The sequence below is a fragment of the Labeo rohita genome, chromosome 23 (assembly GCF_022985175.1).
Source record: "Labeo rohita strain BAU-BD-2019 chromosome 23, IGBB_LRoh.1.0, whole genome shotgun sequence".
NCBI classification, from domain to species: Eukaryota; Metazoa; Chordata; class Actinopteri; order Cypriniformes; family Cyprinidae; genus Labeo; species Labeo rohita.
This window is the reverse complement of record NC_066891.1, coordinates 31,245,333-31,533,690: the sequence shown is the minus strand read 5'-3', so window position 1 is coordinate 31,533,690 and position 288,358 is coordinate 31,245,333. Positions and strand designations below refer to the sequence as shown.

Genomic DNA, 288,358 nt, shown 5'->3' with positions numbered 1-288,358 from the left:
TTATCTGATCGAATGAAAAAAAAAAAAATTCAAGACAAAGTAAAATATTTTGTCAATCAAATAAAATGATTAACTTTTTCAAATAAAATACAGGCATTTTTTAAAAATTAAAAATAATCTAATTTTGGAGTTTTGACAATGAACACATCACAACATGCGTGGGACAGCCCTGATTGCAACACAGCTGTACGGTATAGTTTAAAACAATGTGTGCTAATAGATGAAGCACATTCAGTCATTCAGAAAAACACTTCCCTCCCTCCACACACAGCTCTCATAGAACACCAGACACATAAACAAGCCAAAATTGAAATAATAATTTCTAAACATTAAACACTGATTGTCAGTCTTTATTCACCTGTTTCTTGTGGTTTCTTATTAAAATCCATAAAAGTAAATGCCGAAAATTATATGGCTAATGTCATAGAAGAGCATAATTTACAGTTTTTTTCAGCTGCTAACATCCTTTTGTCCAATCTCTAGTCACATTTTCAAAACTGTAAACACAATTAGCACAACATCCGTCTTTTGTGACCATACCATTAACACAATTTGTGTTGTTTTCACACAATATGCAGTCAATTATCATGTTTCTAAAATGCTTACATTTTCTTTTCATACAATGCTTACCCAAAACCAAAATCATGGATCTTTTTAGTCTTATTTGCAAATGCTTAAACACAGCGTGTCAGAAATGAAGACCTAATGTTCCAAACCTTAAATACAGTATAAAGCTTCTACTTCCGCAACAACAGCAACTCAAAAGTATTGAAAAATATTTCTATATAAAATATTTTAACAATTAATAAGCATTTTTAAGTAACAGATCAACGAAATATTTAGAAATAGCTGATTCCATTCTCATTTGGAGGAATAAACAGGTGTTGAAGCTCTTTCCATTACATCAACATAAAAAGACCTCTTTGAATTGGTTTTGTGGATGCAGAATAACACAAAGAATCAAGGAGAGAAAAAAATAATGCCCGGGAGAGGGAGAGAAATAGTTGTAGGAGGTAGGGGAGTAGTTAGATCAGAAAAGGGGAGAAGAAAAGGTAGGGGAGAGGAGTAAGAATGTGTGCTGGACTGTGCATTTTTATGTTTGTTTTTTTCCCTTACACATGTGGAACCTACGAAAGCTTATGTCTGCCATGGAATATAAAGGGTACAGGGTAATTGTGACTTTTTTTATCTCACAATTCTGATAAAGTCTGAATTACAAGATGTAAACTTGGAATTCTAAGAATATACGTCCGAATTGTGAGATAAAAATGGTCACAATTATCGTATTTTCTTTTTTTTTTTCTGTGACGGAAACAAGCTTGCATAGTAACCAAAGGCCACGTATGTTGGAATTTCTGTTGATCACTGGCATCAGCTATCACCATCCACATCCAACCCCAATCCCCTGGAAAGCAATTGCAATCAATGATCCAATCGAATTTCTGCATAGAGGACCCTATCTTTTTCTACTGTACATTCTATAAAGTAATGATGACTCATTCAGTTTTAGATAGTATATTGCCAAGAAAGAACACATTCAACACCTAAAAATGTGAAATGGGTTTCAGTTTAGGGTAAAATCAAATTACAAAAAACAAAAACTAAAAACAAAACAAAACAAAAAACAAACAAACAAAAAAAAAAAAAAAAAAAAAACCAACAACCAAAAAAAAAAAAAAAAAAAAACAGCAATAGATTTAAAAATTGCCTGTTATATTTGGGTAGAACTGAAACATGACAATCAATGCAGTTTTTGTAAAGCCATCAATTGTTAGTATTTTGACAGTCACTGTACTATGATTGACTATATGTTTCTGTTGGATAGAAACTAGTGGTAATGTTTTGACTGAATGACTCTATTTTGAATCAGGTTTGCTGTGTTTTGAAAGAGTTAGTATATGTAGAAAAGGGTATTCAGCATTTTGAAATGTAGAGTTTGTATTCATTTAACAAAATGTGGTTTTGGCCAAAAAATAAACTATTTAGTTAATTGTGTGACGTAGGTGTGTTGCTGTGTTAAGAGTTTAGAAAAAGTACTTTAAGTATTGGTAAATGCTTGTTAGCAATTAAAAAAAAAATTGTAATAGTGGGGCACATTGTGACACAGTGTTACAACTTTCCCCATCAGCACGACTGGAATATAAAACTGGTGTTTTCTGCATTAATAAACTATCTAAACTAACAAATAACAGATTGGAGATTAAAATAATAGCAGACTTGTCTCATTTTAAATGAATACTAAAAACTGATATGAAAAATTGACTTCAGCCAGAAATGTACTTTTTCTATGGTAAAATAAATATTCAGCGATATCTTCAAAAGGCTTTTGAATTTTGGCGCAGTTTTTTCTCTATATAGTGTTGATATGACAACTAGTAAATACCACAAACTTGGTTATGCTGGTGTGTGTGGAAATATTTAAACTATGTGTATTACAACTAACCCCACATTAGTTTGTGCCCCACGCTTCAGTTTTCACTGAAAGAGAAATTTTCAGATGAGACATTACAGCTAAATCAGATCAATTTCCAAATGAATGATCTTCACCAGATGAGTCCTCTGCACAATCTGACTTTGTTGCAGCCTGGAATTAAACTGCTGGTTTCGTCTGGCCAGAGGAGAACTGGCCTCCCTTACTGAGCCTAGTTTATCCCAAGACTTTTTTTTCTCCATTTCGGTCACCGATGGAGTTTTGGTTCCTTGCCGCTGTCGCCTCTGGCTTGCTTAGTTAATTTCCAGCGATATTGTACGTGTACTATTTGAACTGAATTGAGCTGGATGATGACATCACTGAATTCAATGATGAACTGCCTTTAACTGAAAATTGAGTGTTTACTGTTGTCCTTTTGCATTATCGATACACTATTTTCCTATTTAACACTGTAAAGCTGCTTTGACACAATCTGTACTGTTAAAAGCGTTATATAAATAAAGGTGACTTGACTTGAAGCTGACTAGAGTTAATCAAGGAGGCATTCATAAGATCCAGAGCCAAACGGCCATAAGAAGGTAAAGGGAACTCTAGCTATTTCTTTCTGCTTGAAAAAAAAAAAAGAAATGGAAAGAAAATCTCATACTGCTCTTAATATTGATGGAGTAGTTTGTATAGATCCAGTTCAGATTTCTAAATTTATTACAGAATTTGATATCGACCTTTATTCTTCTATATTTGATGTTAGCACTTGTGAAAGCTTTATTGATAAAGCACAGTGTTGTATCCCTCCTACTAATGAAGATTATAAATAAATAGATTGCAATTATTTATAAATAAATATTTATAAATGTATAGATATATTATATAAATAGATTGCAAATATTGTGAGTCTGATTTAAAATATGAAGATGTTTAATAAAAGAATTAATAGTTCTGTTGTTATTAATTTTGATACTTTCAATAGATTTGTTACTATGTACTGTTAGGCAGCACTGCCCGATTTCTCCCTTTTTTTTTTTTTTAATTACTTTTAGAGTTATTATCTGAATTCATTAGAAAATATTCCAATTAAAAATTACAGTTAAATACTCATATTACAAAAATATTCAGGCAAAACAGCATTTGAACTTTTCAACCAAGATTATTAAGTCTACAATGGGACCTCTCATTATATGGAGGAGTCCTCTTGTCCAAGGCTGAGGGTAGTTCTCATTTTGCATTTTCATCTCTGTTTGTTAAGAACAAAGTTGCTAAAGAAATTCATGTTTTCTAAGACTTGATTTGGAAAAAGAAATCTGATCAGTTAAAAAGGAGGTGCCCTCCACATGTAGAATGGATGGAGATATTTTTATTTATGTATTTATTTTCTTTTCTTTTTTTTTTTGACATCATAAATATTTTTAAATGGGCTAAAAAGGATGTCTAGGTAATCAAACATTTATTTATTTTTGGATAAAACTGGTAGCCATTCCCTTATTTTGAACAAGCAACCTATAGTGTTATCTATGTACCTATTTAACCAAATTTAATCAGCAGTGTCTCCTTGCTTGGAAACTTTGCACAGTTTTTTACCCCAAAAAGCATTTTTATGGAATAAGAGGGCTATTACTATCAGAGATAAATCTGTATTTTTCCTCAAATGGTTCCAAAATAATATTAATTGTATCCTTTCTGTATCTGATGACTCATAAGCAATTTATGACCACCCACAGATTCCCAATTCCTCCAAAAGCATTTAATACTGTTAGATCGCTGTCTCCATGCCTAGACAATTAAGATTCATTCCCGGACGCCAGATCCCGTCAGAAAATATCAGTTTGTCCAGTATCAGAACAACTCGTCAGCAGAGACGTCTAATACCCAAACCCTGCTAACCGGAGGTCTTGTCTGGTACCCAAAATACCCAAAACACTATTAACAGTCTTCTATCAGCCAAGAAGTTGACTGAGGAAAAAACAGTGCAGAAGCAGGAGACGAAGTAATGATGGTAAAAAGGAGCAGAGTTTATTGAATAGTCTTAGTTGCGTATGTCTCAATGCTCAGACTTCGTCTGAAGAACACAAATACAACAAGTTATACCAAACTGATTCACAACAACATCCCATAAACCTTGAGTTTCTATAAACATTCCCTTGTATCTCTTATTCATGAAGACGAACAGCCCTTGAAACCACATAGTCATAAGACTAAACAACAATGGAAAAAATATATAAAAAACAACTATAATATAATATAAATGACTAATCAATTAATGAATTAATAAAATGAATATATAAATGAATACAATGATTATTATAAATGATTAAATGAATGAAGAATGAATGAAGAATATATAAAAAGAAAGCAAAACACAACACAATGTATGGTCGCCCTGAGGCAAAACTCACACAGTTTGCATTTGAGGATCGTCAGATCCTTCAATACAATGGTTGAAGCAGATTCACCTGGATTAGTTCATCTTGTACAGGCATGCACACAAAATTGATCAAATTTTACTATTTTGCAAACAGTAATCCTTTCTTTCTTTTCCCCTTTTTAAAACTAAATTAAACTCACTTCTGAAATATCTTTAAAAAACTAAGATTTCTCAAATATTCTAGAGAAGTATTTAAAAAAAAATCCATTTAGTTGCTTTCCGAGTGTAACATTGTCCGTCATTGTAATGTTGTTTTTAGTTTTATTTATATATTTATTGCTGTTTATGGCATTGTATTTCCAGCCTTTTAATGTTTGTTTGTTTTTTTTTATTTAATTTTATTTAATTTTATTTAATTTTATTTTATTTTATTTTATTTTATTTTATTTTATTTTATTTTATTTTATTTTATTTTTGTAACTATTTATTTAATTGTTTATTTCTTTAATATTTCATTTATTTTATATTTATGTTATATTATAAGATATGTGTGCATGCATGTGTGTCTGTTAATTATGTAATACATTGGCAGTGTTCTTTTTTTGTATGTATTGTTCACAATAAAAAATAAAAATTAAAAAAAAAAATTAAAAATAAAACAAAAACAAAAAATGTCACATCTGTAGTGCAGCAGCTTCATGTTGCATCTAGCTTTTGACCTGTTTATAATCAATGGGTGACACAGAACACTGATTTTCCATGTAAAATAACTGGCTGTAGCATAAGAGCTCTTGCAGTGCAGATGAGTTGTGTAGCAGCAACGAAGGTCAGTAGGATATATTAAGACTGCAATTGGTATTATTTTAACAGTGTAGAATAGACACGTATTGCTTTGTTAATTATTTATTGTTTATAAAGTGAAAATGACAAAAAGCTACTTGGATCTTTAAAACTACAAAATCATTTGAATATATTTTGATTTATTAATTAGCAGACACTTATCAAGTGAACATACAATAACTAGCATATGGATCTACACAAGTTTCAAAATATACTGAAAGAAAAAAAGATGTACAATCTTTACTCAGGAAGAAACTTCACAAATAATTGCAAAGAAATGCAAGTAACACACTAAATTAAACATATTTTTTTTAAGCAGAAATATTAATATATTATAAAATAGAATATTAATATATTATAGAATATTACAACTTTGAAAAATAAATATACTTTTTACAATATATAAGGCATCACACCTGAATCGTTTACTAAGATGCTGTTGTTGTTGAAAAAAAAAAATTAATAATAATAATAATGAAACAAACCTAAACAAAAACTTACTTTAAAAACAGTTGAAAAACTTTATATTTAAACACCTGTAATTCTGCATAATAAGGGCTTAAAGGATACATTGAAATCATTTACTAGCAAAGTTTTATATAAAAATATGCTTGTGCTTTTGTAATCACTCTTCTGGATTAGTATATGCATTGTTCACCTTCAGAGTAAGACTCACAGGGGAATGATCAGACAGTTTTATTTCATTGTGTATGTCACAATTTATCACATAATTCTCATCTTTTTTCAGCATGAAAACATAGTCTAATCTGGATTTTGTCTCATTGTTATGGAAGTATGTGTATTTTCTTTTGCTATCATTCTTTTTTCTCCAGATATCTGACAGCTTCGTTATTGTCATGCACTCAGTCAGTCTTGCTCTTCCTGCAGAATGTGCTTTGATTTCTTTGTTTGCATCCAGTTTAGGATCAAGTGTTGTGTTAAAGTCTCCACCAATTACAAGTCTGCTGTTTAAAGCATCTACTGCATTTGTTAAGAAGCTGTAAAAAATCTTCAACATGACATTACAGATCAGATTCTGATCTCGACCACAGCAATACACACTCACAAATGTGTACTTCTGATTGCCAATATCAACATGAACCCAGGCATAATCTCCACCCTCTGAAAACGCTGACAGCAGTGTGTGTGGTTTATTGATAAGAATGGCAACACCTCTGCTGTTTGAACTGAAGTATGTCATATACATTGTCTCCTGCTGTGTTTCATCTTCGTTGAATTCCAGGTCTTCCAGTTTTTCAAGGGCATATTCCTCATCTGATAACTTCTTTATTATTTTCCAGTCATCATCATCTTTCTTTTTTGTGCCTGTATCGGGTTTGCCAATTTTAGTCTCTTGCAGAAGCACAACATCATATTCATTAAATGTGTCAAATACTTCTTGTTTTTTAAATTTTGATTTCAGGCCATTAATATTCCAGGAGAGAATTTTAATTCCATCTTCTTCTGCAGATGCCATTATGAGGGAGATTTTTTGTTTCTATTACTTTACTGTAAGTACATACACAAAAACAATTTATTTAATATAATTTTGGTAAGTGAGCTGAGAGAGAGAGAGAGAGAGAGTGAGAGAGAGAGAGAGAGAGAGAGAGAGAGAGAGAGAGAGCATGTATTCCATGAATATTAAAAGTAAACTATCTGTTTTTGCTTTTTTACAGCAGACTGTAAGGGTCTTTAAAATAAATCCTTTATTGAACTGACATGGAACTGTAATGTTGTCAAAACCAGGAATTACTTTATATCCATGTAGTTACTTAATAAGTAATGAGCAACCATGTTCTAATAGAAGGATGAGAACATGAAATAAACATTTTTTGGGCTGTGGTGTTCCAGCCTTTCTTTTTCTAAGATAGTCAATAAAGAGAGTCAATAACAATAACAAGCATAAATACCTTAATGTTTATGTTTGAGACAAACTATCAATATAAAATTCATTAACTCAAAGTCATTTCATAAAAACACACATACCATTGATGATCAGAGCAGATTTTTCTTGGTGTCAGAACAGAGTTTTAAGCAGACAGCTCAAACACACTTTTCAGCCACAGGTTTGTATATTACGTAGTGGGGTGTTGTGACCCACATGGTTTTATCCTGGAGGGAGTGTTCATTCATGCCATCATGCTGAGGTGATACAAATATGCTCTTTAAAGTTCATACATTAGTGATGATGCACCACAATTTTTTTTTTGTTTTGTTTTTTGTTTTTCTGCTGGTCAAGTTCAGCTAGTTCTGGCATCTGTGGCATACAAGCCAAACTTGATCTGAACTTGATCTCAGGTTCAGCTAGTTTGCTGGCATGTTTGCTTCCTTTGTTGTAGTCATCATGGTAATGCTATGAAACATTAGTTAAGCATTAGTAAACAGTCAATTAATTATTTATAAAGCATTATCCCTACATTAATAGACAATAGTAAGCAGTTTATAAATACAGCTATAAATGTTTTATTTTTGAGCATATCAGTTATGTTTAATATTTGTATTTTGATAATTAATGATCAAATCATCATGTCTAAGTTAAGTATTACATTAGTAACAAAACACTTACGTGTTGTCAGCGATTGATAAGATGATCTTATATATATAGCATGTAGCAAAGATCAGCTTGTTTGAGTGACATTGATCTGCAACTTGTATAATTTGTGCACAAACAAACTAAACACTAACACATAACCAGACTAACACACATATATATATATATGAAGAGTTCAGATGCAAAAGCGTCTAAATCCATCTGATGTTTTTCTTTAAAATGAGCATTTCTTTCTGGCTACTTTGTATAGGTTTCTATAAACCTTCTAAGTACTGGTACTTCTCATTGGGGTGAGGCTGGAATTTAGCAACTTAGCAGTTTGAAGTAAAAGTATTTGATGGATGTATACTATGTGTCAGGATCATTCACTCAGTATCATTATCTCATTTTTGACCGAGATGGCTTTTAGCTGGTTTTGCATCTGAACTCTTTATGTATAGAAACAAAGATGATGACAACTGATGACAACTACATAACTTGTAAATAATGTAATACATAATTTAGAAAAGATGAATTAATACTTAATAAAGTATGAAAATACAAATATAAAATATATTTATAATGTTATAAAATAACATTATTGATATGCTCATAAATTACGAACAAAGCATTTATAGCTGTATTTATAAACTGCTTACTCATGTCTATTAATATAGGGACAATGCTTTATAAATGATGAATTGACTATTTACTAATGCTTAACTAATTGTTCATAGTGTGCAGTTTCTATAAAGTGCTACCCAAAAGTTGACCAGATAGTCAAAATTATTTTTAAAGTCTTACAAACATGTCATTTCTTGTTGTTTGTAGTAGTTTCTTCTGTAACAGAACAGTATTCTGTAATCAAATAAAACATCTAGACTAGTCATATGGAATAGGACTTTTCGATCTGTTCATCCAGCGAACACTCAGTATAATTTAATATCAACTCTAAATGTTATTTTTGTGTCCACAGAAAATAACTTTCATACAGTACTACAGTACAGCATTGGAGCATGTAGCAAAGATCAGCTTGTTTAAGTGACATTGATCTGCAAGCAGAGACAGAATCAGAAACTTTATAATTTGTGCACAAACAAACTAAACACTAACACATAACCAGTTTAACATACATATACACACATCAAACATACATACTGTACTGTACATGCATGGGCAAAATGGGACTAGAACGGAATGGATGAAACCTTTGGAAACCAGAAAATGAAGCTATAAAAAGAAGTCGGTTAGCCATCAGCGCCGTTTTACAATGTTCCGTACTGACTCGGTGGTTGGGAGTATTTTCTCCCAGGTGAAAACTGAAGACATGGCTGTAGTCCCACACTGACAGGAGGTACGATATCAGTAAGGTTACATTATCTGGGGGTTCAATCATAAAGCATGCATTAAACAGTATACAATACAAATGAAGCTATAGACTACTGTACAAGACAGTGACAACCATACACACAATGTCCTGGAGATATGCATGCTCATCATAGGTTTCCTTGGAATAAATGAGGAAAAGTCCCTTTTTATGGACACTATGTGTCTTTCCTATGGGGAAATGGAGTGTGTGTTGGTCTTCTCAGATTTCTTTGAGCAACAATACCAGTGTTATCCAATGCTTTGTAACTGCTTTGCATCATTAACCAGAGGCCTGTTCTGCCTTTTTGGGGTGCGAGTTGCTCTTTGGGAGTTTGCCACAGACCTCTAACAGATAGTTTGCTTTTTTGGATGAGGGGTTTTGCTGAATTACTCATTAAACATAATGAATAATTGTGTATCTAAATGGTCCAAATTCTACAGCATAGTAACACTGACTTTGTCAACTAGTTCCTGCTAGTAGTCATGGCCTGGTTACTCTGGGTTTATAACAACACCATTCAAGACTACTAAATACCACTGTGTGGACATAATCTTTTTTTTTTTTCAATTCATATTCATATTTCATATAGCCCAGATCAATGACAAACAATGGCGTTTTCACACCACACTTCATGTTTTTACGCAGTGAAAAATACATTGTGGAACAAAGACGAAACTGACAACATGCCGACAAGTCAAAAAAGCAGGTTACTTCTGGTATAAAACAAGGTCTCAGCTTTAAAATGTCATTTTTATTTTTTTAAAGAAATAAATAAATAAAATATAGTTTTGTGGCTCTTCAATGTTCCCTGACAGATCACTGTAGTGCCTCAGGTCAAACGACACGTGAACCAATTGTCTTTTCATATATACTTTTTAAACAAGAATGAGAATAAGAACATAGTTTATGTCAACTGCAAAAAGATGTCAAGTTCAAGTGCACCGAAATTAATCTGATTGGTCAGATCGCCTGTCAATCAAGCAAGAAGTGAGCCAAGAGTCACAACAGCTGAGCAGTACCTTTGTTGAAAAAAATAATTGCAGGTGTGGCGAGTCAACTATGTGTTCAGAGTCACACCTGGAAACCACAGGCATTTCTCGAACAAGGCGTTTCATAACTAGGGACACTGGATAATGATCATCTTGTAATTATGCAGTATGACAAAGCTGTAAATATAGGGGCAGCCGATAGTCCATTGAAGGGGAGGATTTACAGTCCCCTCCCCTTGTTTTATACAACAAATTGGTTTAATCCTAACTCCCTTTTGTTAAACAGTACAAATCTGTAGCTGTTGCAAATGGGAATCCCTGCTTGACTTCCATATTCCATCGTGTTTTTATATTCAAATGGCAAATATGTAAAAACCACTGCCAACAGGTGATACTTAAAAAGAGCATATTTAATGTTTATAAGATCACAAACATGCTGCACAAAGCTCAAAGTACATAAGGAACAAGCTGTTAACTTTTGAGGAAGTTATGACTGACAGAAGAGCACACATACATTGACAAAGGCTCAAAAGTGGTTACAGACTGAAGTCAAAGGTTATGACAGATTCACAATTCCTCATTTTATTCAGTGCAGCAGTTCTGAGTCACATTATGACTCTTGCTTATGAAGGCAGACACTAGCTAAGTCTCTACTCGGTCAGGCTCACAAGGCTGAGGCATTTTTTCGGTCAAAAAGGGTCACATTCTTGAATCAACACTCACAGTTACAGATGTATCAGTGTAATGTATTCATAGTGAGACTGATGCTGCATTTGAACAGCAAACAACTATTAAAAGCGGCTGCAGGTTCAAGAGAAAGCTACCTCAGAGAGTACCAGTCCATTCAGAAGCCCTTTAAATCGAAAGCAATTAAACTGAATTAAGCCCTTATACATATTTAACATTCACATCAATAACTGAAAGAAGCTGCACTCAACTCAAAAGAGTTTAACGCATTTAAAATCATACTGTTCATAAAATAAACTGGCCGTTTTCTGCACAAATAACATGTAAGAGCACTTTGGACGGAATCAGTGGTTGCACTATTCACAAATCAACATGCTACACAATCGAGCCGCAGTCTCACATTAGATTTCAAAAGTTGTCCTGAGCTTCAAAAAACAAACAAAACTGTTTAACATTGAAAATCACTAAAAATTAGAACGTTTCACGCTATGGAAACTACTGGGGGAAAAGGTTACTGAAGATAATAAATGAGTTCACACATCAAACGTTTAAATAATCACACAAAAGCAGACAAAACAAAATGCAGCCCTGCCATATTCAATCAGATATGCAGCATTTCAGCACACAAGAATTCAAATGAAAAAGCTATAGTTTTAAGCATATAAGCAGCACAAGTATTCTCCAGCACGCTCGTACTCCTGCATTAAATGATAAGGCACTTTCTTCAGTCTTCAGGTGGAGGTGGTTTATCTGGAGTTGTAGTCTGGTGAATACAAGCGTAATCTTGGGCTTCCCTTCATGTCTGAAGACATGCTGTGGTTGAAGGGGCTTTCAGTCAGCTTCGCCACACCTGCAGACAGCAGCATTTACAAACGAGTGAAGTCAGAAATCCAAATACACAGAAGGTTACTAATATTTCTAAACACCTGAAGTAATAATAATGCAAGCATGTGCTGAAGTCTGTCAGATCAGCTGTCATTTCTTATCTGTGTGTAGCACCTACAAATCTGCACACACTTCTGAGGAAGTCTATCTGAAATGAGCAAGTGCCTGATTATTTCTGACTGATGATATCAGTTTTAGCTGCACAATTCTCAACTCCCATCCAGTGGACAGAAAACCTGCATGTGGGTGTAAGTACAGTAAAGATGGCGTCTGCACACAATTAAACAGGCTGTTTTTGGTGATATACCTTATACGCATCAGAGAGGGTGGAAAAAGGCTAAAACTAATTTGCCAATTTAATTTATGTGATATGACTTCTAGAACTGAAATAATAAACATCCAGTAGCTTCCTTCAACACATAAAGAAATCTGTTACACATTTTGCCTTGCAAAAATAAAAGGTCAGGCATTTATGCAGGTTATATGTGACCCTGGACCACAAAACCAGTCATAAGTTTTTGAAATTGAGATTTATACATAAGCAGCTTTCCATCGATGTATGGTTTGTTAGGATATGACAATATTTGGCCTGAGATACAACTATTTGAAAATCTGGAATGTAAGGGTGCAAAAACATCAAAATATTGAAGGCCTTAATTATTAAAGCCTTTAAAGTTGTGCAAATGAAGTTCTTAGCAATGCATATTACTAATCAAAAGTTACGTTTTTATTAGGGTTGTCAGTTTAACGTGTTAATGAATTAAATAACGCAATTAAAATATTTTAACGCAGTTAACGCACTGGCCCCGCCCCCAGACCTGTCCGTCATCTTATATTTTATATAGTTGACTGCTGACAAACATGATGCAGGGCAACAACTCCACACTCCGCACTAAGCAACACAGCGGTGTTTAGTTTCTAAATGAATCCGCATTTGAACGAACTTCTGAACCGATGATTCAACGGCCAATTCATAAAAAGAGCAGTTTACTTCAGTCCTGAATGAATCAGCCGTTTGAACGAATAAAAGACATTTACCGCCACCTGCTGGCAGATTTAGTTTCTTATTTAGAGTATAATTTTGTAAAAAATAAAATAAAATAAAATAAATAAATAATAAGAAGAATAAAAATAAAAACATTACAAGGGATAGTTCACAAAAAAAATAAAAAAATAAAATTCTGTCATCATTTCATGATCATTCTCCCTCATGCCGTTGCGAACCTTTCTTTTGTGGAACATAAAAGAGGTATTTTGACTGAAGGAAAGACTGTTGGTAACAAAGCTGTTTTGGTTACCAATGATGACTTCGTATGAACAAAAAATACTGAGATGTTTATCAAATAAAATAAATGTTATTAATCAAATTATTTCTTGCTGAAGCTGTTTTGTAATGTCTGATGCTTTACACAACAATGATTTTAAATTATCATTTGGGAGTAATTTCTCTGCCAAATTTGATGTGTTTAATTAGTTTTGATTAATTAATTAATGTTTTGATTAATTAGATTAATTAATCAAAACAAATGTAATTACTTTGATTAAATTAAATTAGATAAAACTAAATTTTTACTCAACTGACAGCCCTAGTTTTTATATATTTACGGTAGGAAATGTACAAAATATCTTCATGGAACATGATCTTTACTGAACATTCCAATAATTTTCATACAGTGCATTTTCGGCTATTGCTAGAAATAAACTTGTGCTACTTAAGACTGGTTTTGTGGTCACATATTTGGTGATGTTCTTGCAGGAGTGTTTTTCAGATGCATGTACCTGCAGGAGGCGGAGTCTTCTGGATGAATGCGGGATGATTGACAGGCTCTCTTGGGGAAAACAGCGCATGGCACACTACAGAAACAGAGCAAATTGCTAAGATATTGGAAATAAAGAACAAACACTGTCCTAAAAATCATTATCCATAATGTTTAAACTGTTGTGCATGATGTGGACGTGTTTACCGATGATGACGACAGCGGTGGCAGCCAAAAGAGCAAATAAAGTGAAGAACATCACTTGATAGGAGTCAATAAACTGTTGAAGAATGTTGGGCCCGTCCGCTCCATCTACCATGTGTGCTACGAGAAAAGTGAAGCAGCATGGGTCAGTATTTATGAGCAAAATATAAAGAAACACATTAAAGGGGTCATGACATGGATCTTTTTTTTTTTTTTTTAATTGACTTATAATTATAATACTGGCTTTTGCACAAAAAAAAAAGTGTCAAATATTCGCAACAATTATTTTAAACTCTCATTCTGGCCCTGTGTCTAAAACTACAGGTTTTGGGGGACATCTCCTTTAAAGGGTTAGTTCACCCAAAAATGAAAATTCTGCATTAATTACTCAACCTCGTGTTGTTTATCTTCGGAGCAAAAGTTCAGATATTTTTAATGAACTCCGAGAGCTTTCTGACCTGATCTTAATTTGTGTTCCTTACAGGTTTGGAATGACACGAGGATGAGTAATTAATGACAGAATTTCCACTTCCGGGTGAACTATCCCTGTTAAGCCTTAAGGCTTGTCAGCAAACAGCCACTGTTATGATCAGCTAACGTCACTGCATGGGACAAAGATTCAACGGCCCCCACTACAGCATGTCAGTGTCATTTACAGACAAATCACTGTGGTTTGCAATGCAACTGCTGTCAGATCCAGTACACTTGGCTCTGCTCTATCTTTCGTTATGTTCCTTTGCAAACTGCGCATTACATTATGCCTTATTTACAAAACAATCTGCAGTTAAATGCTCTAAAATATCATATAATCCATCATGATCAAGGGTGCTGCCATTAATAATAAATTATCCTGCTTGTTCCTGACAGTGGGATCCTTCTGAAGGAACCTTCTTAACTAGGGCTGTCACTAACAATTTATTTACTAATCAAATAATCTGTTGATTATTCTGACAATTAATCAAGTAATCAGATAATTATATATATATATATATATATATATATATATATATATATATATATATATATAAAAATTAAAATTACTTAAAATGCATGTATAATAATAATGAGGCAATAATAATTAGTTAGTAATAGTAATTAGTAATAGAGCTAATATATATGTACGCATTATAACAACTGCCTGCAGAGGGTGGGAGTAGCCCGACGATTGTTTTTAGACTTTACTCTGTGATCTAATACTTGTTTAAAATTGACTAAACAACATTTAATTGAAATCTTCACTTAATCTTTAATATTTGGCCATTTCTTTACGACAGAAATGCTTCAGCCACTGTAATTTCTTAAATATGTGGACATCAAAACGTGTAAACTTGGAGTGAGTTGAAATCACAATAAACACTTAGCATACTGAGAAACACACTGATGAATTCTCCTGTGTTTGCATAGGTTTATAAATGATTTACCTTACAAATCTGATGAATATAATGATGGAATATACAGAGATGAAGTTTGAGACGCTCCACACATGTAAATGAAAACAGTTCTTTTGGAACAGTTCTTTACCGTGAATGAAGCTGCTCTGACACGCATGTACATATAAAATAAAGTGCATATATTGAACCGGCATCGCATCAATTTAGTTAATTGAATTGTAGCATTTATGAATTCACAATAGCGTTATGCTTCATTAGGATTTTTAAATGGGTTTAATAGCCTTAGTAAATTAAAGTAAAACACTTTAATAATGCGCTTCACAGATTCTCGTCCATGGAATGCACCACTTCCGACATTTTGCCAGTTACTTGACACGGGCAAAATGCAATAGAGGATTTTTTTAAAAATCGAGTACTTGAACCAAGGAATGGTGACAGCCCTATTCCTAACCAACAAAATATTTCTCACTATGCTGTCAGACAGATATTGATGAACAAACCTTGCATAGAAGTGCTGCTGGCTGCTAGATGCATGACGGACACCGGGATGTGCAGCACCTGACCGCTGGACGCGCTGCTCACAGACACCGACGTCGTCAGCGCTCCCTGCGGCTTCACCACTCTAACCATGTATCTGATGTAGCTGGGAAAGCTGTGAGAAACCTCCTTCTCTTCTATCACAATCGCAGGAGAACTGCTCTTCACCTGAAGATGAGAAAGAGCCAATCACATCCACACGTACACAGCTGGGGACTACAATAACAGCAATCACACAGATGCAAGCATTACGTCTAGCTGCTGAAGAGCGCCTGCCGTCCCATAGATGGTCAGCTCAGCAGACGTGTGCTGATTGCTCAGGATGATGTCCGTCTGATCGGCGTAGATCCCTGGATTGACAGGCAGCCGGGCGCTGATCTGCTGTCCGGTGAAGTGATATCCCTGCATGCCGGCCGTCACCTCCACGTCAGTCATAGACATGCTCAACACCTTCACCTGCTGGTCGCTCATGGGCTTAAAGCTCAGCGCACAGCTGTAGAAACCTGATGGTCAGAGGAGATGTAGATCACAGGGTTAAAACCTTTCATTTTAAATGTTTTAAGTCCAGTGCTGAAGTCCAAGGTTCATCTGAGAGACCTGTGCTGGCATCAAATGCCGTTTGAGTGTGGTAGACATCATGAGCGGAGAAATCCACAGCGCTGCTGGTGAAACGGAGCTGACAGCTGATGGAGGACTCTGGGTGGAGCAGAGCAATGCTCTCTGACTGAGAAGATGAGCAACTTCCTGTGAACAGAGAAAACAATGTGTTATGATGGTGTTCACAAAAGTACAACAATTACAAAAATGGAACACAGCACCCGTTTATGAGACTTTTGCATTTGCTTGAGTTTATTTGCAGTCACAGTAAACAATTTACCTATCAGTAAACCCCGCCCACCTGATATTGTAAGTAGATTAAAAAGAATTCCGGATTTTTTTTTTTTCTCTCTCACGATTAGTCATGGCAATGGATTTTGGTGGGATTTTGATGGATTTGGGCTATATTTAATCAAAAGAGGCGTATGCGTGTATCTTTACAGAGGCAGTGCGGAGAGTCACTTCTAAAATGTGCGCGCCGCAGCTGGTATGCGAACATAACAAAAACTTTTTTTTTTTTTTTTTTTTCGAAATTGATGTGTTTCCATTAGGCATATTTTCAATTCGTAGGGTAATGGAAACGCAGCTACTGACAGCAGAAGGTTTTCAGTGTGAAAACCTTGCCCCAAGATGTTTTGATCAATTTTGGACACAGAAGGACCACCTCTCATCGAGGAGCATTCAAGTGGGACCTAAACATGCCATGGAGGGATATATAAAAGATTTTAAAATAAATATGGTGGGTAACATGACTAATTTAGAACCAAAAATTTACAGGCCTCAAAGCAAGCGAGAGAAACCTCATGCCACAATCGCAGATGACATGATCCATGATCAACACTGTTTATGCGTAATTTACATGATCTACTTTAACATGGAGAGGCACTGAAATGTAAACCTTCGTTTATGTGTTTTTGACCTACACTGTACATGATGTGACAACAGTTCGCTATTAAAGTTTGTCCATTAGCATGGACTCACTAACTTTAACGTTAGCTAGTTTTAGCCAGAGATACCGTTCTGAAGCACAAGATGACATTAAATGTTCTGCTTGAGCAGACAAAAATTGTAACCTAATGAGAGTATGACAACCAGAAAATGAATGTTGAATAATAAAATAAATTCTACTGCCTGTCCACTCAGGATACCTGGAATTGGCATTACAAGTGCTCCAGGCACATTGTTTTACCATTTTTGTCGCATAAACACCTTCAAACCGATGAGAGCTTTGTATCTTCCAATGCTTCTTTATAGCTGTGTTTCCATCCACCTATTTTTATGCACATTTTGGAATATTGCATAAAAATCACTGGATGGAAACGCCAAGATGCACATGAATTCTAAAAATGTGCATTAAAAAAAAAAATTACACAGACAACTTTTTATCCGATAAGAAAAAAATGTGCATAAACTACAATGGAAACACATTTACCGAATAAATTCCACCGTGTGCATGAAAGTCAGACTTTGCACAATGGGACGGGATGACCTGACTAACCAGCGGACTGAGCTCGCTGCACAGAATCTGAAATGTTGTTTTGGTCAACCTGAAATACCTGAGCAATGTGTGTCAAAGTATTTCCGTATAACGGTCTTACACGACTGCGTTCCCAAACAGCAGCCATCCACCTGCGAAAGCAATGACCGCATTTATTGTGTTTTGTCTGTTCGCTCTGAGGCGTAAGTAATATGAAAATAATTGTATTCAGTGGCTCCTCTTACTTTTATTAGTAATATTTAGTGCCAGTTTATCAGAAAGTGATAAATTTGTTCTCTTTGACTTGTTGGATGGAAACGGTGCTAATTCGCAAAATGTTTTTTGCAATATTCCAGTTTTGTGCACAAGTTATGCATATGAAATTTAGTTAGAGCCTCAGTGCATAAAACGTTATGCAAACGTAAATATTGTCTTTTAAAATTATGGCAGTTTAATGCCTACAAAAACAGCTGGTAGGGACTACAGCAAGCTACTTCCCAGGTTGCTGACAACACAAACCCTCAAATTTACACAAACCGGACTTCACATTTGTGATTCTTAGGAATCAAACCCATGATGTTACAGTTGCTAGTGAAGCCCTTTGAAACCATTTGTATTTTTACCAAATCCTGTTTTTTTCTGTTTTGTTTTTTTTTTCATTTCATTTCATTTTAATGTTTTAAAAAAATGAACAGATGCATTATATGACAAGTGCGAATGAGTCTCTCTCTAACGCAATTTGTGGAGTGCTCTGTACCAATGAGGTTGCTTCCTGTGTCCCTGGTTGACATCAAGACTTTAGAGTCTCTGTCCTTCTTCACTGCGGGAATCATGACAGACGTCCGAGACGCACCTTCAATAAGAACCTAAACAAAGCACAGCATTACAATACAATCACAATAATGTTCATCTGCAGTTTAACAGACACCACACTTTTGGACCAAAGAATTTTCATGATTTTTCCCTCTAAATTTCTGATTCAGAGTATCTCCAAACTGAAGTCCACATGATTAATTTCACCTCTCTGTAGGTGCGGAGTTGACCGGGCATCTCATAGTACACAGAGACTGTGCCCTTGTCTCTGGCTACTGCTGCTCCAGTCCTGGGATCGATCTCGAGCAGAGCGCTGGACGATGAGCTCCACACACCCGACGCACCTGCACATGAACAATGACATCATGAGACTGAAATACTTGCAGAAACCACATGTGGAAATGCTCACTTTGGGCTGCCATTTTTTCATGTGTCTGTGTTTTCTTTACCTTCTTGATTAACAAACTGTGCAGAAAAACACACAACATCTCCCACGACCAGTCGCTGGGCTTCAGCTGGACGAATGGCATGTTGGACAGGTATTGCGAGGAAATCGGCGAGTCCAGCCTGCTCCGAGTCCCAAACTCCCAGCAGAGTCAGACCCACATTCACTGTCCGCACCGTCAGCGTGCCATTACTCGAACCCTTACCGACCTGCACCAAATCATCCCTAAACAAATAATACATATAGTGTGTTGGTTGATATCATTTAAAAAAATATATTGTATAATATATATATAACATATGCACTATTTTTTATATAATTGCACAACTATACATTTAATTATCTGTAATTACCACCTTTAGCATATTACATTACAATATTTTGATGCCTCAACATTTGTCAATAAACATTCATTCTTTTTTGACTTTTGACCATATCTGACATATCAGTTGCTCCATTTCTCTGTGTGATAAGAAGCTAAAATATTTTAATATTAAATTAAGATAATGTAAATCGCAATATATAGGGCAAAACCTTTGGAGAGTGTTCGAAAAAAGTGATCATTTTTAATTATTTAAAAAAATAAAGCAAATTATATATGGAAGACAGCCTAGACTTCAGATATCAGATTTTGAGTTATAAGGATTTAAGGTTTGGTTTAACCTGGAGAGAACAGACAAAAATTAACCTCTTTCAAAAGGGAAATAAAACATGGTAAAATTTCTATACATGCTCATCTGTGCACTTGTGTTTTTTTTTTCTATCGATTTTTTTTAATTGCATTTAATGATTTTATTATTTTCTAACAAGTCAATTAATCCTTACCAAAAACCTTAGTTAACCTACCAATAAATAATAACTGACTATTTGAGAGCACGTTAAAGTAATTAGTCCAAGTGAGGCGAGTTTATCCATTATATACTATATTTTAAAGAACCAACAATGACTCCGACTGCGTCGTTACCTAGTTGCTGCTTAATTTTAATGTAAAATGTTTATGTTTGATAATATGTGATCTTAAATATTATGCTAAACAAACAAATCAAAAGTTCTTAGCGAATGCAGCCCCTGCACGTTTTGCTGATTATAATGCAAGAGGTGTAGTTTTGTCTTGATGCTGGTGTGTAAGTGATGCTTATAAAGACACAGCGGTCACGTAGATCTTATGTAGATGGTTCTAGTTCCTGATTTTGTCGCTTCACCTGTTGGTGGAGAAGCTGAGCATTGAGTTGTGGCTGTGTAAGGTTTCTCCTGTGCTGTCGTGGAAATGAACGGTGAAGGTCAGAACGGCTCCCAGCGGGATGGCAGACACAGTCTCTCTGTTAGACGTGTACATGACTGGACTAGTGCTCAGACGCAGGTATGAGACAGTCACCACCTGACAACAACACCAGATCTGTGTTACACAAGCAGCTGACATGGCTGACTGCTGACACTGAATGCTAACTACCAAAACATTCATTTACAGTTCAGAGCTATTATGAATCACAAAACACAGATATGTGAGGGATAATGTATAGTTATTAATCGCAAGGTTCATTTAAATATGTAGGTATCACCCTGAGGTAACATCTCACCGCAATACTGCTAAATAAAAACTAAATAAATACACACAGCCATATATTTCACTAATGAATTGATGAGCTAGAGATTAGCTAATTATTTATCCTAACTCTAGATTAAACTGCAATAATGTTATATTAATTTATGCATCATCATTGCTTATCCTCCATTTAGTTTTCTATTAAGTTTATTAACATTCACTATGATAAATTGCTAAACTGATCTTCTGTTTAAAGACTATTGCACTTGCATAGCAACATATTCTTATATGTCAAAGCGTTACCTTCACAGCGACAATGATGGTTTGATTGACGCCGAATGTTTCCTGTGAGCTGATCTGTAGCGAGGCTGTTCCTGTCAGAGATCCAGACGTCAGGTGACCTTTATCATCCACCTGAACGAGAGCAGCTCTGTCTGGACAATCCAGCACACGGTAGGACAGGGACCCCAGTCCATCTCTACAACAAACAACACACATCAAGTTACTCAACATTATTTGATCAATCTCTGGAGTACTGAATCTTAATTTACGTACTTCTAATTTATCTACTTAATTCTCTCATTTAATTTACAGCATTTAACAGTCAAATACTTCATAATAGTCTGCTACATGGATGTGCTTCTCTGTGTTGTCCTTTTCCAGTCTATTTATTTATTCGCTTTTTTAAGCAGCCATTGGTCATTATCACAAAACAAACCCCTAGGTTTATCCTTTAACTTACAAATCTCTGAATATAGAATGATACACTAGAGCGTGATGAAGATGTGACATTGCTTGATTATTAAATCCACATACTAAACATACATGTTTATAGGGCCCTGTAAAATAGTTTTATTTTTTTTTACCAAATTCCATTTTCTGTTTACATTTTTCTGGATTCCATTTTTTTATTTTCATTTTATTTATTATTATTATTTTTTTAATTAAATGGTATTAATCCCAAAGCATGTCTAAGTAATTAAAACCATGAAACTTATCATAAATTAACATCAATTTATTACAAATTTAACAAAAATTACGTTTCTTTTTTTCTCACCTTATGTTTTATTGTCAACAAATTCTGTTTTAGTATGTCTAATTATCTGAATGCATAAAAACTATTTTGATTTATTCTTACAATAGCCTTAAGAATTTTTCCCCTTTTTACTATTTATTATTAAAATTAAAACATAAAAGAAATATTGTGTGATTACTTCTTAAAAATAAAGCTTTATTAATTTTTCAACAATAGTAGTACTAGTATCACATGCATTTCACTAAATAATAGTCATATTTGTCTGGCACAATGGTTTTAAGTTAAACTGAACTTGTATTTTGACGGGTTGCCGTGAATACATTTAAATGCCTGTGTATATATGTGTTGCTGGTTTTACTCAAATGAAACAGTAAATGGAAATGACTCTCAGAGCAGTTCTGGTGATGTTGTTCCTGAATTTATGTCCTCAGACGCTGAAATCACAGCGAACGCCACACGTGCTTCAGTATGTGTATAGCAAACGAAACTGCACGTCTATGCAATTAATTTATTCACACAGAGACACACAGAACATGCATGATTCATATTTAAATAGACTTTTTGTGGCTTAATATTTACAGATACTAGTCCTTTAATGGCAATTTAAATTAGACGTCCACTTCCTAAACAAAGATTCACCTATAATGTACTCAACCCCCTTGTCATCCGCTCGTCTTGTCTTGTTCCCCCTGAACTCTGTGTATTCTGACTCAAGACAGTTCGGGTATGTCGAAAAACGTGTATTTTCTCCCTCAACTTCAAAAATCATTTCAAAATCATCCTACATCGCTGCAGAAATACAGACACAGTCTTTGCAAAGTGAACATGCAAAGAAGATCAAACACCCTTAACAAAAAAGGTAAAACAGCGATATAGGACGATTTTGAAGTTGAGGGAGAACATGAGATGGGAGTTTTTCGACATACACTAACTGACATGAACCGGAACAAAAACAGTCCAGGCAGAGTAAGACAAGATGAGTGTTTGGTATTAAAAAGTATATAAATTATATTATTTTTTATGAAAATAACCGATCGTTTCGCTAGATAAGACCCTTCTTCCTCAGCTGGGATCGTTTACAACTGCATTTGTGATCGTTTGAAGCTGCATTTAAACTGCATTTTGGAAGTTCAAACTCGGGGCACCATATCAGTCCATTATATGGAGAAAAATGCTGAAATGTTTTCCCCAAAAAAACATAATTTCTTTACGACTGAAGAAAGTAAATTATTGTTCTGGAAGTGGACTTCTCCTTTAAGCGTAATGACCTACTTTTGATTAATTAATCCAAACTTCGACAAATTCTGTGACATTCCGCATTAAACTGTAAATTCCATTTTTATTGGATTTAACTGGATTCTGCGATTCCGTCTGCGTGTTCTGCATCATGGAAATCATAGGGCTCTAGCGTTGTGTTAATTTAGTCAAAATTTACACAATTGAAAAAACACAATATTCAACTGTAGGTGCATTCTGAATTTTAACTGAAGATTAAAAACATGTAATACGTGGGCTGTACTGCATTTCTCTCACACTGTGTTGTGTGTATTTGTAGGGCAGCACTGCTCACATTCATGGCAAAGCAACACTGATATCTGATGCAGTCTAACTGTAACTGTACACGTTGATGTGAACCAAGGGCTTGTGCTGAGGTACCTGTTAGTTTGTAGTTTCAGCAGGGAGTTTGGGGACATCAGTATCTCCTCAGCTTGAACTTCTGGGTTCAACAGCTGCAGTTTCTCATAAACCTGCAATTCAATGTACGGCAGGGTCGGTTTTTGCTCTCGGTTTAGCAAATGTTCTTTAAAATACAGCAAATACCAACAAAGAAAACATTCAATGCTTAATGATTGGTTTGTTTTTTTAAGTATGAATGACACAGTGAGATTCTGTCTACCTGAATCTGTATCTCATCCTGGAGCTCAAGGGCAGTGTCCTCCAGATGTCCAGCCAGAGGAACGCTGGTCTTCACCACCACTCTCAGCCCGGTGCGGCCTTTACTCCTGCCAAACACACTCATGGCAAAGTTGTGTTCATCACTGAGCTGTACAGACGCCTGCAGGAGAAATCACACACACACACTGCTTCATCTGAACCACAACACCACCACACACTGGAGTGAAGGTTTACCACAGTAATGTGGAAACTAAAACATACACTAATAGACCTGCCACTTTCTTTGTTCTTCAAAGAACTTGCTTTGTTGTTGCAACAACCATATATTTTTATACTAATGCTTTTCTCCACTGATACCAACAGCTGATTATTCAGAATAACATCCGCTGGTACCTTACTGTAATATGTGACCCTGGACCACAAAACCAGTCATAAGCATCAATTTTTTGAAACTTAGATTTATGTAATCTTCAAGCTGAATAAATAAGCTTTCCATTGGTGTAGGACAATAGGGCAATATTTGGCTGAGATACAGCAGAATTACAATTGAATATCTGGAATCTAAGGGGGCAAAAAACAAAACAAAACAAAAAATATTGAGAAAATCACCTTTAAAGTTGTCCAGATGAAGTTCTTAGCAATGAATATTACAAATGAAAAAATATGTTATATTTACTGTACAAAATAACTTTTTTGAACATGATCTTTACTTAATATCCTAATGATTTTTGGCATTATATATATATATATATACCTGCGCTACTTATGACTGGTTTTGTGGTTCAGGGTCACATATTAGGGGTTAAAATTAACAACAGAGCCCAAACTATAATATTTAACTGCTATTTACTGTTATAATAATATATAATAATCATGCTCAAATAAAAACTGAAATGTCTTCATACAAATGCAGTAGTATGTTTTATAAAAACTATTCATGACATATTTATTCAAACATACATATGATTAACAGTAAATAAACTCATCTCTAGTGTTTTATAGCTAAATAACCAACTGTGAACACTGGATAACTTTGTTAGGTAAATCCAACATTAAGTGACATTTATCACAAGCTGTTTTACTGACATCTTACTGTGGTTGCAACACTGAGTGATTACATGATATACTGTACTATTTATTTTGCGCTACAACTTGTATAAAAGTGGAAGAGACTTGCGCTCTGTGTTAAAGCACTACAACAATCTGTCACACCACATTTAAGAGCATCAAAACTGCCTTTGTTCATTGAATTTTGTGATTAAACGGACAGAAGTAACAAAGCACAAAGCTGTTTGCGTTTATTAGATGGGAGGTGCGCTACAAATAAGTTTTGACAAATATAAAAACAATGAATCTGGCAACCCTGGCGTGAACTACAGGTGATTTATAGGGTCAAACAGAACGTGCATTATTATATTTTTAAAGTGGGATTGTTAATGTGTTGTCACCTTAACTTAGGCAGCACTAAATTCAACACAAGATATATTTTCTTCACACAAGTTGCAGTTGGAAATGTTTTTCTGCCCCCCTTCGACTGACAGGATATAATCGACCCTGATCATCAGCTGTTTTATTAATGGTTGATTTATTAATAGTTTTTATCAGTCATTACGATTATTGGCTGATACACCTTTATGATTTTAAATGCTCTTTTTATGTTCATTCTTTAAGAATCAGTAAGCAGTCAATAGGTTGTTAAATCGATCATCAAAACATTAAAAATACTGAGATACCAGCCCTAATTGTGCGTAAAGTTAAAATCCCACAACTAATACTGAAATTAAGCACTGTAGAGCACAGAGTGTTATTCTGACCTCTGCATGTCGCGTGTGAACGTCCAGAACGTCTCTCTTAGTCACAGACCAGTGGAAGGTCAGTCCAGGAAGTGCATTCCCGAAGGAGAACGGCGTCTGACTGCTGGTCAGACCCATCACATGCACCGGCATCTACAGCGAAAGCACAAATCTTTATTACAACCTTACAATCCTCAAAATCCTCTGCAGACTAAACTCATAATGCGTGTTTACCAGCGTCCCCGTCTTCATTCTGGTGATGGGAGCTCGGATTCTAATGGCCGTCAGCTGGACCACCTCAACGTCCACTTGGTCCTGTCAAAGACAGTATTTAAGTCACACAGATCAATGCGGTATTAAGACATCTGCACATCTGTCTGCAGAGCATCACCTTTGACACCACCACTAGTTTGCCGGTTTCTGTGTCGACTGCCTGAACCACGCCGGTCACGGTCATGTTGCCCACCGCCAGGCCCTTGACATGACCCAGACTGTTGACAGAGGCGATTTTCTCATGGGACAGAGAGAAGAGGATGTTGGACTGGGGCTGTGGTCCTCCCTCTGACGTGATCTACAAATGAAAAGGTGCAATCCATCCAGTGAGTCTATTTTTTAAGATGATCATTGATCACAAACATCAGAAGAGCAATAACAGGTCACTGAGTCAGTGGTACTGATGCAGATGTGTTTTATGTTTCACTTTCATACCTAAACTTAAGAGCTACCTTAATTACTACTAATAAACATCAAATTCTGAATTTACTGAGGGAAAAGTCATAGTTAAAAGGGAGAACTGGACACCAAACTAAAGTGATCCCTAAATTTAAGGTGTGGCACAATCCTTTTATATGCATACTATATGTGTGAGTACTGTGTATATTTATTATGTATATATAAATACACATATGTATATTTTCATTTACTGATTACATTTTGTGATAAAATGGACAGAAGTAACAAAGCTGTTTGCATTTATTGGACGGGAGGTACTCTACAAATAATGTTTGGCGAAGTGAAAAACAATGAACGTGGCTTGATATAATCGTCCTTGATCATTGACCGTTTTATCGATGGTTGATAATGCAAAAAATAGCTTTTTTATGATTTTGAATGTTCTTTTTGTGTTTATTTTTTTAAAAAAACAGTAAGTGGTCAATAGATTGTTAAATTTATCATCAAAACACACATACATGTATACATTAAAGAAAAATATGTTAAATTTACATGTAAAATATTTAGATTTATATATAATAGAAATTATATACAAGTGTTTACATACAAATACATGCAAACATTTTTTAAATATAAACATATATGTGACCCTGGACCACAAAACCAGTCTTAAGTTGCTGGGGTATATTTGTAGCAATAGTCTAAAATACACTGTATTGGTCAAAATTATTGATTTTGCTTTTATGCCAAAAATCATTAGAAAATTAAGTAAGAATCATGTTCCATGGAGATACTTCGTAAAATTCCTACTGTAAATATATCAACACTTAATTTTTGATTAGTAATACGCATTATTAAGAACTTCATTTGGACAACTTTAAAGGCGATTTTCTCAATATTTTGATTTTTTGCACCCTCAGATTCCACGTTCAAATAGCTATATCTTGGCCAAATATTGTCCTATCTTAACGAACCATACATCAATGGAAAGCTTATTCAGCTTTTAGATGATGTATAAATCTCAATTTCGAAAAATTGACCCTTATGACTGATTTTGTGGTCCAGGGTCACATATGTGCATTTATATACACATAATAAATATACACAGTACACACATACAGTATGCAAACATAAACTTTCATTTTGAATCAATTAATCGGGACTAATTGTTTTGCAGCTGTACTGGGAAGCAGGCATCCATGTCATAACCTGAGATGCCAGTGGGTCAGACTATTAGCAAAACTATGGCTAGCTTATGAGGGAACGCATGTATGCATCTGAAGTGCAGCATTTATTTGTGTTTTGATCAGCTCAATCACATCAGATCTGAGTGCATTAGTCATAAGGAAAGCAAGTGAGGTGCACTGGAATAAATAAGACCTGTTTGAGAAAGAGGATTACTTACCTGCATCATTGCTCCGACTATCAGAGTGACTTTTCTGGGCAGCAGCCTGAAGGGTGGAAATACCTACCAAAAAAAAAAAAAAAGAAGAAGAAGAAGAAAAATTTGCAATTCTTTACCATAAAATACAAAAAGTTTTAGTAGCAACATGTGTAGAGCTTCAACAGAGCAACCATACATGTTTTGTATTTGATTTTCTTCATTTCTTCAATCACTTGATCCTTTACACAATTCTCTGTACATTATCATTTATTCTTTAGTCATTTTTATTTTATTTTTAATTATTTTCCTTGCTCCTGCATTGCTTGCTACAGTTGTTATATCTTATGACTGTGGGTCATGAAATACAAGTCAGAGATAAAAGGGAATGTCTGCATTTCAGTGTTTTGTGGGAGGATGTTGTGAAGCGGTTTGATACAACAACAGTCGTTAATTTGTGCAGGTCAGACCAAGCCTGAGCACTGGGAAATATGCAGCTAGGATTTTTCGATTTTTCAATATTTCAATATGCCTTGTTCATTTTTATCATAACTTTATCTCTTGCTGTCTGCTATTTCACTGCCTCCTTTTTCAAACCCTAAGGTTGACAGAAGGTTTAGTATACGTTTTTGGATCCTTCATGCTATCAATATTAGATCCAGTCAAAACAGATCCATTTTGTCTGGTATTCAAAGCCCAGTCAGCAGAGTTTTGTCAGTAACAGCAAGTCTCAAAACTGTATTGACTGCAGACTAGGTTTTGAATACCTAGAAAAATTGTATCTTCTCACAGGATTTCATAAAGGGACTGAATCTAATATTCCTATTGTGAAGAATCAATTTTCTGAATTACATTACAAAATACATAGTATATTTATCAATACACATTAAACTTGAAGCAATCCATTCATAAAGCTGTAAATGATGGCACAGAAGAGGCTTACTTCAATTTGCTGGGGTGTAGAGGAGATTTTTCTGCCATTTTTGTCTATGACGACCGCAGACACACTAGTTTGTCCGATCACCAGACCTTTGACCAGAAATGTGGCCGTATCTTCTTCAGATGAATCAGGCAGAGCTCTGACAAACAGCAGGGGTTTATTAGCTTTTACAGACACAAAACATCAAGCTCAGAAGATCTACAAACTGTTACTCACTGCAGGGATATAATGGAGGACGCTGCCCTCAGCTTCAGGTTCATGACAGAGAAATATTTGGACAGGAAAGGCTTCTTGTTGGCATCCAAAACCCGAACATAAGCTTTGACTGACTTGCCAATCTCCACCTGAAAGTAATGTGTCATCAGACATTTATTTCTGATTTCAAAATCATTTTATTAACAATTATAAAATGCACATGCATAGAATTTCAAAACGGATTTGCTTTTGAATTATTTTAACTTATGAATGATTCTTTTTTGACACCAACCTTGTCGACCACACGCACATAAACCTCCAGAATATCAGAGATGTGAACCGTAGCTGTAGCAGGAGAAGGGAACGTCAGGCAAAGGTCATGAACCATCACCTGCAAGACCCCCGCCTGAGCCGGGACCACCTGAGTCACAATAAATTGAGATTACACTCAAACTAAAGCACAGAAGAAACAAGTTATTAACAATTGATATTGTATAAGGCTCAACAGAAGTCCACTAAAGTCATTGATAACAGCATATAACAGTAAATGTAATAATTCCTTTGTTACTTTATTGTACAAATATCAAAGGAATAAAGAATCCTATACTTTACACAATACAATTAAGTGTGAACTGAATGTAATGTTTTTGGACACAAGAAAATTGAAATGAAATAAAAATTGAAATGAAATGAAAATGTACTGTAGTTTAAATTTATACTAAAAGCCAATCGTTAACCTTAAAAATGTTATTTCCCAATGTAATTTCATTACTTTCATTGCCTTTGAAATATGATTCAAATGTACTGCCAATTGTACTGAACAAACATTTATGCTAAACTAAAATATAATGTCAATACTAATGACACTTCTGTGTCATGTAAACATTTGTAATTTAGTGCATTTAAACACAATATAGTTGCAATTAAGTTAAAAACTTGTGCACATGTGCTTTAGTATGTTAGACAACACATCAAAATTTAACACATACTTTTTAAAGTACAACAAAACATTATTAAAACAATGACTGAAAAATAAATTAAAATAAAACTTATTTTTACATTATTAATTATCATTAATTAACATTTTAATTGCATGTACAGTTTTTTAAAAATATAGTTCAGTATTATTATAGTTCATTCATTAAACGTTCATTTCATTTATTATTATAGTTCATTCATGAAACCATACCTCTTTTTCAAAAGGGAAACATACTAGATAGGGACTGTAATCTGATAGAAACTCAATATAAACTTTTCCATTATTATAATATAAAGCATCCTCTAGTCTCACATTTACTGATCAATTTTAACTTTTGCAATGCTTGCTGGCTCGCATTTTATTCACTTCCATGACTTTCATTGTGATTTTCACAAATTTAAGAAGAACAGTTCCAATCCCGTGACTCGAACTCAGGACACCCGTAGCGCAACACTGCTATATGTTGGCACACCTGGCCACAAATCTATCAGCTCCCAAAAACACACGTTTAATGGGAATAGTTACAGGTCTATGATCTTCTAAACCCCTGGCAACATACGTGATTTGCTTTTATTAAAATAAGGTCATTATTTGTATCACACCACAGACAAAATCTCTATTTCAGATTTTTTCCCTCATGCTATGCTAAAACATTTTTCATTGCAAACAAAGTGCCACAATCACCACTGACAAAGCTCATCTACCGAACACTCCTTTATCTTAAATATTACCTGAGCGATTCCCTGGGACTCCTGGAACGTGACATCAGCGATTCCCCCGACGCTCGCATTGACGTAGAAATAACCCGAGCCCTGTTGCAGAATCAGATCCGCCTGCAGAGAAGCACAACACCAGCAGCAGGCGTCAGACACACCAGACAAACTCTAGCAGACAATCCAGAGCAATCAGATATGTGTGCGGTGAAGATGTGTGATCTTACCGTCACATCGGGATGGTTGTATATGGTGATGGTATTAGGGGTCACCCTCACATCCTCTACTAGCAGAAGGTCAAGCGTGGCGGAGACAGGGCTCAGGGGATCAAACTAACACACGTGAACATAACACATGGATCAGAGCTCAACTTCACAATCAGGTTCAGTGATGACAGAATATGTACAAATAAGAGGAATTATGCTCTTAATTATTGTTGACTTAGCAACATGCTAATACGATTAGGACGGAAGTGAGATTATATACACACATTATATATGTGCAACTAATGTGTGCTCATTAAAGGTGCCCATGATGAGCCTTTCAGACTAACTTGAGGCTCAGGTAGAGAGTAGCCGTCTAGGTGTTAGAAGAGAGATATCATTTTGACATATCATTATTTCAGCTTCCTGTGTTGCTTAGCTTTGTTGTTGGCAACAGTAACTGTAGTGATGCTGTGGGCTGATGTGTGTGGTTAGAGTCGTCCTCCTGAGGAAACGAAACTGCTCATGTTCTCCAAAAATGGCGGTTCAGCCACTCCCTGAGCCTCTGACTGTGCCCACGTTGGTTTGATGCCTAATCTAAATCAGAGACCCATTGTACTAGACAAACCAACTAGTCAACCTCATCTAATTGGTTGCCAGCTAACTATTCTACAGTAATAGGGAATCAACTCCAAAACAGTCAATTCTAGAACAGGAATTGACAATTAATACATTATGCTATCGTTTGCTTTTTAGTATCTTGAACTCTGCTGTCTAAGCAGGTTTTTGCATTTAAGACAAGCAAAGACAATGGACAACAGACAATCACGTCTAACTTTAAAATAATAATCAAACTTAATCTGTTTCTTCCAACTTATTAACATCTACTTCATTTTATTGCAGACTTGACGGGGGTTCGAAAATATTGTTTTCATTAAAAAAAAAAAAAAAAAGAATCTGGACCTGCACTAAACTATTGTGAAAGCACGTTGAGCTTGTCATGGGATACTACAGATGAACTCACTCCTCTCAAAACAGCTGCTGCCTCTAGATGGGACGTTTGATAGCCGACTGCGGTCACAGTGATTGCTGCCACGCCTGATTCATGATGGACAAGAACCGTCTGATGACCTGCGGAAAACATAAATACGCACATTAGAGCTGTGCAATGTGATGGTATACGAGATTGTGTGACAGTAGAAATGTGTCAACTGGTAGAATAAATACACAGTGCAACTGAATTTTAATTTTTAAAGAACTTAAGACACAATGGTTATGTATATAGGCATCTATAGAGTATAGTCTGGTTTATACGTGCAGCATAAAGCGTAAATGACGAGAATACTGATGAGACAATGGCAGAGGAATTGGTTTCCAAGCAAAAGTAAAAGTGCCTATTTGGCAATATTTTGATATTAAAAATGATGGTTTTCTTGATTAAAAAAAAAACAAAAAAAACATGCAAGTACTGTCACCTCAACCTGTTTAGTTTTTTTTTTTTTTTTTCTTGTTTTCAGTTTTTTAAAGCTTGACTTTTGCTGTTTACCTGATGTCATGCCACATTATGAGAGGCTTTTTTAAAAAAATATCTATTTGGTTCCATAGTGTACATAACTTTCTGTCATTTATTAATCAATATATAGCACAGTATGTCTAGGCCATGCCTTGTCTCATTCGTTTTTGTTATTAAACATTATATAAGTAAGGGATAATCAATGGTTTGCAGTGCATTAAAAGATTTTAAATCTTTTAATGACGTGGAGGCAAAGAACCACCCAACGCATTTAAAATCCGTTAATGCACATCAAGCCATTTATTATTAGCCATTGGTCATTTGCCAAGTTATAGACAAGTTAAAACGAGTATTGCTCTTTGCAGCGCATCAATTAAAACAACGCATTAATAAAGAACGGTCATTAAACTGACCTGTGCATTAAACGGTTTTACTGTATACCTGCCAGCCAATCAGAATCCAGTATTCAGACAGACCATGGAATAAGCTTGTCATTGTACTGTTTCTTTTTTGTTGTGTATTTTGTTAAGAATAACAATGAATCCATCTTTCAAGCATTTGTTTTAGTCTTAGAAAGTGAAAGGTGTGTAGATGTAACCACAACCAATAACTATCTTTTCTTGTTAAATGTGAGATTGTGAATTCGAAAGTAAAAGTGAAAGCGTCCATTGCTCCACCTCCTCAGTGTTACCAGTAATACCGGTTTTGCCCTAAGTTTATATACCGGTGTGAAAACTTCCTCACCGTGACATCCCTAACTGTGATACATGCAGTTAATAGTAATATGTGACCCTGGACCACAAAACCAGTCATAGGGGTCAATTTTTTTAAATTGAGATTCATACATCATCTGAAAACTGAATAAATAATCTTTCCATTGATGTATGGTTTGTTAGGATAGAAGTTACAACTATTTGAAAATCTGGAGGGTGTAAAAAGCTCTAAATACGGAGAAAATCGTCTTTAAAGTTGTCCAAATGGAGTTCTTAGCAATGCATATTACTAATCAAAACTGATATATTCACTTTAGGAAATTTACAAAACATCGTCATGGAACATGATCTTTACTTAATATCCTGATGATTTTTGGCATAAAAGCGATCATATCGATCATTTTGACCCATACAACATATTTTTGGTTATTGCTACAAATATACCCGTGCTACTTAAGACTGGCTTTGTGGTTCAAGGTTACATATGATGTTTGTCATATCATCCATTCCTAATACATACTTGTATTTCATAATTCTCAATGGTCTGAAATAATCAGTATGAGGTACCGTGGAGTTTTTTCTGTTTGTTGTCGTCCTCATGTATGTGTAGCTGCATGGGCATGGTTGGCTCGATGCTCGCCAGGGAAACTTTGGAGGACTCCCAGATCATACTCAAAGAGCTGAAGTTATCAAACTTCCTGCCCTGCTGGTCAAAGGCCGCCACATCCAGTTCTGGGTTGTGATAATTGGAAACCGGCACCTACAGAACAAGTACAAACGCTTGTGAACTTCCTGTCATACTAAGACTACTAATATGTCTGAGAGATAGAGCGCTCACCACTTGTTTGTTCTGCTGCAGCAGAGGGCAGGACACATCCAGCTGCGGGTTCACGTAAATGGGCGTCAGCGTGAGACGTGACGGAGGTGCACACACAAACTTCACCACAGCTGGCTCCACAGCAGGGAAGGGGTTTGTCACAGTGGGCTGGTTTCCAACAGTCACTGCTAAAACCTGCAAAGTCACAATTATTTGAATATTTTAAGCATGTCAGTCCACAGTACTAGTGGATAGTACACAGGATATGACATCACAGACTCCTCTGACCTGTTCTCCCAGAGCTCGGCATGTGGCTCTGACCAGATGTCTGGAGTATGTTCGTGAGGCGGGTCCAAGCAGAGACAGCATGACGCTGCTGTGGTCCTCAGCCGTCAGGTTTCTGAAGAACTTGGAAGGTTCTAGCACCCAGGGCCGGGGGCCTCCTTCAAACGTCATGTCTTTAGAGGAGCCTAACGTCACCACAGCTACAGACACGGGGTCAATCGGCTGTTAAAGAAAAACAATGCATGGTGATCACATCACTGCTCATCATAACAAAGCCCATTTTTCCTCCACCAACTTTAAAAGACAGAGTATTCAAATTCTTACCTTGAGAGGGGGGTAAGCAGCAATGGTGATCTTTGCGCTGAGGTGAACATTGCCATGGGTGTAGCTAACCAATAGGTTGGTGTAACCGGGGGTCAAGGCCTTAACTCTGACCCCACTGCAGTGGCCCTGACCTGGGGAAAGTCTACCTGAAAACACACACACAAACGCTCACAATATTACAACTATACACACACTTCAAAAGTTATTACAACACTCTGTTATATCTGCAAACAAACACTAGAATCAGTTACACTGAAACTGAAATTAGAACATCGGAAATTAGAACAAAATTAGAATTTTGACCCATAGAATCTATTGTAGGTTCTCATTAAAACATTAAAACATACAATACATTGTATGGGTCAAAACTACAGATTTTTCTTTTATGCCAAAAACATTAAGTAAAGATCATGTTCCATGAAGATATTTTGTCAATTTCCCACCATAAATATATCAAATCTTAATTTTTGATTAGTAATATGCATTGCAAAGAACTTCATTTGGACAACTTCAAAGGCGATTTTCCCAATATTTAGATTTTTTTTTGCACCCTCAGATTACAGATTTTCAAACAGTTGTATCTCGGCCAAATATTGTCCTATCTTAACAACCATGCATCAATGGAAAGCTTTCAGGTGATGTATAAATCCCACTTTTGAAACTGACCCTTATGACTGTTTTTTGTGGTCCAGGGTCACATACTTCAAGATGAAATATGCTGTTACACTTGCTCTTAATCATTTTTACACATGAAAACTTAACTAAGCAGTGACAGGTGTTTGTTTCAAGCAGAGCTGCCCAATCCATTTCCTGGAGAGCTTCCTTCCTGCAGAGTTCAGTGCCAACCCTGATCTAACACATCTGTCCGCAATTATCAAGTGCTCCTAAATATCTGAATTTAGAGATGGTCTTATTATTGAGAGATATCAAGGGCTCTGTAGAAAGCGTAACAAAAAATATGTAATTCTGATTTTTGTGATAAAAATTGCAATTGCAAGCATTACACCAAACTTTTATTTTGACAGAAACCACAGGAAGATCTTTCAAACTTCTACTGTGAAAACAGTCGCTCTGAGAAGCTGCAAACATCGGCAAATAATGTTTTTTTATGATGATGCGACAATGTCTAAAGCATATAAAGGCAATAAACTTGTCTCCATCAGATCACATTTTTACATAAAACATGGCAAACTATGAAATTTTTCATTTCACCCCTTCATTTAAGTGCTCAGCTCACACATGTCAGTCCGAGTTGAACGATTTCCTCAGTTCAGTGACTGCTGGAGGAAGTGGAGCGAGTGAGTTGGCAAAAACCAGCATTACATATTCACATACACTGCTATTTTGGCTCATTTCGAGTCACAGTGACTGTCAGGCTAGTTTTCCTTGTGTAACTTGTAGATCTGTGCTGCTCGAGCCGCGAACTGTTTCAGACTGTTCAGTCTGATTTTGTGAATGATTCGTTCATGAAACCGGACCGTTTGCCTGACGCTTTGGATTACAGGTAATAAAGTTGTGAATAATGTTCAGCTTCTTGCACAGATCCATAGTTTCGCTTCATAATGATACCTCAATATATCATAAGGAGCCACAAGAATTAATTTTGTGTTCTTACATATGCTTTTTTTTAAATCTCAAACAGCTACTGACCATGTTCCCGGCTATAAATCGTCTTTACTGCTCTACTAAAGGAAAAAAAAAAAAAAAAAAAAAATTGGATGGCCTGAGGTATTTGGCCTGAGGTATTTGGTATTTGTATGAACCCTGGTAACAGGTAAATAATAAAAGGAAAGCTGAACCAAAATTTAAATTAACAGCAAATTTTAATTTTGGTTCAGCTTTCCTTTTATTATTTACCTGTTACCAGGGTTCGTACAAATACCACAAAATTAAATTCCGGACTTTCAAGGACTCTTCAAGCACTACTTTTTTGGGTTTTCAAGGACCAAAATCAGAGATCTCACTCGTCAAACCATAATGTTATTACCTTTCAAATTCTAATAAATAAACAAATTAAAAAAAAAAAAATGGCACAAGTAAAGTGCAGCAAATGCGAAACATGCAATGACTGTGGCAAAGTTACCGCTTTCCTTATTCAAACTGATGTTTTTTTTTGTTTTTCCATGAATATATGATTGACCTGAAGAATGAAATCTATAACATCCACTTCGAAAATACTGAAGTATAATGAGCTCACAGACTTTTTAATACTATTTTTAAGAAATCTTCAATGACAGAATATTTGCCTTTAAATGACGAAAGGAAAAACAATGCAGTTGTACTTTGAAATGTTTTAACTAATCTAGGGCCATAATTAACAATTATTTTGGTAATAAAATAATCTACTGATTATTTTGACAACGGAGTAATCTGATATTTTTTAGTAAAAAAAACAGACCTAAGAAAAAACAGGTTTAGTATGACTATATTTATATATAAACTAAAAATAAGCCAATAATAATTGGTTCAAATAAAGTAATTAGAAGGTTTTATTGAACAACACTGTTAAAATACATTATGTTAAAATACAAAATAAAAAAGTAATATGTCTATACTATAATACGAACAACCAATATAAGTATATCATGTATAATAAATACCTGCAATGGGTGCCAAAGGCCTGGTGATGTTTTAACGAAGCACAATTTATCTTAAAATTAATAAGTTAGTAAAATAATATTCTTTGGCCATTTTAAGACCGCCTTCTTAAATCAGGCATGTGTTTTTAATGTACACATAAATGCAGCCTTGCTGAGCAGAAGAGACTTCTTTTAAAACATTAGAAAATATTACAGATCCCAGTTTGAACACTGTGTGTGAATGTTATAATAAATTTTACAGAACAACGTACGGTAAAATTACAATACAAATATTTATGAATGTTGACTTATTTTGGCGGTAACTTGCAAGACGACCTTAAGTACTACTTTTTGTTGACAGCAGCAGATTTATGAATGATTCTCATTACGCTGTTTCAGTGCAGATTTTCCTTGCGCTTTGGACTTTGAACCCTGGCTAACGAGCTCGTGCAGCGCCGTCAGAATACATACAATTTGTGCGTGTATTAAAAAACATAACGCTCTGTAGTTTTTTGACTAACGGTTTAAGGCCATTTCGTGATTTTAGTCATCATACAGTGACCAGCAACAACCACCCCCTGCTCTTCTCACTGAAGACATGCGATGCGATAAACAGTCTCTCGCTGTCGGTGCTTGTAATAATTTTCTTTCTCGGACAGTTTTAAATGCTTCCACACTGCCGACATGTTTGCTGCATTAGTGCGCGCCTCTATTGGATCTCGTCACGTCATTGTTCACTATAATTTATTTGGTCTTTCTGCTTATTTCGGTTGCCAAACATTCAGTGCACCTTTTGTTGCTAACAGGCTTCCTTTAGTCAGAACTAATTTTGACAAGCCTGTGTTTACTTTTGCTGTATAGAAAATCTCTAGTTTTGTGTCCCATGTAAGTCCGTTCTCAACTCACCCTCCAACAACTGAAAGACGCCGTGACTCTCCATGTCCACCTGCATGTCAAAGTGAGAGCAGTCGCTGAGGGTCACTCTCTCTCCGCCCAGCTGACCAAAGATTCGCAGCGGCAGATCCAGATTCAAGCCCATGCGGGCCTCCACCACACACGGGCTGAACTCCATCCCCACCGGCTCGATCACATACACCTGCATGAACAACACACAGCAGATTAGCTCAGTTTTTACACACGTCACCATTTAAAAATACAAGAATATTCAATCCATAACAGTCATTTAAAAAATCCTGATTGCTGGCATCACCTTCATGTCTCCGTAGTGCAGTGGGTTTCTCATGTCATGGGCGTAAATCACACTGACTCCAACATCTCTGACTGTGGTCATCATGCCTTTCACTGTGACTGTGGCCACTGCTGAGTTAGTGGACGACCAGCTGAAGTTGCCACTTCCTCCAGTCGCCTGAAACGGAGAGAATGTACAAATTTGACCATACACGAAAGACTAGACTCAAAATGATTCCCTCTCATGCTTTTAGAAGATCAGAATGATAAACCAATAATGTCTGATGAAAGAAAACAAAACATAGGACACCTTGATGGTGTACTGGTACGCTCCCTCTTTAGGCTGCCATGGAAATGTGAGGATGGCGGGTGTGAGGATGATGGGGTCGTAGATCTCTACGTCCTGCTCATTATGCACAGGAACAGAGAGTTCATGGACACTTCCTGCCTGAAGACACAAATGAGGTTACAAACTAAAACAGCGGCAACGCAACTACACTGAACACTGGTAAGATACACGTAACTGGGGTACATTATTATCTTAAATACTTAAATGAGAGACAAACACCTACTTGATCAACAACTGCTTTCAGTGTGCCATCAATGATGGTCTGACCGCGTTTCAAAGCTTTCACATGATGATAGGATCCATTAACAGATGAGGCCAGAACCTCAAAGTACTCTGTAGGGAATGTAGTTTCTATACGGATATTCTGTGAAAACAGGAGTTATTAATAATTAAAAACACACACACAACCACAAGATGTGAATTCGATTTACACAAAAAAATAGGGAAAACTATTTGTTAATAAAGAATTTTCCAATCCCTTGTTCAAGAGAACAGAAACATCACTTCTAGGAAAACTGATGCAAAACAAAAACGTCCACTGAGGAAACCACTGTGAGAGGTTTTATCAAATACACTAAATTTCTAACACTTTCTAACCACTCTGACAAACTTCATGTCTGTGAGTGATTGCTGCCAGATGGCTTATAATATGTCTGGGACGGCTGCAGGGTTGCCAAGTCTGCATTCTTCCCACATTTTAAATTGCTGTGAGTTGCCTTTCTTTTCTGCTATAGTGTTAAAGGTCTGACTTTTTGTATTTCAATGAAATGCTTGTATTAAAATATTTTACCAATTTTATTTACTACTAATATTAAAACAGTGCTAGATGAGTTTCCTACACTGTAGGAAGCCTTTGAGCTCCTGCATGTTCCTTTATACTTCTAATGGATGGACAAAATGATCACAGAAATTTTAAAATTTGTTAGTGAAATAACCCTTTAGTAACTTTTGACTAACTTTTCACATACCTCTCCACTCTAGGGATGTAACAGGTCACAAAATTCGCGGTTCGGTTCAATATGACACAGTGGAGTCACGGTTCAGAACGTTTTCAATGCAGCAAAAAGAAAGAAATGCCAGAGAATTTTCTTTAATTTTTACACTTTTTTTATTTATTTATTAAAACCTACATCATGAAGTATACACTTTTTTTTTTTTTTTTACTTTGAACAATGCAGTGTGTCACATCTCGGATCACCATGAACATTCGTTTCTTATTTATTTTGTTCCACCATGTTTGCTGCTCTTCAGTGTTTTATATTTAAACTGTGTAACTTGTTTGTTATTTTATATTAGGCCTACAGCATGGTATAATTGTATTCGTTGTGTTAATCAAACATTCTATGTTTAATATAAGTTAATCTGTCGTACTGTTTTGTTGTTGTCAATTCAATCAATTGACGCCAAATTGACGCTAATTCGAGTGAAAGTAAAATTTATTTAAAAGTGACAACCCTACTGGAGAACTGTGTTTTTCTTTAGTATGGGAAGGGCAGAAGCTCTGTTGCCCGTTACATAAGCTCTTTTATTTTCCAAACGTAATAGGATTAGTCCAACAAATCATTAGGTTTGTAATCCGTACCGAAACCTCGTACCAAACGGTTTAATACAAATACGTGTATTGTTACACTTCTACTCCACTCATAATGAAACGAAAAGAGTATGAATTTAATTCCATGACTCTGAAAATAATCAAAACCAAAGACATTTTAAACATCCAAACTCGACTTACATCAGAGAGATAAATCTTGTGACCAGACTTATCAAAGACTTCAATGAAGATATCGTATTTCCTCCCCGTCTCAAGGACCCAGCGATCCTCAGGATGAATCTTGAATGCTAGTAGACAAGACAATAAGAAAGTCTTTCATCACACAATTTCAATCTGTGAAAGTGTTATTCATTTACTCATTTAATAAAATGCAGAGAGTAAGTTTTCTTCATTCAAAAATAAAAAGAGACACACCCAAGTATCCAGGCTCCACAACATAGATGGTGCTGTTGGGAAGTCGCGAAACACCCTGCATGCCGAGACCTTGGCGTTCAGAGTGAAGGAAACCTCAGAGCAGAGCAAAGCAACTGTTGCAAATATGCAATCATCTCTAGACATAACAAGCTAAAACAATGGTACTGTTGAGTGAAATCTCAGAACGTTACTGAAGCTGGGAAATATCAGCATGATGCTGGTGTGAAGGATACTCTTGTGGTCCAGGACGATGTTGGTGTGTCCATGCTGAAGGGCAAACACTGTTGAGCTGCTCCGGTCCAGGTTTGCCACAGGGGCATCTGGGTTTCCATTAGGGGCGACCACACTGTTCTGAAGGTGAAGCTCATACTGATCACAGGGCATGGACAGCTCTGAAATTGAGGAGGACACACTCAGAAACAAAGCAGGTCCACCGAAATAAAATTCAACATGGTCAATCCATACAGTCGTTTTGTGTCCATTCCCATTTTCCCAATATTTAACTTGAAACAATCATGATTACGAATAGTACTGATAATCTAATGCAAGGGTGTCAAAACCAGCTCCTGAAGCCACATTCATACAGTGTTTGATGGCAATAGAAAGGACAAAGCTACTTTAATTGAAATCATTTAAGACGCTCGTAAGACCCTTATTAGTTTTATTTTGTAAATCTTCACTGGCAGTGGATCACAGTCTGTTTAGTTTGTTAATTTCTGCTGATAATATAAAAATACTACAACAATGCTGAATTAATGCCAGCTTACCTGTAATCTTTCCTTGCCGAATTTTCTGGACCTTGTATTTGATGGAGGTGCCAGCAAGCAGATAAACATCATATGCAGGACTCAGAAGGATGTTTTCCAGAATCAACAATCTGACTTCAGCAGCACCAACATCCTGAAAATCAGTCAACCAAAAGTAAGCCACACTGAGAAAAACATTCAACAGAACTTACGCTAGCATATTCATATATAGGCCATTACATTTTAAAAAATATGGCCAAAAGTCTCTTCATATAAAGTGTAAGCAATCACAAAAGTGACTTGAACCTTGTAGATTGGTTCTTGTATTTTGGCTTTGAGTTTGGCATGGCCGGTTTTGATTCCCGAAACTAGGATGATATCTCCTTGATGTCCCACTCGCTCCATCTCAGAAATATATGCAGGAGGAGTGTACGCTGACTCTGCAAACCTCAGGACCCTGCAGACAGACACCTCAAAATTACACAAGCATTCAAGCTTGTTAGAGCAGAACATAGTCATGGTAGATGCCATATAAAACTAAAAACGAGGATGTTAGGGATAGCTGTACTGTCTTATGGTTGCATAATGTTGCTTCAGCAAAAAAATTACCATCCACTGAACAGACTGTATTATGTATTGCTCATAGCCTCATTTCATTCACAAATAATTAAAAGGATAGTTTGCCCAAAAATCTAAATTCATCATTTATTAAACCTCATGTTATTCCAAACCTGTATGACTTCCCTTCTTTAAAAAAAAATGTTTTGGACTCCACTGAATTCCATTTTGTGACCTGAAAATGGTCAAAACATTCTTTAAAATATCTGTGTTGTGATCTACAAAACAAAGTCTTACAACTTCGGTTTAAAATAAGGAGGAATTTGCGTTTTTGGTTGACCTGTCCAATCAAAGGGAAAAAAAAAAAAAAAAAAAAAAAACTTTAAGAATACTATATTTTAAATATTTTTAAATATTTCAAACATGAGGAAAATGGGACAAAACAGGATTATCAGAGTAAAAGACAGACTCATTTGTTCGTCATTTGACAGGTGTGCTCCTACCGTAGGGTGTTGTAGGAGTCGGGGAAACCTGTCATTGCACCATCCTTCACGATAGTCCACTCAAACAACAAACTGGCTAGAGTACTGAAGGTGTTTCCTGAAGTCAGAATGAGGAATACTTTTACCCAGACTGCACAAGAACAGCATGACACAATCCTTCATCACTCTCAGAATTACCCTGGAAGCCCAAATCAGTTTCACATTTGCACTATACAAGCAGAGATCACAATGTACAATGTATGTGGTAAGTGTTATAATGGTTAATGGCAAACACTTAGTTACTTAAAAAAAAAAAAAGTGAATAAGATTTAATGTCTAATTAAAAACATGTCCCAAGTTCTCAGAAATACACTCTTGTGCTAATGGTTTCATAATTTAAGAAAAATGTAACTTTAATAACTATAAAAAAAAATACAAGTTAGCATATGCATCTTAATATACTTTTTAAATGTTAAAATATTTCTTGAAGCACACAAATTATTTTTCTTTAAAAAAAGTATTTAATTAAAAAAAATGATATTTTACAACATTAACAAAGCCTGTTTTGTCAATTTGTCATTGTATTGTCCATGACAGAATATACAAATAATAAAATATTACTGTAAACTTTGTAAAACTGTTTTCAAATATTTTATTCATTTAATGATGCTTTTTCCATTATGATTTAAAAACTGGAGTATCACCCCCACACAAAAAAAAAAACAATAAACTGAATTTTAATCCCAGAAATTTAAAGCATGCTAGCCTAGTAAAAAAAAATAGATTTACAATGCATTTATTTTATGCTACGTATAGCTCAAGTCTATTAACCTATATTTACTGACACATCACTCGAGACTTTCTGATATAAAAACTGTAATTAAACTTTATTCGGAGTACTAATTGTGCACAATGCACATTTCTTAATATTAAGCCTAAAATATGTTTTAATGTCACTATTGATGAGGACTGTATGATCTTTAAAAAAATATCAGTCTTTAAATGCAAAATATTTAAAGTGTACCTAAAGTGTACAGTTTATACTTAAGTATATCTTTAGATGGACTTTAGCACTATTTCCGCACAATTACAGTGCATTAAGTGCAGACTTTATTTTTTACATAATATGTAAATGTATTTGTAGTATACTACAAATATGTATAAGCATGAAATAAATGTATTTTAAATACATTTTAGCATATTTATTTTTTTATTCTGGTAATCGCAGAATTTGTGCATTTAAAACATTAATTACATTTACTTGTATTAGGGCTGCACAATAAACCGCCTGCGATTGTAATGCACATCTCCTCAGTAAAGCACATTAAAGGATATTAAATGCACACTGTGGAGGCTAAGAACCGCCACGTTTGCCTCCGCGAAGTGCATTTAAAATCCTTTAATGCATGGCAAGCCATTGATTATCCCATTTATTCAATGGTCATTTGTGAAGACAAGTTAAAAGTACTATTGCTCATTGCAGCACAATATTTTACTGAATGGGTAAAAAAGCCAGTTATTTTCGACTGTTATGACACGCAGCTCTAGCATTCTGCCCACTTCAGATCAGACACAGAGATGACATAGTGCAGTAAGATCACATTTATTTGAATGAATTATAGCATTTACTTCAGTAAATTATCGATCGACCGAAGAAGAGAGAGAGAGAGAGATGTTGTGTGTGACAGTTGTGTGTGTGTACCTGCCTGCATGCTGCGTGTCTCTCTCTACAAACAATGAATTTATTCAAAAACGGCCACCTCGTTGCTGAGGAATATAATGTAGCGATCTAGTATATAGGCTATTTTATTAATAAGAATCATGGGGAAGCACTAACAACAAGTTTATGTATGTGCGCAGCACAATGCAGTCTCCTCTCTCTCTTTCTGTGCATTTGTGTGGATCAGTTAAAGCAGCGCACTAATATAGAACGGTGATTAAACGGACTTGGAACTACCTGTGCATTAAACGGTTTTACTGCATACCTGCCAGCCAATCAGAATCCAGTATCTAGACATTTCATGAAATAATTAGATTTAAGTTGGATAAATACAAACAATAGCTAGATGCTTAGAATTAAGGTTTTATTTGTGGAAAGAACGGTCCCACTTTATATTAGGTGGTCTTAACTAGTGTGTACTTGCATGAAAAAAATAAGTACAGTGTACTTATTTTGTTCATATTGTAATGCAAAACACTTTTTCTGCTACTGAGGTGGGATACGGGTAAGGTTAGGGACATGTTTGGTGGTATGGGTAGGTTTAAAGGTGAGTTACGGTGCAAGGGATGGGTCAACAGTGCACAATATATAATGTAAATAAAAGTACAATGTAAAAACATGTATGTACACAATAATTGCATTGTACCAAATGATGAATTTAAATGTAAGTAAACAGTAGTTAAGGCCACCTAATATAAAGTGGGGCTGAAAGAACTGCAACATCTTAATTCCTGCAGGAATCGTTCATCAGATAAAGCCAGATGTAGATAAATAAAGCATAAATAAAATGCACAGTTGATATGAATACAAGCATTCACTTTCTGATACGCTTTCACATTCTCCATTTCATTTGAAAGTGAAACAGATGTGGTATAACACAACAACATTATTACCTTACAATTGCCTTAGAAATCAAAGTGTTGTTTTTGGTCAGTGATGATACAAGCTAAACACAAACGATACTGAGCAGATCTGTATGTCCGTTACATGTTGCACTCACCCTCTGAATCCAGCGCATGGATCTTCAGCTCCAACGGCGAATCCTCCAGATGAAGCTCTCGCGTGGTGGACACGATCTGGATCTCGCTGATCACGTCCACTATAGCATCACAGCGCAGCACCTGTCCGGTCACTGACACACACCAACAGCACACTCATCAGCAGTTTGTCCACGGATGGACATAATAATACAGCCAAACAACAAAAACATGAAACAGGAGAACAAACACCACTCTTAATGCAAACAGTAAGGCACCACAAACTAATCTCAGTTAGTTTTCAATCAGAGTAACCTGATTCTGTTCACCCTAAACATTCAGACCAGATTTGTGATTTTGATGCACCTCAACTCAAAACAATAAAACAACTTCTCTCATTAACTCGAACACCGGAAGGCTGGTAACAAACTATTTATGTGCATCCTTCCTGAAGCTTAAAAGCTCCAGTCTCAGTTCACTGTAATGTTATGGAAAATAACAACCACTAGATTCTACAGAATTTCTCTTTTGAGATGCGGAACAATATAAGAGTGAGTATATGACCACAATTTGTAGTGTTGAGTAAACAATAGTGTCTTCTCTAAGTGTAGGTAATTATGCAGATTTGCATTATTACAGTGCATTTGACATTGCCTTTGTAATTATCAGTAATGAGAAGTCTACAAACTAACATCAAACGACAAAGCTACACCAACAGTAAGAGAACGAGTCAGCGGTACTCACAGATGTCCTCAGCGAGGATGATACTGGTGAGTCTGGACGGCTGAGTGGAGCGGGCCTGCAGAACTGCCTTATGAGAGCACTGACGCTCATCCACATCCACTGCCTCTATACTGGCCACCTCCGGCCTGTTGGACGACCTGCAAAGAGAACACCGCTCATTTCCTATTGCTTTAAAATGCCACCTTGGGTTTGATGAATGTATGCATTTTGACAGGACGATGCAGTGCATTCAGGGCACACGTTTTAGCAGCAGCTGTGTTTCCCTTATAACTAGCGAGCACAGTGGAAATTACAAACTATATAAATAATGAACTGATATAAATAATGAGTGGGTGATGTAGCCAGGCAAAAAGAGTGCAATAATGTTAAAATAAAATGCAACTCTTGTAGTTTGACCAATAAAACAATTTTCTAATCTACACTACAGTCAAAAAAGGTTTTGAATAGTAAGATTCTTCTGCTCACCAAGTCTGCATTTATTTGATCCAAAATACAGCAAAAGCAGTAATATTCTGAAATATTTTTACTATTTAAAATAACTGCTATCTATTTAAATATATTTTTAAAATGTGATGTATTCCTGTGATCAAAGTGGAATTTTCAAATTCATTACTCCCAATATCCTTCAGAAATCATTCAAATGTGCTGATTTGCTGCTCAAGAAACATTTCTGATGATTACTATTATCAATATTTAAAACAGCTGAGTACAGGATTCTTTGGCTGATAGAAAGATCCAAAGATCAGCATTTGTCTGAAATAAAAAGCTTGGAGTCAGTATAATTTGTTTTTGCTAATAATTTGTTTGTTGGAAATTATAGAAATGAACACTTTTATTTAGCAAGGATGCTTCAAATTGATTAAAAGTGATGATAAAGACATTTATAATGTTACAAAAGATTTCTATTTCAGATAAATGCTGTTTTTCTGAACTTTCTATTTATCAAAGAAACCTGAAAAAAATTATACTCAGCTGTTTTCAACATAATAATAATAAATGTGTTTTGAGCAGCAAATCAGAATATTAGAACAATTTCTTAAGGATCATGAGACTGGAGTAATGATGCTAAAAATTCAGCTTTGAAATTACAGAAATTAATTACATTTTAAAATATATTCAAATAGAAAACAGTTGTTTTAAATGGTAAAAATATTTCAAAATTTTACTGCTGTATTTTGGATCAAATAAACGCAGACTTAAAATACTTTTTTAATAAAAACATTAAAAATCCTAAAAATCCTTTGTACACTGGTAGTGCACAAAGTTGTCATATTTATAAGACAGTGAGATGTGAGGTGCTACAGCAGATCAAACATAACCTCCTCCCTCACAACAGCACCACGTGCTTCTGTCCTGCATTCATCCTTACAGTAGCAACTGTGTTTTATTGTTACGCTTTTAAAAATTCATAAGGTATCCACCATGTTCCTTTCACTACTATAGCCCGGGCTAATTTACATTCTCATTTGACCTGTCACGGACAGCTTGTTTGATAGTACAAAGCATTTTATTAACCAGGAAAAGGTTTCCCTACATTATTTACATGACATTACTCTGTAAGTGTTGTGCTGTATTCAGTGCACTTACCATCGATAACATCCTTCAGTTGCTTCCAGTGTAAAATTGATCTTTGTGCTTCTGGCAAGAGGTAATAAAACTTTAGGTATATTGAGTTTAGCTGCGTTTGTCAAACTGCAGATGAACGCGGCCGTCAGAATAACGAGCGCACGAGCGTTCACCATCATCACAGATTCACTGTTCACTAAAATAATTCAAGTTATGCTTATGAAATGATTTGCGAGGTTAGATCGTGTGTGCCGGTTTCTCTAGTAGCCTCTAGTAGCAGAAGATCAAGCTCCCGCCACATCCCTCAAACCACTGAACAAAATGTGACAGATATGACGAGCGGTGTATCAGACTACAGCACGCGCTCCACTTCACAGAGTTCACGCAGCGCGAGCGGCACACTCACTGTTACCGGGACTAGTACTTTCATTATTGCTCCTACATACATTCAGTGGTTCAGATCTTCAAATAAGAACCAAAACCGTATATATTTAAAATATAAGTCCGAAAAACAGGCGAAAACTTTAAGCGGAGCATGCAACGAAATTATTATTTTTGAACACACATAATCGCATGGAAATACCCGCCGTGGGTTACTATTGAAGCGCCGTAATGCATGCTGGGACATGATCTCCGTCATTGTGAAAAGAATGACGAGTTTCCTTAAAGGCACAATGTACTGAAGCGCTGACGGGGCTTTTTTTTTCTTTTGGTTGGTAGCATTAAAAAAGTAACAGAATATACGGAATGAATGAATGAATGAATTAATTAATTAATTAATGAAAAAAGAAAGAAAAAAAGAAAGAAAGAGGTGCTGACACCGTTTCATTTTAAGTATCTTTACAAAGGTCGTTACAGGCCCAGATCCAGAGGTAAATCACTGAGGGTGCTCTAGATTTTCTCAGTAGCTTTGATACATTTAATAGGACCATCACTGTTAATTGGCAGTAGGATCATGGGACTCAGTAACATTTTAACTTTTTATTATTATTATTATTATTATTATTATTATTATTTTTTAATACATATGATTTATTTTCTAAATATTTCACATAATTGTGCATATATCAAACCTCTAAAAAACATATTTTCCCACCTCAGGCATTAACAATCTTATTATTATTATTATTATTTACAGATTTAGACACCGTAATGGACAAAATGGGATTGGATTAAAAAGGATTTTACGCAGAATTTGCTATAAAACAAATACCTACCTACTGCTCATGTGTCCTTGCCTTTAATTTTTAAATTAAAATTTTTGTTTTAGTTTCTCTCTCATACTGTCCTCTTATATCTGCATGGCCAACACTGTCTTTCTGCTGCACACGTGGGTGTAATTTCTGATGTAGGATGCTTGTCAAAGTTTATGTGACATATTACATCAAAAATTCTATTTATAACTAAAATATGAGTTGTCATGATTTTGGTAAGTATATATTTGCTGAAACCATGAATATTTTATGTTTTTCATTACAATTCTCAATAAATGAAGTAAATAACTCAACCCTGTCACAAGTTTACAACCCCATAACAATAAGAAATACATATAGATATACAGTATGTATGAGATACATATGAGATGTGTTTGTGACGGGGTTGAGGTTTTTCTTTAAAAATGGTCACTGCTCCTCATGTAGAAATAAAGTGAGTACATTGTATACACTTATGGATTAACATAAAATGTTGAAAGATTTTAATTTTATGTGACGGAGTTGAGTTCCGTGACTATAATATGCCTCAAAAATATGAATCAAAAGTATGATACTACTAACCATTTTGTGCACCACTATTACAGACCTGAATGATGTCATTTCTGGTGAACGATGTCACATATGTCAGACTGAGGGACATAACTTTAAAGTCTGTTTTTTTAGAAAAATATTCTTCACAAGAAAGAAACAAAGGTTAAAATGTATATGCACCTTGAATACAATATAAGTTGTCTTGGATAAAAATGGCTACCAAATGCATAAATGTAAGTAAAAAACCTTTATTTCAGACAAGACTTTAAATACTACTTCTTTTTAGATCTTTGTAAAAGGACAAACTGGAACCTGCATCTCATCCATGATTCATTTATTTGTAAAATAATTACAGTATGTGAACATTTTCATGCAGAATGGCAACAGTATTGTAGTGTTTTGTTCTTTGTTTTAGAATGGTAGTGAATTGGTGACACTAGAAAAGAAAGCTCAGCAACAATGTGAATTAAGATTAACAAGTTTTAGAATTTAGAATCTTTAAATAATTTGAATTTTACTTTAGAATCTTTTTGATTTGATGAGGGGAATTGTTGGGTTATGCATATATATCTAAAATACAAAGGCAATTCAACTGAAAAGGCATCAGCTGTACTTCTTAAAGATCACTTGAATACCATTCTCTAGCAGGTTCAGAAAGAGCTGATTTTTACTTTAACTGGTACGATCCTCAGTGGGGACATTTCACAAATGCTTTGAAAGAATGGAAAGAGTGTCTCTTTAAAGATGGTCTTGAATGCACATAGTTGTGTGTTAGTTACAGGGTCAGAGAACGACACGTTTCCATTGTCCCAGTCCAGCTGGACTCTTATACGCCGAAGTTTCTCTCTGACGGGAAAGCGAGCAGCGTGTTGCTCAGGTGACTGTGAAATGTACTCCTTCCCAGTGTACTGAACATACCAGACACCTTCTTTGAAGAAATCATCTCCTTTCCTTCGGTAGGACGCTGCGATTATTCCCACAGTCCAAGCTGAATTGTTTCCGACCTCCACGTCCCAGCAGTGGGCTCCTGATTTAAAGCCCTCCGAACCCAAAACACAGCGATAGAAATCAAATCTCTCTGGATTATCAGGAAGCGGTTGCCTGCCCTTGTTGTATGTGAGACTGGTCAGATCATCAGACAGGATGAGTTGTGGACTTGCAGTGTTCGGGTCCAGAACCACTGGAGCTGATGAGAGAAAACAATCAGCAGCTGATCTTATTCAGAACTTTCAAGAGTAGAACAATGAAAACAAATACTCAATACTAATAATAAAACAACAGAACTGTTGTTAACAGAACTAGTATAATCCTCATTTACTACAAAGTACAAACCCTCAAATAATAGTTTTGTTTTTATTTTTTGTGGAAAATCTCCACCATTTACTGTGCAGATCTTGAGTGACTCACTGTTTTGGACAATGTCTTGCATCTTCTTCCAGACTCTGAATGCCAGATTGCCCAAGTATAGCGGTACATCAATCAAAGCTCCACAGCACATCTCTGGATCGGGCTGAGTGATCCGGGCTCTGGAATAACATGCAGGTGTCAGTACAGCAGTGAGTTTGGGTTCAGATTTGGTTCAAAATGCCATAACTGAAGAATCCTTTGGAGAATAATTCGCTCCATATGTTCCTACAAAAACTCTCCAGACTGTCAATGGTTCCTCAAGTAACCCTTATTAATAGTATTGAGAGATTTGAAGTTCCTTGAGAACACGACAGGACATTTTAGATACCCTGACAAGGTTTCTAGAGAGCGTTCTTCAGAACCAGAACTAACCTGGTGCTTTTTGTTTTTCATGCAGTGTAGAGGAGAAATACAGGAGCAGCTCACTTACCTTCCCTTTGTGACATTAAAGCTCTGGAAAATAAACAGTGCAGAAAACACATTATTATCTCAATAAGTGGTCAGTAAATGAATGAATGAGTCTCTCATACAGAGTTTGATTTTCACCTTTAGAAACGAGACGTCATTGGCTTTCATTCTTTCCTCAATGTTTTTGATTGTGTTTGAAAGAGCTGAGATGTGTCTGTTCATCTCTTCCAGCTTTTCCTTCATCATCTGGTTTTTCTTCTCCACTTCCTTCCTCAGTGCGGTGATCGTAGCTTGTTCTTCATCACTGAGAAACTGATGCAGCTTCTTAAACTCGTGTTTAATCTGAAGCTCTGTGTGCTCAGCTTGAGTCTGAAATCACATCACACCACATTCAGTTCAACACACAACAGATGACATCCATGACATCCTAAAAGTGTGCTTCATTGTATTGAATGTGCGCTTGAAGAATACTTAAAATCTATTTTTAGAAAAAGACCTTGAATGTAGTATATTAATGAAATCAAATTTTGTAATATCTTAGTAAAGTTTAAAAATAAAGGACTGGATCTTTACCTTCATGTGTTGAACGGTTTTATAGTACTCTCCTTTAATCTCTTCTCTGTATTTAAGTTTCTCTCGTAATGACTTCAGTGCTGTTTTAAGTTCCTCCTATAATTAAAAAGATGGAAATTCAGTGATCCAAAATTCAGGAGATTTGAACATGTGACACAGGCAAGTTCTTAAACATAGTGTTGCTCAGAGCAATGATGCTGGAAATATAAATAGTTTTTATTGTTCCTTGCATATATTAAAAGAAGAAAATGTTGTCTTACCTTGTAAGATGGAACAACTTCATTGATAGGCTGAAATGTGTGATTAGTGTGTTTCTGTGAATCTCTGCACACTAAGCACACAGGCTCTTTATCCGTCAGACAGAAGAGTTTGAGTTTCTCACTGTGTGTACTGCACACCTCCTCAGATGATCTCTCTCTTCTGTCCCTCAGGAACAACTCACATAAGTTTTTTAAAGCAAGATTATACGGTGGTTCCTCTTTTGAGGACCTCCTCCTGCAGACGGGACACTCCTGAGTGTTTCTGGTTTTCCAGAACTGCTGAAGACAGTCTTTACAGACACTGTGACTACAGGACAGAAGAACAGGAGCCTTGAAGATATCAAAGCATACGGGACAGGAAAGTTCTTCCTGTGATTTTGAATCCATTTTGGCTGTTTATAAAGAGCTGGAACAATCAGAACTGCTCTTTCACTTTCTGAATGTTGGCTGCAGAAAAAGAAAAATATAATAAAAGTCATCAAAGCTCTGCTGCCTACTGTATGCCATTCTGAGTCCTTAGAGAAATGAACTTCTTAAAAAAACGTCTTGAAAGTTTTCCCTCTTCATTTTCCCTTGCCTTTGTCCAGAATTTGAGAAACACTCAGTGTGACATAAAAGTGAAACATAAGGCTTCTGTCACTTCCTGGTATGTGTTGTGAGAAGGTGGAGCTTCTGACGTCTGACATGGATTTACTGCTCAGGTGTGATTTGTTAGCTTTTATTTCTCATTTCATTTGTATATTTAATCTTGTGCAGGAACCCTGATGCAATGAATAAAGAATTGAGACATACACAATTCACCGATTAAAGTAAATGCTAAATAATATGAGATATTTTATACCAAGTTAGGATTTCCACATGATTTACATACAGGAGACTGTTGTCAAAACTTTTTGCACTCCAGATTTATATTTGTAATTACATTTTTGTAGAGACACAAACCTTAGTTAAAGTCTTGAATACCAAAAAAGCTTTTCAACATTTCCACCATTATAGCCCGATGATTATTGGAACTGAATACACATTGTTATTACTTTGGTAATATTATGCCCCAATAGCACAGCATGTTTTTGCATTATATGAGATTTTTTTTACAGTGGGAACCTAATAAATTGCATAGCATAGCTATTAAATGGTGTTTTAGCAAACTTCCAAAAATATAAATACACAAATAATAATCACATAAGCAATTTAACAACAAAATTGTCACGGGTATGTCGTCGTGTGCGGGAATGAACAGGAGGAGAGCGGAGATCCAATATTTGCAGGTTTATTAAACAATCCAAAAAGCACAGAAACCAAGGGAGAACAGCAGAGACCAGCAACCACAACGAAACACACAGTGAAACAATACAATCACCGACCAAGACCAGGGGCACAACCAAACTTAAATACACAGAAACAGGGGAGTGGTCACAAACGAGGAAACGAGGGGAAGTACAAATAAGGGCAAGACTGAACCAAAAGAACAAACCTAAGGGGGGAAAACCTGGACTAAACCAAAAACACAAAAACACAAGGGAAAGACACTAGGAAAACCAAGACAAAACAGAACACAATCCTGACATTACCCCCCCCCTCTTACAAGGCGCGACTCGCGCCGTAACACACACTAGGGTGGGAGGGTGGGTGCTCTGGAGGTCGGTAGGCAGGGACACAGGAGACACCGGATATGGGGACGGCCTCCAGGGCGGACCAGGGAGCTCAGGGGCCCATGGCGGGTCTGAGGACTCAGGGGGCCATGGCCAAGCACACAGTTCTTGTGGCCATGGCGGGTCCAGGGGTTCAGGAAGCCATGGCCGGGTAAGCAGTTCAGGAGGCCATGGCTGATCAGGGAAGTAGCCCCCCCCCAAAATTTTCTTGGGGGGATTTATGGTACTGATAGCCCTAGGGAGCGCTGGAGGGCGCGCTGGAGGAGGAGCGCGCGCAGACTCTGGAGGGGCGCGCTGGAGGAGGAGCGCGCGCAGACTCTGGAGGGCGCGCTGGAGGAGGAGCGCGCGCAGACTCTGGAGGGCGCGCTGAGGGGCGCGCTGGAGGAGGAGCGCGCGCAGACTCTGGAGGGCGCGCTGGAGGAGGAGCGCGCGCAGACGCTGGAGGGCGCGCTGAGGGGCGCGCTGGAGGAGGAGCGCGCGCAGACGCTGGAGGGCGCGCTGAGGGGCGTGCTGGAGGAGGAGCGCGCGCAGACGCTGGAGGGCGCGCTGGACCCTTCCAGGACAGCTGCGTCACGGCCTGGGACCTGGGAAGAGCAGGGACAGAGGAGGCGGACAGAAGAGAGGGAGAAGCATAGAGTTTATGGGTGAACGCCGCCCCCATAGGAGGCTCTACAGCCGGAGCTGACACCTCTGGGGGCCTGGGCGCGGCTTCTCTGACAGATAAGGCCTCAGGGGCGGACTTGAGACCAGACCGGATCTTTGGCGTGGGCTTGTGATTAGACGTGACCTCAGGATCTGACTTGTGAACAGAATTGACCTCAGGACCACAGTGTGCAGCCCACACACACCAAATGGCAACCGCCGTTAAAGGAATTGCAGTAGCGGGTGGCAGGGTCTCTCTGCAGGTCATCATGATCGTGGGAGACGAGACATGGTGGGCCTCAGGGCTGTCAGATGAGACTTGACTTATGAGGATTAAGGGTGACTTGACTTGATACTGGGAACGCAGCTGTCATTGGGCTTGATTCAGGAAATGCAGCTGCAATATGACTTGACTCAGGAAACACAGCAGTAATGTGATTGAACTCAAGAACCTCCATTATAACTTGGCTTGACTCCTGGGGAACTGCTGTGACTTTGCTAGATTCAGAAACGACAGCTTTGTTTGGACTTGACTCAGAAGACATACCAGGAATTTGACTTGACTCAGCCGTGACGTGACTTGACTCTGAGACAGCAGCAATCACTTGACTTGGCTCCTGAAGAACAACTGTGGCTTGACTTGACTCAGGAAAGACCGTTCTGATCCTACTTGACACAAAAACCTCAGTCCTAACTGTACCTTGCACAAGAACGGAAGCCTTGACCTTGCTTGACTCAGGAGTCATGGCTGTGACTTTGCTTGACTCAGGGACTACTTCAGGAAAGATGGCTATGATGGGTGCAGACTCAGGAGCAGAAGACATAATGTGATCAGGCGGTGGCTTGGCTGACGTGGTGTTAGCGGGCGCTGGCTTGGCTGATGAGTCCTTAGCAGGCTGTGGTTTGGCTGACGTGGCGTGAGCGGGCACTGGTTTGGCTGATGGGGCCTTAGCAGGCTCTGACGTGGCTGCCATCTTGTACAGTGGCTCTGGCGTGGCAGCCATCTTGTGCAGTGGCTCAGGAAAGACGGCTGTAACTTGACTTAAGACAGGAGCAACAGTGTTAACTTGACTTGATACTGGAACAGCAGCCGTAGCTTGACTTGGTTCAAGGAACGCACCTGGAACTTGACTTGACTCAGAAGATACAGCTTTGATTAGACTTGACTCAGGGGTCGCAGCTGCCACTTGACTTGCTTCGGGGAACGTAACCGTTCCTTGACTTGACTCGGGAAGCGCCGCCGTAACTTGACTTGACTCAGTAAACACAGCTGCAACATGACTTGCCTCAGAAGACACAGCTGCAGCTTGACTTGATTCTGGAACAACAGCGGTCACTTTATTTGACACTGGAACAACAGCAGCAGCTTGACTTGACACTGGGACTATAGCTGCAACTTGACTTGACTCTGGAAGCGAAGCGGTGTCCTGCCTTGGCTCAGGAAATGGAGCTGTGTCTTGACTAAGCTCAGGAAGTGACAAAGGAGACGTGGGCTCTGCCTCTGACGGCGCGGTCACTTGAGGGCGCTCTGGCAAGAACGCCATCTTGGCCGGGGGCTCAGGAACGGAGGCCGTCTTGGCCGGGGGCTCAGGAACGGAGGCCGTCTTGGCCGGGGGCTCAGGAACGGAGGCCGTCTTGGCCGGGGGCTCAGGAACGGAGGCCGTCTTGGCCGGGGGCTCAGGAACGGAGGCCGTCTTGCATGCAGACTCTGGCGTGGCGGCCATCTTGCGAGCAGACTCTGGCGTGGCGGCCATCTTGCGAACAGACTCAGGCGTGGCGGCCATCTTGCGAACAGACATTAGTGGTGGGTCCAGCACACTGGCCATCAAGGTTGGCCATGACCTCGGAGGGCTGGCCGCGATCTCCGGACTGACGATGCGAGAGGAGGAATAACGAACAGGAGGAAGCGCAGGAAGACCAGAGGGAGCGGGCCGGTCGGGACGGCATGTGGAGGAAGCTGGCTGATGGTGGGCTGGAGCGGCAACGTGTTCTCTAATGGGGGAAAGATCGGAATCTTTCACATCAACGTAAAAATCGGAATGACTGAGGGTGAGGACCTGGTTGATAAATTCAGCAACCGGTTTATAGCGATCCTCATAGGGTATGGAACTGAGCAACTGGGAATTATTTAGCCCCATTAGAAAACACGTATTAATCGTTAATACATTAATATTAATTTTCACAGTGACAGTTAAAAAGTGGCTGGGTGGTTAATTATAGGTCCAATATGAGCTGAGATAAGAAACAAATTTGTGAACTGGAACAGACAAAATAGTTCTCTCGTTTTTCCCACTCCACGTTTCACTTTTTCACTCCAGTTTTCCCAGTGACTTTTCTGAAAACTAAGGAGAATTTACCTATGATGAAAAGAGGCTTCATGACACTTTAAAAACTGCCTTGTTTAAACATGACACCAGATGGCGTTAGAGGAATAGTTCACCCAAAAATAAAAATACTGTCCTAATTTACTCATCCTCAAATTGTTCCAGATATGTATGAGTTTCTTGCTTTTTTTTTTTGAATGCAAAATAAGATATTTTGATGAATGCTGGTAAATGCTGGTAGCCATCTATGAAAGTTATCTATGAAAGTCGATGGCAGAATCACCCACTGGTGCCTGTCTCTCCACACAATGACCACACTGAGCCAACAGAGGCAGTAATGTATGTTAAACCTCTGAATCCCTTAAATCACTCACCTCAGCCATCCTGGAGTGAACGACAGTCAGGCATGTGGCAAATACACTTTAGTGTACACTGCAGTATACACTGCTTCATTGTAATCTGCCCTAAACAGTATGTGAAATTAAAATTAAGGGCACATTTGCTGCAGTCTAAGTCTGAGTCTGAGCTGCTTTCACATCACGCTACAGTTCCATCGCAACCAAACTCAGAGCAGCTCCTTCAGGTATCCCTTAAGAAAAAGAAGTTTATCCAAGTGTGCTATTAGTATACTTTTTATGTACTTCTCAGAAATGTGCTTTATTTACTTCTCAGAAATATACTTAAAATGACATTGAAGTATGCTTTACTTATACTTAAAAGAAGTCCAAATATATTTGAGCTATACTTGTCTTTTGAGAATACGTGTTTTCATTGTTATACGGTAGGGGGCGCCATTTTACATCATCTGTACAGAATTTCTAAAACACAAGTGAAGAAGAAACCGAAACAACAGATGCTTCCACATGTAATCTGACACACTCATCTGACATAAAACAGCATCAAAGCTGTGTAACGTTATGGAATAAAATGTTGACCAGTGAAGAGGTAATAATGACTGTCAGGCTTTGGAGTATTGATTGACTCCATTAACATTTTGATTATAATTCTGAATCCAATTCATAGTCTTGTTTCAGCTTTTCGTTCAAAATGTTTATTTATTTATTTATTTATTTATGAAACTTACCCACATTCAGATGTTTATAAAAAAGAATGCATGAAGCTAGAATAAAATGTTTTTGTTTTGTTTAAATGTTTTTTTTTTTTTGTTTACAAGCAGATGTCCTGTTCTTTCTTTTGATGTTTTGTATGTTCAGACATTCATATAACAAAATATATACAAAAATAACACATAAATAGGGACACAGTAGTATCCTTGAAGTATGATGTAAAGTTCACTTAAAGAAAACGTACGAGTATACTTGCAGTATAAAACTACTAAACTAGTAGTTTACTGAGACTATACTAAAGTGTACTAAAAATGCTACAAGTATTTAATTAGTAAACTATCAGTATACCTATAAGTTCACCTTTAGTATAGTTGCAGTACAAACTAACTTGTTGTGTACTCAAAGTTTACTACAGTTACTTAAAGTATACTTTTATATAGGCAAAGTGGGCCAATTTAGTCCCAAAAAGTACTGAAACAGTACACTTACAAATATACTACTAGTACATTATTATTTGTATAATTACATAAAGTATACTTAAAAAAATATACTTGAACTTTATTTAAGTATACGTAATAAAATAAACGTAAAGTATAGACCATTTCGCTAGACGTAAACAACACTGGTCCAGAAGCACTTCCTGTTTTTTTTGTTTTTTATTTTTTATTTTATTTCACATTTACAAATACATCTTAAAGGTGCTAATGTAACATTTTCATCCAGTCAAATGTTATGTTGGTTGTATTTTTTTGTGATGTTTGTGTAAAGTTAAAAAAAAAAGAAACAGGAAGTGTATCGGGACCAGTATGTTTACATCTGACGAAATGGTCTATACTTTTTGGTAAGGATATAGTTTTAGGTTCGTCACCTGGCTCCGCGTTTTCATGCGACCCGTGTTCTGTTTCAAACTAAACTGCAAGTGTGAAAGCCTCATTAGTGTGTCCCAAGCAATGCATGTGGAAATTAATCTACCCAAGACCTTTTTAAGTTTAATGCTTGAATGCTGTAAAAATGAAAGATTCCGTTGTTGTGGTTGTAAGCTCAGGCAACGACAGTGATGAAGCTTATTAAAAGAGGAGTCCACTTCCAAAACAAAGATTCACATATAATGTACTCACCCCCTTGTCATCTAAGATGTTCATGTCTTTCTTTCCTCAGTCGTAAAGAAATTATGTTTTTTGAGGAAAACATTTCAGCATTTTTCTCCATATAATGGACTGATATGGTGCCCCGATTTTGAACTTCCAAAATGCAGTTTAAATGCAGCTTCAAACGATCCCAAATGCAGTTGTAAATGATCCCAGCTGAGGAATCCCAGCTAGCAAAATGATCGGTTATTTTCATAAAAAAAAAAAAAAAAATAAAATACTTTTTAATTTTAAACGCTCGTCTTGTCTTTCTCTCCCTGAACTCTGTATATTCTGACTCAAGACAGTATAAAGTCTGACTCAAAAAACTCCAATCGTATTTTCTCCCTCAACTTCAAAAATCATTTCAAAATCATCGTACTTCACTGCAGAAGTACAGACACAGTCTTTGTAAAATGTGAACATGCAAACATCCAAACATGATCAAACATCCTTAACAGAAAAGGTAAAACAGTGATACAGGATGATTTTGAAGTTGAGGGAGAACATGAGATGGGAGTTTTTCGACATACACTAACTGACATGAACCACAACAAAAACAGTCCAGGCAGAGTGAGACAAGACGAGCGTTTGACATTAAAAAGTATATCAATTGTATTATTTTTATTAAAATAACTCATCGTTATGTTAGATAAGACCCTTCTTCCTTGGTTGGGATCGTTTACAACCGCAGTTGTGATCGTTTGAAGCCGTACTTAAACTACATTTTGGAAGTTCAAACTCGGGGCACCATATCAGTCCATTATATGGAGAAAAGTGCTGAAATGTTTTCCTCAAAAAAAAAAAAAAATTCTTTACGATTGAAGAAAGAAAGACATGAACATCTTGGATGACAAGGGGGTGAGTACAATATATGTGAATCTTTGTTCTGGAAGTGGACTTCTCCTTTAAGAAACAAATGACCAGGAACATAAAAGAGTTTGAGTAGTATAATTCAACTGCAAAAAAATCATAAACCTTTATGAAGATACGAATAGCCAATAGCAAAGCAGATAATTCTGGTCCTCAAAAACCAGATCAACACGTTACGTCCTTTCTCTTCATTATGGTAGACAAATTAATAGGGTAAATTAAATTTAATATGGAGTGTGTGTATAAAGATGTTAACTGTGAGGATGATTGACAGGATGCACATAAGTATGCGAAACAGTGGTCTGTTGTGCAGCCCTGTTGTCCCAAAATTGTTGATGCAATTTTCCATCAGAAAAGAGTACATGCTTTTTAGGGCATAGTATTAAGTAGATGTATTGGGATGCAACAAATATCTGTTATTGCTGTGCACACTACTGTGTTAAAACACCTTACTAAAAACCAAGACACATCTATAGGCTATCTACATTAGTTGAAACACAAAGAACAAAATTTACTCTCAGTTGACTGTGTGTGTGTGTGTGTGTGTGTTATCTTCTTTAAATTCCTGTTGTCGCCAGTAACATTCATGGGAGGGAAGGAGGGGTTAAAAAAGTAAAAAGTCATCCTCAATATTTATTTTCCCTACAGATTACTATCACAGAATTCGACACCTGATTGTGGCAATGTCTTTATTCTCTAGATGTATTCCTGCACATGCAGGCAGAGTTACATATATTAGTCAAACTGTCATATTTCAGAAACTGACTTTTGCAAGACACAACAGGCCGATCTTTCATGGCTGCATACCACAGAAACCACATTCTAACTATTATTTTCTTCATCTTTCCCCCTACAGGTTAGGTGACAATATCCTGTGTACTCCTTCCAGAAAGATCTCAGCTTCTGCAGGATACACAGAAATATTGGTGTTTTCCCTAAAGCAACTGCATAAAGTGTCTCCCGTTTCAAGAAGTTAACTACAGAGGAAAGTTACACTTGATGAGGCTTGAATTATATGTCTATGATACGGTAATATTTTCATCCTTCTCTAATTCTTGAGCTGTGGGACCATGTAAACGTAATCAAATTACTTTACCTGCCATTAACCTTAAGAATTACCATTCTAAGATGATCACTACAGTGTTTACACAAACACTAATTTACCATGTCTTCTGATTTTCTCCTTATCAGAATATCCTATATCCTACATAGTGTATAGCAACACTAAAAAAGGCAATGAATTTTTCTACTTAACGCACTGAGTGGAAAAATGGATAAAGAGATGGCTGCATCCAAATACAGGTGCAGACGTCGAACAGATTGTACATAAACTTTTATGCTTTCGGCTTTGTAGTCTTTTTTGTCCCGGAACTGACGAATCAGTGCAATATTTTGAAATAACCTGCATGCAAATTTGCTAAGAAACCACCAGGTGGAGCTGTACTTCAGTAAAGATGTAAAAATCAGCATCATCTTACATTTTGAAGATGGTTTGCAAGATTAGTTTTCATGTCTGGGTCATTTATAGCACATCTAACCAGATCTACAGGCTCGACTGAAGATCTGAAACATATACTGCTTCACCGCTGCTTTATGATATATACGCCAGGATTCAACACATAGATTCCATTCTCTGATTTTTTGTACTTCAGGTAGTGATCAATCAAATGCTGCTAGTGCTTTTCTATGAGACGGTTGTCAATGAGACCGTTAGTGGATGTATGAACAACAGAACAAGCACTAGTGTAGTTCACTACATTAACTTTCAACTTATTCCAGTGACATTTGACATCCACAAAGTGTCTTCCTTTCTCTATAAATCCAACATGTTTTTGCCAATTTGCTTGACATTTTTGTTTCCTCAAAAAAAAAAAATTGCAAATATTTTGTTGTCTAATACAGTTCAGGTATTTTAAGTGTGACTTTTTAAGGCCACTGTAAGCGTTTAGACGACATGGCATTATAGGCTGGGAGGTTTTGGCAGCTCAAACTGAGTTCAGATGTCAGCGCTGCTTCTTCAAAGGCCCACTTTTGGGCAGACAAAATCTTATGAAAGGGGAGGGAGAAAGCGCGAGATAAAAGGAGAGAGGAAAATGACGGATGAATGTGATGAATGTGATCATTGTTTCCCCCGCGCTTTGCTGTTTCACATCATAACGCTCACGGTATGTAGCTGCATCACTGTGTAGCGTTAGCTCATTCACTCACACCGTGTGCTGATCTGAGAGCAGATCTCCATTCATTCACATCATGCTGCGCACTATCAGTCATCTGCCCTGTGCGCTGCTCTCACAACAGTTTTGTGTCTTTTCGGTTCAGGGTCTCGGCAGGAGAAGCTGATCTGGGTTCATCTTCGTTGCTTCTGTTAGGCATGAGATTGTGCTCGAGCGCTGATAAGAAACCCGCGAGTCCCACATTCATGTCTTTCACAGTCACCGGCCTTGTGTCAACAATATAAGAGTCGTTTGACACTCACCTTTGTTATCTTGCACAGCAGAGACTTTTGAGATGTTGGTCTCAGTGTAGAAGGAAACTCAAAGACTGCAGCTCCTCAACTATGTGCAGTGTGTATGTGTGAAACCTGATGATATTTTCCTCCAAACAGATTATGGAATTTACAGGTAACCAGGCTGTGATTCACTGTTAACAATACCAGATTGTGTGAAAGACAAATGAGTCTTCAAAACTTCAAAAAGTGTTCAGTTAGCACTGCCCCATATAATGAACTGTAGAAGAAATGTTCTTAGTATTTATTTATTTATTTAAATTGTATAGTCATAGACCCCATTTCAAAGTTTTACATACACCAATGTTCAAAAGTTTGCGTAGTACAGCGTGTGTGGTTCAGGTATACCTTATGTTACGGGGACAGAATGTCCACACAAAGACGGCAATATCCAAAGACCTTGTCCTTGTAGGGACATTTTTCAGGTCGCCATGAGGACACAAGCTTATAAATCATACAAAAAGAAGTGTTTTGAAAATCTAAAAATGCAGAAAGTTTCCTGTGAGGGGCAGGTTTTGGAGTAGGGTTAGGGTAAGGGGACAGAAAATACAGTTTCCTAGTGAAAAATAAATATACTAAAATGTATTTAAAATACATTTATTTCATGCTAAGTATAATACAAATACATTTACATATTATGCACTTAATAAAAATACCCTGCAGCTGTATTTTTAGTATACTCAACTGGTATATTTAAAGTTTGCTAAACTGGAACAACTAATTTTGTATTTAATGCACTTTAATTGTGCAGAAGTAGTGCTGAAGTCCAACTAAAGATATACTTAAGTATATTTGATTGTGCTAAAGTGGAACTATTGCAAGTATATTTAAGGTACACCTTAAATATTTTGTATTTAAATACTAATATTATATTAAGGTCATACAATCCTCATCAGTAGTGACATTAAAACATATTTTAGGCTTAATATTAAGAAATGTGCACTGTGCAAAAATAATACTCCAAATAAAGTTTAATTGCAATTTTTATATATATATTTTATATATTTTATATATATTTTTTTTTTGGTTCCCATGAGGAAACAAGATTATAAATCATACAAAATGTTTTGAAAATATTATGTTTTGAAAATATATACATAAATATGTACATTGTATTTTGGGTAGCATTTACCCGTTTTAAAGGAGTAGTTCACTTCCAGAGCAACAATTTACAGAAAATGTACTTACCCCGTTGTCCTCCAAGATCATGTCCTTCTGTCTTCAGTTGTAAAGAAATTATGTTTTTTGAGGAAAACATTTCAGGAATGTTCTCTGTAGTGGACTTCTATGGTGCCCGTGAGTTTGAACGTCCAAAATGCAGTTTAAATGCATCTTCAAAGGGCTGTAAACGATCCCAGCCAAGGAATAATGGTTTATTTAGCAAAACAATTGGTCATTTTCTAAAAAAAAAAAAAATACTTTTTAACCTCAAATGCTCCTCTAGCTCTGCGTGTGCTCTGTGTAATCCGGGTCAGTACATTAGGGTATGTCAAAAAACTCCCATCTCATTTTCTTCTCCAACTTCAAAATCATCCTACATCACTGCAGAAGTATTGTGTTCCATACAAGTGAATGTGCAAAGAAGGTCAAACGCGCTTTACAAAAAACAAAAGGTAAGACAGCAATGCTGGACGATTTTGAAGTGGGAGGAGAAAATGAGTTTTTCAACATACCCTAACTGTACTGAACGGGACTGCACAAAGTACACATGCGCATCACAGAGCTAGACAAGATATATATATAACTAATTTTTTTTTAGAAAATGGGCAGTCATTTCGCTAGATAAGACCCCTTTGAAGCTGCATTTAAACTACATTTTAAAAGTTCAAACTCGTGGGCACCATTGAAGTCCACTATACGGAAAGAAATCCTGAAATGCTTTCTCAAAAAACATAATTTCTTTACGACTGAAGACAACAGGGTGAGTACATTATCTGTAAATTTTTGTTCTAGAAGTGAACTACTCCTTTAATAGTAATTAAGCGGTTAGAATGTGTAATCCGTTAATGCCATTGAGAGAAATGCTAACAGTTTGCTCTTGCCAGCAAATATAGACTAAACAATAACAAAAAGATGTGTTGAGAAACGTGTTTGAGGCCCTTATTATTGGTGCAATATCGTTTGGTGCTGCTATTGGCACAGAAATTGCACAGTGCAATTTGAAGAAGCTGCCATCGAGAGTCTTTGTCAACAATCCTTCACATTATGACGTTTCCTGCTGATAATTGTTTACACAAGTGCAAGTAAGTGCAGAGAGACGCTGCAAAATGCATGAAAGTTTCATCCTGGTAAATGCCACATCTATAAACACGCATTTAGAGACCAGGCTTTCCTCAGCGGTGATTTTTTTGCGAGGGAATTTCCGCTCCTTCTAATTTCGAAACCTCAATAGAGACGCTTAATTTTGGTCAAGTCTTTCATGTGAGTTTACTCTGCGGTGTTTCAGGTGTGAAGGCTCATTACTCGTGACATTTGGTCCCAGGTATTTCAACAAAACTACTTGAAGATGGGAATTTCCTGGAGCATGACAAGCTGACTGATACCTAAAGACTCTCAAGAAAGTGATACTTGAGTTAGGATTTTGATAAATATTCTGATGACATGATATTTACAAGACAAATTCCTCAGTGAATACATGTAAATGTAGAAGAGAAAGACAGAACAAACACAGTACACACTATGAAATGTCCTACACACTGAAAAACCGTAACGGCCGTGTCATTTCAAGCACATTTTACGTAGGTTTAATCATGGTTTTCAGTTTAAACCTGCCTTGTTTAGTTTGTCCGAAAGCAAATAACACTCCCTACAGAAAAATTAAAATACAGAAAATATGATGTATTCATTTTAAAAATGCATCACAGTAAACATTAAGGTCTTCTTAATTTATAGTAACCAAATTGAACACTGACTAATGAACTCTTTTAATTTTATGAGTAAAAAATGCTACTTTGATTGTAATTTATTAAGATTTTGTTTATGGTGAAAGTAATTTGTAAAAAGCCAAAAATATAATATTGACCTGCATTAACTGGTTAACTGTTTTATTGAGTTTCCTTTTTAAAGATATACAACTACACAAACCTAACCTATTTCAGCATTTCAAAGAAATCCCAGATCTTCTGCATGGAAACAGTTGGCTTAGCTGATTTATTCGTTATATTATTTGAGTTGTGCTTCAGCTTTGGAAAGATAAATGATAAAATGTGCATATTTGAGGTAAAATATGCAGTTCTCATTAATCAAATATACAGTGTCCTCCAGTGTGAAAAGTAAAAAAAAAATTGCTGTATCTCTACGTGTAGACTCTCTAAAATATTCTGAAGAGTAAAAATCAAAAGGATGTATAATATGATTGATGTTGTATGTTTTTAAGTTCGCACTGGTGATTAGGAACGCTTCACTAGGCTCTAACTCTGACAAATTCTTAGTCAACCATCCCAAGGACCTGAAAATACAGTAATGATGCGCAGCAAAGGTTATTGACCTGCACAAATTAGGTAACAACTGTAAGAACATAGGTCAGTGGTTGAAACGTTCATTATTACTATGAAATATGGAGAACTGGAGACAGTTAAGCAATTGAGAAGAGCACATGTGTCCTCACAAACATGAGGAGGATGGTTTGAGTGACCAGACAATCTTATGTCTATCGTATGTGATGTTGTCTACCCAAAATATCAGTTGAATGTGAATGCATTCATATCCATAACATGGATTCTTCAGGATCAGTTCTTCTCCATATTGGACGAGGAGCGCCAGGCTTCCCTGAGGGATAATGGCTACCTGCAGGGCCATGTTTTTCTCCTTTGCCTCACTGAGCAGAATATGGGCTTCCTTTATGGGCGATCTCCGAACTTGTCTCCACAGGACCAAAGAACTCAAACACTATAAAACAAAGCATGGTAAAAAGTAAGCAACTACCTAGACATTCAAACCTAGTAACGTGGCTAACAGTGTAATCCATGACGTCATGAAACATGACAGGAGCCATGTGGGATTTTACTAATGATATATGAAATAGAGAAAGATGACATATGAAGGGAAAAGTGTTATATACTATTAATATATTCTAGAGAATCTCTTTCTTTCTCATATGTGGGAATGAGATCACATTAGTGTGAAAAGAAACTCCTGTGATCAAGTTACAAAGTGAATATGCAATCATGCAAACATGACAGACGTGAAAACAATCACAGCTGCAGGTTTTGTTTAAACACATAAGAGATATGTACGTAGAAAGAAGTAGATTAATCCTCGATAATACTAATAATTCTAGTCTGAGTCCTTTTGGTACAGTCAAATAAACATGCAATGTGAAATCAATCATGCGTTCATCACACCCTTTAGGCAAGAGCTAGAACAAAGAAAATACTGCCATCTATCTAGTGTGAGAAAATAAAATTGCTGTGCTTTGTCCAAATGTTTTTAAAAACAAATTAGATTTTTTTTGACAGAAGGACAGGAACATATGAGTGAGAGTTTATATAATAAAATGATCAACAATTATGATTTATATATTTAATTAATGTTAATGTATCAACAGAACTGTTTCATGTAACTGGTGCATAGATAGATTTTATATGTATATACTAAAAATAAATTATGTTCATTAAAGATTTTAATTATATAGCACTGTTGTTTGTGTGATAGGAGAGAGCGAGCCAGCGAGGCTGTAAAATGAGCAGTGACAGTGGAAGTACATGCCGGTTCACATAGTTCCTGCCTGCGCTGGGCTCAAAGCCTCCAGGGATTCAGGCAATTTTTCACATAATTACAGCAAACCTGCCTGACGAGCTCTCTGGACTCAAACACACCACTTTGAGTTTCTCTCAGCTGTATGAGAGAGAACCAACTCAAGACTTTATGAAGCGTTTATGAATAGTTAGCTTACTGTCTCTGACTACAAAAGCATATTATAGTACAATTTTCTTAAACTTAAAAGTAACATAGTATTAACATGCTTTGGGGCTTTTAAATGTGGGAATCATCCAGTACTATCATGTAGTCAAGTCAAGTCACCTTTATTTATATGGTGCTTTATACAATACAGATTGTGTCAAAGCAGCTTTACAGTGTTAAACAGGTGTTGATCATGCAAACAGAATTTAATTCTGCTGTAAAGCAGCTCTAAAAAGAGGATAAGAAGTTTGAAAAGCAACAGTCCTAGTACTGAGCCTTGTGGTACTCCATACTGAACTTGTGATTGATATGATACCTCTTCATTCACTGATACGAACTGATGATTGTCAGATAAGTATGATTTAAATCATGCCAATGCAGTTCTACTAATTGCAACATCATTTTCTAGTCTTTTAACAGAATGTTGTGGTTGATAATTTTAAATGTAACAGTGAGATCCAATAGCACTAATAGTGATACAACCATAATCGGATGATAAGAGCAGGTAATTTGTAACTCTAATAAGAGCAGTCTCAGTACTATGATGCGGTCTAACTGGAAACCTGACTGGAAATCCTCACAGATGCAATTTTTCTCAAAGAAGGAATATAGTTTTCTTTTCTAGTAGTTTAGACAGAAATTGTTCCTTGTGGCATTTATAGTGCACTATCTGATGCAACACTGTAGCTGACAGCTATGACAGTCATGATTTTCTCTCTGATAGTTTTGATCTTGGAAGTAAAGTAATTCATAAAGTCATTACTGCTGTGTTGTTTGGAAATGTCTGTGCCTGTTTATGCTTTATTTTTCATTTATTTAGCCACTGTATTCAATAAATACCTGAGGTTGTATGTGTTTTCTTCTAAAAGAGACGAAAAGTAAGCAGATCTAGCCGTTTTAAGGCTTTTCTGTAGGTAGAAGTACTTTCCCTCCATGCAATACGAAATGCCTCTAGTTTTGTTTTCTTCCAGCTGCGCTTTATTTTCCAGGCTGCTCTCTTTAGGGTGTGAGTGTGGTCATTATACCACAGTGTCTGACTTTTTTCCTTAATCTTCCTTTAATATCTGAAGTGCTAAAAAATAGAGAGTCCACAGTTTCCAACATCAAGTTTTCTGAACTATTGGATATGCTGATGAACTGAGACAAGTCAGGAAGATTATTTACAAAGTAGTCTTTTGAATTTGCAGCTTTGGCTAAATGGAGTATACACGAAACCACATAATGAGATCAGATTTCATCGCTCTGCTACAGAATTTCAACACTATTGCCATCAATTCCATGTCATAGTATTAAATCGATCTATCCATCACAGTCTCTATAGTATGACATCTAGGTTAAGAAGTTTCTATGCGTTCTCTGACTTCTGTGACATGAGGCGACTAGCAGACGGTAGGTTTAGGCAGTCTGTCTGCTTCTTGACCTGGGCCCCAGTTAGTCAAGTACCACATCTAAGGCTATGTGCCAAATTTCTAGAGAGAAGGGATGAAGACCATCTCTTTTTCAACAAGTCAGGACTGCCCCAAATACTCATTCAGTTGTCTATGAAACCTATGTTATTCAGCGTGCACCACTTAGACATCTAGTCATTGAGTAACTACAGTCTACTATGTATCCTGTCACCACGCAAGCAGAGAGTAATGTCATCAATCCGGAATTCGGCCATTGTGGCGGCATTGAGTGTAAACAATGCCACTGAACTGAACGGAACTCGTGAATAGGCTTGGCGAAAAAACGAAGGGTAACACTTTATTTTACGGTTTCTTAACTGGTTGCGTATTAGCATGCATATTACTAAAAGATTAGCCATTTATTAGTACTAATTAAGCACATATTTATGCCTTATTCTGTGTGACCTTATTCTACATCCCTAATCCTACCCAATACCTAAACTTAACAACTATCTTACTAACTATTAATAAGCAGCAAATTAGGAATTTATTGAGGTAAAAGTCATAGTTAATAGTGAATAAGTGTTCCCTATTCTAAAGTGTAACCAAACAAATAAACTAAGGTAATTCACTATTTCAGGATAAGAAGTAGAAAGAAGTGTTGGGTCATCAGTCCGCGACAAAGGAGACAGATCGTACGGATGTTTACCACCTATTACAGGGCTCGAAAATATGGACTGCCCTGTGGCCCATGCATGTCGTACATTCGCTGTACTGCATTCATTTTCCAAAATGTAATTTGTGTGGAAATATATCGGTATTATTATATTTAGTCTGCAAAAGGCCATTAACAGCTGAAGACGGACATAAAGAGGAGCGAATACTGTAGCAGGCAAATCAATCTCTGTTCACTGTTCACAATGCACAAAATACTATAATGAATTGGGGGAAGGAGTTTATATGAATATGTCTCTGAGGGGAACTGTCTGTTTTCAGAAAAGTTTCCATGGCGTTTTCTTTCATCTAACATCTGTATAACGCATTATAAAGCGTAGTGCATCAGTAACCAAGGAAACACTATGGCTGCTTAGCGTTGAGCCCTGTATTAACTTTAGTTTGTCAAAATAAAACAACCTTTTCATGCTTACTAAGTCCTTCTCTGTATGATTTAGCAGCTCATACACATTTTCTGTGGTTTAGACAACATAAATTAGTAGAACAACGTCTTCAGTGGAGCACTAACTGTGCAGTCAATGCTTCTGTTTACATATGAGTATCGCCACAATGGCCGCGCATCCGGGTAACTGACCAGAGTGTGACATCGGTGCAAACCCTCTATTACAGTATCTGACATCGTACTTGCAGGTACTTTGCAAGCTTGACTTTGAAGAAGTCAAACACCATTAGTGACGAAATGAAGAATAATCTTACTGATTTTAAGTGAAGCATTAGACATCACTTTTGAATTTGCATTAACAAAGCATTAGCAATACATTTGTTACAGCGTTCAGTTCCTACGGTTGCAACGGTTCATTGTTAGTTTATTTTGGCTCTGGCTCATTATTATATGGTTTTAATAATGTGTAATTAACTAAATTAACTAAGATGAATAAATGCTTCAGAAGTATGTCTTATTGTTAGCTCATATTAACTAATGTAGTTAATGTTGACAAATAAAACCTTATAGTAAAGTGTGACCAAAAAATACAGTCGCTTTGGATAAAAGCATCTAGGCATAAATGTGATTCAGCCAAGATCAACTCCTACTGCCTGTTGTTACTTTCTCATTTAATCTGAAAATCTGTTTTTAGTGTGAGACAATGCCTTCTGGACACCAGTCGATCATCTGAACACATTAAGCATTTAAAATGACTGCTGTAAGTGTCTGTGAGTTCCTGGACACCACATCTGTTAAACCGCCAGTGGATGGAGTCACACCCATTAACATATAATAGCTGTGCTGGAAGTCGTTTTGAATAAAACCATCAATTACATGACACTGGCAACACATTACTTTGAAAACTTGTGCGCTTTCAATTGAAGAGATGAGACTTGCAAGACAATATGCAGTTGGTTTGCTTTTTACAAGCTATTCTTAAAATAAATAGCATTATAATTGTAGTGTGAATGGGTTAATGGCCTGAATCCAAAAGCTGTCTATGTAACATCCTGCTTGCCGTGCTTTTATTGTGTGCAAACTTGTTTCTCCTTCAGAATTCTGAACGACTGTCACCTGCAGCAAGACTTCACCTGTTCGGTCCCAACAAGAAAGCTTCACTTTACCTGGAAACTATTCTCAGGCTTCTTCTTGCAAAAGATTCAGACTGCCTTGCCAATATAGGCCTATAGCCATCAAAAATGATTTGTCATAACAAGTATGATTTGCACTGAAAGCGTCTCAGTCTTGGCCAATATATCTCGGAAAACAAAAAAGGTCTTTCAGGACAGCTAACAAGGGTCATGTTTGTTAATGAGAGCGCAGATGCAGAGCTAGTCATCATATTGGGAGTGATTATCTGACAGGCTTCAAAGCTGCAGATGATAGAGGCGTGAAGCAACCTGTTCATTTCACTCAGATCAATCAACAAAACACATTCAGCATTTAATGGCAAGCATGTGGAAAGTATATTGAAAGGTTTGTTTTTCTCAGCATCTGCTGTAAAACACTGGACGTGTGGACTGGAAATCTAATTGCCAGAGAACTTATGTCACACTGTTTACTCTAGAGAAGATTTTCTCAGGATGTTTTAATCTTACAAAGTACATTTTTATACAAGCACACACACATAACAAAAATCCTGTTGAACAATTGTTGCCAAGGAAAAATTAAACTGTTCGCTGAAACACACTGACTTTTTACGATCCCAGTACATGACCCCAAAAGCATGTTGTCTCGATATATGGGGTAAGTTGTCACAATGGAACCTGGCATTAAACAGGGTTGGCAACACTGGCCACAATGTGGCATAAAACATTACAAAACAATTCATAAAACATTCAAATGTAAATAGCAACATGAAAAATGTGAAAACACCATCTAACATTATAATATTAAATATATAAAATGTGATAATATTTTCCCAAGTTGTCATTTACGAAAAATACCTTTGTCCTGAGAAAAAGGTTATGTTTAAATTTACCTTCATCATGCACATGTGAGGGCAATGTCAGTGTGTGTTTTGTTTTTGTTTTTAAATTATACTTAAACTGTGAATTTATTTGGATGACAGACTTTTTTTCACTAAAAAAAAAAAAAATTAAGTGACAGCTAGCCCCGTCTCCTTATTTTTCCTGGCCAAGATATTTTTATATGTTAATATATTTAAAAGATACTATATTCTGAATATATGATTCTATTTTACAGTCTATCTCAAAATAAAAGCAGCAAATCAGGAGTTAATTGAGGCAAATGTTGTAATGAGAACTGGACCGTGAAATAAATTGTGACCGAAAATACATATTCTTTAAATCTTTAAATTACAAAATATATCACCAAATAGGGAAATAAATATGCATTAAACATTAAATTACATTTGAGATATAAATGTGTTCAAGTATAAGCATTTAAGAAACTATTGGAGAAAATATGGGATGTAGATCAAACATGAGGGTACATACAGTTTTTAAGAAAGTAAACTACAACCATATGTAAAGACATCCTTTTTTTTTTAGAACATAAGAGAGAATGTTAAAAATGTTTATAAACTAATGTTTTAAACGGCATAAAAATGCATGGCATATTCCACCTTGCTTTTATGATTTGTGTGAAATTTGCATATACATTGAAGGAAGACGTTTAGTGAGTCATTAAAGAACTGTATTCTGTTAAAAGCTGAATAAGACTATAAAGTCCAATAGTTTTGCCAGCCCAGCATTAGTGCGTTGTGTACCTTCAGACAAAAGCCTGAAAAAGACAATGCTCTGCTAATGTTTCAGTTGGATCCTCTATGGGAGGCACCTGTGCTTAATTAATGTCTTTATGGCACCATACACATCTCTTTGCAGCAGCTCCATTCAGATGCTACCGGACTCCTCCCTGTCCTCACTGGCTTTCTGGATTCTTCTGTCTTTAATGTAACGGGAGATTCAGCCTCTCATTTACAAAGGCGGGTTATGACACCAGTTACAGCACAGAATGCCAGTGTGCTACTTTCTTTCCCAAGACAGCCTCAACAATGGAAGATAGCAGAGCCGGTGTTCACTTTCCCCTCCGAGACGCAGCCTGAAAAGACTCCTTTGACACCTTCCCACATTCAGTGACTGGCTAAAACCACTGACACATGGGCGAGATTGCTTCTGTAAGCCCGGAGAAACCCTGAAAAAGCACAGCAGAAGACAATACCCTCTGCAAGCACATTCGTCTCTGTCTGTCTCTGCCTTTGGACGCTGTTGTACAGCACAACCAGCTCACTAACTTGAGCATTTAGAGAGTTAGTTAGTGTGAAACAGGCTGTCTGTGAGTTCAGGTTAATATTCATCACCAGGGTTTCTGTCCTTTTGGTCAGACACAAAGGCTTTTCTCTTCCTGCCATTATGTCTTTTGTCACATCAAATTTGACTCATTAACATTCCTATTCTTCAGCAGTGCTGCTACGACACTGAGCATGACCTTTGACCTTACTCTGAACCCTTGCTAATAGAGGTCATATATAGTCACTGAACAGAGGTTTTGAACTCTTACACCTCATGTTTTACGCTTTTCACACTCATTTTCATTGTTGTCAATCTGTTATTGATCATGCTTTATTAGGGTTTTCTTCTAAACTCTGAACTGGGCCCAGACTTTTGCTAAATCTCCACCAAACTCAGCATAAACTAATTTTTTATTTAATCACAAATGTAACTATACTATCTATATTATACAGTATATGTCCAACTTTATCAACATACATAGTAGGGTGATATTTACTGTGTTCTATACAGCAAATCTCACCTGCTGGATTGCTTGTATTGCCACAAAATGTAACCTATATTATTACGCAGCTGTAATCCGCTAAATGTGACTATAAGGCATGAAGATATTAAGCTATTATAAACACTAACATCATGATTTTGAGACAATGCTGTTAAAAAGCGCTACACAAATAAATTTGACTTGACTTACTGAATGTTTTAAACTGATTGGATAATTATGCATAGTAAATAAATAAAATATATGAATGTTTTACCATAGCAGCAGGCCAAAAATCCCATAGATCTTCATTAAAATTGGTAACTCCTCACAGAGCTCTCAGGCTCCACCAAACTTTTTTGAAGTAAGCTAGTTAAAAGTCAGCATGAAATGAAAATTCACAGAGTTTACTTTGTAAATGCTTGTTATTGGGAATGATTCATCCATGCATTTGTTTCTTTTTTTTGATCTACATAATGTCACAACCAGTGTTAAGGAAAGTTACTTTTAAAAGTAATGCATTACAATTTTGTGTTACTCCCTGAAAAAGTAACTTATTACGTTACTTAGTTACTTTTTATGGAAAGTAACGTGTTATGCTACTTTTGCGTTATTTTTTAAGTCTGGGCAGGGCTTGTTTCTTTGTTTTTAATATAAAACAATTCTAATGTAAAAGCCCTTTTACACCAAACGTGAAATGAATTCACCTCTGGCTGAAAGAAAAATACATTTATGCAGGAGATCCCTCTTCAGCTATAAAAAAAAAAAAGGCACAAATTTTAGTTTATCTAAATTAATTTTTTCTTATTAGTATGGTTGAATTGCATCATCGAAGGTCAGCAGCAAAGACACTGGTTAATAAAATGGGATTAAATACATAAAGGATATTTGTTTTATTTAACATATTTAATTATTGCAGGGTTGCGTCATATTCTGAGTTTGCATTTTACTGTTTTTATTCATTTTGAGGAATACTGAATTTTGTGAATTAATGCATGTTCACATTTAGTCTAAAATACAGCAACATCATGTTTACTCCCAATTTCCCCACAGGAGACTTGTCAATCAATAAATGGGGAAACTTTACTCTTTTTTTTAAAAGTAACTCAGATATTTTCTTAGAAATTCAAAAGTAATGCGTTACTTTACTAGTTACTTGAAAAAGTAATATTACGTAACTTGCATTATTTGTAATGTGTTACACCCAACACTGGTCACATCTCTCTGTGACATATGCAGGACTTGCTCGCATTCATTTTTGGAGCACGGTGTCCATATTTCAGCATCCAGCCACCAACAAAACCATAAAACCAAGAACGCCACCATACATTTACATAATACAATCAACAGTCCATTACACTCTGGTGTACATCACAACATGGAAAAAAGAAATATTCAGCTACTACTGTTTCATCAACGATACAAAGGAAACTATGAGCACTCAGTACGTTTATTTGGCAAACACTGAATCCTCACTGAATCACATATTTATAGAGCACATTCAAAATTTAATTCAATGCAACCAACAAGAGTTACAGCGAGGATCATATATGCAGATGTTTTTTACAGTGAGCTCCTCATGAAGAGCAGCATGAACACACAAAGTGAGTGAGGCATGTCCTCCAGGCACTGAAACACACAGCCTCTGCTGTCTCTCGCAGACTTCACTCTACATCTCTGCTCCTGTCTGGACCTGCTCTGAATGTATCATTGCAGAAAGCCATGAAATAATTTGAGATGATACTGCCAGTTTAAATGACTAAAGCATGCCATCACAGTCATTATGACATCAATCTTTCCTCTAACTCCCATGTACATTTACTTCAAACAAAAAAGAGAGAGAGACTGGGGAAGGAATCTGTAAACATTCAGTTTATAGTGAAAACTAACAAACACAGATTGCCTATAAAGATATAATGTTACATAAAAATGCATTTTATATTGATTTGTGGGTGACTGTCCACCTGTTCTGCTGAGCTGTCAGCACAACTAATACTTAAAATCATCAGTGAGGATGATGGGTATCCTTTGAAATGACCATCTACACATGTATCAAGTAATGCACAAATGGAATGTGCAGGATTTCTAATGGAATTTCATAATCATAATTTGGAACCAGTCCCACAGGATTTTTTGAGATTAAAAAAGAATCTTACACTCTAAAAAGTGCTGCGTTAAAAACAACCCAACTTGGGTTATTTGGCAACCCAGCGCTGGGTAAATATTGGACAGAACACATGCTAGGTTATTTTGGGATAAAGGTTTTTATACCCAAGATATATTGAATTTATTTGGGTGAATGCAGCATATTTACACAATATTACATACATTTAAAAAGCAGTTTAGACATAACAAAAAAAAAAAAAAAAAAAAAAAATTAAGTAGCATTTTAAATTTAGTGTATTCAACCGTCCTCTGTAATCAGTTTTCATCTGAGCCAGTGAAGGGCTGCTGTTCGCCAGGGGGAACTGCGACTTTAGAGCGCGGCCTCGCGTTTCATTCGTAGCTGAAAGATGCTGTGACTGACTCCAAAACCTCCCTATTAACAAACAGTATTGACATTAGAGAATATATTTAACATCAAATTAAATTAAACTCAGTAACGAATAAAATCCATTCATTTTACGCAAGTCAAAAAGCGTTTCCATCATGCAAAGTAACCACTGCTGAAGCCGCTGACAGACGTCTCGTCCTTATGTTGCGTTGCGTAAAATAATGTAATCTTAAAAAATTTAATAAAATGTATACAAACCTTTATTTTGCTCAGAAAGCGCACCAAACTGCCGGTGTTGAGAACCACTCTCTCCTGTAGAGGACGCAAAAGGCAAGGATTGCCAGGTTTTCACAACTAAACCCAGTTTTTTGGGGTAAAAAGAAATAACCCAGCATTTTTAGAGTGTACTGAATGAAGTGTAATTGCTTTTTTGATTTACCATTGCAGTTTTTAAGCGTTGTGTTGAAGGACAGGTATCTTCAACTTCAGTCCTACAGAGTTCAGTTCCAACACTGCTGATTGTGACTTTATTTAGGTTGTCATAAATGTCATTTAGTTTGTCACAATTACATAAAATCTCCAAAATAAAGTTCATTAAGCTCATTAAAACAACTCTTTTAAGTAATATTTACTATCAGGTCATTTTTAATAGAGATCATATATGCAAATAAAAACTATAATCTAATCCAGTGATCTAATGATTCAAAAACATCCATGTTCATTCAGATCAGATGTTTCTTTTAATCAAATCAGCATACAGATGGTATACAGCAGCAACCATCTGCAGTGTTTTTTTTACTATGTATAACTTAATGCTTTCTGAGTTTTAAGACATTGGAAATTATGGAAATGAGTAGTGCTCCTATTTGAAGCCAAATGCGACTGTTAAAGGAGAAGTCTGTAAAAAAGATTTACAGATAATGTAGTCACCCCCTTGTCATCCAAGATGTTCATGTCTTTCTTTCTTCAGTCGTAAAAAAAATTATGTTTTTTGAGGAAAACATTTCAGCATTTTTCTCCATATAATGGACTGATATGGTGCCCTGAGTTTGAACTTCCAAAATGCAGTTTAAATGCGGCTTCAAATGATCCCAAATGCGGTTGTAAACGATCCCAGCCGAGGAAGAAGAGTCTTATCTAGCGAAACAATGGGTTATTTTCATTAAAAAAAATACAAGTTAAATCACAAATGCATGTCTTGCCTTTCTCTCACTGAACTCGAACAACTCTTGTCGTATTTTACGTAACTTCAAAAATCATTTCAAAATCATCCTACATCGCTGCAGAAGTACCGAAACAGTCTTTGCAAAGTGAACATGCAAAAAAAGATCAAACACCCTTAACAAAAAAGGTAAAACAGTGATATAGGATGATTTTGAAGTTGAGGGAGAACATGAGATGGGAGTTTTTCGACATACACTAACTGTCATGAACCGGAACAAAAACAGTTCAGGCAGAGTAAAACAAGACGACCGTTTGAGATTAAAAAAGTATAGAAATTGTATTATTTTTATGAAAATAACCGATCGTTTCACTAGATAAGACCCTTCGTCCTCAGCTGGGATCATTTACAACCGCATTTGTGATCGTTTGAAGCCGCATTTAAACTGTATTTTGGAAGTTCAAAATCGGGGCACCATATCAGTCCATTATATGGAGAAAAATCCTGAAATGTTTTCCTCCAAAAACATAATTTCTTTACGACTGAAGAAAGAAAGACATGAACATCTTGGATGACAAGGGGGTGAGTACATTATCTGTAAAGTTTTGCTCTGGAAGTGGACTTCTGCTTTAATATCTATGAATCCTAAGATTTAAATTTAAAGCAATCTGTGATTATTTTCTTGGTAGTTCAGAGTAGAAATTATTTAAATAGTACTATTTATTATTTGCCATAGTAGCAATCAGTGCCACCAAATGTATTCTTAGCTTGAATCAGTTTTGTGAGACAAAAAGTCAAACAACACAGTCCATTTTTTCCTGTATATTAAGGCAGTGTTGACACAGTAAACATGTCTTTAATTCAACATCAGTAATCTGGACTAAGACGTGGTGCTGTTGTCACAACACTGTTGATCTGCACATGTGGTCATTAAGCCAGAGGACATGAAAGACATACAGCAGCTTCAAAGAGGAAGATTCATCACCATTTGCCAGCACTAATACACTAGCTGGAGATCAGCAATCATTTGCTTTATAAAGACAACTATTCATAAAGATGTGGAGAACAACTTGAATTGAGCTGATGGCTTTTATACACTGTGAAAAGTGGAGATTTGCAGCTCTTCTGCCTCATCAGGTCCTTAATGAAATAATTTTACTGGTGCAATCCCAATGATTCAGTCATATTAGATCATATTTTTGACTTGAGTAAAACCAGTTATATTTAATTTAGATGCTTTAACATGATGCACATTTTAGGTAATGGAACATTTTTTCACAGTGTGCTCAATCAAACATGAACAAATATGAAAACTGCATCGTCTGCTTTATGTAATAAGGCGCAGGGCTTTCTCAAAGGTAACATAAGGGTTTGTGTCAGGAATTCACACCCAAATAGAAAATGGGATCATTCCTGAAAAGCTCTCAGCGCTGAGTTTGTTTGAATTTTCCACATGGAGATATTTCAGACATGTGAAGTTTGCAGTAATCGTTTCTCAGATACCATTAAAGGTGAAGGGGTGCATGAGGGACCACCATACCCCACACCGAACCACACAGCACAAGATGAAAAGTATCATATGGGACTCTGCGATTTGTACGAATCCCAAAACAAGAATTCACGCATGATCTTCAAAGGCAATTGTTACTTAAGTTCACTCACAAATCCATCTCCCCATATCTCAAACAGTCTTGCGAAATGCAGACCTAAAGGGAAGGTTTTTTCTTCCCCTCAACAATATCAGCTTTGCTTGCCTCAGAGCTGCAACTTTACAAGTCTAATCTAAGCGTCTAGTAATGTTCCCTGAGGGGTTTCTGAGGCTTTGAACCTTTTGGAAAGGTTACAAGCAAAGAGAAACTGTCAAAAACAACATTTCACATCCCATAACAAAACGTATTCCGTAACACGGATGATGCGGATGCATTGCGGGTGGATGTCAGATATCACCATTATTTCCTGCAGAAGTCAAACACACACCTATTGTGCTTATTCTACAGATTCTACACGCACATGCATAAAGACCAGAGAAAGACTGCCGTGCAATTTGCAGCGCTCCTCTAAGGTGCATGTGCATGTCTCAACCAGATGAAAAACAAACGTATGACTGATGGAATTATGTGTTGGGTGATTTATAGACAGGCAGCGGGTGCAAAACACACTTTTCTTCCCTCTCTTCACTACATGCAATTACTGCTGTTATTATTATCTTTGGACTACTGATAGTTTGTGGTTTTTACCCTCAGTTTGAGTGAAAAATGGTCCGATCAACATTTACTGTTCATTATAATCAACGAGGACTGTGTAAAGCGAGATCAAGCATTGTGGATAAGCATATATCTGTTTAAAGTTCAGCTCTGACGTCTGTCCCTGTGGTCCAATGATCGGAGAATGTACCGAATCAATCTCACGTTCTAGAATACGTGGCCTATTAAAAATATGTGGCGGCATAACTAAATCTCAAACCGATGTCACAAACCAATACCAGTCTGGAGTCTGAGATTTCGCAAAATTTCTTATTAAATGCACCCAAAATCAAATGATCTGTCAGTTCTGAGCTATGCTATCCATGCTCATTTTATATTTCTTGGATCGTACATGATATTGACAACTGACTTACAGTAAACACAACTGCCATTCCGTTAAAAAATCAGCATATCTGGCGTCATACAAGCTTTGTAAGTGTCTGCTTTGGCAGTGAAAAAGTGATGTTTATGTACAAACACAGCTGAGATTTTAATTGCAATCTAAGCGATCACTTTTACTACTCTTTGGCAATTGCCTACGACACAATAACAAACAGAAGCTTGAGCTTTGATGACAAGACCAGGATGGAAAAAAACTATCTAAATAACATTTCAAATCTATCAGACTTAATTCACTAAGATCTTGAATGCCTTGTACTTTTCTTCATTGTGGTAATTTCCGCGTACGTGTGTTTTTTTGAGAAAGCTATCTGAACGCTATCACGTGTAAGCGCTAATGGGCGAGCTGATTTACCCTAAGTGACTGGCTGACATTTCGCAGCAGGCAATGGAGTTGTTTAGCAACTAGTAGCAAAGGTCTGAATGAAAGAAATGTCAAAGTCATCAATCTCCTGACAGCTCCGGCTCCGCCCACTTAAGCAAGTCATCACCATAACACTCACAGCGCTCATCAATTACACAAGGAGCCCAGAATTACTGTCCAAAACGAAGCATTTGTGGGTGTTGCTGTTGTGTAATGTTTATTTAGCTTGAATTCCTTAGCAAGACAGACTGTGCCAGTATCACATGAGGTACACTAACACTACTAACAAAAAACGACGTAATTCTGAAGGAATTGTGAGTGGTGCCTGTGCAAAACTTGTGTTTGCTAAAGTTTTAAGTGTTTTAGTGCAGTGCAGATGCTGAGGTGTTGGGGGATGCTTACTGGAGAGCCCAAAAACAACACACCACCATCCTGTCTGTAAGGTTCTGGTCTCTAGATATGGTTCAGTCTCTATTTTTAGCCTATTTAACATCCACCATCACTTAGACACAGCACAACTCTTATGGGTTTGTTCAAATCACTAAATCTCAGTGATGCTCACCACTATCAAACACTATTAACAACATAGCCATGTTTGCATGAGATCTAAATTTGATTTTAATAATTAACATCCACATTCCAACTTTGTCACCCACAAATTAAAATTATTGCATAATGCAAATGGAATGCATTGGGTGTTCAGAAATGACAAAGTATAAATAAGACATTCATATAAAAATATTCTTTCACAAAATATACTCTTTTACCAATATTTTCAGTGTAATTCTATATCTGGATTTATCACTATACCAGTTACAAAAAGCTTGTGGTCAGTAGTTTCTTAATATTACAGCAAATGTGATTATTCCAGACTAGCAGCATACAGGAAATTTCTCATAGAAAAAAAAAAAATATATATATATATATTGCTTGTCGTCTTGTAACAATGCATTATGTAAACTAAAAAGCTATTCTTTCAGAAGATGCAAAATTCAGTGTATTCATAAACATGCAGAGCTGCATTTAACCCAGATCTGCTATTTCTTTCCAGTGTCTCATGAATTACAGTTAACATTTTTTAATAAATAAATAAAATCAGTGGTTTGGAAGAATATAACAACAGAGCACAACAGTGATCGCAAATATTTTCAGCAACCTTGGTTCCAGGAGTACCTTACTCATTTGTTTTGTCTGTAGGAATTTGCTTAAAAATAAAATTAAGAGTCTTCAATGAAAAATCGAACCACCCAACTCCAAGATGAATCATTACAAACTTAGATTTTAAGCAGAAAAGTACTCTACTTCTGGAACTGTGCTGTTTTGCTCTATTGGAGTATTTGTTAATATCTCTATAAGTTTCACTGCATGCCTGCAAGACGTCCAAGTAGCTCCATTAGTAAAATCAAGGTGCAGGTAATTGTTATGGGTTTTACAACAGGTAGAAGACAAGAGAGCCTTGTTTTAATCCAGACAGATTCATGATCCTGCAGACTGGAGTAACGCTCTAGATTTAGCGAAGAAAGCAGGGTCAACTGTGTGGCATCAAAAGTACAGCAATTTACACTTTTTTAGTTCCACGTTCCTTCTCACGTGATTCTTTCTCCAGAGTAAAGCTTTGACAATCTTGATCTTCCATTAAAGTGAAGGAAGCATGTCTGAAGTAAGGTCTTGTGCAAAAGAACAAATGCCACCTTATTGAGTCATCTTTTAAGGTCAGGATAAAAGACCCTTTCAAAAACGAGGTCCGTAAGCATCGCTCATTTGCATGTGTACACCTCTGTCCTCTCGCTACAAGTGTTGCATTTGACGTAGCAGCACCAAAAAAACTTGCAGTTGCACTGCCACACGCGTGAATACTGGTGCGTGTTGTATCCTCGGCCGCAGCACATCAGGTCACAGCCGTTGGGATGGTGCACCAGCGTCTTATTGCACATCCGCCCCTGAGTCCCGACGCTGCCCGTCAAGGGATCCGCCTCGCAGTAGTTGGGCGATTTCTCGATGTACACCAGATCCGTGTCCATGGGCTTGCGGTACGAGTAGGGCTTTTTGATCTTGAGAAAGGTCGGCCGTTTGTGGCGCGTGGCTTTAACCGGCTCCACATGGACGGCGTGGCTGTATTTGTCTTTGAGGATGTAGCCGAGCTCGCGAAACTTGGGGAGGGTCATCCAGCAGGTTCTGGTGGTGCAGGATCCAGACACACCATGACATTTACACTCCAGCCGCATGTTCCTTTCCAGGACCTGGGACGAGCACAGCAGCAAGAACATAAAAAATGAGTGCTTTAATTAATCAAATGTCTCATGAATACACTGCATATTGTAAACACGCTCACATACACCTGCATAAGAACTTTTTATAAATTGCACAAACTTCTTTGTGAGGACATCTGTGCGCTTGCAACATCATTTCATGTTGATGCTTTGTTTAGGATTCAGTCTTCAGACTGAAAAGGTTTGCTTTGAACTTAAGACTGGATTAGACTACATGACTATTCAGATTTTTGACCTGATTTGCAATCTGCAGGAGTCAACTCTAGTTGCTGAAAGTCAGAGGCCAGTCTGCAGATTTTGATCATTTGGAATTGACCAATTTCACAATTTCTGATTTTCAGACTGTCACACTTTATTTTGAAAGTCTGGTTTAGACATTCTGCTAACTTTGCAACTACATGTCAACTAGTAGCCATTAGAGGATTAGTAGACTGTCTGCTTAATATCTGCTAACACTTTATTTAGATTTTATTTCTCAACATGGAAAAAGCAGAGGTCTCAATGTATAAATGGGAAAACAGTAACTTGCATTGCTTATTCAGATGTTTCGATGTAAATTTAAAGGGGACATCAGATTCAGTTTTCACTTTTTCAGCTTTCTTTGCATTTACTTTCTGGCGTGTCTGCCAGCAGAAAAGAAAAGCTGAAAATAGGCATCCGACATCCCCTTTAAAAGTAATGTGTTACTTTACTAGTTACTTGAAAAAAAGTAATCTGATTACATAACTCACATTACTTCTAATGCGGTACCCCAACACCGACTATAATAACTTAATAATACACTAATGAGAGTTAGTTGACATGTAGTTACAATGTTACTTGACAGGCGATCTGACCAATCATAACGCCAAATCCACCGTCTTTCCGACAAACAAATCAGACAGGAGAGTAGATTAACTTCGGTGACTTAAAGTTGAAATATGGTGTGTATTGACCTCTTTTTGCAGCTGAAATAAAATACGCTCTGATGTTCATTCATGTTTATTCTGTGCTACACTCTTAAAACACTCTTCATGATGCCAAAGAAGAACCTTTTTTATTTAAATGGTTCCATAAAGAACCTTTAACATCTGAAGAACCTTTCTGTTTCACAAAAGGTTCTTTGCGGTGAAAGAAGGTTCATCAGATTATAAAAAGGTAAAAAAGAGATGGTTCTTTGAAGAACCTTTGACTAAATGGTTCTTTGTGGAACCAAAAATGGTTCTTCTATGGCATCGCTGTGAAGAACCTTTTAAAGCACCTTTATTTTTAAGAGTGTAAGTAAATATAAAAAGACGAGCGGTTCATGTGCGGCTTGAATTGACGCAATACAGTGTCTGTCAGGACACATTAAAGAGCCACACAACAGTATTTATTGTTTGAATTTCTTAAAAAATAACAAAATTTGAAAACATGACAAAAGTTTCAAACCAGAAGTAACCTGCTCTGTCTTGTTTGTCAGCTTGTTGTCAGTTTCCTCTTTGCTCCGCGATGTATTTTTTGCTGCGTGAGAACATGACGTGTAGTCTGAGAGCGGCATGGCTTACATAGCAACAATAACTAAGGAGGGCGGGTTTTTACGAAGGGTCAAATGTGTTATGCATAGTGTTTAAAATCTGTTCAACTTTAAGGAGTCATTTAGTGTATTCCAGCCTTTAAGCAGGTGACAAGTCCTCAGTAACGAAAACATGAAGCTGTTGGAACACAACAACTTTTGCATAAAGAAAAACTAGCATTAGCAAACGCAGTGCTGTTGCTAATGGTTTTCAGGGGGTTTTATTTTATTTATTGGTCACAAAACTGTTCTAATTATTTTTACCACCTTTACCAGTTGCTAGGGCTGAGCAATATTGCCAGTAATATTGCCAATATTGCAACATTGCTAGTGTCTGGTATTCTGGTCTCTAGAAATGACTTGGGTTCTTTCTTTAATGTCTAAATGATTTTTTGTCTGTTTTATTGTCTAATAAGTAAGAAAAAGAGGCAATATTCTTTCATACCCACAGCTTATATAGTGCGAGAGTTACTTAGTTTAAATATTTAGGGTTACTTGTTTAAATCATGAACCCCATATAAGCGATAACAAAAGTGAAGACTGAATCAGCAAACTGATATCTTTGACCAGCTGCATAAACGAGTCCTTACTAGTCATGACTTTTTAAAATCAGTTTCATAAAAAGGTAAATTGGTCTACTTTGAATCCAAAAAGAAAGACTGATTACCACTTGGTTAACTCCTAGTTAGTCTGCTAGTTAGTCATTCAGTGACTTCACATTAAAAAATGTCAATAACTGTATTGTCTTGGCACACAATGTTATTTTCCTCAACAACACCAGTGGCACCAATAAAAAAGCATTATTTGCCGCACATCAGCTCAGTGACCAACACCAAGACCTTCTGCTATCTGCTCTTCAGAGATGGGCACCATGAGCCGGCGTCATTACATTAGCTGGCATGAATTAAGAATGGGAGGGGAACAGTCAAACAGAGCACTCTTTTAGTTTGTTCGAGACAAAACCTGCAGCTAGAATGATCCTGTAAGGCTACTCAGTTCACTAAGAGGCAATTTAGCTGCTCAGATAAGACGGTACAAACGCGGCTCCTTCTGCTGGCCGCACAGTGTCAGCGTGGAGGCCGGGGTGAATGAGGAGAAGTGTTGGTGCCATGAATCAACTCTCTGTGACCGAACGTGGAACAAGCCAGACATAAGATGGAAGCTTCTTTACCCCTCATTACACTTGACTGGGAGAGCAAGAGTGATTATTCTGCTCTCTTTTCAGCTGACAGACCTGTTGGGGTCTTACTTAAATGATAACGGCAATTTCTGTCAAATTGTATTCGACAGATTTGGCGTTGATGATGTTTGAGACGTACAAGCGCCAATGATTTTTGGCTACATTGAAGTCCAAACTGCTTCAGAAAGCTTCAGAAGACTTGAAATATAGTGCATGCTTCATAATGATTACTTTTGGGGAAAACTACTACTTTAGCTCAATCATAGCAACAGATAAGAGGACTTGCTGTTTCGTTTTAATAACTTCAAACTGCAAAACAAGACGTTGGATTCAGCTATCACTCGTGCAAAAAAAAATGTACGCTTTAGCATATCTTTATATTTAAGTGTGAACTGAATGTAATATTTTTGTACACTTAATTGCATGTTATTTACACTAAAGTGAAAAAAGTATTATAGTTTAAATATATATTACATGCAGTTTGTTATTTTTAAGTTTATATTGTTCAAATGTACTGACAAACATTGTTTGAAACGTGTATGTCCTGAATTGAAATATATTTGTAGTTACATATTTGTAATAGTGATTTAGTAGATTTAAAGTATATTTACCTTACAGTACATGTAATAGTAAATAACACATTACAGTTAAACTTATAATCAAGTACTTTACATGTGCTTTAGTATGTTAGTCAACAAGTATGTATACATATGTACTTTTAGGATACACTGCAAGTGCAAGTTGTACTACAAGTTCAACACAGTTAAGCATACTTCTTCCCAAGGGACTGTATCTCTTGTTCTACATCAAAGACAACGTACAAATGTATATGCAACAAAAAAAAAAAAAAAAAAAGCATGGCCTCTAAATGCAGGTGAAAGTGAAAAAGCCTTTTAGGATTTTTGGCGGTTTAAGCATTGAAACGTGAGACAAAAACACAACATTAAAGATGAAAAGGTTTCCATCAAAGATAGCGATAGGGGATACTGGTGTAAGCCAATGTCTATTTAACTGAGCAGAAAATGGGAGTGGTTTTGCACAGAGCTCGGTGTGTTGGAGCTGATCTGATTTGTAATCAAACTCTAGCACTTATACTGCTCTTACCCCTAAAAGCTTCCTATTATTGCTGTGCCAGTCGAGTCTTGGCTTCGGTGCTGGATTGTTGACGGCTGCAAACCGCAGTGCCATAGTTACTGAATCCTTCCCTGTACTTGACTTTCACTTGATCCGTTCAGTGTAACCAAAACATCACTTCAGTGATAGATAATACCTCTTTAAGGAATAGTTCACCCAAAATGAAAATTTGCTCATTAACTCACCCACATGCTCATTTTCAGACTTGACATGACGAGGCACAGCCAAACATCATGTGTCTCATAGCTGAACATGACACACCAAGCTTGAATATGCACAAAAAATGAGATTTGAGCTGCGGCGGATGGGAAGATGTTCAGTGAATGACAACTTAAGGGCCAGATTTACTAAAAGGGGCAAGTTAACGTTAGCCACAATCCCATAAAAATGTTAAGAGTGTAAAGTTCTGCATTTGATTTACTGACAATGATTACTTACATAATCACAATCTACCAGCACTGATGACAGTATAGTAACAACATAGGCGCAAAATGGGCTAAGACATACTTTTTTGGGTAATAACACAAATACCTTTAACTGCCACAATTCTTGGTGAATCACGCTGCATAGTTTTAAATATTCTCCTGCCATAAATTTTGTACCTGAAAGTGAAACTTCTAGAAATGCATATAATAAGGTCAGCTGCAAAAATAAGTCTTAAGGGTCAGTTTTTTTAAACTGAAAATCTAAATGTTGAGAAAATCACATTTAAAGTTGTCCAAATGAAGTTCTTAGCAATGCATATTTCTAATCAAAAATTACTTTTTGATATATTTATGGTAGGAAATTTATAAAATATCTTCATGGAACATGATTTTTGGCATAAATTAATAATTTTGACCCAAACAATGTATTTTTAGCTATTTCTACAAATATACCCGTGCTACTTAAGACTGGTTTTGTGATCCAGGGTCACATATTTCATTGCAACTTAAATCCTGACAATAATTTTTTAACACCAAAACTAGGTTTGCACCGGTGCAAGCTCTTAGTAATCTGGCACCATATCTGTTAGCTATTTCATGAATTCAGATGCAAGCACAAGCCATATCAACTACTTTTATGATATTTATGGTGTTTTTGTCCTTATTGGTTACTAGTCACCATATGCTGTATAGAAAAGAACAGCAAAGTTCCACAGAAGAAAGAAACTCATAAAGCACAACACAAGAGTGAGTAAACTGTTCATTTTCAGGTCAGCCAATATGCAAATTCATAACTATTTTACATTTTGGTGAATTGGTGGCTCATTGTACAATCTCATTAGTGGTGTGCAGTGGTGTTCTGAAATGAGAAGTAAAAGTCCTTACTTTTTTTCCCCGTTAATTAATTAAATTAATTTAAATTCATATCCCAGTCACATTTTCTTGGTTAAATAAACATTCAATTCAATTCAAATTTATTTGTATAGCGCTTTTCACAATACATATCGTTGCAAAGCAGCTTTACACCAAATTGACATTTTACAATATATGTAGTAGTAGCTTGATGTACATATGGTAGAGATGTGTGGTAAAGATCAATTAATGACGTAATCAAACAGACAAAGAACACTATAAATTAGTAGCAGAATACGGTAGTGCTGTATGTTTTCAGGGTTGGCATCATCTGAAGTCCTCTGTGGGGTTGGCATCATCTTTTTGGCATTACTTACACTACCAAAATAAAAATCTATTTTGTATTTTTTAACATTAATAAAGTAATTAATAAATCCAAGCAAAAATCCCAGCAGTTTATTGTTTTTAAACATTTGACAGTTTTTCTAAAATAATAACTCACAGAAGTAACCATTTAAACAATATATTTTATTTTATTTAAACAATTTGAATAGTATTTTTAATATAAATATTTTATATACGAACTGATGTTTAGCTGTTATTTTTAAAAATAATAATCATATTTTCGGATCATCAGTCATCAGAGCTCGGTACACACTGGTCAGAGATGTACCTTCAATTTCAACAAGCTGACAGCTCACTAAAAAACCCACAGATCATGTTTTCAGGCCATTTGAAGTTTGATTTTGCCTCGACAAAGTGGTGATATATAAGGGTTTGAGCTGTTTACTTACTTTTTTATTAGCCTTCCCATTTACGCCATTACGAATGCAGAACGTGCACAAACACAAGAGGCGGGATTTATCGCATGAACCAATCACAGCTGATCACAACCAATCCAATCATATCGCGATGAAGGCATTGCCTCCTCTCAAGTGACTTTTCTCCATTCATTCTCAGTTACCCCCCACCAAACCCACCACGTGCTTTAGGGGGTCTATTAAAACTCAATGGGTTCAGGGGAGGCGAGAGAGACACAGACACCTTTACCTGCTGGTGTCGCTGTTGGGCAGTTTTACATTTGATATATTTTGTATATTTAACGCCCCTGGAACTTATTTGTACATTTTCATACAATATGCCTATACCACTTATGTTTAGAGGTAGGGTTCTGGATGGACCTTCATGCTTAACATCGTGAATCGAATGTGAGTACGAAAAAAGTTTCTCCATGACATTGGGTTGGGTCAGCTGTTCCTTTAAAGGAAGCACTCGAAACTGAATCATGTCTGACAGTTTTTATTTACAGGAAACATACAAAGCCAAACCTTTGCTTGTATAATCGAATACATACCTTTCGTCCTACTTCGTTGTTATGCAGATTCATAAGTGTCCTGGCGCTGTGTTTGATCTCTCTAGCATCCATAAAGACTTTGGAGAAGCCCAGGCCATAGTGGATGTCTGCCGAGCAGCCGCCCCATTTCCAGCCGTCGGCGTGACCGTGGAATCCCTGTTTGTCTTTGTCACAGCTGCAGTCGCTGAGGTTTCCCTGCGTGCAGGCGGCTGTGATGGCGTGAGCCACTCCTGCTGCGATGATGGCGTACGTGAACGCAGCCTCTTTGCTGCCTGTAAACAGGGGACAGAGAACACAAACTTCATGACACAATAATACTGCATAATACAACAATCACAGTTTTTTAGAAACAAGTTTTGAATAATTAGCCAACAATCCAATACTTCAAATAAAGCATGAAATATCTACATTCATGTATAATTTAATGTGGTTAGAAACTCAGAAACAATGAACTGCTGACTGCATCACTTCAGATTTATGTCCAAATCTCCCAGATCACTACTGCACATTTATTTATAAAATAGCTAGTTATGTGCAGACAATTATGTCGTCATTATAATAAGTGTGTGCTTTTTGTAAATAACCACAGGTATATATTTTGAGCGTATTACAGAGAACATTTATTACATTTTATCAGGCAAAATAGACCTGGAGGAACAAGTGATGCTCTGAATGAGCTAAAAGGGAAAAAAAATAATGATCTACTGCATGTGTCATGAAAAAATGAACTCCCAAACATCTACTTCCTGAGGTTATCACTCATTCCTTCTCCATAAATCACTGACAAGCCCCGCTGTATTTGCATAATTGGCAGATGGATAACAATTAACTCGCACTGTAAATTAATTTCTCTCATGTTGTGTTAAGACTGTCTTTTCTTTAAAAATCATGAATCAAGAAACATTATGTTTTAACTTTAACAGTTAACCCTTTACAATAAGGTTCCATTGAACATTAACATTAACTATATCAGATAACAACACTGCAAAACACTTCCAAAGCATGTATTAATTTTAGTTCATGTTAATTTCAACATTTACTGCTGCATTAAAATTAAAAAAGGTACCTGTTAATTCTATTTAGCAGACCTGAACTAACAAGAACTAACAGTGATTAATGTTAATAACATTAAGAAAAAATACTTAATATGTTAACAAATGTATTGCTCATTGTTAGTAAATGTGCATCAACTAAAGTTAACTAATGGGATTTTATTGTAAAGTGTAACCCTTTAGACATGCCATATTCAGAAATCTGGCTGTGGTCCAATAAAACAATAATGTTTTATTTGGTGTTGGACACACAAAACAAATCCAAATAAACAGGTTGCAAGAGCGCAGTACATTATACATCAATCAGTCAATTCATTGTTTTAATGTTTTGTTTATATTTTGTTATATATTTTATATCTGAGCTTTCACAGAATCAGTGCAAATTTATCCTAGACTTACTTGTTTTGCAAACTTTTTCAAACAAATTTAATAAGTTATGAGATTATGAAAAGTAAAGATGTATGAGTCTTGAGTGTGCTGCAAGAATGATCTGTTTATTGTGCTTTTGAATCATTTGAGGTGTCTCTCAGACCCTGTTAAAAGCATACATATATTCACCAGCAGACTTGTATTCCTTTACCCAGATTTTGTCTCCATTAACTTTACTCAGATGGAACTTTGATAAACTTATATAAACTGATACAGCAGCTGTGCCTTATTTTTAAGTAGGTTGAATTGGCAAAGTGAAGGTCCATTTGTCTCAGGTGACATCTTATCATGCTCTGTAATTTACACCTGTGGAAAAACTCTTCAGGCTGCAAATACCAACCCAAACACTGATACATGCATAAAAAATGTTAATACCAAACTCACAAGACAGCTCTTAGTCAGAAAAAGGGGCTGTACTCTTAAAAATAAAGTTCAGCCAGAACCAAAAACAGTTTATATACCTTATATGTGACCCTGAGCCACAAAACCAGTCTTAAGTAGCACAGGTATATTTGTAGCAATAGCCAAAAATACATTGTATGGGTCAAAATTATTGATTTTTCTTTTTTTGCCAAAAATCATTAGGATATTAAGTAAAGATCATGTTCCATTATATTGATATTTTGTACATTTCCAACCGTTAATATATTAAAACGTAATTTTTGATTAATAACATGCATTGCTAAGAACTTCATTTGGACAACTTAAAGTATTTAGATTTTTTGCACCCTCAAATTCCAGATTTTCAAATAGTTGTATCTCGGCCAAATATTGTCCTATCATAACAAACCATACATCAATTGAAAACTTATTTATTCAGCTTTCAGCTTTCATAATGAATCTTAATTAAAAAAAAAGACCCTTATGACTGGTTTTGTGGTCCAGGGTCACATGAGATCAGAACCATATAGTCCCATACAGAACTTTATATTTTCTAGTTCTTATAAAACCATCTACATCCATGCTGATCTTAAGTAGCTACATAAAATGAAACTACAAGAAATTTTGATCTTCAAAGGACTACAGCAATTCAAAATGGTTCTCCAAAAATGGTTCTCTTTTAGAAGAGGGTTGTTTGCTGAACCTAAGAGCCACCGAAAAGCCTGTATCTTTATTTAAGCCTCTTTTGATATTGCCATCTTTAATGACTGGTTTCTGCGGTGCTTTGGAGCGCATGTATGACCGCAGGTAAGAAACACGCTCACGTATCTCATCTGCCAGACATTTCAGGCATGTGGCACGGAAATCTTGAAAACTTGAACCGGTCGATCTTTATAGCGTAGCCTATGAACTGGTGACTAGTAAAGGAGGTAACGGTTTTACCCCAAACTAAACAAACTGTATAATCCGTAACCAGATTAGGAAACACTTCCCTGTTCAACTTAACAACCCTGCTTTCCAGATCCATCCAAACACTGTTTTAGACATACGAGAGAAGATTTCCAACATACCCACTTTCAACTCTTTTCCGAAGACGGTCCTCTCGCCGAGCGCGGAGCAGTTCCAGCGGCCGTTTTTGAACTGGAACTGGCACTCGTTGATGCCCATCTGCGCGCCCTGTCCGATCACGATGATCGCGTCCGGACGACTCTGACAGATGATCCGCTGCCTGGGCGCCAGTCCTGGGATCTTGTTGCATATGATGCTCGCTCCCAGCGCCAGGACGGTGGAGAATCCCCTATGATTGATCAAAGAAGAACGTCTTAGTTGCTAATCAAACAAATATTGGATACCAAAAAGCTCGAACTGCGTCACGGTAAACTGCTCGGGCACCTGGACCACCACCGGACACCTCCGGACGCACGGCGCGCAACGGAGGGGTCCAGCGGTTGTCCAGTGGAGCTTTCCAAATATCTCTGCGAAGTGCGCACCAGACCATTTCTTTTACTTTGTCGCACTACTGCTGCTGTAAAATATCGTTTTGTAAAAAATAAAATGCACTTTTGTTGCAACTGGAAAAGTAGACAAATATACAGAATAGTATAAAATTTCGTCTAATGCAGAAAAGAAACCAGACAGCATTAATTATTCTAACAACATTGTGTTATAATACACTGTGCAATGCATTCGTGTGTTTTCCCATCAACTCACCCAATTTTCAAGTAGATTATTCCGAGACAAAGGAAAATGTGAAATATCCAACGTCGTGTTCGTCTGCTCATGATGGTCCTGATTCGTTTCGCTCAAAAGTATTAAGAAACTGAGTTTTCAGTTTGAATAGTCGGTCTATCGGCAAATAAAATCCGTTTGAAATAGCCTGGATTTCCAGCAAGTACACTTTTGCCCGCACATGTAGATCCACCGTCAAGGTGTATCCAGACTGTGTTGAGTGCGCATAGCGGCACAGGTAGAGCAGATGTGCCGGTCTTAGGCTGGCTGATCTGACCCCTTCATCCTCCTACTGTAGTTTATATATCTGGGCGTGTTCTTAAGGGCTGTTGAGCCCACCCATACAATCACATATGCATCACACAAGTCGTGTGTCTGCTTTTATTCACATCCATAATTACTACTACTGATAAAAACATCCCATTTGACATATCTTGTCAAGAAGATAGCAGTTAGTTTAATAATCTATTAAACACTAGCACTCCTTAACATGTCCCGACATAACAGGTGATTTTGCACATTTGAATCAGCGAATCAATGTGAGTGTCAAGTAGAATTTAGAAGTGATTGTAAAGAAACACTTGCTATGTGCAGCTGCACTTAAAACAGGACTGTATATCAAAACCGGTGTTTTTTAAGATAAATTTGTGTTAGTTTTCAGTAAAGTACAGAAATACTACACTCTTAATGGTTCTAAACAGTAACAGAAGAGGGTTCTTCGGTTTGTAACAATAGCAGAACCCTTTTTGGTGCTAAATAGAACCCTTTTTATAGGGTTCCATAAAGAACCATGCTTTGAAAATGCTATAGGACCTTAATGGTGTTATAAATAACCTTTTTAATGATAGCTTGTTTTCATTAATATTAGTATATATTAATATCATTAATATTATTTGTATTTATCTGGCTAGCATTACAATGTCTTGTAGTGTCTATTAGGGTTTTACATAAAAATAATAATAACAACATGTGTCAATTGTTTTTTTAATGATGTGAATTTGTAGCAAAAATTGCAGTGATCTGACAAATCCTCTACGACGTCTGAAAGTCCATTATTATGTGTATTTTGCTGTGATTGAGTGGAAATTTATCTTTAGAGTTTAGAGTTACAATGCATCTCGATCCATTTGTTTATATATATATGTATATATATATATATATATAGACCATAAATTAATTATTTTTGTTACTTAGTGGTAAAGAGGAGAAAAGTCTCCTTAACTGAACAGAGCTGGTCACATTTACACATTCTCTTAAAATGAAAAGAGAAAAGGACATGATTGGAAACCAAAAATTATTTTAAGAAAGAAATCATCTACCTGTTGAGAGTAAGTTGACAGTCTGTGTAGTTGGATCACTAAGCTCCAGAAACTCAGTTGAAAAAACAGCATATGCTGGTAGGTATGTTTTGATGCTGGGATGCTGGTCCTTGACCAGCAACATGACCAGCAAAGGACCAGCTTAAACCAGCATCAAAACCTACCTAACCAGCATATGCTGTTTTGTCACCAGGGTAATAAGCTGTTTGACAGTTACAGATTTGAATATCAAAAGGGCGGGAATCAAGAACCCTAAACTTTGACAGAAAGAACCATTTCAGCATTAAAAAGGTTCTTCGGGATGCTGTGGTTCTAAATAGAACTGTAACTACATGTAAAGAACCTTTAAAGAACCATCTTTTTTTTAGAGTGTACTATAATAAGTTTTGTGGTCCCACTTTATATAAGGGGCCTTAACTACTATGTATTTATTTTAAAAAATAATTACAATGTACTTATTGGGTTCATATTGTATTGCAAAACACTTTTGCTGCTTTAGAGGTGGGAGGCGGGTGAGGTTAGAGACGGGTTTGGTGGTACTGCTAAGTTCTAGGTTGGATTGAGGTGTGAGGAATAGGTAACAGTGTAGCAGAAATTATTTACAGATGTAATTACATGCAGGTATTTTTAAAACATAACCATAAGTGCATTGTATCAAATGATGAGTAAATAGTAGCTAAGGCCACCTAATATAAAGTGGGACCAGTACTGTTAAGTGTCCAGACAGAAGTGGCATTCTTTGTGGCATGGCCATATTGATGATAAACCAGCACAAAATAAATAGGAAGCTGTCAGATGTATTTTAATATGGTTTAGGAATGTTAGAAGTCTGTCAGGAAGAAGGGCATCCGGCGTAAAACGTGCCAAATCGGCTGTGCGGATCACGCCGCTGTGGTGACCCCTGCTCAAGGGAAGCAAGCCGAAAGAGAGAGAGAGAGAAGTCTGTCAGGAAGATAGACTGCAGGTGCTTCAGTAATGGCAGCAGATTTTAGAAAAGGCACAGGTGTCAGATGTCTGTCTGTTTAATCTCTGTACTCCTGAAAAAGGCACATAATCACAATTTTAAGACTCTGTTACTTAAATGTATAGCAGTTTAGGCTACTTAGTATTGTTTATCAATTCTAGATAACCTGTTGCAATCACTCCCTCTGCTGGCACAATCAGTGAATAGAAGGCAGGATCTCAGCTGCCAGAGTTTTTGCGAAAACACAACTTGTCTGTATGTTTTAAAAAGGGTAACTGTCTAAAAAGTGGTAAATTTTAGCACCGTTTTGTCCTGAGACCAATTACTATCACAGTGTCATTTTACTCTAACCATCTAGCTGTATTTTCACAGAATGGCTAAATATCAGATCATAAAGTGATCAAATGAGTTTATTTGCAAAAACAGATATCTCTGTTCAATAAATTGTCTTTTATTGTTATTATGTTTTTATTGTTTTAATGTGTTAGTTAGCTGCATTTTTAAAGTTATTTTTACTTAATCAAAATAACCCAACTGCAGTTTGATCGAGATTAACTGGAATGCACAATTAAAAAACATGATTTCTGAAAAAAGCTTTTGCAAATGAACTCTTCAAATATTGTTTAACTGTTTATATATATTTTTTTTTTTTTTTAAAAACTCCTTATTAAAATGTGCAAAAAGATGAAATCTGTGAAATCTGTAAGTTTGTGTTGTTCCCACATTTCACAGTAACAGAGCACATATTGTCACCTGTAATAGTAGTTCTTCTCAGCTCAGCTTCAGTTGAGTGTCTTTTCTGTTGGGCATGAATTCAAGACGAGATGCCTTTTCAGTACTGTACTCTGTACTCCATTCAACCGCACCACTAACTTGAAGGTCACTGCAGTAATAGTGTGGTGAGAATGAAAAGCTGCGAAGATTTCCCTGATTCTGACACTCTGTTTAGAAATGTTATATTTTATATGTCACTGCATGGATGTGTACCGTTCATTCAGAAAGTACTCAGACATCTTCAATCAGGTTTTCTTTAAATAAATAAATTAGTAAAATGACCACAGATCTGTTTTTGCTGTGGAATGTGGACTGATGTGAAAAAAAACTTATGGTCTGAATGAGGGTTTTGTTAAATAAAACTAAAAGCATAAAAGCATAACTTGAAATACTGAAAATGTGAAATAAACATTAACATATATACATATATATATATATAATTTCAGCTAATTGCCTGAGCAATATTGATTCACCAAGAATATTTACTACAATGTTGTCAAACTGCTTACCAAGATATCGCCTTGTTCAGTAAATATACACAAATACCTAAAGCAGTAAGTAATTTAATTAAATGAATGACATTTTTAATGCAATAAAATCACAGATTCTTTGTACTGACACATATCCAAATGGTGGGTGGATGTGTGTCCCTCTAGGGGGGTCTAGGGGCATGCCCCCCAGGAGAAAATTTTACACATTTTAAAGTGAAATTCATTAATTTGGTGTACTTTAAGAACTCAAAAGTAAGAGCTCCAACCCATGTTTACTGTACAAATTGAACAAACAAAAAAGTTGATGACGGTCTGAAAAAACAGTTCTAGAACCGCGGATAAACGGTCCGTGTGGCGCTTCAAACGACTAGCACATTTAATCCATAACGCTATTTTTGTCTTTCCGCCCCCAAAATTAAGACCTCTTGAAATTATAATTAAGACTTTTCTTTTTCTGGCTACGGGCCTGTTAAATAATCAATCTTGGGTTGCATCAACTCACTAAACGACTGAATTAGTAGCTTAATACCTGACATGTTTCATGCGCTTTAATCGAATCGCTGTTTACAAGAAAAAGGTTCTAGCAGAGGATGGTTTCGATCCATCGACCTCTGGGTTATGGGCCCAGCACGCTTCCGCTGCGCCACTCTGCTGCTGGGAGCGCGCTGTATTCCACACATGTGCTACTCTTTATCTTGTTTGTCCATTTTATTGCCATGAGCAGTGGTGTATAGCTAATGGCGTTTCACCTTACAAATTAATTAGGCTTCATGTGGTCAGCTGTTGAATAAGCTGTTTGTCAGTCGGTAGGAATTGTCGTCTTTGATGTATACAAACTATTTTGGTGTAGGCCTATGTATTTTTTATCCTTTAATTTCGCCTAATTTACAGAATTATTTTTACTGTCAACTTGTTGAAAACGGTTACAGCTTTGAACCATACACTGGCGTTACTGAGGCGATGACATTGACTCATTGAGAGACATACTGACAACATTGCAACCATCAAGACCATCAGACACATGTCTAAGGTCAAAAATATGCTTAGCAGAGGATGGTTTCGATCCATCGACCTCTGGGTTATGGGCCCAGCACGCTTCCGCTGCGCCACTCTGCTGATGACGCTGAGAGCATAATATATATCGGTATATAAAGGGCACTGTATCCCGCTACTCCTGCATTCCAGAAATGAGCTCTGCTACATATCTCTTATCGTTTAATAATTTATTTATTTAATTATTTTTTAATTATGGCACTGTACACAGTGTTCTACTTTAAGCACAGCGTTTGATCATTTTAAATCTGATAAAATAATTACAATAACATAAATGTTCAACACCAAATAGTGTTGGCACGTACAGTAAACTGTCTTGTACTAGAAAATATAAATAATTTTTCGCTTTTGATCAGAGACGTTAATGACATAACATTTCAGTAGGTGGAATATTTTGAGAGTTTACAAAATGATGAAATTAATTACGTAATCAGTATTTTTATGCTATACATTCTCACAATATTTCGACGAGTGTCCCTGAGGCTGTTCCGTAGAATGCGTCACCATGACGTCACCACGAAACTGAAAGTAACAGATACGCGGCAGTAGCTGTAGAAATAAAGATGTGCCAGAGTTTACCTCTGGACTGTCTGATTAGCATTTTCTCACTTCTTCAGGATGAAGATTTAATCACAGCATCCACAGTTTGTAAGGTAAGCGACACAGATAACAATGAATGAGGATTCATATATAAGTAGGCGTCGGCCCCAATTATTAACCTGCCAAATCTAGTTTACTTATAATCTAGAATAAGTGCAGATCTCCTGAGGCTTTATGCGGTCTGTACACTCCTTTCTTTTGTCTCTACAACCTGGGTAGTGATTGGACTTTATTATTTGATGCAAAGGTTGTCATATAGTCCGATGTCACATATATGCAGCTGCTGGATAAACAAAAAATTAAGCCTGAATAGGGACACTGACAAACTTTAATGGACATTAAATTGAAAACACACGTTAAAATATGGGAATTAACTTGAAGTAATAGAAAAAGACAGGCCAGGTCAGAGTACAATAATGAATTTATAAAGAAAGAAAACGTGAGTAAGAAAACGTACACATTCCATTGCAGTGCAAATGTATTTATTTATTTAGAGAAAGAAATGCGACGCATTTTAACTAGTGGTCAGACTTTTGGACCCCACTACATTACATGAAAAAATACGCTTTTTGTTTAGGAATGGTATCATGCTGCAGAAACACCATGGTTGTGGAGGTAAGATGTTAAACAGTAAAATTACAATAATTATCTGCACAGGCAAAATGTATGTATCTTATGATGTTGATGTTACTTTTTATCTTGTGCTTTACACCATGATCTGATGATTTCCATGATTTTCTGATGCGACACTTAAAAAAAATCCTTGTGTAGGAGAATGTGTCTGCAGAGATGGAGTTTCTGCAATGTTTCCCATCTTCTCTCGGACACGGGGACGCACTCATGGAAGGCTTATTACCTGCGCCGTTCTCACCTGGAGATGAAGATGAAAACGGGCAGATCATGTGCAGACTACACGTGCAAAAGCCTACGAGGCCATAAAGGCAAGTTATCCCATCTGAATCCTCAAGAGCTCTGCAAACATATAGCTGTAACGCTGGTATAAGTAATATCAGGAGCTGTTTTAAATTCTGCTCAGTTAATTTTGTCTTTACGAGTTTTTCTGTGATTGCATAGGCAGGGTTGTTGGTTTTGCATACCTGGTTGGAAATGACAGCTGCTCAGATATTTGGAAGCAGACATCAGTTGTATGCAGTGCGTCTACAGACGGCACAGTCAAAGCATGGGACATTCACAAGGTATCACAGGCTTTCTTCTTAATGTGGCAGAGACATATGCAGGCATGTAGCTGGATCCTAAGAAATGCCAGGGACATATTTCACCCCAAAATCAAAAGGTGGTTTAATCTAACGTCATTTTATATTCCATGCAGGGTGTTAATTTATGGTCAAGTCCTGCTCAAAGCCCCATGCAGCACATCACAGTTGATCCGGTGCAGTCTGTTGTTGTCACTTCTGACAACACAGGAACAATCAAAACCTGGAAGGGTGCGACTGGAGAGGAGGTGGCCTGCTTTAATTCTGGATTCTCCAGGACCACACTATTGTCATTTACCAACAAAGACAGCTCTTTTCTCATGGTAGGCTATAATGTATAAACAGACTTATTTGCTAAATGTGTAGTATATGCTGCAGGCCTAAGTGAAAATCGTTTCTTTTTAAGGTGGGAACTGCTCTAGGATCTCTGGTCATCTTGACTTGCCCTGCTCTGTCTGAAGTCTCGAGACACGTGGTGTGTGACTCCTTCAGCTTAAACCTTCTCCGCTCATCGCCGGATAAAAAATGGATACTCGCTGCCTCCGAAGAAAATTTTGACTTGAGCCCGAAGGTAGGCCAAATGCTCCCAAAACTGATTTCAGTCCATTTCATTGTTGCAATAGAGGTGAAACAGTGCACAGCAGTAGGAAGTTCCAGAAATAAAACAATATGAACCTTTCAAGGTAAAATTATCATGTGATGTATACTTCTGCAAAAACTAAAAGTGTGTGTAGTTTCAGATTCATTGGTCAGAAATTATTTGCAGTCACCCACTGACTGTGACTGAGATATTTTGAATATGAATATGTGTGTGGAATATTTTGTGATTTATATTTAACTACTTAGAGTCATTAGTTTGTAAATTGTACTGTAATTTTCATTTGATTATGTCATTTGCAGTTCATAGAATAAACAGTTCATAGCCACTTTAAAAGGTGCAGCATGTATAATTTTGTACTTTTAGTCTTGTTCCAATTTTCAAAAAATATTTTGCTTCAAATCAAATGTTTACTTAGTGTATCATGTCAGAGCTCATTGGTTTGTTTCAGTGGTCAAAACTGTATGTCTGTGGAGAAAATGAATGGTAAAAAAACTATGCTGGAATGTTATTAAAGTGTTTGTTCATCCAAAAATGAGAATTCTCTCATTAATTTTCACTTTTGGGTGAACTAACCCTTTAACATTTTTTAGCTCTGTTGAACAGTGGTTATATAGTGCTGCAGTGATGACATATTTTTGTAGGCCAACTCAGAAGTGAGCATCACCCTGGTTCCCTCAAAAAAAAAAAAAAAAAAAAAAAAAAAGATTGATTTTTGCAGTAAATAAACTCAACAAAAATGTATTATTCTTACATGTTTTGCTCATCTTGACAAATTTTGAAGCCTAATTACAGTTGCCAGAATTAAAGAGATAAAAAAATCTGAACCTGGACCACAAAACCAGTCATAAGGGTCCATTTTTTGAAACTGAGATTCATACATCATCTGAGAGCTGAATAAATACGCATTGATGTATGGTTTGTCAGGATAGGACAATATTTGGCCAAGATACAACTATTTGAAAATCTATAATCTGAGGGTGCAAAAAATCGAAATATTGAGAAAATCACCTTTAAAGTTGTCCGAATGAAGTTCTTAGCAATGTGTATTGCTAACTAAAAATTTGATATATTTACGGTAGGAAATTTACAAAATATCTTCATGGAACATGATCTTTACTTAACATCCTAATGATTTTTGGCATAGAAGAAAAATTTATCATTTGGACCCATTCAGTGTATTGTTGGCTGTTGCTACAAAAATACCCATTCTTTTTAAGACTGGTTTTGTGGTCCAGGGTCACATATAAGAACAAATATATAGACTATGAACAAACTACACCATGGTCACATGACTTTATTGTCAACATCATTACGCTTCAACAACTCTTTCAGTCTTTATTTTTAAAAACATTTTCCCTGAAAGTTAGTTTAAATAATTTGTGTGTGATTATGAACACAATAAGGCTGTGAATGTTGCTAGTGAGTAGATGAGTTTATATGTACGGTGTGATGATGTTTAATATCTCTGACAACCTCTGTATGGTAGTTCTGTTTAGACAGTTGTTAACAACAGTATTTTTAAAAACAAGTAAAAGGTTTAAAAATCACAATGAGATATTACTGATGTAGTTTTATACTGTAGAACAAAACATGAAAATATGAGCTTGTGCTCACCACAGATCTTATTTCAGGCACTGAACCAATAACTCATTCACTGAGTCCAAGACGATGTAAACTGAAGTGCTAAAATGCCAACTCATTTCTGGGCCTACAATAATTTGTCATCCCTTCATCACATTATTCATAACTATAATAGCATTATAGATGTCTCATTTGGAAGTCTTTTTTATTTTACTATGAAATGAATGACATCTGGTGTGTGTTTGGGGAGGTTTTCTACAGTGAGAGTGTGTGTTTCCCTGCTGAAGACGAGGACAGTCTGTGTCATTGTCTGCCAGTCACTGGCTGTTGTGCCGCTGTGTTTCTCCCCTCTCAACCTGCACGGCTCGCAGTCATCCATTCTGATGGCCTCTTCAACAACAAAACGCTCTCAGTCTTTGACCTGACCATGAAGGAATCCAAATACAAAAAGGAAACACAAGGTTGGCCCTTAAAATCTATCGCTTTCTTATTTTTTCGTTCACACTTACAAATTATAAATACAGTATTATGATAATAATATTAACTGATACAGTATGTCATGCCTTTCTATTTTAGCTCAGCAAGTAGCCTCTTTTCAGGTGGCGTTAACCCATCGTTCAGACATCATTCTTGAGGCGAGAGGCAGCAGCACTCTTCTAGTTACTGACGGAAACCATCTGAAGGTCTACACATTTAAAGGAGAACTTGTTGCTAGTTTTGAAGACCATTTGCAGCCAATCACTGCTCTTTGTGTGGTAAGCTGTTCGACCGTTCAATATGCAAACTCTCCCTGTGAATGGTTCCACTCATAAAAATGAATTGTGCTATAATCTTGCAGGACAGTTTTCGGGTGGTGACAGCATCTCGTGACCTGTCTCTCAGAATACTGACCTGGAGAAATAATCCAGAACATGGGCTTACGCTTGAAAGCCAGTATCATTTGCTCGGAGGGTCCTTGTCAAGATCCAGGTACAGCCTTATTGGCTATACCAGGGGTCACCAAACTTAGTCCTAGAGGGCCGATGTCCTGCAGAGTTCAGCTCCAACCCTAATCAAACACACCTGAACTAGCTTGAGGCAAGTTGGAGCTAAACTCTGCAGGACACCGGCCCTCCGGGGCCGAGTCTGGAGAACCCTGGCCGATACTGTCAGTTGATTTTTACATGTGCCATGTTTAAGAGGTAAACTGACCCTATTATATGTATTTCCAGAGGATTCACCAATGTTGCCTGTGATTATTCGAGTATTGTGGGTTCTGTGGAGTCATTGGATGGGAACGATGTTCTGAAGGCCTATACCTTTGATTTCTGACCTTAAAATCACAAAATGTATTTAAGTCCTAACTGACCAGATCCATGTAACTGACCAGATGCTCTACATTGATGAGACAATGAAACAGAAAAAACAAATATTTTTTAAAAAACTGTTAGAGGGAATTGTGGGATTGTTTACATAAAATATAACTATATTTATGCAATGGAACTTCCTTTATGCAATAAACCTAGTCTTAGTCTTCACACCTTTATGCTAATAAAATGAAGTTTTCATTTCTAGTTGTGTGCAATCTAATTATTTTATTACAAATAACTGTACAAACATGGTACAAAAATATGAGAGGTTTCAGTTGCAATGCTTTTCAAGTATTAGCACTGTGGCACATAATATACAGGGTATGGTGTTTCTTTTACATCAAACAATTTACCATGTACAACCAACTTCTACAAATTGGAAAATCACAATTTAGTCTATCTGTGGGCTAAATTACATGCTGGATACTTCATCCGGACCGAGATCTGAGGAACAATCCAGATATACTGCAGCAGCAGATGTGTAGAGCTTGTCTTTAATGTTGGACAACATTAAAGTTATTGTTACATGTTACGCTACGTTCACGCCATGTTGGAATTACTGCAATTACAAGATTCCAAAGTGTTCACGTTCTCGTAGACCTCGTAATTACAGCTTGTATGGTGGGAGTTTTCTAGAGCTACAACTACTACCACCTGACCCCAGCAGATTCATTTCAGCGCTGTGTTTAGGAGTTGGTAGCATTGCCATAAAAATGCATAATTCCAAAAAAGGACGTGAGCATTTCTGAGTACAGTGTCACGTGTTGTCATATTGAGCTTACGGTAATTTCGACAGGGCGTGAAGGCAGCTTTAGACCTCACACTCATTCATGGCAGCCGATCTCAAGTCATGCAGAACAAGCTTCAAAACCCTGTTCATGATTTCATGGATAATCTTCCCACCATCTGTGTTTTTCATCTAAAGAGAGCACCAAAGTAAGTAACAGTATTCATGTAGCCATTTCAGAACATCTTGTAATGACATAGTACCTTTGTAAAAGCTTTTGTCGCTTGCTCCAGAAAAGCGTTCTCGATTTCCTCAGGTATTGTTAATAAATGAGCGAAACAGTCCAGAATACACATCACTGTTTCTCTTGAAGCCTGAAGATGGTAATACGAATTGATTCACATGATGCAGCAATATTAGAATTTATGCATACTAAGTTACCTAAATTCTAACAAAAGAACAGATCTGATATTTAAATCTTACCCTATCTAGGCAATTGAGGACAGTTTTGGGGTCCTGATGGGTCTCTTTTAGTGTGTGAACATCATGAGCTGAGATGACTGGTTCTTTGAGCTGCTCCAGCCAAGACCACATGATTTCAGATAGAATAAATGGGTCTTTTTCCAAACACAGTCGCTCCCACGCACCTTGACGATTAAGATCTGCCTGCAGAGAAGAAGGAACAAATGTACTAATCCCTTAGGTCGTATTTTCAATGTGATGTGAAGAGATTGTTGCTTAGCCAGGTAAGACAACAACTACTTTACATTACACACTAAAGTCATCAGAAAGACTGGGATGCAGAGTTATCAACAGAAGTCCACAGAAACCCCTGACCTGTTGGTTCAACAATAAAAAATAGGCATTATAATGAAAAGAAACTAGAATGCTGAATTAATAGTGGCATTTAACAAGTCCACATGTCCATGTAATAAAGAGGAGGTTTGGCTTGCTTTTGGACTCGACCCAAGCACAAAGTAACCCCCCTAGGGCTTACTAGACTGGTTTTAGTGGTGAGCAGTGGAGGAGGTGAAGCTGTCATAGCAGAGGGATACTGGAAGAACTCTCATATAGGACAGATATAATCAATGGCTGTCCGTAATCAAAAATGTCTGCCTGTGATTTTCAAACACTCCTGAACAGTCTGGTTGGATTTTTCAGTTGTGTGTTTGATTAGGGGCAGTCGTGGCCTAATTGTTAGAGAGTTTTTGAGTTTGAGGTTTGATTCTCAGTACTGGCAGGAGTTGTAGGTGGGAGGAGTGAATGAATAGTGCCTACCTTCAATACCCATGACTAAGGCTGATGATGCAAGGGGCAACTTTTTGAGCAATGTTGCCATAAATGGGGCAACCAGATGGGACACAGAGCCCACGACCAATCTAAATGATCCAGATAGAAATTTGTTACCCATTCCCAATGGGAAAGTGCTCAAGCATTGCTCAAAAAGTTGCACTGTGTATCATCAGCCTTTAGGTGCCCTTGGTGCACCTGACTCCCAATTGCTTCAGGTTTGTGTGTGTGCACTTGGATGGGATAAATGCAGAGCACAGATTTTATTTATGGGTTACCATACTTGACTACATGTCACATGACACATAACTTCAGGATTGAAGTTAACCCTGCAGGATTTGTGGCCCTCCAGGACAAAGGTTGCCAATCCCTGCCTTTAATACTTCCTAGTAAATCAGTATTTGCTCCTACCTGCCAAGTATGCACCTTCTGAATTTGTTCCTTCTCTCCATCCTTCTTAAGGTCTACTGCAAGGGACTGAGCCACCAGGAGGTGACGCGACTCCAGAGACAACTCAGACTGAACAGTGATAAAGGGGACCTCCGAATGCTCTTTTTCATTATGTAGAGTCTCATCAGGGTCAGAGTTTTGCTTGTAGTCTGTCCTCCAGTAGGACAGTATTCTGGCAATGCTTGTAGTGCTTTTCTCATCTGAAACGTACAGAGATTGGCTTCGCTGCAGGACAGACTGCCTCCTGTTTTTGAGCAGTGGAGATCCTTCCGTCTGGTCCATAAGTGTTTTCAGCTCCCATATATTACTGGTTGAGCTGTAGATGGGATTACCCTTACAAGCCCCCAGAGAAGGAGTGACATTGTTCTGGGAAACACAGTTGAAAGTTCCCAGCTGATTGCCAACGGTAGTTGAGTGGATACTAGCTAAAACGCCGAGAGGATTGTCCGTGAGGTTTAAAGATGCTGCTAACCTCTGGAGGTCAGACTCGCTATAGCTAAGGCTCTTACGGACATAGTAAAGAGGTTGTGTGTTGTCTCTGTTGGCTCTGGGTAGACCTGGAAGACGCGGGCTGATCAAAGTCATCCCGTTTCCCATCATCTCTCTGTTCAACTGAAATATTGAACTCTCATTCAAAGTTTTTTCTACCACAGATGGGACGTCAGGAACGTCGACAATGTCCTCCTCGATAACCTGGCGGTTTTCTGCGATGTCCAGTAGGAGTTTGCAGATGAGAGGGATGAGCTTTGGCACGTGTCTCAGCTTCCGAGCCTCGTATCCGTGCAGTATATGTTTCTGGCGGACCAAGTATTGTGAAAGAGTAACAGGCGGCGCTCTAGGCTCAGCGTTAGCAAACACGTTCCTAAGCGGCACCAGGAACTGAGCAAATTGCCTGACGCACTGGAGCTGTCCTCTAGTCTGGATAGAGTTTGGTCGTTTGCTTCGAACTAACAGAATGGCTTGGTCTGCTGTCATCTGTGTGGTGAACAATAAGAAACAGGCCAGCAACACACCTGTGACAACAATGCGCAGAAAGAGTTAGCATCCAGTTAGCGTACATATCGCAACGTTTCAGTTTGGTTGCAAACATTTAAAGGGGTGCTATTATGCTTTTTCACTTTGTGAACTTCAGTCAGTGTGTGGTGTGTATCTTTGGGCATAAAAAAGATCTACAGAGTGACAAATCTCAAAGTCCACTCCAAAAGGAAATATTTCGTTTTTAAAAAATCCCTTTTCAAGAACTACAACGAATGGTTCCTTTGGACTACAACGTTTGTTTTCCACATGCAATGATGTCACAACGTGGTCCATTAGAATTTCATTAAATTAAATCCCGCCCACGGAAATTCGAATTGTTGGCGGGTATGTAGGGACGAGGTGGGGGATTAGCCTAACTTTAGCGAAGCAGTGCGGAGAACCGCTTCAACAAGCCGCAGTGCGGCAGATATAAACACAAGCATTGATTAGAGTGGCCGCATTGGAGCCGTAACGCACCGCAGACGTGTGCAGTGTGTGGTAAGAGATTTATTGATCATACAGTGTAGATAGCTTCACTTGTAACGTGAGTGTCTTTTAAAATGCATAAACTTGCACTAGAATAGGCTAGGATGATCAGTGATGATGTTCTTTGATAATGTTAGGCTGCTTTTAGCCTTATTCTGAAGCTGGTTTCGGGCAATGAAACTAAGTATGTAAATAATTAAATACATTAGCACCATAATATCATGTATTGGCGATCTCGCAGGCTGATGATACGACCCAACACTACTGTAGCGTATTATTTACTCACCCTCCATGCATCCTTGGTGTATATGACTTCCTTCTTTCAGACGAATGCAATCAGAGTTACATTAAAATTTATCCTGGCACTCTCAAGCTTTAGAACGGCATAGACGGGTGTTTCTCCTCATCAGTCCAAAACAAGTCCAATAATATGCATCCATCCATAATAAAAAGTGCCTCGCACGGCTCCGGGGGGTTAATAAAGGCCCCCTGTAGCGAATCGATGCATTTTTGTATGAAAAATATCCATATTTAAAACGTAAGAATCACTTTAATCTAGCTTGCGCTAACAGTTGTGCACGAAACTTGCTTCTTTGTCAAGGGCGTAGCAGTACTGAAATACTGTGTAAGCTGTTCAACAATTGCAACACAGCGGGACAGCTTACCAGTCACAACACATTTAGTTTTTCGAAAGGTGGGCCTTCATTAAACCCAGAACTAATCGAGCCTTATGTGCCAGACTGGGAAAAATGTATTGTAATAATGTAAATTATGTTAAAATAATGCGTTTTTCGAACACCAAGAATGAAAGCATATTCTAGTACACCCCCAAAACAAAATCAAGACTTTGTAAAAGAGCATAATAGGACCCCTTTAAGTATAGGTTACTACAGAATTGAAAGACTGTTTATTAGGGCTTTTTTTCTTTATTTGAAAGCACAGTCAGGGAGAGATAGATCAGGAAAGCTTTGCTGTAGATTGAACAGTGGAGTATGGCAATAGCATGCCAGTCATGGGCTCGATTCCCACGGAACATATGAATTATTAAAATGTGTAATGCTTTAATGTAATATAAACATCTGCTAAATGCACATATGTAAAGGAAAGGACCACATGCTGGGACTTGAACTTGAGTCACCTAGAGTGTTGTCCTTAAGCACTGTTTTTGGAAGCTTGTGCTCACTGCATGGGTACTGCTTATCCAGATGCTTTTAACTACAGCGACTTATGGCAACATTATTACCCAGACGATCCTGGAATAACCTGAGTAACCTGAGGTTAGGTGTGCTGCTCATGAACGCAATAAGAGCATACGGCTGCTTGTAAGGATCAAACAAGCAACCTATCAATCTGGTATGTTTATTAAATTATAAATATATTGTAGCATGTAAAACAGAACTGTACCTGTTCTACCAAGTCCCGCATGACAGTGAACAGCCATCTTGCCTTCTTGGATGGCGAAAGACATGACTTTCACCATATCCAAGATGGATGTGAGAGATGCCACACCATAGTCAGTCCATCTAAAGTTGTAGAAATATACTAAAATAGAGCAACAAGAGTACCTTTACAAGCTGAAAACAGAAGAACAACCACAGCTACTGTTTTTACTTAATGTGTCAAGAAGATTCTTTACACCTTTAACCTATTTATGTCACATTACACAGGAAAGACATATTGAAAGTCTGGCAGAATCAGACAAGTGTCACTCACTGCCAGCCTCCATGAATGTCTCTGGTCGGTAAGTAAAGCCACTCTCGGGATCCAGCGGGTTTCCACAACTGGCATGTTCACCAGGGCACTGGAGGTTAATAACTGTCTTCAAACCACATCTTAACATGATGAAACATTAAATTATAAGAGTGTACCAAACGCATACTCCAGAACCAGTTTTCTTTTTACGATATCGGCTTTACCTCAAAAACTGGCCTATTACGTCAAATTTCTCAATGATTTCGGTGGAAGGGCGGGCCATGGCCAGCAGATTGTCTGTGATCCTAAAAAAGAGAAGCCATAAATCAGACTAATCCATTAATACATAAAACTTGGATTTATTGAAGCAAAATCGTAATCATTTTGGGGATCTAATATCTAATTAAAAGCACGCCTTTGGTGATCGGTTGACTTTCAGAAGAGAAAATGAACATGATATTTTGATGTGCTTGGAGAACACAACACACAGAGAAGCTTTGGTTCACAAGACCGCCAAAGGCTTAACCTAATTTGGTAAAGGCCATGTTTAAATAAACAAGTGTAAGTACACGCAGTGTACCAAGATGAGTAGATTCCTCTGACTGCCTGATCATCTTCAGTCCAGTGTGAAGGATCCTCATACTTGCAGGCCTGCCCACCACATCCCATGGAGCACTGCATGTGGTAGGGGATCACATAACACAGCGCCTCTCGAACCATTGTGTACTTCGCTCTGGGAACCCTGGAACCCGTCACTTTAAAGATCAAACACGACATGATCGATTTAGAAACTCAGGAAAGTCCAGTCACTTTCAAACTCGTGTTTAAAAGTCTGAAATGAATTCCTTCTCAAGTGTCAAGTAGACATCAAAATGTCTTTAAAATGTAAAAAGGCAATAGGACAAAGTCAATCATGGTGTAACATCGTTCTGATGATTATTACTTGACTACGTCATTTACACCTGTAAGTTTTTACCATTTCTTACCAAAGTCCATGATACTCCCTCCTCCATGGCAATATCTGTTTGGGTACAGGATGAATGAATTAGAAATATAGATGTAAAAGAGGAGGGATAAACATTCATTAGGATTCAGGTGTTGCTTATGCTCACCAATTACAGCTGCATTTATTCGACAAGGTATACAGTACAAACAATTAGCTGAATCACACGATCCTTCAGAAATCATTTTATTTTGCTGCCCAAGAAACTATCCATGTTATTATCAAAAACAGTGTGCGGCTTAAATTTTATGATGAGCACAAGTACAGTTGTATGAGTACAATTCCTACCCAGTTCTCATTAATGTAAAAATAATATATTAATCGTTCAGTAATATTTTATTTACGCTAAATGTGCCAATTTGCCTTTAACCGCTAATAACCGCTCAAAAGTTAAACACTGGATGCAATACAGTATGGGATGGTAATGTGCTTAATTGTCACAATATAAAAAATGTGTCAGTTTTTATGCAAACTATAGTTTGGTTTTGTTTTTGGTGTGAAATGTGACACCCATGGAGTCCCAGCAATCCAAAGCTTGTCTTCATACAAAATATGTGACCCTGGACCACAAAATCAGTCATAAGTGCAATTTTTTCAAAATTGAGATTTATACACCATCTGAAAGCCAAATAAATGAGCTTTCCATTGATGTATGGTTTGATATGTTATGGTTTGACAATATTTGGCCAAGATACAACTATTTGAAAATCTGGAATCTGAGGGTGCAAAAAAATCTAAATACTGAGAAAATCACCTTTAAACTTGTCCAAATGAAGTTCATAGCAATGCATATTACTAATCAAAAATTACGTTTTAATATATTTACGGTAGGAAATTTACAAAATATCTTCATGGAACATGATCTTTACTTAATATCCTGATGATTTTTTGCATAAAAGAAAAACCGATAAATTTGACCCAGCCTACAAATAAACCCGTGCAACATACTGGTTTTGGTCACATATATTTACATTTTTAATCAATTCACCATTATTTAACCTGTACATATTGAATTTACTGCTCAATGATATTGTCTCAGACATCCATTAAAAAGACATCCTCTTTGATTCAAAGAAAAGCGTCATGATTGTTACTCACCCAGACACAGCTAGAGAAAATCAACTGTACTTTCCCTTCGATCCATTGAATCCACAGCTGATTTGATAACTTGTCCCTCAAACATACTTTCTTGTTGTAAGAATCAAAAGCAAATGTCACTATATATTTTGTCTTACTTTAAGATGCACAATCTTCTTCGCTGTGCAAAGCTTTGGTATCCGTCCAGATTGGCTGTACATCCTGCTCATTTTCAAACTGCAGAGTGAAGCTAGAGCTAATACTGCTGTTCTGTGCTCACATCAAGCCAAAGAGTGAATAAAGCAGCTATTTCAGACACCACAGAGATTTAACAACTAATCCACTTACTCCTGAAATAGCCCATTTCTCTGACCACTGACCTCAAGAGATCACTTCTAGCTGCATTTTAGTTATTTGAGCTATGTATTTCACTATTTTAATCCAGAAAGAGAAGCTTTCTCGTTCTTTAATTATCTTTAAACTTTGATTGACTTTCAGCAAAAGTGTAACAGAAATGTTCCTTTTTTCAATTTCACACTGCATAAACACCATATTGAGCAATCTCAACATATTGTAAATATTCTTCTTCTTCTGGTTTATGGCTGTTAATTCAACCCATCAAAAAGGCCAGTGCAGCTCGTACTGAAGCCAGTAACTGAAAATGACAATGAGGTGAGGTTCTCAAAGCTTTGCAAACTGATGGACTTACAGCAAATCTGATTAAAGGAGAGTCTCCTAAGTAGGAAGTTGACAACAGCTGACGCACTGCTCCTCCTTTACTCCATCAGCATCAGATGCACTGAGTCAAACTGACGCTCATGTAGATGGTGGCTGTCATGACCCCAGCAAAAATGACCCTGTTCAGAAGTTTACATACACTTGATTCTTAAAACAGTGTTGTTAACTGAATGATCCATAGTTGTGTTTTTGATTAGTGATAGTTGTTCATGAGTCCCTTGTTTGTCCTGAACAGTAGTTTTTCAGCATTTTTGTGTATTTGAACCCTTTCCAACAATGACTATGATTTTGAGATCCATCTTTGTTACACTGAGGACAACTGCGGGACTCATATACAATTATGCAATGCTATTACAGAAGGTTTAAACACTCACTGATGATCCAGAAGGACAAAACAATGCATTAGGAGCCAGGGGTGTAAACTTTTGAAAAAAATGGACGTGTACATTTTTCTTATTTTGCCTAAATATCATATTTTTCATTTAGTACTGCCCTTCAGAAGCTACAGAAGATATTTACATGTTTTCCAGAAGACAAAATAAGATCAATTTATCCCGATCTTCAAATTCAAAAAGTTTTCACCCCCCAGCTTTTAATGCATTGTTTTTCCTTCTGGAGCATCAGTGAGTGTTTGAACCTTCTGTAATAGTTGCATATGAGTCCCTCAGTTGTCCTCTGTGTGAAAAGATGAATCTAAAAATCATAGTCATTGCTGGAAAGGGTTCAAATACACAAAAATGCTGGAAAACCAAAGATTTTGTGGGACCTGAAGGATTTTTCTGAAGAACAGCAGCAGTTTAACTGTTCAGGACAAACAAGGGACTCATACACAACTATCACTAAACAAAAAAACACAGCTGTGGATTAAGAATCAAGTGTATGTAAACTTTTAATAATTTTTATAATTTTTCATTTTCTTTTGTGGACTATATGTAAACATATTTTATGTGAAATATCTTATTCAGGTCAGTACTACATAAAAACATTTTTTTCCACCCCTCTTATTTTGGTAAAATAATTATTTAGCAGATTCTGCAAGGTGTATGTAAACTTTTGACCTCAACTGTATCTAAAGACAAAAGACAGCAAGCCACTTTAAATGAATAAAAGAAGATCCGAGGTTTTATTGTTTATGAATAAAGCACACAGATGACATTAATAATCATTACATTGTGCAAACTAGTAACGGTAACGCTGATTGGCCCTCTTAAGTGTCACTGATGACATTGTCAGTGCATCACATATCCACAAGTGCCACAGTGTAACATCAGTGCAGGAATCACATTGCTCTCATAGCAAACGGATTTGTCCATTCAGTTCACTTAAACAGCTGTTTCTACAACATCTGTTTTACACACATACTGAAATGAAGAGGAAACACACTGTAATGTCAAAGCAGCATTGTATTCTGATCTATAACAACATAATTAGTAAACATTTTCAGTCGTCATGAAATAGCCACTGAAAGGGCTCAAAGATGATGTTAGTGAAAGAACGAACGCAGAGCCATTTCTCTGGATGTGAATTAAACATGTTACAGTGAGGTCACAGATTACTAGGGTTTACTTGTTTCCAATAAAGTCCATCATCAAACTCTCTGCAAAGCCGGAAAATCACATTAAGGGCTTCATTGGTGAGATTACCTGAGTTCACACAGGTTAAAGTGTGTCATTGAGAAAGCCCTCGACACCATCGTGTGACACACTTGCACAGGCTAACACTAACGGTCACAAACTACACAGGAATTCTCTTATTTTATATTAACAGGAAATTGGTGTCAAACTCAGATTTGTTTTAAAGTAATTATGAATCTGTGAAGGGAAAAGTGCTCGGTACTGTCCCTTAATCAATGGAAAACAGCATTCTGGGATATTACAGCATCTGTAATCTAAAATAATGAAAATGATTTTAAAAATACAGCATTTTACTTTGTAAGTGCAAATGATTTTCATTAGACTCAAATTAGGTCAAAAGAAAACAAACAATAAAATATCAGCACGATTCGTGTAAACACATAGCATGTGTACAGTACTAATGCTAGTTTCATTCGGTAAATATGCTAGGGCGAATTAAGCCCCTCTTGTATAAAATACAAGCAATGCTACTAAAGCTGTTGCTTTGTGCCCTGTAAAAACGTGTTATTTGGCTGGTTTGAGCTCCACAAGGTTAATGTGGATCCCAGTAGACATCTACTTCTTTTTCTTCTTCTGATTTCCTTAAAAAGAAAAATTATAGTCAGTATGGATCATAAAATCTGTGATAAAAAGTTTGCATATGTGTTTTATGTTACAGAAAGTATCCTATTTACTATATCAGGCTTTTATAGCTCATTTAGCACAATCCAGGTGAATATGGAGCTCATACTCAAGGATTGACATAAAACATCTCAGCCCAAACTGAGCAAAACTACTGAATTTGCTGCAGATGCTGATATTTATGATGAAATTCTGATGCTTGTAATGTAAATCAATGAGACCTTTATAACAGTAGAGCAGATCCTGACATAAAATGATGTAAATATCAGTGGTCACTCTATATCTCCAATAATATGTCGTAGTAAGATGAGACTGAAATGATCCGAACATATAATGCATTGCAATCCAATGAGATGTTTTGGAGGCTTGGGAAAATCATTCCTCCATGGAGGAACAGTGAAAGTAAAGCTTTTTAAAGATCCTGATGATCAGATTTGACACTCACAGATTTTTCTACAAAACAATTCATGGAGAATCAAGTAAAGTCAAGCTGATTCAGTCCAGTAAGTGTTCATCTGGAAATATTACTTACAATATGTGATGGGTATTTGTATTTGTCAAAATTATCGATTTTTCTTTTATTAAGTAAAGATCATGTTCCTTGGAGATACTTTGTAATTTTCCTACCATAAATATACCAAAACTTCACTTTTAATTAGTAATATGGATTGCTAAAAAAAGTTCTTAGCTAAGAGTTTTCTCTTAAAACCTTTTCACAAAGCTGCTGAGACAGACTTTTACTAGGGAATAGAGAGACGTCTTAAGCTAAGAGTAAGAGCAGGGTTGACCTCATTGCTATGGATGATGTCAGCATGCCTACTAACTACGCACACGGTGATTGGCTGATAGGGGAGGGGTCTCCATCAGAGATTGTTCATAGAAATATTGTAGAGCACAATATTATGGTGCCATATTTAAATAAAGGTTTAAAAGTAAAAATGTAGGCACATTCAAATAAGGATTTTAAAATGCTAAGTGTCACTAATTAAAAAATTAGATGCTCAGTCTCTTACATGTGTGCTTCTTGTAAACAATTAGCAGATATGCATATAAACACCCTTTAATTAACTGTAATGGTGCCTGCTGGTCTCTACTGGTAATTGGTCGCCTTCTATTGGTGACTTGTTAAAACCACTAAATCCTAATGAAACAATGGTTAATGGTTAAATGGTTAAAAGTTGATGGTTTGTAATGGTATTTGTAAAATTTCTGATGGTTTGTATTGTTTTTTTTTCAGCAGGGAGGATAGTTTGTGATTTGGTCTTAGTGACTTAGGAGTCCTCTTCACTACTCCTTACGTTTCACAGACTTAGGTTAGTAGCTAGTTTTAGAGCTAAAACACTTTGTGAAATAAAGCAAAAATTTAGACTAACAAGCCCATTATTTTTAAGATTTTCTCCTAAATCGGCAAGTTCTGAAATACTTTTAGCCTTAAGATGTTTTGTGAATACGGGCCCAGATTTTCTAATAGCTGTATCTTGGCCAAATTGACCCTTATAAATTGTTTTGTGGTTCAGGGTCACATATAATAATACTTGTGCTTACTTTATAAAAATCAGTACTAAAAGGACTTTTACCCAGATGACAGAAGGCATGTAGAAGCAGTGTTGGGGGTAACTCATTACAAGTAACACGAGTTACGCAATCAGATTACTTTTTCCAAGTAACTAGTAAAGTAATGCATTACTTTTAAATTTACAAGAAAATATCTGTTACTTTTCCAAAAAAAAAAAAATTCAGTATTCCTCAAAATGAATAAAAACAGCGAAATGCAACTCAGAATATGACACAAACCTGCAATAATTCAATGTTAAATAATACAAATATCCTTTTTTGTATTTAATCCCATTTTATTAACCAGTGTCTTTGCTGCTGACCTTCAGTGATCCAATTCAACCATACTAATAAGCAAAAATGACTTCAGATAAACTAATATTTGTTCTTTTTTTTATTGCTGAAGAGTGTTGAACTTTTTCTTCTGTGTTCTACTGCACAGACGTGAATTTACTTTTCCTTCAGCCTGAGGCTTTTGGTGTAAAAAGGCTTTTACATTTGACAAAAATATAATTTTTGATATTAAAAACAAAGAAGCAAGCCCTGCCCAGATTTAAAAAGTAGAGCAAACGTAACGTAATTCATTACTTTCCAGAAAGAGTAACTAAGTAACGTAATTAGTTACTTTTTTTAGGGAGTAACTCAATATTGTAATGCATTACGTTTAAAAGTAACTTTCCCCAACACTCTGTAGAAGACTGTGTTTTGATCATTTTGTGATTTTGTGATGTAGATGCCTTAGAACAATAAGTAGAGTTAAATCTCAGAGCTTTTTAAAAGACAGTTAAATCTAAGGCCCATTTCTCACCTGTGCTGCTCCACATCATGAGGCTGAGCTTCTCTCCTAACAGGTAAAGAGGAGCCATGGTGAGCGACGCACCACCGAGGAAGAGACACAATCCCACGGGACTCAAGTGAGCCATGATAGGATACACCCAAATCCCTGACGCATGGTGCACCCACAACACCCTAATGAGGGACAGACGCATTAAAAAAAACGCAGAGAACATAGAAAACTCAAGACTTTTGATTAGATGTGATGGATGGATGCAAGCAGAAGGAGATTACCATGACAGATACAAAGCAGCAAATAAGGCCAGACTGAAAATCCCTTTTGTGCGACTGGGATATTTGTGATTCTGAAGGAACATCTCCAGCAGCAGCAAAGGCATGATGATTGTGTGCTGGAGGAAAACACAAATAAATCATCCTTAAACCAGTCCTGAACAAATGCATATCCTCACATGTCCATCCTGCATTACATCAGAGCTGTATGTGAGGCTGTAGAGTTTTATTAGGTGTGCACATAAACATACAGTCACTGAATTCAGTTACAGTACATAAAAAACAATGGTCTCACCATTGCATGATTCATCCAGATGGGAATGATTTCATCTAACATTTTTGGATACACCAGCTCTCTGTTGTAAGTGTAGAGAGTCCAGAAAGAAACAAACACAAACTGCAAGCAAGAAGAACACGATCAAAATAATCAGTACATTCTAAGTTCACATTAGTAGTCCACCAATAAAGTTAAATTAATAAATACATAAAAATAAACACATGTACTTATTTTTAACAATCAATATCTAAAGTGCAGGCTGTCAAATGTCTAATATAAGTAATACACAGAATTACTGAAACTGGCACTTATTTTACACTATCAAATCAATATTCATTATTAGAAAAATGTATTGTTGAACATGCAAAATTATCAGATAATTAACAAGTCTGATATTAATCCATTGTTAGATAAAAGGTTTTAAGCTGTGTCCTGCTGCTTAGTGTGCTATACTTCACACTACACTAAAACTATTACATTTTTCTTTTTTATACATTTTTTAAGAGCTCATATTCATTGATAGATAGCTTATACTATGCATACAACACTGTTTTAAATATGTATGCATTCAGGACTATTGGTGTGGTGACACTTAACCAGTGGAAATGGTAACCAATTACAGCACAAGATACACTCTTTTACATATTCAAATACATTTTAAAAAATAAAAATAAAAAAGTAATGTCGATGTTTATTATCAGTCATTCAAATATTACAGAACAACTTACAAAATTACAAAAACTGAACCTAAAACTGGAAAATTCTATACAATTATTGTAAAAGCTCTAATAATTTTTTAGCAATATATTTTAATATTAACAGTATGTATTTGGTCTTTGCAAAAATACAGCATCATTTAGACAGTCATTTTCAGAAAAATATCTGAATTAAACATAATAAATCAGACAATTATAATTAATATATATATATATATATATATATATATATATATAAAAAAGAAATTGCAAAGACATAAAATGTGAAAATGCAATTTTTTTGTGAATAATGAAGTACAGTATGACTTAAGATATGAAATATAGCACTGAAGTCATATGATACTGTAAACTACTTTTTTATTGCCTTATTGGAGCTTGACAGCACCAGTTCTCATTCACTTTAACTATATGGCTTTGTATTCTTTAAAATACTTGTGTTCTTTGGAAGAACAATCATAAAGATTTGAAACAACATGAGAGTGCGAGTATAATGACAGACTTTTTATTTTAGGTGAACATAAACTACTAGGTTGTAAGTAAAAAGTAATGTTATACTAAGTAAATATTTGTGGGACTATTGTAAGTTCTTACATTTGTTTATTAAAGAAATTATACACAGAAAAATGTAATTCGACTCGTAAACAATTTCCCAAATTTGTTTGCACTGCTCAGTGCACAGAGTAACTCACAGTCCCGACAGGAAACGCCACAGCAGTGAAGTAAAAGTCCCGGGCTTTAGTGAGGAGCAGAGGAGTCCCGCTGCGGCTCTGTTTGACAGACACGGCGCTCTGCACCACATCCACCAGCACACACAGTCCAAAAAACACCACATGCAATACCTGGAGTAAGAAAAAGTGACACGAATACGCAACTTGTCACGGGTTACAGTAAATGACAGCAGTGACATTGATGGACCCAGAGAGAACTGCTCCTACCAGATTAATAAACGTCAGGTATTTCCAGCGTCCCCCGTATGATCGCACACCGGGGTGTCTGTCTGAGGTTTGCAGAGTACAGTTAGTCCAGATAGTGAAAGCATACCAACTAAAAATAAGCAGATGAACCAACAGGTTCATCTTTGGTCCTAGTCTTGTGGCGGCAGCCATGATTTTTATCGGCTCTGACGTCACCGGAAGGAAACGTCACCAGTACTAAGATTTTTCACGAGAAAAAAAAAAAAAAAAAAAAAAAAAAACGTTTTCACGGGACAGTTGTTGTTATTGTTTTTCAAGTATTCAGTTAAAGTACTCATTATTTATCAAAAGTTTAAATATATAAAATCATTATTTACTATTTTAAACAAATAGCATTATTTGTATAATACTTTCTTGGACATTAATAATAATATAATAATAATAAAGTTTCTTGGTAATGTGTATAAAAGCTATTTTTAAGTGATGGGCAAACGATTAATCGCATCCATAAATACAAGTTTTTGTATACAAAATATGTGTTTACTGTGTATATTTATTATGCATATATAAATACACAAACATGCATGTATATATTTAAGAAAAATATGTTGTTTATATATTAAATATATTTCTATATATTTAGAACATAAATATACACATGTAAATAGTTTCAAAATATATACTATTTATCCATATATAAATAATAAATATACACAGTACACACATATATTATATAAACAAAAACTTTAATTGTTTGAACAGCACTACTATTTTTAAATATATATGTTTTCTTTTACTTTTACTCACTGTTGCAATTCATACCTTTCCAGTAATAAAATATGTTTACATTTTAAAATGTTTTAGGTTGTTTTTTTTACTTTTTTCTAAAGAAGTGTTTGTTTGTTTTTTAATTTAGCAAAAGTATAGAACAAAAACATGCAGAGACCAATTAAAAATGCAGAGATTTTTCTTCCAGAGCTGAAATAATTTGTGGTGAGATCAAGCACTTGTGGTTTTTACTGCCATTTATTCTGTCTGATGTCACACCTCCGAAATGCGAATTAGTGACTGAGTTATACTGTTTGTCTGTCAGCAAGTCCTAACAAGCTCTGACTAGCTTGAATCTCTGACTCTAGTCTAGCAGACTGTGCCGTGGCCACTGGTTCATTTGGTATTGCTGTAAGGTCCTTAATCAGATTCCCTAATCATGTTAGCTTTTTTTTTTTTTTTGGTCATTTTATGAGGTTTGATCCTGTCAATACAACCTCAGCATTGCAGGTATTCACACTTATTTCCACACTTACACCCGAGTATCTTATTCACACTACTGTAGCCAGATAACGTAGGTCCCATGTGGGTCTCACACATCACGTCCATTGACCCTCTAAAGAGGAGGAGGCAGAGGTGAAAGAGTTAGACACATGTGAGGCTCTACTCTCACATAGCCAGACCTTAAGTTAGGAAGTTAGGCTGATTTGAATGGCCAAGGCCCGCCCAAGAGGCCATATGACTGACAGGTAAAGCAACCAATCACGTTTTGTTTTGTGCTGCATCATGTTTAGGGGCGTGGAAATGTCCCCACAGTAACAGACTGGTGTCTAAGCATATTTTTAAAATTTTGTGCTGCAAACTTTAAATATTTCACATACTTTTGAAAATCCAGCGTTTAGTTGATCCTGATAAGCGCTCATCATCACTTGAAGGAGGGAATGAAAACAAGTGAAATCGGACACTGAGTGCACTGGAAGGACTGCTGCTTTTGCATAGTTTGTGCTTGCTGTTTAATAATAATTTGAAACTGGCAAACTGGCAGCTCCAATAGTAAGATTGAAGGCTGTATCTTCTCTGTCATGGAAATTATGTATAAACCCTAGCTAAACAATTTAATTATAAACTTACAATGAATTAGTACCTGTGTTGTATTATGCAGTGTTACACCATGGACGAGTGCTCTATAAAATGAATGAATGGATGGATGGATGATTCAGCTGCAGGCGTCATCTTCTAGTGAAATGTGGGAATTCATTCGGCACACAATGCTCAAAGTGCATATGGGTATTCTCTAGCCGTTGAGCGGGCGCCGGTTGTACACTCGTTTTTGCAGTGCATTACAGTGCATTACTCAAGAACGTCCACTATGGTTTCAGACACCACTAAAATGTATGTCCTCTCAAATAGCCCTATTTGAGGGTACAGGGGGCGATTTCGGATACAGCCTTTGTTTCCAAGTGGAATGTTACAGAGCACAACTCACACGTCTCCCGGATATCCTATATAATTTAACCAATCCAATGACAACTTTGAAACTCCTCAAGTGTTTACACTTTTGTGTGCTGCATGCATGGGACGTCCAGCCAACGCTCCAGGGGCATGACGTCTGAGGCTGAGACTAATGAGGCCCTGTTCACACGAACACAGGTATTTTCAAAACCACAGCTTTTTCTATGCAGTTTGGTCGTTCATCCACTGAAACTGAAGCTTTCTGAAAACTATTTTTTCAAGCCAGTAAAACTGGGGAGTCCATACTTTTTTTCAGGCTTCCGATTGGCCAACATGGCTTTACAGTTAGGGTTATATCAGCACCTGTTGGTTTGGCACGTTCTTGACAGCGCTTCTTAGCATGTTTTTGCGTTTTCATGTGGATGACATTTATTATTTTAACAAAGGAGAAAAAAAAATAAGCCTTAGTCTGATTGGCAGGTCATACAAGCAGATTATCTCTTATTCAGAATGATGTGAAAACTACAATTTGAGAAACCAACAATTTCACAATCAGCTGAAGATATCAGGACAAGTTTCAAGATTACTGATGTTTTAAAGTTTATTATCAGTGACATTCTAATAAAGTCACTCATAAAAAAAAAAAAAAACATTGAATAAAAAAAAAAAAATCATACAATTTATAGTAGCATATGTTTTCCACCTGATTTAAGAAATCAAAAGGCTCAGTATTTATTCCATTGCATTTTTGCCATCCTTTTTCCGATACTCTCGGTACAACAGAAGTCGTTCTGTCGTGTGTTCTGGCAGTCTGTTTCTCCGGGCCTGTACAATACTGGACGCTAAAGGAAACAGCCTTTTAAATCCCCCTGAAGATGCTGGGACAGCCAACAGTTTGCGACAAACGCTCCGCAGGTGAGGGAAGCAGGTAGCCTCTTTCCAAAAGCTCTGGACAGAAACGTCTCCCTCAGACAAGGGCTCTGATAAATACTGACGCAGCTCAGACACCTTTGTTAGCTTCTCAGTAGGCTGCATATCAGCATTTGGTTTATCACCGATCATTTCTTTTTCAATGAATGCCGTCTCTGCAACTGAGGCAACACGCTGTTTGGAAGGTGTAAACAGTGTGGTGCTCTTGAACTTCTCTTTTCCATTGTCAAAAGGTTCCAGCTTGATTCGTGGGTCCAGAACTGTGGCCAGTATCAAATCTCTTTTCAAAATAAGAGGTTGGAAGTAAGAGCGGAGACCAGACCGGAGGGCTGAGCAGAAAAGGCTGAAACTTGTGGTCTTGGTCTCAAGAGTTTTATCAAGTCCAATGATAGACGGAATGACGAGGGACAAGGCGAAACCGTCTTCCTGAAGTACCTGGACCACCTCTTCAAAAGGCTCCACTAAGCCAACAAAGTCCACGACCTGCTCACGTGCAACGTGAACCACCGGCGGACAAACGGGGCAGCTGTTTGCCTCCGTGCGAGCTTGATTGAGAATGGTCATCACCAAGTCCCATACGGACTCCTGCATTATTTCACGGATGATGGTGATTGTAGAGTTCCACGTGTAGCTGCTTGTGCTGTAAGAACCAGACAGCGAGAGCTTGCATTTCCTTGAAAGAACCTCAAACCAGTAAGCACTGCGACGAAAAAAAGACACCACACTTTGTATCTCAAGAACTATACGGTCAACAACTCTGGACTTCTTCAGTGCCTCCTTTATTACACTGTGCAGTAGTGTCGTAATACAATCCAGATGTTTGCTGGACGAAATTTCAGCTATAGAGAAATCATCTACGCTGACCTGATCATCAAGAAAACGCAATAATTCATCTTCATCTGGATTGTTCTTTTGTGCAGAATACATGATCTTGTAGTCACAGAAAACATCATGCGTAGCAATAGTGTTTTTGGCCTCATGGATAATGCTGTATCCAATGTTGTGGGGGAAAAGCCCGTAGCTTAGAAGAACCGATTCGAGCTCTCCTCCAATATTTGCCATAAACTGATTACACTGAAAACGGCGAAAAGCCACAGTCGGCCTGTGAATGTTCCAGTCTTCATCAAGAAAGTGCAGCTGAACGGCAAGAAGCGGTTCTGAATGTTCACTAGCCCAGATATCAGCCGTGACGTGAATAACTTTATGGCCTCCGCTCAAAGAAATGCAGTTCCTGAGCTGCTGGATCAGCTGTGGCTTGATGGTTTTCTCCACAGCATTATATAGCTCTAAAGCTATCGTGCGGTGTGAGACTTGTGGGTGTTGAGGACCAACTGAGGTCATGAACTTACGAAACCCAGAACTTTCAGTGAAGTTCAGGGGTAGCATGTCCTCAGCAATCATTTGCAAAACATCATCAACAAAAGCTTTATGCTGTGGCGGCACAACACAAGCACTTCTGGAGCTGGAGGGGGAAGCTGAACATGGGTAGACAGGTGGACTGCTGGGTTTCAGGGTTTTCTCTAAAGTCGTCCTCTTCACCTCTTTCATCTTGGGCAATGGCTCTGCTATGCTCTTTGACTGTGGATTCAAAGCCAAACATTAAAATGACAAGTGTAGGCAAACACATTTATGCCTAACTTATTCTATTTACAAAGGCAGTAATTAAGTAGAATGATCACATCTATCCTGAATGTTTACGTTTCTATCTAGGGCTTTTCCAGGGAGGCTTTCAGAGTATGACCCGATCTCCTTAGTCCCTCCACTATTATGTGTACATGGCACATCTCAAGTCAAACAGACACAAATGACTAATGTGTCAATATTTTATATTAATATTATTGATCTATCGTGGTATGTATTCAATAGCCGGGTTTCTATCCAAAGTTGCAAATTTAACTTGAAATATCACATAAAACATTTGCGAATAAGCACCGTTTCCATCCAATGAGTCAAAGGGAACAAAATCATCACTTCCTGACAAACTGGCACTAAATATCACCCCCTTGTCATCCAAGATGTTCATGTCTTTCTTTCTTAAGTCGTAAAGAAATTATGTTTCTTGAGGAAAACATTTCAGGAATTTCCATATAGTGGACTTCAATGGTGCCCCGAGTTTGAACTTCCAAAATGGAGTTTAAATGCAGCTTCAAATGGCTCTAAATGATCCCAGCCGAGGAAGAAGGTCCTATTAAGGCGAAACGATCGGTCATTTCGAAACAAACTGACAGTTTATATACTCTTTAACTTCAAATGCTTGTCTTGCCTTGTCTCTGCGATGCACTTGCGCAGTCTGTGTAATCTGGGTCAATACAGGGCAGGTCAAAAAACTCATCCTACATTGCCGTTTTTTTTTTTAATAAAGGGCATTTCACATTCTTTGCATGTTCATTTTCCAAACGCTGGGTCGGTACTTCTGCAGCGATGTAGGAAGGTTTTGAAGTTGGGGAAGAAAAAGTGATGTGAGTTTTTCAGCATATTTGACCCGGAGTTTATGCAGACCTAGACAAGACGAGTGTTAGTGGCTCAAAAGTATATCAATTGTCAATTTCTTTTCAAAAATGACAGATTGTTTTGCTAGATAAGACCCTTCTTTTTCGGCTGGGAACGTTTAGAGCCATCTGAAGCTGTATTTAAAATGCATTTTGGAAGTTCAAACTTGGGGGCACCATTGAACTCCAGTATATGAAGATAATTTTCCTCAAGAAACAGAATTTCTTATTGACTGAAAAAAGAAAGACACAAACGTCTTGGATGACAAGGGAGTTAGTGAATTATCTGTACATTTTCTGTTATGGAAGTGGACTTCTCCTTTAACTGAAATGAACACAAATTTTCTAAGATCTACATCTGAAGAAAAATGAATATATACACAACAATAAAGAAATAAAATACCTTTTCATGACTTGTGGAAGTAGATGTTTCTCTTTGTGACAGGTAGAGTCCAAGATCACTCAAGTCAACATCCTCCATCTTGTAGGTGCCCTTGTCCATTTTACGCTTTAATGTTGAATACCAGTGGTTCTTTATGGAATTATCAGTCCTACCAAATATTCACAAATGCTCATCAGTTTCAGTGCATTATTTAACAACTTACCATTTACAAATCAACCTTTAACAGTAATTACCAATTACATGAATTAAATGACAATACTATAACACTGTTTAACAATAACAATAAAGATATATTACAACAATACAAACAAGAATTAAAACAAATTACCTTCCAGGGAGAAACTTTGCAATTTGTGCCCAACGTGATCCTAGCACACAATGGCATTTTATGATCATGAGGTCCTCTTCTGTTGTCCAGGGGGTCTTAATCACAGAAGGGTCGAGGTGATTATGCCACCGCTCGCGGCACTGTTTGCCTCTTCTGCCTTTTAGGTGCTTTGCAATTGTGCTCCACTTCTTGTCACCATACGTTGACACCAGCTGAATGAGCTACAGAAAGAGATGAAAACCCAGTTAGATCCCATCTCAATATATGAGGACGGTCCACATGAACTTCATCTCCAGAGCTGCTCTGAGAGTTCACTTCAAGAGCTTTTCACCTTTCCATTTCATTTCAGGAAACTATACTATTACTACTGCAGACTAAAATATACTTCTTAAAAAGAAATATACTGTCGTGCAGCATCTTGTTTGACAAAAAAATAAAAACACAATGTTCTGAAAAATACAATGTCCAGCCCTGATCCTTCACTCAAGTCTAATAAATAAACCAAGCAATGCTCACCCTTTCATCCTCTTCTTTGGTCCAGGTTCCCTTAACGAGCTCTGGGTCTAAGACAACCGTGAATCTGTATTTACAATCCTGTGCAGAGCGTCCCTGCAAACACAATTTCAGATGCAAGTTCTCAAATTTCTGCAACCACAAATGCCAACTTAAACACTTCAGTATTAATGAACTAATACTTTAGATTAGACCACTCACAGGTAGAAAGCCTGCAATCAGCTCCCACTCATCCTTTCCAAACCTCCCGACGAGGGAAGCAAGATTTTCATCCTAAAAATTAGCAATAAAACAATCCACCAAAAAAAGTTTATTTCCCTTAAAACTCATCAACTTAAAACCTAACAAGATTGTGTCATATTTTAGTCAGATTATATCCGTTTATATTATTTACTTATTTTTTGCTTAAAACACCACTACCATTTTTTCCATCGTAGTAATATTTTCACAACACAACATATTATAAACACAACTAGCATTAGCCTAAAACAACAGCATCAGGAAGTGTAGAAATTGCAGTCTCATCAAGTGAAAAAAAAACTGCTCCAATAATTATGTTAACTATTTCATGCACAATATTAATGATTTAAATGGACGTCAGTGCTTCAGCTCACCTCTTTAGACGTCCATTTGCTCTTCAGTCGCTCAATATCTTCATCAATGTCAGACTCAGGATCAGTCCCACCCTTAGGTTTAAGACTTACCATAGTTTCTATTACACTAGAAACACAGAAAAGAATGTAGCTTAATGCAGAATTGTGATAAAAAATATTCCTATGTGACAGTTGAGCTGAACTCCAATCCTAATCAGATAAACTCCACATACAGAACCTGCTATGGATTTCTATACACAAAATCAGCTCCAATGAGAAACTACAGCTAGATGCATAAAATAATGGCCATAGGAAGTGTCTGCAAAATTGAAAGAAGTATGGCTTCAATGAGGCGCGATCACATTTTAGAAAGGAAGATATTAAGACATGAAGGAAAGACAATATGCAACATACCTTACTTTCCCTTTCAAGCAGCTGCGCTTTCAAAGGATGACTCAAACGAATTACTGGATAAGCATACTGAACCTAAAATTTTATAAGACTCACATTAGTTCAAAGAATAATACATTTTATTATTCAATTAACACCACATTTGTTTTTCCCTGGACAGCTACACATAGCTGTGATTTTTAAAGAAAAGATAGATGTAGTGGTTGTTGGGAATTCTGTATTAGGTATGTTTAGCTTGTAAGGCTAGAGTACAAAAACACAGGTTTTATAACCTGAACAAATTTTTTGTATTATATAGTTGCCAGTTTTGTCTGATAGAGAAAACCTGGCCATCAAGCTCACACACTACCAGATTTTTAGGCTGATAGTCTGAAAGTGTTGTTCAGTCAGCATGTTAAAGGGTTAGTTCACTTCCAGAATAAAAGAGTCCCAATAATTTACTCAACCCATGTCATTCAAGATATTCATGTTGCTTTTCTTCAGTAAAAAAAAAAAAAAAAAAAAAAAAAAAAAAAGGTTTTTGAGGAAAACATTCCAGGATTTTCAATGTGGATTGAATGGGTTGATGGTCTAAATTGCAGTTTCAATGCAGCTTCAAATGGTTCTGCAAGATCTCAGCTAAGGAATAAGGGACTTATATAGCAAAATGATTGGTCATTTACAAGTATATAAATTTGATTTTTTTTTTTTTTTTAAGAAAATGGCAGATCGTTTTGCTAGACAAGACCCTTATTCCTTTACTGAGATCGTATAGAGCCCTTTAAAGCTTCACTGAAACTGCAATTTAGACCTTCAACCCATTCAATCCACACTGAAAATCCTGTAATGTTTTCCTGCTTTTTTTTCAGTTGAAGAAAGAAAGACATGGACATCTTGGATGACACAGGGTTGAGTAAATTATAAGAACATTTTTATTCTGGAAGTGAACTAACGTTAATCCTTTAATTTGTAATCAGAAGGCTAATTCACCAGGCGGTGATTTTATGGCGGATGTTCTAACCGCATTGCATTATGGGTACAACTACGACCGTTAGTGAACACTACACATTATACGTTTAATAGACGTCCAGATAAAAAAAAATATATAACCATAGAGTGAACTAAATTGTTTTAGGACACCAACTCAAAACACCTAAGTTAGTACACAGGGGAGAGCGAGCGATTTTAGAGCGTGAACTTTATGTTTAGCACGGCTGGCTAGTTCAGAGGCGAACGAACCAACAATTCCTCTGGAAAAAACAAACGTTATACTTTTGAACTCGCGCTGTAGTAGATGTTTCAGTTTGTAATTGCGAATACTTTAATGTGTGTCTAACAACAAGAACTCTACTCTACAACTGAAGCGGTTTTTGTTTATTTCAAAGACCAAAATAACGCGACGAAACTTCGACAGTTGGCGCAACGGCTGTTAACATCTCTACATTTGCCAATAGGTTAGTTGGTTTGAGCATCAGTTTGCTGACAGAAATACTTTCTTTAGACTCAGTGTATAACATCTGCAGCAATTTAAACACCACACTTTATAAATGTTGTTTTTCTTACCTACACACTTGCCCGGGCATATCTTCGCTGTCTGGCAGAAGTTTCTGAAATGTCACCGATAATGCAAGAGGTAACCACGCTATTGTAGTTACAGATATGAGTTATTGTTGTGAATACTCATCTCATGACTCCGTGCATGTGTCGTTTTGTTTGCCTTGTGGCGCGCCTAACCTCCAACTGCTGCCTACTCAGCCCGCGCACACAGCTTCTGTGTTCTATTGCGTCACATCTGCGCTCAGATTTACGCAGTACAGCCGCTTCTTTCCTCCAACTGCAGCCCAATGTGTTTGCGTAGAAATACGCAGCAGAAACTGTTCACGACAGTTTTTTTTATTATGCAGTAAATTAACAATTACAATTACAAAGACAAAAAACAAACAAACAAACAAAAAAAAAAAAAAAAAAAAAAAAAACAAACAAACAAAAAACAATGAGGATTACATACAATAATCAAAAGCATATTATGTTATCTTATAGGATTTACACCATGAAAGAGTCTTGATTGCGACAGGGTAATAAGAGTTTCTTAAAGAGTTCACATACACATCAAAATCTTTATATAAAAAGTAAGTTTTTTTTTCAAGGAATAGCAATAAATGGATAATACATTTACAGTCAGAAGGGTCTGCATCCAAAGAGTAACCAAAAAAACACAATTTTGGGAGTTATACAGACGTTTGGAAGTAAATATTTTATTTTTAACAAAATTAGAAAAGTCAACCCAAAATACCTTACAATAAGCACAGTCCCAAAATAAATGATTGATTGTTTCTTCAGACTGAAGACAAGAAGAGCAATTGGGGGAAATTAATAATAAATTGTTAAATTTTAATAGAGACTTCTACAGCTTTATTAGATAAGAAAAATTTCTGTCGAAAAGCCAAAAATATCACTAAATATGTTATTCCAAAAGCAGGTAGAGAAATCTGAGATATATTAATAATTGAATGAATGTATGTCTTTGTTTGACATTTCAGAAGACTTTGGTTAACAAATAAGTTAGTGTTATCAAAGATTGGAGAGACTAAAGAACCTTTAAGGTTGACTAAAGATATAATACAATCAGGAACTGCACCAAAAACAATGGTACATTCTCTTTGGGGGTCTGGAAAAGAAAATTCTTACATAAATTGTTCATAAGTAAAAAGGACACCACGATCGTCTAAAAGCTGACTAACTAAAAGTATATTTTTATGAAACTAATTATGAAACAAAAAGAGATTTGTTTTTATATCCAATATTTATATTGCTCCAAATAAAATAACTATGTGGAAAAAAGTTATAATTATATATAAGTGACCGCTATTTTTAAATTGTGTTTTAGAATTTCAAACAAAATCAACTATAATTTTCTGTTCATGACAGTTAAAGCTGATTCAAGTGAATTCGATGATACACATAATATACTTTAAATTTAAGTGTTTGTGTATAGGCCCTGCGAGTACATTAAAATGTGTTTGTACATTTACCCAAATCATTCATTGTCATCTCTGCAACTTCTGTTATCAGTGTTAATGTGATTATAGATTACTGTATGTGGTGGGAAGAACAGAACTGTGTTTATTTTTGATCTAATTTAAATCAAATGTCTTTTTAGCCCTCTTTGTGTATTATAATTTATTACAGTGACACATGTAAAATGGAAAATGTTTAGAAAGTATATATGGTCCATTTTTAATTGACATGTTCAATATTACAGACAAAATAAACATTTCCTTTTGAGCCTCCAAACTGTAGGCCATAAATGACCAGAGTGAATCTAAAACATTCATAATGTCCACATAATGTACATATATTCATGTGACGCTTTCTATAAATCATCTAAAATCTAAATAAATACGTTTTCTGTTGATGTATAATTTGTTAGGATAGGACAGTATTTGGCCGAGATACAACTATTTGAAAATCTGAAATCTGAGTGCAAAAAAAATCAAAATACTGAGAAAATCGCCTTTAAAGTTTCCAAATGATGTTGCATATTACAAATAAAAAAAAAAAAGTTTTAATATATTTACAAAATATCTTAATGGAACATGATCTTTACCTAATATCCTAATGATTTTTGGTATTGTTGGCTATTGCTAAAAATATACCCATGCTACTTAAGACTGTTTTTTTGGTCCAGGGTCACATATTGGTGGCAGTGTTGTCTGTAATAAATGCTCTATGGGATATACAAAGAAGCTTTAAATGCTCTGTACAAATTAAGCAACTTTTTAATTTGAGCTTTAAGTTACTGCTTGAACACAAAGTTTAAATGTAAAAAATGTAATGTGTATTTAATTCTGCTCTAGATGGCGCTGAACTGTTTTCTTCTTCACCAACTGAGCTTATCTACAGTCACCTGAATTTAACAAGTTTGACCTTTTGGTTAAGGGGCAAAACTAATTCTAACTTATCTAATAGTAGTTTAGAGTAATTATAAAGTCAAAATGAAATTCTTGTCAACAGTTCATTTTTAAATCATAAATTGGTTCATTTTTAACAGCAGTTAACAATGTTATAAATGTTGCCACGGTAATGGATGAAGATGCTCATCTGCTTACTGGTGAAGTCAAAATAAATGAACAGTGCATGAACGTAATGCATGAATTCAGTGCTGCTTTGTCATATGGAAACAAAAAATGCCACATCAGAGGAAAATGAAGTAAAATCTCTCAGCACATCTTTTCACAGTCAATTCTTCACATATCACACAGATTAATGGAAACTTTAGCAAAGATTTTACTAAACCTTAAACAAAAACGTAACATTATGAGCTGTATGGCCACAATCAGAGAGAAAAAAACATACTGTATATATATGAGTGGCAGTACACATTTCTGAAGACTTTTTTAACATTAATACATGATTTCATAAAGCACAGTCAAATGATCTTCACATTTATGGATCATACATAGTATAGATTTGATTGTGACATCTTTTTAATGACAGAAGAGCATTGCATTACAGGACGTTACAAAATGTTACAAAGCAAAGGTGTCATTTTTTCATGCTTTTCAGTAATTAGATATAGAACATTAGATGAGGATGTTGCCAAGAGCAAGGCACGCAGATCCCCGATCCCCAAGAGACCAGCAAAATCAGAAATCTAGACTTTTACAGATTTTGCAACAATAGCTGCTTCTCCAGTGGTGCAATCAACAACTCCGTCTCCTGCAAAGTCTTACACAACGAAAATATGTGCAAACTGTTGAAATATCTTACGTTTTTATGAATGCAAAATAAGCACAAACTCGTCATCTCACAGTTGCGTTTCCTGTTTCACAGTTTTTTACCCTCATTACAGTCCAGTGTTTTTCCAGTGCCCTGAAACACCTTGTGATCAGTGACCTGAAGGTGAGAGAAGCCTTCGTCGGTCAGCAGGCCTCAGAGGAATCCGTCTTCTCCAGAGATGTATGAGAAGCCGTTGAAGGCGTTGGAGCTGCTGGTGGCGAGGCTGGGGGTGAGATCTGGAGTGCGGCCCACAGAGTTGGGCACCATCTCTCTGGTGAACTCTGGGTCAATGTGCTGAAGGTCTGCAGGGCCTCTCTGGAGAAACAAGCCAAACACAAATCGCCTTCAGTCTAACACTGTCAGATGGACCAGAAACGAACGTGCACATAAAGTAATAATCTTTGTAATTGCTTCCCGATAATCACCAAAGGCCCGTAGGGAGTTTGTAGGAACCTACCACATTTGGGTTATATGGAGGAGTGATTCTCTTGTGGTAGAGGTCGTCCCAGTTTATGGGGGCAAAGAACGCATGATTTTTAATCTCCAACTGCAAAACCACAACAGTTGACACATTAACAGTGACGCTTGGCCTGGTTTCACAATGTCAAAGACATTCAGAGGGTCACTCACAAAATCAGCAATGGCTCCTAATCGGCGATGCTGATCTTTCTGCAGGAGCCCGTAGAGCAGGAGACACGAGGCCTCCGACTTTCCAGGCGGCAGGTGCAGTGGTTTATGCAAGATGGCGTCGTACATCTCAGACACGTCGCGGCTGTAGAACGGCGGCTGTTTGTCGCAGTCATCCAAAAAGAAATGCGATTATACAGCATATACGTTTGGGCTAAGAAAATTGAAGTATTGAGAGCGGACAGTGAACTTACTAAGCTGTAAAGCATCTCATAGAGCACAGCTCCAAGACACCACCAGTCCACAGTGCGGTCATACGGCTCCTTTCGTAGGATCTCAGGTGCCAGATACTACGAGTGAGAGAAAATCACATGACTTTGTCACGCCGGATACATGCAATACACTCACGGTAAGCAGCATGTACTATAAAACAAATCCCAACTGCTGTAATCTCTTGTATCATCGAAAAATGTAAACTACATTATCTCCTAGTAATATATTAACAGTACATCCTACTCGACCTATGTACATACAGTACACTCACGTAAAGCTATATATAGGCCATTCTACATAATTGGCGCAAAGTCAGAATTGGAACCAACTTGAAAAAAGTGTGCATTGTATGTATGCAAATAGTAGTTAAATAGTAATTATGCAGTTAATTCTCATATTTTCAGAAAGTTAAGGAATATATGTCCTCTCCCCAAATTTGTCACTACTGAAACACGGTTATATATAATTTAATAAGAATTTTATATCAACCTACCTTGTAAATATATTTTCTGCTGTCTTATCAAACTGATTTCAGGCTTAAGGATTAATTCGTTTGAATATACATTGAACCAAACTATCATAACATCTCAGTTGATAATTCATTTTTCCTTTATCTTTGACAAAACATCCCATGTTTTGGCTGTGACAGCACATTTTCGGTAGTGACAGTATTAGTATTGTTCATTACAGAATTTTAACTCACATATTAAAACCACACTAAAATACAAAAAAATTGCATAACTGTACTAAAATTTAGTTTATTTCCCCTACATAAAGGACTATGTGTTCCCTTTTGTCACTAATGAAACAATGACTGTTACGACAGTGACAATTTTATGGGATAACACTAAAAAAAACAAAGATGTCACTATTAAACTACCAAATCTTTCGGTCATGACTTTCAATTGTTTCGGTAGTGACAATTTTAGATACTTTTAAAGCTAGCTCAAAGATGCTAGTCAGCACATGGTTAGCTCAGTTCTAAACAGTTGTAAACACATAAAAACTAAATGTTATGCAATAACATGTTTAATTATAGAAAAATGGTGTTCAGTAGTGACATTCTTTAAAGTTACAAACCAATGTCAGCCAGTGTCTCAGCCAGTGGACTAAAACATGTTTTGGTAATGATATGAAAATGTGAAACACATTTTTTTTTTGTAAATTATGAAACTTTATGTAAACAAAAAAATTAACATAAAGTTTCATAATTTACAAAAAAAATATAAAATAAATATTTACAAATTCAAAAACATATTAAACGGAATAAAATAGACAAATTCAAAATTTCAATATCATTTTCATACGTTAAAATTTAGGGGTTAGGGTTTGGGACAGCCACCTCCCAATAGAAAGTACCCATTAAATGATTATTATATATAAATTAGGCTTACTGATTTTTAAATATTTTTTGTGGGTTTCATGCAGGGTTAAATGCAGTTTGCACCAGTTCTGTAGAATGGCCCACATACTATATAGCAATTTTATTTCATCACAAAAATGTAACTATATTATGGCCCAGCTTTTTATATAAAAGTTGGATATAAAAGTTCAGTATGTCCAGCTTTATCCACATCCACACAGCACACTAGTATAGATCTTATGTAGCTCCACCCCTTTCTCAGTGCTGCGTTCGTCTTCTGGATTGCTTTTCACAGCATGAAGATCTTAAGAATTTATGATCTTAAGAATTTATGAATGAACCACTGTCTTCTGACATTTATTACAACATCTGCGTCAAACATTACAATACACATGATAACTTTTGTTAACTCTACAACAATCAAATCCACTTCACTAGTTAAAAAACTCTTGAACAGCAATGCTATCCACCTTATTTTTCAATGCAAAAGTAAGTTTTCTGTGAATGTGCGAGACGTCCGGTTCATTAGTTGCTGTAGAGCAGGCATGGGCAGTGCCCATGAACTCAGTCCTGGAGGGCTGGTGTCCTGAAGAGTTTAGCTCCAACCCTGATAAAACTCACCTGTCTGTAGCCTTCTGGTAGACACTGATGTGTGTTTAATGAAGACACTCAGGTGTGTTTGATCAAGGTTGGAGCTATATTCTGCAGGACAATGGCCCTCCAGAACCAAGTTTGCCCATGCCTGCTGTAGGGACATAAAGTGCAGTAAACGGTAAAACTGTCTGCACTACAAACCAGTGTGTTCATGATTAAGAAATACATTAAAATAATATGGTAAGACACACCAGTTTACAATATCAAGCAGCAAAATGAGCTGTTTTGTACAGCTAAAAATAGCTAGAAGCTAATGAAAGCCAGACACATTAAAGGAGAAGTCCACTTCCAGAACGAAAATTTACGGATAATGTACTCACCCCCTTGTCATCCAAGATGTTCATGTCTTTCTTTCTTCAGTCATAAAGAAATTAAGTTTTTTGAGGAAAACATTTCAGCATTTTTCTCCATATAATGGACTGATATGGTGCCCCGATTCTGAACTTCCAAAATGCAGTTTAAATGTGACATCAAACAATCACAAATGAGGTTGTAAACTATCCCAGCCAAGGAAGAAGCGTCTTGTCTAGCGTAACAATCAGTTATTTTTATAAAAATAACACAATTTAAATACTTTTTAATGTCAAATGCTCGTCTTGTCTCACTCTGCCTGGACTGTTTTTGTTCCGGTTCATGACAGTTAGTGTATGTCAAAAAACTCCCATCTCATGTTCTCCCTCAACTTCAAAATCGTCCTGTATCGCTGTTTTACCTTTTTTGTTAAGGGTGTTTGATCTTCTTTGCATGTTCACTTTGCACAGACTGGGTCGGTACTTCTGCAGCGATGTAGGATGATTTTGATATGATGTTTGAAGCTGAGGGAGAAAATACGATTGGAGTTTTTCGACATACACTAACTGTCTTGAGTCAGAATACACAGAGTTCAGGGAGAGAAAGACAAGACGAGTGTTTGACATTAAAAAGTATTTAAATTGTATTAGTTTTATGAAAATAACCGATCGTTTCACTAGATAAGACCCTTCTTTCTCAGCTGGGATCGTTTACAACCACATTTAGGATCGTTTGAAGCTGCATTTAAACTGCATTTTGGAAGTTCAAGATCGGGGCACCATATCAGTCCATTATATGGAGAAAAATGCTGAAATGTTTCCCTCAAAAAACAATTTCTTTACGACTGAAGAAAGAAAGACATGAACATCTTGGATGACAAGGGGGTGAGTACATTATCTGTAAATTTTTGTTCTGGACTTCTCCTTTAAAGATAGCTGTGCAGATATTTCTCTGACTAAAAGGTATACTATTAGGGCAATAAAGGCTATATCTGTTTTATTGCATATATCTCTATATAAAGTTAGATTACATTATACCCAAATTTACCTGCATACATACACTCAAAACACAAAAACAAAAAAATAATATATAGGGTACAACGGGGCTAAAGGTAAAAAGCGTCCCGAGGTAAAAAGCACCTTTGATATTATTTTCCTCTAAACCACTAGATGGCACAAAAAAGTGGCATAGCACTTTCCAAAACATTTGCTTTTCAAGATACACATGCAAATTTGTCTGATCCTTAACGCGGGCAGCAGCGCAAAGTTGATTCTGTGCTTACTTGATTTACTTTTTTAAAATGTTGTAGATTTAAGTAGCAAATGAGAACAAATGTCTTAATGATTTTCAGTTTTGTTATAATTAAAGCAACAGTTTTTAAATAACAAAAGAATATGTAAAAGTATTGTATTTGGGGTAAAAAGCACATGATAATTAACATGATAATTAATAGATGGCTGACTTTTCCATTTGCTGACATGACATGGTTAGATTCAGATGGTAAATATCATATATTACGTTGGGTGTCCATCTTAGAGATAATCACCATGTTTAGAATGAAATCATCATATCTAAAAACATGTTTAAAAACATATTTAAAAACTACTGTACATCTATATTCAATTATTTTTGGATCTCCTTCAATGCTTTCAGGATCTTTACATTTTAAAATGATTTTGTTTCTGCACTTTAAAATATATATATTTTTATTAACATTTTAATGACAATATGTTTATTAAACAAAAATTAGTTTTTTTATTTTTCAAAATAAGCAGAAAATAGTACAAACTTTGCTAAAGTGGTTGATTTGAACAAGTATTAACTTAGACATTATTAAAGCGGTCATCGGATGCCCATTTTCCATAACATTATTAGGAAATGCGATCACAAAGATTCATAAAAAACCCCTTATTCTCACTTCTGCTGTAAGTGAAGCTGAATCACCAGTGATTCGCGTGAACATAGACGGATATATGTAGATCGGGAGGCACATTCCCTTCACAAACAAATGTAATCCACTGCATCTTCAGCGGCTCAGATGTCGGGAGTAAATGATGACCACTATGTTCATTATTACATCCAGCAACACAACACCTCAATCGCTCAATCAGAGATATTCTTGTACAATTTACATCCCTGCTCCGGCATCAAAACAATGGAGGTCGACTGTTACAGATGATCTGAGGTAAGAGCTCATGTCAATCAACTATCGTGGGAGCGGCCTCTGTTGGTGTGACGCCACAACGACGGACATCTGAGAATGACTCGATTTGAAAAGGGGATATTATTTGTACAGATGAATTAAAAACCACTGCATGGATTTTTATCATTATAGGGTAGATTTGTACATACACTGACAACACACATTAATGTTCAAACAACATGTAAAAGTGAACTTAGCATCCGATGACCACTTTAAAAAAACATAATTTTAGCTAAAGTATTTATATCAAGACTGTGAGCCTTTTACCCCGTGTGTGGGGTGAAAGGCCCCTGTTGCCACCTCATACATTAATAAGATTTTAAAACAAAATAAACGACTTTTGATTTATTGTCACACAAAATCTGTTGCTCTATAAAATGTTGCTCCAAAGTTTTTGCAATTATACATTTTAGGTAGAGTGAACAGCACATTTTTTCTTAAGGTGTGCCTTTAACCCTGTTATACACTACTATATAGTGAATCTCAACTGTGTGTGTGTTCTTTATATATATATATATATATATATACACTACCATTCAAAAGTTTGGGGTCAGTACATTTTTATTGTTTCTTTCTTTTTTTTTTTAAGAAATTAATACTTTTATTCACCAAGGATGTATTAAGTTAATAATTAAAAGTTTATTAAAAGTTAATAATAAATAATTTACATTGTTATAAAATATTTATATTTTGAATAAACACTGTACTTTTTAAACTTGTTATTCATGAAAGAATCCTGAAAAAAAAAATCACAGGTTCCAAAAAATATTTGGCAGCACAACTGTTGATATTATCCAACACTGATCATTCTAATAATAAATCCGCATATTAGAATGATTTCTGAAGGATCATGTGACACTTAAGACTGGAGTAACAGCTGATAAAAATTCAGCTTTTCATCACAGGAATAAATTCTATTTTAAAGTATGTTAAAATAAAAAACATTATTTTATATTGTAAAAACATTTTGCAATATTACATTGCAATATTTTTTTTTTTCTATATTTTTTATCAAATAAATGCAGCCTTGATGAGCATAAGAGACTTCTTTAAAGACTATTACAAGTCTTACTGACCCCAAACTTTTGAACGGTAGTGTACATGTATATATATATATAATTTTTTCTTTTTTTTTGCCAAATGTGACTGTATTATCACTTCACTTTTTATATAAGGTTGGATACTGTAAACGTGTCCAACTATATTCGCATAGGCATTTTATTGTAGCTCAACAGTAGAGCATTGTGTGAGATTGCCAGGATCATAGGATCAATTCCCAGACATAGCAAAAACTGATAAAATGTGTACCATGAATGCAATGTAAGTCAGATCAAAGAGTCTGTTAAATTCGTTAATGTTTTTAATGTTCTTGGATTTTTGGAAAATGTAAACCATAAATATTGCCCAGCTCTTATTGGCTGCATGCGAGAGATGAAAATATTAAAATATTATAAACATTAACATCATTTGATTTTCTGTAAAGCTGCTTTGTAACTGTATATTGTGAAAAGCAAATTTTCTTGACTTAAGATGAATAGGTCAAATCAAGATTCGTACCTCTGGAGTGCCGCAGAAGGTTGTGGTGGTTCCTTCTGGTTCTATGCCTTCTTTACACAAGCCAAAATCTGTTAACACCACATGCCCCTGCAGGACATCAGAAACAAAATGATATACACTATCAAAATGCATTTATTAGTGTTATTAGACACGCTATATGAGTCTTAAATAGCTGTTTTACCTGGTGGTCTAACAGGATGTTTTCTGGCTTGAGATCTCTAGATGGGAACATGAAGATACAGGAGTGAGATCAGGCCAGCTGTGATGAGACAGGAAAGCGTTGCAGTTACTGACCTGTAAACTATATTGAGAGAGTGAAGGTAGCCGATGGCACTGGCCACCTCAGCCGCGTAGAAGCGAGCTCGAACCTCTGAGAAACACCGCTCCCTCTGCAGGTGATAAAATAACTGGAGGGGGAAGAAAGGACCATTCAGAGCTGTTTCAACACATTCAGTGGATTGTGCTGCTTGTTTCCGACCAAGTACAATGTAAGAAGCTGTTTAAAGCTGCTTGTGTGAGCTGATACACAACTTAATCTGAGTTTACGTCTGTAAACAAGGATAAAACAACATGAATGTATAAGCAGAAGTATCATCATTAATAGTGCTGTGCTAAATCCTATTTCTCAGCACAAATATCAGCTGTTTGTAGTTCTTGATCAAAAACCCTTTAGTATTATTCAGCTGTAGTCGATCATGTGGACATACATGTTTAACAGTACTTCAGTATGAGTAATATATTATTAAGTGTACTTGACAAATACACACATATATATGGTTTAAAAGCATTTTTTTAGATGGGTTTAAAGAAGTCTCTTCTGCTCACCAATGCTGCATTTATTTGATGAAAAGTAAAACAGTAAATACTGTGTAATCCTGAATAATAATAATCAGTAATACTGCGAAATATTATTACAAATTTTAATATTATTTTTAATACTATTAAAAAAAACAACAACTATTTTTATTTTAAAAATGTAATTTATTTCTGTGATCAAAGCTGATTTTTCTGCAGCATTACGCCAGTCTTTAGTGTCACATGATCCTTCAGAAATCATTCTGATTTGCTGCGCAAACATTTGTGCTATTTATTTATATTTATTTAGTGGATTCTTTAATAAATCGAAAGTGCAAAAGAAGCATTTAGCATTTATTTGAAATACAAATCTTTTGTAACACTACAGATGTATTTACTGTAACCTGTTGTCAATGCATCCTTGCTGAACAGAAGTATAAAAAAGAAGTATAAAAAAAGCTTGTCACCCCCCAAGTGAGATTTTTTTTTTCTTGAAAAGAAATTCATTTTTAAAGTCAAAATTAAATCACAGTCACCCTACCTTAAAGTGCATGTTTGTTACTAATTTTAGTGTGACTTCTCTCTGGTGTCTCCAATCTTTTAGTCCACTTAAACCCATTCCTGCAGCCTCACATTCATCTGCCTGCATTTTGATTTGTCATGCCCACATCCGACATTGCTGACACACAAACCCAAGTCTTCGTTCCGCATTTTTTTCCCCTGATAATCTGATCATTTGTACGCAACTGAACTGAAATTTCCAGTTGCAGTGGTTTTTGAAACTGTTTGACTTCTTATGAAAATGCCTGTTGTATTCATGTGATGCTTTCTTCCCATACCTCTCCACCGTTGACGTAATCCAGGACAAAATACAGCTTCTCAGGGGTCTGAAAGGAGTAGTGCAGGCCGACCAGAAAGGGGTGTTTCAGACTCTTGAGTAGCACGTTCCTCTCTGCCATTATATTCTTTTGCTGTTGCACACAAACGCAGCATTGACGGAGGTGAACAAGAGAATACAGATATGAGCTGACACCATCCAGGACAGGGCATAAGACAAGTGACAATGCTACAGTTTCAAGAGGAGCTTGAAGAGATTATACAATGAAATTCTGCAAGCAACATGCACAACGCTTGCGTATTAACACACTGGGATCATTTTCAGCAATTATGTTCCGACATCAAAACATGCAGTAAATATTAGTTACTGCTACAAACTACTGTAGTAAATCAAAAACCTATCTTTTGGCCAACAAGCAGTGTAACAGATTGCCATGGTACAAAGGACAGAGTGAATCTCAGATTAGATTAGATTCTATCATTATCAGAGCTTTGAGGTGTTTTGATCTTTCATATGTAACACTGTACTCTCTCAAGGGCTGTTTGTATGGAAAAACAAGCTGGTTGCATATTAAAACACACACGCACTCATTAGATAAACACCAACCTCTTTTTTCTTCAATATAACCTTCTTTTGCAAAACTTTCACCGCGTAGAATTTTCCGTCCGCTTTCAGTTTTGCTAAAAGCACCTGCAATCAACATGATATCTCACATATTGTTTGGGATAAAACAGCATTTCTGCATTTTTGCTTGTAGGTCACATATGCCTTCAAAAAACAATTCCAAAGAAAAAGGCATTTTTTTCCCATCAAGGTAACCTTAGTAGACTTCCTTCTGAAGCGTTAATGATTTGTGAAGTCATATGGTGCACAGTTAATCAGATAGTGGCATCAGATGCGTCTCACCTTCCCAAATGTTCCTTTACCAATCACAGCCAGAAAGTCAAAGTCAGTGGGTTTGGCACTGAAGCACACAAAACAAGACAAATGAAAAGTCTAGTGCAAATATATAACAGCCACTGCATCACAGTTCACTGTCTTTGTACATAAATCTTGTAAAGGTTTACAAGATTCTTTTGACAAAGGACTAATAAAAGCGTGATCTTACTGAGGATTGACAGACACACCCAGATTGACCTCGTCTGATGGAGACGGTAATGACTGGACAGGACAGTGAAATATATTAAACATACAAATACAAGCAAAGTTTGGCTAATCTGCAACCTCAAGCTGAAACAATGAAGAATTAAAGTTCTTACTGGATTGAAATGAGCCATTGTGTATTTGCCTTGTTTTTCACAGCAGCTCGTGTCCTGAATGTAAGTCAGATGTGAAGATTCGAAGTGTCCGCCAGCACTGAGCTCTTATGCTGGTCTGTCTGTAGATGTGCCGCTCAGAAACTGGATCTTCTGGTTTTTGTGACACAACAGACCCATGAAGGACGTTTGGTAACTCAGCACGAACAAGTTTACACGGTAAATACAGCTTTGAAATTTTCCTGCAAAACACTGTTTCCTAAAGGTTACCTGTAGTATTTAGTGTGTTCAGGATCGAATAAATGTGTTGTTTGCTTGGTAGACACAGTGGAGGAGCGTGATAATCATAATCATTATGCTATTTGTGTATTCAACACCATCTGTTTACTGGATGAGTTAATTATGCCCCTTAATAAACAAATACATACAAATAATAGCTTATATATGAATAATTCTGCTGGAAGGAGATTCATGTGTCAACTGCCAAGTAGTTCACATTTTATAGTTGCTAATAAAACAACAACAAAAACAAGCATATAGAGTGTAAACACAATGTCATAACAGATGCAGACACAACATGCGTTTAAAAGAAGTTGTTAAAAATGAAACGGTTGTGAAAAACAACTTACCTGTCAGTTTGGAGTCAGGGTTAAATATATAGTTGATGAAGTTTTGCTGGTAAAGTGTTGTTAAAGTGCATCATTTTCTGCGCGTCTCAGAAACGTCTTGTTACGCAGCTGCTTTGGCTGAAGGCCCGGGTGAATGATCAACCCATGTGTGCATGAGAGATATGAGAGCGTGTGTTTGTGTGTGTGAGTCAGAGGGACGCACCGTATGCAAAACAACAGTGTGCGTGTGTGCGTGTGTGTGTAAAGACTTCGCTCTGTTTTGAAGACAAATGTGTCCCCAGAAATGGTTAAATCTGGCAAGACTTCCACGCTGGGACACTTCCTTTTGTAAAAATGATACATAAATAAACAGGCCAAAATAATATTTTGTTTTTATTTTGGAAACGCAGAGCTGGGTGTGGATTTGGGTCGGTATTTATTAGTCGCTTATAAATACTGAAGTGTAATATATGCCCTCATTTAGATAAAGTGTTTATACATGACAACTGACTTCTGAGGACTTTTTATGTGTTCCTGTAAGTTAAAAATGTTCATAAATTGTCAGAATGATATTAATATTTAAACCTTTGCTATTTTAAACTTCTCTATTTTTAGATGACTGATTATGACTCAGTGTTGGGTAATGCATTACAAGTAATGCGAGTTATGTAATCAGATTACTTCCCCAAGTAACTAGTAAAGCATTACTTTTTAATTTTCAAGAAAATATCTGAGTTACTTTTTTAAATTAGTAATGCCAGTTACTTTGTTTTCCCACAGACTGACTGACTGCTCTCCTGTCCCCGTGTTCAGAGAAATCAGGAGTAAGTGAAAAGGCGAATATGATGCAAACCTGCAATAATTAAATATGTTAAATAACACAAACATCCTTTATGTATTTAATCCTATTTTGTTAACCAATGTTTTTGCTTCTGACCTTTGATGATCCAATTCAATCATACTAAGAAGCCAAAAATTACTTTAGACTAACATTAAACTAACATTTTGCACTATTTGCACTTACTTTTGCTTCAGCCTGAGGCTTATTCATTTCACTTTTGGTGTGAAAGGGCCACAAATATAACTTTTTAATATTAAAAACCTACAAGCAAACCAGCCCAGATTCAAAAACAAGTAATGCAAAAGTAACGTAACACATTACTTTCCATAAAAAGTAACTAAGTAATGTAATTTGTTACTTTTTTAGATAGTAACGCAGTAATTGTAATGCATTAATTTTAAAAGTAACTTTCCCAAACACTGATTATGACTACTTTCGGATTGCTTTTAGATTATTTATAAACTTGTTTATAGATTTTAATGGGTTATTGTTGTAAAAAAAATACAAAGAGAAATAAAATATATTCCATTCTGTGTTATCAACATCATGAAATGCATTAAAGTTGCCCTTTTATGGATTATGAAAGGTTCATATTTTGGTTTTGGAAGTCCCCAACAACAGGTGGACATGCATGCAAATTAAAAAAAAACACGTTCATTGCCTTATAATATGCATTTATTTTTACCTTATTTGCTCAATGACTCCTAAACGATTCGCTCGATTAATTTCCTCCTTTGCGTGAAGCTAATCTGCGGTGATTGGTCTGATGACCCAGGTATTGCTGTTAGCCGGTTAAGTTTTCCCGGGTCTGCGTGCACAACAAGTGGACGGGAAATATGCTAATGTTTCATTTTGACGTCAACATGAAACAGCTTGGGATTCGTTTTAAAAATGACTTGTTTAATTGATTTGACAGAGCAGACTTCTTTTGAGAGTCAATAACTTTATACACGGTGCACTTTCAGATTTCAACCTTGTAAACTTGGTTGTTTTCATTCACTAGCTGTGTTACACACTGCATGAAAAGGTAATTTTCAAAAATCCATAATAGGGACACCTTAAACATTAAATTATTTCAAGGTTTCTTGGGGTAATTGAAAAAAAAAAAACAGTGGGGTTTATGAGTTGATGAATAAATCAATCAATAAATGTCATAAAATCATAAAAATGTCAAATTAGGATTTTTTTGTTTTGTTTTGTTTACATTGAAATAATTTATTTTTACCTGCATGTTAATGTGACCATTAACCAGCATCAAAGAACTGTGTACATGCGAATGTGTTGTTAAATGGTTGAAATATTAACTTTAAATCTTGGCGACTTCAAGTGAATACTTTCAGTCAGAATAGTTTGAGAATCCCTGCGTCTCATGAACAAACATTATTAAACATGAACACAGTAATGACATGGTCAAAGTCTTCCAGGTTTGAAATATACAATTATACAGTTTAGCATTGCTGGGGGAAACACATTACAAGTAATGTGAGTTACGTAATCAGATTTTTTTAAAGTAACTAGTAATGGATAACTTTTTATTTTGCAAGGAAATATCTGAGTTACTTTTTTCAAATAAGTAACACTACTTTGTTTTCCCATTTATTGACTGGTAGCTTTCCTGTCCCCATGTTAAGAGAAATCGTCCAGAAGTCCAGGTTCTAGGCTAAATGTGAACATGCAACAGATTCAGATTCGCAAACCTGCAATACTTACTTATGTTAAATAACACAAAAATCCTTTATCTATTTATTCCCAATTTACTGACTTTAGATAAACATTAAAACATCTTCTTTTACATTAAAAATAAACAAGCAAGCAGGCCAGATGGAAAAATGTACGCAAAAGTAACAAAATGCATTACTTTCCATAAAAAGTAACACAATTAGTTACTTTTTAAAGGTGTAACACCCTAAAATGTAATGCATTATCTTTAAAAAGTAATTTTCCTTAACACTGGTGTTTAGTAACTTAACATGATAATCTCATAGCTTTTACAACTGACTGAGAGGTGCTTTTGTCCCCAAATTCAGAAGCACAGATTAGAAATTACTTTACATGACATTTACATGGCAATTCTATACTGTGAATATTCAAAGCTAAACATTATGAGATTTTTTAAAAACTGGAAATTTAGAAGAAAAAAATTAGGGAGAATCAATAATCGTTTCAGGAAACACAGAAATGTCTAACTGTTGGAAACGACGCAACTTGTGATCATAGTTTGCTGAAGATGCTTTTGGGAAATGCACCAAAAGGGTGGTTGCCAGGGCGGTGTTCAGTTGTTGTGATCTTAGTATTTATTACTTTTTATGCCCGTTTTATTGCTCCGCTCTCCACAACAAGCTCTCTCTTTACACAAGTTCACATATGAAGGGGTTTGTCAAACTGCACTAAACACAAGCAGACACCAGACTATGGTACTTGAATTAAACATTTATTCATGTTGATGAACTGAACGACACAGTTACTCAACTGTACATTATTAAAATTTTCCCATCAGAGAGAGAAACATAGATGTCCTAAAAACCTGATCTCAGTTACTACTATTCACCCCTCTGGGTTTGCATTCATACAGTTGAAAAATAACAACACTCATATGACAATCGAAACTATCTTGGCAAAATAGCTCTTTTTCTTTTAAACTATAATCTCATTTAACACCACAATGTCAGGAGCACTTTGTTACTGAGGGCAAATATTGTTCATGGTCCCCAAACAATCGACAGAGTCGGCTCAGAAAGCGAACTGTCTAAAGGAGAGCAGCGCCCTCTAGAGGCTCCTCATGTAAAGTGCATAAACATCATCAGGGATCTAATAAAGGGTACAGTAGCACCAATCAACTGAAATCTGCCCTGATATTCCTGTGCACCGATTTCACCATAACATACTGAGGACAAATGTAGATTTCAGTTAGCACTCCAGATACAAAAAACACTGTCTGAAAAATCCTGCACGGTGGTTTCAGATCAAGTTGTTCTTTATCAGAACGTGTCGTTTCGCTTTTGAAATAAAGCAACGTCAAAGCTCAGCTAGGCTGCTCTGTCATATAGTTCGTCTTGGATTTCTCTCTCTCTCTCTGGTGGGTTCAGACGTTAAACACCAAACATGTGATAGATGTCGGATTCTGAATGGATCGTTACGGCATGAGGAGTTTGAGGATGAACTGGTCACTTCAGGCCTTCATCTGTGCTCTTGAACATTAAAATGGCATTGTGAATCTTCAACGCTGGTCCGAGCTTAATATTCATGATCTTCACAATATCATTTTGAGTCAGGAGGAGGAACGCCTCTCCATCGATCATCTGCAGAGAAAAGCCGTGCTGTATTGATGAGCTACACAAGATGTGATCAGCCTTCGCTGCTCTAACAAGAAACTTCAAGCCGCTAACTGCTGAACGAAATGTATCACAACACCACTCAATGATACAACAGAGTAGTATTAAGACAGGTTTTTTTCATACTTGGCATTTTGTTTCTAAAATGCCTAAAATGTCATATATAAAGGTATTTAACGAAGACATGAGTGGTGTGTACCCATGCAAAACTCACCACCAATATCTGGAGTTTGTATTTATTCATTGTCAATAATAAAGTGCAATGCACTACGCAACGCACACACTTTCAAACCACACACCCATTCCTGCAGCCTTTTATTGAGACACCTGTATTACACCCCCAGACATTTACCATACAAAGTTAAATGTGATCACGCCTTCATATATACAATTTGTATACAGAAACTAATAAAACATTATGACTCACTGGGCCCTATTTTAACGATCTGAAGCGCATGGTGCAGGTGCACTTAGAGCATGTCAGAGCAGTCAGGGCACAAGGCGCATGGTCCAAAAGGGTTGTACCTATTCTCTTAAAAGAGAAGTCCACTTCCAGAAAAAAAACTGACACATAATGTACTCCTTGTCATCTAAGATGTTCATGTCTTTATTTCTTCAGTTATAAAGAAATTATGTTTTTTGAGGAAAACATTTCTGCATTTTTCTCCATATAATGGACTGATATGGTGCCCTGATTTTGAACTTCCAAAATGTAGTTTAAATGCAGCTTCAAACGATCCCAGCCAAGGAAGAAGGGTCTTATCTAGCGTAACGGTTGGTTATTCTCATAAAAATAATACAATCTAAATTATTTTTAATGTCAAACGCTCGTCTTGTCTTTCTCTCCCTGAACTCTGTGTATTCTGGCTCAAGACAGTTAGGGTATGTTAAAAACTCCAAACGTATTTTCTCCCTCAACTTCAAAAATCATTTCAAAATCATCCTACATCGCTGCAGAAGTACCGACACAGTCTGTGCAAAGTGAACATGCAAAGAAGATCAAACACCCTTAACAAAAAAGGTAAAACAGTGATACAGGACGATTTTGAAGTTGAGGGAGAACATGAGATGGGAGTTTTTCGACATACACTAACTGACATGAACCGGAACAAAAACAGTCCAGGCAGAGCAAGACAAGACGAGCGTTTGACATTAGAAAGTATATAAATTGAATTTTTTTAAATGAAAATAATCGATCGTTTCACTAGATAAGACCCTTCTTCCTCGGCTGGGATCATTTACAACCGCATTTAAACTGCATTTTGGAAGTTCAAACTCTGGGCACCATATCAGTCCATTATATGGAGAAAAATACAGAAATGTTTTCCTCAAAAAACATAATTTCTTTATGCCTTTTTTTAAACAACAAAATCCACCCAAATGCTGCTGAAAACTAGCCCAAAAGTAGGCCAGTAGTTTTTTTTTTGGTGGGATTCCCCTGGTAAAATTAGCATTCCAGGGACTAAATATTATGTTACTGGGGTCGCCTCAACCAACGGCAACAGTGTTAAAGTAGCCTGATCCGCGGGAAAACCGCAGAGTTGGCAACACTGGTCATGGGTTTGTTTTGGGCATAATGGGGGCTTACCCGGGTAACTCATCACAGGACTTTTCTTGTACATTTTCAACATTATAGGCTATAGTTTTAAACGCTTTATTCATTTTTACTAATTTAAGCAATGATGTGATGCGAGGGATTTTATATGTATCTCTGAAAGGAACTGAGTGTCTTCAGAAAAGTTTCAATTACATTTCAACTTTATCTGTTTTCATGAGCAGTGCTGCTTTGTTTACAGTCATTACTGGGGAAACCACTATATTTCTGACGTTCCAAAAGCGCCTCCTACTGGCAGAGAATCAAACTGTATTTTCAATAAGCCTGTGTGCAGTTTCCCCATCCACCCCTATAACCATGTTTTAAATTAATATAATAATTGATACTTCTGACTCCTCACTTTTCTGACAAAATGTTTTAAAGGCTGAAATGTAAGGTTTATCATTTTAGATATATATTTTTTCTTTTTGTAAAAACCTGTATCGCAACTGTAATGAAATCATGTTTTTACAGTCATTTTACAGTTTATTATGTTATCATAGACATTGCCCTACCCTGCTCAAATGGTATTCATTTTTGTTTTGAAGTTCATTTTTGCATGTCTTGAAAAAGGACATTAAAAAAAAAAAGGTTTTAAAAAGTCTTAAATTTGATTTTAAAAATCCTGCAGACAGATGTGGCTTTACACACTGCCAGCATCTAGAATGATTTTGATCAGCATTTTAGTGCTCATAACAGAGGGCTCTCTCAACTTATTATTTTTATAGTTTGTTAATTGATATAAGACTGTAGGCTTTGCATGCACATGTGCACCCCTCAAAAGCCTGAAACCACAAAGCTCCCTCACATAACAAATATCAATTTAACCTCTGCTCATCTCCCATTCCCTTTAAAAGCCAGCAGCACTTGCACCATGGCGAATTTGCTATTTACACGGCAGAATTTGCAAGAGCAAAGACTGAAGGCTTCTCCAGAGAGGAAATGGATCAGCTCATGCGTGAAGTTGAAGTGTACACAATTATAATCTTTTACATTATAATCCTTTCATTTTTAATATTTGTCATGTTTGTGTGCTGCTGCGTGCCCCTGTGTGTAATAAGCAGAGTGTATGCATGTTGTGCTACAGGCACATAATACTAATGCATCCTTTAAATAAATAAAAAAAAAAACTGCGCCATTGACTTTATACCAGAGTTGGTTTTAGTTGGTCAATGGCACAATCGCTTTCAGTTGCCTCAAAATAGCCACATGCCAACAATGTGCCGGAACACACCTCGTTTTCAGACCAGCACGCCCATGGGCGAACAGATGGGCGCAAGTGCATTTGCTGTTTAAACAACATGGTGCTGGATGTGAAAATGTGACCCTGGATCACAAAACCAGTCATAAGGGTCATTAATTGAGGGTTTTTAATTAAGATTGAATAAATAAGCTTTCCACTGGTGTATGGTTTGTTAGGATAGGACAATATTTGGCTGAGATACAACTATTTGAAAATCTGGAATCTGAGGATGCAAAAAAATCTAAATACTGAGAAAATTGCCTTTTAAAGTTGTTCAAATGAAGTTCTTAGTAATGTATATTAATAATCAAAAAGTTTTGATATATTTACGATGGGAAATTTACAAAATGTCTTCATGGAAGATGGTCTAATATCCTAATGATTTTTGGCACAGAAGAAAAATCAATAATTTTGACTTATACAATGTATTGTTGGCTATGGCTACAAATATACTCGTGATACTTAAGACTACTTTTGTGGTCCAGGGTCACATATGATAACTGCGTTGGGCTGAAACTAGCAAAAAACACTTGCGACATACCTGGCATCACATTGCGCCGGGTGTATGATGGGGCTCTCTGTTACTCTATTAAAACCCTATTTTGCAAAGTAATACATATGATGCTTTCGTTAGCAAGTAAAATTAAAGTGTTGCTGGATGTAATAATGAACATAGTGGTCGTCATTTACTCCCGACATCTGAGCCGCTGAAGATGCAGTGGATTACATTTGTTTGTGAATGGAATGCGCCTCCCGATCTACATATATAAAACTTTGTTTTTACCAGCGGACAACTACAGTGGATACTGTAACATTTGTTAAAGTTACTTACTAGATGATGTTGTGCCCTCAAAATGCCTTGAAGGCTCGAATGCAGCCTAGTTTGTGATTCCAGTTCGTGAGCGTGTGCCAGTGAAATGCAAACAGCAATGCGGGAGAGGTACGTCTGACTCCGGGCTACTTTTACACTGTTGCCTCGGGTTATTTTTCAAGTTATCAAGTTTTCAAGTTGTGCTCTATTTAATGCTCTATTTAGTATTTGGTTTTGTGCTGAAAATCCTATTGGTATACTTTGCATGCTAATGATAGGAATCTGTCCTTTGATGTGATTGGTTACTGAAGTTTGTTTCAAACCGCACTTCTGGGACAGCCTTTGGGAAACTACAGTTTTAAGGAGAAAATACTCAGCTATGGTGTTGATTAATGGACTAGAACATGGTTTGTCTAAAAGTGTATTAAAAACACCACACAGACAAATAAAAATCTTGATTTTCACTACAGGAGGACTTTAATCGTTTAAATCTAATAAGATTATTACTTACTTCATCTTTGAAAATGCGGGCCTGCTCCTCACAACCAATAAGATTATTGACAAATCCAAAGACCTGCCAAAAAAAAAAAAAAAACATAACATACTGACTGTTGTTTGTTTGCTGTATCTATAGATCTGTATTGTAATATTTCGTTAATTTTTTTTTTTTTTAGATTTAAAATAAAAGTGTTAGAAATATATACTGTGAATAAGTTGTATATAATAATATAGTACAAGTGCAAATAATGGCCTGTGCGTGTTGTCCTATATAACTGCATGCTATCTTTTACTCTAAAATTAATTTACTCAATATATTTTACCCAAGAAAATTGCAAACTGTCAAATGAAGTGATTACCTCCTCTATAGTCCAGGTTGACACTTGACCCGCATGAATTCCTGCGACACCAGGCAGTAACTTACAGTGCTGCTCCCAGCAGAGAGACAGAGTACGGTCAGAGTTTGCTGTAAACGCCGTCATGAAGAGAGACGAGTACATTCCCTCCGACGCCATATCTGAAACACACACACACACACACACACACGCAGTCAACATGTTTACATGCACATGAGGCTCTGAATAAGGTCCATATTCTGGTGCATATCATTTGTCATTATCATTTTTATCCTAAATATAGGTTTACACGTTTCTTTTTTGTGCTTAATCTACATTATTCTGAATGAGACTTTTCTGGAAGTATTTGTGCATGTCATTTACCATGCTGTAATTTTCATAACTCTGTACAGTAATGATCAACTATTAACCAATAACGTCTTTAATAAAACCATGCAATAGTGCAATGAATTGCAAAATAACATGTTTAATTTGGATATTCTGATACTTGCATAACCAAAAATGAATCTGTCAGATTATTAGTAAACAGAATAATTGTTGTGCATTCAAACAGTCACTGATGGAATTTTACTGACAATTTTCAACCTTCAAATATAGAAAATGTAGCGAAGTAAAACTCACTTTGACAATTTCTTTGCTGACTTTTGCGATATTTAGGGGGGCGTCCAATCCTGGTGACAGCAAACAAAGGGGACTTTAATTAAATGTTTACATAACCGCAATATCTTTAAAATATGTAAATACACAATTATACTTGATTAACACAATGTTAATATTGTCATACCTGCCATGATATCGGGATTTTTTCGCTCTCTGGCCGAAGACCAGCAGGTTTCGTCTGGATCCTTCTGTATCAGACAGATCCGCTTTTAGCCGGCCCTGGTTCCTCTCAGCCAATGGGCAGCCAGATAAACAGTGATGCGCCGTGAACCGCCCGGTCACGTGACCTGAGCCATCACATCCCGGAGTCGGGCACTTTCTGGGTGACAGAAAACACATCTGTTCTATTATTTATTTTTAAAGTAGTGTATTAAAGCAGTGGTGTTACACTTTCTGTAAAGCTGCTTGTATTATGAAAAGCATTAAATGCACAAGAAAAACTGACCTGTGGTGGAAGCTGTATTTGGAGGTGCTGCGTGGCTGAGGCAGACTTTTGCAGGACATGGATGAGAAGTTGGGCTGCCGGGCCGTCAGGTTCTCCCGTGGACCTAAACGACACATATTACTCTGAACTGACAGAGTATTTCATACATGAGCATGTGAGAGTCAGAGGAACGAGGACTGAGGTTGATCTAGAGGTTTCTCACCGGGTTTCTGGGCAGTGGGCTGGCAGGGTGGAGGTTTGAGGGGGTGTCCTGTGCTCTCACACCAGCCGGCAGGGTGAATGTCCGGATGGTCTGAGTCCATCCACTCATCATACAAGTGACTCCAGCCATCGAAATGAATCTAAGGACAAGAGACACGAGGCTGATTCACCCTCACTCAACTATATTTATCCATGTGCCCCTGAAATGCTGCCCAGTAACATGTTTGCCTCATTAAGGTTTCTGTGAGGATTCTGTTTGCTTTGTACTGAATATATTTTTAATGTTATTAAGTTACTGTAAATTATTCTCAGTTTACATTTTATATATGAAATATATCATGTTTTCACAGAACACAGCTTTCTTAATCTAATATTTTAAACGGGTCCTATTATACTCTTCTACAAAGTCTTGATTTTGTTTTGGGGGTGTACTAGAACATGCTCTCATGCTTGGTGGTTTGAAAAACGCATTATTTTTAATATAATTTACATTATTACAATACATTTCTCCCAGCCTGGGACAAATTGCTCAATTAGTTCTGGGTTTAATGAAGGCCCGCCTTCTGAAAAAGTAAATGTGTTGTGATTGGTTAACTGTCCCACTGCGTTGCGATTGTCGAACAGCTTACACAGTATTTCAGTACTGCTACGCCCCTTGACAACGAAGCAAGTTCTGTGCACAACTGTTAGCGCAAGCTAGATTAAAGTGATTCTTACGTTTTAAATATGGATATTTTTCTTACAAAAATGCACAGATTCACTACAGAAGGCCTTTATTAACCCCCCGGAGCCGTGTGAGGCACTTTTTATTATGGATTGATCCACTTTATTGGACTTGTTTTGGACTGATGAGGAGAAACACCCGTCTATGCCGTTCTAAAGCTTGGGAGTGCCAGGATAAATTTTAATGTAACTCTGATTGCATTTGTCTGAAAGAAGGAAGTCATATACATCGAGGATGCATGGAGGGTGAGTAAATAATACGCTACAGTAGTGTTGGGTCGTATCATCAGCCTGCGAGATCGCAGATACATGATATTAACGTGCTAATGTATTTAATTATTTGCATATTTAGTTTCGTTGCCCGAAACCAGTTTCAGCATAAAACTAAAAGCAGCCTAACATTATCAGAAAACATCATCACTGATTAGCCTAGCCTATTCTAGCGCAAGTTTATGCATTTTAGAAAACATTTAGAAAACTCGCTTTATAAGTGAAGCTGTCTACACTGTATGATCAATAAATCTCTTACCACACACTGCACACGTCTGCGAGTGTTACAGCTCTGAAGTGTCCACTCTAATCAATGCTTGTGTTTATACCCGCCGCACCGCTCATTGAAGCGGTTCTCCGCGCTGCATCGCTAAAGTTAGGCTAATCCCCCACCTCGTCCCTACACACCCCCCAACAATTCGAATTTCCCAATCAGTGATGATGTTCTTTGATAATGATTTAATTTAATCATATTCTAATGGACCGCATTGTGACATCATTGCATGCAGAAAACAAATGTTGTAGTCCAAAGGAACCATTCGTTGTAGTTCTTTAAAAGTGATTTTTTGAAAAACTAAATATCTGCTTTTGTAGTGAACTTTGAGATTTGTCACTCTGTAGATCTTTTTTATGCCCAAAGATACACACTGACTAAAGTTCAAAAAGTGAAAAAGTATAATTGCACCTCTTTAAATCTATTTGAAAAGCAACTTACATAACACATTTTTAAAGAAAAGTATACGAATTACATGACTTTTTCTTACAAATGTAGTAAAAATGTAGTGAAAAACTCTTAGTCAGTGGGCTAACTAAGAGAAATAAGCTTAATATACATTCTCTGTAAACAATTCCTACTATTGTACACAATTTTGCTTCTCAAAAAACGTTAAGAAATATTAAACCAAGAGAATGTGTAATATTTCTACTTATTTTGCTATTTTAAATTCTATTTTTCATATTTAATTTAACCATACACTTTACATACATTACCATTTAAAAGTTTGGGATTTTTTTTAAAGAAATTAATTTACCCAGCAAGAACACACTCATTTGATCAACAGTGACAAGGTATTTATAAGGCATTTATAATATTACAAAAGATTTGCTTCAAATGAAAACTTTCTATTCTTTAAAAAATCCAGACAAAAATATCTCACAGTTTTCATGGAAATATGAAGCAGCACAACTGTTTTCAACATTGCTAATAATCAGAAATGTTTTTTGAGCAGCAAATTTAGCATATTAGAAGGATTTCTGAAGGATCATGTGACTCTGAAGACTGGAGTATTGATGCTGAAAATTCAGCTTTGATCACAACAATCAATTCAATTTTACAATACATTCACATAGAAAACAGTTATTAAATTGTAATATTTTTTGATCAAATAAATGGAGCCATGTTGAGCAGAAGACTGGTCTTTCAAAAACATAAAAAAAAAATCATACAGACCCCACACTTTTTAATTATAGTGAATACATCTGCATTAAATGCATTACTTTTTATTCCTATTTTGTTTTGTTACTTGATTAAAACTGGCATAGCTGTAAGTTGGAGTTTGTCTACAGAAGCAGTTTTTTTCTCACCTTGATTCTGTAAGTGTCGACCTCCTGCACTGTAGCAACGCGGATCAGGCCCGGACACCGCTTATCCACCGCCTCCAACTTCATCTGCACCTGAAAGCTGTGGGAAGGGCGCTGCGCAAACACACAAGAAGAGTCACTTTAGTCATATTTAGTCCTTTTGACCAAGGAAGTGGTTTTAATACAGTTATCAGTGTATTTTATCAGGACTGAGAGATTTCACACACCACTCTGAAGGCTTCAGAAGCGACCGCGGTTGAGCCCGTCTCCTCTAGATATCTCTCCCACGAGAACCTGTCAGGGTCAGGATAATCTGTCGGGACAAGATCACATTGAGCCAGCGTTATAAAAAGCAGACCCAAAAAGACAGACGTGAGCATTCATACATACAAGTACACTAGCATTCAAATGTTTGGGGTCAGTATGATTTTTTGAAAGAAGACATGATGCTTTGTCACTAAAGCTGCAAGTCAGAAATTTAACCCTTGTGCAACCTTCTGGACTTTTTTGTCCTTTTCAGTCTCGTTTTTTGTGATCACTTCGGCTGTGTTTTACTATTTTACCTCCATTTCCTTTAATAAATCTGTTTTGCACTAGGTACAAAAATTGTTACACTCAGCCCGTTTTGGACAAAAATGTCCACATTGAAAACCATTAAAACTGCTATTTTAATCACAGTGCCATTCAACTGTAAAATGATGCTATTTTTGTTAACAGACTTTCATTTTGTTGGCAAGGCTTCAAAATTAAATTTTTTACCATATGGTGTCATTTTTTTTAGGTTTGGCCTATAAAGCAAACACTTGCTTTATTCCTGTTTTTTGCTTCTGCATATTATAGAGCCAATTGGATAAATAATGCAGCTATAATTGTGTGGGTGTGTTGGTATGGATGTCAGAGTGTGGTTTGTACATGTGTCATAAAAAAAAACAACAAAAAAAAAACATTGTGTGTGTGCATGTGCGTTCTTGTAATATTTGAGAGAGAAAAACTCTACTGCAAATCACAAATCCAACCACTGTGTGCACCAGTGGAGTTTAGCTGGCATCTTATGGGGTAAATTTTACACTGCGCCCAAACAAAATCCTTCTGAAAGCTCATTAAATAGATATCATCTTCAAATTTGGGGGCATCGCTAGGGCTAAAGATTCTTCTCTAGCCCCAAGTGTTTCTGTATCGCCGTTTTTATGATGATTGCTGAGGAATTCACGGAATTTGTTAAAGTTTGAATGAAATAATCAAAAGCCGGTCATTACACTTCAATCAAATCGCGATATGGACTAGTGTCTGTAAATATAAAGTCGCAAAATATAATTTAAATATGAATCCTGTATGTTTTGCGTGTCTCTTTATGAATGAATGGTGAAGACCCACGCGCGGTTTCCTTTAACGTACACACATTAAAGCGTGCGTGACGCTCGCGGTGATTTCAGCGTCTGCCATAAAAAATGCACGAAAAAACATCTCCAGAAGTGCTCTGAGAGTACTTTGTAAGCAGTTCACAAAAATGCAAAAGTATTCATGCCAACACAAAATAAAAGTTTGGTTTAGCTTGTATAGACATTGTGCCAGAAATATATTACTATCATTCAGTAGAATGTACGTATCTACAGTACTACTACTACTAATACTGTTGAAAAATCAATAAAACTTTGTTACACAATATTTCTTCCATCTTTTAAATTTTAATAGTAATAGTAATCCCTTTTATTTGCCAAAAATAAAATTTAATTTTCAGTCATTAAAAGATAAATTAATATTTTATGCCTTTATTTCATAACCAGAAAAATTTAAATACACAACACAGAATTTCATAAGGCTGTTGTAGAAATAAATAAAAGTTGTTTTATGCAATCAAATACATAGACATGCTAAAACAAATCTGGTAACAATAAAACATAAGGTTGAAAGCACAATATGACTTTGCTCACATGATCAGCTCATGATCCAATGTTTTCATGATCCGAGTCAGGTCGTCAACCTTTTTTTCTTTGTTCAATTTGCACACTGAACATGGGTTAACTTGGAGCTCTTATTTTTGAACTCTCAAAGTACACCAGATTAATTAATTTAACTTTAAAAAATATACAATTTTCTCCCAGGGGAGTTTGCCGTTAGCCGTTAGCCGTAAGAAATTCCTTTTTTTTTATTTTCTTATTTTTGTCTAAATATTTTTCTTCATTACACGTCTTGTTTGGTCTTTTTTCGTATCGTTGCATGTTAAAAATAATGTACTTTGTTATGCAGATGCAAAATGTGAAACTGCGGTCTTATTCGCATAGGCTAGCATTTTTAAAACAGATTTTATTTTTTTAAATGCCACATCTTGATGGACAACAACTAATAATGACCAACAAGCGGCATTATAATTGCATCTGTCTTGGATGTAGACTGGTCAAGATTTATTTTAATAAACCTGTTTATGCAGAGTGTGGAATTCACCTAATGCATGACAGAGAAGCGTCCGCGCGATCACTTGCATTTTTCCTGATAATGAAACTAATTTTATTTCTGTAAACTCATAATAACAACAAACGTTGCTTTTGTAGACTAATGAGAACAAACAGGACGCGCTTTCTCCCATCTGTCTCTGAAGCGCGTCACAAATAAAGAACTGAATCTCATCGTATTCCGCGTTTAGAACTGTCACGTCCGTAACATTGATTTTTTCCTCAGAAACAAAAAACTAATTTATTGAAGAAAACAAAAAAAGGCAATATAGCCTATGTTTTGTGAATTGCCAACCCTTCTCCATTCTGCAGATATTGTTGCTTTTATACTGATACTTTTCTCAGGGTTTTAGAAAAATATAAATAGATACATAAATAGTACAAGTTATTGGTAATGAATACATTCTATGAGAATTTATGTTTCAGGTTTTGACTGCAAATGTCACGTCCATGATGCTGAAACTGCATCATGCTAATCTTTGTAATGCTTGCTTTTTTTGTACAAAGTTGTGATAGTAGTTTTTGAAAACTTAAATATTTTTTAAACTGTTTTTTTGTGAACGTTTATTAAATAGTTATATAAATATGTGCTCCACATTTTCATTGTTTGATTGTAATGTTTCATTTAATGTTTATTTATTTATTTTTTTATAAGGAGATATAAAATACATTGGGCAGAACCTAGTTAAGTGTATTGGTCCGGCCCTCTGCAACTGGCTAAGTTTATTATGTGGCCCCTTGGGAAAATTAATTGCCCACCCCTGCACTAGCCCCTGATGTTTTGGCACCAGCCCCGGATGTTTTCAAATCCTAAAAACGCCCCTGTTTGTAACACAACTTGTGTAGATTTATAGCTTTATTTTCTAGCAGGTTTAGAGTTCAACATATATCATAAAACATGTATTTTATATAAAATATTGTTTATAATTTTCATTTTCATAAACTTCATAAACTTAAACCTCTATAAAAAAAAAATATTTATAGAAAAAAAAAAGAAAAAAGTGTTTTTCTTTTTCTTTTTTTAACTTTCCCCTAAACTTTTCCACAAAAATATTAAGCAGCAAAAATGTTCAAAATTGATAATAATAATAATAAATGTTTCTTATTATTTCTTTAAATATATATTTACCAAACTTTTAACTGGCACTGTATTAATTAGTGTTGGGTTCGAGTCCACCTAAGTCGAGTCCGAGTCTTTTACCAATCGAGTCTGAGTCCAAAATGGGCCGAGTCGGACTCAAGTCCGAGTCCCAAAGGGCCGAGTCCGAGTCGAGTCCGTCCGAGTCCAAGGAAACACTACTGTTTGTCAGTATCTTAAAATTGTTTTAATCCAGGGGTGTCCAAACTCAAGCTCTTACTAGGCATACTAGAAACCCCCTGCCAGGTGTGTTGAGGCAAGTTGGAGCTAAACCAAGGACCAGGACCAGGTTTGGGCACCCCTGTTTTTAACCTTTACAACTAGAAAAACACAGTGTCAGTTGAAATGTAAGAAAAGCAAACCTCTAGTGGATCTTGGCATTTTGATTTTTGATTTCACAACATCTCATAAGTATCCATGCTCTGCTTAGCAAACTTAAAGTCATGCAACAGAAGTTATGGGTGATCTATGTAATGTGACATATTTTAGAGTAAAACAGGTTTTAGAATGTGATAAATTATAGGGCGGGACTTGACTTTATTCATCGATGTAGTAAATGTATTAATTCAAGTGTGGGGGTAAAGGAGTAGGTATGTTGGTGAATGGGACCTTAAGAGCAAAAAACACCATGTTTAAATAATAATAATTTCAATACAGAAAAAACTAATCAACCAATGTAAATAAAACATTCTCGAGCTCAAGGCAAGTAAACACTCCAAGTATTACTTACATGCAAAAGTATTAATACATATATTAATGAAAAATACAAATGAAATAATATTTTTTAAAATAGAATCTTTTTTTTAAAATAGAATTGTAGGGGTTTTTTTGTAAGTTTTTTTTTTATTATTATTATTATTATTATTTTTTATGTAGGTCTATCCACCTAATTTTTCCCATAAGAATGGGTGCAGCCATTTGTACATTTTTTTGTGTCTGGCTTCCTGTCTCATCCACTTCCAGCTATTTTTAGCTGCACAAAAAGCTCGGTTTGCTGCTTGATATTGCAAACTGGTGTGTCTTACCATATTATTTTAATGTATTATCTTAATTATGAACACACTGGTTTGTAGTGCAAACTGTTTTACCATTTACTGCGCTTCGATATTCTTCTCATTATTTCCCTGTGGTGGTTTAGGAACCGGACGTCTAACACAGTACCAGAAAACAGCTTACTTCCGTTTTGTAAAATAAGGTGGATATAAAGGCTATTACAGAAATAGACTACAGACATTTAAGTAATAAATGTTCAAATAAAACACTGCAAAATCTTCACTGCATACATTGAAGATAATTCTTATTACAGTTAATAAGTGATTCAGTCAAGAACAGTGAGTGATTTTTCTCTTTTTCTTCCGTTGTTTGATTAATATTTATGACGCGGTCTGCTGCTGCAGGTTTATGCTGCTGTCGCTTTAAGATCTGACGCACAGATCAAATATTTTGACGCATCAGTATATCTCCCAGCTGTTCAGGTTTACTTAAGACAAAACCGACTTCATTTACATGAATAGTCTCCAATACGAGCATGTGTGTAGCAATAACAGACCCTATTAGAAGCGAAAGAGAACTCTGTATTCGCACACTGACTGAGAGGCGCTTTCTGTGATCGCGCTTTGAGTGTGCGCGCACTAGTGATGCGCGGATGGCGGTTATATCCGCGGGTCGGGTGAGTCGGGTAATAAAAAAATGCATTCTGATTATTTGCGGGCGGGTCGCGGGTGGATGAGATGAATCAATAATCAGACAAATATTAACTACATTTTCTAAAATAAGAACCTGTTATATACTTTTTTCAGGCAAACGATTTCATTTTTGTGTGTGTGTCTGTTTGTGTGTTCACCTGTTCGAGAAGTTGTGACAGAAAAAAAGACATTCCAGATCAAGTCTGAAGGGAGTTACGCCTGTGTTAATGCTATTGAGTAGGGTAATATTTAGTGGTGTAGTGCAGTACCTGCGGATACCCATTTTTTAATCTGTCGGCTTTGGTATACCCACTTCTAAATTCCCTCTGATGCGCTTCATTCAGTGTCCTGCATTAGCCAAAATCATGACATGCCTCCATTTCTAATTCAATCGTATGTGAATAAATGTAAATATTCGCTCAAAACACATAGTAAAGACGGTAGGGAATGTGGCGCCTGACACGCGCCCGCGCCCGCTCAGTCCGCGCCAGCACCAGATTATGCCGAGTAGTAAAATTAACAATTATTATTGATTATTAATTTGAATCAGTACATTATAACGAAAACAATAGGCTACCTTAAAAATGAAAAGAATGAGATTTTTATGATCTGAAATTTCCTAAACTGGGTGAACCCCTGTAATCTTTTGTCCAAGGATCCAGTAGACGTTCAAACACCCAACTGATTTCATCAGAGATTGCGGAGAGTCACGTCCAGATGTCAGTTAACGTTATTCTTTTTAGCGTGGCTTTGGCTTAAAAGCACGAACGATTAAGCTTATATAAGAGTGCAGCGATGTGCAGATCAGCTGAATCAATCTGCTGTTAAAAATGAACCATCCATTCATCATATCATCATGCAAAACTAAGAATTAGAACAATCGTAAACGACGATCGGGTGCGGTTATCTAAACCAGACAAAAATACAGGTGCGGGTGGGTGGCGGGCGGATAATTTATTTGAAGCTGCGGATTCGGGTGACGTTTGAGCTCATCCGCGCATCTCTAGTGCGCACATAAACCCGTCGGCTTTCAAGTAGCCTACTGGACAAGACTTTCGTGATAATGCATCGAGTCAGTGACATTTCCGTCAACTGTCTCTGGACTCGGACGGACTCGGGATATTTTCCGAGTCCGAAAGGCTTGAGTCCCAGTCAAGTCCGAGTAAAAATGCATCCGAGTCCGTGACAAGTCCGAGTCGCCTAAAAATTGTACTCGAGACCGGACTCGAGTCCGAGTACCCCAACTCTAGTATTAATGTATTATATTAATGTCACAAGTCTGCTTTTCTACAGGATCACGTTCAGTCATACAGTTCCCTAATGAACTATAAAATTAAACTTAAAATGTTTTCTGTGCATAATATTAACAGTAGATGTAATTCTATATCGAATATTGTTGTCTTTTGTCATATTTCTGTGGCCAGGGTACAGTGATTTTACAATGCTGTTTCTTATTATTATCATCATTGTTGAAATTGATTTTTTTGCAGAAACCATGATATTTTTTTTTACAATTCTTTAATTAATAGAAACTTCAAATAATCTTTCATGACGTTATAAATGTCTTCACTGTCATTTCTGATCAACTTAATTAATCATTAATGAAATAAAAATACATTTCTTTAAAAAAGACCCCAAACTTGTGAAAGGAATGTGAAAGAATAAAGGTATTCACTTCCTTTTTTAAAATTGATCTCAGCTTAAACATTTACAACTCAGTAAAGAAGCTAAAGTGGAGTCATGAAGTATTTGTACGATGCGTTTGAGGACATTCAGACTCGATGTGTGAGTTACCCTGAGGGGGCGTCAGCGGGAGGCCCCTCTCATGACACCAGCCAATGGGATGAATGTACGGGCTATGAGCGTCACACCTACAATGAAGAGAAAATTGAAATCAACTTCATTTTCATTAATAAGCCTATTAATTTCACACCGGACCTGATATATACGGTATCATTTAAACAAATGTGAAAACTCACCAGTAGTCGTACGTGTCGTCCCAGTTATCAAAATGAACCAGGAAACGGTTGCCAACTTTGTCTGTTACCGTGGCAACACAGATGAGCGAGGGGTTCATACGGTCCACGGCCTCCAGCTTCATCCCCACCTCAAATCCACAGTCTGTCTCCAGCTGCACAGTCATAAAACAAGCTGTATGTTCACACACACTCCTTCAGTAAGAAACTGCAGCACAGGTTTAGTGTTTGGCCATCGTGACTCACTTTGACTGAGCTAAAGAACATCTCTTTCGGTGCGGCTTGTGATCTGGTGATTTTTAGATAGTTGGACCAAGAAAACTCTTCTTCTTTACATCCTGCAAGGGAAGAGTGTTGAATGGTTAAAATAAAAACCTTTACATAAACTGTAACATCAATTTACAATATAAAATTTTAGTTGTGAATAGCAGTTGTGATATATAATAAATCTTATTTGTTTGTAATATATGTTTTTAACTATATTGAAGCAATAAGCCATAAGAGGCCATGACTGACAACCAGTGTTGGGGGAAGTAACTTTTAAAAGTAATGCATTACAATATTGCGCTACTCCCTGAAAAAGTAACTAATTATGTTACTTAGTTACTTTTTATGGAAAGTAATGTGTTACGCTACTTTTGTGTTACTTTTTAAATCTGGGCAGGACTTGATTCTTTGTTTTTAATATAAAACAATTCTAATTTAAAAGTCCTTTTACAGCAAAAGTGAAATGATTCACCTCAGGCTGAAAGAAAAGTACATTTATGCAGGAGATCACTCTTCAGCTATAAAAAATGAAGCACAAATGGTAGTTTATCTAAAGTAATTTTTGGTTATTAGTATGGTTGAATTGCATCATCGAAGGTCAGCAGCAAAGACACTGGTTAATAAAATGGGATTAAATACATAAAGGATATTTGTTTTATTTAACATATTTAATTATTGCAGGGTTGCGTCATATTCTGAGTTTGCATTTCACTTTTTTTATTCATTTTGAGGAATTACTGAACCTGTTTTTTTAGTGAGCGAGATGAATTAATGCATGTTCACATTTAGTCTAGAATACAGTAACATCATGTTTCCCCACAGGAGACTTGTCAAACAATAAATGGGGAAAAAAGTAACTGGCATTACTTATTTGAAAAAGTAACTTAGAGATTCAAAAGTAATGCATTACTTTACTAATTACTTAAAAAAAAAGTAGTGTTATTTTTCATTAACTTGTGTGACTTGTAATGTGTTACACCCAACACTGGTTACAACCAGGGCCTAAAACTAACTTTTTGCCACATCTGCCAATGGTCAGTGACGTGATAAAATTTACTGACCAAATGTTTTTTTACCGGCCATGAAACGCTTTTTGCAAAAAAAAAAAAAAAAAAAAAAAAGGCAGTTATTACTACTACAATGACTAAACATATTTACAATGTTTTTAATTGGTCCTGCTAATGGTGTCTCTATTAAATGCATTTTTCCTCAATTTGACCTACTAATTATAGCCATTCAACATTACAGTATAATTGAAAGCTAATATTTCTTATTATTTAGGCTTTTAGAAAATATATAACAACTTTTAATTTAACAGTCTTCACATAAACTTTAAACTGTATATGCATAAACCGATTTTCTCTAAAGTCTTTACGGTCATTTAAGACTTTATAACTCATTTAAGAAAACGTTTATGAGGTATTTTGACATGATTGGTTGTGTTTTTGTCCATTGAAGCACTACTGGTGCACTGTCTGAAGCGGCTCAGCGTATGCATACAGCTGAACGCGCAGCCTTTCAAACTATACTTCACTGAACCGTTTAGGCGGCGTAACCTCAGGTATGTGTCGCCACATTCTTGGGTTATGAAGAATAAAGAAGGGAAAAATTATTCTTCCGAAATGAAGCAGCAATATCTTCTCAGGTAAAAGTTATTCAAACTGTGTCTAGGGACAGGCTGGTCGTCACACTGCTCTGACCTGATCAGCCATTTATATATCATTATTTGATTCACTCTTGTCGCTAATGACAGAACAGCTAATCACGATGAACTTGTGTTTGGAAAAGATTATTTTATTCGCTTACGTCAGAAACAGCAGATCTCTTTAAAAACTGGCCGTTGTTTTCACTACATTGCATTGATATATTTCGTAAAAGTTTTACTCACCACTGGTGACTGACACTGTTACATGTACTTGTCAACGCCGCATTATTACTCACATTTGGCACTTGGCGAGTGTTAATTTTAGGCCCTGGTTACAACGATTTTCCCATGATTAAGGGATTTTCTTGACACGAGTCCACTTACCATGGTAAAATCACTATACCCTGCCTCAGCAATATAACAAAAGACAGCAATATTCAATACGAGATTACATTTATTATTAATATTATTCACAAAAAACATTTTAAGCAAACATAGTTCATTAGCCAGCTGTACGTAGAAAAGCAATCCTGTAACATTCATATAGTAATGAATGTCAAGTGTTTGCATATAAGAAATGTGTTTTTAGTATATGTATTTTAGGACTGTCAAATGATTAATCGCATACAAAATAAAAGTCTGAGTTTGCCTAATATATGTGTGTGTACTGTGTGTAATTATTATGTATATATAAATACAAACACATTCATGTATATATTCAAGAAATATTTACAAGTATATGTATTATAATTTTTATATAATTTCTATTATATATAAATAAAAATATTTTGTATATAAATAACATATTTCTCTTATACATTAATTTGTGTGTATTTATATATACATAATAATTACACACAGTACACACACATATATTAGGCAAACTCTAACTTTTATTTTGTATGCGATTAATGGTTTGACAGCCCTAAAATATATATATATATATATATACATATATGTGTGTGTGTGTTATAAATGCTCATTTCTATATTATACATTTTTTTTTACAAAACTTTTTTAAAAGTTTTTGCAGCTTAATATTTATGAAGAAAGTGTGAAACACTAACACGCTACCACTTTTTAAATGTTTAAGGGAAAGAAAGAAAGAAATAAAGAAAGAATTAAATTGAGCAAAAGCAACACTAAAATGCGACAAAAGATTTCAGTTCAAATACATGCTGTTCTTTTGAACTTTCTGTATGTTGAATGTTTTCACAACTGTTTTCAACATTAATAATAAGAAATTATGATGAAATAATTTCTGAAGGATGATGTGACACTGAAGACTGGAGTAATGATGCTGAAAATTCAGCTTTGATCACAGGAATAAATTACACTTAGCAAGCACTTAAACAATTAAATTGTAATCATATTTAATTATAGTATGGGTTTTTATCATATCAGTGCAGCCTTGATAAGCATAAGAGTTTTTTTTAATCTTAATGATTCCAAACTTTTGTTTAGTTTAGTGTATATAATTCAACCTACATAACCTATATAACCTGTATATAACCTTCAGCTGTATGTAGGCGTATTACATCATGATGAAATTTATCACGTGTTTTACTTATTTTTCTCATTTGAACAGATTTCAGCTTTGTAATTTACCTTTTGGGGTGTATAGTTTGTGTCCTGTGCTCTCACACCATCCGGGTGGGTGAATATCAGGGCAGTTGGCGTTGACCCAGAAGTCATGGCAATCAGAATAACCATCAAAATGAAGGCGCAATCTGAAGCCACAGACCTACATTCAAGCATTTTTAAAGAATGAGCACTCAGAGTCAGAGTCCTCTGGACAGATTATAGTCATAACAGCCAGAATGTGAAATGTGCAGAGATGCTTCAATGTACCTCAGCGACCGTCAGCACGAAATACATAGAGGGGTGCTGGGGGTCGATGCCTTCTAACTTCATCCCCTGTCTGAAGCTGTTCTTAATCATGGGAACCCTCTGGGTCTAGACCAATTACATGAATAAACATATAATATTAAAAAAAAAAAAAAAAAAAAAGAAAAAAAATATAATGTAATATATGTACTCTGATAACACGTCACATCATAAAATGTCACTGAATGAAGGAGTTTAAGATTAAATCACTAGCAACGTGAAATTAAGAAGTCAAACCTCCTGGAAGAGTCTGGCTGGAGCGGCCAAAGCTTTCTGCTGCTCTAGATACTGCGGCCACGACCACAACTCCAGCTTACTCTCTGTTGAACCTACAGAGAGAACTGTTACATAGTTATATATGTGAAGGACACTGTTTGCATGTGTTATGACAATGTGATCTCATTATTAGTATGGTACAGCTGTTTATTTTTTCTCACCCTGTTTTATTGTTAGCAAATTCTGTGTTTTAGCACGTCTAATTATTTGAATGCATACTTAATTTATTCAAATGTATTCTTAACATAGCCTTATGAAAGGTTTTTTTACCCTCAGAAATTCTGTGTTGTGTATTTAAAATGTTCTGGTTATCAAATGAAGGCATAAAACATTAATTATCTTTTAATTATTGAAAATTAAGCAAGCTTTTTTTTGGCAAACAAAGGGGAATTTACTATTAAAATTAAAACATGGAAGAAATGCTGTGTGATTATACCCTAAAAAAATAATGATGGTTTCATTTTAGTAGTAGTACTAATAGTAGTAATATATATATATCTGGCACAATGTCTTCAAGTTAAACCGGACTTTTATTTTGACGGGTTGCCGTGTCTACCTTTACATTTCTGTGTGTATATGATACAACGCTAGTTTTCCTAAAATGGAACGGTCAAATGCTCATGAAGTGACTCTCAGCAGATACTGTTCATGTATTTATGTCCTCATTTAGTGAGACGACAGATGCTGAAATCACCGATTTAAGTGATAAGATTTATGTGTAATAACCTACTTTTGATTAATTCATTCAAACTTTGACAAATTCCGTGACATTCCGCATTATTCAGTAAATTCCGTTTTTATGACTGGATTCTGCAATTCCGTCCGTGGTTTCCACATCGCGGAAATCATAGGGCCCTATATATGTAGATCCACTGATTGATGTTCAAAAGCAGAATGTGCTGCATTACTACAGAAAATATTTTAGACGTACCTCATAGTTTGTAAAAACAAACAAAGAACAAGACTTCCAGTGTAATCTCACAGTGACCAAATCAATGTCATTTTTGTTTGTTCATACAGAAGATCTGTTAAAACCATGTTATTTTAGTATAATTGAGGTACTAATATAGTTTTTATTAACATTTTACATTTTTGATTTTTATTCTTTCATTTTCAATTAAATTTTTGTTAAGGTTATAGTAATTTTGTTGAATTTATTTTTTTTAATATGTCTGTATACTTTCTGTTTTTAAGTTTGATAAATCAAGTTTAACTACATGAAAATGAGAAACATTACTTGCTGAAATAAAATACTGCCCACTAGCCAAAATAAAATGAGTTTTTCATATATTTTATTATTACAGTTAATGCGTATTTTATTTAAAGGAACAACATTTTTTTTATGGTTTTGGGTTTCGATTTAGCTTCAGTTATCTACAATAATTCTGGTTTGTACATATTTCACAAACATAATAATTACATCACATTTAAACATTTGTACATCTAAAGTTACATCTGTAAAGCGTTTATATTTTGGCAGATGTCCATGCACTGGTATTATTCATATCAGTGTCACTTTATCAGTGTCACTGTAACTTTAGTTCATTAGTGATGGTTTCATAAAGTAATTACTGTGTATCCTGGGAGTGTGAGAAAGTACCTGCTTTGTTCTGTCTCCCATCCATTTTTAAAGGCTCCACTTTCTCCTCCTAATGACAGAAGAGCATTTCATTGCATTAGAACACAAAGCACCATATTGATAATGTAAAAATGATGACATTCATTTGAAGAACTGCACCATTGGTTCAGCATCTGACTCTTCCTCCGACGGGCTGTTGTATTCCCTCCTCTTCCTCTTTTTCATGGGCTTTAGCATTTCATGCTCATGATAGATCACCTGTGCTTCTGCAATCCCTGCAGGACTAAAGCATCCATACAGAACATGCTACACAGTGTCACTTTACTCATTTAATATCTTCAATATCTGGAATCTGACTGTAATAAGTACGTTTTAGATACCAGAAATCTGCCTCATACATATTTATATTCTACATGAGTTAAATAGATGTGTATGTCTAGTAGTTAATTTACTTGTCAGACATTGTCTCTCCGCGTAGCTCCGTCAGGTAAGTCTGTTTGAGCGACGCTTCATTGCACTTGCTATGAGCTGGATTGTCCTGAGCCTCCATACGTGCTCTCTGAAGTCTGTCGGCCTCCACAAAGACAGCCGGCCTGACATTCCCACCTGCTGAGACGTCTGTAAGCAAACATTCATATTAATGATGGTGCTATCGGTAAGACAACTGCTGATAGCTTGTACGATTTCATGCATGTTAGATGTATACTGATTACAGGGTCCAAAATTAACATTTTCAATGGTTTAGAAATCGAAAAATCTCACCGGTCGCAGCATATTTCTTACTGAACTTGTCACTGTACTACTGTTCATCCAGCTTGAGTTCAACTTGCTGTTTACACCCAATTTACATTTTACATAAAATGTTGAGCGTAAAAAACACTTTCACATCTGTATTCCAAAATAAACTGAGATATTTCCATACATTTTTGTGTATCTCCCGATATCCCAGAATCCTCTTAAACTGACAGCACAATTGTTTAGCTTACTGCTTACTAATTTCAAAAATATATATATTTTTAAAAGTGTTTTTCATGACATTTAATGTATCAACATAGAATTTATGCACTAAAAAAAACTTTTCTTTTGCAATACTTTGAAAATGTTATTGATAATTAGCATAATAATTATTGATTATTATAATAATGGATAACAATAAAGTGACTATTTTATGTACTCGTCAATGCCAGTGGACCTTTCTCACATTTCCGGGTTTCTCATGGCGAAAGTCGTCATAGTTGGGTAAAATCCGAGAGCAGTGAATGGGAGAGTACCACAAATACATTTTTTGCATTCACATTTGCTCAAAATGCACAAGAAACACTCCACGATAGTGTTTTCACGACATTCAATTAAAGGAAAAAATTGAGAGAGACTGATATCGGCAGTCAGAAAAGAGAGCGATGTCAAATTTACCGTCCCTCCCATGGACGCCGCATTAAAAACACCCTCGCATAGCGTTAACTAGTTGGTATAATACAAAGTATGGTGTTATAAATGTACATACATTTGTTTAATAATCTAAATATTAAAAACTTTAAGGATTTATGACAATGATGACCGCTGAAACACGTCCATTTTTACTCTGGCTTTGCTCCTGTAAAGTGTTCATTTTGAGCCCTGACTGATTATACTTTCATTTATAAAATGCTATAAACTGACAGTCAGACTTCAAAACATCATATAGCCGTGCCTGTAAGAATAATGTAAGAATCCAGAGACCTCTAACGTATAAATACCTGATTTTTCAGCTTGTTTGAGCTCCATATCAGCTGATTTTGTCTGCACTCCTTCAGTGGTCAGATTAGCAGAGCCTATTTTCCCATCACTGATCACTTCCAGGGAACCAGTATCACTAACACATAACTGCAGAAAGCAGAATAGTGTTATTTTTATGCAGTAATAAAAAGTAATAGATAATTCCCCACGCTAAAGTAAAATGCTTTTTTTTTTCACTTTTTCAACAGAGATGATTGCCGTTCTATCCATCACTTCGATTGGTGCGAGAGCGACCTCTATCTGCAGCTTTTGACATGTTAAATCAGCAGACCTTCCCTCTCTGCACTGGTCATCATGGGAACTGCACTAGGCAGATCTTTCAGGGTTTCGGTTAACCACTGGGGTGCCTCAGGGTTTGGTGTTTGGCCCTCTCCTCTTCTCATTACACACAAGATCACTGGGACCTGTTATTGCACTGCTATGGCAACAAAACACCTCTGCCTGCCTTTTAGACACGTTGGCATGAAAGAAATAACATCACCTTCAGCTCAATCTTTTTATAATGCCATCCATTTCAGCCAAGAAGTTGGCGATTGTTCTCAAACCACATCACAGAAATCACACAGTCTTGCAAATTACACTGTAAACATCCAGCATTTAAAGTCACTTGAGTGTTTGATTTAACATTTGAGATGTTCCTTTAAGCATTTGAGAGATATCTGAGCATTATTGTATTTTGTATTATGGCATGTATTATTGTACTGGATCATGAAAATCAGCTGTCAAACACAATATTTCTTTTTGAGTTTTTGTTTCACCTCATGAGATCAAGTGGCATTTGACAGGCTTTTTTACATTTGATTTTTATCGTTTTAGCATTGGATTTTCATATCATATGGCAGACTATTTCAGGTACTGGGCATTTGATTTATCATTTAATTTATGTTAGGGAAAAACCTTACATGTTACTGCATTCTTAGGATGAAATGCTTATGTTGCAGATTTCCTCATTTGGAAGTTACTTAGCATAAAAGCATCTGCTAAATGAGTGAATGTATTTAGACTATTTTAAATTTTATTTGAAAAAGTAAAATAACTAAACTGGTATGAATTCAATCTGTGTTTTCCACTCCCTGAATTTGGTTTCAATATATCTTCAGCATTCACACTGAAGATGGTAACATGTTATGGCTAAATTTTTATTTCAGATAAATACAATTGAGGTCAAAAGTTTACATACACCTTGCAGAATCTGCAAAATGTAAATTATTTTAAAATAAGAGGGATCATACAAAATGCATGTTATTTTTTATTTAGTACTGACCTAAATAAGATATTTCACATAAAACATGTTTAGACATTTCAGGATTTTTCTCCATATAATGGACTGATATGGCGCCCCAATTTTTAAACCTCCAAAATGCAGTTTAAATGTGGCTTCAAACGAGCAGAGGAAGAAGGGTCTTATCTAGCGAAACGATCGGTTATTTTCATAAAAAAAATACACTTTAAATACCTTTTCATCTCAAACACTCGTCTTGTCTTACTCTCCCTGAACTCTGTGTATTCTGACTCAAGACCGTTAGTGTATGTCGAAAAACTCCAATTGTATTTTCTCCCTCAACTTCAAAAATCATTTCAAAATCATCCTACATCGCTGCAGAAGTACCGAACCAGTCTTTACAAAGTGAACATGCAAAGATCATCAAACATCCTTAACAAAAAAGGTAAAACAGCAATATAGATGAGCGTTTGACATTAAAAAGTATATAACTTGTCTTATTTCAATGAAAATAACCGAACACTTCGCATTTGTGATCGTTTGAAGCCGCATTTAAACTGCATTTTGGAAGTTCAAAATCGGGGCACCATATCAGTCCATTATATGGAGAAAAATGCTGAAATGTTTTCCTCAAAAAACATAATTTCTTCACGACTGAAGAAAGAAAGACATGAACATCTTGGATGACAAGGGGGTGAGTACATTATCTGTAAATTGTTGTTCTGGAAGTGGACTTTAAACTGTCCGCTGTTTTTCAGAAAAATCCTTCAGGTCCCAAAATCTTTTTGGTTTTTCAGCCTTTTTGTGTATTTCAACCCTTTTTTAACAATGACTTTGGATAAAGGTGTCTGCTAAATGACTAAATGTAAATGTTTCCCAGAAGACAAAATAAGTTACATTTACCCTGATATTACATTCAAAATGCCCCCCCCTCTCTGCATCGTTTTTCCTTCTGGAGCATCAGTGAGTGTTTGAACCTTCTGTAATAGTTGCATATGAGTCCCTCAGATGAATCTCAAAATCATACCGTCATTGTTGGAAAGGGTCAAATACACATAAAAATGCTGAAAAACCAAAGAATTTGCGGGACCTGAACAATTTTTCTGAATAACAGCAGGCAGTTTAACTGTTCAGGACAAACAAGCGTCTCATGAACAACTATCACTAAACAAAAACAAAAAAAAAAAAAAAAGCTGTGGATCATTCAGGTAACAACACAGTATTAAGAATCAAGCGTATGTAAACTTTTGAACTTTTTGGACATTTTTATAAATTATATTATTTTCTCTTGTGGACAAAATGTAAATGTCTTTTATGTGAAATTTCTTATTCAGGTCAGTACTAAATAAAAAATAACACGCATTTTGTATAACCCCTCTTATTTTGGTGAAATAATTAACATTTTGCAGATTCTGCAAGGTGTATGTAAACTTTTGACCACCGACTTTGCACACTGTGGAGAAAATGTTGTAAACTGAGCAGACTAAAGCTCTTCATTCTAACACACCCAGGCACTCTAACATCACATCTGCTGGTAAGCACAGAGACGGCTGCTTTTTGAAAGAACTCGAGAGCTCGCTCGTTGCCATCAAAATCAACACATACAGGGCCACACAAACACAGACACTTTGCTCACCTTCAGATTGCTTCCAGGGAGGATGGCCATTCCCTCCTTCCAGCCCAGAACATGGACAATGGTCCCTCCAACCTGAGCAGGAAGTGATGTGGCCTCCAGTTCACTGCTTTTAATCGCCTTGATTGCATTTGGAGGCAGCTCCACTTTTGGCAACGGATGAGCAGAAGCTTTGGGAAAATAAAAGCTTTTTGTCTCAAAGAAAATAAGAGTAAATAGTGTTTTATCCACAACATTCAACACCTCTAAATGGATAAACGGAGAGGTATGTTCATTTAGTTCTGTCAATCAAAATGCAAGAAATATGAACGGATGATAAATCCTTGGACAGCAAGCCAAATTTGTTTACCTTTTTAGTTTTAAAAGAGAAAAGATGTCAAATTCAATTAAATACGTCTTCTACACTTTCTATTCAATTGCAAGCACCTGGGAAAATGATTGTGGTAGTATCCTGGGGTTTCAGCCGCTGTGCAGAACCGTCATTGGGAGCTTGAGAGACGCTGCTGTCAGATGGGACATCTGCATCATGTGGCAGGACACCCAGGTCTGCTTTGGCACTCATAGCAAGACTCTGCTCAAAACCACTAACAACAGAGAAATTGAGGACACAATGATGATAGCACAGTAGTTATTTCACTATTTATATGGAACATTGAGAACATGATCTATTTCTCTGGATAATTGGCTATTTGAAACTTTAAAAATGAATTTCAAATTACCATAGCTAAAACACTGCAATTCATAAGACATTTTAAGAGGAAGACAATTAGTCATTGAGGAGGAAAGAGTAACAGGATAATAAAGAAGATGAATCACAGTGATGTTTATGCTCAAACCATAATCTGACAGTGATGATGAAGCATAAAATCATTAACTGATGGAGATGCATAATCCATAAAGTTATGGTGATGATGCTCATCCCCTAAACCAATGGTGGTGATGATGATGATGGTGATGATTGTGCATAATGCATAACTGATGGTGGTGATGATGCTGAATCTTCAGTTCCATTTCAAAAAGCATCAGTTCCATCGCTCCCAAAAATAATCTTTACTCCAGCAGTGCAAAATGGCGGAAGTCCATGTTCTTGTGCAGTAAACTGTAAAGTAGGCGAACCATTCATTATTTCATTCGGCTCTTGACTGAGAGACTGCTTTTTGAGGAACATCCGATTCCGATGCATTTGGAAGGAAAAGACAGATGCGCTCTGTTAAGATGATCGATATTAAAACATATGTTGTCATTTCAAGGCAACCTCAGCTTAATTGCTAATTATAAGGGTTATTAAATAATTTTATGAAGGAAAATACGATGAAACGCGCGTCCTCGTAAGTATCCAGACATGCATGCACAGTCAAATCTGTTTATATCGATCGCGAATTAATGGCATGACATGAATTGTGTGTAATGTGAAGGCGATCAGATAATGAATTTATTCTCACCAGTGCTGGTCTTGCTCGGGAGGAATATGATCTGCGCATGCGCGCATCATGAGTGCACAATCCTTTGATGTTTTAAAGTGTTGCATCTACACCAATTCACGTGTGATGGTGTGCAGCGTGAGGCACACCTCTGCTATAAGGATTTTTTTTTTTTTTATATAACATTAATTTAAACATCTTTTTGAAATGTGTCATTTTTGCGAAGGCCTGTTTTTCTAAGACAAACGAAATGCTTCATATTGCTATTAATGACATTAGAGCCTCACGGTGGAGCAAAGGAGACAATTCCAAATGAAAACAATTGAATCAATAAACTCCACTATCTTACAGTTTCTTGTAAATTAAGTGGAAATGTGAAATTTAAAAATATCATTACTTGAATGAGAATCAAAGCTGAATTGGCATTAGTTTTCTCTTGAAAACTGAAGTTCATTCCCGATGCCTTTGAATGTATTTATCTGAACATTTATGTGGAAGTGAACCAGAAACATGTTATGCATAAAACTTGGGCATCCTCTAAGCCAGTATTTCTTTAATTTCTTTATTATTATATAGTACAGACTTTGCTGTTCAAACACAGATAAAGATGCATTAAAAAATCATAATAATGAGCACAATTTATGTAGTGTAAACTTTTTAAAATACTGGCTAAAACAGTTAACTAAACCAGTCGTAGCACAGCCATGAGGGTATTTATGAAGTCACGAAACATCAATGTATCAGTACCTAAATGGGTCTTGTGTTGTCAACACAAAATCATATCACATAACTCTCACCATTTACAGTGCAACACAAAGCCTAAAGTGAAACCTCCCCACAAAGAGGAAGGTTTGCAGTCTATTAACATTGTTACTGGACTTAATATGTGTTACATTTTGCTTTTAAAGCATGAGAACACACATTTTGCTTTTTAATTAAACCTCCTTAAGCATAAGTAAACCTCATGACAGCTTTGAAGACATTTTCAGCATAAATATAACATATTTAACATTGTTAAAATTAGTGTGGCAACATCATAAACATACAGAGTTGGGGGAAGTTACTTTTAAAAGTAATCATTACAATATTGCATACTAATACTGTGTGTAGTTACTTTTTATAGAACATTATACATTGTTACTTTTGCATTACGTTCCTCATGAAAATTAACAATGGTTTGACTACAAATAAAACCAAAAAACATGGCAACTATAGTTAAACTATGGTAACCACAAATTAACCATGGGCTTTGTAGTAAAACTATGGTTATACAAATGGTAATCAATGTGCAAAAATACATGGTTAGTGTTTACATTTTGAAAATGAACCATGGTTTTATTATATTAAAAATATAATAAAACCATGGTTCATTTTCATAATGTTTTTTCACCTAGGCTATGTTTGCTTATTTGATTTGTAATAACAAATAATTCAAAAGTTTTATTTTTGGCAGCTGTAAAGGTCCTTTCACATCAAATGTTTAATTAATAAGCCTCCTCACTCCTGATTTCCAAAATGGGAAAACTGGCATTACTTATTTGAAAAAGTAACTCAGATATTTCATTGTAAATGTAAAAGTGTGTCACTTGACTAGTTACTTGAAAAAAGTAATCTGACTTGCAATGAGCAACGCCAACACTGCAAAGCAACCGTTAACAAAATACAAGCCAGAATGCAGGGTATGTCTAGTGTTTTTATTGAGTGAAAACAGAAAATGAGAGAAGTTCTGACGGATGTTGAGTCTAACAGAGGTTGTCACCCTCAGAAGACATTTTAACCACGTCCTCTGTATCCATGACCACTTCCTCAAGCACATCAACTCTTTCGGCACTGACATCTAGGGTATTTTGCAACAACTCAAGACGCTCCTGAAACAACCACCACATGGATAAACACTTGTGGATGCAGCGGTTTCTTCTGCGTTCGCAGAGACACTTCCAGTTGCCAGATTTGGTGTCAAACGAGACGCGTGTCCTCCCAAACTGACACCATTTGTCCTCAAGGTCGGTGTACACAGAAAAGTAGATGCATCTCTCTGAAATGTCATGCTCGCCCCAAAAAATAGGGTACACACAATCGACTCCTTCTATACACGCCCTGGAGTTCATTTCCTGGCACTCTTGTTTCTCCGACGTGGACAGGAGGTGTTTGTCAGTCATTTCCTTTAGAGAGTTAACGCACAGCGGTGGAGGGGAAGCGTAGTGCCGCGCATGGTTAGTTCTGACAAGGTGACGGCACTCCTTACCGGGATTCCCGCTCTGGGCCTGCGCTTTCATGAAATCCCAGCACTCCTCCAGTTCACACAACAGAATCTGTAAGGCGAAGGATTTACGGATGTGAATGGGCACTCTCGGCCCGTGCAGATCCTTCGGTGTGACATAGATTGCATTTTTGGCATCTATGCATAAAATGGGCTGTTGGTCTTGGCCGTGCTGTAGTCGCTCATGCCGTCTCAAATTTGATGTGGTGGTAAAGAGGATCCCACACTTCTGGCACGGCGACTTGTTGTTGCCTGGTGTCTTGTCTTCGTTTTCCGTTTGTACGCTCTCCAACAGGACTGCTGTAGGTTGTAGCTCAACTGGAAGAGGAAAATAAACTTTTAGATGAATCCGTTTGTTTTTTCTAAACAAAAATAAGGCTGAATGATCAGCCGCTATGTGACGATATGCATTTTTTTCCAGAAATAAGCACTGTAGTGATTAAATGGTCTCTTGGATAAATCTCCGCTATTGAAAAATCATTAATTGCCATTGCTCACCTGTGGATTTGTCTGTCATCTCAACACCTGCATTCATATGAAACAGATCAGAATTGAAGAATATTACTTAACAACAATTACCTTGGATGTGCTCAAATAAGTAATTTGTTTATATTGCAAAATACAGACAGTGCTAATAATAATAATAAATATGTACGTGTATACTGTGTAAACTTTTGACTGGTACGCAAAACATCACACAACACTACTACTACAGCCCCATACGGATTTGATATTTAATTTTCCTTCAATTTACCAACTTTTCTAAGACTATTCAATAAGAAATGTCTTGTAACAGACACAAACCATGGTTTGTAATATGGATTTTGTAATCCTTTGTCCTTTGCAATATTTTTAAGCACATTGGGCAATGCCAGTGGCTCCTGCCGTGGCCTCCATCAGAACAATAACAGGGGATAGAAAACTTCCCTGTCAAGAACAGACAACATCATAGTTGAAAATGAGTGTAAAAATACTATTTGTGTGCAACATGTGTGTTACCGGTCAATTACCAATGCCAGAATCTTTATAATATATAGCAAATCTGAGATGTCTCTTTTTGAGGTGATGTTTAGATGCAGTCACTGGATTTCTACAGTAGAGACAGTCAAGGTCCTTCATCACGCTGAAAAGCTCCTCTTCATCAACAAACACAAACACTCGCTCTGTAAAACAGTCATAAAATTACATGAAATACACGTTTTATGAAGCCATTTACACTGCATGTGAATCACTTGTGAACTGAACGTCTAGTGAAATATGTTTTGATATTTATGACCGTGTTTGCTGATGCTGTACAACACTAAAGTCATGTTAATCACAGACCTTACTTTAGCCATAATAAATCAGCGCTTTAAAACCCAGAGGAAATTCCTGAGAGATCCCAAGGAACATTTATACTCACCAGTCATGGCTATTCACTTCCAAAACCTATAAATACATTTAAAAGACACATTTAATTAAGCACCAATAATTAAAGAGTGTTCTGAAAACTCCATTACAACAATATACTACTAATGTTACTATACTATATTAACCACTACAGTCCATGCAGAAATAAATCACGAAATGCACAAAATAACAAATTGTGAAAACTTCTTGAAATGACATCTATTATTAATGCATTATATAAACAGTACGCACAATAATTATGGCATTTTGTTTTAAACTATAGTTACCACGGTGGTTTTGGAAATCGTAGGATCCTTCAAACCGTTCACTACAACCATAATAAACGAAGATCTACTAACCTCCCACAAGCAGATGTGTGGATGTAAAACAAAACAAACTGTCTGTCAAATCTCTCGATGCAAATTTTCTAAAGATTATACTACAATATTAAGCGCATTAATCAACTGCGGTCTGAAAAACATAAATATATAAGAGATAAAACAAGCGACTGAGAGCTGCTGTGCGACGCCTCTATCTGACGCACAATCACGTGACGGTCGCCTTTTAAAAGACGTGCTGCTGTTTTAGCATTAAATTCACCTTGCTGCACTAGCCATAATTCAGTTTTGACTAGTCAAAATTCCAGTTCCAGATATCTATTCTGCAATTTTGACTCGTCGCAATTGGAATTAAGATATCTACAATGTTATCTTGACCAGTCATAATATACATTTGAGATATCTACAATGCTATTATGACTAGTCATACTGTTGCATTGACAGAATATTATCGGTTATCTGCAGATGAGTTCTGACTAGTAGAAACTGTAATTAAAGATATCTATAATTGATTTTGTACTAGGCATAATCCTAATTAGAGATTTCTCTAACCGAATTACCAATAGTAAAACATATAATTCGAGATGTCTGTAACTGGTGTGTGACTAGTCATAATCAAGATATCTTTAATTCATCATTTTTCAAGATATCCAAAGTACATTATTACATATCTGAAAGTAAGTTATTCCTAGTCAAATTACAAGAGTAGATATCTTACATTTTATTTTGACTAGGCAAACGTTAATAAGAGATATCTTGAAATGGATTTCTGCCTAGTCAAAACTCATTTAAAGATATCTGCAATATAACTATGGATATTTCAATCTGATTTTTTGACTAGGGAGCTCTTTGGAGATATTTGCATTTAGCTTTGTGGCTTGGAGGAATTTCAATGTAGATATCTGGAATTAACAATGTGACTAATCAACATAGATATCTAAAATGTGCATGCAAATACGCCTTTGTTAAGCCCACCTTAAATATTTTATTAACCAATTCTACCTTGGAAACAGTTGTCTACCGCTATTTTGTCCAAGAATTGTATAATAAAGTTCCTGCATCTTTGGTTAATTTTGAACGGCCTAACCGAAGTAATTCAAAATAGAAATGTAGCTGGTGCATGTGTAAAAGTGACATAAGGTGTGTAGAGAACACTTCATCTACACACAATGTAATGTACTAATCACCCTGTTAAAAAACAAAACAAAACAAAAAAACCCCCAGCATATTCTGGTATAAGGGCCACCTTAAACCAGCATCAAAACCAAAAATATGCTGTTTTTTTCAACAGGGCAATATCATTAATACATGTTGAACTTTTATTACCTTGTAATCTTTTTAAAATCAGCCTTCTTTTTTTTTGACTGGGTCTGTCTTGATTCTGAAGCATTATTCTTGTCCATCGCTCGTTTATTATTTATTTACTTCTTTAGTTCTTCATGTTTTTGGTGTACACTTCCATTGTTCTTCACGTCTTTTCCAAATGACGCAACCCTGCAATAATTAAATGTGTTAAATAAAACAAATATCCTTTATGTATTTAATCCCATTTTATTAACCAGTGTCTTTGATGCTGACCTTCGATGATGCAATTCAACCATACTAAGAAGCTAAATTTACTTTAGATAAACTAACATTTGTGCCTTATTGTTTTTTATAGCTGAAGAGTGATCTCCTGCATAAATGTACTTTTCTTTCAGCCTGAGGTGAATTCATTTCACTTTATAAAAGGGCTTTTACATTAAAATTGTTTTATAATAAAAACAAAAAAGCAAAAAAGTCCTGCCCAGATTTAAAAAGTAACGCAAAAGTAATGTAACACATTACTTTCCATAAAAAGTAACTAAGTAACATATTTAGTTACTTTTTCAGGGAGTAACGCAAAATTGTCTATTTATTTTCAGATGACAAAAAAAGTTTAATGTGTTTGAAAGACAAAAGCCTTCCAATAGTTGATGCAATGTTAAAACACTTCTTAAACCTGAAATTATTTTTGTAAATCCTGTGGTCAAATGCTGTCACCATATATATATATATATATATATATATATATATATATATGTGTGTGTGTGTGTGTAAATAATTTATTATAATTTATTGTGTAAATGACATGTAATCATGTACTCCACAAAGAAAGTATCTGTAGTCTGATTACGAGTATTTTAAAATGTAATTTAATCTAATTACAAGTACTTCATTTTTTGAACCTGATTATGTAATCCAGATTATATGTAATTAGTTACTACCCAGCTCTGTTAATATTAAACAAAGTAATACTGATACAGCATACATTCACCTGAATTATTCATAATTCATGCTCACCAAGGACAGGGCCACTTTAAAATTGAGCAGCTTTTTAAAAACATAGCCGACATGTTAAATCTGATAGTTGCTAATAGTTAAGGTTTTTATTTGTATAAAAGCGCCGCACGTTGGCGACACCTGCTGGTCATTTGAAGAAAAGAATAGACGCTCATTGTAAACAGAATAAAACAGAAGTAACAGGTAATGGATTTAGTTAATTGAGCCAATTATTTACATCCTCATCTGAGTTAATAACACAAATGCTTATGTGGGACTTACTGATCAGAAATTATGGAAGTGCTTTGCACAAAAATGGATGATTGCCAGAGCTGGACAGACTATGTCTGTATGAAATCTGCTTTCAGTCTGGCCCAGACACACCAAACTGTCACCAACTGGTGACAAACACTGACCTGATGTAAAAAAGCCGTTGCATCCAAAAACTAGGCACATTCTGTCTAGTAGGATACCTTCATCTGACCAATAATCGAGGCAGCACTGAATCTTCAAACATGCTTCACTACCCTATTATCACCAAAGCTCTTTCTGCTTTAAGTCATTTTGCTGCTTCAGAATCCGGTCCTAAATCAGTTTCATGAGGTACTTTTGTGGACAAACACTACCTTGAAAGTGCAACAAGTCAAGTCACTGGCTAAGCTTTCAGATGCATCCAGTGCTTTGTGCTTGCTTTCACTTCTTCTCTTGTATTGATTCTATATGCTGAACAGCCAATCAGAGTAACTGTTCACACAGACAGGCTCAGACTAAAGCATTAATGCAGAGGTTTTCAAACCTGTCCCGGAGGCCGCTCAGCCCTGTACATTTTGTATGCATCCTTTAACGGACACACCAATTCAGGTCTTCTACCCTAAAAGTCTACTATAATAGTAGACTATAATAAGAGTACTTGTGAATAAGTACATGTAAAACAGGACTGTGAAGTAAAGTGTTACCATTATAGTCATTGGTGTGAATAGGCTTTAAGCACCACTTTTTTGTGCCAGTGAAGAAGGGAAGGGGAGGGGGAAAAAAAAAAAAAAAAAAAAAAAAAAAGTGAAAGGGGTGTTAAAAAGAACACACAACAATAAAATAAATAGACTGAATTTTAATAAAACAAAATCAGACAGTTTTCAATGAACTATTACATGAAGAAACCAAAGCCTAGATTTTTCCTATAATAGTTTTATAAGCCACAAGATGCCGTGGCTTTTCATTTTCTTGCCAAGAGGCCTCTTCCAGCCACACAGCACAGAGGACCATGATTTATAAAAAGGACTGACATGCAGCACACTAAATTAAATCACTTATTTCCATGCTATTGTTATGTATATAAAATATCAAAGCGGTGATTCACTTTTACTATGGAAGATAGGTCAAATAAAACAAACAAAATGCTTTGGACCTGGATCCCATCATGAACATTAGAAAACTATCCTGGACAACTGGACTCATAAGGAGGTGGGCAAAAAAACAAAACAAAACCAAAAACAAAAATCAGACCACACTTAATACTAATCCTGGGACGCAGATCTGGAACGAGAGCGGGATTTGGAGCGCGAGCCAGACTTTGAGCGAGAGCGTGAATGCCTGTCTGGAGACTTGTATTGGCTCTTCTCAGCCGGGGGTGACGGAGAGCGAGAAGCAGACTTGGCACGACCCCCATCGCCATTCTCCATGGGTGAAGCAGATCTACTTCTGGATTTCTTGCTGACCGATTTCTCCTTGGAGCGTCCGCGATCCGACTTCACTTTAGAAGTGCTCTTAGAGCGGGACTTGCGCTCGTCCGAGCGGGAGCGAGACTTGCGACTGGTCGATCGACTGCGAGATTTGTGCGTGCGAGAGCGAGAATGAGATTTACGGTTGCGAGAGCGAGACTTGCTCGATGGAGATTTGGAGCGAGACCTGTGTCCGGACCTGGAACGGGAGCGGTGCCGGCGGGAGCGAGACCTACAAAAGACAAACAGCAGCTGAAACAAGAGATACAAACAGCTGTATTTACATTCAATCAATTTGTTTTTTATTTTTTAATACCTTGAGCGAGATCTTGAGTTGCTCCGAGAGCGGCTGCTACGGCGACTCCTACTACGAGAGCGGCGCCGGCTACGAGAACTGGGTGAAAAGATTACATTTTTGGTTAACATACTCCAATCCCAACATTATATGCAACATCATATGTCAACTGTAAATGTAAATACTGAGGCACTTAAAGCAATGCTCTGTTGAGTATTCAGTCTGGGGCAGGATTGTTTGAGCTCAAAAACAGCCTTTTAACTTTGAAGAAATCATAATTGGCAATTAAACATGACCCAGGATAGAACCTTGTGGTACACCAGAGGTAAAAACTGCCCAGCAAGATCCTAAACCCTAACAAACTACTGAAATGTCTAGAAAATTAATCAAAAATCAAGCCAATCTAGAGGCACAATTAGGGGTGTCACAATAAACCGATTCCATGGTTTGCCCAAATGCATCGCAGTTCTCTCTGGAATCAATTCTGAGTTTATTTTTTAAACAGAAGATGGCACATTTCCACCAAGCAGTATGGTTTAGTACAGTACGCAATTATATCCGTTTCCATTGTCAGAAGTTGAATGGTACCAAAATAGCGAACCATACTGTGACACTTTTTTGGTACCCTTCTGTCAGGGCACCTAGCACAGCAAATGGTACCAAAAAGGTGGAGCTAAACTCACTGCAGATTGTTGATTGGTTGACTAGAATCATCACTTGTGCGTGCTACGGGGATAAAGTGTCTCCTTCACTTGTGCTGGGCTTATTTACATCAGTGCGCAAACAAAAACAACAAGCGTATTTTATAATTTAATATTTTTACACAGCCATTTCTCATTTTGCACTGTTGTCTGTTCTTGTGGACTTGTAAATTATATAGCTCAAAAAGCCGCATAATTTTATGTTACTGTGTCAGGAAATGTATTGTTAAGAGTTTTTAGGAGAGAATGTAGTCGTTTTAAACTGAGGTTTATTAATAAAGATAGGGCCTATTTGAAAATTTGCAATGCCGATTTCAGGGATGTGAGCTCCAGATGATCACCGGGCGCTCAGTGCTCATGTATCCGCCTAGAGCAGCCTTAGCTCGGCTAGTTTGTCTGACATTTGCAGCTGGATCAGGGTGTTCGGTCCTGAATCATACTGTACTGTACTGACCCATACCACTCGGTGGAAATGAGCCATAAGAAACAGACGTACTCTGCTTGCTTCCAGTTCCTTACACACACACAGACACACCACACTTGAACAAAATCATTAAGTTCAAAAAGGTTAAAGCGAATTACAAGAGTGTTCACAGCAGGCTGCATTTACATTAGTCTCCTATCATAAAAGAATAAAAGTTGATGTGGAAGTACCTTTATCCACTTAAATTGTAGTTGCAGTGTGGTTAAAAACTAGATAGGAGCGCGATCTGCAAACTAATCTCAGAATCTAATTCCAGAGAGAATCGCGATGCATTTGGGGGGAAAAAAATGAAATAAAAATATACGCAGACCCACAAATCACTTTTTCATGACACCCCTAGGCATGACCCTACTTTGACACAAACAAACAAACAAACAAACAAACAAACAAACAAACAAACAAACAAACAAACATCTCAGCATTTTCTGGGATTTTAATCGGTAACGATAAATAGACAATATTTCGGGTGTTGTTGTTGTGCTGGTACCAAAAGGACTACTTTAGACAGCTGACTCCTGATTTTTTTTTTTTTTTTTTAATATTCTGTGTTTTCAGTTCACAGCAGTGATAAATCTTTTCCAATAAGTTTTTAAATGTGTACATCTTTTGAGTCAAATTCTTACATTTGGGCCGTTACCAAGCAAATAAAATCAGCATAAACAAAACGCATCTTTACAATGCGAAGAGAAACAGAAGCTGCATCTACAAAGGGTTTAATGCAGCTCCGATGGACATGGAATGCTTTAACCTGCAGTTTAAAAAAAAAAAAAAAAAAAAAAAAAAAAATTATGGTAATAAGGAAATATAGGTACTAAAACGCAAGTCTCTTAATATTAAGTCCTTGTTTATTGAACGGTTGTACAAAATCAATATCACCTTTGTAATCATGCTGATTTTAGAGAAAAAAAGGCACCATTCATGTGATATTAACTATATGAAATATACTTTTTCTTAAATCATCTTTAATCATTCTGAATGCATTTTGATAGACTGAACCACACAGTTAAAGAACAGAATGTGTATGCGCTCTAGTTTAACCTAACTTACTAGACTTCATCACAATGTATGCGTGCACTCTATAGGTGTGTTTTGTTTGCATTTGTGAAATCGTGCACACTGAAACAACACTTAAGATGAACTTGCAAGCAATACATAATCACACACCCCTAGACCCTACTAGTTATACCAAAAATGGGTGCTCTGCACTTGTTGGTGATAAGTTAGCACTCACCGAGAGCGGCTGCCAGAATAGGAGCGACGACGCCGTGGCTTGTCTTCAACCAGACGAATCTTCCTGCCATTGATATCTGTTCCATCCAGTTTTTCCAGAGCTCTCCGCATGTCAGAGTAGGAGCGAAACTCGATCACTCCCTCGTTGGCGCGCTCCTTATGGGCATCCGCGTAGGTCACCTCACCCGCCTGACGCATGAAATCCTGCAAAGGGAATCCAAACATTGCTGGTGTATTACACACTTGAGTTTACACATGGCAGTTTACTGAAACCGAAATTCATGAACCATTACCTTGAGGTCTTGCCAGCTGCAACGACTAGACAGATTCTCCACAATGAGGCGGTACTCGGTGCGAACAGGAGGTCCATACTTATCCCTTCCGGTGCGACTTCTGCTGCTGTAACCACCTTGGTAAGAAAAGGGAAGGGAACATAAAAAGACCCTTTTACGACAGAGAAATCAGGGAAAGACGAGCGCCACTGACTTAGCATTAGAACCTAAGAGAAGATACAACTCATATTTGCCCTCTGTTGCTTATTGCCAACCTGTTCAGACTCAAGAGCAGTTTGCTGCCTCCCAGAAAAGGCATTACTATTTGGATAAAAGAGAAACTGATAAGACACACATAAGGCTGACGAGACCTTTCTCGGTCTTTCAGGGCAAAAAATAATATTTTGATAGGCAGCATGGTACATTTAAACGTTTAATATTCAGGCTCACAAATCCTTCGCTTGAACATCTTGCCCGTACAGAAATGCTAGCGTAACCCAATGTCTCCATTTCTATTACATCTTGGCTAGAGGCTTTCCATATGGACAACATAGCAATAACTAGTGTCATTCCTCACCATCACCCCTGGTCTATTGGCAAAAGGCTGCTGTCATCTTGGCTTCCGGTTAGGTCAGCCAAAGCATCAAGGGGCAAAGGTCACACACACATTGTAAGGTGAAGAGGCCAAGGCCAAACCGGTCAGGTAGTCATCTTAGCCACAACGACACTTGGACTCAGCCTCAGCCCCCACTGGACTCTTTCAAATTGAAACATCAAGGACTTTGTTATTGGGAAAATCAAATTGGAAATAAAATTAGACTTATACATGGACGTTGCTGCTTACTTTCCACTGGGCTAGAACATAAGCTTAAACTCAAGAATAAATAATAAATAAATTCAAACAAACAACCTCTCTCTTGCTCTCTCCCTTAAAAAAAAAAAAAAAAAAAATAAAAGATAAAAACAATACCATGTAAATCAAAAAAGGTAACACGTGTCAAAAAATTATTAGTCAAATCAAAGTGTGAAAATTAAACACTTGAGAAAGAACTGGCAATGCCTGGGCTAAAGGCTTAATGTTCATTTATGTCATTTCATTAGCATTACATCAGCATTATAAAGACATAAGGATTCAGAAAGCTGTGTGAAACTGAGTTGGCTTTCTTTACTAAAAGTAAATAGCATTTTGATCAGCAGCTGAAAGTTGATTTTGGCAGCATGATGTTTGATATACTGTAAATGCCAACAGAAATCAACAATTGCTTGAATTAACCACAAAAATCACACCTGGAGGAACATAAAACTGGGTAGCAAGTTTTACGTTACATGCTTGCTTATGCTTGTAACATCCTGTTAGAATCACCTGGTGTACAGAAACTCAAAAACCAGCACTCAATGCAATACATTACTGATGTTATTGTACTTACTGCGTCCTCCACCTCCTCCTCCTCCTCCTCCTCCTCCTCCACCTCCACCACCACCACCATAATAACCCCCTCCATAGCTGTCGCGGTCCCGGCGAGGACCTCTGGCGTGCTCCACCATGACCCGCTCTCCACACAGCTCTTTACCGTTCAGCTCATAGACGGCGTCATCAGCATCACGGGTGTCTTCGAACTCAACAAAACCATACCTATAAAACACAGCACTGATCAGACTCGGCCAAGGCTTACAAAGCAAAGTACATTGTCATGGAGGTAGTGGTTAACGCTCAAAGTTGTTGAACCCGAACAAGCCAGCGTGTCCTTGATCAAGACTACTCCAGGAAGACAATCTCATGATCCCAGGCTCACTGTCCCTCAAATAATGTGTTGGTCATTTATTAACATCATTGAAAGCAGTACCTATCCAAAACACAATCAGATCTCATCTACCTTTAAAGAGACAGTTCACCCAAAGAATGAAATCTGTCATTAATCACTCACCCTCATGTATGTCGCTCCAAACCCGTAAAACCTCCGTTCATATTCGGAACACGTTACAGAAAGTTAAAATAATCCATGTGACAATTTTATGAAGCTACAAGAATACTTTTTGTGGGAAAATAAAACTGAAATAATGACTTTATTCAACAATTCTTCTCATCCCGTCTGCAGCGCTGCCATTGTGAAGTAAGTATTCTCACGTTCTCATAAACTTAAACAGTGTTCTGATGATGAATGACATGAGGGTGAGTACTTAATGACAGAATTTTCATTTATGGGTGAACTATACTTTTAAAGACCCATTGTAAAGAAAATCCCATTTGAACTTCTACATATCCAGTGAAATAATCTCTTAATTGCCCAATCAATGTGATTAACTGTAATTACAACCAGAGCAGCAATTAAAGTAACTGCATAAAAAGGTTTGTCAAGACAATCTTTGATTTTGGCATGACAGTGTGGTGAGAAAGTAGACTTTCAGTTAGAAATAGTTTTATAAGATACACGTTTGAAAGTTTAAAGCCATGAAAGTCTATCAGATGGTTAGTAGGGTGCTCCCATGCAGTTGATGAGGTTTTATGGTGCTGCCAGAGGTGGGTAGTAACTGATTACATGTCATTTGGATTATGTAATCAGATTCCAAAATTGAATAATTAATTACAAGTACATTTTAAAATACCTGTAATCAGACAACAGATACTTTTTAATGGATTACTTATTCACTGATTTTCCCTTATGGCTCTGTTTCATCTTTTAAAATTTAATTAAAAAAAAACAGCCTACTACTTACATAAAATCAGTCATTATATGGCCAAACAGCATTTGACCACTGATTTACAAAAATCATTTCAGGTTTAAGAAGCGTTTCAACATTGCATCAACTACTGATGCACACATTGATTTTTATTTGAATTATCACTCTGTAGGTCATTTAACCATGTACTTCTATGAAGGCGTTTGTCTTTCAAACACATTAAAATGCACAAATTCACAAACTTTTGTCATCTGAACCTCTTTCACCTAACATTCACATAAAGGCCCCCTGAGATTTCAAAATAAATATCTTAATTATGTATCACATTTGCATATTCATGGTCCTGACACTGGTTCATGACATGCAAGTAAACATAATATTTACATATTTGGTGTAATTGTCAAGTGATTTATTTTATGATTTAATTAATTATTAGCTTTTCATTAAACTCATAATCCTCTGCAGTTCCTTCACCAACGCCGGCGAAACCTTCATGTTGTAAATAACAATTAGAATATATTTTCTTACTCCTTGTATTTTTGTCAAAATGGTACACGTTTAAAGTCTAAAAATATTCTAAAAGTAGACTGATATTACCTAAAATGTGTAATGTAATTTGGAATCAGTAACGGATTACAATCTGAGAGTAATCTGTCCTGCTCTGTGTGCTGCTAGTGTGTTCTGGTTCTTTTTAGCATTTTGCTAACATGTTTTAGCTCGCTGCAAGCATGTGGCCTGGATTAGTTAGTATGGTTTAGCATATCCAAAGTCGTTAAACTTCTCTATAAAGACAGACAGACAACCCAGAATGCTCTAGAATGAGTCCGACATTGTATTCTCTGAACAATAAATTGAAATCGAATAACAGTATGTTGGCTTTGAGCCGACGCAACAACAGACGCCACGTGAAGTGTGTGAGAGAAAGAAAAAAATAAATGAACTGCACGGACAATGATAAATTTCAAACATAAAGAACAATTAATTACAATGCACCGTAATATTTTTTAAGCGCGTTTCCAGGCCGTCGAGCTCCCGCCCATTTCACTGACTGACTCGCGCTCGTTTCAGCTCCAGCCGCTTCTGTTTCTAGGGCCGATAAAATGGAGGCGCTTCACTCGTGTAAACGTGGCGAGAGTATCAGCCGCACATTTCTGCAACAATTACCTGCTTGAACCAACAACTCTGGCCAAAACATTTCCGTCGAACACGGTTCAATATTACCGTACAAGCAGCGACTGCAAATAAACAAACACGCATTTTCAAAAGTGGCCTTCAGTTGAAGTCTCTTGTTCTAAACAACAAGCCAGCGCTTAAATCTTAAATTTAACACTAACCTTAAAGTTGCAGCTGAAAGCCAACCTGATGTTTTTGCATTATGGACCAATTTAATGCGATCTCGCTGCACAATAATGATAGTAGCTTTCTCGTGTCGCGCATTATTATTGGGTCGCGTGCAGACGTGCAGAATGAACTCACCCGTTTTTCAGATCCACCTCCAGCAGCTTCCCATACCCGCTGAAGAACCTCTGGATGTCTTTCTCGCGGACATGATAGCTCAGCCGGCCGATATAAACTCGAGGCATGTTGATTTCGTTTGAGCTCTGCAGCCGTAACGCCGATTATCCCCAGCACATGAAAACAGCCACAACAGGCTTTTGTTCTGTTGTCAACCGGAAGCTCTTCAACCTAGAGCGCATCTTCTAAAATAAGAGTCCTTTCAATTTAAAAGTACCATGCTAAAAAAGGCCCTTACGGTGCACAAAGTAACTTAAAAACTTTTTATATAGCATACCTCAAAGAATGCGTGTGCTGATAAGAATAAAATGAGCAAATAAATAAATCAAATGCAACGTAATTTAATTTCTTCATACTCAAACCAAACCAAACCAACACAATACATTTTGCAGAGTCACCAAATGTTTAGAACCGGCCCTGAATGTAAATAATAAAAGTGTGAAGCATTTACAGTAAGGCATAGTTGGCTTATTTGGAACAATTATCTGGATTAACTTTATTCTGCATGCACATTTTCAGATCAAAAGAATATCAAAACATGAAATGCTATCATGTAACTTAAACACAGATGCCTGTCTTGGGGCAGGGGATTTGTTGATATGCTTATTCAGGCTCAGGATGGTTCTGAGTCAGTTGCACCTCTAATACACATCTGTTTGCTTCACAAGACCCATATGTTCCCCATTACATTTGAGTGGTCATTGCTATAACACCAAAAAGGAGGACATTTTGCAGGGTTCAGTGAAATCAGGATAATAATAATAAAATTAAAAACAGAAATATCTCAAACTAAAAGCAGTGATAAATGAACTTTTCCCCCGTAAGGGGCATTTTTTTACCTTTATAAAGGCAACTTTTCTATTATTTTATGCATTCCCTTTCATGCACAAGTATATTTAATAAATGCAATCAGAATAATAAGACAATAATAGGGTTTTTATCACTTACCAGTCATATTAAGCCAGTATCAATAAAACCCACCATTGCACTGCAGAAGCTGCACCAAAAGAGACACTTTGATGTACATACACAGGTTGTTTAATGCAGCTCAGATTTCCAAGAAAGCATTTACACTGCAATTATGTGTCAACTACATGTTTTAAATATGGAATATTTTTAATATATAAATATTAAGTGTTGGCGAAAAAATAGATTATGCTTTAAAATATGATAGTCATTGATTGATTCACTCAACTGATTCATTCCAAATGAAGCAAGTGACTGTCTCAATGAATGGGTCATTGACTCAAAATGGCTCTTGCTTGCTTTGTTCATTTTTGACACAACAGTTCAACAGCTGTGACTGTGTTTCGTAACTATTTTCATGAGTACAATACAGCAAAATCTTGTGTCTAAAATGTACGCCACTCACATCACAATATTAACTTGAAGTCTATTTTAAAATGTATTTTTTTTTATGTTCAACCATGCTTTGCTCTGGATATATGTGGGAAAGGAAACTGTTGATATAGAAGAAAGACTTTACCCTTAAACAGTAAGCAGTTAAATGAAAACAACAACTTTAAATTGTTGTCCTTCAACTGCCTTTTGTTCTGATTATTAGTTTTGACAGGTAGTTGTAAGAAATATCACCTAGCGCTGTGTCACATGAATCTTTCAGAGGCTCACAAAATGTGCGAAACAATGTAGTGGGATAAATGAGATTCAATAATCTGTTGCTAGATCAATTATAAGGTAAACTTTAGCTTGTAACAGTATGTTTAGACTACAGATAAGAATCATAATCAGTGAAATCATCTGTAGCCCATAGTTACATTAATGCTACACAACAGAAGTAGTAAAGAATGTTGACATTTATTTAGCATGCCGTTCCTCCCTCATAAGGAGTTGTCTCTTTTGTAAAGCATGTGAACTGCGCTAGGAATTGATTTCCAGGTAAAGCAAGAACTGCTAAAATGTAAATATGTACCTTGAATGCAATGTAAGATGCTTCAGATAAAAGTGTCTGCTAAATGCATACCGCAATGTAAACCACTAACAAAAACACACCATTTTGTTTTAAGCACTATAAATAACATTTATGTCTTTGTGAAAAATAAGGCTTTATTTAAAATTAGCACTTGGCTCCATATCCTAAATTGCTCTGCAGCCTTAGATTGCAAGTTTACGTAGAAAACAAACTAAAAAGAAAGTGTTTAACACTCCACACTCCACAGATATGATCTAGGCAACCAGGCTTGATCATGCACTATGAGCAATTTTCAAATCAAATCCTTTAAAACCAAATATGTGATTAACTATAGGCCCTCTATGAGGTAAAAATATATCCTTTATCCTGCATAAAGGGAGCTGAAGAAAGGTCACTTTAAAAAACGTAATCTGCACAGACATCACGAGAGGATAACACTGCCTTTGATCCCGATCCCAAACATAACGTACCTCAGTTCATTACGTCAAATGAAAAGTACTGTTTGGACAGTCTGATTTCTGCCAAAGGGGGTGTTTATTTTGTACTGATTCATATCATGCCCAAACTTTTCCACATTCCACCTTTATTAAATCTATTCAAACCAGCAAACAAACAGTACTTGTGCATTAAGTTCAGAAGCATGTAAATGTTTGTTCACTGCAAAGCTTGCATTAGCCAAAAAAGAAACATGCAATTTGGCAAGGGATGCAATAAATACACACTCATCCGTCATATGTCATATCAGCTCGGATTATGAAACATTTCATTTCTTTTACAGATGTGCAATAGAAGAACGATGATCATTTCGCCATAGGGGAAAAATAAGGATTATAACCAAATCTACAATATTTCAAAGTGCTTTCAGTGACTCTGTCTATAGAAATCTATTCAAGCTTTACAAAGCATACACTTTTATGCTAATTCATTCTGTATAAAAACAATAATAGACAAAATGTCAAAAGAAAGCTGCATATACACATTGGGAATGAGTTTAGGACGTCTAGCCAGGACAAGAGTTTGACAGACTAGCAAGAACTAAACAACAGCATCGTCAACAGTTCCAATCATACTTTCTGGTGATGTGACGTGACAAACATGTATGCGTTTGGAACTTAGTCGTACTTTGGTATTTAAAAGATATTTCCATTTTGGTATTTGGCTGTCAAACCAAGACCAAAACAAACAAAAAACAACTCAAGAAGAAAGAGTGGCTGGATATAGTTGACACTGAAGTGGTTCATGCTCAATCTTTCAGCTTACTCTCCAAGAAATCCTGGATTTTGTTGATTTTTTCTTCTTGTTGATCCAGGAGATCCAGTATGACTCCCATGGGTGTCTTCTTCAGGCCAACGCCCTCGATCTTGTTCTCCAACTTGTTCTTCATGCTGCGAAGTCTCAGAGAAGCGTGGATCAGTATCACTGCAGGGCAAAACACAAGACTTCAGCAACAAAAACACTGAGATTGTGCACCCAAAATGCTGACACAGAAGGCCATATATTCAGTCTTTAAAGCTCATTTTCTCTATTATCTTTTCCATTGAACACGCCACATACACAGGTAGAGATAAACTGGAAGCCGCTTAATTTGATATGATAAATAAATGAATGCATTGTAGTTTACAGACATCAAACAATTCAGTGTGTACAGAACAAAGTTATTTTAAAATCCCATTACAATTGTAGTGATAGGCCAGACTGCTGTAAAAGACTCATGTGCTGATTTTAGGCAGAGACGTTGTCATGATCTGCTCATCTGATTTGCTACTGTCAGCAAGTGCTAAAATGGAATATGGTGTAATTAGATAATGATGTTTTGTGTTGCCATAACTACAAGCAAAACACACTGCTAGACCTCTGCCTACTTTCCACAGTACGTTGAAACGCCCATGCAGTCTGACTGTACTCTGAGTAAATAATAAGCGCGTTTTAACCAGGAAAGATCTATCATTATGAACGTCTCTGTGACTCATACTGATGTACTGCAGTAGCTCAGATCCTCCAATACTGAAGTGTTAGTTTACACAAAAATTCTCCCATCATTTCAAAATATCTTCTTCAAAATATCTTCTTTTATGTTTCACAGAAGAAATAAAATCATACAGGTTTAGAATGAGATGAGGGACAGTAAATGATGACAAAATTTTCAGTTTTGGTATTATTTAACCTTTTAAATTTCACTCCCATTTTTGAACATAGACGTGAAAATGCACTTTCCAAACTTACATTTTTATAATTCATGAACGAAAACATTTTGTAGTACGATTTTGATGTACATTTTCCACGGTAATGCAATAGGTATTCATAGGATGAAATTTTGAGATTTTAAGTTTTCAACTGATATAGAATTTCTTAAGATTTCTATTGTGTGATAGGGAAAAAGGCACAGAAGAAAGTCTTCTGTGACAAGGTCAGAACTCCTGTTATGATGTAGATTTTTGAGGTGCACTCTTGTCATAAATTAATCTATTACTTATCCTACATCATTTGTAACACAAAACAGTGGTGAAATATCTATTTAGGAGTCTTAGATCTTTCCATTGATATACAGTTTATCATGATTAGTTTAGGATTTTTTTTTGCAATATGGTGAATTAACATTACACTTTTATCAATCTTTAGAATTAGCTTTTATTTTTATATTTTTAGTTTTAATTTTAGTAATTCTGTTATGTGCTTATGTAGTTGCCAAGGAACATTTTCATCTAATATTCTTTTTTTTTTTTTTTGCATTAAATATGATTATTTTGGATTCAAATTGTAAATAATATATTTACAAAATAATGCAAAATAATACTATATATATATATTTAGATGAAAATGTTCCTTGGCAACTACCTGAAATAAGCACTGTATGGTATTCAGAAACTGAAACCACTGAGGAAGTTATGTTCTTTTTTTTTTCATAGAATTTTGTTTTCATAACTGAGAGTTAAAGCATTTTTACACTTAAAGTAATTAAAGGCTTGTGTAAAATATGATCAACATTACAATGACACATCATCAGTCATTACTGGTGTGCAAATGAGCTGTATTATTATACATAAATACTTTCACTTTCTCTACGTAACCTCCGGCATGTAAGTTTGCAAAATAAACATATCCTGCAGGTGTAAAAATAACGCTTCCTTATTGGTATTGATGGTTCTACAAAAAAACTTTAACAATCATCACACCTCTCCATTGCATAAAAGGTTCTTTACAGTGAACAGATATAGTTTTTACGCTAAGAAAAGTGGTTTGTTTAAAGAACTGTTCACTGAAAGGACTGTGTAATTTCTATGGCATCTCTGTGAAAATCCGCTTTTACAGCCTTTAAGATGTGGGTGACAAACATGCCTGTGAACAGAGTCTTTCTACAATGGCACTGGTGACCAAAACATTGTGCTTGTTTTGGGGGTAATGTTGCATCCACACCAGTAAGTGTCAGTATAAAGGTCAAGAAACACATTACAAATAAAACAGTGCAGCTGTAATAAGGCAGGTGGAAGTCCAGAAGATCTAATACTAGTACTCACAGAGCATTGGGAATGTGATACCAAAGAGAAACACCATCACTCCTCCACACAAGGACAACAGGAAGTAGCTGATTCCCATGACGCCCACAACAAACAGAGTGGGGTTTTTCTTCTTGAAGTTCTTGATCACGGCTTTATTCTCTCCTGCCCACACAGAGCCCATGAAGACCAGAGCCACGACCGCTCCACCAAGAAACATGCCCAGCGGGTTCATGAAACTGCAAAAGCCACACAAGACACGTAATGTGCAACAGTGACATGAATTAATGACTACTAGAATATTAACTCGCCGTTTAGAAAACAAAGCAGTGCTACATCAAGTGGGCATTAAAACAGAACTCCTAATATCAGTGTGAATAACAGGAAGTATTCAGTCAGGACACTATGTCAAGAGCCATTCACAGATAACTATACTGACGTTATCAGTATTGCTGTTATTGTTATTGGTACAGATACAGGGATGTTATTGTTATTGGTACAGTTACCTCAAGTCATCACTATAGTTATCATATTGTTATCGGCATAGCTATCTTAAGTTATCTTAAGTTACCACAAGTTATCAGTATAGTTATCGTATTGTTATCGGTATAGTTATCTTCAGTTATTGATATATGCATGTTATTTTTATCGACATCGTTACCTCAAATTATCGGTATAGTTATCTTTAGTTATCGATACACGTATGTTATTGTTATCGATATAGTTATCTTCAGTTATCGGCATAGTTACCTCAAGTCATCGCTATAGTTATCATATTGTTATCGGCATAGCTACCTTAAGTTATCGCCACAGTTACCACAAGTTATCAGTATAGTTGTCGTATTGTTATCGGTATACTTATCTTCAGTTATCGATATAGACATGTTATTGTTAACGGTATAGTTACCTCAAGTTATCGCTATAGTTATCTTCAGTTATCGACATAGACATATTATTGTTATTGGCATAGCTACCTCAAGTTATCGCTATAGTTATCGGCATAGCTATCTTCAGTTATCTATATACGCATGTTATTGTTATCTGTATAGTTATCTTCAGTTATCGATATAGGCATGTTATTGTTATTGGTATAGTTACGTCAAGTTATCGCTATAGTTGTCGTATTGTTTTCGGCATAGCTATCTTAAGTTATTGCCACAGTTACCACAAGTTATTATATAGTTTATTATAGTTTTCTTATTGTTATTGGTATAGTTATCTTCAGTTATCAATATACGCATGTTAATGTTATCGGTATAGTTACCTCAAATTATCGGTATAGTTATCTTATTGTTATCAGTATAGTTATCTTCAGTTATCGGCATAGTTACCACAAGTTATCAGTATAGTTATCTTATACTTATTGGTATAGCTATCTTTAGTTAGCAGTTCAGTTATCTTAACTTATTGGTACAGTTGTAAGTATAAAGTGTTATTAATTGTTTTAAGAGTCTATACCACAGCAATAAAGTTAACACTACAGAAGAACAATATTGTTTCACTTTCAGAACAACTTTTTTTCCAGCTGATAAAGAAGCATTTAAACTAGCAGAATAAAATAAACAGAATGTTATTGTCTTAAAGCCTTAACATGTGAAAAATGTATTTATGTTTTATTTATTTGATTCTTATTGGCTGAGACCCCACACAGTGAGGTAGATGCAGGGCAGATGACTAATAATATATATAGTATATAAATATAATAACATTACATTTTTTTGTACTGACATATGAATACAATGAAATAAGTGTCTAATGCCAAATTTACACTGCAAAGACGGCACAGAAGCTTCTGAAATATATATGTGATATTTATGTGACCAGTCATAAGGTTCTTTTTTTTTTTTTAATTGACATATTCAATATTATAGACAATATAAACATTTCCTTTTGAGCCCCCAAACTGTAGGCCATAAATGACCAGAGTGAATCTAAAACATTCATAATGTCCACATAATGTACATATATTCATGTGACCACAAATGTGACCCTGGACCACAAAACTATCTATAAATCATATAAAAGCTGAATAAATAAGCTTTTCATTGATGTATGTTAGGACAGTATTTGGCTGAGATATAACTATTTAAAAATCTGGAATCTGAGGGTCCAAAAAATCTAAATATTGAAAAAAAGAATGCCTTTAAAGTTGTCTAAATGAATGTCTTAGCAATGCATATTACTAATCCAAAATGAAGTTTTGATATATTTACAAAATGAAAATTTTGATATATTTTTACATTAATGATTTTTGGCATAAAAGAAAAATCGATCAAATATATTGCTACAAATATACCCGTGCTGCTTAAGACTGGTTTTGTGGTCACATATATGTTTTCCTTTTACATTTAAATGTTTGCATACAACTCAGTTTAAACTTGAGTGTTAATTATTACATATTGAATATTATATTTCAAAATATAAATTTCAAAATAATTATTTTTTTTTCATTTTAACCTTTAGTATTATAGCAATGTGTCAGATGGCGGTGTTCCGTTTAGTTCATAACATTAACAGAGATAGTTTCCTTAAGAAAAATTTAAATGTATTGTATAGTGTTTGTAATTAATTTTCATTAAATTATTATTATTAATTTAACCAGGTCCTTGATTTTTGAGGATGCTTTTGAACTAAATTTCTACAGTTTGGCCTAACATGTGGGTGCGCAGGCAGTTCAGCTACAGCACATAGCGAGTGACTCACTGATTCCGGACAGCTGAAAAACAAAAGGCCTGGGAGCTTGACAACACTATAAACACTGAGCCAAAGAAGGGTGGGTCCACCTTAAACACATTCCTCACATCAACTACAACACTTCCCATGTCCTGTTAATAACAAACATACAGTATGATTCTGTTTCACTATCTGAATCGTGTGTTTAACCTTCTGACTGGAGATAATGCGCTGTGAAGTATACAGTCACCGCAGTCAACGGAGGATGAGTTTGCTCTATCCAAGCTGGGTGCGACATTCATTTAAGCTTTACTAAAGATAATAAACACACACAGCACTCTGGACCACGTTTTGGTAACAGATCGAAGGATGTATACACCAGTACATATACATTATTAAGATATTCAAGACATTTACATACCCGACAATCAGAATTACGACGATAGCGGCTGCAAAGTAGTTGGTCTGATAATAAAGCAGATTGCTGATCACTCTGTTATTCCATTTGCTTAAATCAGACACGTCAGGTCTGGAGAATCGGTCAACACCAGGGAAAAAATCATCCCACGGTCTGAACGGTGCGAGCTCCATCCCTGCCATGATGCTTCCCGATCATTGACAGCTCCTGTGGCAGCACGAGCGATGATGCAGCAGACCTACACCTAGAGCCACAGTCACGCGTGTATGGAGGAGTTCGAGTGGGCGGGGCTCGCGGCCCAAACATTTTCTATGATTGGTCAAGAACGATGACTCAAATTAATAATTATTTTTTACTAATCATTCATTAAGGATTTTTAACATTAACAGCTGGTCAGTTTCTCAGTGTATTTATTAGAGTAATTATTACAGTGTAAATTGAGTTTCAGCCCAACAGTTTGGTTGTCACGTGGTACGTGTTGCTTTTCTTCACACCGTCAGGATTGACCAATCACAGTCGTTTGTGATTAGTGATATATTAAATAATTTTTTTATCGAGCTTATTTTTTTTTTCCAGATACTAACCTTTGTTTTCATTAGATTTAAATCAGTATGCATTTTAGTATACCTATATCTCCAGTAAGAAGAAAAATAAATGCCCTGAGGGTTGACTGAGGCTCAAAAGCAATTGGCTTCTATGAGCCAACGAGCGCCTGCTGGAGGAAGACCAGAAATAGCTTTTATCTAATAGAAACATATGCTGCCCAATGCGGGCAAACCGGTGAAGTCAGATACAGTGAGATATGGGTGATTTTAAGTAATATATATTTTTTAAATCATCTGCTTTTTTATATAATAATTTGGTAACACTTCACAGTACGGTTCATTAGTTAACATTAGTTAACTACATTACTTAACAAGAACTGAGAATGAACAATACTTCTACAGCATTTATTAATCTTAGTTAATATCAGCATTTGCTAATGCATTATTAAAATCACAAGTTGTTTGTTAACATTAGTTAATGTATTGTAAACTAAAATGACAACAATAAACAACTATTTTTATTAACTAACATTAACAAAGATTAATAACAGTGTAATATGTATTGTTCATTGTTTGTTCATGTTAGCTAATACATTAATGTTAACAAATGACACCTTATTGTAATTATTTTAATTAATTTATGTGCTATTATTATTAAAGAGGATGAGCTATTATTATTTAAAAATTAACATCAACACTGTAAAAGTATATATATATATATATATATATATATATATAAATAATATTATAGCATTTTAAGACATTTGAGATCTCATTTTAGATGAAAAAAAAATTAACCATTTTATAATTCTGTACAAAACTGCAAAAAAAATTAAAATTGCACTGGAAACTATAAACTGTTTTGGATTACTGAATCACTTCATAAGTTATTACTTTGAGTTTGCTCATTAATTATAGGGTCCCCACTGAGAGTAAGGACAGATTAACATTTAGAATATATAAACATTGTTATATATAATTTTACATACACTTTATTTTCGTATTTCATACTTTTTAAACCATATAAGATTTCTTTTTATTTATACAAATATATGACATCACAAGACAAGTGTACGTCTATGAATATACTGTGCTCAGTGTGTGTGCAGGGATCACTGAATTGTTACATCATTCAGTAATATTCCTACAGTTGTCAGTGTTTAAAAAAATAATAATAAAATGCATAAATGACTCTGAGATATCTTTTATGACTCAAGAGTAAGGAACAAAAAATACTGTATGTACCTTTATTTTTTTTCCTAACATCTGTTCTCTGTGAATATACACCTATCATATATATCATTTATCTGCCTTATAAATCATCTACTATCATTTGTTAAAGAATGATCCACATTATTGTTTTTTTTCCCCAAACAAACTTATTGTGAAAGGTTTTAAGTTTTGAACTTCAATATACAAGACATTAAAACAGCTGAACTTTCACATGGTTGTTTCATGCAGTGAGTGCTGCAATCTGCCAATCTGTAAGAACAAATGCAAAATGACTATTCATTTCCAGTATTATAAATTCTTGCTGATGTAAAGATGCATCGTTGTGCACTCACAAGACGACAATCGTTGCATACTGCTTCTTGAGTTATTTTAGGCAACAGAATGCAGTCTCCCACAGAAGTGTGATCTAGAGGTGTGTGGAAATCCAGCAGTACAGTCACAAGTGTATTACAGGCCTACACCGGGTCAGAATGAACAAAATACATGCTCACACTAGGGTTAAGCAAAAGATTTAATCAAAGGACTAACATACAAAAAGCATCACACAGACTTGCATAAATACATATATTAATAACATTTTATATAAAAAAAAAACAATATATCTCAACACACAGGCAAGCATTAGAAAAGTAACAGTGCTTGTACTATGTAAAGCATGGTGGAAAATAATTTAGGTTCTGTGTATCTGATATTCCAGAAGGCTTTGGTGCATCTTTTAATTTGACATACCAGAATAATGATGATGATGATGATGATGGCTGATCACTGCAAATAATAGTGTAAAAACATTTGTGAATTACATTTTTTTCCCATTTACATTTATATACACAAAATGAAAACAATTACGCCACATCAAAAACACCACAGTTATCCGTTAGAGTCTCTTACGTGACACAACAATGGGAGGGTGTGATGTTTATTCTCATTGTCACTTACTTTGTGTTTTTATCCACCAGAATCCCACTACTCAAAAACAAAACAATGAAGACTTATCATACAGATTACAGACTTTAACTTGTTCATACCCTAAATTAAAAACACAAAACAAAAAACAGCAACAAATCAGGAAAGCGGCAGTAACGTTTAAATCTTCTCACAATATTTATAGTCACCAAAAGTATTTATCATTTGCAGTCCCACTGAAATGGTAGAAAGCTTCTCCCACACAGTATAAAAATAATAAACCCATAAAGCAGTAAAATATTTATATGCTCTAAATAATGTTCATCTCTCAACAGTTCAACGCTATAAAAATAGTTTAAAAATCTGACAATTATTCAGTAGTGAATTACTCTATATAATCATTTTCCTTTCCTGTTTAGTTTGCCAAACATTAGATAGCAAACAAAACTAAACTAAACAGAAAACAAAACAAAACGAAGGTTTCCTCTTAACAAATCCTAAATGACATGAGGCTACTTTGAAATGGGGGTTAATCAGAGGTTTGGGGAAAAAACAAAACAAAAAACAAAACCAAAAAAAAAAAAAAAAAACCAGTATAATTTGTGTAAACGTGGGAGATTTTAGCATTTATCAAACCTAATTACTCCTCCGTTCAGTCCTCAGACACAACATCTGTTAGAGAAGAACCAGCACCAACTTGAATTTCAAGAATTAGCTTTGCATTGCAAACAAAGCTTAAGTTTTTTTTTTTTTTTTTTTTTTTTTATTTTTTTGACATATCCGTACAGGTGTATACGGAGGCATCGGTGTTATTTCAACACATTTTATTAATCGTCACTTTCAGCAATTACAGATCGTAGTTTTAAAACCCTGAATTGAAAATGTCCTCCGAATGTAATGAGAGTCACTAAGACTCTGCTTTGAATCTGGGCTCTTTCACAAATGTACCAAACTAAAGCAAACTGATTCGGATCGACCCAGTTCTGCAGCCAGATTTAGGCACCTGACCTACAAACTGCACCGAGAACCAAGTATGTACAGAAACCAATGTAACTGGGAAAGAGCAGCGAGTCCCTTTTACATATTTTGGCAACTAGTACACAGCACAGCGTGTGTATATGAATCTGTATAATCTGACAGCGTATGTTTAAAGACAGGGTTCATATAATAAATGAAATAGACTGGCAGTTTGTGTCTTGCTTTTTAAAAAAGTAAAAAACTGCTTAACAGACCGCCACTTTTGATACATACGGTTTTATTTCTGCTAACAGGCATCAAATGTTTCAGTGAGGCAATTCTCAGATCGCAACATGCACACGTTCACGCCATTTCAATGAGGAAAAACAATATCGAACTCTCTCATCACGGTAATAAACACATAACACAGACGCAAAGAGAACTCAACAGTGCTCAAACCGAGAAAGAACGCAACTTCTACTGTCGTTAGCTTAAGGACACTTAAAGAATCGTATGGTATCATATAAACTACACACCGCTGCGGCGACGTCCATGCTGGCAGACGCGGTCAAGCACAGCTATCAGGTGATACATAACAGAGAGCAGATCACTCAAATGTAAGGAAAAAAGGCCACAAAGTGTTGAAAACGTGATGTTCCAACACTTTTCACACGAGAACAGAGATTCAGGGCTTTATAAACGTCTCACAGCAAACACTCAGGAGGAAGTTCACCGGAAAACTCTTTCCTACGCTCAAAACCTCTCAGATTTGTCGTTAATTTGAAACAAAAGGCTGGCTTTCATTGCATTCAAGATAAAATCCACACTTACACAATGTCACAGTAAAATCTTTAAGAAGCTCCAAGGATGAGTGAAACTAAAAGCGATATCACCATTGACACGTGTATTATGGATTATATCGATAACCATAAGGTAGCCATGATAAGCACCAAGGCACCAAACGTGGCCAGTTAGGCTCTTTAGAAGTCCTGGGTAGGTATGTGAACTCTTCTGCAAAAAAGGCATATCAATCCTTAAAGAAATACATCATCCAAGCCTGCAGGGGGAGCTGTCTGTCCATAAAACTGTCCATAAAAAAAAAAAGAAAAACTCCACACAAGGCATTCAGTTGCAACCAAAAACCAAAACAGCACCCTCAAACTAGCTATCAGCATCATCCAAGCCTTCAGATGGCCCTCTCACAAACAGCTCAACTTCAAACATTGTCGCTGCAAAAACATTATTAAAATGATTCTCCTCAAACGACATTCACACACAAACGGGACGCTAAAATCAGTTCTTCCTGCTCTCAGTATCAAAATGTACAATTACACAGCTAAGGTCATTTAAAAGCTACGTCAGAACGACAGAGTTGTGTAGCAGTCCTTCGCCACCTCTGCCTCTTTATATTGGAGTTTCTCACTGAGCTTCATAGTAGCGTACAGGACTGAGGGGCTAAAGGTCAACCATGAACAAAGGACACTTCTCAAAAGCTTCCGTCCACACCGAGTGTTTCATAAGAAGCGCAGAAATCGTGTTAAGTAGGGTTTAATGGTGTTGTGGGCGGGATAAATGCTTCATCTTCTGAGCGAGACAGACTTACAGAAACGTTTCTGTCGTGCAGATCCTGGACTTAGCAAACTGCACTACTCTACGAGTGAGCGAAGACGCCCGTGGATCACACAACAGTACTGCAGTGTAACATCACGTCCATCGCAAACATTCAGAAAACCTCTCAGTCTTGCTAAAAGTCACGAGCAAATGGTTATAATGATCGATTATAAATCTATAGTTCATTTTTAAGATGCAGAGAGGAAAAACAGGAGACAAAGAAAACCTGAACCATGCCGTACAACTCATTTCCTTAGTTTGTTTGTGTGGTTCTTTATCGCAGTTATCAAATCTGTTTCTTTTCTAAAGTTCAGAGTGGAAACAGAGCATCACATTTCGGGCACCTGCTCTCTCGTTCCTCTTACGAGGCTTTAGATTTTCTTGCTCTTGGTGATGTCTTGTCATCTGGTTTCATGACTCCATTGACTGAACCCCCTGTCGATGAGAAATAAAAGATAATTTTGTGAGTAGAGATTTCAGTGCCACTGTCCAAGTCTGGTGCTGAAGCAATACTGGTAGTATTTTTACAACTCAAAACAGAACGAATATTATATATGCATCAAACATTTATCTGAAATGACTTCATCCAGGTGTCTACCATTATCTTGTAGCATAAAACAGGCAATGAAAGTATATTTCATAGTCCAGATGCTTATTTTCTCAAAGGAAAATTCAGGAATATCTAAATTGCTCCCATATTTAATATCTGTTATTATGATGCAGCTGTTAAAGGTGTTCGACATTTTTCCCTGGGTTTAGCAGCCTCTGTTTCCTTCCCATTATTGTTGAGAAATAGTTTTTTTTTGCCGTTTGCCTTATTTTTGTACTTTATTTTAGTTTTTTGTTGTTATTGTAAATTTATGTGACATGTCACGTGTGACACACGTTCAATTTTGATTGAGTTTGAGTACCATATTAGTTATGGTGGTTATATATGATTATTTTGATGTGAAGTTATTTATTGTGAATTATTGTTGAACCATTGTTGTATATTTATTTATTTGTTATTTGGTTTGTCTTAATTGGTTCAGACCCATCGTTTTTTTATTTTTAGTTTTTATTTTTTTCAATTGTATTCCCATTGGTCAGAGGAAAAGTAGCCTATCCCTGTTGTTTTATTCTAATAAAGTGTTAGCTAATGGTAGCGTAGTCAATTCGGCCGGCTTGATTAATATACATTTTTACTGTTCAGGTCACAATGTTTTAAAATAGAAAAGGGAGTATTAAATAAAAATAGTTTAAAAAAACTGAATGAAAATATTTACTTTTTTATATGAATTTTCATCATTTTCAAACCTAAAATTAGCAAGTTTTTATTTTGGCGGGTTGCAGGTACACAAATGCGTGCTCTCAACTTATTTACACAGTGCATTTCTTATTTTGATCGCGCATGTGTGCCTGCGGACCACTTATGTGCACCCCTGATTACTGAACTAGCCAGCTAGAATCAACCTATATAACTTACAATTAGTTTCATTTATCTACCAGAGATAAAATGTGTGCTATATATCCTACAATTGTATGTCATGGTCCAAAATGCTGATGTTTCATGACAGTCATGTTAATTTTGCTGCTATGAGTCACTATGAACAAAACGTTTTCTGTTGTTGTTTTGAATTAATTTGACAACTAACTGGAAATGTTCAAGGAACAGGGATGATGAACAAGGATCACGATAATTTTTTTTTATATCAGTCAATATCGATAATTATCACAATAAATGTCAAATCTTTATGTCTTTCAAGTTTAAAGTCAGATTTTTGCTCCAAAGTGAAAGTTGTAGAAACCAGACCATTAATTTTCCTTAACAAAATACATATCTAAATAGAAAAATTAATTTCTGCATGTTCTAATGAGATATATCAAATCGAATCAAGAAACAGGTTTGGATTGTCTTATAATAATAATAATAATAATAATAATGAAACTTTTTTTGTCTTTTAGAAATGCACATTTGATAGTAGTTTGAGGATGCAGAGGTAAATTTTTGTTCATTATCAATCAGTAACATCTGTAAAAATTGTAGCAACCTCTGTTTTATATGGTTAAATTTATTCCCAGTTTTTTTTTTTTTAAGCATTTGTCTCCCGTAGTAGCAAGCATACATTTTAAATCATGATAAACACACAGATAATCGTACCTCAATACTATGGTAAAAATATAACTACATGGTTTTATAGGTAGCCTATTCGTATGAAAAACAGTAGTCTAAAAACATTCAGTATAAATGCACATATTCTATAGCTTAATCACAAATACATACATACTATGACTATATACCATTACTCCTGTAATAAAATTCAATGTGATTTGAAGAGTATTGTCTAATTGTGAATTGTTTACACAAAAAACAAACAAACAAACAAACAAACAAACAATAAAAATAGGGTTCCTTAAAAATGATTAAATGATACCAAAATGACTTTCAGGAAAGACTCACCCCTAGATTCCTTCTTGCTGGGTCTGCTTTTCGGGCTGACAGCTTTCTTCTTGCTGGCCTGGATTTGAGATTGTTCTCTCCACTTCTTCAGCTGGAAATTGATGAATTTCCACATCATCCAGGCCTGGGTCAGGCAGATGGCTGACAGACATGTCATCCTAAAATAAAGCCAAACATTCACAAATACTCCAATTTAGCCTCAGAATATCTCAAATTTGAGTCCTACCCTCACTGTTAGATCTTTAAAGGTATCTTGGATGGGTAAGGACTGTCTAAGTCACATCAGCTCAGATAACTCCTACACCTATTACACCTATTCTTGATATACACAACTACACTGACACCTGTCATTCAGTCTCATGGCTTTTACAACCTGCTATGCAAATGCGTGTGAGACTTGCATCCAAAAAAAAAGAAAACCCACAACCTCATAACCCCACCCAGCAGGTCAACACTAGGGATGGGTATCAGATTTACTGGTATGACTACTCTCACCAATACTGTATTCTTATAGCTTCTTGTGTTTTTATTGTCTTATTTTTTTATTTTTTGGTCACACTTGAGTTTAGGGACCAATTCGCACTATTAATTTCCTGTTAACTATGACTTTTGCCTCAATGAATTTGCTCCTAATCGTTAGTAGTTAGTAAGGTAGTTGTTAAGTTTAGGTTTGGGGTGGGTTAATGCATCTAAAATAATGTCATGCCAAATAAGGCATTAATATGTGCTTTATAAGTACCAATAAGTACCAACCAATATGCCAGTAAATAACTAGTTAATAGTGAGAATTGGTATCTAAACTTATCTTTTGTTTTGTTCTTTTAACAACAAAAAATACTGTTAAAAAAAAAACCACACACACACACACACACACACACACAAAAACATCACTTTTTGTTCATGCACTGTAGCTTGGTGCAAGAGAGATCTCTCCTCTGGACTGCATATAGAAAAAGTGCATCATATAAGCAAATATTGTGATATTACTGCATACAGTAACAGCCGGTGAGATACAATCTGCAATATAAGTGTATTGTATTAATTTCTCCAGTACCAAAAACAAAAACTGATAACACCTGACCAGCTCAACATATCACTGACCACTGGTCATGCAGATTCACACATAACATCAGGAAGATCAGACTTACCTGATGGTCAACACGTTAAAGTTTCCTTCCGCTAAAGAGAATCCCTGGTTATCTGTGCGGGACAGGCCGAAACCAAACGTCAGGACAGAGACGGTGAGCGTCAGGAGGCGCGTGATGACAAACAGCAGAGCCCACAGCGTAAACCTAAAAGACAAACACAAGCCAGGCCTCTTAACAAATGTTTGAACAATTCAAAGATCAAGTGGGAAATGAAGCAGGTGGAAATCATATAAAATTATACAAATAAATGACAAGAAATATTTATAAATAAGTGAGGGCTCAAGATAGGACATGTACGAACCCCTTCTGCTTGTTCTCATCACTGAAGTAGAAGAGGCGTGAGGCGTGGAAGAGCAGCTCTACCAGGTAATGTGGCACCAGAAGAACTAGACCCAGACGGTGGAGACTGAGAGAAGACACACAGATTCAGTCTTCAATAATTCAAACACACATGTCCACAAACTGGTTCCTTATGAATTAACCACTAATGCTGCACTCATTTACTGTGTGACAAAAGCAGAATCATATTTTCATATTCTGTACGGTGGTTAGTTCACAGAAACAACAGAAATTAAATTCTGAATTTGATTTTTTATTCTTTTACCATTAGAATCGCATTTTTATAACCTTATTAGACATATGCATCATCTTATGTCAAATTCATTAATATTACATTGAGTTAGCTTGTAAGATACATTGTTACAGTTTTGTTACAGTCATGTGTCAAACACAACTATGCAAAAAAGCATTTTGTTCGAACTTCACAGCCTATTTTTGCAATGTGTCACAGTGTGTCTGTGAAACGCTGAGGTACCATCGCAGTAGTTTTGTGTGCGTGTGAATGGCATGGCAACGTACAAAACAAAGTACCTCACGCGGGAAACAACGTAACACGTAAATGTGCGTAACCAACGTAAATCAAACAAGCTAGTATGCATAGGCCATGAAGTGTTGGTAAATTAACACATTAGCAGACCGGAGGGAATAATATGGAATTTTTTTTTGCACAAAATGAATTCAAGCACTTTCAAGGACCTGTATCTATGTATGTTTATTTTCAAAAACTTTCCAGGGCCTTGATTTTTTTTTCCAGATTCACAAACTTTCAAGGATTTTGAGGACCAGTGGGAACCCTGTAATGATATTAAAGCCTTATTTGGACGGGACTAGTTTAACAGGGGGTTGTTAGAGAAATTTGTGTTTCACAGACATACTTTGCAATTTTAATCCTGTCTGAATCTGCCACGTCTGTGTTTTTCTCACACAACTTCTGTAATAATTCCAGAGCAAATGACCTACTGTTTTTCCCGTCCGAATGCGGATGTCTGTGATTGCAACAGCATTTTTTTTACAACGTGTTTCCTTGTGTGTTTTGGCCAACGTGAACTACCGTAGATGCTCTTACCGTGTGCATTTTTGATATGTTTGCCTCCCAGCAAAAAAATTACAAATAACAATAATAAAATCAAGAGTCAGATCACGTTAACTGCTGTAATATCAGATTACTCACATTCATTTCTGCACTAATTAACGTTACATAATGTTTTAATTACATATGAACATTTATGAATATTATAAATTAAACATTGTTTTACTACAAATAAATAAAAATAAATAAAATAGTTAAACTAAAGTAACCACACATTAACCACTGTTTTGCTATACTAGCCATACAGCTTGTAATAAACACGGAGATGCTAGTCCCGTCCAAACTGATACGTGACAATCACAGACATCAGGTGATAAGAATCAAAACTCAAACAGGGTTTAGAAAACTAGTCTTGTCCGAATAGGGCTTAAGATGTCATTTTATCAAATAATATCAATAATATCAAGAAGTGCCATTTTGAAGTATTTACACATTTGTTTTATACATGACTGTTTAATACAGCTCAGAGGTGCCTTGAATGGATTCGATTAGATTGAATTGATTGAATGCTAATTGATGCTAATTAATTAGTTTTTTTTTTTTTTTAAGAAAAAAAAGTTATGCTTTAAATATAACATTAAAACTGAGCAAGTCTGTCTTAATAAGTCAAGTCACTTAATGAGTTGAGTTATTCATTGTTATTCATTGTTGAGTTGTTCAAATGGCTGAATTAATTCAGTCATTGAATCATTTATGAAACCGATTTGCTTAAAACACAGATTCATTCGGTTGCTCTGTGATGCAAAACAGTTCTATTGTGATTTCACTGGGAAATTTGTGTTGACAAAGCAAAAACAGGCAAATATTAAAATATTTTGTCTAAAACGTATCTCAAAATGTTAACTTTTATAAAACCAAAAGACCCAATTACAATCGATTGGAGTCTTGATCTTGGGGACGTCTAAATAAACAAGGCCTTGGTCTGGGTCTCATCTTGACTTTCCAGCATTCAATACGTGATTATTCGATTATTCTCATAACTTCAGAAAATTTGTAAGAATTGCACAGGTACTTAATCTAAATGGCTACACTGTCACTACACAAAGTGTCTAAGCATTTGAAATAAATGCTGAATTCATTTTTAAGAGACTTTTTTTGAACAAACAAGTTTGGGTCTTATGGCCCATCACTAATCTCATCGTAAAAGCAAATTCAAATAAGAAAACACTCACTTGAGGACATAGGCACCAGTGATGTGAAATATATAAAGGCAAATGTAGTAGAGTTGACGAGGAATATCCTCCTAAAAACAAAAAGAAACACATTTTCAACTTAATAATGTATAACAACAACCACACTGTATTAAAAACAATCATATGGCACAAACTAAGCCTCACCTTTCGTACTTTCTGAAAATACAGTTCAGGAAGAGCATGGAACCAGTAGGCAATCTGACAGATATAGAAAAACTTCACTTGGAAACTAAAAGACAGAAAGAGGGCTGTAGATTAGCATGTGAGCCTTACTAATACAAAGACAAACAGGTTACAGTTTGAGTAATTTGGCTTGGGATTTGCAGAGTTGTTCAGTGTATTTTCTTTAGTTACAATATATTAAAGATCCAATGATCAAAATTGGACAGTTATGACTGCAATATATTAAATATTTACTTAATTACAAAAGCACGGCAGATCTGCCAGACGTGTCTCTTGGCGAGTCAAGCATTAAAACAAATATTAAAGAACAAGGACAATCCTGTTCTACCACAAAACATTTGGCTGGTGAGAAGTGTATTTCTGAATAGTATAATGGAATTAATTAATCCTGAACAATTTAAAAGAAAAGGATCTTCACTTTAACAATCTGACATGGTGTTATTGAAGACTTTGACTTAACAGAAATGAACCACTAACCTTACAGGACTGGCAAGCTTCACTATTAATGTTGTACCTACTTATATTAAAGGAGAAGTCCACTTCCAAAACAAAGATTCACATTTAATCTACTCACCCCCTTGTCATCCAAGATGTTCATGTCTTTCTTTCTTTAGTCGTAAAGAAATTATGTTTTTTGAGGAAAACATTTCAGCATTTTTCTCCATATAATGGACTGATATGGTGCCCCGATTTTGAACTTCCAAAATGCAGTTTAAATGCGGCTTCAAACGAACACAAATACAGTTGTAAACGATCCCAGCCGAGGAAGAAGGGTCTAATCTAGCGTAACGACTATTTTCATAAAAATAATACAGTTTAAATATTTTATAATGCCAAATGCTCGTCTTGTCTTATTATGCCTGAACTGCTTTTTTTCTGGGTCATGACAGTTATGTCATGTTTCGACAGGGTATGTCCATCTCATGTTTTCTCTAAACATCAAAATTGCCTATATCACTGTTTTACCTTTTTTGTTAAGGGTGTTTGATCTTCTTTGCATGTTCACTTTGCAAAGACTGTGTTGGTACTTCTGCAGCGATGTAGGATGATTTTAAAATTTTCAGGCAGAGCAAGACAAGACGAGCGTTTGAGATTAAAAAGTATTTAAATGGTATTATTTTTAAGAAAATAACCGATCATTTCGCTAGATAAGACCCTTCTTCCTCGACTGGGATCGTTTACAACCGCATTTGTGATCGTTTGAAGCTGCATTTAAGCTGCATTTTGGAAGTTCAAAATCAGGGCACCATATCAGTCCATTATATGGAGAAAAATCCTGAAATGTTTCCCTCAAAAAACATAATTTCTTTACGACTGAAGAAAGAAAGACATGAACATCTTGGATGACAAGGGGGTGAGTACATTATGTGAATCTTTGTTTTGGAAGCGGGACTTCTCCTTTTAAAGGTCTGAATAAGCACTTAACAAAATGTGCTTTATTTAAGTGAGATGTGCTATTACTTTGCTTAGAGACTGGACACATTTTTTAAAAACTGTTTGCTTGAATGAATGTGCCACATGACTTCACACTCACGCCATGTGGATATGAGGATAACCTTCCCAAAGAAAAGTAGGATTTGTCACAAATTCCTCCTGTTGATTAAAGAAACAGTCAGTTAGTCTGTGTACAAATGAGGGTGGGATAAACCTGAAACATCATGTACAGATCTCTTACATTGGTGAGGATGCTGCAGCCCCAGATGAAGGAGAACAAGTAGAAGGTGGCCAGCTGTCCCGACTCATTGAACTTGCTGTGCTTTGTTTTGGACAAATGAAGCCGACGATTGATTTTCTATACAAACAGAATCCGGTTACTGCCTTGAGAGACTTTGTACATGAAGAGCAATTTCAAGTATATTTATTGATAAAACTGTCTGACACAGGCTTTAGTAGTAAGGCCTGATAAGACAAATAATAGATGACAAAAATCATAATATTTCAGTATGTTAATACATAAAGAGTTCAGATGCAAAAGCCTCTAAATCCATCTGATGTATTTCTTTAAAATGAGCGTTTCTTTCTGGCTACTTTGTTTAGGTTTCTATGTAAGTACTGGTACTTCTGATTGGGCTGAGGCTATTTTTTTTTACTGAGTTTGAAGTAAAAGTATTTGATGGACGTATACTTTGTGTCAGGAGCATTCACTCAGTATCATTACCTAATATTTGAGCGAGACGGCTTTTAGCTGGTTTTGCATCTGAACTCTTCATATGATAAAATTACAATAGAGATAACACTCTTATTCTTTGTAGTTAGTTTAGCTTGCTAAATAGTTTTATTCAGCAAGGATTAGGGCTGCACGATTATAACAAAATAATATTATAATAATATCATAATTCTCAATTATTACCTGGAAATTGTAATTGCTATTATTAATTACGGTTATCACATTGAATGATGTTTTGAATAGCTTTATACCATTGTTTAAAGCATTGCATACCACATTTTTATATATAGTTTCTTCTTTAAATATAAAAAAAACAGTAAAAATGTAAAAATTAAAACAATGAAAAAAAAAAACCCTTAACATAACCTGTAGGAAAAACACACCCCAACCCCACATCTTAAGCAAGCAGAATAATGTAAGTGACTTCTTTTTCAGTAATTGCACCTTTGAACAATTACATAATTGTTGCATCTGTAATTGTAATCATGATTAGAATTTGATTAATTGTGCAGCCCCAGCAAGGATGCATTACATTGCTCAAAAGTGACTTTTTAAACATTTCTAATGGTTAAAAAGAATGTCATATTATTGTTGTATTAATGTCATATTAATGTTATTTCACAAAAACCAACTGTTGTCAACATTGATAATAATTAAAAATGTTTTTAAGCATTAAATCAGAATATTTCAGTTTTTTCCTGCATTTTTATTCAATAAATGCAGCCTTGATGCGATTGTTAGACTGACAACATAACTTATATAAACAGTTGGAACGAAAACAGTCAAGTAGAGCTGAGCAAGAAACTGACGTGAATTTCTTAGACTTGCTATGTATGTTCATCTTCTTTAACGAGAGCAAGGACTCTGCATTGGACCTGATGTGTGATTTGAGAACGTCCCAAAGAGCCTTTTGAGCTTCAACAGAAAGGACTGTGAGCTTTTGTACAAAGGAGTTCACATGCTCAGTGTCACCAATTAACCTTTTATTAGTCATCAAGAAAAGGTGCACAATCTTAAACACTTCTTCACTTCAAACATTACTTACGTCGAGTATGTACTCTTGAATCAGGGCATGAAGAATTATGGCAATGAGCAGGTAAAAGAAGACAGTTGCGATGTCCTTGGGGCCGTATTTGTAGTAGTTGACAGGCTCAGGTTTGTCCTCTGCATCTGAACAAAACCAAAAAGTCAAAATGAAAGCCTGCTCATTTAATCTTCACATCTCTGCACATTGTGCACTCATTAGGGGTCCAAGCAGAGCAGCTCATTTAGAGACGCTTTTCACTAATTGTCTCAACGAGAGAATTTGCGAGACCTGTGATATCCTGGCATTTCATCTCATCATAACACACAATGACATTTCCGCAGCTGATGAAGCCACCTGAGTGAACGGCAAAATGTCATGAGCAAAAAAAAACCACATGCAGTTGAGTAGAATAACAATACGTATCTATAGACACTCCTCACACTCAAAAAAAATTACAATTTTTTCTACAAACACTTCAGTTATCAGTTGCCTGAAATATATCTTCTGAAGCTCTCCAAACAAAAAGATACAGCAGGTTTTGCCAAATTGTGTCTCTATGGAGTGCTATTACCAATGTAGAAAGTTAAAAGCAAAAAAATGTACATTCATTACAACAATATACAATTATATTAGTCAATACACCAAAATGGCCAGAAGCAATTCATAAATTTCAAATGTGAATGGCCACACAATATAAACATTTGTAGATGAGTGAATTTATTCTTTCTCTTATATCACTAGAATCTAAACTATTGTTTTCACAATAGACCATTTCAAAGGACAGTTGTTTAGCCACATCAATTTTATGGAAAAAACAACTGAACTCATGGAGCCTATCATTTAAAATTGGCATTTATTTCAGCATGGACCCCGATGACTGCACCTTGCAGCTGTATTTTATTTATGCATCAGTATCGAAAGATCCCGGTCGTACCCGCATCCAGGCTTTGTGTGACATTATACTGGACTGTGATGAACATGATTGCAAATTTTGCTGTCACCTGCAACACAAAAATAATAATCATATTAATACACAGAAGCATACACAAACATATTGCAAAGGAGATGCAAAAACCACAAGTTTAACAGCCCCACATCAAATACTTCCTGCTATTCTGGCACAAACTGCAACAGTATTAAAACAGATTCAGTGATTAGAATATTAAAACCCTTTATAATCTAAACGCCTTTAGATTTTATAATACAGCTTTTCCAAGCCAGTTTAAACGCAAAAATAGTCGAGACTATTTAACAGCTCATAGTTGTGTCTGTATGAGAGTCAGATGGCATCACTGTAATGAGGAAGCAAAGTCAGGGCATGTGATCAAGCGCCTTTAAACTTTCATTACTTCATTCAGCATGTTTAGTGCCGTTTAACTCAAATATTCAAATAATACTCACCTTGTTCCAGGAATTAAATGAAGGGATTGTTTTAAGAGTATACTAGTATACTATAATAGCCATGTTTTATTATGCTACATGGACACCATGGATTTAAGATTAGAAGTGGGTGTCTGTGTAGCATAATACAACAGATAGGACTAATGCATAATATTATGTGATGTTTATGTTATCATATGAGTGTAAGACTTAAGATCATTTGAAAATTACAGTAAAAAAAAAAACCTAAAATGTGATGGGTATATATACACTGTATACTTATAATTTTCAATAACCTCAAACATGAATCATATCATATGATCTGTTTAATACTGTTTAATAATAAATAATTATAAACTCAAACGTTATGATCTGGTTGATTTTAATAGTGAATAATAAACATTACGCTCATATTAATATATATTCAATAGCAACCTTAAGCATAATCATGTTATTATATGAGTTTTACACAGTAAAAACCTTAAAACATGATGGTCGTGTTATATCGTATAGATTTAGTAACGGCCAAACATCATTTCCATGTTATGTTATGAACTGAACAGAAAACAATAAGCTGAAGCGTGATGATCATGTTATGATATAGGAAATAATAACCTCAAACATGAGTCCCAGCAGAATGATCATGGCCACACACGACACCATATCCGCGTGATTCTGGATGACAAACTCGTGGCTCAGCACAGGCGGACTCTTGTTCTTCTTTCGGAACCCCATCGCTCTTCTATCACAGGGAACAGACGCTCTTGAACGGTGCAGAGACGCGCAGGTTAAGCAGATCGCAAGGAAATTCACACTAGTCAGTCATGAAACCCTACTACATTCACACCCGCTTACGATGTGTACCGGAAGCTGTGAAGCGTACTACCAAGAGCGCAGGTGTTGGAGTGAAAGTATAAAGCAAATACTTTTTAGAAAAAGCATTTGAATACAATTTCAGTACGTTTTTTTCTTTTATTTTGGAAAAATGAATTGTTCTGTGCGATTTTGTTAGACGTATATGATCACGAGAGAAAAAAAAACGCGTTTAGGGGCTCCCCACATCACAGGATTATTAAAAATAAATAACATTAACATTGAAGTATGTCTAAATATCTACATTTCAAACGTTAAGCTTGCTGGGTAACACATTTTGTCATTATCAACAAACGCTGATGTGGTGTTGAACTGTAACGCAGGGCTTTTATTTTGACTTTAGGTTTGATTTAAGCGGAAGTTTCTTTCTTGATTCACACATGGCCTTTACGTAAAAAAATTGGATTTGTGACTGAACGCAGTTGTTTAGGTATTATTAGTTTACAGTTTTCCACCTATTTCACGACATATTAATTTTTGTACACCCGTTTTGCTGTTAGTGGTTGTTAATTTATATTGTTCTCTGGAAACTCCGCAATATTGTAGTTACTCATCCAGTGCCTTTAATATTAATTTAACGCAAGTCTTTTACATTGTGTTTAATTCATTTATTAATTTCTAACAAGCTGACAAAGTGATCTTATATGACATAGGCAAATGATAATATCTTAAATTGTTATTACCATTCATTGTAATGTGATCAACACATTTACATATAGCAAGACAATATATTATATGTCTGTAATACAGTATAATATGTTTATGCTACCTAACAACTTTCTAGAGCTGACAAAATGATCTTATATGACGTAGACAAATGATAATATCTTAAATTGTTATGACCGTTCACTGTATTACATTTTCAACACATTTACTGTTCAGTTTAATTTGTTTGTGCTACCTGTTTTAAGCAGAAATGGCAGGAACGGATATGGACCCTGAGGTGGCTCGGGGTTTATTTGAAGAAGGAGCCACGCTTGTTTTACTTGGTGTTCCTGAGGGAACCGAGTTGGGACTTGACTACAAAACCTGGACTTTGGGCCCCCGGTTCCGTGGGGTGAAGATGATTCCTCCGGGGCTTCACTTCCTCCACTACTGCTCCGCCAACTCAAATGGAGCTTATGGTGAAATTGGCCCCAAAATGGGCTTGTTTCTGTCCCTGAAGCCTCGGGAGGTGCTTGTAGCTCATTGGAACCAGAGAGAAGAAGATCTGGAGTTCTCAGAGGACCCAGAGGAGGCTGAGCGCGTGCGGGCCAATCTCAGAGAACTGGATGGCTATCTGGGCCCCTATCCCTATGACACACTCCGCAAGTGGGTTTCCCTGACCGACAGACTCAGTCAGGAGATCGCCTTCGCTCTGCAACCCCTCAGCGGGAGGGTGTGCGCCTTTAGTGATGTAGTCCCGGAGCTGAAGCTGACCCACACTAAAGACAGGGAGGAGCAGAATCTGCCCCGCAATGACCGGGAATGTCAGAGCATGAAGGAGGGGCTGGACAGACTGCCACGGATGAAACAAAGGGAAGGCACGGAGTTGCGGTTTTCCAACATTCCCAAACAGGCGTACCCTCCTGGGGCGACACCTGCTCAGATCACCCAGTACAGTATGGATCTGAGTTACGCTCTCAATTCTGTGCTTGAGAGCCATTATAAAGAGCAGCCGCTCAATGTACTAGGTGAGCACTGTTTACTAACCGAACATCATGTTAAACCTGAACGGATGCTCATTTTGTTATAAAAAGACCTATAGTAATTCTATTTAGGTTAGGTCACTTGTTGGTTTTTAAGACAAGCCATTTTGTTATAAAAGAGCCATAAACTGTAATTCTACATTGCTAAAAATTGGCTTTGCATTGCATTTTGTTTAAAACAAGTAAAATTGTCTGCCAGTGGGTAAAATACTCTTAAAAGATTATTTTTCATACCCCACTTGCAGATAGTTTTACTTGTTTTAAGCAAAATGCACTTCATTTATATTTCTTCCCCAGGTAACAACACTAAATGTGACCCTGCACCACAAAACCAGTCATAGGTAGCACAGGTATATTTTGTTGCAATAGAAAGCAATACAATGTATAGGTGAAAATTATTGATTTTTCTTTTATGCCAAAAATCCATGAAGATATAGTTTGTGAATTTCCTACCATAAATATATCAACTTAATTTTTGATTTGTAGTATGCATTGCTAAGAACTTCATTTTGACAACTTTAAAGGTGATTTTTTTTCTCAGTATTTAGAATTTTTTTTTACATTTATTTATTTATTTATTTTTTCACATAGTTGTATCTCGGACAAATATTGTACTATTCTAACATATCTAACATACATCTATGGAAAGCCTTTATTTTTATAGATTTATAATTTATTTTGTATAAATCTCAATTTCAAAAAAATTGACACTTATGAGTTGTTTTGTGGTCCAGGGTCACAAATATCATGTCATTTTGCCTAGTAAATGCATCCTGATTTGATATTTTTACTAGGTACTACATAAAAATACTAAGTAAGATGAGCCTTCTTTTTTTTTGCAGTGTATTTAGGTCAAGGTACTGTAGCTTGTGCTCCTGTAATATGTGTTGTCATTGGTTTTTATGAAGACAAACATCACTTTTAATAAAGTAATACTGTTTTTATGCATAAGCACCTCTGAAATCTTCTTCAGGGAATGTATAAAGCTAGTTATAATTTGTGCACTGAAATACTGAATGTCACTATGTGTTCATGTTTGCAGGAGAGCTGCAGTTTGCTTTCGTTTGTTTTCTCGTCGGGAATGTATACGAGGCCTTCGAGCACTGGAAAAGCCTGCTGGCTCTGCTGTGCCGCTCTGAGGAGGCCATGAAGGAGAGGAAGGATCTGTATCTGGGCCTCATCGCTGTCCTCTACCATCAGCTGGGAGAAATCCCTCCGGACTTCTTTGTGGATATCGTGTCGCAGAACAATTTCCTTACCTCCACACTTCAGGTGCGCTTCACACAGTTTCCCCTCTCGAATCTAAACCAGAAGTGGAACATGAGCACAGTTATTCAGGTCATCTTAAAGTCGATATCAAATCAAATGTGACCCTTTGTACTTTAGTGATATATTTTTTTTTCAGCATGATTCATCAGTAATCAACATTTCAAAAGAAAAAAGCTGATTTTATTTGTTGTCTTTCATCAAAACGTAATAATTTTTTCCACCTCTGATTTTATTTTATTTTTTATAGTCAGTGTTACCAAAGTTGAAGTAGCTGTTTAGGCATGGCCTTTTTTTTAAAAAAAAATAAGGTTACAGCAATAATAGTGGATTTCAAAATAGTTTTGAAAAAGATCCTGTATCATTGAAATATAGTGATATCCAGACGTATTAATCCTCCGTGTCCCGGTCAAGTAAACTGGTGGTGTTTCTGAAGGGGAATTACTATACTCCTCTATGATCCATTGTAAACTCATCTTCAGATTTGGCTTTAATCTCTATCTAATTCTCATTGCTTATTGTTTCATGTGGAAATACATCACATTATGGAATTATAATGGGTTGAAAAGGCCATTTCATGTTGATTTTAATATAAATCTGTTTTAAATAATCTGTTTTCTATGGGTTTTTAATGATGTTTATACATATAATGTTTCATAAATGTTTTCTAAGGTTTCCCAGAAGTTCATGAGGGACCTGCAGGAGCTTCTTGAGTTGATTAAAAGCTAAAAATAAATGAAATCATACACATCATTTAAAATTTAAATAAGCTAGTGCTGTCAAATGGTTAAATGCAATTAATCACATTCATAATAAACGTTTTTGTTTACATAATATATGTGTATGTACTATATATATTTATTATGTATATATATTTAATATCAATTATATGAATATAAATATATACATGTAAATACATGTAAAGATATATACTGCATGTGTCTATTTATATATACATAATAAATATACACAGTAACACACATAGTATGTAAACAAACTATTATTTTAGATGCAGTTAATCATGATTAATCGTTTGACAGCACAAAAATAAACAAATGTAAAGTAAATAACTATTTAAACAAATTAAATATTAATAATTTTTTAAATATTTTTAATATTTTTTTTTAACCTTTATGTTGGTAATTGTCACTGACGTGAGGGAACTGTAAAGTTGAAAATGTTTAATTTTTCAATCATTGTTCAGTGTTTAGTTGTTCATTTTAAAGTGGTCATGACATGGATTAAAAAATGTTTCTTGAGATTTACTTGTGATGTTAATACAGATTTTGCAAAAAAAACAAAAAACAAACCTTATTAAAATTATTATTTTGAAGACATTTAAAGAGGAGGCCCCTTCAAGGCGTGGCACTGTTATGATTAACTAGCGTCATTGCATGGAAAAAAGGATCAATGCCTCTCGATATTGCATGTAATTGGCTGTTTTAACAACATTGTCCTTATAAAATCACCATTTTCTTCTTCATGACGCTCCTATCCTTCTGTATCCAGTGTAGAAACCATCAGTTTCAGATATAAATGTCAAAGTGTTTCAGCTGGATTAAAGCTGGAAATGTTTGCTCTCATAATCGGAGATTGGTCTTTGTCAGTCAAAATGTACGTTGGTTTGCATTTACCAAATTGTGGTTGTTTAGTGTAACTGATGTTTTTAATATTTTTTCATTCTGTTTTTGCATTTCAGGACTTTTTCCAGTTTGCCAGCAGTCCCGGGGTCGACAGCACGTTGCGGAAAAGAGCAGAAAAATTTAAAGTCCATCTGACCAAAAAGTTTCGTTGGGACTTTGATGCAGATCTTGATGAATGTGCTCCAGTGGTGGTGGAGCTTCCAGAGGGAGTCACTGTGGACTGATGCTGCTTCACACGCTGGATCCACCTAAAAACACACTGCAGTATACAGTACGGGCATGTTTGAAACAGCAGTTTTTATACTGTTTTCACATGACTGTATTTATCAGATACTCCAGAATCTGGGAATTGTCCTGTCTCTTCCTGACCATTCCGTTTTAATAAAGCTAATTATTTCACTTCATTGCTCTCACTTTGGTTTTTGTGACCCTGAATACCATGTATGACCACTAGAGAGCAGGCCAGTACACAGGAAACTATGTTTTGGAGACACTGGACAGTGAAGGCCTGCTGTTTGTCTGCATATGTGGTCATTCAGAGCATTTCTTCAAATGGATTTAACATCAGCACAAGAAACAGTATTAAACCTGCCACTCCTGTCAAAGTCACCTTGTTTATTAGAGGTGCTTGCTGAGGCAAACATTACAATTAATAATGCTCACGTGTAGATTTGAACTAACCCAGAGCCCTACGTATTAAATTTCAACTCAAACTTAGATTCAAAGCTTCAGTTTTACTATAGTTGGGAATTGCTGAACGCTGCATGATTTTCATGATTTTTATTAGTTGCCCTCAGTGTAACATTTTCTTGGCATCAGTTGCAGCAATTATATTTTTAATTCTTAACATTCATTTCAATCAGGTTTTCTGTTTGTTTAACTGAGTCACATGTATTTTTCGTCTGCAGTAAGCAGGAGGCTGTCCGTCACACTGAGGTTTTCACTCTATTCAGGGTATATCAGTGGTTCTGCCAAAGCAAACACAGACCCCTCCGTTTCCATCAGACCGCTGACCATCACAATCCCACCAAATGCAAACAGCCCAATAAAAAAAAGACAATGAACTATATATCATACATTACAATTGTCAGCTGATTTATTTCAAAGCCCTGAAACTCCTCAAAGCCCTCGAACATCATCAGTGGCATTGCCTTATGCAGTTTACTGTATAATTATTTGCATTTTAATAGTTTATTTATCAATTATGGCTGTCTTTGGAGTGCACACACTTCCTGTTCAGGTGTGATTTTGGCTCTAAAGATGAAGCCGTTTCATCCAAGCAGATTTGCTCCAGGTTTTTACGATTAGTCAGATGATGTCTGTGCACTGGAATTTTATTGAAATTAGTGCCAAAGATTTCACTGGATCGATCCGTGTAGGACAGACATATTTTAGCTGAAGTCTCATCCTTCCCAGATGCTTCTCCAAAGTGTATAATCCTTCAAAGAAAAATAATAAACGGTGTCAAGATGAAATCAAATATCAGAAATTTCGATAGAAACTAAAACATTTATCATGTTGCCATTCACGTTTATTGGCTACCTAGGCCTATATTTTCCTTTTATTTCCCAAAGAACTTAATGAGAACATTTGAGACAAAGTTATTATAAAAAAACCCAAACAATTCAATGACTATTCAATTCAACTAGTAAGCAAAACACTCTAAGTAGGTTCACTAATCATTTGAGCGGTAAAACTCTACGCTATACAAACACATGCTACAAAAAATAAATAAACAAAACTACGGAAAAAGTCGTATATTTACAATCAATTGACATTGAACAAAAATACATCCTGCCGTTTTCCAGTGTCATGAAGACCTTTATTAAGATCGACAACCGAACTGGATGTGCAGTGAACGTCTCAGGTAAGGCATTTTCCCAACAAAACTGTTTTTCTTCTTACAGTTTACTATTTTTGATATTTACATTAATGAGAAGTAAATAGTGTACATGAAGTTGGCTGAAATTTAGCCATCTTCTGTCATGTAGCTTGTAGTGCAATTAGCTGTATGAAATCATTTTTAGAGGTAGTTGGTGTTTTAGCTAGCCTGGCGACATCAGTACTCTTGTTTACTAGTCACATCACTTTCCCAGTAAGATTCAATGACTTTTAGGTTGTATTTCTGTCCAAATTCATTTTAGCATAACCCAGTCCCTTTCCTGAAGGCCACACAACACATTTTTATGGCAAGCTGTTTTAGCTTAAAATACTGCCAGCATTACATTCCTCGTCAGAACTGCATTTTTTTAAACAAATCAATTACAGCTCTACACTGAAATTCTTACTAATTAAGGTCAATTAGAGAGTTCTCTAATTAAATTCTTACTAGTAACAATTCCAATTAAAGGCTTGAATGAATTTTTACTAGCTATATGTCTTCATTGACATACATTCATTTTTAATTACAGAGCTCCATAACAGATTTTGTATTAGAAAGAATTCAAATTAGAGAGCCCCACAACTTAATTTGTATTACTAGTAACAATTCCAATTAGAGAGCACTTTAGCACAACTCCGATTAGAGAGCTCTCTAATTTAATTATTACTAGTAAAAATGCAATTACATTTTTTTTACTAGTAAAAAAACACATTAAATATGTTTAATTGCAGAGCTCTGTAATTCAGTTCTTACTAGTAACAACTGAATTGTAGAGCACTCTAAATGGAATTCTTACTAGTAAGAATGCAACTGCAGATCTCTCTCTAAAAAAAAGCATTTACTGCATGATGAAGTGATGAAGTTTATTGGAATGCTCCTATAATGCAGGTTAAAAGGACAAAAACATCCCTGGATGAGTATTTGTTTTTTTTTATATTTATAACACCTGATATAGTTATCTAACATCACACAAGTAATAGTGCCGTTTTTTGAATATCAGTGAATGAGGATGATTGTGAATGTGATATTGATTCTATAGGCTACTGTGCAACAAACAAGAAATTAATATAAGAGTTACATTTTGGACACAATATTGTATGTTTTTGCCACAAACACTTTTTAGAGGAAACATTTGTGTGTCTTCTTTGCTTTTAAGTGTTTTAAGACCATAAAAATGTAAATTAATTTAGTGATTAAATATTATTTTTCAAAAACAAAACATATCCAACCTGTCATCTCACTTTTATGGTCATTCTTGGACTATGCAAATGCTTTTAATTCATTAAGGGGCTTTTATTTTAATGTGTGTCACCACAGGCAGGATTTGGAAAGGGAATCTGTAATCGCAAATCTGTTTTTACTAGTAAGAATGCATTTGTAGAGTTCTGTAACTGGATTTCTTACTAGTAAGAATTGATTTAGAGAGCTCTCTTATTGGCATTGTTAGGTATTTAATTATAAAGCTCTCTAACTGAATTGTTACTAGTAAATATGCAATTATGACGAGTAACGTCAGGAATAGTGTTGTTTTTGGGGGCCTGTTTTAATTTTAGTTTTAGTCTAGTGTTTGTGTGAAGCTGTCATTTTAGTTTTTATTAGTTTTAGTCACATTCATACTCTTTTTAGTCTAGTCAAGTTAAAAGTCTGAGCATTTCAGTCTTATTTTAGTCAGAATTATCCATGACTATTTTCGTCTAGTGTTAGTCGACAAAAACTGATGACATTTAGTCTAGTTTTAGTCAATGAAAATTGTATTTTAGTCTCTTTTTAGTAATGCAATTCTATTTAACCCAGTCAATATAGTACACACACACACACACACACGCACACGCACTTTACACTTTCTCACAAACAAATATACACACACACGCTAGTCACACATGTTTGTCTCAGTCGTTTTCAGCTGCAGTGGCTAACATTTAAAGCTAACGTTAAAATGAGACACATTAACCACAGCCTCATGAGTTGGCATGAGCTTTCTAAAATGCCACATGCTGTGAGCGGCAGCGGTAGCCGCGTCGGCTTTAACCAATCAGTGAACAGATTATTAACAACCAATTATAGAACATTTAACTGAACTTGTAAGGGACAGTTGAAAGGGGAGGAGAAGATTGTTTTTTATGCTCTTAAGGCAATTAAAAAAAAAAAAAATCTCTACTTGTACGGAAAAAAATAATAATGACAATAATTAATGACAGGATGACACAAACACAAATTTCCGTTACGCTTTATTTCGTTTTTAATAAATACAATTATGACCTTGACAGTTGTAACTATGGCAACATCCGCCCAGAGACCGCGTCGCAAACACCGCCTCAACGGCACAAAACGCTTCCACTACAAGGCGGCAGCCATGCAGCGATTTCACCGTCACATCCCGTGTGAAAGGGCCTATAAGGTTCGTGGGTTTTTGTCCTGTGATTTTGTGGCCGCATTTCTCCCCATCTTTTTCCACAACACATTCCGTTTTCTTTTCCACTTTTATGTAATGAAAGTTTTTCCAAATGTCGTTTCTTCTTTTTCTCCCAAAGACGAACCAGCCACTGGTCTCTTTCTCTGTGTCAGACTTAACCTTGTTTGTTGTCATCTTCTAAATAATGCCGCGAGTGGGGCTTGAGGAAGTGACGTCGCCTGCATCTGCGCAGTGCAACCTGATGCAGCCCACTTCAGAAATACTGCAAAATAATAATAATAATGCGACTAAACAAAACAAAATAACGTTATAACATTTCGTTTTGTCGAGACATTTTAGCATAGTTTTTATTTTGTAAACCACATTTAGTCTCCTTTTTATTCGTCAACAATATTGCGTTATACATTTAATTATAGTTATCGTCACATGACCAGCATTTACGTTGCGTCTCGTCTCGTTTTCGTCACGTGATAAAGGTTCGTTGATGACGATATTTAATCATTATTTTCGTTGATGAAAGCAACACTAGTCGGGAACATTTTAAGCTAAAACGGCTTGCCATACATTTTGGTTGTCTCCCATAGCTACATTTAGTTACTATAGCTGAATGTGGATATATTGACCTAGCTTTAAGTTTTTTAATACATTTACTGACATTATAACAATGTATTTAAAATAAAAATTACAACATTTGTAATCTTAGTTTTGCATTAAAATGCAAGTATTTGTACTTTTTCTGGATATTACCAATAAATTAATGACCAACTAAATAAATTTTGCTCCTGCCCACTTGTGAGAGCAGAGTTGCTCTCCTGAACCCAGACATGTTTAGAAATGGCTCTTTTTGAGTTATAGTCTCCTTTGTGAAGGCCAGTATTTCAGTCAAATGAGGGAACAGGTTAAAGGTCTGAGATGTGTCAGTCAGCATTAACTAGTCTTTAGTCTGCTCTGTCTCTTAGACACTTTCAGAAGGAAACTGTCACTGCCTGCACACGGAGCTCAGCTCGTAACCTAAATGAACGCCTCTGTCCCTCTCATTTCCCATAATCCCCGTCATTATAATAGACGGGTGGGGTTAAATAGCTGTTTCTTTCTATAGCCCTTCGTCCCAGGAAGCTATAGTGCCAGCTGCATGCCTTTCCTGCTATAAACCTACAAAAAAACGTTGATAGATGTCTGGATTATTCATTAGGCCGTGTGTTATTTTCCTAAAATTACCTAGAAAACACACAGTACGTTGGGATGTGGAGCTTTAACGTGTTTTGAGGTTGGTCTCGGTATGGCACATGTACATATGACGTCTTTAGCAGTGCAGGATTTTGCTGTACCTCTTTTTGTCTGCTGTATTCAAGACTATTTGCTTTTCACATGGTTGCTTTCTAACAAACTCCACTTTTAATCAAGTACAGAGAGAGTGCAGATGGGGACTGGAGTTCAGTTTACATTATTAAATGTGAAGTTTCTGACAAACTGGTAATATGAACTGGTTTGACAATGCCCACACCATTAAATCTCAGTAAAACAATCCTGCTTGAATTTTGTTTGAGTAGCAAGTAAAGAAGATCTGTTTGAGCAGAACTGTGGGTGCTTCTCAAACAAAAGGCCAGATCCTCGTGAGGCTGTGTCCTTCCTCGACCAGCCTTACTTAGCATTAAATGCTGAAATGAGACGGTGTAGTATATGTCTACGTCATAAAGGTTTCCACTACTGTGCACAAAAAGACTATTAAAAGTAATGTTGGAAAAATACTTCTTAAATATCTCCGTATTAACTGACTTTCTATGAATTCAGTACAGCAAATGACAGCCGTCTGTTGTCTCCCAGTGTTTTACATTACAGACAGTTTAGCACAGACCTTACAATGACATGCACTGTGTAATGGTCCTAGATCATGTCATTCATGTCATTCACAGCTTTTATGAGGTTTTTGAGTACTGAAAGTTTTTATGGATTGTCAGCATGTTGTCAAACAACAGTACAATACATTTTGCAATCTTTTGTTTTATCTTTTTTACAGCTACATTATCAAAGCCCTTCAAATTAGAATGCAGATGATGATTAGATTAGATCATGTTAAATTTTTACATAGATTTTGCATCTTGCAAAAGCAGTTCGCTTTTACAAAGTTTGTGATATACACTAATAGAAGTATTAACGATTTTTTTATTTAATAAATAAAATGACTGACTGACAGCAGGCTGTTGAAATAGACATTATGCACCAGTAGGTTAGTATGCACTCTCAGCATACTATAAGGAAAACATGTTTTTACAGTATATAATTCAATAGATAAGGCAGAGTGGTGTAACAACATCATCCATAGTGTCATGGATATATACTTCAATTAAAAAACAAACAAACCAACAAAAAAAACTGGAATTGCTTGACATTCTGTCCCATTTACCTCTGAAATGATGGCAACACACTTGCTTCAAAATACACCAAAAGAAGGACACAAGTCCAAGGCTGCTTTCGAAATGATCAGTTACATCAGTGAAATAATAATTTCCACAAAGTTCTGTTAATTCAGTTGTTCGTTCTGCTTAAAAGGTTTGTGGAAATGGTTTGCACACAAAAATTTCTATATCCCAGTACGGTAACATGAAAGTTTTAAAAGGGGCTTTGGATGCAAACTTCACTTTTTCATGTTGTTTGAACATTAATGTGTGTTGTCAGTGTATGTACAAATCTACCCTATAATGATAAAAATCCATGCAGTGGTTTTTAATTAATCTGTAAAAATAATATCCCCTTTTTCAAATCGAGCTGTTCTCAGATGCCTGTCGTTGTTGCGTCACACCCACAGAGGCCGCTCCCACGATAGTTGATTGACATGAGCGTTTTACCTCAGATCAGCTGTAACAGTCCACCCTCTTTGTTTCGATGCCAGAGCAGGGATATAAGGGGCTTTTTTTATTAGTCTTTGCAATCGCCTTTCCTAATAATGTGCTAGTTAGCAAGTTTAGCGGCTAAACGTGGCTAAATGCGGATAAAGTAAACAGGCTCGTCACTCCACAGAGAGAAGAGAGGGGTGGGGCGAGTACAGCTCATTTGCATTTAAAGTGGCCTCGACCAGAATGAGATGATTTTTGCTGAGCTGATTTTGGCAAGGTAAAAAGGGTGTTGTTTTACCCACCATTGAGAATTTTTAATCAAAGTATATTATAGACTTTTCATTAAGACCCTAAAGAATCATATCAACTTGTGGAAAATGGGCATCCGATGACCCCTTTAAGCACACTAATTAAATGTCATGTGCCTTTTACCTTTCTGTCAATTCAACTTTACATTTTTATTAATGCAAAACACAGTTCTGTCATAATAACAGGGAATATATTTTATATAGGCCTATATCTTACATTGCATAAATTAAACAAATTAATGTTTTTTTTGTTTTTTGTTTTTGTTTACTAAACACACACAAATGCAAATAATGTTTCATAACTTAAATTTATGTGCAAACAACATTTATATAATTTAATTCTAGTGCTGTTAGTTCCAATTTTATGAAATATGAAGCTTATTTTGTGGCGTGTTAGTCTACAGTGTACAACAACAGTCCATACATTTAAAGAACAATACATTGAAGAAGTACACTTATTTTGAAGTGTTAAGTAACATACTAAAAAGCATGTGTAAAGTACTTGAAATTTTAACTGTAGAATGTTCTATTATATTAAAGGCAGTATATTTTAAATGTACTAAATTACATCTTCACTAAAAATGAGTGATTACAAATATATTTTAATACAGTATATATCAGTTTCAAGTTACAAAAATACAAACCAGTCATAGTAGCACGGGTATATTTCTATATTTGGCCAAAAATACATTGTATGGGTCAAAACGATTTTCTTTTATGCCAAAAATCATTAAGATATTAAGTAAAGATCATGTTCCACAAAGATATTTTGTAAATTCCCTGCCGTAAATATATCAAAACTTAATTTTTGATTAGTAATATGCATTGCTAACAACTTCGTTTGGACAACTTTAAAGGGGATTTACTCAACATTTAGATTTTTTTGCACCCTCAGATTCCAGATTTTCAAGTAAGTATTTTCCTATCCTAACAAACCGTACATCAATGGAAAATTGACCCTTATGACTGGTTTTGTGGTCCAGGGTCACATTTTACTGTGCTTCTCAGTACATTCGGCTGTACAGTTAAATCATATTTCAAAAACAATAGAAGTAATTATGAAATTACATATAAAGATATACTTAAGTCCTACTGAAGTAGGTCAAAAAAGCATTCTTAAGTTTAAATAATAGCATTTAATATAAACTTATATTACCATAACTACAATTCATTATATTTAATTGTAAACTACACACAATTAAGTGTCCAAAACCAGTACATTCAGTTTTCTTTTAAAGTATATTATTTCTGTAATGTAATCTTTTTAAAAGTATGCTAAAATTTACTTCTTTTTCACAAAGCTGAACCTCTTTTTCCGCACCATTTGCCTATTAAGGGTAGGAAAAACACTCTATTGGCATCCAATAATGCCATTCTGGAGTATATAATGATCTTTAGCATAACATCACATTTTTGGACTAAGCAAGAGATCAGCAGTTTGCTGATTGCTCAGTTAAGAGCATAATCATAATTTCTAATCGTCACGATAACTGCAAAATAATAGCAGATAACTGCACAACTTTAATGTGCTTGTTATTTCATATTACGCTAAGCAAAGACTTTATGGTCTCTAACTAAACAGTATTATTGTGATGACGCCATTGAAAGCAGCACCTTCTCAAAGCTCTGCTCCAGAGCCCAACAAAGAGCCCTATTGTGCTGCTTCGGTGGATAAGAGCAGAACTGCTGCTCTGACAGGGCAAAGGGATGTAGCTTTCGCTTTGTTTCCATTAATTCTTGTGATAAATTGTGCCCTTGATGATAGTGGCTTGATGTGTTGGCCCGGCACTTGAGTGTGTAAATGAATTTTGGATAGAGCCTCCATACTGGATGCTAAATGCTTCCAGGTGTTGCCTGGTATAGTGATGTCAGAAGTTGGAAAAGAAGTGAAAGTAAGTGTTTTTTGTTTTTTTGTGAGAGGTATGTAAAAGGCCAAAGTGGGTATTTGGTCTTCTTATCCCATTTTTTACTCCTTTTAACGGAGGATCTTTTATCCGCCTGAAGGTTAATTGATTTTCTCTTCGGTTCTTGGAATGTAATCACATTCATCTAACTTTAGTGCACTTAGAAGAGGAAACTCTCCCTTTCTCTTTCTCTCCTCCAGTTTCTCCACTTGTCTGTCAGGCGGCCGGTCTGGTTAGAGGGGAAATCTGTTTGCCACGGTGCCTGCTATTGTTTTTGGCAACCCTCTCTAAACTCTGGCAGACCCTGTCAACGCCTGAAAGATCTGAAGAGCTTCAGGAGTTAGATACTATTTCACTTCTCGTTCTGGCCGCACGCGCTCTAGAAAGTGAAAAGCAAAGGTTAGGCTTCCTCCCTGTGCTGGAAAACTTGTCCCGTTCAACATGACTTTCTTTTTGGTCTCTGCGTTCATGCTTTCACAGCAGTATGAAGCCGCACCTCTCTGGCCGTGGACCCATGCAGAAGAATCTGACGATGAATCTGAAAGAAGAGAAACTCAGCTGTGGATCATTGGTCGGATACAATGCAATCAGTGTTCTTGTTCCCAATACTTTGATGCAATAACAGACATTTGGATATTTTTCAGTGCGTATATCATTTTTTGGCATCAATTTTCCTAGTCCTCCTTTTTTTACAGTTTCCTTCCACCCTCCACCCTTCTCTGTCTTTCTCTATCTCGCTATTTTCCATCAGGAAGCCTTATCCTGTCCAGCTCTTGTTTTTGTCCTTGTGTCAATATATTCGGTTGCACATATTAGTGCTGTACTTCAGCAGTAGTGCTGAAGTCTAACTAAAAATATATTGAAGTATATATGATTGTGCTACAGTGGAAGTATATTTTAGGCTTATACTTTCTTAAATGTTTTGCATTTAAAGGCTGATATTATTTTAAAGATCATACAGTCCTCATCAATAGTGACATAAAAACATATTTTAGACTTAGTATCAGGAAATGTGCATTGTGCATAAGTAGTACTCCAAGTACAGTTTTATTACAGTTTTTATGTTAGTAAGTCTTGAGTGATATGTCAGTAGATATCTTAATAGTCTTGAACTATACTTAGTGTAAAATAAATGCATTTCAAATCTATTATTATTTTTTTTCTAGGGACGTAATTTAGAATAATGTCAAAACAAATTTGGGCACTAACAAGGACCAACCTTACAAACATTAACCATGGTTTTACTACAAATAAAACCAAAAACACATGATTACTATAGCTAAACTATGGTACGCACAAATTAACCATGATTTTGCTGCAAAAACCATAGTTTAGACATGGTATTTGTAGTAAAACTGTGGTTATAAAAATGGTAATCAATATGCCAAAAAAGAGAAAAAAACACAGTTACTACGATTTTACTATAATAAAATCATGGTCATTTTTTGTACAGATTCTTTTATCTGAAGTGACTTACAAATGAGGAACATAAAAACAAGAAGTTTATCTTAAAGGGATCATCGGATGTCCATTGTCCACAAGTTGATATGATTCGGTAGGGTCTTAATGAGAAGTCTATAACGTACTTTGGTTAACATTTCTCAGTGGTAGTGTAAAAAAACATCTTTTCTTGCCTTGTCAAAATCAGCCCTTTTTAGAGCGAGCCGTTGCATGTTCCTTTAAATGCTAATGAGCTCTGCTCACCCCGACCTCTCTTCTGTGGGTTGATGAGCCGTAATGTTTACTTTAGCCGCAAAACTTGCTAACCAGCACATTATTAAGAATGGTGATTTGCAAAGATGCATAAAAAAAACATTATACTCACTTCTGCTGTAGGTGAAGCTGGATCACAAATGATTTGCGCGAACATTTATGTAGATTGCCGGGCACATTTCCTTCTAAAACGAAAGTAATGTTAATCCTCTGCGTCTTCAGTGGATCAGATGTCAGGAGTAAATGATGACTGCTATGTTCATTATTACATCCAACAACAGAACACCTCAATCGCTCAATCAGAGACATTCTTGTCTTCATCTGCACTGAGTCGACACAATGGCGGTCGGACTGTTACAGCTCACTCAGTTCTTTTAGGGCAGGTCTAAGTTAAGACGGTCATGTCAATCAACTCTCGTCAGAGCAGGCTTGGTCTGTGTGACGTCACACTGTCAAAAAGCTGAGAATGGCTTGATTTGAAAAAGGGGATATTACTTATAAAGATTAAAAAAGTACCACTAGGTGAATTTTTATCATTATAGGGTGGATGTGTTCACACACTGCCAACACACATTTATGTTCAAACAACATGTAAAAGTGAGTTTTGCATCCTATGAGCCCTTTAAAGATTATGTTTGCTAATTTTGACTTTCACTGCACATTTGTTTATACATAAAACACTTCATCCAGTGGACTTTTGACAGCTTTAGGGTTTTCGCAGGGTTATCACAGTTCCAAATTTTTGTATGACTGTTCAGAGATAGACATATCAAACCCTGTGCCCAGCCCTTTTTCTGTTTTCTCATGTCATGTAGCACCAGTTTTAAGAAAGCATCAACTAAGGTGTATTAAAAGTCCATTTTGAGTTGAGTTCAGTATTGAGCTGTTAGCTTGTAACAGCTCAGTACTAGTACTAGCTAGTATTTGTGCGCTTTAAAGCAATTAAGTGTTGTACAGCATTACAAATCAGGATCCATTTGAGTTAGGATGTTGCCTACTGTATGTAGACAGTAGACGGTGAGGCAGCTCAGCATTTGGACCACAGCCTAGACAGGGCTGAGGTACAGTTTGGTAATTTCTAGAAACTGAAAAACCTGGAAGTCTTTGTAAACCTATAAATCCTGTTAAGCTATTAAAATGCTGAAAGAAAACGTTGACTTGACTGATTTGTGTGTGGAACTTTATGCCTGCATTTTTTATTGAAATTGTGTGTTTTAATAGCGTTAGTAACCAGCAACATGCACACTTTATATTTGCATGCTAGTTAAAATGCCATCGTCGGGATGCAAAATAATTTATGGAGAATTAATTTCCCAGTCTCCCATCTGGCTGAGCTCATGCTTACGTTTGGATTCAGGGCGCATTAAAACTCACATGGAAGAAAAACAAACAAGTCTTTTTCAATTTGAAGGCCTGGTTCACATTTTTTATATGAGAGCTGTGTGACTGGGCTGGAGAACTTGGAGGTGACAAGGATCTTGGGTTCCAAAAAGCTGTCGAAAAAGCATTTGCCTGTTACCCTGTTTACATAACAGAAATATGAGCAACTTGTGGTTCTTCCATACTGAACTAATCTAACCCTGACTTTCTTATCTCTCTCTCAGTCAGTATTTTTGAACTTCACTTCAGTATCTGACCATTGGTAGTGCCGTAAACAAACATCTTTTATAACATGTTGAGTGAGGACACAAAAGGAATGCAGCAGCATTAGATGAGAGATGAGAAGCGGTGTGACGTGTGCTTTCTTGGGCTCACTGAAAACAAGATGTGCTGCTGCATTCTGAATCATTTGCAGGGATCTGATTTCACATGATGGATCTCCAGCCAGATAAGCATTGCGATAGTCCAGCATAGAAATGATGAGGGTCTTCCATCCATGCCGAGATGTCCTCCAGGCAGTCTGAGATCCGAGCAGGTAGCGTAGGATCATCTGGTTGAAATGAGAGGTAGAGCTGTGTGTCATCAGCATAGCAATAGCAGGAAAAACCATGTGCCTGAATGATGGGTCACAGTGATGTAGTGTATGTAGAGAAGAGGAGGGGTCCAAGAAGTGACCCCTGAGGAACACCAGTGACTAGTTGATGTGATTTGGATACATCCCCACCCCAAGCAACCTTGAAGGACCTACCTGTGAGTTAAGACTCAAACCAGTGGAGTGCAGTTCCAGTGATGCCCAGCAACAAGAGAGTGAACAGAAGGATTTGATGATTAACAGGTGTCAAACGCAACAGATAAATCTAACAGAAAGAGAACTGAACATTTGGACTCTTGTACAGCAAGGTGTTTCGGTTGAATGGTATCTTTTAAATCCAGATTGGTTATTGGCTGATTGTTCTGTGAGAGGAAGGAAGACACTTGGCTGAAAACAACATTAGCCAACTCTTTGCTAGCCTGTGGGGTATTATGGGTAGACTGTGAGCCAGGGTGATGAGATTCACTGACTCTTGCCACTGTCTTTCCAATAGCCTGACACATTAACAGCACAATGAATAGCTTGTCTTTCTTTATATCCCTCTTTTATCACTTTTATCCTGTTTTTCTACTGTTTGGCTCAATGCGTCTGATTCCTTTGGCCAACATTATGGTAGATATTATTATTCATAGTTAAACGTTTGTCCTCCCAATAGTTCTCTTCTTCGTGACATGCATTCCTCCCAAAACATTTAGCTTGATTTCTTTTTAATTTCTTTACATTTTTTAGGGTAAAGATCTTGGAAAAAAAGGGTTTTGCTAATTTGGAATAAATTGTTGGAACATGCTAACTACATAAATTCAAACGATAAAAATGTGAAGTCTAGGATATGACATGCGTTTAAGGTTTAGCTCAGTCAAAATGAAAATTCTGTCTTCATTTACTCACGTCGTTCCAATCCTCTATTATTTTATTTCTTCTGCAGAACATAAAAGGGCTTTGGTGACAATTAAAATCTATTGTGTAGACAAAAAAAAAAACAAAAACAAACAAAAAAAAAAAACACTGAGGCATTTCTTAAAATACACGATTTAATACTCTACAGAAAGTAATGCAAGTTTGGAACCGTGTTTATTTCTAGTCAGTCGTCTTCCAGCTGCCCTTCATGCTGCTGTCATCACTTAATCTAACAACATTAATGATCCTGCATCTGCCTCATCCCATAATAATAGAGTCAGCTGTCTACATGACCATCAGCTGCCAAACAATTTATAATCAGACTGTAAATATATCACAAAATTATACTATAACCAATATCTCTCTCTAATTTTCATTAAAAAATAAGGTGGTTTGGTTTCAGAAAAATCAATCTTAATAATTTACAAGTATATTCTTATGATGCTCGGTTGCTTCTAACTTTGTTGCAGCGATTTGATGATGATTTGATGACTTCTCTTCCAGAATGGCAACACCCCTTTGTGTGCACCAAGTCAAGTCACCCTTATATAGTGATTTATACAAAAACAGTTAGTTTCAAAGCAGCTTCACAATAATAAACAGGAAAATAACAGAATCAGTGATGCAGATTTTAAGTTCATCAATAAATTGTGACCCTGGACCACAAAACCAGTTTCATTTTTTTGAAATTGAGTTTGTAAGGATAGGACAATATTTGGCCGAGATACAACTATTTAAAAGTTGTAGTGCAAAAATAAATAAATAAAAAATGAAGTTTGTAGCAATGCATATTACAGGGTTCCCACTGGTCCTTAAAATACTTGAAAGTTTGTGAATCTGAAAAAAAAATAAATAAATAATTCAAGGCCCTGGAAAGTTTTTGAAAATGAACATAGATAGATACAGGTCCTTGAAAGTGCTTGAATTTATTTTGTGCGAGAACTTTTCTGGAAAAAATTCCATATTATTTCCTCTGGTCCGCTAATGTGTTATTTCACCAACACTTCATGTCCTATGCATACTAGCTTGCTTTATTTACGTTAGTTACACGCATTTACGCATTATGTTAAAGGGGTCATCGGATGCCCATTTTCCACAAGTTGATATAATTCTTTAGGGTCTTAGTGAAAAGTCTATAACAGGGGTGGCGAACGTCGGTCCTGGAGAGCCGCAACCCTGCATAGTTTTGCTTCAAAACTAATCAAACGCACCTGAACAAGCAGGTGAGGTGAGGTGAGTACATTTTTTGAGGTGAGGTGAGTACATTTTTTGTTTTATTGTTGTGATCATTGTTTTTATGATTGTTCTACTTCCTTTTATGTAAAGCACTTTGAATTACCTCTGTGTATGAAATGTGCTATATAAATAAACTTGCCTTGCCTTGCTTTGCCTTGAATTAGGGTTGGAGCTGAATTCTGCAGGGCTGCTGCTCTCCAGGACCGGAGTTCGCCACCCCTGGTGTATAACATACTTTGATTAAAATTTCTCAGTAAAAACACCCAAAATCTGCTCTGCAGAAATCAGCCCATTCTGTTGCATGTTCCTTTAAATGCAAATGAGCTTTGCTCACCCCGCTCCTCTCTTCTGTGGCGTGACGAGCCGTGCTCTGTTTACTTTAGCTGCATTTAGCTGCGTTTAGCTGCTAAACTTGCTAGCTAGCACATTATTAGAAAAGGCGATTGCAAAGATTCATAAAAACCCTTTTACTCACTTCCGCTATAAGTGAAACTGGATCACAAATGATTTGCACGAACATAGGCGCATTTATGTAGATCGGGAGGCGCATTCCCTTCACAAACCAACGTAATCCACTGCATCTTCAGTGGCTCAGATTTCGGATGCCTGCTCCGGCATCAACACTGGCAATCGGACTGTTGCAGCTCACTCAGGGCGAGTCTAAGGTAAGACGGCTGTGTCGATCAGTCTATTGTGGGAGCGGCCTCTGTCGATGCGACGCCACACAGACAAGATGCTGAGAATAGCTTGATTTGAAAAAGGGGAAATTATTTTTACAGATTAATTAAAAACCACTGGGTGGATTTTTGTTTTTATAGGGTAGATGTGTACACACACTGCCAACACACATTTATGTTCAAACAACATGTAAAAGTGAACTTTGCGTCCAGTGACCCCTTTAATGTATTGTTGCATGAGGTATCTTGTGTTGTACGTTGCCGTGACGTTGACGCACGCAAGAAACTACTACGATGGTACCCCATAGTTTCACAGATACGTCATAAAACTTCGCAAAAAATAGGCTGTGAAGTTCAAATAAAATGCTTTTTTGCATAGTTGTGTTTGACGCATGAAAACTGTAACAATGCATCTTACAAGGTAACACGATGTAACCTTGCTTTTACTTGAAATGTGTCCCCACATTAAGTCCTTGAATTTGAGGGTATTGGACATGGGACATCCTTGAAAGGTCCTTGAATTTGAAGTTAACCAGGCGTGGGAACCTTGTATTACTAATCAAAAATATTTACAGTAGGAATTTTACAAAATATCTTCGTGGAACATGATATTTACTATATAATTTTTGGTGTAAAATGTATTTTTGGCTATTGCTACAAATATACCCATGCTAATTATGACTGGTTTTGTGGTCCAGGGTCATAGTTATGAATCAAGTTCAGTTAACGTGTAAACAGCTCTGCAGAAGACAATAATATATTAAACTCAAGTCAGTTCTGCCCAGACCTGAACCTCACTAAACACCAAAGGTCTTGCAATAATTACTTGCCATTGTGACCATAAACTTCAATAGTTTTATTGGTCATTATGCTTTACATACATACATATTATACTTTTTTTTTTACGTCAAAGCTTATGATGTCATAAAGATGGAAAATTAAATTTATGTAAAATATGTTCATTAAATTTCAGTGATGCAGTTTTGTTTGTGGGCAGGTTACAGTACTAGCATAATCAGTTACGTTATTGTTTGTCTGTCAGAGCAGGTCCTTATATATATACTCAGGTTTACTTACATGCTGACATTTGTATTTGCATGTGCCGTATCAACGAGATGAGCTCATTGTTTGTGGATGCTAGGTAGAGTGATGTTGTTTTAGTTTGCACGTAAAACATCAGCATCAGGATAAATTCCCTAAACCTTTAAATTCATAGTTCACTTTTGGTTTACACATTCAAAAAATGCTCACTAGCTGGAAAGTTAATTCGTCTTCTTTTGTCTCTTAATGGTTTGTGGGCGATATTAAGACAAAGGAAGAAGGAATGCACATTTCCAAAATCCACTGGAAATAGTATACCATTCATACTGTTTTTTAATCTTGCATAATATCTAGCAAAGATGACATGCAAATTTGACTTTTAATAAGAGGAAGCAATTTTAAAAGGTTTATCTCCTTACATGCTTTTGTGCCTCATATACCATGCCTCTTGTTCTTAGGACTGATCATCTTTGTGTGGTAGTCTGTGTGGTTTCAAACATTCTTGCATATTTTTTCAACATAATTCACTTTAATGCAGACCTAATATCTAATGTAGCGCATTAAACCCGTATTGTACTTGGCATGGGGACGAAAACTTCATTCATTATTTGTGGAAAATAATAATTAATATACAGTTTTGACATTTTATTTGTAGACAGCTAAAGACTCATGAGAAAAAAATCCCATGTTCTGTTGGTGCAGTACAGCAGAAAGTCTTGGTTGACCTGAGTGAACAGTCTCGGCTGCACAAAACAATGTTTCACATTTGATTTATCATAGAGGTGCAGTATATTTATTTGAATAGTCATCGCTCGTCACATATTTCGCATGTCAAACCAAAAGCACTTGAAGGTCTAGTTTTTCAAGCACTATAAATTTCAGCAGAGGTCAGATTCCCCCAGTGTAGAGTGCATGTATTTTTTTGTGATTTGGAAAAGCCTGTTCCTCTGATTTGCAAAAAATGCTTTCCTTACTTATTTTTTTTGTCTTGTTCCCAGCCAAAATATCAAAAAATTCTAAAATCAAGAAGGATTTTCTAGACAAGCAAAAAATATTGTCTTGTTTTCAGAAGAAAGACATCAAATTTGAAACAAGCAAAACAATCTGCCAATGGGGTAAGCAAAATAATCTTGTTCTCTGCTTGAAATAAGATTATTTTGCTTACCCCACTGGCAGATTATTTAGCTTGTTCTAAACAAAAACTCACTTAAATTTTTGCTTGTCTAGAAAATCCTTCTTGATTTTAGAATTTTTTGATATTTTGGCTGGAAACAAGACAAAAGATCTAAGTAAGAAAAGCATTTTTTTGCAGTGTCCCTAGTGCTTTCCGGACACAAAGCGTACCGACGCCCTGAGATTTCAGAGGGTCTGGGGACGTGTGTTTTTGAAGACATGAGCATGTGCTGTGGTGCTGGTACATCTGTATGATTCCAGAAGATGTTTATAAGACGAGAAAGCTTATTAGTTCACTGTTTGTATGATGAAGTCTCTGAGTCTTTACATTATTAAAAGAAAACAGACACATTGAAGACAAAGTAACCCGCTTTATTACCATGTTCTAAGAAAACAAATAGTTGAATCTTATCTTTACATTCTTGAAATTATTAGCATCTTTATGTGACGTTTTGGGCTATGTCGTGCAATCCAGAGTGAAAGCGAACCACTATGCTGGTACATTTTCCAGACCGCTGATCTTCAAAGCCACATTTGTCTTTTGCTACTTTGAACTTTGACCTGATGTACTTGTATTTCCAAGCACATAGTACATACATCATGCATTAGCAACTGTTCCTTGTTACTGCATTATGTCTGTGTGTATGCCTTATTTAACCCTCTGGTTGTGTTCAGGTCAAATTGAGCCGGAGAAGATTGTCTTTTTCCCAAAAATACTAGTTAATGTTATCGCATTTGACTTTGTTCACACAGGGTATAAGTACTTCTCAGAAACCTTTTTTGATTTTTTGTGGGTTTTATTTCACCTACTCACACTTGTGGTGTTCCTGGTCAAAAATGACCGGACTCCAAACAGCTGCTTATAAATCTCTCATTATGCTATATTATCACCAAATATTGTATTCGATCTTTTTGTCAACTTGTTTTCTTTAATTTAGGACTGGTTTTGTGTTTCTATTTGCATCTGATTAATCGTAGGCCTCATTTTTCTGAGAGTAGGTGCCTCATTTTTTGAGTGAAAAAATCATTTTTTATGAATAATTTTCACAATATGAGATGAAAAATTGTGAAAATTGATTACTCAGGAGGTTTGCTTTTAAATGCTTTTATTTTGTACGAAATTGCAAAAAGTCACACATGTGGTGTTCCTGGTCAAAAATGACCGGACTCTTGCTGCTTATAAATTTCCCATTATGCTATATTATCACCAAATATTGGATTCAATCTTTTTTTCAACTTATTTTCTTTCATTTAGGACTGGTTTTGTGTCTCTATTTGCATCTGATTAATCGCAAGCCCTATTTATCCGAGAGTAGACACCTTATTTTTTGAGTGAAAAAAAAAAAAAAATATGAATAATTTTCACAATACGAGATAAGAAATTATGAAAATTTACACTGTTTATCACACTAATGTGCTTTAATGTTTAATCAGGAAGTTTGCATTTAAATGCTTTTATTTTGTGCAAAATTGCAAAAAGTCACATTTGTCAAAAATGGCCAGTCATTGAAAGTGAATGGGGAAAATCACAAACAATACCTTTATTTTGAAATGCTTTTATTTTCTGAAAAGCAGCACAGTAACACTTATGCTGTTCCTGTTGAATCTGACCATCGTGACATACAAGAAAGAACACATAAAGATTATTTACATTGTAACATTTCATGGAACAACAAACCAAAACTATTATATTTCAGCTATATACATCCTGCACACTGACACTGTCAAACAGAGACAATATCATGAAACAACAAGCTGAATCTCTCTCTGTGCTAAAGCATTGATTTGTAAATTTTCGTCTACTTTGTGAGAACATGAAAGCCTCGACTTAGGCTAAAGACAAGGCAGTTTGAGCATGTGAGTGTGTGTGAGAGAGAGAGAGTTATCATAAAAACATATTACATGCAGTTCAGGTAGGATAAAACAGGTATAATACTTACAATAGTAATGAGGTGCCTATTCTCAGAAAAATGAGGCCTACGGTTAATCAGATGCAAATAAAAACACAAAACCAGTTGTCAATGAAAGAAAACAAGTTGACAAAAAGATTGAATCCAATATTTGGTGATAATATAGCATAATGACAGATTTATAAGCAGTTGTTTGGAGTCATTTTTGACTGGGAACACCACAAGTGTGACAGGAATCTGAACACAACCAGAGGGTTAAAAGATCAAGACTTTACTTTGCTAATTTTCACTAGATTTGGTTTGTCGTAAATGTCAGACAAGTCTGCTTGTTTATATACATCTGATAATTACACACAGTATAGGTACAATAAACACATAAATTAAATTGATTATATCTCATAGCCAGATTGCTTGCATCATCAGTTGTACCAAATGTTACAGGATAATGGTTTCACTTGTGATGAAGTTACAGGATATATTAGCTCAACAGGAATGCAGAGTTATTCTCCAAACCAGAGAGTAAACATCACATTTAACCATGTGAACGCTCTCTTGCTGATACACCCATTTCCAAACAGCCCAGAATACATTCAGAGAATATCATTTTTAGTTTTTATTGCAGTCTTACACCAAGTCCTAACCAGACGTGATGCGATAAGACTCCAGCGTCAAGTAATTTTTCTGTTCACACCAGATACAACACCGCTATGTGACGTGACAAAATCTCAAATCACAGTCTATCAGTCTAGAAGTCTAGAAGAGAGCGCTCGTAATGTAATGGATAAGTACAAAAATGTATAAATATGAAACTATTTTAAAATGATTAAAAATACGAGAGACTGATACAGTCTTTGTCATGATATAAACTTGTTGGTTCGCTTTGAGTTCACAGTGTTGAATGTTCATGTTTCATTTAATTTATTTTCAAGATCTGAGGTAAATTAGCTATTGTTGCTTACAGTATAGCTATAAAGGTAACGCAAAATGATATTCAGACTCACAGAAGACACTTTTAACATTATATGAAAAAAACAGTCAGTACCTTAGATTATCTTCATAGATAAAAGTGGTAATTCTCTATTAGCTAATCAGTAACTACAATTTTTTTTCTTATATCCTGGAGAACTACTAAACTTCTACGATGTAAAGGTTCATAATTAATGCGAGTTATGCCTAATGCATAATTAATTCTGAAGTGAAGATCATGATAACCCACTAGTAATGACTCAAATATTACCAAATCCTTCAGAAGGAATTACTCATTTTTTTAATGGCATACCGGTAAAATGGCCAAGCTACATAGACAACATTGCAAACTGAGAGGGAATCCCTGTTAACTGCATACATTTCTGACTAACGTATAGAGACCTTTCAGAGATCTTAAGAACACACAACTAATTCTTTAACTGGGCAAATAAACCAACTGTAAACAGCAAGAGACACTGAAGGCGAATGCAAAGAGAAGAAAAATAGGCACTCACTTCACCATGCACAAAATATTGGAAGAAAATCCTAAATATTGATTTGGGGATGGGGGTTTATATGAATGTATCTCTGAGGGGAAATGGCAGATGGTATTAGAACGTTGGTATACAACGTAATTCACATCACATCAAAACCGCTCATGTACGCTGTAAAAAATGGCCATGAATTTAACGGTAAAAGACATGCTACAGTAAAATCCTGTTAAATGGTTAACGGTAAATTCCCCTACTGTATACAGTGAAAAACTGTATTGGACATTGAATATAATTTTATTGTAGTATACCATTTTTTGAAGTGAAAAAGAATGTAAAATTTACAGTGAATAACTGTAAATTGACATTCCCAGAAATCCCTGCGTTACATTTCAAATTTGATGTTTTTTTTTGTTGAAATAAATGTTGAATGTTTGTTCTTTGTACATTAGGGTTGTCTGTTACATCTAATGTTGCTAAATAAATGTTTATTGCATTATTTCAGTGTGATGTGTGTTACCATGATGGTGTTCAGTGTTTGTGGGAATGACACTGCGCACCTTCTATATATGTTAATATTTAAAAGCTGTTTGTGGTGAGCTTTGGTTCATCATGTGACTTTCTCATCACCACCTACTTTTGGTGGTTATCTGTGTATTACAAAAGTACAAAACAGATTTCAACACTTCAATATGTTGGTTAACATTACATCAGTTAATGTAATTATGGTATTTAAATGTAAATGTAAGTTAAAACCATAAAACCTAAAACGTTGCCACCATATTTTTTACAGTAAAATTCTGGCAATCAAAGCTGCCGTTTTTACCGTAAATTTTACAGATTTTTTTTTTTTTTTTTTTTTTTTACAGTGTAGCACATTTGTGCAGTGGTTCTGCAACTGTTTCATGGATTCTGATTCATACAAAGGCACAGCCAGGGGGAAAAAAAGTGTGATAAACTATAAAACTGATACAGATTTTTGGTCAAAAAGCCCAGCACTGATTTGGATCAGTATTCTAACGTGATGACAGAAGTCACTGTAAACTTTTGAGGTTTATGTAATGTTTTGGATAGCAATGATTCAAGTGTTACTACATCCTTTGAAGGGAATTACTGATTATCTGGATCAGTGTTCTAAACTCAAGATCATTGTAACCCTTTAGTGATGACTCAAGTATGACCAAATCTATCGTAAGGAATTACTATTCAAATTACTTCTGTCATTACGAGGGAGTTATCATGATCTTCACTTTAGAATTCTGTTCCAAATAATTAGCAATTCGTTTGTTCGGATGTAGTAACACTTAAGTCATTACTATCCGAAACCTTACAAAACCCTCAAAATCTTACAATGACTTCAGTCATTACTAGAGTTGTCATGTTTTTCACTTTAGAATTCTGATCCAAATAATTAGTAATTTCATTTGAAGGATGTGGTAATACTTCTTGAGTCATTACTAGTGAGTTGCCATGACCTTCACTTTAGACTTCATTATATTATCCATTATTCATATGAATTATGAACTTGTTTATAGTAGTTCTCTGGGAGGTATGAAAAATAGTAGCTAATATTGAACAACCACATTCGACTAAGCACTATTATTATATTGTGTTACTCGTGTTCCTGTGTAGTTATTAATGACAGAACAGTATTTAAAAATGTTACCAACATCTGTTATGTGAAGGAGCTTATTCAGGACAGCAATACATTAAAAATAAAATGCAATTTGTAAGATCCCTGCTATTTTATTACAAATTTGAATATAGTAAAATTAAAAACAAACAAACAAACAAACAGCAACAACAACAAAAAACTACTGTTTGCAGCTTACTTAAAGGGGTCATCGGATGCCCATTTTCCACAAGTTGATATGATTCTTTAGGGTCTTAATGAAAAGTCTCTAATATACTTTGGTTAAAAATTCTCAATAGTTGTGTAAAACAACACCCTTTTTACCTCGTCAAAATCAGCTCTGCAAAAATCAACCCATTCTGCTCGCCTCCCCCCCTCTCTTCTCTCTGTGGAGTGACAAGCCTGTTTACTTTAGCTGCATTTAGCCACGTTTAGCTGCTAAACTTACTAACTAGCACATTATTAGGAAAGGTGATCGCAAAGATTCATAAAAAAAACCCCTTATACTCACTTCTGCTGTAAGTGAAGCTGGATCACGAATGATTCGCGCGAACATAGATGGATATATGTAGATCGGGAGGCGCATTCCCTTCACAAACAAACATAATCTACTGCATCTTCGGCGGCTCAGATGTCGGAAGTAAATGACGACCACTACGTTCATTATTACATCCAGCAACACAACACCTCAATCGCTCAGTCGGAGATATTCTTGTCTAACTTACATCCCTGCTTCGGCATCAAAACATGGAGATCGGACTGTTACAGCTGATCTGAGGTACGACGCTCATGTCAATCAACTATCGTGGGAGCGGCCTCTGTGGGTGTGACACCACAACGACAGACATCTGAGAATGACTCGATTTGAAAAAGAGGATATTATTTTTACAGATTAATTAAAAACCACTGCATGGATTTTTATCATTATAGGGTAGATGTGTACATACACTGACAACACACGTTAATGTTCAAACAACATGAAAAAGTGAACTTAGCATCCAATGACCACTTTAAACCTAAATGTTATCAGGTAATTTCTGTCATATATTATTGACAGTCATTGATAAAATTTGAAGTGATGAACAAAATTTGATGTGAAATAAAAGTGCTACCTAAGTAAATCTGTTTTTTTGTTTTTTTTTGGACTGCCTGTGTGCTCTGCTTCAGTTGGAGTAATACATTCTGGAGTTTGTTTGCATTATTCGTGCATGCCTGTGTGTGTGACTCTATGTACTTTTCAGTGCTTCTCTGCTCCCCGAGGAATAATTTGGAAAACCAGGATTGGTTCCAGACAAGTCTTTAGTTTGGTTTATGGCTTTATTAATATGGGACCATTTAAACACTGCTATGTAATGAAGGCATTATGTTTTTAAGAATCAAGGCAAATTTTTAATCAGGCTTATACGTTTAGTCTGTGGGAAAGTCTCATGCATAACTTGTCATTTGTTCACTCATGTGTTTGATAATCTTCTTGCGTTTGTGTGCTGTGTGTTTACATTCCACATTTTATTGCAACATAGTTGTAGAGTTTCATGGATAAATTGACAGATCAGCTCCGCAGAAAGCGAGTGGGACTATGTGTGTATAGTAACAGAAACCTCACAGCAAAACAAACGAGACCTCACCTGGGGAAACAATGCTGTAGTTTTTGTACTTCGATACTTATATTATCTGTCAGTTTTGGGTATTTATCATTCAGTAATCTACACTGATCAGCCACAAAATTACAACCACCCACCTAATATTGTGCTACCAAAAAACTCTGATACGTGGAAACATGTATAAGACTTCTTAATGTGTCCTGTAGTATCTGGCACCAGAAAAACAATATTAGCAGATCCTTTAATTTCTGCAAGTTGCAAAGTGGGACCTCCATGGATAATTTGTTGGTCCAGCACATTCAATAGATGCTCAATCAGAATTTGGAGCCCAAGTCAACACCTTGACCTCCTTGTCATGTTCCTCAGACCATTCCTGAACAATTATTAGCATTATCCGACACTGTAAAAAAACAATTTGTTGAGTTAACTTAAAATAATTTTCACGTCTTAAAACTTTAAGTTCAGTCAACTCAAAAAAGTTTAGTCAGCTTGAAATGTTAAGTTGTACTAAGTGACAATTTAGATATTTGAGTTCATTCACTTAAAATTTTCAGGCAGGCAGCTGGGTAACATGCCCAGCTTTTTAACAAACCATATTTTTGGTTTAGTCAACTCAAATATCTAAGTTTTCACGTAGTACAACTTAACATTTCAAGTTGACTAAACTTCTTTGAGTTGACTGAACTTAAAATTTTAAGGCAGCAGGCAAATTTTAAGGCAAATTATTTTAAGTTGCCTCAACAAATTGTTTTTTTTGTTTGTTTTTTACAGTGTACTTAATGAGGCCACTGCTAATGGGAACACAACTGCCACAAAGAGGTGCAAGGCATATAAGACATGATCATCAACCTGATCTAAAAGAAAATATGGTTCATCAGACCAGATGTTCAGATTCATCAGATGTTGTGGCTGATCAGTATATACTTACCTAAGGTAACCTTGTTTGGCTCTTGCTGATATTCTTTTTCACAATGTCCGAGATACCATGAAAGTGATGCTAACTTATACAAAAGTATGAAAAACATTTGTCTTCTAAAGATGACAGCTCTCTCAATAGAGTAATGGATCCTCCCATCTCTACTTTTCTTTGAAGAATTTCACGTACCCATATGCATCTGTTTTTCCTTTGGTATCCTTGCAAATGTAAAGCAGTAGCAGCTCATGTACATCCATCTTTGTGACTGAAATTGCAGTGATATCTGTTGGTGGACTGCATTTCTTGAGTGGCTTAAACACACAAGCATCTAACCAGGCCAAATTAAACACAAACACATTTTTCACAACTGTATGAAAAATGATCACCCGTCAGAGTGGCCTGTGACACTGCCAAATTTGTTGAATAGTTGCCACTCAGAGGTGTTAGTTTGATCTTCTCCATACAGTAACATTTGTCTCTGTAGTAGTCATCTTGCGAAATGCAGGAAGAAGTTTGAGTGGTGTAAAATCTTACTGCTTTAGACCAGACCAATCTGTTTTAGGCCAATCAAGCTACTTGCTGCTGGGAAAATCCTATGAGCATTCTTATTGATTTATTTTGCATTGTCTTGTTATTTAGCGTGAAATTTAGTTGGGCGGCGTGAGAGCATGAGATAGAGCTGTATTTCACGCCGAGAGTGTGAGAGCTGGCAACCTTGGTTACAGTCAGGACCTTATTAGTAGATACTTCTTGTACATTATGACCATTAAAAAGTACTTTCTGTATAGTATGGAAGTGTGAATTATGAATGTAATTCGGATGTACTGCACTCGCCATTTTATTGACATGTTACCAGCATCAGTTACCGTGTGTCACTTCACAGCCATTCACAACTCTGTCTGATCTGTTAAAATGTCAAAGCACTCTGTTCCTACATTTTGGGTGTTGACTTTTGTGCAGTACTTATAATTTACATTTTCCCGTATTTATAGTTTGCCTTATATACAGTATAAGTCACTGTGAGTCTTATGTCTGAAATCTGACGTGTCCTCACAAATGCTAAATCACTCATTAGTGGGTTAAAAAAGATGGTTAATACCATGAAAAATTAAGTTTTTACAGAAGGTTTTTACTTTACTGATAGCACAGATATCAACATTTGATAGTTTAAATACCCATGTGAAGTCTCTCTTAAAGTTTTTAAAGCTTTTTTTTTTTTTTTTTTTTGCATGATTTCCATTGTCTGGTACATGCTATTTTCAGGCTTGTCACATCCATAACAGTACATATTTCTCATAAATAGACACATCAAAATGAAAATAAAGTAACAGTTATATGTTCTGTGAAGAGCCATCGCTTCTCTATTTGTTGGGTATTACTGCATCTGGTTTGTGCATTTTAATTTGCAGAAATCCTACAAAGTATGCAGTCTCTTAAAATGGTGTCTTTTTTGTCACATCCATAATGCATGATTGTTTCCCTTTTTTTTTACATAAAAAAACTGATATTTTTCTATCAACAATGATTTATTATAATATAAGCAGATGGTTCGGTATATTGGTAACACATACATTCTCTAAGCATTTATAGGTCACATCCATAATGCAAAATGCTGCATCCGGATTTGCCCTTTGAACACTGATTTTTCACTACATTCTCTACCAAAAAATCTTCCATAATGCAGCTTTAACAACATAAACTCAATATTGAAAAGTATGTTGAATTCACAATTGTACAAATAATTGAACAATGATTTTCAGATGTATTGCTCCTGCTTTGGGCACTTGGAGTGTCAAGGTAAATTACATGTTCAATTAGCACTGCTAGCATTCCTCTAGCATCTACGGTCCTTCTGTGTTGACCTCTGCTCTCCTGTCCATATCATTATTCATTACTGCCATTGTAAAACGCTTGACTGATCTTTCAAGCTTGTCTAAAAAGGCCAAAAGATTTGTCCTTTGGCTAAACAAAGTAAAGTTACTTGAGGTAACTGTAATTGTGTGTTGTATAGTGCAGAGGTCCCCAACCACTGGGTCGTGACCCACTGCCGCACTACCTGGGGAAAATTTGTATAGATATGATGCTCTGTTATGTATTGTGCGTAAATGATTGTTGCAATTATTCTGTACTTTCATGTGTGCAATTGATATGGAGTAGCAATTTGACGTTCCCCTTTAGGAACTCGAGCTGCGTCCGAAAACGCTATGGGAACGCCTACAGCGAGACCACGCTCTGAACACATTTAATCTGGCCAATCGAAGGGCGAGACGTCACGGGCGGGTGACGTAAGCGACCGGGAAGCATAAAAGCGGAGCGCTCTGTGTTTGTGTCTGTCACCCTGTTTTTTTGTGCTAGTTTGCACAACTTTTATTTGAGGGTGATGTCTAGTCAGTCTGTGAAATCAAGGGCAAGAGTGGCGAGAGTGGATCACGCTACAGGCTGTGTGTTCCTCCCTGCAAACGCTACATCACTAGCGGGGAAACACACAGCATGTGTGTGGTCTGCTTGGGAGTGGAGCATGCTGTGTCAGCTCTCGAGGGAGCAGACTGTCCGCATTGCGAGCTTCTCCCTTTGCAGATGCTCCGCTCCCGGAAGGCTCTCTTTGAGGAGGGAGCCTTCACCAGCGTTCCCCAGGGTGCTGGCCCCACTGCCGCCGAGGCAGCAGGGAGCAGGGATGTAAGTTAGACAAGAATATCTCCGATTGCGCGATTGAGGTGTTGTGTTGCTGGATGTAATAATGAACGTAGTGGTCGTCATTTACTTCCGACATCTGAGCTGCTGAAGATGCAGTAGATTACGTTTGTTCGCCTCCCGATCTACATATATCCGTCTATGTTCGCGCAAATCATTCATGATCCAGCTTCACTTACAGCAGTGAGTATAAGGTTGTTGTTTTTATTTTTTTTTAATGAATCTTTGCGATCGCCTTTCCTAATAATGTGCTAGTTAACAAGTTTAGTGGCTAAATGCAGCTAAAGTAAACAGGCTCATCTCTCCACAGAGAGAAGAGAAGGGCGGGGTGAGCACAGCTCATTTGCATATAAAGCAGCCTCGACCAGAATGAGATGATTTTTGCAGAGCTGATTTTGGCAAGGTAAAAAGGGTGTTGTTTTACACAACCATTGAGAATTTTTAACCAAAGTATATTATAGATTTTTCATTAAGACCCTAAAGAATCATATCAACTGGTGGAAAATGGGCATCTGATGACCTCTTTAATATCGACTGGCCCACCAAGGAAAAGCCTGAACCACAGAGAAGCAAGCTGGATCTCCACGCAGGAGCCTTCCGTTCTTCCCCGACCTCCGAGATCTGTAGGTCGTGGGGAAGACCGTTTTAAGCCTGTTTGTTTATCCCCGCCTTGGATTACTATGGCAACGTGGCGGGGCTGGGTGAGCGTGGCTATAAGGCGATGTCCCGGGTGAAACAGATGTTGGCCAGCTATCTGTCCCCCGGTGTGGCATCGTCTTTGAAGGCTCCGTCCTTACCCTCCAAGCCGCTTCGCACTACATGCAAGGGGTACACAGCAGCAGGTCAAGCTGGAGCATGTTTGCATACCATGTCTGTGCTCCAAGCCTATCAAGCAGACCTGCTGAAGGAGTTAGATGATGGCGAGAAAGTAGATCTGTCGGAACTTCGCAGGACCGCTGATTTGGCTCTCCGTGCCAAAGCAAGAAGTAGAAACCATTCTGAGGAAGGAACCATCGAGGTGGTCCGTCCTCAAGACAGGGAGTCCGGGTTCTACAGCCGGTACTTCATTGTTCCAAAGAAGGATGGAGGGCTGCGTCCTATCCTAGATCTACGCCGACTCAATCGCTCAGTCATGAGGTTGAACTTCAGAATGCTTACGGTCAAGCAGGTTGTGTCACAAATCAGGTCCGAGGACTGGTTTGTGACGACAGATCTAAAAGACGCTTATTTCCATGTCTCCATCCTTCCCCAACACAGGAAGTTCCTGAGGTTTGCTTTCAGGGGCGAAGCATACCAGTATCGGGTTCTTCCATTCGGCCTAGCACTCTCACCCTGCACTTTTACGGGGTGTGTGGATGCAGCTCTAGTGCTGTTGAGACTCCAAGGCATCTGCATACTCAACTACATTGACGATTGGTTGGTTTTATCTCAGTCAGAGCAGATGGCGGCTCAACATTGAGATGTTGTTCTCGCTCACATGAAAGAGCTGGGGTTGAGACTGAACGCCAAGAAGAGTGTGCTGTCTACATTACAGAGAACCACTTATGGCATGGTGTGGGATTCGACCATGATGCAGGCATGTCTGTCTCCTGCTCGGGTCAAGTCGATCCTCACAGCAGTCGCAAGAGTGAGAGAAGGCCAGACACTAAAGCAGTTCCAACAGTTGCTGGGTCTGATGGCAGCAGCGTCCAATGTGATACCCTTTGGCCTGATGTGCATGAGACCCCTACAATGGTGGCTCAAAACCAAGGGGTTCTCGTGGTGGTGCCTACGTGCCTTAGACATGTGAAGAAAACCTTGGTTTCTAAGTCAAGGCCTGGTGTTGGAAGCTCCTTGTCACCGCGTCACACTAGCGACGGATGCGTTCCTTACCAGCTGGGGGGCAGTCATGAGTGGTCATCCTGCCCAGGGTCTGTGGAGTGGTCGCCATCTCAGCTGGCACATCAGCTGTCTGGAGATGCTGGCCGTATTTCGAGCTTTGAAGTACTTTCTCCCAGACCTAAGAGATCGCCACGTGTTAGTACGCACCGACAACACGGCAGTGGTCTATTACATCAACCACCAGGGAGGTCTGAGATCGCGCCCCTTGTGCAAGCTAGCGCACCAGATCCTTGTGTGGTCCCAGGACAAACTACTATCACTGTGAGCAGTACATGTCCCTGGGCATTTGAATATGGGAGCAGACGTCCTGTTGAGACAGGGGCCGAGGCCCAGGGAATGGATGCTTCTCCCCGAGGTGGTGAAGCAGATTTGGAGAGTGTTCGGTCCAGCTCAAATGGATCCGTTTGCTTCGAAGGAGAATGCACAATGTCCCCTTTGGTGCTCTCTGACTCATCCAGCTTCCCTGGGACTGGATGCCATGGTACAGACGTGGCCGAGGCTATGTCTGTACGCTTTTCCCCGATTGCTCTGCTCCCGGGAGTTCTGGAGAGAGTGCGCCGGGACAGGGTCAGTCTTCTCTTAGTAGCCCCGTACTGGCCGGGCCGACTATGGTTCTCGGACCTGATTTCTCTCCTCGACGGCTCTCCATGGGAGATTCCCGTCAGGAGGGATTTCCTCTCACAGGCGGGGGGCTCCATCATTCACCCCTGCCCGGAGCTGTGGAAGCTGAGGATGTGGCCCCTGAGGGGGCACAGCTCCTAGCTTCCGGTCTCTCAACTGAGGTTGTTTAGACCAGCCTCCAATCCAGATCTCCCTCTACGAGGAAACTGGACGCCCTGAAGTGGAAACTTTTCACTTCATGGTGTGGAGACCACCAGCAGGACCCAGTTAACTGCCAAGTTGGTACAATGCTGGAGTTCCTGCAGGCTCGTTTCTCCACAGGGTTAACCCACTCCACCTTGAAGGTTTACATGGCGGCAATTTCTGCCTACCACTCCCCTCTTGGTGGCATGTCAGTGGGTAAGAACCCCCCTGGTTACACGTTTCCTCCACCGTGTGCTGAGGCTGAGGCCTCCAGTACGACCCCGTGTCCCTACTTGGGACCTTGCTGTGGCGCTTGAGGCCCTCTGTAGGCTGCCCTTCGAGCCTATAGAGGAGATTTCGGATCAGTTTCTTACCATCATGCTTTGCTCTTAGCACTAACTTCCCTCAAGCGGGTTGGGGACCTGCAGGCCCTTTCGGTGGCCTCTTCGTATTGCTCCTGGCATGACTAAAGTATTTCTTTACCCCAGAGCAGAGTATGTTCCCAAGGTCCCTACCGCCGCACCACAGCCAGTCGTTCTTCAGGCTTTTTGTCCTCCTTCCTTCAGGGAGCCCGACCAGCGGAAGCTTAATTGTATGTGTCCAGTTCGAGCACTGGACGCATACGTCCACAGAGCTGCCCTGTGGCGTAAGCGGACCAACTACTTGTATGCTATGGTCCCCCTAAAAGGGGTCTTCCTGCTTCTAAGCAGACCCTTAGTAGGTGGATTGTGGATGCCATTTCTACTGCTTACGAGTCCTCTGACCTCTGGGGGTCAAGGCTCATTCTACCCGTGCTATGGCGGCCTCCAAGGCACTTCTGGCAGGTGTTCTATTTAGGACATCTGTAATGCTGCGGGATGGTCCACGCCCCTCACCTTTGTTAGGTTCTATAACCTAGATGTCCGAGCCACCCCGGGCTCTTCTGTCCTCCTGCCCTAGCAGGGATTTGGAAGTCTGGTGGCAGCTAGAGTTCCTGAAGGGGAACATCCCAGGTTACGTATGTTGGTTCCCAGAGGGAACGAGACGCTGCATCTCGAGCCATACTTCTGGCATCCCCCCGAGCTCTCGCTTTATTCTCCAAAGCTGACGCCGGCTCCGCACGTGCTTTTATGCTTCCCGGGTGCTTACGTCACCCGCCCGTGACGTCTCGCCCTTCAATTGGCCAGATTACACATGTGTTCAGAGTGTGGTCTCGCTGTAGGCGTTCCCATAGCATTTTCGGACGCAGCGTCTCGTTCCCTTGAGGGACCAGGGTTACATACGTAACCTGGGACGATTTCATGTTGAATTAGTAATTAAAAGATTGCTCTGATCTGTCATATAGCCTATTAGGGCTTAAATGAATCACAGTTGATCTGTGATACGGACCAGATCCAGAACCCACCGTTCGGCATGTGATTCACAGGTTAATATGCCAGTTTACACGTTCAAGCTATTTAAAACCACAAGAAGAAGAAACGAAACAGAACTCAATTCTTACTTACCCGAAGCTCGCACAAGCATAGAGATGTGTTTCAGACAGCGCGGCATACTGAGTTGATTCCTCTTTCACGTTTCCCTGCGTTTAAGATACATAGCTTGGATGTTACGTCGCAATATTGTTTTAAACCACGAAGGTAAGCCAATGGATATCACACAAGCAACATGCAAACTTTGCGCAATAGTTAGGCCGGTGAAGGTCTTAACTTAATTCAATTCACTATACTATACTATTGATGGATCCTTAAATCCTTCCATGCAAATTACTGTGTTGTGTTTAAATTTTATGTTTGTTTTTAATTTCATTTAATTTCAATTATCATTTATTTACATAATTATTCATAATCATTTTACAATCATTAGTTATCCACATAATTTATATTTAATTATTTATTTGATTATTTAAGTATTTATCATTTATTCATTTATTCATATATATTATTCATTTACATGTTTTTATATTTTATATTTCTTATTATTTTCCTTGCTTATGCATTTTCATTATTGTTCAGTTCCATGATTGTGGGGTTTCATGAATTGTTTGGTCTAAGAAATAGATAACGGGGATGTTTATGGAAATTCAAGGTTTATGGGATGTTGAATCTGTTTGATATATCATTGTTCTTTGAGCTGTACTCCCCAGACGAAGTCTGAACATTGAGACATACGCAACTAAAACTATTCAATAAATTCTGTTATACCTTTTTTACCATCATCACTTCGTCTCCTGCTTCTGCTCTTTTCTGGCTTTCATCAATCAACTTCATAACTGACAGAAACCTGCTTGTTAGCGGGGCTGGGGTAACTACAGCTTGCTGACTAGTTGTCCTGTTACCGAAAGACTGATATATTTCTGACGGGATCTGGTGTCCGGGGCTGGATCCTAATTGTCTGGTGTGGGGACCTGATCTAACACTATACTATACTATTTCTAATGCTGCATTAACAGCGCATATTCTCTCAGAGACGACAAGAGACAAATCTACTTTAACATATGCTGATAACAGTGTATAACTGTCTAAAATTAGCGCCCCCATCCCCCCGGTCCGTGAGAATATTTTCAAATTGTAACCGGTCCATAGAGAAAAAAAGGTTGGAGACCCCTGGTATAGTGAATTAATGCCATTGAGAGCTTTGGGTAACTTTTAGCTCATTCCCAGAACACTGCCGTTTATGTCTGAAAATCAGCCAATCAGAATCCAGTATTCAGACAGACCATGGAATAATACACAGTTAAAGATTACTTAAAGGAATGTTGTGCCTTTTATGGAAACTTGTATTAATATATTAATATTACTACTTGTATCGCATCACATTATTTACAATCAGTCTATCTATACTAAAAAGCCAAACAAGTAAGAACTGATCATTGGGTTTATTTTCCCCATGTAGCTCCAAAGACTTGTATGCTGTTCTTGCTTGCACCCATGATGAACACAATTCGTATCCTCATTTGTTTGAAGTATGTTCATCCTGTGGTCATTATGTGTTAAATCTGAAAACTAACCTGCTTTGGCCTCACCAGTATCCTGTTCACTTGACCTTCGGTTAAACCCGTGTTTACTTCCTCGAGTTCCCCACACATGTACTCCAAACCACACAACCAGCCCTGTGTCCCTACAACCCACTCAACTCTTGACTAGTCCAGTGGAGAGGGAGAGAAAGAGAACGTTTAATGGGGGAAGAGAGATTGTGGCACGGCAGTCTCTCTCTTCATGACCCCATGAACAGTGTGAAATTGGATTAGGAGGTGTGAAATGAAGCTGTATTTACCCTGCAGCAGGAACACCAGCAAGGCACATACCAAATTAAGAAGGAAAAGAAAAAGTAAAAGCATGCAGAGTCAAAACATTGTGTGTACTGGAGTGTTCAGTTAAGCTGAATAGAATATGGGGATTTGACTTGAATAATGACTATGTTCATCAATGCTTTTGTATGGCTTCAGGAGACTTGCATGGAGCAATGTCAAGCTCCATGCTCCTGAATGGAACTTGATATTGTATGGAAAAAACAAGCTGCATGCAGATTTTCAAAAAAGACAAAAAGAAAATCAAATGGCTTTGGAATGGCTTAAGTAAATAATGACAGAATTATGAAATATTTATTTAATATGCAGCAGCTTTGAGGTTTGAAAATAGTTAACAGATTCACATTCAGGTCGCTCAACCGCATCATTTTCTTCAAGCAAAATGAAACAAAATTTTATTATTCATTCATTCATTCATTCATTCATTCATTCATTCATGCATTCATTTATCACTGCAATCCTTCAGGTAATCATTAAAGCACCACAACACTGAGCTATTACTACAAATTTTTAACCAAACAGAAAGTGAGAAGGTGTAAGCCCCCAAACAAACCTCACTAGTCAATTACTTAATTGTACATATAGCTCTTTTATTTATTTTTTATTAACATTTTATAAACACTTTTTTGTTTATTGATGAATTCATTTATTTTTGGAAAACATTCAAGGATTTTTTTCTCCACAAATGCACGTTTTCCACTAGCTTGACTTTACATAGTCACATTGGAAAGGTAACATGTGACATAGGTAAAACAATGATGTCAGACGAACCAGAGTACACAGACAAAGAACTAACCATGCGTGACTTTTCCAATGTGAGGAGTAGAAGAAAGCTGGAACCTTTATGTATTTGGAGGTGTGGTCCAGGAGGAGCACCAAAGTTGGGAAACTTGTGATGAACTTCAGTGAAGAATGGGTTCAGTCACACTGATATCATGCTGTGTTGTCTACTTCGGGTATTGAAAACTGGATGTTGGTACTTTGTAGGAGAATCTGGTTTCAGCTAATGTTCAACACTATGACATAACCCAGGAACCAGATGCATAAATATGAGATTTTGTTTCTTCCAGACGAATAAGAATATGTTTTCTTCGCATTTTGGAGTAATCTGTTAGACTTTCTTAACTGAGGGCACAACAACCATAAATTTGTCTCAGGGGTATGTTTCACAGGTTAAAGTGAATGTGCATGCCAGCATGCCATATTAAATATCACTGTTGGCCATAAAAAAACATGGCTATAGATATTTGTTTGTATTCTTTGGGCAACATTTGATTTTTCAGTATTAAAGCGTGCAGCCACTGGAGATAAAGATAGCAGTGAACAAAATTGAAATGGTGGTATTTTCTTTCCTTCTCCATAATTTTCCCTATTCTTTTTTTGTTCAAATAAAAATAAAATCTTGTCAATGCATGTACTTTGGAACATGGACAGAAACAACAGGTCAGAGGGATGAAATATCTCCGGTTTCTTCTCTGGTACATTACGTAAAGACTAAACAGATCAGAGTACAGCACACATAAATAAATCTCTTTATCCACAAGCATACTCATCTAAAAGGTAATGCATCAATATACAGTGGAATGTAGTTTTTTTTTATTTTGAATTTGAGAATGTCTTCTCCTTTTTCTTTATGACCTCACTGGAGCTGCATGGACAAAACCTGATGCTCTGTGTTATTGAGCTTGATCTGATGACATCCCAAACAGCATCTTGCGTGCTATAATGGAAGCAAGGAAATCTGACCTTTTTATAAGGGAGTTCACATGAACTTTGTCAGATAAGACACATGACCTTTTGAAAAACTCAGACAGGATTACACAGCATTACATCTGATGATCTAGAACAAATTCATTTGAGCTCTAGACATTTTTATGACATTTTTAATTACAACAAAGCTCATTTCTCAGCTATAAAGTAATTTGACTCCAGCTTATCTGTTACGGTGATTCTGTTATAGTGATTTCTATTTACCAAGACCGGCTGAAATGTTTGTTCAGTATAAATATGTATTTGGCCCACATTAGGTGTGATTTTCATTCTGATGTAGGTTGGACATTGTACTCCACGTACATATGCATAAGCCTGATTTTCACAGTAATAAACAGTTAATTGCCACTTTGAAATAGAGGCTGTTACTGCAAGTACTGGAATCTGGAAACAGACCAGATACATTAAAAGAAATAAGTTCCTGTGTCCAACTCAAGGAAAATTATGAGAAAATGTTTAACAAGTTTAACAAGATTTTGAGTAGTACAAGTGACCTTTAAAAATGTGAAACCATGCAAGTCCATAAAAATGTAGGCCATGCAGTTTGGGAGAGGAGTTTGAAAGGAATGTCTTTATGTTGCGGACGTCTGGTCACAGTTTCATGAAGTGTGCTGTATTGTTAAGAAGTACCTTAGTTACTTGCATCAACCATTTTTGTCTTTTTCCCATCATTGACTGACTGTCTAATTGACTTTCAGTTCTGCATGCAGCTTTATTCAAAGTCTGTACTCTGTGCACTCTGTGCTCTACCAATGTTCAATATTTTGACAGCAAAATATGTCAGCTCTGCAGACCAGGGAGCAGTTACATAAACATAATCATAATGTTAAGACTGTGCCTTAAGAACCAGTCTGGCTGACTAGCAAGTGGTAATCAGTCTTACTGTCACACTTGGATGTAGAGATGAGCAGGAAGATTCAAATTCAAAATGGGCTTTAATGAACATCCAAACAAAGGTAAGTAAGCAAAACACAACCATAACACAGAAGACACCAGACCAGAAACAGAACCAAACTGAAAGTATAAATAGACAGGGACTAAGATAATTAATAAGACAACAGGTGAACAGAATGATAATCAAACTAACTAGGTCAAATGGCAAACAAGGCAGACAGAACCAAAACAGAACGTAATTGTGACATAACGCCCCCTCCAGGAAGGCACTTGTGTCGTGAGATGAAAGAGGAGGTGGCCCTGAATGTGGATGGGGGGGCTGGTGAAGGATAGGCAACAGATGAACCCAAGGAGGAGTGGACGGTGGTAAGATCCCAGAGATTCCATGATGGAGGTGATACATGGCAGAACTGATGGAGGGAGGACTTAAACTTAAGTCCCACCAACAGAGGTAATGCTGGCAGAACAATGGTCCAGGATCCAGGGCAGAGACAACTGGTCAACTGACCGCTTCTCCGGGCAACATGACGGCTGAGGAGGAGCCAGGGTGCCAAAGGACTGTGGTGATGACAGAGCAAGTGAGGATCACAGTGGAGCTCGACAGAGCCGTAGAGCTGAAGAGATGGAGTGCAGCGGAGATCCCAGAAGTCCATGGCAATGGTGGAATGATGACTGACCAGGGTGGAGTTGATGGGAAGACGGAACCCAGAGGAGCTGGTAGAACGATGGTCCAGGTGGAGCAGAGGGGGCGAGGAGCCAGGGCAGAGACAGTTGGTCAGCTGACCAAGGTGGAACTAGCGGCTTTCGAGGGACGAGGTGGAACCTTGGACTCCAGAAGCCAGACCAGAGCTGAGCTGCATGGCAGGGCTCATGGAGAAGCTTCTCTAGGCAACATGACGGCCAAGGAGGAACCAGGGTGCCGGAGGACTGTAGTGATGACAGAGCAAGTGAGGACCATGGTGGAGCTCGACAGAGCCGTAGAGGTGAAGGGATGGAGTGCAGTGGAGATCCCAGAAGTCCATGGTGATGGTGAAGTGATGACTGACCTGGGTGGAGCTGATGGGAAGATGAACCCCAGAGGAGCTGGCAGAACATATTGTCTAGGTAAAGCAGAGGGGGCGAAGAGCCAAAGCAGAGATGATTGGTCAACTAGCCGAGGTGGATCTGGGGACTTCGAGGGATGAGGCAGAAACTGGGACTCCAGTAGCCAAGCCAGAGCTGGGCTGCATAGCAGGGCTGATGGAGAAGCTCCTCCAGGCAACATGACGGCCAAGGAGGAACCAAGGTGCCGGAGGACTGTAGTGATGACAGAGCAAGTGAGGACCACAGTGGAGCTTAACAGAGCTGTAGGGGTGAAGGGATGGAGTGCAGCAAAGATCCCAGAAGTCCATAGCGATGGTGGAGCGACGACTGACCAGGGTGGAGCTGATAGGAAGAGGTAGCCCAGAGCAGCTGGCAGGACAATGCTCCAAGTGGAGCAGAGGGGCGAGGAGACAGGATAAAGACAATTGGTCAACAAGTGAAGTGTGAAGGAGAAGAAGGAAGTGAGGAAGCAGGCTCAGTGGTGAACAGGGCTGATGGAGACGAAGAACAGTGGATCGGACTAGTGACGATGAAGAAGCATCTGTAAAGGACAGGACTAGTGGTGAAGATGAAGACTCTGAGCTCAGTGGGATCAGCAATGCGGAAGACTCTGAACTGAGTGAAACAGTGGCGACGAAGACACTTATACGGGAAGAAGGTTTGTGGGTGGATAGGGTGGGAAGCACTACTTCTGTTTGCCTGTTAATTAGCCATTTTTCCTCATCCAGCTCCACTACAATCCCCACTGGTACTGACAATATGGTTGGCTCTCACACATGGTCAGCCAGGACCTCGGCCTCTTCCTCCAGGATAGATGGCTAGCTCTGGCTCCTTAGCGAGCATTGTCTCAGGCTTGATCTCCTTGGTGGGAAAGAGCTGGGTTTATCGGTCTACTCTGGCTCTTTATCCACAGTGGGAACAGGCACTGGTTCAGGGGTGATGACAGATAGTAAGCGGGGTTGGATGCCTGCGGCGGGATTCTCTTCTACTTCACCCAAATCAAAAGATGATCCGTCAACTCACAGGGCAAAGTTGATGTATTTAGCCAGCATACAACAGGAGTTTCCCTGGGGCATTTGGATTCAAATTAGACCAATCCACCATTATATGTAACTTGGCCAGGCATAAAGAAAAGTCTATTCTGGTAGTTTACAATGCAAATCCAAAACATTTAAAAAACATCTCCACAATCAACATCAACAGCAAAGAGTGAACCATTAACACATTATGAATGTTCAAGGTCAAAATGTATGTAATGAGTTTGTGAGTATTTTCAGTAGATTCCATGCTTTCCATTTTGGACCGTGCTGGTGCTGGGCGAACAGATAAGATGACTGACTAAGAAATTCTTTGTCAATCTCTGCAAAAAGTGGACAATAACTTACGCATTACAATTTTGCATTACTCCCTGAAAAAAGTAACGTTACTTAGTTACTTTTTATGGAAAGTAATGTGTTACGTTAATTTTGCGTTATTTTTTTAATCTGGGCAGGACTTGCTTCTTTGCTTTTAATATAAAGCAATTCTCTTTTTTTAAAAGCCCTTTTACACCAAAAGTAAAATGAATTCACCTCAGGCTGAAAGAAAAGTAAGTTTATGTGGGAGATCACTCTTCAGCAATAAAAAATGAAGCACAAATGTTAGTTTATCTAAAGTAGTCCTCGAAGTTCAGCAGCAAAGACACTGGCTAAAACAAATGGGATTAAATACATAAAGGATATTTGTTTTATTTAACATATTTAATTATTGCAGGGTTGCGTCATATTCTGAGTTTGCATTTCACTGTTTTTATTCATTTTGAGGAATACTGAATCTGTTTTTTATGAGTGAGATGAATTAATGCATGTTCACATTTAGTCTAGAATACAGTAACATCATGTTTACTCCCAATTTCCCGACAGGAGACTTGTCAATCAATAAATGGTGAAAAAAGTAACTGGCCTTATTTGAGATATTTTCTTAGAAATTAAAAGTAATGCCTTACTTTACTGGTTACTTAAAAAAAAAGTAATATTATGTAACTCACGTTACTTGTAATGCGTTACCCCAAACACTGACCAGTAAACCCTTGTGCACTCAGGCTGTTCCAGGCAGATTGTGCTTGTAAGACAGTTTGAATAAAAGCATTTTCTTACTTCATAGGCCATTTGTAATAGTAAAACCTGTCAATTTCTAAAATGAGTTTGTGCCAGGACCCTTTAAGATAAACATATGCAGACTGTGTGATATGACAGCACTGGATATAGAGCAGCGCTTTAGAGATTGTAGTTCTAATACAGATTTGTGAATAAGACTAATGAACCTTAATCAGTCAGAAGTCTTAACAGCAAGCCACAGCAGTAAAATGTGAAATCTATTTAAAGTTGCCACATTTGAGTGTCTGTTTTAGCTTTCACCCAAAGGATTCATTTGCGCTCCACACCCTTTATGCATTCTTAGAATAGACTTTGACTGTCTGTTCAGACTACATGAGAACTTTAAATTGTTCAACACCAGCTGCTGCAGGCCTTTGGATCCTAAGGACTGTGTTTAAGCTCAATTGCCCCAATAAATCTCCAGCTGTGTCAATATGTTGAATGCGAAATGGCACCAAACATTTACTATTGGCCTGTGTGCGCGGTTCATGTCTCACTGATGTTCACGTGAAAATCTGCTCACAGAGAAAGATCAGGATTGGTTGAAAACCTAATGATGTACTTTATGCAGCTGTAATTCTCATTGCCTGCTTTACTTAACTTGGAAATATGCACGCACATAGTCACACACACATTCCAGATGTATAGCAGAGACTGCAATAAGGGTGTGCCTGCTGTAGTTTTACTGTATACTGCGTGTGTTTAAAGGCATTTATCGCACATGGTGAGGCTCTGGGTAGCCATCACTCTCCTTTGCTTCTCTTTGACAAGCTCAAGAGAAATCTCCATCTTATTAGAATAGTTCTGCTGAAAATTACAATTCTGACATTATTTAGTCATTACTCACTTTTTTTCCCCCATGGAACACAGAAGAACAAAATCTGAAGATGTTTATACTAACCTCAGCTGTTAAGCTCCATAAAGGACAACAGAAATTGCTCATTACATATATAATGTAATGAGTTTATTATGTGTTTTTGTTCATCTGAGGTTTTATTTTTGAAATTTTAAGACCAGCCAGGGACCAGTTTTTTTTTAATGATGTCCTGATACAGAAAACCATGTAATTCAATAGGGTGTCCTAACTTTTTCACATGACTGTATACAGTAAATGAACATACTGTCCAGAAGACCAACAATTCACTAAAATGTTTTTTTTTTATTGGTCTTATGATGTATTGTAATTTGTTGAGATAGTGAATTGGTGGGTTTTTGTTAAATGTGAGCCAAAATCATCCCAGTTAAAAGAACCAAAGACTTAAACTACTTCAGTCTGTGTGCACTGAATTTATTTAATACACGAGTTTCACAATTTGAGTTGAATTACTAAAATAAATGAACTTTTCCATGACATTCTAATTTATTGAGATGCACCCATATGTATATATATTATTTGAAATGAAAGATGTAGATTGTACTGCATGTTTACATACTTATTTTGGGGTCCACTTCATACTAACAAGAAACTGTGATCACACTTTAGTTTGTGGAGCCAGTTCTCTCTATTAATTAACATTTAACTGTGGCGTTTGCCTCAATAAACTCCAAATTTGTTGCTTATTAATAGTTAGTAAGGTAGTTGTTAAGTCAAGGTATGAGGCAGGGATAAAGAATCTAAAATATGGTCATGCAGAATAATGCATTAATATGTGCTTTATAAGTAGTAATAAACAGCTAATATGCTAGTAATGTGCATGCTAATAAGCAACTAGTTAATAGTGAGAATCGGTTCTTAAACTAAAGTGTTTCCAAAACTATATTAACCACAGGTCAAGAACTGTAGTTTCAACTACACAGCTTCACAGTGCTGTTTGGAGAGATTTCTTTGAACCATGGTTTTGGGAAACACTGAATCACTGAATTATGATGGTAACAATGGAATTTACAATCCGTTTGCCAAGATGGCTTTTGGAAAGCACACTTGTGAATGTGTCCAGGACTCAGTTATAACCTTAATGCTAATAGCATTTGTGCCTCAAACTCAGCACTCCCACAAAAGTTGTCCAAATCCACCACAGCTGGTCACAGGAGATGCACTGTTAATAACAGGTGGAAAGAGTAAAGCATCTTGACTGACCACTTCTGATCAGATCATTGAAAAACACAATCTACTATCAGGTGTAGGTGAGCTCAGACACTCTGACATCCCACTTTCTCTCTTGCTCTGCCTCTCATCTCTCAGTAGATGAACTTCAGGAAACCTAACCTCTGGTTAACCAGAGAAGGTCAGAAAGCAGAAGCTAAACAGATGCTTACATTAGAAGTCCCCAGAGAGGTCAGAGGTTTAGTGTCTTTTAATGAGCTTTTGTGCCGTATGTCTAGCAACAGTAATCTGGAGGGAGAAAGTTGGGAAATGGGATCAGAATGACACAGTCCAGACTCGAAGTGCAATGTCAGGTGAGTGACGCTAAAAGTACGCTTAGTTTTATCCATATTTATTACTTTCTTTGTTTTATGCATCACAGCAGTTCGGAAATTATATGTCTGGTGAGTGGAGCTTAAAGTTAAATGCTCTGTAATTTATCATCCACAAAAAAGCTGACCCTAAACCTAATGGACAGTGTTAACAGATGGATTAAAAGTGAACTGTGTAGTTTTGTAAAAATGTAGGTAGAGACACATTTTCCAGTGAGCCCTATGCTGCATCAACTCTAACACATCTGTAACTCAAACCAAAGTATAATATTTAGGTTCAGAAGTTTGTTCAAATCCCTGACTCTGTGTGTGAGCAATAATACCCCAATAAAATCTCTTTCTGCTTAATGATATCCATGCACATTTTCCCCATGTTGTAAGATTATACTCTGAAGACGCTATTATACTTTATTACCCCCCTTTTTTGGATTGTATTGTCTCAGAACATTGCATTCCTGTGTGCTTTCCATTTGGCTACTTATGAGAACATTATTAAGGAGACATATTTACACTCTTTTAGTCATTGAAAACATCAGTCAAACAATACCTTTCTTGCTGCTTTCTTGCTTTCTTGCTTTCTTGCTGCATGTTTGCTTCCAGGAAGAATTCAGAGAAATATAACAAATGTATTTATATATGCAAATAATACCACATACTTTTTCCATTGACTTAGCCAGCAGCCGTTGGAACTGCTGAGGTGGTCAAGACCATGCTTTGGGATGTTTAAGAAAATAATCTATTCCAGCACGCTGCCTTGCTCTGCTGTCATCCTACTATATTGTAACTGTATTGCTCACACTTCAGGGACCAATTCTCAGAATTAACTAACTATTAACTATGACATTTGCTTCAATGAACTCATAATTAGTAAGGCAGTTGTTAGGTTTAGGTATGTGGTGGGTTAACCCACTGGGGTCGACAAATGTGGCGGCACGTTTTGTGGCATGTTTTCCTCATAACCCCTAAAGGAACTTCAATTACTCTGTCATTTTTGATGGTACATAAGAGCAATACATCATTCAAATCTGTAAATGGTCTACTTATATTTTTACACACTCATAATAACAACAAAGCTTTGTGCTTTTGTAAAATTAGGAAAAGAAACAGGGATCTAAAATATAATCATGCAGAATAATCCATTAATATGTGGTTTAGGGTAATAGGGTATTACCCAGATTTTTATTAGATTATGCACCTTTTTCTTCCCGTAAGAGCGGACACTCTCATTTTTTAATTTTGTGTCTGGTTCCCGGTGTCATCCACATCCAGCTATTTTAGCTGTACAAAACAGCTTGCTTTGCTGCTTGATATTGCAAATTACCATTTTGTCTGACCATATTATTTTAACGTATTACAATCCTTACTTAAAAAGGTGGATACAGTACAGTATGTCCAATGTAAAACAAAAACTAGCAAGAAACATAATCAATCAAGCAAAATACCCTTTAATGTAAAGTGTCACATAGTTATGTCAGTTTACGTATTTTCACTGCAAATTATACATTGACTGTTTGTTTGAACTTCCAAAATCTGTACATTTAACAACATTTTTTTCATTCTTTTACTGTTAAAACACACACACACACACACACACACACACACACACACACACATCTGGTCAGCTATCCTTTCAGGGACTCTCTATAGGCGTAATGGTTTTTATACTGTACAAACCATATTTTTTATTGCCATACAGCAGCCCTACACCTAAACCTACCCGTCACAGGAAACTTTCTGCATTTTTACTCTCTCGAAAAAACTCATTCTGTATGATTTCTGTAAGCTTTTGCACCCATGAGGACTTCAATTTAAGTCCCCACCATGACACAAGTCCCCATGAGTGTGTGTGTATATTTAAGTTTAAATTCCCACCAGGATATATAAACCAAACACACACACATACACACACACACAGTGAGTATACATGTATAGAATAGTAAAATGAAGTCATACTGAAATATCTCTTGACTTCAGCCGAATCTGTTGCATTCTGGGATTGTCTTGTTCATGAAGGATCATGCCTCAGATGTTGTCCAAAATGAGGCATCCTTGAATACCCTGTGTAAAATTATAGACAACACAAAATGACAAGGTGCTACGATTTGTTTGATTACAGACATATCTGCTAATGAAGAGCTCATCCAGACCATTTGCCTTCCAATATTTCTCACAGACACATAGTGTCTGTATAATATCACAAGCATGGCTAAAGCATTTCTGTACCCAGTGGACCAGAGACACTGAGAATTTCCAGCAATAGACACAAAGCTGTATTGTCTCTGTTCCTGTGCAAAAGCTTTCTCAGTGATTTTAGTGTCATGGGCTTGAAGTGTGACACCACAGAATCATGGGAAAATGACTGGACAGACACACACAAAAAAGATGTTTTGGAAAGTCTGGAGTGCTGGATTCGTCAAACAGCCTTCATTCATTACAACTCATTTTATCATCCAAGCATATTTTGAATTATGATGAAATGTCCTTTTGATGTTGCATTTCAACATCAGTTTTGTTTACCAGTGCAGTCAACAAATGTCTTTCCAATTGTTTCAATGCAGAGTGACAGAAGTCTCCAGTTTTGCTGTAACCAATTAATATAGTCCTGAAATTTTAAATCACAATAATAATATAACAATACTTTGTGTTTTTTTCTTATACTTGTTGCGTGCTAGAGAGAAACACTGTTGCTCTCTGTGAATTACATAACAATCACAGCAACACTGCTTCAACACTCAACACTCACAGATTTTTTCCACTAGTTTAAAATGGTCAGCTTTATTGATCTCATAAAAAGGACATGATTCCAGACATGTATTATGATACCCACTGGATATGATTCGGGGAAATGTTCATGTGAAATGTTACTCTATTTTTAATAGAACTGAAGTGTACAGTGATGCAACTTTTGTGCAATATTCAGAGTCATCCAAAACTAATAGCAATATGTTTGAACACAAAAATGTTCTGTGACTTGAATGAGTGACTTAAGGTATATATGCACATTTAGTTTGTCTACACTATTGTCTATTGTGTTTTCAGTTCTAGCATATGCATTGGTAATGCATTTCTGTGAGAGTAAAAAGGACAGCAAATAGCTTAGAATTCACCTTGTAAGCAGTGTTGGGGGTAACGCATTACAATTAACGCGAGTTACGTAAGTAATTAATATTACTTTTTTTCAAGTAACTAGTAAAGTAACGCATTACTTTTAAATTTCGAAGAAGATATCTGAGTTACATTTTCAAATAAGTAACGCCTGTTACTTTTTCCCCATTTATTGATTGACAAGTCTCCTATGTGGAAATTGGGAGCAAACATGATGTTACTGTATTCTAGACTAAATGTGAACATGCATTAATTCATCTCACTCACAAAAAAGTATTTATCAGATTCAGTATTCATCAAAATGAATAAAAAAACAGTGAAATGCAAACTCTGACACAACCCTGCAATAATTAAATATGTTAAATAAAACAAATATCCTTTATATGTTTATTACCATTTTATTAACCAGTGTCTTTGCTGCTGACCTTCAGTGATGCAATTCAAGCAAATTGTTTTATATTAAAAACAAAGAAGCAAGCCCTGCCCAGATTTAAAAAGTAACGTATAAGTAACGTAACTCATTACTTTCCATAAAAAGTAACTAAGTAATGTAGTTACTTGTTACTTTTTCAGGGAGTAACGCAAAATTGTAATGCATTACTTTTAAAAGTAACTTTCCCCAACACTGCATGTAAGTTATATAATTAATAATTATGCAACCTGTTATCTGTGATTGGTTGATCCTAAACCACTGCTAGGAAAAGTAACAATATCACAATCATTTTGCATCAGTATTATAGTGACAGTTCATTTATACCAGAGGCTAGCCTGGTTTCTCTCAAGATTTTTCCCCCCCTCTATTTCTGTCACCTGATGGGGTTTGGGTTCTTTGTCACTGTCATCTTTTGCTTGATTAGTTAGAGTCTCAAAGGTCAAGTCAAGTCACCTTTATTTATATACTGCTTTTAACAATACAGAATTGTGACAAAGCGGCTGTACAGTATTAAATAGGATATAGTGCATCAATAATGCAAAAGGGAGACAGTAAACACTCAATTTTCAGTTAAAGGCAGTTCGTCATTGAATTCAATGATGCCATCATTCAGCTCAGTTCAGTTCAAAAAGTATACAATATTGTTTGAAAATTAAGTGTCCTCAACTAAGCAAACCAGAGGCGACAGCAGCACGGAACCAAAACATTCATTTTCTGGTTGTCATACTCTCATTATGTAGCAATTTTCATCCGCTCAAGCAGTTAATGTCTGTTAATATTATTGATATCTCTGGCTAAAATATAGCTAACATTGAAGTTAGTGAGTCCATGCTAGATCTATTTCAGTGCCTCTCCATATTAAACTGGTTAAATGTAAATTAATTAGTCTTAAACTGTGGTACATGAACAGTGTTGATTCTGGATGTTGTCTTTTGTGATCGTGACGATCATAATATGAGACTGCATTGCGATCTGTAAACCCTTGCTTCCAAAATAATCATGTTACTCACCATATTTATTTTAAAATCATATACAGGCGCATTTCAATAAATTTGAATGTTGTGGAAAAGTTCATTTATTTCAGTAATTCAACTGTGTAACTCGTGTATTAAATAAATTCAGTGCACACAGACTTAAGTAGTTTAAAGGGATAGTTCAAACAAAAATGAAAATTTGATGTTTATCTGCTCACCCCCAGGGCATCCAAGATGTAGGTGACTTTGTTTCTTCAAATGAAGATTTTTAACTCAATCCTCACCTTTAACTCACCTACATCTTGGATGCCCTGGGGGTAAGCAGATAAACATCAAATTTTCATTTTTAGGTGAACTATCCCATAAAGTTTTTGGTTCTTTTATTTGTGATGATTTGGGCTCACATTTAACAAAAACCCACCAATTCACCATCTCAACAAATTAGAATATGGTGACATGCCAATCAGCTAATCAACTCAAAACACCTGCAAAGGTTTCCTGAGCCTTCAAAATGGTCTCTCAGTTTGGTTCTCTAGGCTACACAATCATGGGGAAGACTGCTGATCTGACAGTTGTCCAGAAGACAATCATTGACACCCTTCACAAGGAGGGTAAGCCACAAACATTTATTGCCAAAGAAGCTGGCTGTTCACAGAGTGCTGTATCCAAGCATGTTAACAGAAAGTTGAGTGGAAGGAAAAAGCGTGGAAGAAAAAGATGCACAACAAACCGAGAGAACCGCAGCCTTGAGAGGCTTGTCAAGCAAAATCGATTCAAGAATTTGGGTGAACTTCACAGGGAATGGACTGAGGCTGAGGTCAAGGCATCAAGAGCCACCACACACAGACGTGTCAAGGAATTTGGCTACAGTTGTCGTATCCCTCTTGTTGAGCCACTCCTGAACCACAGACAACGTCTTACCTGGGCTCCTATTCTCAGATGAGAGCAAGTTTTGTATTTCATTTGGAAACCAAGGTCCTAGAGTCTGGAGGAAGGGTGGAGAAGCTCAAAGCCCAAGTTGCTTGAAGTCCAGTGTTAAGTTTCCACAGTCTGTGATGATTTGGGGTGCAATGTCATCTGTTGGTGTTGGTCCACTGTGTTTTTTGAAAACCAAATTCACTGCACCTGTTTACCAAGAAATTTTAGAGCACATGCTTCCTTCTGCTGACCAGCTTTTTAAAGATGCTGATTTCATTTTCCAGCAGGATTTGGCACCTGCCCACACTGCCAAAAGCACCAAAAGTTGGTTAAATGACCATAGTGTTGGTGTGCTTGACTGGCCAGCAAACTCACCAGAGCCCATAGAGCATCTAGTATTCTAATTTGATGAGAGAGTGAATTGGTGGGTTTTTGTTAAATGTGAGCTAAAATCACAATTAAAATCAAATAAACCAAAGACTTAAACTACTTCAGTCTATGTGCATTAAATATATTTAATACACAAGTTTCACAATTTGAGTTGAATTACTGAAATAAATGACCTTTTCACGACATTGTAATTTATTGAGATGCACCTGTATATCCCTCCATGGCATACCTAAGTCCTACTTGAATGCTCCTCGAGGAGAGGTGGTCCCTCTGTGTTCAAAATGGATCAAAAACATCTTTGGACAAGGTGTTTACACTGACAGCTGTCATTGTAAAACAGTGGGCAACTCTGTTTGTTTGTGGCTTACCCATAGGTCACTTGAATTTGTTTCATAATGAATGAACTTTACACACTTATTGAACTGAACTAAACCAACACTGAACTGACTGGAACTAAATAATGACAATAATGACATGCATCATTTTTTAAGTTTGTATAATTGATTCTGTTACTTTCCTGTTTGATACTGTGAAGCAGCTTTGAAACAATTTAGTGCTGTAAAAATAAAGATGACTTGATTTGACTTGACTATTACCATTTTGTATGATCTTTACTGTTTCGTTAGCAAACATAAATATCACTGCGAGTGCAAAAGTGCAGTCAGACTTACTGACCTGCTGTCCAAACCAGACTCCAAATCTCCACATGGCCGCGAAGAAGCCACAATTTAATACTGGTGTGTAGATTACGCATGCTCTTGGAAGACTTTCACACACTACCCAACCAACGCTGGCAAAATCACTCACAGCTCATGTTCCGATGCCACTGGAATGCTTTGCTTTGCTTTTATACCCCTTCTAAACCCACACACCAACATGAGGATGCTCAAAGGTCTGTCTAATAATGTCTGGCATGCTGGCTTGATTCAGCTTGGCTGATGTGCCGTTTTTTATGCGTTCCAGACGCTAGATCGCATGGACTCAGAAGCTTCCCAGATGTGCTGGCTCACAGTGGTGTGAAGCCACAGCTGTACGAGAGAACCGAGTTCACACCGATGATTTGGGTGGGTTTGACATTGAGCACCCAAGGGTACGTTTAGCGTGACGTTTTTAGACAGCAGTCTTCCCGAGAAGCACCTCTTCAAAAAGATTTACAGGTTGAAGTTTTGAATTTAACTGACATTTGTGTGTAAATATGAGCGATTAGTACAAACAGGCTCCTGTTAAAATATTTATATTTATCAGTGTGTTCATCAGATTTTATTGAGTTTTATCCAGCATTAAATCCAAAACTCGCTTACAAAAGTGTTTAAACGTATAGATTATAAAGCTGTTTATTGAAAGTTCTGTTTGAACTGTTGCACTGTGTAAATGATGGTTTGGTTCAAGTCATATGACTGAAGCAGATGTTGTGTTATAATTTTGACTTTTAACTTTCCATTTCTAGTGTGATGGATAGTCTCACCAGAACATTCTCATAGTCAAAGCTGCAATGGAGAATTTATTGTACATCTCTGAAGAGCAAATATTTTACTCAGTTTTCCATCTGTTAGTTCAGTGACACAAGCAGCTTCTCACTTTCCAAAGTATTCCTGACTATCATCATTAAATTGAGACAAACAAGCTCCTAAATAGAACAAGTAGATTTGTTAAGGCCAATTCTCAAGTCACAATATTTTATTATGTAACGACATTGTATTACACAGTTATGTAACTGAATTGGGACTGATTTACTTTTTAACATCTGTAAGTTCAAATAATGTTTATATATATATATATATATATATATATATATATATATATATATATATATTTTATATATATGTATGATGTATGATGCAGTGTGTACATATATGTATATATATATATATATATATATATATATATATATATATATGTACTCGCATATACATGTGTGTGCTGTATGGTTTTCAAAATCACAAGCCCATTTTTATACATATGTGTTTTTAAAGCCAAAATGTTTCGATTTTGGAGAATACATCCTTTGCCTTTAAAACAGGAATGATGAAATTATAATTTACAGAGGCTGTTGTTTGTGCCACATACTCCTTAAAACTGCATTTTCTCCAGGATATTTCTCATCTAATGCTAGACATATTTGTTTAGATTACAGCCCAGCTTTTGTGGAACATGGACAATAGGGATAGAAAAGAGTCTGTCCAACATTCATTTTTTTTTTTTTAATTCATTTGTTCATACACAAAAACAATGTTTCTTAGTTAATGTAGAAGAACAAGACTGACAGTGTTCATTAGAGTGAAAGGACTGTCTGTTTGCAGTGGGGTTAATGGTTTTAAGTTGTTCTCCAGGTTTACTCCTGTAACAGAGTTGACTATTTTGATAAGTTCATGCAGGTGTTTGAAATCGCCTGACCTAATGTTGCTCCCCATGCTGGCAACAACAGCCTACAGAATCTCTAGGGTCTTGCTGCAAGACTACTCTGATCACTATAATCGAACATTCCATTTTCAATTCAGTTTAAATACATTTACAAAGTTTTTTTTTTTCACATTACACTTCACAAGTGACAGTAAAAGTAAATATTCTTTTACTTAAGTAAGAACCACATATGGTTCCTATAAAAGTATTTAACTTTGATGTTTGATGTTTTATTTGTTTTACAACACTGAAACACTGATATTTTAAAAGCATTTTCGACCCTGCCCAACAGAAAAAAACTGTGAGAATGAAAACAATTTGCTAGCAATTGTAACAGAATAATAACAATTTGCACAATTCACACCTTTCAATTCTGTACTATAGATGCACTCTGGCAGCAGTGCATCTACTTTTGTCTCTGTGGAAAGGTCTCTGTTAGCTCTGCACATATGGCATCTCAACATTTTCCATTTTTCTTTGCAGAATTGGACATAACATGTTGTTTTTAAGTAATTTGCTATATAGCGCCGACTTTACATTAGGGGTGATTTGCTTGCTCAAGAACAGATCTCCATCAGGTTATTCTCAGGATTCCCTTTCTCACTCCTAAGGCATCAAAAACTGAAGCATCTTTAGCATCACTTTTAACCCTCTGGGGTGGGAAAGCGGTTTGTGGCCGTTTTTCTGATAACGGCAAAAAGAACTTTAATTACTCCGTCATTTTTGATCGTACAGATAAGAGCAATACATCAATGGAATCCGTAAGGAATTCACTTTTATTTGTGCACACTCATAGTAACAACAACACTCTGTGGTTTTGTGAAATAAAGCAAACAAACAGGGTATGCAGTCTGCCGCGTTGTTCTCTGTGATCGTCATTAAGAAATGCGTCACTAAAATGAACTAAAACTCAGCGAATACTCCACACAGAGACATGAGAGAGATATCTATAGAAAGCCTGATATGTCTACTTTTAAATGGAGTAAGTCTTATCGAAAACAAATATCATGTGTTAAAGTAATCTATATGAAAACAACCCAATGTCCAGTCTTTCTCGTCCGACCTAGTTATTTTTAATTTGATCACGCCCACGAGCTACTTTCGGTTTGTTATTATAATCAGCCACGTGGAGGCGCAAGCGGCGAACCGCCCACATCAACGGAAACAAAGCGGGAGACTTCACTTCAGTGTTCATCTCGGCTACTTGCATCTTGTTACTGGAAGAAGACGCGCTGTGAGGAGAAAGAGTTATATTTCCCTCAGAGGAAGAGCGCGATGCGACGCACGGCGAGATCCACCGAAAGAGTAAGTCTTTCTTTTATTTGCATACTTAGTTAGTTGTTGTGTTACTGTGATATAACTTGTAGAGATTATAGTAGTTAGATTTTTTCCAAACTATAATTCCTGACTACATATGCAATCAAGTGAAACGTTATGAAGTGTGTTTCATTTCATTGCATCGAAATGTTTGACGACGTCAGGCTGTTTTTAATGTTCTATAAAATAAAAATGACTCGATATAAAAGTAATAGTGTCTACACTGTAACACTGAATGATAGAGTCTAAGGTTGTTTAGAGAAAACTACTGTCGTATACTCTGTTCACGAATAGATGTTTATGACGTGCTTAACGATAATATTAATAAGTTAAGTTAATAAGTTAAGTGTACCATTCAGCGGCAATAATCTTGTGGTCGACCCAAGTTTGATTCCTGTCTCGAGGTCCTTTGCTGGTCCTGCTCCCCTCTCTTCACCTAATGCTTTCTCTACTATCCTACAGAGGCAAGTGAAAAGTTCACTTTTACACGTTGTTTGAACATAAATGTGTGTTGGCAGTGTATGTACAAATCTACCGTATAATGATAAAAATCCATGCAGTGGTTTTTAATTAATCTGTAAAAAAAATCCCCTTTTTCAAATCGAGCCATTCTCAGATGCCTGTCACACCGACAGAGGTCGCTCCCACGACAGTTGATTGACATGAGTGTCATACCTCAGACCTGCCTTACATCAGCTGTAACAGTCCAACCTCCATTGTTTCGATGCCGGAGCAAGTTAGACAAGAATATCTCTGGATGTAATAATGAACATAGCAGTCGTCATTTACTCCCGACATCTGAGCCGCTGAAGATGCAGTAGACTACATTTGTTTGTGAAGGGAATGCGCCTCCTGATATACATAAATGCGTCTATGTTCGTGCAAATCATCCGTGATCCAGCTTCACCTACAGCAGAAGTGAGTAAAACGTTTTTTTTTTATGAATCTCTGCAATCACCTTTCCTAATAATGTGCTAGTTAGCAAGTTTAGCAGCTAAATGGTGCTAAAGTAAACAGGCTTGTCACTCCACAGAGAGAAGAGAGGGGCGGGGCAAGCAGAGCTCATTTGCATTTAAAGAAACAGTCAATCAGAATGGGTTGATTTTTGCAGAGCTCATTTTGACAAGGTAAAAAGGGTGTTGTGATCACACTGAATGCGTTTTTGCAGCGAGAGGTGCCTTTTTTGAATTGTTTTCTATGGGCAGTGAGCGTTATGCGCGCTGTTTATATGCCGCGGGCGCCTCACCTTTTAACCGCCTGCTGCGCCTCGCGTTTTTGCCGGAACGCTCTGAGCGCCTGAAGTTTTTTGCTGATATGACAGTTTACTTAACAGCTAAAAACCAAAGATTTTAGAGCGCTCACGCTATAATCCTTTGATTAGATTGAAAGGACGGCTGATTTGATGGTTGCCTAGCAACATAAAAAACCGCAACGCACTGCTCTTTTTTTAAAAGTCACCAGAAAAAGGCAGTGCGTTGCGCCTCGCGTTTTCAGAACTAAAAACCGCGTTCGGTGTGATCGGGGCCTTACACTACCATTGAGAATTTCTAGCCAAAGTTTATTATAGATTTTTCATTAAGACCCTAAAGAATCATATCAACTTGTGGAAAATGGGCATCTCCATTGCTTTCCATTATTTTCCATTTCGTGCTTTCTTATGCATCAGACCAAGATGGATATAATTCTTTGAATGCATTTGTAAAAGTAGAAATTATTTCAATGTATATTTATACTTTAAAAAATATTTTTAAACACCTTACCCCACCCATACCCTAAACCTAACTACTTCTCAACAATATAAAAATGTTACAGAGAGTTAAAAGTACAGTAATGGGTATTTATTGCAAAAAACTGTATAAAACAGTATAAAAGAATTACAAATGAGCCATACAATATCTTTTTGTGAGTAAAATTGGCATTTTTCCTAATGATACCACCTAAGGGCAGCACATACTAGGAGAACATCAAAGGACCTAAGACTGAGCCTAGTGTCACACCGTATTTTACAATTGTTAGGTCAGACAGCTGTACTAAACACTGACTATACTGTATCTCCATGGTCTCTCCCTGTATGCAATAATAGATAAATAGAGTGATCTATTGCAGTCAACTGATGGAGTCTAAATGGCTCACGGTTACATTCTCAACATCCACATGCTGATTACTCACTACTTTATTTTTGATTGAATAAGATGTCTCATAAGCACACATTAATTCACACAAGCTTTAAACTTTAAGTCAAATTTAATTGGAATGTTTAGCTAATGTTGGCGAAAAAAAATTGAATGTAATGAAGTACAAATACAAAATTCCTGGGATCTATGCTGTTTAACTCTGAAAGGGACTTTGAAAGGGCTCTTTGTGCTTTGCAAAGATTCTTAATCTAATCAAATGGATTAGAGGGGCTCGGAAAGCCCTCCAATTTAAAACAATCATCCATAAACAGCCTTCCATCATCCAGTGTTGTGTGAGTGGACCCATGCTGAAAAACAGAAAAACAAAGTATTTATTTAACAAAAAGAAAAATATTTAACATTCCGTCATACTACTAGCATATTGGCTGTTTATTAGTACTTGCCTACTAGCATTTTCAAAAACATGTGCTTTGAAACCCTTTTTTTTTTTTTTGCATTTTCAGGCATTAAAACATAAAAACATGAAAGCACATAAACATAAAAAAACAAAGTTTTAGTTGAAATTGTGTCCTTTCCTTGACTGGTACCCATGTACACTGTTAGCCAAATTGTTGGTCAAGTCAAATCATTCACAATAAATGTTAAAATGTTTGAATCGTTTGACTCTTTGTTTAGATCATAATAGTTTGTATAACAGTATTGAATCATAATAGTATTTTAATTGTAAACTAACTGAAAACTAACAATAAAAGTTTCAAATCTGAGTCTGGGGACAGGGATAAATGAAATCTACACAAATGAAAATCTAATAAAGTCTAGCAAAGTGAATGATGGAGGCTTGAAAAAAAGTTTCATTGTGACCTTCATACAAAGAGTTTGTATAAAATATCCAGTGCTTATGTTATACAATTAAATCTATAGCCTATTAAAAAAGTGATAGATTTAAAATGCTTACATTATATATTATGTATAGTTCAAGTGCATTAACATATATTTACTGAATATCGCTTGAGACTTACTGGTATAAAAATTGTGATTAAACTTTATTTGGGGTACTACTTGTGTAAAATGCACATTTCTTATTATTTGAATAATTTTTAAGCCTAAAATGTTACTGCTAATGAAAATTGTACACTGACCAAATTATAAATGCAACACTTTTGTTTTTGCCCCCATTTTTCATAAGATGAACTCACAGATCTAAGATTTTTTCTATGTACACAAAAGGCCTATTTCTCTCAAATATTGTTCACAAATCTGTCCAAATCTGTGTTAGTGAGCACTTCTCCTTTGCAGAAATAATCCATCCACCTCACAGGTGTGGCATATCAAGATGCTGATTAGACAGCATGATTATTGCACAGGTGTGCCTTAGGCTGGCCACAATAAAAAGGCGTTTCAGAGAATTTGGCAGTATATCCAACCGGCCTCACAACCGCAGACCACGTGTAACAACACCAGCCCAGGACCTCCACATCCAGCATCTTCACCTCCAAGATCATCGGAGACCAGCCACCCAGACAGCTGCTGCAACAATCAGTTTGCATAACCAAAGAATTTCTGCACAAACTGTCAGAAACCATCTCAGGGAAGCTCATCTGCATGCTTGTCTCGACCTGACTGCAGTTCATTGTAATTGACTCGAGTGGCCAAATGCTCACATTCGATGCCGTCTGGCACTTTGGAGAGGTGTTCTCTTCACGGATGAATCCCGGTTTTCACTGTACAGGGCAGATGGCAGACAGCGTGTATGGCGTTGTGTGGGTGAGCGGTTTGCTGATGTCAATGTTGTGGATCAAGTGGCACATGGTGGCGGTGGGGTTATGGTATAGGCAGGCATATGTTATGGACAACAAACACAGGTGCATTTTATTGATGGCATTTTGAATGCACAGAGATACTGTGATGAGATCCTGTGGCCCATTGTTGTGCCATTTATCCAAGACCATCACCTCATGTTGCAGCATGATAATGCACGGCCCCATGTTGCAAGGATCTGCATACAGTTTCTGGAAGCTGAAAACATCCCAATTCTTGCATGGCCAGAATACTCACTGGACATGTCACCCATTGAGCATGTTTGGGATGCTCTGGATCAGCGTATACAACAACGTGTTCCAGTTCCTGCCAATATCAAGCAACTTCGCACAGCCATTAAAGAGGAGTGGATCAACATTCCACAGGCCACAATCAACAACCTGATCAACTATGCAACTACTGCATGAGGCAAATGGTGGTCACACCAGATACTGACTGGTTTTCGGACCCCCTAAACCCCCTGAACCCCCTGAACCCCCCCAATACAGTAAAACTGCACATTTTAGAGTGGCCTTTTATTGTGGCCAGTTTAAGGCACACCTGTGCAATAATCATGCTGTCTAATCAGCATCTTGATATGCCACACCTGTGAGGTGGACGGATTATCTCGGCAAAGGAGAAGTGCTCACTAACACAGATTTAGACAGATTTTTGAACAATATTTGAGAGAAATGGGCCTTTTGTGTACATAGAAAAAGTCTTAGATCTTTGAGTTTAGCTCATGAAATAATTTTGGTCAGTGTATGATCTTTAAATTGTATCAGTCTTTAAATGCAAGATATTTAAAGTGTACCTAAAGTATACTTGCAATAGTTCCACTTTAGCACAATCAAATATACTTAAGTATATCTTTATTTGGACTTCAGCACTACTTCACACAATTAAGTGCTTTAAGTACAAAATAAGTTGTTCCAATTTAGCAGACTTTAAATATGCCAGTTTAGTATAGTAAAAGTACAATTGGATGGCATTTTATTAAGTATGTAATATGTAAATGTATTTGTAGTATACTTAGCATGAAATAAATGTATTTAAATACATTTTAGTATATTTATTCTTTTAAAAACAGGCACAAAACAGTGAGTTTTTTTCCCCAACAAAATCCCCTATTGGAGTGATAACATCAGTCAGCCTTCCTGAAGTGTTGGAGAACAAATCTGTCCCAGCAGGATCAGGTGCTATCTTTACAGATGCAGGAGTGAAGGGGGGCTTTCTTTGGTGTGACTGGGAAAGTTGTTCTTGTGTAACAGAGCTCTTTACAGTTTCCTCAAGAAACAGATCTTTCTATATTGACTGTCTAGGGTTCCTATAGGAGTCAGAGTGTCTACCGTATCCTGCAGTCTTTTCAGATCAAACACACACATTTATACACACATAATCAGTCATTCATTGCGTGAGTGTTTATAAACACACATATTGTGTCCCATTTTTGTAATGGAGACTGTCTCAGTTGCTGGTATTGTTTCATAACAGCCTTTCATACTGTGTATAGTACATGCGTGTGTAAATGGCTTAGTATGTAGTGAGCAGAGCATGTTATGACAATGTCATGGACAGACGTGATATATTCCAGGCATGATCACCTCACTGAGCCCGTGTGGCTATTGCTCGCAGACCGGCTCAGCAGTTCAACAGAAACCATAGTTGGGGGGTGTTTATGCTCATCTTGTGGTGTCAAACTTTGCTTCACGGACCACATTCACACCCAGACTTCTGTGGTCAGCGGCTGACGTTCACAACAGTGCTTCCCAGGAGATTCCACCACAGCATCAGTAACGACAGCAAATGCAAAACAGTGATCGCTCTAGTGTTAAAGCAGCACACTTACAAAAAACAAAAAACAAAAAAAAAAAACAGTCACTGAGGCAGTACATTTTGAAAAGGTGCAGTTTTACCTAAATGGTCTATTTTGGTATCTTGAAGGTTCATATTAGTACCTAAAGTGTATATATTCAATACAAACATGTACCTTTTGAAAAGGTAGCAACCCAGTGACAGCTTTTGTAATTTGATAAAAATGCATATTCTGAAGGTGCAGTCACGTTCATGAAATTTCAGTGAAATGTTTGGTGAAACACTGATGATGCAAACATCACTGCTGTTTGGAACCAGGAGTACAATGTGAAAAGAAACATGTGTGGCAGAGTCTGGAGTAACTGAATTTAGGTTCAAATGACTTAATGAATCAATTTCTGGAAGAAAAGGCCATTGTCTGTAGTGAAATATGAACAGCTCACACAGAGGTCACTTTCAAACCATGCAGATTTTTCTTAGTCAGCGACAGCACGACTGCAATAGCATGCAATTGAATTTAGTCTGCCAGAATTTGCTGAACATTGATGACCGTACCTTTAGGCTGTTTTCAACAAAGCTTTGATTGCTTGATCTGAACCTGAAATTGATTCCACTCACCTCTTAAGTAGCACTAACTGCAACTTAAAACTAGCCTAATTGCGTTTCAGGGGAGGTCCCCCAGTAAAAATCACATTCTGGGGGTAAAATACGCCTTTTTTTTGATGGGGTTCCCCAAATTACTAGCATTGTATTTGGTAATAAAAAAGGGGATGACACTAGTTTAACTCTGTGATTGAAGTATTTGCCCTTTTGCCCTGGGCAAAATAGGCCCTGATCCTTGACCAGCAACATGACCAGCTAAAACTGGCATAAACCAGCAAAGGACCAGCTTAAACCAGCATCAAAACATACCTACCAACATATGCTGTTTTTTCACCAGGGTGGATTTACCACCAACACTTTATATGTAAACTACAGCACTTGTGTTTGCCTGTTTATGAGACAAGCAGCTGTGTCACCAGGAGCATGCAAAAATAAAATATGTCATAAATATCTTTTGACTTCTGCAAGTTGGGAATGATTGCTTTCATAACAGTTTTGAACTGTACCAGAGTTCACATGAACAGACCCTGAGAAATCAGAAGATTAAAAAGCTTCATGGCAACAATCTTCTGTATATGAAAACAGGACCTTTTTGCAGCAATGTTTCTGCTGTCAGTTATGCTGTAAATACTTGGAAATGTGTTTTATCATCATTGTTTTGTACATTTACTTTTAGCCAGTAGAGTTAGAGTTATGGTTTAGATTGAAACATAGATTTATTAATTCTTAAACCTAGGCTACTACATTAATTGCTTTGTTATTTATAGTTTCACGAGTTCACCCTTACATCTAACCTGGTTGAGTAAACAGTAAGCATATTTTGGCGTGCTGTCCTGGGGGAGGGCTCCGAGCCTGGAATATGGCCCGAACCCAGAGAACACCCCCCCATCCCAAGTATAGGATGAGGATAGATTAAGAATGAGGAGTTGGGGTGGAGGGGGGATGCCGAAAAACAGTCGAATGACGGAGGTAAGTCGGCTGTGTGCATATATATGCCTGCTAGTTTGGATGATTAGCTAGACGAGTTGTACCTGTGCCAAATTTGTTGATTATCTGATCGTGCTCCTCCCAAACTTTGTTATCAAACATCATGTGTGACATTGTAAATACATATTTAAAGTTTAAAGGGACAGTTTACCCAAAAATAAAGCAATAAGCCCCAAGAAGGCGTGGTTTACAGTGAATTTCTAACAGCTAAGGGGTGTTGTTAGACACGATGCGAAGCGGGCCTTATTGCTTTTATAAAATGGTTATTTCATATTTGTAGCAAGGGGTCATCGGATGCCCAATTTCCACAAGTTGATTCTTTAGGGTCTTAATGAAAAGTCTATAATATACATTGGTTAAAAATTCTTAATGGTTGTTAAAACAACACTTTTTTTTACCTTGTCAAAATCAGCTCAGCAAAAATCATCCTGTTCTAGTCAAGGCTGCTTTAAATGTTAATGAGCTTTGCTCGCCCCGCCCCTCTCTTCTCTCTGTGGAGTGACAAGCCTGTTTACTTTAGCCGCATTTAGCCGCTAAACTTGCTAACTGGCACGTTATTTGGAAAAGTGATTGCAGAGATTCATAAAAAACCCTCATACTTCTGCTGTAAGTGAAGCTGGATCACGAATGATTCGTGCGAACATAGACAGATATATGTAGATCGGGAGGCACATTCCCTTCCCAAACAAATGTAATCTACTGCATCTTCAGCGGCTCAGATGTCAGGAGTAAATGACAATCACTATGTTCATTATTACATCCAGCAACACAACACCTCAATCGCTCAATCAGAGATATTCTTGTCTAACTTACATCCCTGCTCCGGCATCAAAACAATGGAGGTCTGACTGTTACAGCTGGTCTGAGGTAAGAGCTCATGTCAATCAACTATTGTGGGAGCGGCCTCTGTGGCTGCGATGCCACACCGACAGGCATCTGAGAATGGCTTGATTTGAAAAAGGGGATATTATTTTTACAGATTAATTAAAAACCACTGCATGGATTTTTATCATTATAGGGTAGATTTGTACATACACTGAAAACACACAATGTTAAAACAACATGAAAAAGTGAACTTTGCATCCGATGACCCTTTTAATAAAAACAGTATTCTTCCACCAAACTGTAACGGGATGAATGAGACGAAAGGCGAGCGGATCCATATGCGAGCTTTTATTGAATTTGCGAGACAAAGACATGGTCGTACAGGCAGGGTCGAGACGGGAGCAGACAGGAATATCACAGGCAGTCGGAGAGAGCAATCCAATAAACGAGAGCGATAGTCAAAAAGGCAGGCGGCTAGACAGTCCAAACGAGATAACCAGGCGAGAGAACTAAACCAGGAACCAGGAACGAGGAAACTAGGAAACGCTAACAATTACAACAATAGGATAATTCAGCCAACCGTGAAGTGCACTGAGGAGGAGCGGGGTTTTTATAGGACGCCTGATTGGTCACGGGGACTGACGCAATCAGAGCGGTGGAGGATGGGAGATGCAGTCCGAGATGCATAGTGACAGTCAGAGTGTGTAAGTGATGCGAGAGTGACATCTGGTGGTTAGTGGACAATGGGACACAGACCAGATTCGTGACATAGCCCCCCCCCAAGGAGCGGCTACCAGACGCTCCAACAGAGTAACAGTCCAGGGGAGCGGTGGGGCGGGAGCGAGACAGGGCGAGGGCTGGAGGACCAGGTCCCTGCGGAGGACCCGGTGATTGAGGCAGGACCGGCAGTACAAAGGCTCTCCAGGACGGAGCTGGGGGCGGAGCATGAGGCACAGGCGTACTCCAGGGCGGAGCTGAAGGTAGAGCAGTCCTCCGGGGCGGCACTGGAGGCGGAGCAGGACTCCTCCACGGCAGAACCGGAGGTGGAGCAGGATTCCTCCAGGGCGGAACTGGAGGCGGAGCAGGACTCCTCCAGGGCGGAACTGGAGGCGGAGCAGGACTCCTCCAGGGCGGAACAGCCCTCTGGGGCGAAACAGGAATCTGCGTCACGGTCTGGGACCTGGGGAAAGCAGGGACAGAGGAGGCAGACAGAATAGGGGGAAAAGGCGCAGCAGCCCCCCAGGGCGGAACAGGAGGCGCCGCAGCCCTCCGGGGTGGAACAGGAGCCTGCGTCATGGTCTGGGACCTGGGGAGAACAGGGACAGTGGAGACAGACAGAAGAAAGGGAGAAGCAGAGAGTTTTGAGGTTAACGCCCCCTCCATAAGAGGTTCTACAGCTGACGCTGACACCTCTGGAGGCATTGGCGCAGCTTCTCCGACGGGGAAGGCCTCTGGGGCGGACTCGAGACCAGACGGGACCTCTGGAGCAGACTGGAGATCAGTCGGGAGCTCTGGAGCAGGCTTGTGACCAGGCGGAAGCTGGGATGGAGCAGACTTGAGACCAGACGGGGCCTCTGGAGCTGCCTTGAGACCAGGTGGGACCTCTGGAGCAGGAGACCGCGTTATGGCCTGGGACCTGAGAAAAGCAGAGACAGAGGAGGCTGACAGAACGAGGGGAGAAGCAGAGAGGTTATAGGGGGATGCCGCCTCCATGGGAGGATCTACAGCCAAGGCTGACACCTCAGGAGGCATTGGCATGGCTTCTCCAAGTGAGGGGAGCTCTGGAGCCGACTTGTGACCAGACGTGGCCTTAGGGATTGACCTGTGATCAGAGGGGAGCTCTGGAGCAGGCTGGAGACCAGACGAGAGCTCTGCAGCAGGCTTGAGATCAGAGGGGAGCTCTGGAGCAGGCTGGAGACCGGACGAGAGCTCGGCAGCAGGCTTGAGATCAGAGAGGGGCTCTGGAGCAGACTGGTGAACAGACGTGGCCTCAGGGGTACAGTGTGCAGCCCACACACACCAGATGGCAACCGCCATTATAGGAAGAGAAGCAGCGGGAGGTTGTGGTGGATCCAGTACACCGGCCATCATGATAGGCCGTGATCGTGGGATATCAGACGAGGCATGGCACGGCTCTGCGCAGTCAAACGAAACAAGGCAAGGCTCTGGGCCGTTAGGCGGAACGAGACTTGACTCTGGGCCGTCAGGCGGGACGAGACTTGACTCTGAGCCGTCAGGCGGGACGAGACTTGACTCTGGGCCGTCAGGCGGGACGAGACTGGACCCTGGGCCGTCAGGCGGGACGAGACTGGACCCTGGGGCAGCAGCAACAACTTTGTTTGGCTCATGAAGATCAGCTGTGGTCTGACTTGGTTCTTGGAGATTGGCTGTGACTTGACTCGATTCGTGAAGAACAGTAGTGAACTGCTTTGACTCATGGAGATCAGCAGTGACTTGAACTGGCTTGAGAAGATCATTGACTTCACTTGACTCTGGAACCACGGCTGTTACCTTGCTTGACTCCGGAATGACCGCCTTGATATTGCTGGACTTGGAAGCCTGACTGGACTTGGAAGCCTGACTGGACTTGGCAGTTACAGCTGTAGCCTGACTTGACTCTGGAGCAGTGGCTGAAGCTTGACTTGGCTCAGGAATAACAGCAGCGGCTTGACTTGGCTCATGAGGATCTGCTATTACCTGGCTTGGCTCATGGAGATCCGCTGTAACGGGATTTGACTCAGGAACAACATGGCTTGACTCAGGAACAACAGCTGTAGCATGACTTGACTCAGGAACAACATGGCTTGACTCAGGAACAGCAGCTGTAGCATGACTTGACTCAGGAACAACATGGCTTGACTCGGGAACAACAGCTGTAGCGTGACTTGACTCAGGAACAACATGGCTTGACTCAGGAACAACATGGCTTGACTCAGGAACAACAGTTATAACGTGACTTGACTCGTGGGGGACAGCTGCGACTTGGCTTGACTCATGGAGAACGACTGCTTTGGCTTGACTTGACTCTGTGTCTTGACTTGACTCAGGGGTAGCCGCCGCGACAAGGAGCGCCACTTTAGCTGCCCGTACTGTCATTAGGGGTGTGTCCAGCACGTGGGCCATCATGACCACAGGTGGCGTCCGGGCGCTGACCACAGGTTCTGGAATGGCAGCCATATTGTGGAGCGGCTTGGAGACGGCGGCCATTTTGTGCAGTGGCTCTGGCGTGGCAGCCATCTTGTGCAGTGGCTCTGGCGTGGCAGCCATCTTGTGCAGTGGCTCTGGCGTGGCTGTAATTTGACTTGAGACAGAAGCGACAGCTGTAATTTGACTTGACACAAGAACTACAGTTCTGGCTTGATTTGAAACAGGAAAAACTGTTTTAGCTTGACTTGCCTTAGGAAGAGCAGCTCTGACCTGACTTGATGCAGGAAACACAGCCCCAGCTTGACTTGACACAGGAACAGCAGCAGTAAACTTGCTTGACTCAGGAAATACAGCTGCAGCTTGACCTGACTTGAAAACTTGACTTGACTCGAGAGACGCAGCTGCAACCTTATATGGCTCTGATACGGCAGCTGTGACGTGACGAAGCTCTGTTTTCACCGCCATCTTGTGAACGGGCTCCGCCGTCGCCGCCATCTTGTGAGCGCACACCGGCGCCGCCGCCATCTTGCAAACGGGCACCGCAGTCGCCGCCATTTTGTGAGCGCGCGCCGGCGCTGCCGCCATCTTGTGATCGGGCACCGCAGTCGCCGCCATTTTGTCTGCGCACACCGGCGCGGCCGCCATCTTGTGCACGGGCTCAGCTGACGCCATCGTAGCTTGGGCGCGCTCCGACACGGCCGCCATCTCGCGAGCGATCCAGGCGGAAAACTTGGTTTTGGCGTCGTGATCCGGCGTAACCACCAATCTGCGAGCGGGGTGCGGGGCTGCCGCGTCCGCGTTGTCGCGTTCCCCCTTCGCGACCCCCACAGTACACGGCGAGCCCACACACAATAACGCAAAGTTCAAAAAGGCGGCCAGAGATGAGCGCAGACCCTCGCGTCTGAGTTTGGCCTTTAGAGGCTCATTAATGCAGTCGCAATAAATCTCCATAATACTGCAGTCCGGGAGGGTGGAATAATTGGCTATGGCTAGAAACTCACGGATGTGTTGATCGAGTGTACGCTGTCCTTGTTTGATTCTGTATAGGGTTCTGTCGGTGTCCATATCGGAAGATTGTCCGGGGGTGAAGCTGCTGGATCCTGTTGTGACGGTTGGTTCTGTAATGGGATGAACGAGACAAAAGGCGAGCGGATCCATATGCGAGCTTTTATTGAAATTGCGAGACAAAGACATGGTCGTACAGGCAGGGTCGAGACGGGAGCAGACAGGAATATCACAGGCAGTCGGAGAGAGCAATCCAATAAACGAGAGCGATAGTCAAAAAGGCAGGCGGCTAGACAGTCCAAACGAGATAACCAGGCGAGAGAACTAAACCAGGAACCAGGAACGAGGAAACTAGGAAACGCTAACAATTACAACAATAGGATAATTCAACCAACCGTGAAGTGCACTGAGGAGGAGCGGGGTTTTTATAGGACGCCTGATTGGTCACGGGGACTGACGCAATCAGAGCGGTGGAGGATGGGAGATGCAGTCCGAGATGCATAGTGACAGTCAGAGTGTGTAAGTGATGCGAGAGTGACATCTGGTGGTTAGTGGACAATGGGACACAGACCAGATTCGTGACACAAACAATGTAGTTTCTCCGAAACGGTTGCAATGGCAACAAAGTGGTTGCCAAGCAACACATAGAAGTTAACAAAGGTGTATGTTTGTAGACTAATTTAAAACTAGAGATTGTCTTACTATTCGCTTGTTAAGTCTGTTGTCAAAGCGTCACCTCTTCCGTGACTTCCGGGATCAAATGCTTTATCAGATGACATGAGAAAACAACAAACTGTACTAATTATACACTCACAATGTGATATAATACCACCAAAAAATTATAATCCTACCATTTAACTCCATACCGAAATCCCAGATAGCCATACAATGAAAATATAAATATAAATTTAAATAAGTAAATATAAAAACACTGTGAGCACGGAGAATGTAGTGTACACCGTAATTTGAAAACGTTTAGCTGAAATGTTTAATATGAATAAACAGTGCGCATAAATGTTTGCTGAGATTCTCAAGTGAAATGAGCTGGGGTTTGGACCCGGAAACAGCGTTCACTGGTGTGTTCAATGGACGCATTATGTCATCACTTAACAAGCCCATAGGGAGATGAGAGGGTCTGTATTACTTACTATTGGAGAAAGCGTAACAGCTAACTTGGATCACATGTCCCTTAATAACCAATCACATTACAACCTTGAGATCACTGAGGTCAGTCAGAGTTGTGCGACACTTAATCGCCGTTTACAGATACAATAGGAATGAATGAAAAGTGCCATAAGCTGAATCCCACCTGTCACAAAAACTCAGTGACTTCTCTTATTAAACAGCATTTTTTCCATGGTAAACTATAAAAATAGTTCAGTCCAAAAGTATTGTTTAGTGTAAAACATGTTGAAGATTAGAAGATAGGCTGTCGAATCATTAAATGATAAGCCGTTTCCTCTAAAAAGCTGTTTATTCAGCGTGGTGAAGCCTCTCTTCCCTTGACATCCATTCAAAGAAAACGGCCTTTGGTCTTCTTTCCCATGTACTGCAAGACCGGAAGCGTTAGCTTTAGCCGTTATGCTTTTTCGGCTAATAGTTGTAGGCTTGCCATCTAGTGGCTTTGTTTACAACAGCTTCACACGTGGCTCAACCAATCAGAATCAAGGACCGGAACTATCCATTTTATAATTAAAATTTTATCATAATTTACTCACCTTCATATTTTTACAAACTTGTATGACTTATCTTCTTATACAACATAACTGAAAATGTTTTGAATGAATTTTTGAATAACTACAAAGAGATTCTTTTGATTAAAGGGTTATGAGGAACCTTTAAGTGAGGGTAGGAGTAAGAGTGAGGGTACAAAAAAATCAAAATATTGAAAAAATTGCCTTTAAAGTTGTCCAAATAAAGTTCTTAGCAATTAATTTTACTAATTAAAAAGTTTTATATGTTTATGGTAAGAATTTTACAAAATATCTTCATGGAACATGATCTTTACTTAATATCCTAATGATTTTTGGCATATAAAAAATTGATTATTTTGACCCATACAATGTATTGTTGGCCATTGCTACAAATATACCTGTGCTACTTAAGACTGGTTTTGTGGTGCAGGGTCTTCTCATGTGCTTATGCACATCTGAAAATATAAAATCACTTTAAAATCACCAAACAAACTGTGTTACTCGGATTACACCAAAAGTTCTAGTCTGAAAGCATCTTCAAGTTACTGAAGAGACAGCTGTATAGTTTCCTATCCAAATATTTAGTCATTTTCAGGAATTGCCTGCATATTCTTCCATTTCTTGTATCGTGACCATAAGTGAAAATAACATCTCTATATTTGTACTATACTGTAACTTCATTTTGCCTTCTGGATTGTGTACATGTAAACAAACGTCAGACGAAACTATTGTTTTCTCCAACTTCGCTAAGTCAATCTATAGGCCAAGCTAAACTTGTATAAGCCGTTGGAACCTACTGACAGTCATGGCAGTGTCTTTGCTCCGCTGTTTTCATATTGTGTGCTGCCCTCTGGCGCAGATCTCCAACTAATTGGCTCCCTCTTTAGTGAGGGGGGAGAGATATGAGGGTCTTTAATCTGGAAAATGTGTCTCATTCCCACCAGATGGTTTTAATGACTGCGGCAGAAGCCGATCCAGAATCCCAGTGAATGGAGTTGGCGTCTCCGGGCCTGGGCTTATTCCATTGGGCCTCTCTGATGGCATTCTGCTTTCCACTAAGAATAAAACTCCTTCATAAGTCCTCCACTCCTCCTGTAACCTCTGCATGTCCCAGTGTGCACACAGTAATGGTAATTGCAAAGGGTGAAGAGTGTAGCGCTGACGTATGTGTGGACAGGCAGCGCTCATGTGCTCCACAGTTGATGCTCTGACTGCGCTCACACTAATAAAGAGATTCACGCACTCAAATATTGTTAATCATACTGACACACATGTGGTTTTTGAAGTACATGCTGTATTATATGAGGTACAATTTCTCCTGCTCTTTAAAACATGTACATCATGCTGCTTTACTGCAGACACAGTGTAGTAAGTCATTACTAACCAGAGTCATTATTAATCTAAACTGCCATTTAATTAAGCAATTACACTCGTTCAACTTTTTAATGATATTGTAGGAAAGTGTTTCCTTTACTTTTTCATCACTTTTAAAGCCACTAAAAGCATGCATATTACTAACATATTGGATATTTGTTAGTTCTTAGAAAGCACACATTAATTCCTTTCTGCATTACAACTACTACCTTACTATCAATAAGCAGTAATTTTAGTAATTCTAAGCAGTAACTCCTAGTTTTCACTACCAATTGAGTTGGTTTAGTTACGCAGACCTGGGAACCCTGAACATAAGATCATTTGTGACCCTGGACCACAAAACCAGTCATAAGGGTCAGTATTTCGAAATTGGGATTTATAAATGATCTGAAAGTTGAATAAATAAGCTTTCGTGAGGATAGGACAATATTTGGCCAAGATGCAACTATTTGAAAATCTGGAATCCGAAAAAAAATCTAAATACTGAGAAAATTGCCTTTAACTCTCTAAATGTCACCGTCCCCTCTGTGGGACATCACCAAGTTTACTTCACCATATTACAAATAAATCCTAATCTAATCATGACAAACTATATATTGTTGGGAAGGTCTAAGACTCCTAAATAGATATTTTACCACTTTTTTGTGTTACAAATTATGTAGGAAAAGTAATAGATTATTTTATGACAAGAGTGCACCTCAAAAATGTACAACATAACAGGAGTTCTGACCTTTGTCACAAAAAGACTTTTTTGGTTGCCTTTTTCCCTATCACGCAATAGAAATCTCAAAATTCATCCTTTGAAAACCATTTTAAAATCAGACATTGCATTACCATGGAAATTGTACATCAAAATCATATGACAAAATATTTTCGTTCATGAATTATAAAATGTTTTTACTTTGGATAGTGCATTTGCATGCCTATGTTCAAAAATGGGAGTGAAATTTAAAGGGTTAAAGTTGTCCAAATGAAGTTCTTAGGAATCCATATCATTAATAAAAAATTAAGTTTTGATATATTTACGGTGGGAAATTTGCTAAATTTCTTAAATCTTAAATCTTAACGATTTTTGGCATAAAAGAATAATCAGTAATTTTGACCCATACAGTGTATGTTATTGGCTATTTCTACAAAATACCCATGCTACTTATGACTGGTTTTGTGGTCCAGTGTCACATTTTTTACTCTCTAACTTGCTTCCTAATCTAGTTGTCTTATAAACCTGGCATTGTATATTTTACGAAAAATGTCTCTTTGAGGAATTATTTAGTTCCTATTTTGTTAGTTGCTTCTGCATCTGCGAAATGCATGAATGTAGATGTCTAAAAGCCAGTTGGCTAGTTTTGTAAAAGGCGGCAAGGCCTTTGATATGTCCTGGCCAAACTTCCTGTTTCATAAAGAAATCTGTCAACACAACAGAAAAAACTAAATCTTTGTTCACATGATTATCTGTGGCTTAACAGTTTGCAGCATACGTATGCTATAATGAGACCAAACTATGACATATTTTGTCAATCATTTGTGCAGAATATTAACTCCAGTATTTTATTTATGCCAAGCCCAGCTGTTGACTTTTCAGCGAACACAGGGTCTTGCTGCCATTTGGACCGGTCTGATGCCAACCCCAGTGAAATGTGATCCACCAAAATACCATTTCCCACGTCAGATTAGTCCCGGGCAGATTAGTCTGATCACACACCAGTTTGACCGGACTCAGGTTCCTGGAAAACCACAATCACCCTAGAAAAGTCATGGAGGGATCTTCTTTTATGGTTCTGGGATAAAGTGAATATGTTTAAACAGCATGTTTTGGCGCAGTTTCATTTAACTTCTCCCTGGAGATGAGCTTAGTCACGATGCATTAACCGTTTATCCTGTATTACAGACTATTACAATAGATTTAAAAGTATAAAAACACACTTTGCTCCATTGACAACACTTTCCATGTTTGTTTGAGCCACAGAGGCTTAAAATCTAATGAAAATGTAAATCTTTAGTCATCAACCTTATAAATCTGTTTTTATAGAGTACAGGCTGCCATAACTAATTACTGCCCTTGTTAAAAAAGAAGCACACTTCAGCATACTTTAAAAGTACTTATTACAGAAATAATAGTACAGTATTACAGTATAAATTTATATTAAGTGCAATCAGTTGAATTTAAGAGTTTTTAAAAAGGTAATCCCACTTAAGTAAAACGTAAGCATATATTTATATGCAATTTTCAAGTTTTAATGAGAATAGTTTTGAGCATGATTATAAACACAATGAGGCTATAGAAGTGGACTAGTGAGTAGATGAGTTCAGGTAACACTTTAGATTAGCGAACACTCATTGATAGTAAGTAAGGTAGTTGCTGTAGTAGGTTAAATATTGGATCGAGTTAAGGGATCTACAATATGGTCAAGCATTAACATGCGCTAAGTATAGTATGTAAGCAGGGGGTAGTGGGGCACAGCCTAATATTTGTGACTTTCTCAGTTTGTGTAAATCCACACGGGGTTCAGAGTATAATGTTTTTTTTTTTCCACATTAATTTCACACTTGTCTAGTACAAATATGTGGTTTTGTTTCATAACTGCAGTGTGTACCTTTTTCTTTTTTTACCCCAAAAGAATGGAAGTAAAATGTGCCCTGTAGGTAAGACACGCTGTAATATGACAGCTTAAAATTTTATCTGATCTAATTAAAAAAAAAAAAAAAATATATATATATATATATATATATATATATATATACATACAAAACAAACTAAAATATGTTGTTAGTAAATAAAATGACAAACCTTTTCAAATAAAATAATGACATTTTTTAAAGAATTTTGAAATTTGGCAATGAACACATTGCAACCAGGGCCCCATGCTTGGGACGGCTCTGATCACAACACACAGCTATACAGCATAGTTCAAAACAATGTCAGCAAATGATGAAGAAACACATTCAGACATCCAGAAAAGCACGGAGATGAGCACAACACTCCCCAACCTCCACTCACAGCTCTCACAGAACAGACCAGCCAAAATGGTATACATTTCTTGAAATAATCTTTTCTGAACATTGAACATTAACTCAGTCTTTATTCACCTGTTTCACATGGTTTCTCATTAAATTCATGAAAGTAATTCATGTAATTACATCATGTTACAACAATTCCCATCTGCACAACTGAAACAGGTTAGTGTCTTCTGCTAGTTAGCGAAGCATTAAAGATCTATACTGCTGGAGATTAAAATAATAGCAGATTTGTCTGATTTTAAATAAACACTAAAAACTGAGATGAAAAATTCACTTCAGCCAGAAATTTACTTTTGCAATGGTTAAATGTTCTGCAATATGACACTTTTTTTCCTCTATATAGTGTTTTGGCAACTATAACCCTAGTTAAAAAAAAAACATTTATTTCAAGCTAAATATACTGCAAATACATTTATATATTTATGTGCTTAAGAAAAATACCCTGCAAATGTACTTTTAGTATACTAAACTGGTAAAGTCTGATAAATTGGAAAAACTAATTTTGTACTTAATGCATTTTAAGTATCTTACATTTAATGACTGATATTATACAGAGATCATACAATCCTTATTAATATAAATGATATCAAAACACATTTATGCATAATATTACGAAATGTGTCTTGTGCAATAAAGAAACACTCTAAATAAAGTTTAACTATAATTTTATATCAGTAAGTCTTAAATGACATGTCAATAAATATATAATAAATATGTTAATTTGTACTTA

The 288,358-nt window shown here is 36.9% G+C and overlaps 14 protein-coding genes across 24 annotated transcripts; 2 read left to right on the top strand and 12 right to left on the bottom strand.

Annotated features, from left to right (window-relative positions):
* Window positions 1-10,920: 10,920 nt before the first annotated feature.
* On the bottom strand, window positions 10,921-47,809 carry nup210 (nucleoporin 210). Its single transcript, XM_051096732.1, has 40 exons — window positions 47,211-47,809; window positions 45,624-45,760; window positions 44,903-45,034; window positions 42,204-42,300; window positions 41,449-41,599; window positions 41,164-41,296; window positions 40,630-40,788; window positions 40,397-40,465; window positions 40,163-40,269; window positions 38,654-38,794; window positions 38,392-38,529; window positions 38,104-38,259; window positions 37,800-37,989; window positions 34,315-34,460; window positions 33,994-34,212; window positions 33,727-33,900; window positions 33,456-33,648; window positions 31,687-31,793; window positions 30,687-30,791; window positions 30,478-30,579; window positions 29,060-29,188; window positions 28,789-28,916; window positions 28,576-28,711; window positions 27,657-27,719; window positions 25,971-26,150; window positions 25,814-25,894; window positions 25,601-25,732; window positions 23,788-23,946; window positions 23,547-23,638; window positions 21,158-21,332; window positions 20,514-20,689; window positions 19,316-19,536; window positions 19,074-19,210; window positions 18,811-18,919; window positions 16,577-16,723; window positions 16,232-16,482; window positions 15,943-16,147; window positions 14,055-14,171; window positions 13,870-13,944; window positions 10,921-12,055 (listed from the first exon to the last, which is right to left on the bottom strand). Exons 1-40 carry the CDS (start codon window positions 47,366-47,368, stop codon window positions 11,952-11,954), a joined length of 5,631 nt encoding a protein of 1,876 aa, XP_050952689.1. The 5' UTR covers window positions 47,369-47,809; the 3' UTR covers window positions 10,921-11,951.
* A 1,411-nt stretch (window positions 47,810-49,220) lies between these two features.
* LOC127154331 (E3 ubiquitin-protein ligase TRIM35) lies at window positions 49,221-52,222 on the bottom strand. Its single transcript, XM_051095789.1, has 6 exons — window positions 51,583-52,222; window positions 51,323-51,418; window positions 50,888-51,118; window positions 50,772-50,794; window positions 50,342-50,460; window positions 49,221-50,120 (listed from the first exon to the last, which is right to left on the bottom strand). Exons 1-6 carry the CDS (start codon window positions 51,967-51,969, stop codon window positions 49,585-49,587), a joined length of 1,392 nt encoding a protein of 463 aa, XP_050951746.1. The 5' UTR covers window positions 51,970-52,222; the 3' UTR covers window positions 49,221-49,584.
* Window positions 52,223-80,659: 28,437 nt separating this feature from the next.
* LOC127154959 (protein Wnt-7a) lies at window positions 80,660-92,203 on the bottom strand. Its single transcript, XM_051096845.1, has 4 exons — window positions 91,938-92,203; window positions 91,298-91,524; window positions 88,366-88,637; window positions 80,660-81,856 (listed from the first exon to the last, which is right to left on the bottom strand). The coding sequence occupies exons 1-4, from the start codon at window positions 92,006-92,008 to the stop codon at window positions 81,374-81,376; spliced, it is 1,053 nt and encodes a 350-aa protein (XP_050952802.1). The 5' UTR covers window positions 92,009-92,203; the 3' UTR covers window positions 80,660-81,373.
* A 4,844-nt stretch (window positions 92,204-97,047) lies between these two features.
* On the top strand, window positions 97,048-102,105 carry fbxw12 (F-box and WD repeat domain containing 12). Its single transcript, XM_051096843.1, has 10 exons — window positions 97,048-97,209; window positions 97,734-97,771; window positions 97,928-98,101; window positions 98,235-98,352; window positions 98,487-98,693; window positions 98,777-98,941; window positions 100,803-101,013; window positions 101,129-101,307; window positions 101,391-101,521; window positions 101,764-102,105. The coding sequence occupies exons 1-10, from the start codon at window positions 97,120-97,122 to the stop codon at window positions 101,861-101,863; spliced, it is 1,413 nt and encodes a 470-aa protein (XP_050952800.1). The 5' UTR covers window positions 97,048-97,119; the 3' UTR covers window positions 101,864-102,105.
* Window positions 102,106-102,207: 102 nt separating this feature from the next.
* On the bottom strand, window positions 102,208-109,962 carry ptpdc1b (protein tyrosine phosphatase domain containing 1b). Its single transcript, XM_051096842.1, has 10 exons — window positions 109,665-109,962; window positions 108,550-108,584; window positions 108,144-108,318; window positions 107,788-107,868; window positions 107,585-107,703; window positions 107,276-107,413; window positions 104,330-105,381; window positions 103,112-103,294; window positions 102,892-103,002; window positions 102,208-102,820 (listed from the first exon to the last, which is right to left on the bottom strand). Exons 2-10 carry the CDS (start codon window positions 108,557-108,559, stop codon window positions 102,713-102,715), a joined length of 1,977 nt encoding a protein of 658 aa, XP_050952799.1. The 5' UTR covers window positions 108,560-108,584; window positions 109,665-109,962; the 3' UTR covers window positions 102,208-102,712.
* Window positions 109,963-111,475: 1,513 nt separating this feature from the next.
* On the bottom strand, window positions 111,476-117,367 carry adtrp1 (androgen dependent TFPI regulating protein 1). The gene is made up of 6 exons (XM_051097427.1): window positions 117,184-117,367; window positions 116,938-117,087; window positions 115,551-115,652; window positions 115,259-115,374; window positions 114,999-115,159; window positions 111,476-112,596 (listed from the first exon to the last, which is right to left on the bottom strand). The coding sequence occupies exons 1-6, from the start codon at window positions 117,352-117,354 to the stop codon at window positions 112,571-112,573; spliced, it is 726 nt and encodes a 241-aa protein (XP_050953384.1). The 5' UTR covers window positions 117,355-117,367; the 3' UTR covers window positions 111,476-112,570.
* Window positions 117,368-119,855: 2,488 nt separating this feature from the next.
* On the bottom strand, window positions 119,856-126,768 carry mybl2a (v-myb avian myeloblastosis viral oncogene homolog-like 2a). The gene is made up of 8 exons (XM_051095767.1): window positions 126,592-126,768; window positions 125,053-125,124; window positions 124,660-124,765; window positions 124,247-124,318; window positions 124,049-124,141; window positions 123,533-123,753; window positions 123,205-123,352; window positions 119,856-121,890 (listed from the first exon to the last, which is right to left on the bottom strand). Exons 3-8 carry the CDS (start codon window positions 124,750-124,752, stop codon window positions 120,115-120,117), a joined length of 2,403 nt encoding a protein of 800 aa, XP_050951724.1. The 5' UTR covers window positions 124,753-124,765; window positions 125,053-125,124; window positions 126,592-126,768; the 3' UTR covers window positions 119,856-120,114.
* A 2,523-nt stretch (window positions 126,769-129,291) lies between these two features.
* Window positions 129,292-140,475, bottom strand: sgk2a (serum/glucocorticoid regulated kinase 2a). Of its 2 annotated transcripts, none has more exons than XM_051096195.1 (13): window positions 140,294-140,475; window positions 139,668-139,916; window positions 139,517-139,569; window positions 139,315-139,372; window positions 139,015-139,098; window positions 138,410-138,541; window positions 137,070-137,182; window positions 136,957-136,993; window positions 136,776-136,862; window positions 130,689-130,784; window positions 130,438-130,593; window positions 130,265-130,354; window positions 129,292-130,122 (listed from the first exon to the last, which is right to left on the bottom strand). In XM_051096195.1, exons 2-13 carry the CDS (start codon window positions 139,683-139,685, stop codon window positions 129,961-129,963), a joined length of 1,086 nt encoding a protein of 361 aa, XP_050952152.1. In that variant the 5' UTR covers window positions 139,686-139,916; window positions 140,294-140,475; the 3' UTR covers window positions 129,292-129,960. The 2 variants fall into 2 exon arrangements, with proteins under 2 accessions (XP_050952152.1, XP_050952150.1); XM_051096193.1 differs by having other exon boundaries at window positions 139,668-139,817.
* Window positions 140,476-143,531: 3,056 nt separating this feature from the next.
* Window positions 143,532-171,833, bottom strand: l3mbtl1 (L3MBTL histone methyl-lysine binding protein 1). Of its 7 annotated transcripts, XM_051096187.1 has the most exons (23): window positions 171,804-171,832; window positions 171,237-171,511; window positions 170,788-170,945; window positions 170,365-170,531; window positions 167,467-167,593; window positions 166,183-166,348; window positions 165,890-166,013; window positions 165,752-165,800; window positions 164,113-164,216; window positions 163,840-163,944; window positions 163,597-163,732; window positions 160,323-160,414; window positions 160,080-160,231; window positions 159,895-159,971; window positions 153,055-153,140; window positions 152,831-152,941; window positions 150,255-150,393; window positions 150,053-150,179; window positions 149,732-149,926; window positions 149,569-149,618; window positions 148,951-149,108; window positions 148,605-148,667; window positions 143,532-144,412 (listed from the first exon to the last, which is right to left on the bottom strand). In XM_051096187.1, the coding sequence occupies exons 2-23, from the start codon at window positions 171,278-171,280 to the stop codon at window positions 144,278-144,280; spliced, it is 2,565 nt and encodes an 854-aa protein (XP_050952144.1). In that variant the 5' UTR covers window positions 171,281-171,511; window positions 171,804-171,832; the 3' UTR covers window positions 143,532-144,277. The 7 variants fall into 7 exon arrangements, with proteins under 7 accessions (XP_050952144.1, XP_050952149.1, XP_050952148.1 ...); XM_051096192.1 differs by lacking the exon at window positions 171,237-171,511 and having other exon boundaries at window positions 171,804-171,833; XM_051096191.1 differs by lacking the exon at window positions 171,804-171,832 and having other exon boundaries at window positions 171,081-171,790.
* Window positions 171,834-173,462: 1,629 nt separating this feature from the next.
* On the bottom strand, window positions 173,463-175,976 carry si:ch211-10d23.5 (uncharacterized protein LOC556599 homolog). Of its 2 annotated transcripts, none has more exons than XM_051097490.1 (6): window positions 175,719-175,976; window positions 175,445-175,470; window positions 175,053-175,205; window positions 174,847-174,969; window positions 174,541-174,567; window positions 173,463-174,360 (listed from the first exon to the last, which is right to left on the bottom strand). In XM_051097490.1, exons 2-6 carry the CDS (start codon window positions 175,449-175,451, stop codon window positions 173,525-173,527), a joined length of 1,146 nt encoding a protein of 381 aa, XP_050953447.1. In that variant the 5' UTR covers window positions 175,452-175,470; window positions 175,719-175,976; the 3' UTR covers window positions 173,463-173,524. The 2 variants fall into 2 exon arrangements, with proteins under 2 accessions (XP_050953447.1, XP_050953446.1); XM_051097489.1 differs by having other exon boundaries at window positions 175,791-175,976.
* Window positions 175,977-179,163: 3,187 nt separating this feature from the next.
* Window positions 179,164-187,131, bottom strand: srsf6a (serine and arginine rich splicing factor 6a). The gene is made up of 6 exons (XM_051096841.1): window positions 186,926-187,131; window positions 184,198-184,403; window positions 182,792-182,907; window positions 182,500-182,702; window positions 180,105-180,182; window positions 179,164-180,020 (listed from the first exon to the last, which is right to left on the bottom strand). Exons 1-6 carry the CDS (start codon window positions 187,030-187,032, stop codon window positions 179,585-179,587), a joined length of 1,146 nt encoding a protein of 381 aa, XP_050952798.1. The 5' UTR covers window positions 187,033-187,131; the 3' UTR covers window positions 179,164-179,584.
* Window positions 187,132-189,409: 2,278 nt separating this feature from the next.
* arl6ip5b (ADP-ribosylation factor-like 6 interacting protein 5b) lies at window positions 189,410-195,706 on the bottom strand. The gene is made up of 3 exons (XM_051096967.1): window positions 195,483-195,706; window positions 192,410-192,627; window positions 189,410-190,313 (listed from the first exon to the last, which is right to left on the bottom strand). The coding sequence occupies exons 1-3, from the start codon at window positions 195,659-195,661 to the stop codon at window positions 190,138-190,140; spliced, it is 573 nt and encodes a 190-aa protein (XP_050952924.1). The 5' UTR covers window positions 195,662-195,706; the 3' UTR covers window positions 189,410-190,137.
* A 2,049-nt stretch (window positions 195,707-197,755) lies between these two features.
* Window positions 197,756-212,585, bottom strand: zgc:113278 (Translocating chain-associated membrane protein 1-like 1-like). Of its 2 annotated transcripts, XM_051096599.1 has the most exons (11): window positions 212,311-212,581; window positions 211,250-211,316; window positions 210,334-210,458; window positions 208,797-208,913; window positions 208,656-208,714; window positions 207,083-207,167; window positions 206,918-206,988; window positions 204,618-204,722; window positions 204,317-204,460; window positions 203,169-203,326; window positions 197,756-201,163 (listed from the first exon to the last, which is right to left on the bottom strand). In XM_051096599.1, exons 1-11 carry the CDS (start codon window positions 212,428-212,430, stop codon window positions 201,090-201,092), a joined length of 1,125 nt encoding a protein of 374 aa, XP_050952556.1. In that variant the 5' UTR covers window positions 212,431-212,581; the 3' UTR covers window positions 197,756-201,089. The 2 variants fall into 2 exon arrangements, with proteins under 2 accessions (XP_050952556.1, XP_050952557.1); XM_051096600.1 differs by lacking the exons at window positions 197,756-201,163; window positions 203,169-203,326 and adding an exon at window positions 203,383-204,005 and having other exon boundaries at window positions 212,311-212,585.
* Window positions 212,586-212,911: 326 nt separating this feature from the next.
* aar2 (AAR2 splicing factor) lies at window positions 212,912-217,569 on the top strand. Of its 2 annotated transcripts, none has more exons than XM_051095700.1 (4): window positions 212,912-212,998; window positions 213,483-214,241; window positions 215,299-215,528; window positions 217,222-217,569. In XM_051095700.1, the coding sequence occupies exons 2-4, from the start codon at window positions 213,485-213,487 to the stop codon at window positions 217,387-217,389; spliced, it is 1,155 nt and encodes a 384-aa protein (XP_050951657.1). In that variant the 5' UTR covers window positions 212,912-212,998; window positions 213,483-213,484; the 3' UTR covers window positions 217,390-217,569. The 2 variants fall into 2 exon arrangements, with proteins under 2 accessions (XP_050951657.1, XP_050951656.1); XM_051095699.1 differs by having other exon boundaries at window positions 212,943-212,998; window positions 213,480-214,241.
* The last annotated feature ends 70,789 nt before the right edge of the window (window positions 217,570-288,358 follow it).

What these genes read in the sequence shown, in the direction of transcription:
- nup210 (XM_051096732.1), bottom strand. Translation starts at nt 47,368, where the DNA reads ATGATGGTGAACGCTCGTGCGCTCGTTATTCTGACGGCCGCGTTCATC. An exon ending in CATCCTCGCTGAGGACATCT is followed by an intron (nt 45,035 to 45,623) that starts GTGAGTACCGCT and finishes GGTGTGTGTCAG; the next exon opens with TGACCGGACAGGTGCTGCGC. An exon ending in ACAAGATTTATCTCTCTGAT is followed by an intron (nt 38,795 to 40,162) that starts GTAAGTCGAGTT and finishes CTGTTTTCACAG; the next exon opens with AATATCCGTATAGAAACTAC.
- LOC127154331 (XM_051095789.1), bottom strand. Translation starts at nt 51,969, where the DNA reads ATGGATTCAAAATCACAGGAAGAACTTTCCTGTCCCGTATGCTTTGAT. An exon ending in AAGTTGTTCCATCTTACAAG is followed by an intron (nt 51,419 to 51,582) that starts GTAAGACAACAT and finishes TTTTAATTATAG; the next exon opens with GAGGAACTTAAAACAGCACT. An exon ending in GCAAGACATTGTCCAAAACA is followed by an intron (nt 50,121 to 50,341) that starts GTGAGTCACTCA and finishes TTCTCTCATCAG; the next exon opens with CTCCAGTGGTTCTGGACCCG.
- LOC127154959 (XM_051096845.1), bottom strand. Translation starts at nt 92,008, where the DNA reads ATGAGCAGACGAACACGACGTTGGATATTTCACATTTTCCTTTGTCTC. An exon ending in ATAATCTACTTGAAAATTGG is followed by an intron (nt 91,525 to 91,937) that starts GTGAGTTGATGG and finishes GATCAATCATAG; the next exon opens with GGGATTCTCCACCGTCCTGG. An exon ending in CGGAAAAGAGTTGAAAGTGG is followed by an intron (nt 88,638 to 91,297) that starts GTATGTTGGAAA and finishes CCCTGTTTACAG; the next exon opens with GCAGCAAAGAGGCTGCGTTC.
- fbxw12 (XM_051096843.1), top strand. Translation starts at nt 97,120, where the DNA reads ATGTGCCAGAGTTTACCTCTGGACTGTCTGATTAGCATTTTCTCACTT. An exon ending in GAAACACCATGGTTGTGGAG is followed by an intron (nt 97,772 to 97,927) that starts GTAAGATGTTAA and finishes ATCCTTGTGTAG; the next exon opens with GAGAATGTGTCTGCAGAGAT. An exon ending in ATTTTGACTTGAGCCCGAAG is followed by an intron (nt 98,942 to 100,802) that starts GTAGGCCAAATG and finishes GTGTTTGGGGAG; the next exon opens with GTTTTCTACAGTGAGAGTGT.
- ptpdc1b (XM_051096842.1), bottom strand. An exon ending in GACATTCATGGAGGCTGGCA is followed by an intron (nt 107,414 to 107,584) that starts GTGAGTGACACT and finishes GCTCTATTTTAG; the next exon opens with TATATTTCTACAACTTTAGA. An exon ending in AGAAGGTGCATACTTGGCAG is followed by an intron (nt 103,295 to 104,329) that starts GTAGGAGCAAAT and finishes TCTTCTCTGCAG; the next exon opens with GCAGATCTTAATCGTCAAGG.
- adtrp1 (XM_051097427.1), bottom strand. Translation starts at nt 117,354, where the DNA reads ATGGCTGCCGCCACAAGACTAGGACCAAAGATGAACCTGTTGGTTCAT. An exon ending in TCTGGATGAATCATGCAATG is followed by an intron (nt 115,375 to 115,550) that starts GTGAGACCATTG and finishes GTTTTCCTCCAG; the next exon opens with CACACAATCATCATGCCTTT. An exon ending in CATGATGTGGAGCAGCACAG is followed by an intron (nt 112,597 to 114,998) that starts GTGAGAAATGGG and finishes TTTCTTTTTAAG; the next exon opens with GAAATCAGAAGAAGAAAAAG.
- mybl2a (XM_051095767.1), bottom strand. Translation starts at nt 124,752, where the DNA reads ATGGTAAGTCTTAAACCTAAGGGTGGGACTGATCCTGAGTCTGACATT. An exon ending in GCAAATGGACGTCTAAAGAG is followed by an intron (nt 124,319 to 124,659) that starts GTGAGCTGAAGC and finishes GCTAATTTTTAG; the next exon opens with GATGAAAATCTTGCTTCCCT. An exon ending in TGATTGCAGGCTTTCTACCT is followed by an intron (nt 124,142 to 124,246) that starts GTGAGTGGTCTA and finishes TTGTGTTTGCAG; the next exon opens with GGACGCTCTGCACAGGATTG.
- sgk2a (XM_051096195.1), bottom strand. An exon ending in GTAAAGGAACATTTGGGAAG is followed by an intron (nt 139,099 to 139,314) that starts GTGAGACGCATC and finishes TGTTGATTGCAG; the next exon opens with GTGCTTTTAGCAAAACTGAA. An exon ending in TCTCTCAATATAGTTTACAG is followed by an intron (nt 136,994 to 137,069) that starts GTCAGTAACTGC and finishes GTTCCCATCTAG; the next exon opens with AGATCTCAAGCCAGAAAACA.
- l3mbtl1 (XM_051096187.1), bottom strand. Translation starts at nt 171,280, where the DNA reads ATGAGCATCATCACCATAACTTTATGGATTATGCATCTCCATCA. An exon ending in CCCGCTGACGCCCCCTCAGG is followed by an intron (nt 153,141 to 159,894) that starts GTAACTCACACA and finishes TTGTCCCGACAG; the next exon opens with ATTATCCTGACCCTGACAGG. An exon ending in CCCGCATTTTCAAAGATGAA is followed by an intron (nt 144,413 to 148,604) that starts GTAAGTAATAAT and finishes TTTTCTCTGCAG; the next exon opens with ATGATCGATGGAGAGGCGTT.
- si:ch211-10d23.5 (XM_051097490.1), bottom strand. An exon ending in TTATAAAGATTCTGGCATTG is followed by an intron (nt 174,970 to 175,052) that starts GTAATTGACCGG and finishes TGTTCTTGACAG; the next exon opens with GGAAGTTTTCTATCCCCTGT. An exon ending in AATCCATATTACAAACCATG is followed by an intron (nt 174,568 to 174,846) that starts GTTTGTGTCTGT and finishes ATATGAATGCAG; the next exon opens with GTGTTGAGATGACAGACAAA.
- srsf6a (XM_051096841.1), bottom strand. Translation starts at nt 187,032, where the DNA reads ATGCCTCGAGTTTATATCGGCCGGCTGAGCTATCATGTCCGCGAGAAA. An exon ending in GAGGTGGATCTGAAAAACGG is followed by an intron (nt 184,404 to 186,925) that starts GTGAGTTCATTC and finishes TGTGTTTTATAG; the next exon opens with GTATGGTTTTGTTGAGTTCG. An exon ending in TATTCTGGCAGCCGCTCTCG is followed by an intron (nt 180,183 to 182,499) that starts GTGAGTGCTAAC and finishes CTTTTCACCCAG; the next exon opens with TTCTCGTAGCCGGCGCCGCT.
- arl6ip5b (XM_051096967.1), bottom strand. Translation starts at nt 195,661, where the DNA reads ATGGCAGGGATGGAGCTCGCACCGTTCAGACCGTGGGATGATTTTTTC. An exon ending in GTCGTAATTCTGATTGTCGG is followed by an intron (nt 192,628 to 195,482) that starts GTATGTAAATGT and finishes TGGCTTTTGCAG; the next exon opens with TTTCATGAACCCGCTGGGCA. An exon ending in TATCACATTCCCAATGCTCT is followed by an intron (nt 190,314 to 192,409) that starts GTGAGTACTAGT and finishes TTTGCCCTGCAG; the next exon opens with TGATACTGATCCACGCTTCT.
- zgc:113278 (XM_051096599.1), bottom strand. Translation starts at nt 212,430, where the DNA reads ATGGGGTTCCGAAAGAAGAACAAGAGTCCGCCTGTGCTGAGCCACGAG. An exon ending in ATTTTCAGAAAGTACGAAAG is followed by an intron (nt 206,989 to 207,082) that starts GTGAGGCTTAGT and finishes TTTTGTTTTTAG; the next exon opens with GAGGATATTCCTCGTCAACT. An exon ending in TTTAACGTGTTGACCATCAG is followed by an intron (nt 203,327 to 204,316) that starts GTAAGTCTGATC and finishes GCTTTATTTTAG; the next exon opens with GATGACATGTCTGTCAGCCA.
- aar2 (XM_051095700.1), top strand. Translation starts at nt 213,485, where the DNA reads ATGGCAGGAACGGATATGGACCCTGAGGTGGCTCGGGGTTTATTTGAA. An exon ending in GCAGCCGCTCAATGTACTAG is followed by an intron (nt 214,242 to 215,298) that starts GTGAGCACTGTT and finishes TCATGTTTGCAG; the next exon opens with GAGAGCTGCAGTTTGCTTTC. An exon ending in TCCTTACCTCCACACTTCAG is followed by an intron (nt 215,529 to 217,221) that starts GTGCGCTTCACA and finishes TTTGCATTTCAG; the next exon opens with GACTTTTTCCAGTTTGCCAG.